The sequence below is a fragment of the Erinaceus europaeus genome, chromosome 1 (genome assembly GCF_950295315.1).
Source record: "Erinaceus europaeus chromosome 1, mEriEur2.1, whole genome shotgun sequence".
Taxonomy (NCBI): domain Eukaryota; kingdom Metazoa; phylum Chordata; class Mammalia; order Eulipotyphla; family Erinaceidae; genus Erinaceus; species Erinaceus europaeus.
In genome coordinates this window covers 119,332,641-119,620,998 of record NC_080162.1, presented here as the reverse complement: position 1 = coordinate 119,620,998, position 288,358 = coordinate 119,332,641, and the positions used below count along the sequence as shown (strand labels likewise).

Below are 288,358 nucleotides of genomic sequence, written 5' to 3'. Positions count from 1 at the left end.
CTCTTTATATATTTTGGTGATTAGTTTCTTGTCTGATGTCTGGCATGTGAAGATCTTCTCCCATTCTGTGAGGGGTCTCTCTGTTTGTTTAATAGTTTCTTTGGATGTGCAGAAGCTTTTCAATTTGATGTAGTCCCATTGGTTTGTTTCTGCTTTGGTCTTCCTTGCAATTGGGTTTGATTCATCAAAGATGTCCTTGAGGTGTATGTGGGAAAGTGTTTTACCAATGTTTTCCTCTAAGTATTTGATTGTTTCTGGTCTGACATCTAGGTCTTTGATCCATTTGGAGTTGATTTTTGTTTCTGGTGAAATAAAGTGGTTCAATTTCATTCTTCTGCATGTTTCAACCCAGTTTTCCCAGCACCATTTATTGAAGAGAGCCTCCTTTTTCCATTTAATCCTTTGGGCCCCCTTATCAAAGATTAGATGCCCATAGGTGTTGGGATTTACTTCTGGGCTTTCAATTCTGTTCCACTGGTCTGTATGCCTATTTTTGTTCCAGTACCATGCTGTTTTGATGATGATGGCTTTATAATATAGTTTAAGGTCTGGGAGTGTGATGCCTCCATTTCTGTTTCTTTTCCTTAAGATGGTTTTGGCAATTCTAGGTGTTTTCAGGTTCCAGATAAATGATTGTAGCGTTTGTTCTATTCTCTTAAAGAAGCCTGGTGGAACTTTGATGGGTATTGCATTAAATTTGTATATGGCTCTGGGGAGAATATTCATTTTGATGATATTTATTCTTCCAATCCATGAGCATGGGATATCTTTCCATTTCTTGGTATCAGTTTCTATCTCCTTGACTAGCGACTCATAGTTTTCAGTATACAAGTCTTTCACTTCTTTGGTCAACTTTATTCCTAGGTATTTGATTGATTTTGCTGAAACAGTAAATGGGAGTGATTTCTGGATGTCTTCTTCTTCAGATTTAGTGTTTGCATAAAGAAATGCCACTGATTTTTGTACATTGATTTTGTAGCCTGATACCTTGCTATATTGCCTAACAACTTCCAGTAATTTTATACTGGATTCTTTAGGTCTTTCTATGTATACTATCATATCATCTGCAAATAGTGAGAGCTTGACTTCTTCCCTTCCAATCTGTATCCCTTTGATTTCTTTCTCTTGCCTGATTGCTATGGCAAGAACTTCCAATACTATGTTGAAGAGTAACGGTGACAGTGGACAGCCCTGTCTAGTCCCCGATCTGAGGGGGAATGCTTTCAGCTTCTCTCCATTGAGTATGATGTTGGCTGTAGGTTTGCTATATATAGACTCCACTATCTTGAGGAATTTCCCATCTATTCCCATTTTCTGTAGAGTTTTGAGCATGAATGGGTGTTGGATTTTGTCAAAGGCTTTCTCTGCATCTATTGAGATAGTCATGTGGTTTTTGGCTTTGCTTTTATTGATGTGATGAATGACATTGATTGATTTACGGATGTTGAACCAGCCTTGCATTCCTGGGATGAATCCCACTTGGTCATGATGAACAATCTTTTTGATGTGTTGCTGTATCCGGTTGGCCAAGATCTTGTTTAATATTTTGGCATCTATGTTCATCAGAGATATTGGTCTGTAGTTTTCCTTTTTTGTTCTGTCCATATCAGCTTTTGGTATCAGGGTGATGTTGGCTTCATAAAAGGTGGAAGGGAGTATTCCTGTTTCTTCAATCTTATGGAATAGCTTAAGAAGTATGGGTATTAACTGTTTCCTGAAAGTTTTGTAGAATTCATTTGTGAAGCCATCTGGTCCAGGACTTTTGTTGTTGGGGAGATTCTTAATAACGGTTTCAATTTCTTTGTCTGTGATTGGTGCATTTAGATTTTGTAGTTCTTCTTGGTTCAGTTTTGGAAGTGCATAGGTTTCTAGGAATTGTTCCATTTCTTCCAGATTCTCTAGCTTGGTGGCATATAGTTCTTTATAAAAGTTTCGCAGAATTCTCTGGATTTCTGTGGTGTCAGTTGTGATATCTCCTGCATCGTTTACAATTCTATTAATTTGAGTCTTCTCTCTTTTTTGTTTGGTGAGTCTGGCTAGGGGTTTGTCAATTTTGTTTAATCTTTCAAAGAACCAACATTTGGCTTCATTGATCTTTTGTATGGTTCTTTTATTTTCGATGTTGTTTATTTCTGCTCTAACTTTAGTGATTTCTGTCCTTCTGGTTGCTTTAGGGTTCCTTTGTTCCTCTTCCTCTAAGTCCTTGAGGTGTCTAGTAAGGTCGTTCATTTGGGCTTCTTCTTGGTGTTTAATATGTGATTGTATGGCTATAAGTTTCCCTCTCAGTACTGCTTTCGCTGTGTCCCAAATATTTTGATAGGTTGTGTCTTCATTTTCATTAGTTTCCAGGAACATTTGAATTTCCTGTTTGAGTGAGTCTCTGACCCAGTGGTTCTTAAGGAGCATGTTGTTTAGTTTCCAAATTCTATGTCTTTTAATAATTTTCCATTTGTTGTTAAAAGTTAGTTTTACTCCACTGTGGTCTGAGAAGATACTTGGGATGATTTCAATGCTCTTGAATTTATTGATGCTGTCTTTGTGGCCTAACATGTGGTCTATCCTTGAGTATGTGTTATGTGGATTTGAAAAGAAGGTGTATTCCAGTTTTTTGGGGTGGAGGAGTCTGAAAATGTCCAAGAGGTCTAGTCTGTCAATCTCTTCATTCAATTCTCTTGTATCTTTATTGGTTCTCTGCTTTGTTGATCTGTCTAAGTGTGAGAGTGGGGTATTGAAGTCTCCCACTATTATTGTATTACTATTGATGTATTTTTGAAATTCTTTCAGTAGGTGTTTAATGTATTTAGATGGTCCCTCGTTGGGTGCATAGATGTTAATAATTGTTAAGTCTTCTTGGCTGATTGATCCTCTAATCATTATGTAATGTCCTTGCCTATCTTTTATTACTTTATTTAATTTAAAATCTATCGTGTCTGAGATGAGAATGGCTGTTCCTGCCCTTTTTTGTGGACCGTTAGCCTGTATGATAGTTTTCCATCCTTTCACTTTAAGTCTGTGTTTATCTTGTTGTGACAGATGGGATTCTTGCAAGCAGCATATGGTTGGGTTATGTTTTCTGATCCATCCCCCCACCCTGTGCCTTTTGATGGGTGAGTTTAAGCCATTGACATTTATTGATATTATGGATTTAATGTATTGTAGTGCCATTGTTCTAAAAAACGATTTGTTTACTCTGATATATTACAAGTATTATAGTGATGTTCTTGTTTATAAGAGGTCTTTTAGTACCTCTTTCAGGGCCGGCTTGGTGATAGTTGCCTCCTTTAACTGTTGTTTGTCTAAGAAAGTTTTGATCCCTCCATCTAGCTTGAATGAAAGTCTAGCAGGATATATTATCCTTGGTTGAAACCCTTTTTCATTCAGGGCTCGATAGATATCTTGCCACTCCCTTCTGGCTTTTAGAGTTTGAGTGGAGAAATCTGCAGAAAGTCTTATGGGTTTTCCCCTGTATGTGACTTTTTGTTTCTCTCTTGCAGCCTTTAGGATCCTTTCTTTATCCTTACTTCTTCTCATTGTGACTATGATGTGTCTTGGTGTTTTCAGGTCTGGGTTGATTCTGTTTGGTACTCTCTGGGCCTCTTGCACCTTGATATCCTTTCTGTTATTCAGGTCTGGGAAATTTTCTTGTATTATTTCCTCTAGAATGTTTGCTTCCCCTTCCTCTCTTTCTTCCTCTGGCAGGCCAATTATACGAATGTTACTTCTTTTGAGATCATCCCATATGTCTCTGTTGTTGTTTTCAGTGTCTCTCAATCTCTTTTTAAGCTCTTTCACCTCTTTCTTAGTTTTCTCTAACTCATCCTCTGTCTGACTAATTCTGTTTTCTGCTTCTGTTAGTCTGCTTTCCCTTGCCTCAGCTTCTTTCTTCATTACAGCTATTTCAGCTTTCAGTTCTCTAATTGTCTCAAGATAATCAGTATTTTCCTTGGGTGTCTCAACTGTTGTTTCCCTAATACTGCCATTCCTTTCCTCCAATGTTGTTTTCATTTCTGTGATTAATAAGTTTATTATTGCTTGCATACTTTTCTTATCTATGGTTACTTCTGATTCATTTATGGTTTCTTCTGGGCTCTTGTCTTCATTCATTGGGGTAGCAGTTTTATTTGTTTTTAATCTACCCATTTTTTTTTAATTTATGTGTTTCTCTCTGTCTTTTTTTTTTTAATGCTCTGTTGTTCCTCGGTTGTTGTGTTTTGAGCACAAGTAGCACTGTACTAAATACCTTTATGACAATTGCACTCACCAACCTCCGGAATTACAGTAGCAACTGAAGTAAGTATTGAAGGAGTTTAATCGTTACCAGTTAGCCAAAAAATTTCTCCAGTCCGTGAAAAAATAGTAACCAAATCCCAGTGAAGAAAGAGAAAAGAAAGAGAGGATAGCAAGAATAGACAGTTATGCAAATCTACTATCCAGTGTATATTCTAGGGGTAACAAGAGTGTAAAGGGAACTAGAGCAGAGATACACACATAGAAAGTCCACTCTGGGTCAGATTTCTTCCCCAAAGTAATTCACAAATTCAGAAAGGCAAAGAAGAAAGAAGTGTATGACAAGATAAAAAAAAAATAATAATAAAAAATAAAAAAAGAGATAGAGAGAGATAAGAGAGAGAAAAGGGAGAATATAAGAAGAAGGGTTGTAATTAAAGAGCAGTGCGAGGAACTTCCCAAATGTGTATCAGTGAGTTTAAAAAAAAACAAAAAAAAAACACCCTGTTTGGTGGTATGGGGTATCCTGCTAGTAGCTGGTCCCAGGCACTGCTTATGGTGGGGCGGGGGGAGTGGCGGGAAGGATGTATGCTTGAAAATTAAAAGGAAGAAAAAAGAATTTTTTTCCCCTACTCTAATTCTTAACCCAAATTAAGTTATAGACACCTCCTTGGTATGACCGCTGTGGCCCCTTATTGGCTGGCCTGCTAAAGGCAGAAAATCCTATTGTTTACACGAGATGTGTCCGGAGCTCAAAGGCTAGCCGCTTCTCCGTCGTCCGCCATCTTCCGGGAAACCCCCCCCTCCAGACTTTTTTAAAGGATTTCTCAAAAATGAAAACTAGCTCCAAATCCTTTGATCCAATGAGAGCTATACTCAAGAAGTCTTTGGATCTGCTCTCAGGGTCGCGGTGGACCCTGGATTCTCCCAAGAGGAAGCCCCCGAGCTAAAGTGCTCTCTCCGGGTCCTCTGCCCGCCGCGCTCTGCAACCGGCGGAGGAGCCGCCTTCCTGGGCGGGCGGAGGACAATGCCCGGCGCACTCTCCTTGCCTGGCGCCCTGGGAATTCTGGAGCCCCGCTAGTCCGTGTCACCTTTACTCTAATTCTTAACCCAAATTAAATTGTACCCACTCTTTGGTGTCACCCCTTATTAACTGGCCTGCTAAAGGCAGAAAATCCTACCGTTGCCGACGATGCGGTCAGAGCGCTCGCTGTCAGCAACTTCTCAGGCCGCCATCTTCCTTTCAGATAGAAGATATTTTAACCTTTGGTGGTGGGAATGGTGTTTATGTACACTCCTAGAAAAATGTAGACATATAAATCAGTAGCTAATTAATATGAGAGGGGGAAATCAATTGTATGTCTCAAAGTTTCTCAAAAGACAAACTGAATCTTTTTAATATATGGGCTATGTATTTGATATGCGGACTCTCTCAAAAGCCTAGACCAAGTAGATTAGAAGCTTCCAATAGCACAGCTATATACAAGATACTGGGTACTGTCCAGCAAACCATAACAAAGGGACTTTTCAAAGTTAACCCAATTAACAAATAATGTGATGATAATATTAACTATTGAGTGTCTTTTTGAACCCTAAGACAGCAGGAACCTCACATCTTCACTATAGAGCCCCTACTTCCCCCAGTCCTGGAACCCTTGGATAGGGCCCACTTTCCCGTATGCATCTCCCAATCCAAACCAAATAACATTGCATCTGCCGATCACAACCTAACCAAGGCAACGATTGCTACCTCAACATGCTTCACCTCAGAATGTATCCAGAGACTTCACGTGTGGAATGACAACCCTTCAGCTTCATTACTCGGGTGAGACCTTTCCTTTAATAGTACACTCTAATTTCATCTCAGGTAGTTCACTTTCTAACAAAGTCCCATAACCTAGATATACACCAGTTTCTGTGAGAGAGAGTTTATGTGCACACGTATCCATAAACTACTGCAAAATATATACCTGAAAGCAGAAGTACACTAGAGTTTGCAGTGAGTACCTCCCTAACACTTCCTCTCCACTATTCCAAGCTTGGGATCCATGATTGCTCAACAAATAGTTTGGCTTCATATGTTAACTCTGTTTTCAATCACCAGGTTCCAGATGCCACCAGGATGCTGGCTAGGCTTCCCTGGATTGAAGACCCCACCAATGTGTCCTGGAGCTCAGCTTCCCCAGAGTCACACCCTACTAGGGAAAGAGAGAGGCAGACTGGGAGTATGGACCGACCAGTCAACGCCCATGTTCAGCGGGGAAGCAATTACAGAAGCCAGACCTTCTACCTTCTGCATCCCTCAACGACCCTGGGTCCATGCTCCCAGAGGGATAGAGAATGGGAAAGCTATCAGGGGAGGGGGTGGGTTATGGGGATTGGGTGTTGGGAATTGTGTGGAGTTGTACCCCTCCTACCTTATGCTTTTGTTCACTAATCCTTTCTTAAATAAAAAATTAAAAAAAAAAAAGAAGATATTTTAACACCATTATTGTAGATTTTTAGAGTTTTGTGATATATGGCATATTTATGGTGGTCTGACTATAGGAGACCTTTCAGAACTTCTTTCATGGCAGGCTTGGTGATAGTTGATTCTTTCAACTGTTGCTTGTCTTAGAATGTTTTTATGCTTCCACTTAGTCTGAATGACAGTCTAGCAGGATACAGTAGTCTTGGTTAAAAGCCTTTCTCATTGAGCACTCTATAGATATCTTGCCATTCTCTTCTGGCATGTAGTGTTTGTGTGGAGAAATCTGCTGCTAATCTTACGATTTTCCTCTGTAGGTGACTCTGTTTTTCTCTTGCAGCCTTCAGGATCCTTTCTTTATCCTTATTCTTTTTTCTTATTATTTTCCATTCTAAATGTGTCTTGGTGTCTTTAATTCTGGGTTAATTATGTTTGTGATCCTCTGGATTTCTTGAACCATTATGTCCTAAAGAATGCTTTCTTCTCCTCCCTCTCTTTCTTTCTCTAGTAAGTCAATGATGTGTATATTATTTCTTTTGAAGTCATCCCATAGGTCTCTGTTGTTATTTTTAGTATCTCTTAATTTCTTTTTGAGATATCTTACTTCTTTTTTAGTTGTCTCTAATTCATCCTTTATATTGCTAATTTTGTCTTCAGCCTCATTTATTCTGACACAGGGAATGTGAGGTTATTTGCAAATGAGGGGGGATCACTACTTGTCTTGGGCTTCTTTGTAGTTTTGCATTCACAACTGAACCCTCAAGTTCCTTCAGGTCACTGAATATTTAGTTGGCTATGTCTACCTTCTAAAGAAGCTTAAATCCCACTCTGCTGTACTTATCAGTTGGTCAGTCAGTTTCCTTGATAGCTATAATACCATGGTTTTCTTTTCATCCCCACCCCCAAGTCTTTAGAAAATACTTGACAGTTCTGAAAGCTCATGAGCACGGGAGCTTTATTTCTCTGGGTGTGAGAGATTTTTTCCCACTGTGCTATTCTGTGACATCCATGGATCATAAGGGTTGGATGGTGAGGCAGGTGTTCCCTCTTTCCTATTTCCTGTCTATGCCACTTCTTAGGCTGTAGGGCAAACATAAGGGAAGCCAGGATAGAAGACAAACCTTCTATGGGAGACATGATCTTTAGTCAAGCATGTTGACTAAATAGTTGTGTTCTTTACTAGAATCTCATTACCTCTATGGATCCCAGCTTCCTTATCTATAAAGCAGAAAGTTTGTATAGAGGCCATTTGACTTCTCTGCCTACCTCCTGCTCCAGACTATCTGGATAAAGAGAACCCAAGTTCAAGTTGTACTCTGGGTAGGGTGCACCAAAAGGAATGCCATGTATAAGTCTTTTTGGCAAACTCACCACAATGATTGGGTGGGTGTGTCCTGGCTGCTTCTTCTAGATATGGCATTTGCTCTCCAGCTCCTCACAGTCCCCCACAAAATGTCCCCAAGACTCCCTGGTTGCTTCTGGCTTCCATACCCAAGATCACACAGTCAATTCTATAGATTCAATTTCCTTCTAGATGTCTTTGGCTAATGTCCCCCTGCTCTGACTCAGTGAACTTTTCCTAGTCCTCTGAATCATAATACTGCCTACATTTATTGAGTAACTTATGTTTGTTGTGTCTGGCACTGCACGAAGATTTTCTGTATTTTATCTCATTGAGTACTTGTGAAACTACCTCTGAAGCAGGTCCCCCTGAATGTACTTCTCATCTTCACAGGGCTCTTTTATTTCTGTCATTCATGCATCAATGCAATTGTTTTCTTCTAGAGTTTCAACACTGCCTTCTCCCTCACTTTCTTATTTAAATTGTGTTATTTAGTTTTTTTTACTAGTGATTTATAAGATTGTGATAGGGGCACATATGTTGCTGGGGCTCAGTGCTTGCACTATGAATCCACTATGAATGGAGGTCATTTTCCCCATTTTGTTGCCCTTGTTGTTGCCCTTGTTGTTGCCATTGCTGTTGTTTTTGTTGGATAAGACAAAGAGAAATCAAGAGAGGACGAGAAGATAGAGAGGGGGAGAGAAATACACCTACAGATCTACTTCACTGCCTGCCAAATGACCCCCCTGCTTGTGGGGAGCTGGGGGCTTGAACCTAGATCCTTATGCTGGTCCTTGTGCTTTGCGCCATGTGTGCTTAACCTGCTGCACTACTGCCCAACCTCCAGGGGTATATTTTTACACCACTCCCACCGCCAACGCCCCCATTCCCCCAATAATAATCACCATAGTTCTCCCAAGGTATTGGCAATGGGTTGGTTATTTATTTATTTTTGGCAAGTTCATGTGTTCCACATATGAATGAAACTATCTGGTAATTGTCTGTCATCTCCTTACTTCTCTAAACATCATCACCTCCAGTTCCATCCATTTGATCTTGAAGGACACAAGATGGTCTTTTGAAATTGCCTAGCAGTACTCCATTGAGGATATGTCCCATACTTCTAGAAATATTTCCACATTATTATGTTGTTGCTTTTCACTCCTTCCTAGAGTGTAAGCTCTGTAATAGCAGTGACCATCAATGTTTTACTCACCACTGCCCACTTTCTATCCCTAGTCATCTGGAAGAGTACCTGGATTGTAGCAGACATAAATGTGTGGTAAATCAATCAGTGCTGTGCTCACTATTTGAATTGTGAGAACACTGAAGCAGAGAGAAGCTGATTAACTTGCAATTTATATGTTGTACAACTTGAGATTCAATCCCAAGTTACTTGTCCAAAAAACAGTTTTCACTCTGTTGCCTTATTGTGATGTTTTCTTGCCTGATTCCTCTAACTGGACTAAACTGAACCAAATTCCTTTCTCTCTGACTTGTCACCTAATTGGGGTGGCAAGGAAACTAAGGGTTTCCTTAGTTCCCTCCCCCCACTTTTCTTTGTAAAGTTAGAAATTCATGCATGTGTAATTTCATGACTCCTGGCTTAACTTTTTCTTTCTTTTTATTTCAGATAGAGATAGATAGATAGATAAGAGTAGGGTCATCACAGCTCCATCATTTGTGGCGCTTCCCCTGTGTCATGGTACTTTTACATGGTTCTGGGACTTGAACTGAGCTTTGTGCTAGAAGAGCCATCTTATGGTCCCTGGACCTACATTGTCTTTTCTTTCTTCTTTTAAATATTTATTTATTTTTAAATTTTTATTTATAAAAAGGAAACACTGACAAAAACCACAGGATAAGAGGGTTCAACTCCATACAATTCCTACCACCATCCCTTCCCCTCCCCTGAGAGCTTTCCTATCCTTTATCCCTCTGGGAGTATTGACCCAGGGTCATTATAAGGTGCAGAAGGTGGAAGGTCTGGTTTCTGTAACTGCTTCCCTGCTGAACATGGGTGTTGGCAGGTCGATCCATACTCCCAGCCTGTCTCTCCCTTATTTATTTTTATTGATTTAATAATGATTGACAAGATTATAGGACAAGAGGGGTACAATTCCACACAGTTCCCACCACCAAAGTTCCACATCCCCTCCCCTCCATTGGAAGGTTCCTTATTCTTTTTCTTTTAAAAATTTTTATTTATTTATTTATTTTAAAAAGGAGACATTAACAAAACCATAGGATAGGAGGGATACAACTCCACACAGTTCCCACCACCAGATCTCTATATCTCATCCCCTCCCCTTATAGCTTTCCCATTCTTTATCCCTCTCGGAGTATGGACCCAAGGTCATTGTGGGTTGCAGAAGGTGGAAGGTCTGGCTTCTGTAATTGCTTCCCCACTGAACATGGGCGTTAACTGGTCATTCCATACTCCCAGCCTGTCTCTCTCTTTCCCTCGTAGGGTGGGTCACTAGGGAAGTGGAGCTCCAGGACACATTGGTGGGGTCTTCTGTCCAGGGAAGTCTGGTCGGCATCTTGCTGGCATCTGGAACATGGTAGCGTTCTGCTGAAGGCCATGTATCCCCACCTTTTCCAGCAGTTGTTGTCAGAGCTCATGCCAGCAGTTGCTTCTAAATCACCATCTTCTCTTTTTTAAATTATAAAATGGAAATATTGACAAGAATATAGGATAAGAGGGGAACATTTCCACACAGTGCCCACCTGCAGAGCTCCATATCCAACCCTGCATCCCTATTCTTTATCCCTCTGGGAGTATGGACCCAGGATCATTATGGAGTGCAGAAGGTGGGAAGTCTGGTTTCTGTAATTGCTTCTCCATGGGATATAGGCATTGGCAGGCTGATCCATCCTGTTTCTATCTTTCTCTAGTGGGGCAGGGTTCTGGAGAGGTAAGGTTCTAGGACACATTAGTGAGGTTGTCTGCCCAGGGAAGTCAGTTTGATATCATGGTAGCAACTGCAACTTGGTGGCTAAAAAGCATTAAAATATAAAGCAGAACAAATTGTTGACTAATCAGAAACCTAAAAGCAAGAATACAGCGGATGAGATTTGGGATCTCCATTTTGCAAAAGCTAGGAAGCCTATTTTAGGTATATTCCAGGGGGCCCATGACTTTACTAATTTTTGACTGAACCCAACATGCAGGTGGGCTGGCTAAAGGTATTGTCTGGGGAGATGGTGTCAGAGTTGAAAATAGGATTAGAAAGCTGGATCAGGTAAGAGAGTAGCTCCCAAATATGAGGAAAATATATAAATACCATTAGCTATAAATCCCATTGATCTGATCTGGGGCCCATGTATATATATAGTTAGTGCAGGAACCTGTATAACCTCTGATTCCCTGTAGGCCTGAGCTTGCATTCCATGGTCACAGCTAAGAACATTCTATGCTGCAGTCATTTCAACATCTGTCTTCCTTGAAGAACAGAGTATATTGATGCAGCCTCCCTTAGAGAGTGGGGCAGTCCCTACCATTGTTCCACATAGAGGGCAATGGACCTTCATTTTCTTTCTTTCTTTCTTCCTCTCTTTTGAAATCTTTTTTTTTTTTTTTTTTTGCCTCCAGGGTTATCATTTGTACTTGGTACCAGCACTACGAATCCACTGTTCCTGGCAGCCATTTTCCCCATTTTATTTGACAGGACAGAGACATATTGAGAGAGGAGGGAAAGATAGATAGATAGATAGATAGATAGATAGATAGATAGATAGATAGACAGAGGAAGATAGACATCTGCAGACCTGCTTTGCCACTTATGAAGCATCCTCCCTGTAGGTGGGGAGCCAGGGGCTCGAACCTAGATCCTTGTGCAAGTCTTTGTTTCATACTGTGTGTGCTTAACCTAGTGTGCCTGGTCCCCAACCTCCATTTTATTAATGTGGAAGAATACAAGCCCCAGAACCATGCCTTTCATTTCTCCCTGCCTCCCTCTGTGTAAGCAGTCCTTGGTGAGTCAGAACTGACCTTTTTTTTTCACAGGCTTGGTAATTGCAGCAACCAAACACTGCATTTCTCTCTCCACAAACCTAACTGTTTAGAGAGCTTCATATTTGCTGTCTCCCTGGGTCTTTCCCCCAGTAGATTATGTAGAGTTGAGGATGAATTAAGACAGCTGAGATCTGAGTCCTTGAAAAACAAAGAAACAAACAAAAAACTCTGGAGAGAAGAAAAGATGATCTAGAGCCCCTTTCTTTTGGTCATTTTTAAAATAACATATAAAAATAGAAAACCTTGTTCTACTCAGAAACTATTTGAGGGCAGAAACAAAACTGACTGACACAGAGATTGGTTAAGGACGGGAACAGCACCTTCCACCCTGTTCTGAGAAGAGTCAGAGTAAAAAAGGATGTCTAGTTCTGTCCTTTGTGAGAGTCTGTACTTATGACAAATAAATAAAGGGATTGAAATCAGAGAAATAGGAACAATAAAATACACTCCCCCCCAAAAGATACTGAGATAACATTTTTGAAACTCTGGCTTCAGCCTCAGAAGTGCTTGTGTCTCAGAAAAGTTTAGGTCTATCCCAGTACCCAGGAGGTAATATTGGCTTTCGCAGTGACATGAAGGTTGACATTTCCCAAGTACCTTCCCAGTCAGGATTTGCTACTTGAACTAGAAGCTCTGAAAAAGTCAGCATTGATGCATGCTTTAAGTAAGCTATTACTGAAGGCTCATTTTGTATTTATAATTCCCTTGACAGCACTGAAAAAGGAAATCCTTTATAGCCAGAAGAAGACATTTCAGGGAAGTCTGATGCAGAACTAGAGGCTCCCTCACTTTATTTATTTATAAATAAGGTTTTATTTCTTTATTATTAAGAGAAGTTTCTTTAAAAATATCTCCAGGGGCTGCAGTGCTTATAATCTAAAGGAGCCACGGGTTGACTTGACTAGAGTTCTTTTGGAGATACCAAAGGACTAGGAAGCTACTTCCTGTGTGTTCATGGCACTACTGGAGCCAACTTGAGCAGAAGCTGGGAATCGCTCAGTACAGGTGGTTGGGAAAGGGTTTTCTGGAGACCCTGGGAGGATGAATTGTACACTGAAAGGAGACTGTGAGATGTACGAAGCATCTTACCGTAAGATGGTTTTCAGAGTCACTTTGAAATTTTCAAGTTTCCTGGAATGATCTCTTCACAGGAGAGGAGGGAGGAGCTAGCTATAGTCATTTATTCTTTCTGTCTGGGAATGTGCTTTGGAGTCCCTGAAGCCACAAGATTATCTTGTGTACTTGTCCAGAGTTTATTATTTGAGACTAGGGAAGTTTGTTTGCTTTTATTAACCTAAATATAAGCGCCAGAATTGAACTTTTAGTGGGAAACTTAATGTGGAATTTATGTTGAATTGAGATTATGTATATCTGAAACATATATTATGTTATAGTGCACTATTACTTCAATTAAAATATGTATGGTAAGGGGCTGGGCAGTGGCTCACTCAGTTGAGTGCACATGTTACAATGAGCAAGGTCCTGCCTTCCCTGGGGACCTCACTAATGTGTCCTGGAACCCCACCTCTCCAGAACTCTATCCCACTAGGGAAAGAGAGAGACAGGCTGGGGGTATGGGCCCACCTGGAAATGTCCATGTCCAGTGGAGAAGTAATTACAGAAGCCAGATCTTCCACCTTCTGCACTCCATGAAGATCTTTGGTCTATACTCCCAGAGCAATAAAGAATAAGGAAGCTAAAACCTAACTCTGGTTGGGCTCAACAAATGGTACTCAACACCTAAACAACTGAGAGAAAATCTAAGATAATTAGATAAAGGAAGGACAACAAAAGTTAGATAAGGGCAAGATACTGGCCCACTTAATAATGGCCTGTTTGGTCAATATCACACCATTTGATCATCCCAGTTAGGGAATCCTTGGATTCTCATATACATATGGTGGCCCTTGACCTCTAAAGGGTTCCTCTCTCCATTACCACTGGTCGCTTCCATAAGGAACAGCGTCTTGTGGGCCTTCTCAGGACCTTGGCTCTACCATAAAGCAATGATGGTAGGGATAACCCCAGTCTCTGAAGGGAGGCTGGGAGTATCCTACCCTGCCACTTGAAAAACACTGGCCCTGAAATAAGTGCAGCCTGCAATGTTCGTGAGATGTGGCCAAGAGCTATAAGCTCAGACCAATAGGGACTTAGAGGTTGGTTACACAGGCTCTGGCACTAAATATAAATATGCATTTGCATGTGGGCCCTGGAGCAAGTAGATGGAGGTAAATAGTTAATTTTAGCTACATAATTTTTTTTTTATAAGAGTTGGAGCTACTTCCTTCCCTAATCCAACTTTCTAGCCCTTTTCTCCACTTTGACACCAATATTCTTATCCAATCTCAGGCTAGCTACCATACTGAAGCAAAACTACTATAGTTGTATGCCCCCAGGAACATGCCTAAAATTGTTCTCCTAGCTTTTTTCTACCCTAAAATCTCTAATCTCATCTGCTCTGATCCTACTTTCTGGTTCCTGTTCATTAACCATTGTATCTCAACTTAGGTCATGCCACCTTGCAGACACCAGGCTTCAGATGCTATCATGACTCTACCCTGACTTCTCTGGGCAGATGACCTCACCAATGTGTCTTGAATGCTCGCATCTCCAGAACTCTGGTCCACTAGAGCAAGATAGAAGCAGGCTGGGTTTATGGATCGACCTGTCAATGCCCATGCTCAGTAGAGAAGCTGCTACAGAAGCCAGAACTCCTACCTTCTGCTCCTCATAAACAACCTTGATCCATACTCCCAGTGTGGGAGAAGTGATAGGATAAAGATAAGAGGACTCTGCAATCCAGCTCCATCAGAACCCAGAGAGACAGAAGGCAAAGGAGAGGGACATATGGAGGTACTTATGATGTTATGAGTGGCTTAGAGGGAAAGAGAGGATTGAATCAGGAAAAGAAGGTGCAACTATGTATACATGTGGACAGATAGTAGTAGAGAAGATGGTTGGTCTATGTCTACAACTTTAGGGGAACTGTGGTGGATTGCAGTGGGGAGAGTGAAGATTCAGAACTCTGGTGGTGGTAATGGTATGGATTAAAACCCCTGTTTACATGTAATTATGTAATATAAAAATATAAAAAATAAAACAGAATAGGGAAGCTTCCAATGAAGGAGATGGGACATGGAACTCTGGTGGTGAGAACTGTACCTCTCTTATCCTACAATCTTGTCATTGTTGAATAACTAATAAAAATATATAAAATAAGACATTTCTCAAAAAAGAAAATAAAATAGATATGTAGCTGCTAAAGTTCAGCTATGATAATAATATGCCTGACTGGAAGACATCATGTTAAATGAGATTATCCAAAAGAGAAGAACCAAATGATCCCACTTATAAGTGGGACTTAATAACTAGGGACAGGGAGGGATCTGGGCATGATATGTATCATCAAAGCAAGGAACTCTGAGGAAAGGGGAGGAGGGAGTGAGGGAATAAAACTGTGGGGTTGGGTACATAATGAAATTATATCCATGTGACAATGACTGTACTATAAAGTGTTAACTCCCTCAGTAAAATAATATTTTAATAAAGCCTAGATATATAGTTCAACTGGTAGAATGATATCAACAAATCAAAATATAAAGGAGTAATAACAGTTGTGTCTGTGGTGGTAACCAAAAAATGAATTTGTAAAATTAGTGTCAGAAGATGGGACTATATGCTCTCCTGAAGAAGTGAAGTGTTAGGGTCAGGAGAGAGCAGAAGTGTGTGTGTGTGTGTGTGTGTGTGTGTGTGTGTGTGTGTGTGTGTGTTTCTATATGGCTTGAAATTCTAAGTCATAAAATTATACTATAACAAGAAATCAAAAGGATAAAATCATAAAATATGTATATACACCTCTATTTTAATGCCTGTATAGACATGTCTGATGAAGAAGATATATATATTAATATGTACATGCACATCCATCCTTTCAGATACTTTTACCCTTTGAGGGCAATCATAAACCTCACAGAGGTGTATATTTTCAGACAGCTAACAATCTTAAGTCAAGGAAGCATGTTTTCAGGGAATAAAATGGGGCCTGAGAACTTCTAGTCAGACTTGCATTGTGAGTGGAGAGAGGAAAGAACCTCTTCCACTAATACTGATAGATTAAAAGGGAGCAGCTACCATAAATCCCAGAAGCTTGTGCTAGACCCTGAGGTTCAAGGGTGAATACAATAGTTTCCCCTTTTGCAGGTTTTCAGTTACCCACATTCAACTGTTGACCAAAATGATTCCTTACAGTAACACTTTTTTTTTCAGAGAGAAACTACTTTCTCATAACCTTTGTAATAGTATGTTTTTCTATTATTAGCCAAAGCTGGTAATCTCATACTGTGCCAAGTTATAAATTAAACCATCATGTGTATGCATACTGAGGGAAAACCATAGTATATGTAGACTGTGGTACTACTTGAGCTTTCAAGCTGGAGTTTGTGGAACATAAACCCTCTGTGGGCCTCTACAGGACCTTGCCTTCAGTGTGGAACAACAATGGTAGAGATTACTCCACTCTTGAAGGGAGGCTGGGTCTGGGTCAACATACTCTGCACCCTGAGGAACACTAGGTCTGAAAAAAGTGCAGCCTAGAATGTTCCTACCTGTGACCATGGACTGTGATCTTAGACTGACAGGGACTCAGAGGTCACAGACTCCAATTTGAGAGACTTTCATGACACCCCATCTAGTGAGTTAATTCTCCTACTTTCTTGGGAAGATATTGTTTTTGTTGTCTGCTTAATATTTTGTTGTAGTAATGAGACCCTTTTAAAATTTATTTTGCTACCAGGGTTATCAGTGGGCTTTGCTCTGTGATTTCCCCCCCCCCTTTATTTGATAGGACAGAGAGAAATTGAGAGGGAAGGAGAGATAGAGGGGATAAGAGAGATAGGGAAAGAAAGACAGCTGCAACACTGTTTGACTACTAATGAAGCTTCTGCCCACACAGTAGATGGTGTGTGGGAACTTGAACCCAGGGTCTTGGCACATGGTAGCATGCACTCAACTGAGAGATCCTTTAATTTTTTTTTTTACTTAGTGTTGAACATTAAGCAGCCTTTAGTTTTTTTCTGGTTATAAATAACATTATCATGACTTTTAATACATAAATCATTGTCTATATTTCTGACTGCTCCTTTAGTGTACAAGTTCAGCAGTGAAACAACTGGGTCAGAGGGAATGCCAGAGTAATTTTTGGAAAACGATACCAATTTATACTCTGAATATATAATGGAAATTTTACAAACTTGATTTCTCTGCTTTCTCAGATTCAGTGCCCTGTCACAACCCCTCAGAGCCTAGGCTTTCCTGCTCTCCCTGCCTTGAATGGCAGCCTTGTTGGAATCACCCTTATCCTAGAACTCAAAGCTTGGCTCTCAGCTTGAATACTAGTGATTTCTGAGGGTTGGCTGGTGACACATCTTCTCACACTCCTTAAGCACTCCCAGTTGAGCCAGCAAAGGAGGAAGTTCTACGGCTAAAACCAACCCAGGAGTTCATAGACATCTAATGGATCATACCTTTTCAGCTGTTTCCTCCCTAATGTCTTGCCCACCTGAGGAGTGGTCAAAGGTCAAAAGGGAATTATGTCAAGTAAAATAAGCCAAAAGGAGAAAGACAAATACCAAATGATCTCACTTCTTTGTGGAACTTACGACATGAGCAAAGGGAGGAAGACGGGGTGAAACTTGTACTGGATGTAGTGCACTGCAGAAAAGCAAAGATGGCAGTGGGGCAGGGAATAGTAGAAGGGGGTGAAGAAGGGGTTAGGAACCTAAATTGGGGGTGGGAGTGTTTCTCAGAGACATGTCATGGATATGAGAAATTGTACCAGGGCCAGGTGGTAGAGAAGTAGGGACTTCCTTAGCAACTGTTGCTAGGGGTTTAACTGGTAGGATTAATAATATCCTGTGGGGAATTAGGGAGGAGACCTTTCAGGCAAAACGATGATTATGTAGATAATAAGGGAGCAGACCATAGTATCAGGAATGCAGGGTGCTTTGTGAGGCAGGGAGTCTGATAAGATGAGGCAAATCTTGGGGGGTCTCATGTCCCTTCTTGTTCGACCTCTCAGTAGAGAGAGACTGACAGGATAGATGTCCCCTCAGGTCAAGCCCTGCCAAGCTCAACCACATCCTCACAATTCCCCTACAGACAGGTCGATCCATACTCCCAGCCTGTCTCTGTCTTTCCCTAGTGGGGTGGGGTTCTGGGGAATCGGAGCTCCAGGACATATTGGTGGGTTTGCCCAGACAATATTTTTAGGTCACCTGAATTTTAGCTATTAGGCTCAAGTAAAAATTACTAAAGTCATGGGCCCCTAGGAACATACTTAAAATAGACTTCCTAACTTCATCCTAAGATTCCTATTTTCATCTGCTCTATTCCTATGTTTTGGTTCCTGTTCATTTATCATTTTGTCCTGCTTTATTTCTTACTGCATTTCAGCCATCAAGTTGCAGATGCTACTAGGATTCCATGCTGACTTCCCTGAGTTTACAACCTTCAGTGTGTCCTAAAGTCTCACCTCTCTAGATTACTACTCCATTAGGGAAATATGGAAACAGGCTGGAGGTATGGATTGACCTGCCAATGCCTATGTCTAGCAGAGACACAAATACAGAAGCCAGAACTCCCACCTTCTGCACCCCAAAAATAATTTTTGTCCATACTTCCAGATAGTTAAATAATAGTGAGAGCAAACCTGAGGGTTCTGCACCTCCATTCCACCAGGACCCAAAGTGTTTGTCACCAGGAATCTTGTTTTGCAAATCAATATTAAGTCACTAATAACATTAAAAAAATATAAGGCCAGAGAAATAGTTCACCTGGGTAGTGTGCTGCCTTGCCATGTGCCCACACAGGTTTGAGCCCAACCCCCATTGCATTGATGGAAACTTTTGTACTACAATCTCTCCCTCTCCCTCTCTGCCTTTTCTGTCTTAAAGAAGGTACAAAAGAAGAGTAGAAAAAAAATAAAGAGACAGGATCTTAAGGCTCCCAGCTAATAACTAGTGTAGAATAGGCTCTTCTGAGTTGCTATGAACTCCAGGTTGACTTGGATTTCAACCTATTCCCACTCTGTCTCTCTCCATATCCATATCTCCCCACTTCTCTATCTCCCCACCTTTCTATCTCCCCCCATTTTTCCACCTCCCCACCTCGTTGGTGTCTTTTAAAAACAGTCACCTCTACAACAGACACTTTTCTCTTATCAATGCCTCCTTATACACCAGCTACAAAACTTGCTTCTTGCCTCTGGAACAATGTGGCAAGTACCTAGGAAGGTCTGGACACAGGATGGCCAAACTCGTGGAATGTAAGGCTTCAGAGCCTCTCATTTTGGGTTTCTACTTGGCTTTGTTCATCAGTTTATTTCCTTCCATACCCCCACAGTACTTGGTGTACCAGTTCTGGAACTACTGGTATTTATTGCTGTGCCATTGCACAAATCCTCCTGAAAGAGGACGTTGTCCTGCTCACTTTGACATCCCTGCCCTGGGGAGCTGCTTCCTGAGAAATGAGCCCAGACTTCCCTCTGCTGCCATTCTGTCATTCAGGCTCTGACATCTTAAAACTAGAAAGGAATTTGGATGTTGTATTAGCCAGGATTCTCCCGAAAGACAGAGCCAACTGTGTGTGTATACTTTTTTCTTCTTTATTATTATTTTTTAAAGGAATTAGTCCCAGTAAATGTAGACTCTGGTGAGTCTAAAAGAGTGGTAGTTTGGAGATCTAGGAGAGAAATGCCCAGTGATTTTCTGCTGGAAGTTCATCTTGTTCAGGGAAGTCCAAGGCTTGTTCTCTTCAGGCTTTCAGCTGATTAGATGAGGTGCACCTATATTGTAGACAGTGATCTGCTTTGCTGATATATATATATATATATATATATATATAGAGAGAGAGAGAGAGAGAGAGAGAACCAGAGCATTGCTCAGCTCTGCCTTATGGTGGTGTGGGGGACTGAACCTGGGATTTTGGAACCTCAGGTATGAGAGTCTCTTTGCATAACCATTATGCTATCTACCCCTGACCTGAAGATTAAATGTTAATCTTACCCCAAAACACTCTCAGGGAATAATATTGATATTTGACTACAATCCTGGGCACACAGCCAAGTTTACACATAGCCATTAGAGGAGCTGTAGAACCCCGCACCCTCATTTGACAAGCTGGGGAAAGCAGGTTTCAGGGAAACTCAGTGATCTACCTGACTGAAGCAGCAGTTCAGGGTGGGTGGGGCAGGGGATGGCTGCAATCCTGTGCTCTTAGAGTGGCACTATTCATGAGGACATGCCCTACCTGGAGCCGAGCAGGAGCAGGAACCTCAAAAAAGGAGAGAGTGCTCATTGCTCAGGTGAAGGGGAGCCCCACTGTAGCAGCATTCAGATATATTGGATTGGCTTGGCTTGGGAGCTACATACAGCACACATTTTAGAGGAGAACTCTGCCTGGAAGCTTGGCATGTGTCTTTTTGGTTCCTATTAGCTTGGTTATCTTAGAATTCCATGTCTGAAGCCTGAGGATATTTTTTTGAAATGAATACCCTTAATCAATTCACAGATTCCCTTTGCAGTATCTCACTCTCTCCCTTGTTTTCAAAGGGAATTTTTACAATTTGAGCACCTGCCATATATGTATTTTTCCCCGCCAGAAGACATCTTGTCCTTTGTTGGTCAGAAGTATGTCACGTGACTGACACAAGCTGATCTGTTTGGATTAATATCCTTTCCTCTTTCAGGCCTGCTTCCCTATTACTTGGGGATGACAGCTGGTAATTATGGAACTCTGAGCAGGGAAAGGAGGGTGTGACTGCTGGGTAGGTGGTTCCCTCTTTTTTTTTTTAATAATTTTTTATTAGTGATTTAATAATGATTTACAAGATTGTGGGATAAGGGGGGTACAATTCCATATAATTCCCATCACCAGAGTTCTGTGTTCCATCCCCCTCCATTTGAAGCTTACCTATTCTTTATCCCCCTGGGAGTATGGACCCAAGATCTTTATGGGATGCAGAAGGTAGAGAGTCTGGCCTTTATAATTGCTTCTACACTGGACATGGACATTAGCAGTTTGATCCATACCCCCATACTGTTTCTATCTTTCCCTAGTGGGGCAGGACTCTTGGGAGGTGGGGTTCCAGGAGACATTGGTGAGGTTGTTCGCCCAGGGAAGTCAGGTTGGCATTTTGGTAGCATCTGCAACTTGGTGGCTGGAAAGCATTAAGATATAAAGCAGAACAAATTGTTTAATAATCAGGAACCTAAAAGTAAGAATAGAGCAGATGAAATTTGGGATCTTCATGTTGGAAGGAAATAAGAAGTCTGTTTTAGGTATATTTCAAGAGGCCCATGACTTTACTAATTTTTGACTGAGCCCAACAGCTAACATGCAAGCAGGCTAGGAGTATTGTCTGGGAAGATGGTGTCAGAGTTGTGAATAGGGATAGAAAGCTGGATTAGGGCAGAGAGAAGCTCCCAGATATGGGAAAAGTATATAGATACCATTAACTGTAAACCCCATCAATCTGAACTCAGGCCCATGTTTATTCAGATATGCTTGCAGGTTTGATGGATAAGGTAAAGGTGAGTCAGTTCTAGTTCTTGTGCTCAGGGAGCTTGTGGTCCTTGGAACAAAGAGAAACATATTCTTCTTTCTGGGGTGTGATAAATCTGTACATAGCAAACCAAATTAAGTAGTATAGAATGCTCAAAGAAGGAATGATTAATTTTAATCTGTAACTGGTAGGATTCAGAGTTACTGTCAGCAAGACATAACAGGATAAATCTAATCTCATCAGAAAGATAGAACATTCCAGGCCAGGACATGGTCAGGCATCATCATTCACAGGCATTCCCAGAGAGCTTAAGAGAAACAAGATGCAGGGGCTGAGTGCAGGAGCTCCCTCTCCAGTATACCAGTTGAGGGGATGACAATAAAAAGATGATGTATCTGTCAAGATAAGCTAAGTTAGAGGGTTATGGTGACAAAGGTTTATTTCTCACCCATTCCTCTCCATCATCTAGTGAGGGTCATTTAGAGGCACAACTACAATTCTCCTCATTCTGAAACTGAGGCTGACAGTACAGTCATTAATGTTTATTGTAATTAAATATTTGTTACTGGAACACAAAACTTTTGGTTTCATCTGATTGGCTGAAACTGGTCACATGATCCTGCAGTCCACATTGACATGGTGAACCACAAAGATGGAGAGTTAGAAATACCCGCTGCAGCATAATGGTTACCTCAGATAGTTAGCCTGACACTGGTGACACTGAGAATGAACCCACCACCTCAGGCATGCCAGAGGCTATTGAACAGACACTGTAGCCCAATATACTATTATTATTATTTTAAATTATTTTATCAGGTTTGTAACAGTTGTTGATCCATCAGTACAATTTCTCAATTCCCCATGATAAGTGTTTGCAAAACACTTTCACCTCCAACTTTGTACCAGGACCTCAGAGCGCTCCTCCCACCCAACCCTTCCTGCTCTGCTTCCCTAAAATAAAAATCAAGAAAATACCTCTCAGAAAAAAAATATCGAACTTACTTTAGAGGGTAAGGCCATGGGTGTGCCATTCACTTTATTTCTTTTTAATTTTTTATTTAAGACCATTCACTTTCTAATGATGAGATGTTAACAGGGATGGCTGGCTTATTTGTGTAGGTGGTGTCAGTGTATGTAAAAGTCAGAGGAACCTGGCTCATTTTATTTATTTGTTTGTTTATTTTTATTTTCATCAGGGTTACTGCTGGAGCGGGGTGTCTGCACAATGAATCTCCTACTCCTTGTGGCCATTCCTCTTTTTTTTTTCTTAAATTCTTTTTTTTTTTTTTAAATATGGTAGGATAGAGAGAAATTGAGAGAGCAGGGGAAGAGAGAGAGGGAGAGAAAGAGAGACACCTGCAGCACTGCAGCACCTCTCTTAAAGCATTCCCCCTGCAGGCAGGGACAGGGATGTGAACCCTCTGCATGGTAATGTGTGTGTTCAACAATGTGTGTCACTGCCTGGCTCATCTTATGATTAAGAATTAAAAAAAAAATTTATTGTGTTAAATTTTTGTATTGATACTTAGCCAATATACACTGTCTAGATATTTTCATTCCTTGTATGAACCTCCATGATCATCTCAGTGCTTCTTCCCTTCAGTCCTTCTTTACATTTAAAAATTTTAAATTTTGGAATACTTTTAGATGTTCAACAGTATTCAAAAAATATATGGAAAATTCCCTTTTCCCTTCACCCTGATTTATCATCTTCATTTCTGTGGTACTACTATAGTTTTAAGTTCTAAACCCTTGAGTATTACATCATATCTGATAATATTTCCCTGGTGTTTATCAGAGGACTGTGACTAGTCCTAACTTGAAGCCATAAATTGTGTTTTCTTTTGGTTGCAGACATGTCTGGACTTGTCTAGAGTTCAGTAAATCCCGTCTATTTGGGTTCCACAAGCAGAAAGAACTGAGGAGTCCTCTGGGAATGAGAGGCAGTAGAGGTGGAGATGCTCAAACAGTTGATCCAGGGGCCATGAATTGACTAGACCAAAGAAGACATGAGTTTGGCAAAAAGTGGCATTCAAGAGCCATATTTTTTACTTTGACTTTGAGTTGGGGTGGGGTGGAGGGGGTTGTTCATGATAGACCAGAATCCAACTCTGAAGAATCTTTAGCATAGAGGTTGTGGTACTCTGTGAAGCAGAATTGAGTGTCTGTGGGAGATTATGTGGGTGAGAGAGCATTACATATTTTAGATGTAGTTTATGAAGGGGTATTGGAACTGGGCACAGGAGGATCTTCCAGACTAGTCTGCATCTGGATGGAGCAGGAGTTGCAGAAAGATAATTATGCAGGAAGTAGGAACTCTCACCCAAAGGAGAAGCTTGGGAATGAAAGTAGAGACAAGGGATTCCAGAACTATCCCAGAGTCAGGATCAGGAGCCTAAGAACTGGCATTCCAGTTGTGGAATTCCACATAATTTAGAAGATTATCTGTGTTTTTCTTTGTTACTTAGTAAGACCATAGGCTTTTGGGACAGCAACACGTTGTCACACAATGTCATTCTTAAGAAAAGTGGCAGGGCTGGGAAGTGGTTGAGGGCACATGCTTCAAAGTGCAAGGACCTCGATTCAAGTCCCCAGTCCCCACCTGCAATTTGGCACACAGAATTTATTGAGTCAGAGGCTCTCCAGGATTCCAGGGTGAGGGGGAACTTCTGTGCTTCCAGAAGTGCACAGCATGATTAAGGAGACAGCTCATATGCAAGAAACTGTAATAGTGTAAATGGACTTGCTGGGAGTTTTGGTGTGTGTGTGGGGGGGGCAGGTAGGGAATGGGAAGAGAAGGAATCAGAGCTGACTGGGTGGGGATATGAGAGATGATATAGCTTCAGAAGCTTGTTTAGAAGGTATGGGGACTTCAGGGTTTACCCTGGCTGGTGAGAGAGAAGTTTTCTATTAAATAGATACAAGGTGATATTCAAAGTTAAGTGGACAGTACAGGGGTCTATTTGGGGGAGCTTTAAAAAATACCAATGCCTAGGTCCCACCTCTGGATATTGCCCCAAGCTGAGGATTGAAGAAAGACAGGAAAGTTGTAGGAGACTCTTATGATTCTAGTAAACATCCAGGCTGAAGACAGGGTGAACACCTGCTTTCCCAATATCTCCAGCCCTTCCACCTGCCCCCATTCTGAATGCAAGCCACAGGTCTTTCAACAGATGTCTTGGTGCTGGGCCACCTTGTTCTCTCCTGCATGTGACCCAGAAGTCAGATGACCATGGAGATGCCTGCTAGGAGTGGCCAGCACCTGTTGCTGTGAATCTGGTGGAATTTCATCATGTCTTTGCCCTGTGTACTTTCAGTGCCTTATAACTGCATTTAGCTGGGTGATTTGCTGCCCTCTGTTTTGCAGCAGCTTATGCAATCACAAGAAGGGCCTCTATTACATTTCTCCTAGGGATTTTGCCCTGTAAGTATAGACTAGATGAGATTATTTGTAGGCAATTATGATAATTACCATTGTTGTTGAAAAGAGCAGGCTTTCACATATTTCACATTTCCTTAATTAGTTGCTAGGGAAAGATTGTCAAACAAGTCACTTTTGTAAAGTCCAAATGAACACTGAGCTAGTATTTCTTGTAGTGGTGGAGATCCAGTGAGGTCTGAGAATATGATCATAGCCCCTACCCCTTCAAGTAACTGGAAAGCTGAAATATCTGGGTATGAAGAGCTTTGTGTTTGAGAATGCATGAAAACAGGTTCTCAGTGTTGGCTGCACAGCCAAGTATTCCAGGGATCTTGAAAATTCAAAAGACAGCCACATAAACAATACCCTACCCCCAGTCCCAGGCTGCAGTATAGAACAAGTTAATAAGAGTTTCTGATATATGAGACCAGACATCAGTATTTTTAAAGCCCCTCAGATGATTTCAACATGCAGCCAAGGTTAAGAATCACTTCTTTTTTTTTTCTTTTTTTTCTTTTTTATTGGGGAATTAATGCTTTACATTCAACAAGGAATCACTTCTTGAAGAGATAAGAGAAGCTTAAAAAATAATAAGATGGCATTCTAAATAAATTTTCAAGGAGGAACAAAGAGCAATAAGGCAAGGTTAAGAAATGGTGATAAACAGCTTTGGAATAAAGTCCACCCTGTTCCAGGAGCTCAGCTTAGCCTTAAGAAACTGGTGGCTCAGCTCCAAATCTCCTTGCAATGCCCAGGTCATGATACGTTTGCATCATGGGTCTCAGAGGACATGTGAGAGCATCCCACTACTTCTGTGTCCACTGACTGAGGAGAGAAGGGAATCTCAGGACCACCCTCTTTCTCCAGCCAATGATTCAAACAGATAACAGCCAGGGAGGGCAAGGAAAGTTCAAGGGGCTTAGTGTATGTGTGAGGTTCTCCAGGGCCTGAGTGGAGACACTTGCAACCTACTCCTGTCTCTGTGTAGGGGAAGCAGACAGACAGAATATCAGACAGGGGGCCAGGTGGTGGTGCACCTGGCTGAGCACACATGTTACAGTGTAGTAAAAGGACTCAGGTTTGAGCCACCAGTCCCTGCCTGCAGCAGGAAAGCTTCATGAGTGGTGAAGCAGAACTGCAGGCATCTCTTTGTCTCTCTCCTTCTCTATATCCCCCTCTCCTTTTGATTTCTGGCTGTTTCTATGCAATAAATAAATAAATAATGATAATTAAAAAATAAATAAATAAACAGAATATCACTGGCAGAACACAAGTCCATCATTCATGTTCTTTGGTCAACAGTTATGGTTTGTTTAATGAGAATGTGAATGACCAACTGTGGTTTTTTTTCTTCTTTTTCTTTCTTATTTTGGCACTGAGGCTTCATGCCTGCATAATTCTACCACTTTCTTCTGGTAGACTCTCTTTCTTTAATGTTTATTTATTTATTCCTTTTTTTTTGCCCTTGCTGTTTTATTGTTGTAGTTATTATTGTTATTGATGCTGTCATTGTTGGATAGGACAGAGAGAAATGGAGAGGGGGGAAGACAAAGAGAGGGAGAGGAAAGTAGACCCTGCAGACCTGCCGGGGGGCTCGAACTGGGATCCTTACGCCAGTCCTTGTGCTTCACGCCATGTGTGTTTAACCTGCTGTGCTACTGCCCGACTCCCCTCTCTTTCTCTTTTAAGACAAATATCAGATAGAGAGAGAGGGAAGAGAATGAGAACCATCACAGTACCACTTCACTGTTTATGGAGTTCGAACCCTGGTTCTTGGGCTTGGTAAAATGTAAGCTCTCTGAGGTGAGCTATCTCCTGACTCCTAGCAATGGTCACTTTAAGAAAAAAAAACTTACTTATATTTATGTATCAGAGCACTGCTCAGCTATGGTTTATGGTGGTACTTGGGACTTTGAAGCCTCAGGCCTGAAAGTCTTCTTGTGCGACCATTATGCAATATCCCTCTTGGAAAAACTTTTTTTTTTGGACTTGCATTTATTTATTTTTTTAAATTTCTTTATTGGGGGATTAATGTTTTACAGTTGACAGTAAATATAATAGTTTGTACATGCATAACATTTCTCAGTTTTCCACACAACAATATAACCCCCACTAGGTCCTCTGCCATCATGTTCCAGGATCCCAGAGTCTTTTACTTTGGTGCAATACACCAACTCCAGTCCAAGTTCTGCTTAGTGTTTTCTAAAAAACATTTTATCTTGACATGATTTTAAACTTACACAAGAATTGCAAGGAACTCTGCTACTTTTCACTAAATGTTAACTTGATTCACTAAATGTTAACTTGTTACCACATTTATCTTTTTCTCTCTGTCTCCATATCTGTATCTGTATCTATATATCTGTATTTTCTCTTTTCTCCATTACCCCTTTACTTCAGTCATGTTTCCTATGATCAAGGACATTCTCACTCACAATCACAGAACTGTGGAAATACATGGCAGTCCACCAAGTGAGAAAAGGGTTTTATCTACACTAAGCAAAGTGAATCGAGCAAGTGGGTCAGCTACCATCTCTTGCATTTTGGTAGAAACAGTAAAGGCCAGCAGAGGAGTGGGAGAACTTTGCAAGGTTTTTGGTGTGTCCTGTCTGGTGTCAATAAAGGCAGGCTAATAAGAATGAGAGGAACTATGTGATGCTTTGGGGGTAGGGGTATGCTTAACTCTCCTTGGCTGGTCCTAAATTGCAGAGACAACGTGAGAGAAGCTGTCAGTTATTTCTTAGTCTTCAGTTATTTGGGACTCATTGCCTTAGAAGTTATTGATTTATTTCCTAGAGTGTCACTAGAGAGAGCCATCTGGCTTCCACCTGACTAACTTGGGCTGTTAGTTCCAGGCAAGGGGCTGGCTTTCTGGGCAGGGTGTTGCAGATTGCAGGTTAAAGTTCTACTGTCCATATTATGTGGCTGATATCCCTTTGCATAAACAGGTTTTCAGTATAATTATCAAGATCATAGTTAACTTCGGTGTTAAATAGTTCTGTCTAATGTGTCCTTCATATTCAGATTTTGCCAGTTGACCCTTTGTGGCAATTCCCTTAATCTTTCCTGGGTCCAAAATACAACTGAGAATAGTTCATTGCATTTATTTATTTTCTATTATAAAAACAAAATATTTATTACAGAAAATTTGGTATAGGCTAATAAGTATTGAGAAAATTGCAATTATTAGACTATTATGTAGGCTGACCATTTATAGGTAATTTTTTTTAGCATATTGTTAATTTTCACTTAATCTCTAATGCTGTGAATTGCTGTATGTGATGGTATATCAGTTTACACAATAGACATTTACACAATGCCATATTATATAATTTCATTCATTGCATTTAATGATCATATCTCTTTAATCTCTTTGAATCTGGAATAGTTCTGCAGCCTTCCTTTCTCCTTCTCCTCCTCCTCCTCCCAACACTGACAATTCTAAAGTTAATAGGCTAGATGTTTGTGGTAGAGAGACCTTTGAAGACACACATACATCCCAGCTGACTGAAAACATTCCCGTTGCCAGTGACTTTCCAGGCTCTGCTCCTTGGGGCCTGTTGTAGGGACTCTGGGAACAGTCTGGACTCAGGCAGCTCAAGTAACCAGATAACCAACCTTTCAGTCAGGACACTGAACATCAGGTCTACGTGCAGGACGGAGGAGCAGTTTGTAAACAGAGCTTGGTACCCACAGTCGTGTCCTTTAGCAGCTAATCCTTTGCAAGGCCAAGAGAATCTCTGAAATATGTCTTGGTTTCAGTTGTGGAAATAAGTTCTTTCATTTGCCCAACTTTTCTCTGCATTTCACTTATGTAGACATACTTTCTTGCGCCTAATTCTCCTTCCTGCTTCTTTCTCATGTTAGTTTCTCAACTTTGCAAAGATACAAGAAATATTTTTTAGGTGCAGAGTGGAGAGGGTCAAGGTACTTCTGCAGGCTGGGATATGGTGACAGCCACTTGTTCCAGGAAACTGAAATTGGTCTGTAGTCTTTAACAGGAGAGACACAGAGCACGTTTTGTCTGGGGCCTTACTGGCCTTGGGGCAGAATAGCCTCTCTAAAAACTGTCAACCCCCCCCCACACACACACACACAGTCACTCCAGGCTGCTGTCAAAGGGTGATTTCTGATCTGTCAACAGCCAGGACTGTTGTTAAACCCCCTCTCTCTTCATCCCTCTTAATACAGTGATCAGCAACAAGTTTTATTTAAGGGGACTGGACTAAAATAAGCTTGCTCTGTGTTGTTGTTAAGATCATGGTCTGGTTTACATCTCTTCTTTACTATTTGGGCAAATTGTTCACACTCAGGTTCTTCAGCAATCAGTGGGGCCAGAGAGAGGATTAAACATCATAATCAATGATGGCATTCAGCACAGTGACTGACAAAAAATAAGACCCTTACTGAATATTAACTATGATTATTATTTATCACGTCAGTGTAATGTTAAACCTCATTTGTTACAACTGATTTTTCTTGGCCATTGTGGAAAGAGTAAGGCTTTTGTGAGCATGAAGGTACAGGCTTAAACACAGACTCTGTTCATCACTGACTGGATGATGTTGGACAATGAAACTTCCCTGGGCCTCAGCATTTCTCATCTGTAGAGTGGGAATGGTCATCTCCTTGCCGGTTTATGTCATGTCCAGTGAGAGAAGCCAGCACAGTGTATAGTGCAGAGTGGGTGCTTGCTGAAGGTAACTACCAGCTGTGCTATTCCGTTTTCTCCTTCTTGAGTCCTCCTTGTGCCATGTCAGTTGAGTTTCATTTTTCCAATAAGGATAGAAGCTATTTTGACTTGTTGGGACTGTGCTGAGGTGCAAATTCCTTAGGGTCAGAATTTTGAAGTTATTTGCCATTTGATAAGCTTCTAAAAAATCTAAAAACTCCAACCAGAACAGATCCACTCTCCCCCTTTTAGGCCCAAGTCAAAATGTAGGAAACACTAGGTTTTCTGTGGCTTGTTAATACCTCGATTTCTTTTTTGGCCTCCAATACAGGGGACCAGAGTCTTATGCTCTTTGAATCCAGCAGTATCTCCTACAAGATTCCTCTTGTCCCTTGAGAAGTCCTCATCTGGTACATCTTTCTCTTCTCATTGTCCTATTTTAGTTACTTGGCTTTCTGGCATCCTTTGTAGAAAATGGGGAAGCTAATATAGGAGGTGCATTGGAGTTACAGGTAGTGAATGAGTCATAATTGATTAATGTGCCATTCATTTCAGGGAAGTCTTTCCTTCCTGTTTCTTTTCTTTCCTCTCCTAGTCCTTCTTTTCTTTTCTTTTCTTTTCTTTTCTTTTCTTTTCTTTTCTTTTCTTTTCTTTTCTCTTCTTTTCTTTTTGTTTTATTTATAAAAAGGAAACATTGACAAAACCATAGGATAAGAGGGGTACAACTCCACACAGTTTCCACCACCAGAACTCCATATCCCATCCCCTCCCATGATAGCTTTCCTATTCGTTATTCCTCTGGAAGCATGGACCCAAGGTCATTGTGGGATGCAGAAGGTGGAAGGTCTGGCTTCTGTAATTGCTACCCCGCTGAACATGGGCGTTGACTGGTTGATCCATACTCCCAGCCTGCCTCTCTATTCCTTCTTTTCTTATAGAGGCAGACAAGTAGGGAGACAGAGAGAGTGGAAGAGACCATAGCACTGAAGTTTCCTTCAGTGTAATGGGGCCAAGCTCAAGCCTGTTCAGGGAAATTCTTTGTGTGATAAACAAAAGGTTTTGATCTTGCAGTTCTAGTTAAAAATATCACCATAGATATTTCATGGTGAATATAATCTCCAAGGTTTGCACTCCTTGTTTTCCTGTTAAGGTCAAGAGTCCACAGTTAGCAGTAGAACCTGGGGTAGAAGTCAGATCTTCTGATTTCCAGTACAGAGTTCTCCCTGTGAGAAGAATGAGTCATGAAGAGAATGGAGAGTCCCAAGGTAAGTGATCTGGGAAAATGACTCTGGTCAGATGATAATTGATTCATTGTGTCTTTTTTTTCCCTCCAGAATGAGTCAGGGCTGAGAGCTGTGATGTTGCCTTGACTGTAAACCACCCACCTAAATGTGTGCTACAAAACCTGTCATAGGCAGCTTGGAACTCTTTGTAAGGGTGAGTTTCAGGCTTCCATTTTTTTCAATTTAACTTTGGAGATGACTTTATTTTCTAGATTTAAAAAAATAAGTTTTATTAACTAGTACAGGGAAGAAGAAGCAGATACTAAGTTACAGGAAAGGTCTCAAATCTGGTCCCATTCAATTACACCTGCTTTGAGAATGAGTTCTCCTTTCCTCAGTACTTGAGGTTTTTAAAATTTTTTTATTAGGGGATTAATACTTTACAGTTGACACTAAATACTATAGTTTGTGCATGCATAACATTTCCTTGAACTCTTTAGTGACCTAAGATTGTGCCTGCCATTTCACTGAGCTTCTGGGGTGGTCGGTAGAAAGAAAAGGCTTCAAACCCTCTCTCTCCTCTCATTACAGGTGAATTGAAGATTCACTTCCTCAGGGGCTGCTTCTTTCAGGTCTTCATAAATTGGAAACACGAACACTAACAATAAAATGACTGCCCCTCAGTGTTGTGGAAAGAATGATTCATCAGGTTGGTGAGGTGCCGAAACAGTCTAGAGAGAAGGGATATATTTAATTTTTTTAATAAGATGAAAATATTGACAAGACTATAGGATAGGAGGGGTACAATTTTATACAATTCCCACCCCCAGAACTCCCATATCCAGTCCCCTCCCTTGATAGCTTCCCTATTCTTTGTCCCTCTGGGAGTATGGACCCAGGATCGTTATGGGGGGGCAGAAGGTAGAAGGTCTGGTTTTCTGTCATTGCTTCCTTGCTGAACATGGGAGTTGGCAGGTCAATCCATACTCCCAGCCTGGAGAGAAAGGGTATTGGAGGGGTATGTTTTGCTGTGCTGATTAAAGAATGGTCAATTAAAGGGGAGAAAACACTTCTAGGTGGCAGATCTAAGTCCAAGACGCAACTGAGGTACTTAAAGGCAGCACGAAGAGAGAGATGGTAAAGTACAAAGAGAAGCCTTACTAAAAGCAAAACTGGAAGAAGGTTGAAGAGGTACATTTTTACCTACTTTACAATCTGCTAGTATTGGCTCTCTATTTGAAAATCCCAGACTGGGCACTTTGAGATTTTTCTCTGTGCATACTGTTTATCTCTTTAGATTGACGGTTGAAAGAGGTAACTCATTTGTCAAATTAATTCACAGAGATCCTTCCACCCCCACCTTTAACTTGGTGTCAAATAAACCTCCAAGCAGGAAAGAACACACAGACCTTGACCTGATTTGTGTCTAACTAAAGGAGGCTTGTGGGAGTCCGGTGCCTGTAAGTCAGATTTCCTATCTGAACTCCTCAAAGAAAATCTTCCCCCAGAAGGTAATCACACATCAACACCAGCCCTTTGAAATTCTGTCTGCAGATAATGGCAGGCCCAGCAGGCCTGTCTCACTTGAGTGAATCCTGTTGTTTGTAATATAATCCAGACAGATCCCCTGAGGTGGCTGATGAGATGTGCTTTTTAACGGAAAAAAATAGAACAGGGATTTTAGCACATTTTCACACCACAGTTTAAAGAGGTCTTGAATTTTACAATCCTAGCTATTTTAAGATTCTAAAATTATGATGATGAAGAAGCCTATAAGTTCCATTCAGAGTGAGCCGCAGGTTAACGTGAATTCGGGCATAGCTACTTCTACTGGGCTTTTTAAAAACTGACATGGTCTTTGCTTCCCACTTAAGTCCAAGCAGGTTTTAGGGTACAAATACCAAACAGTGGATTGGCAGGGATTCAGATCAAGGTCAGTGAGGGAGCACAGAGTGAGTGGAGTTTGAGTGTGTGTTGGTTCACTAGTTTGTATATCAAAATCACAGTTTTGGTTCATGCTAACAGAATAATTAAAATTTTTGCTTACAACATTCCTAGACGTAATGAAAACAAGAGTAAATAAATGGGATTACATGAAACTAAACAGCTTCTACACACTAAAAGCAAACTACTTAAGAATAACCAGGCAACCTAGTCAGTGGAAGAAGATATTTGCAGATTACCCATAAGACAAATGACTGATATCAAACATCTATACAGAATTGGTACAGATCTATAAAAGAAGTAAAAATAACCCTGTCTTTTTTTTTTAATAGAGAGAAACAGGGAAAGAGGAAAGACACCTGTGCACTTCTTTTCTTTTTTTTTAATTTAATTTAATTTATAAAAAAGGAAACACTGACAAAAATCATAGGATAAGAGGGGTACAACTCCACACAATTCCCACCACCAGAACTCCATATCCTATCCTCTCCCTTGATAGTTTTCCTATTTTTTAACCCTCGGGGAATATGGACCCAAGGTCATTGTAGGATGCAGAAGGTGGAAGGTCTGGCTTCTGTAATTGCTACCCCGCTGAACATGAGCATTGACAAGTCGATCCATACTCTCAGCCTGCCTCTGTCTTTCTCTCATGCGGCCAGGTTCTGGAGAATTGGAACTCCAGGACACACTAGTGGGGTTGTCTGTCCAGGGAAGTCTGGTTGACATCATGCTAAAATCTAGAACCTGGTGGCTGAAAAGAGAGTTAACATATAAAGCCAAACAAGTTGTTGACTGATCATGAACCTAAAGGCTGGAATAGTGCAGATGAAGAGTTGGGGGAGGGAGGCCCACATTTTGTAGATAGCTAGTAGGCCTATTTTAGTTATATTCCAAAGGGCCTGTGGCTATATTAGTTTTTTTTTTCCCCCCTGAGCATGAAATCTGATATGCAGGTGGATCCAAGTTATTTTCTGGGGGAGATGATGCCATGACTGGAAAAAGCACCAGAAAGCTGGATCAGGGAAGAGAGTAGCTCCCTTCTGTGGGTGAGGATGGGGGATCCTTGAGCCTGGGTCCTTGTATATGATAATGTGTAGGCACTACCACTCTTCTGTCATATTTTCTCCAAGCCAGATAACTTGACACTAATGTTTAAAATGCAGATGACAAATAAAGTAAGCACTGTTATAAATATTGACTCTGAAGGGAAATTCTTTGAAACAACAGGAGAAATATTGCCATTGTGCAGTCTGGTCTGAAAGAAATATATACTATGTACTTTTGTTCTTTTTGGTTTAAAGTAAGAATTGGCAAACTATAGTCAAATTCTGCCTGCCATCTGTCTCTGTAAAGAAGTTTTATTGGATTCAGTGATACCTATCTATTTCCTTGTTGCCTCTGATTGTTTTTGTGCTACAACAGCAGGAGTTGAGTGGTTGTAACAGATGTTATGTAACTCAGTGAAGTCTGAAATGCTTAGCATTTTTTATGTTGGTCCTTGCTCTTCGTGCCATGTGCACTTAGCCTGCTGCGCTACCACTCAGCCCCCTAATGCTTAACATTTCTAAGTCTTGGTAAAGGGGTTATCTTAGATTGTTTGGTTTTATAACAAAAATGACAAACTGTGTGATTTATAAACAACATAAATTTACTTCTCACAGTTATAGATACACTGATCTTGCAAATCCAAGATCAGTGTATCTTCATGGTCAGGTGAGGCCTCTACTTCAGGTTGCAGACTTCTCCTTGTGTCCTAATGTGATAGAAATTGTGCTAAGGAATAAAATGAGATGTCTTTTTTATATTTATTTATTTTTCCTTTTGTTGCCCTTATTGTGTTTTTATTGTTGTTGTAGTTATTATTGTTGTTGTTATTGATGTTGACACTGTTAGACACGACAGAGAGAAATGGAGAGAGGGGGAGAGAAAGATAGACACCTGCACACCTGATTCACCTCCTGTGAAGCAACTCCTCTGCAGGTGGGGAGCTGGGGGCTCAAACAGGAATCCTTATGCCGGTCCTTGTGCTTTGCGCCACGTGCACTTAACCCACTGTGCTACCGCCCAACTCCCAAAATGAAATGTCTTATGAAACCATCACTCCCATTCCTGAGGCGTGCACTCTGAGGACCTAGTCATCTCCAAAATATCTTGTCTTCTGATACCATTGCATTGGGTGTTGGGATTTTGACATGTGTAAAAACAAGAGCATCAAAATCTCTTTGTCCTTGGCTAAATTGATGTCTTATGCTCACATTTCTGTCAATATATTTCTTGGCTTGTCTTCAATTAAAGAGAACTCTATTTTGTCTACTGTGGGGATTTTAATGATACAAAACTTCTTGGGTAAAATCAAAGAAAAAGTCTTCTGTTTGACCAAGTAATGAGACCAGGTGATGAACTAGTATCAGAAGCTGTGGACTTTTGACTTAAAAACATGCATTTAAAATTCACCAAATTAAAGCTGAAGCAGACATGTACTGTGCTGCCTAGGACCTCCTTTGTTTGGTAGTAGCAGTTTACTTCTGGGAAACTACCTCTCCTCCACTAAATTACTAGTTTCTCTGTGCCTATTTATTCTCTTGTTAAATATGGGCAATACTTCCTTCCCTAGACTTTTGCAGAGGTCAGGTTAGTGAAGATTTACAGGTCTAACATTCATATCTGAAATCTTAGGAACAAAATGTCTCCTGGTATTAAGAATATTTTAGCTTTTATTAAATAGGATACAAATGTTCTGAAATACTCACTGGGGTCTGACTGAGCATTTCTTAATCAAACAGTAATATTTTTGCATCAAATTGCATATTTCCTGAGGTAAGATTAAAAATAGTCTATGCCTGTTTTTGCTGTCAAGATTTATTGTCAAATGAATTTGTTGCTTATATACCAAAAAGAAACAAGTAAAGAAAGAACTTGGCTTTCTGAGCTTTTTGGATTCAAGGGTTGTAATAAGGGATTGCAAATTTATGTGGTTTTTATCATACCTTGTTGATTTATTCCCAAATGCTAGAAAGGGTCAGTCATAAGAATATGTGGAAGATGAAGTATCTAAGCAGAGGAAACAGCAAATACAAAGATCTGGAGCTTGAATAGCTTGAGCATGTTTGCTGATAAAAAAAAAGAAGATGGTGTAAGTAAAGCATAATGGTCAGAGAGGAAGTGACTTCTAGGAGTGACAAGAATCTTGGGGTTAAAGACTTGGGTTTTGGGCAGGTACAGTAGCTCACTTGAAGAGTGTATTTGCTTTATCATGTTCATTACTCAGGTTTGAGTCCACTTCCTAGTGTTTTGGAGAAAGCTTTAGTGTTGTGGTGCCTTTCCCCCTCAAAAAAGTGACAAAATGAGTTTATTCTGAGTGCAAATGAGAATTATTAGTCAAGTAATATAATATGGTTTCTAATACAAATACTTCCCAACCATAGGGTGAGTAAAATGAAAAAGACTGACATTATCAGGTGTTGTTGAGAACATGGAGAGACTGAAATTCTCACCCATATGTACAGGAGTAGAGATTGCTATGAGAAATTTGGCAAGCTCATCAGCCCTGTTTAGCTGTGTCTATATTGTGTGTAAAATTTCATTTCTACATAAAAATATAACAGAGACACATCCATACAGTCACCAAAAGATAAGCACAGGAGGGTTAGGAAGATACCTCAGTGGTAGAGGATGGGACATGCATGTATCCTTGAATGACCCCAGATGTAATCTCTTACACTGCATAAGGCAGAGTTGAGTGGTATTCTGGTGTTTCTTTATCTCTCACTCATTTAAAAATAAATAAACAACTCTGGAGAAGGATGGGGGAGAGGAAGAGGTGAGGAGGACCTTGGGATCCTGTTATGTGATGGAGAAGGACCCATGTTGTGGCAGTTCTGAGAGAGTGTTCAGCAAAGCATGTTCATTTGGAGATGAGAAATTGTACCCACGTGTCAGCAACTGCACACTAAGCCCTTAACCTCCCAATAGCAATTACTATAAGTATAAACTTCATTTCCACATTTTAAATTGACAAAAATAAATAATTAAATAAGTGTAAAATAGATGTACATAAGAATGCTCACAACGGACCCAAACAGGAAACTTACACAAATGTTAGTCAAGAGTAGAGCATGCCTGGATTGTGATATGGTTGTGTAGTTGAATACTATATGCAACAAAAATAATAAAATAACTATATAAACATACATGAAAATATGGGTGACTTTATAAATTTAAGGTTGAGCAAAAGAAACCATGCTGCAGAGTTAAAATTATTCAGTTGCATTTGCATGATGATCACAAGCAGGCATAACTAACTGGAAGTATTAGAAGTTAGGACAGTGGCTTCTTTCTTTTTTTTCCTCCAGTGTTATTGCTGAGGCTCAGTTCTTGCACTATGAGTCCACTGCTCCTGGAGGCCATTTTTCTCTTTTGTTGCCCTTATTATTGTTGTTGTTGGATAGGACAGGAAGAAATCAAGAGAGAAGACATAGAGGGGGAGAGAAAGATAGATGACACCTGCAGACCTGCTTCACTGCTTGTGAAGCGGCCTCCGTGTAGGTGGGGAGCCGGGTGGTAGGGGAGGCAGATGGGGGGGAGCTGGATCTGGGATCCTTACTCTGGTCCTTGTGCTGGGTGCCATGTGCACTTAACCTTCTGTGCTACTGCCCCGCCCCCAGGTGGGCAGTGGTTTCTTTTGGAGCGTGAAGTGATAGGAGGAAGACCAGAAGGGGTCCTCTATCATATTTGGTTTCTTATCTGGGTTCTGGTTACAGGAGTCAGTATCTTTCTCTAATTATCCTTTCATTCTTGTTTTCTCAGACCAAATGGGCTTTGAGTTTAGAGAGAGAGAGTGAAGAGTATAGAAGATTCACTCCTGGTCACTACAAAGTAGTGTTCTACTTCTCATTTATAGCTGAGCTAATCTCAAAAGTGTCAGATGAAATGCATTCATTTGTTCCACTGGTCTGTGTACCTATTTTTGTTCCAGTACCAGGCTGTTTTGATGAAGATGGCCTTATAATATACTTTGAGATCTGGGAGTGTGATGCCTCCATTTCTGTTTCTTTTCCTCAAGATTGTTTTGGCAATTCTAGGTGTTTTCTGGTTCCATATAGGCTCCTAAGCTGAATATGGGTCCCAGATCACATCAAATTGATGAGGTTTACAGTCAACAATATTTATATACCTTTCCCATATTTGGGAGCTACTCTCTTCCCTGATCCAGCTTTCTGGTCCTTCTTCCAGCCATGACACCACCTCTCTAGACAATAATTAGGATCCACCTGCATATCAGATTTCAATCTCAGGAAAAACAAACAAACAAAAACCACTAGTATAGCCATAAGCCCTTTGGAATATAACTAAAATATGCCTACTAGCTATCTACAAAATGGAGGGCCCCCCAACTCTTCATCTGCACTATACCAGCCCTTAGGTCCATGATTGTTCAACAATTTGTTTGGCTTTGTATGTTAACTCTCTATTCAACCACCAGGTTCCAGATGCTAGCATGATGCCTGCCAGACTTCCCTGGACAGACAACCCCCACCAATGTGTCCTGGAGCTCTGCTTCCCCACAGCCCTTCCTCACTATGGAAAGAGAAAGACAGGCTGGGAGTATGGATCAACCTGTCAATGCCCATGCTCAGCAGGGAAGCAATTACAGAAGCCAGACCTTCCACCTTCTGCATCCCACAATGACCTTGGGTCCATACTCCCAGAGGGTTAAAGAATAGGAAAGCTATCAGGGAAGGGGATGAGATACAGAGTTCTAGTGGTGGGAATTATGTGAAGTTGTACCCCTCTTATCCTATGGTTTAGTCAAAGTTTCCTTTTTATAAATAAAAAATTAAATAATAAAAAGAAGAAATGCATTCATTTTAGAGGCATTGTAGCTCACTGTCATGTGCAAAGTCTTAACTCTGACTACAGAGTGAAATCAACCTCAAATATAGGTACTTGGATACTTTCCATGAAACCCACTACTGTTTGCATTTTTCCACATTGCCTCTTGGCTAACTGGTCTCTCAAAATTTCTTCTGACTCCATGACCTAGAAATAGTAGGCTTGCATTTGTGAATTTGAGTCTTGAAGTTAATCCAAGAAATTATAATGCTTCTACCATTTTTTAAAAATTTATGGAACCTATATATAATTAGTTTTTTAAGGCAAAGTTTTTGATTAGGGGGATAAAAATATGAGTGAAAAAAAGAGGTTGGTGGCCCTGTTCAACTCTGGGGGCAGAAATGGTGGTTTTCATTGTCAGGCCTTCTCAATAGACATTATGTGTGAGACATTTTTGCCCTAACCACAAAATTTCATGAATTTTCAGTCACTGAATAATGAAATAAGTCATCACAATAGATGAAAAGATGGAGACAATTTTCAGGGCAAAAATATTTCCTTGTAAACTTTCTGAGAAACTAAGGCCTTGACCACATTCATGGAGACTAAGCCTTCATAGGAAAAGTCTGGTGTTTTCAGCACAGGAGAGCAGGTCAGTATGTGCTCATAGGATTAGAAGCAAGGACCATGTGTCTGAAATTTATTTAGTGTCTGCTTCTGTAGTTACTGCAAGAGATAATTACTAAGTCCTGTTTGTTCCTAGGCAAGTAAGAGAGTTCTCTTTTTGACCAGTTGAAAAGGAGAGATAGTGTAGGGGCAGCAAGGGAAATAGCACTTACTGGATGTCTGTTGGGTAGACCTTCTGCCATTCTTTCTTTGTTCCCCTATAAAGAGAAAGCTATTTATTACAAATGAAGGGACTTCTTGCTCTTCTTCCTTCCTTCCTTCTTTCCTTCCTTCCTTCCTTCCTTCCTTTCCTTCATTCTTTCTTTCTCTATTCCTTCCTTTATGTCTTTCTTTCCTTATTTTTGTCATTGCTAGTGCTTCACTGCTTTAAACAAACTTTTTCAGACAGAAAAAGGAGGACATAAACAGGGAGACAAGGAGATAGAGATGGAGATAAAAATACATATAGAGAGAGATTACAGCAGAAGCTTCCTCCTGAACAGTCAGGGCTGGGCTCAGACATGGATCATATGTTTAATAAAGCAGGGACACTATCTAGGTGAACTATTGTTAGTCCCAAGTAAAGGGATTTAAACAATGAAGAGATCTGGCCATATTTGTTATTAGAAAGGTAGGCAGGTCTATTCCTTCCTCATTCTTATTTGAATTTTCCCTTTAATTCGGACTCCTGATGGCAGGAAAGAATGAGTCAGAAAAAGGGAGAATGGAGACAGTAAGAGTAGTCACAGTGTCTTTTTGTATAGTTTTGGTGAGAGATCACTGCACTCCCATTCAATACCACATCGATGGTATTCCCTTCCATACTATGACTTATAATGCCATTATAACTTTACATTTTAAGTGTCACTGGCATTTGACATGTCATTGTAGTTGCCAGGGAAATAGTTTAGTTGGTAGAGCACAGAACTTGCGTTCCTGGGGTTCCTGGTTCAATCCTCAAAGCTGTATATGCTGTAGCAATGCTCTGGCTTCCTTCTCTGTCTTAAGTGGAAGCTCTTTCAATATCATAGCTGAGATAAATGACCAAAAATTTAGTAATTTACAAAATGTCACTGTATATTTCACTTCTACCACAGTTGTTACCTCTGCCATTCCCAGCCACTATTTTAGCCTCAGATATTTATATAATCATTTCCTCCATATTAATCCATTAGGAGAAGGAGAATGTGATAATTCCTAAAACATGGTTTGGACATTTATGTCCTAGTGGGATTGAGTGGTTTGCCCAGGGCTTGCTCTTGCATTGGAAGATGGGGAGGAGGGGGGTGACATGTCAGGAGTCTGGAGTCTGTATTCTCACCTTGATTGAAGAGATGGGGATAAGGACAAGTGCCCACGGTCCTCTGTGATAAATACAGAGTTGTGAAGGTCTGGGAACAGGGGGCATTCTCTGTCATGGACCCCTGGAGTGAGGGACAGTACAGAGACAGTGGGAGGCAAGAAGTTGACAGAGTTGCAGTCTGCTTTATGAAGGACTTGGGAAAAGGTAGCAAAAGCTCAGGCAATTTTTTCCATCTTGCATTTTCATGTATGGGTGGAGAAATGGAGACACAGGGAAAGGAGTACAAGTATAATGAAAATTGTAAATTGTTGAGTGCTGGCTACTTCATAGATGTTATCTCTTCCCATCTGGGGGCAGTCCAGTGAGGAAGTCTATTAGTATCCTGTGGTTGCTGTAATAAATTATTCCAAATGTCATGACACCAAGCATTTATTTTATCACAGTTACAGAGGCCAGATGGTTGAAATCAAGGTATTGACAGGGCTGCCCTCTCTCTAGAAGCCCTAGGTAAAAGGCATTTTCTTATCTCCTCTAGCTCCCAATGGCTTCTGCCTTTGTCTTCACATAGCCTTTCCTTTTGTATCAAGAATTTTCCTCATTTTTTTTTTTTTTAAACAAGCACACTTGTTGGATTAGGGGTCTGCCTAACTAATCCAGGATTATCCCATTTTGAGAAATTTACATAACTACATCAGCAAAGACCTTTTTTCTAAATAAGGCTATGTATTTGGGGAGGACCATGAATGACTCAAGCAGTAACTGGGTAAGAGCATCACTGTCTTCACTATACCAGTGAGGACATAAATATTCAGAGAGATTTAGAGACCCTCCTAATGCCACACAGCCAGAAGATGGTTCTCTACAAAGCACATATATGAGAATAGTACTAGTGACAATGAACCCAAAGACAATACTTACCATTCAATTACTGCAACACACTTTTTGAAGGAGTCATATATTATCATATTCCTCTTTTTTTTTTTTTTTTTTTTTGGCTCCAGGGTTATCATTGGGGCTCGGTGCCTGCACTACGAATCCACTGTTCCTGGAGGCCATTTTCTCCACTTTGTTGCCCTTATTGTTACTGTTGTTGTTGCTGTTGGATAGGATAGAGAGAAAGGGAAGAAAGATAGATACCTGCAGACCTGCTTCACTGCTTGTGAAGCGACCTCCCTGCAGGTGGGGAGCTGTTGGATAGTATACCAGCTCCCCCTGGCTTCTGCTTAACCATATGCCTATATAGGGATAGATTTAATCCCATTCAAAGCTTTGGTCTATTTACATAAATCACTTTTACATTTACATAAAGCACTCCAGGGCATTGGTGGTTCAGTGATAGGATTCTCGCCTGCTCCACCCCCTCCTTGTCACACTCTGATTTTCACCAGTCACTTTTCTCTCCACCCTCTCTATGTCACATCCTGTTTTCACCCTACTTGGCAAGTATATATAAAGACAGCATTGTGAGTTTTAGAGTACTTGAGTTTAGCTTAGCTCGTCTTAGATTGTGCTGCGTCCTGCATGAATAAAGAGATACTGCCTACAGCTCAACCATGAGTCCCTGGTCGTCTGTTACCCGCCCGTGAAGCTAGCCCAGCAAAAACAACAGGGAGCCAGAGGCTTGAACGGGGATCCTTATGCTGGTCCTTGAAATTCATGCCCACTGTGCTACTGCCTGCCCCCCATGTTTCTCCTTTTCAAGATGATGAAACTGAGGAACAAAGGTGTTGGGTTTATTTTTCCAGAGTCACACAGCCAGTGAAGAGCTGGGCTCAGCCTGTCCTCTTGTCTACATAAATACTGCCTTATGGGACCGTTTGAAGATGAGAGAGAGATCACCACACAGACTATTGTTAGAGTTGTTTTCTGTGCTTATGGACTCATGGAAGTTTCAAACACCCTGGGGCAAGCATCACTCATCTAAAATGGGAAATTTCTTACCAGTCTGGTTTCATTCACCCCTCTCTGGGGGTCCCAGGCAGGCCCCACTTCCTTTCCTTATGCTTCTTTGTTGAGGGCACAGGCACCTTGTGGGTTGACCACACTAAAATCAATTCTCTGACAACCTCACTAATGTGTCCCAGAACCTCACCTCTCCAGAACCCTACCCCACTAGGGAAAGACAGAAATAAGCTGGGGGTATGGATCCACCTGCCAATGTACATGTCCAGTGGAGAATCTGCTACAGAAACCAGAACTCCCACCTTCAACACCACCAAAAGAATTTTGATCCATACTCTCAGTGGGGGAGAAATGATAGGAAGAAGATGACCAGAGGGCTCTGAACTCCAACTCCATCAGGAACCAGAGAGAGAAGAGGAAAAAGGGAGGAGCATCTGGATGTAGTAATAGGTGTAGGTTTTATGGTTCTTGTTGGTTCAGTTTTGGAAGGGTATATGTTTCTAGGAATTCTTCCATTTCTTCCAGATTCTCTAGCTTGGTGGCATATAGTTGTTCGTAATGCCATATTTTTTCTTTGGTCCAACTTTCTCTTCCTTTTCAAGTCACACCTACACCTATTACTACATCCCACCAAGTTTCTTTAAGAGAATAGAACAAAAATTGCAATAATTTATCTGGAACCTAAAAACACCTAGAGTTGCCAAAAACAATCTTGAAAAAAAGAAACAGAAATGGAGGCATCACACTCCCTGATCTCAAACTATACTATAAAGCCATCAAATCAAAACAGCTTGGTACTGGAACAATAATAGGTACACAAACCAATGGAACAGAATTGAAAGCCCAGAACTAAACCCTCACACCTATGGACATCCAATTTTGTATAAAGGGGACCAAAGTGTTAAGTGGAAGAAGGAAACTCTCTTCAATAAATGGTGCTGGGAAAACTGGATTGAAACATGCAGAAGAATGAAACTGAACCACTTTATCTCACCAGAAACAAAAGTCAACTTGAATCAAAGACCTGAATGTTAGACCAGAAACTACCAAAGACTTAGAGAAAGACATTGGTAGAACACTTTCCCACCTAAACCACAAGGACATCTTTGATGATCCAAACCCAATTGCAAGGAAGACTAAAGTAGAAACAAACCAATGGGACTACATCAGATTGAGAAGCTTCTGCACAGCAAAAGAAACCATCACACAAACAGAGACCTCTCACAGAATGGGAGAAGACCTTCACATGCCATACATCAGACAAGAGACTAATAACCACATTATATAAAGAGCCCACCAAAATTAGCAACAAAAAGCAAATGACCCCACCCAAAAATGGGACGAAGATATGAACAGACATTCAGTACAGAAGAGATCCAAAAGGCTAAGAAATACATGAAAAATTGCTCCAGGTCACTGATTGTCAGAGAAATACAAATAAAGACAACACTGAGATATCACCTCACCCCTGAGAGAATGGCATACATCAAAAATGACAGCAGCAACAAATGCTGGAGAGATGGTGGGAACAAAGGAACTCTCCTGTACTGTTGGTGGGAATGTAAATTGGTTTAACTTCTGTGGAGAGCAGTCTGGAGAACTCTCACAAGGCTAGACATGGACCTTCCATCTGACTCAGTAATTCCTTTCTTGGGGATATACCCCAAGGACTCCATAACACCCAACCACAAAGATATTTGTACACTGATAATCATAGCAGTACAATTCGTAATAGCTAAAACCTGGAAGCAAACCAGGTGCCCAACAACAGATGAATGGCTGAGAAATCTGTGGTATATATAAGACAATGGAATACTATGCTGCTACTAAAAACAATGAACCCACCTTCTCTGACTCATCTTGGATGGAGATAGAAGGAATTATATTAAGTAAACTAAGTCAGACGGGTTGGGAGTATGGATCTACCTGTCAACATCTATGTTCAGTGGGGAAGCAATTACAGAAGCCAGACCTTCAACCTTCTGCCTCCCACAATGACTGGGTCCATACTCCCAGAGGGTTAAAGAATAGGAAAGCTATCAAGGGTGGGGATGGGATACAGAGTTCTGGTGGTAGGAACTGTGTGAAGTTGTACCCCTCTTATCCTATGGTTTAGTCAATATTTCCTTTTTATAAACAAAATTTTTTTTAAAAAGTAAGTTAAGTCAGAAAGACAAAGACGAGTATGGGGTGATCCCACTCATAAACAGAAGTTGAGAAAGAACAGAAAGGGAAACTCAAAGCAGGATCTGACTGAATTTGGAGTAGGGCACCAAAGTAAAAATCTCTGGGTGGAGGGTGAGGGTGATTGCTCAGCTTCACTGGGGGATGGGGGGGGGGTGGTGGTGGAAAGATGGAATGGGACACCGTCTTTTGGTGGTGGAAATGGTGTTTATGTACACTCCTATTAACTTGTAGTCATATAAATCACTATTTAATTAATATGAGAGGGGAAAATTGAATGAATGTCTCAAACTTTTTAATGCACAGACCATAGGCTAAGTCTTTGAAATGTTGACTTGCCTAAAAGCTGAGACCAGGAGCAGAAGTAACTGGTGGCATTACTATATAAAATACAGATATATGAGAGTCAGGCGGTAGTGCAGCAGGTTAAGCACAGGTGACGCAAACCGCAAGGATAGGCTTAAGGATCCCAGTTCAAACCCCCAGCTCCCCACCTGCAGGGGAGTCACTTCACAAGTGGTGAAGCAGGTCTGCAGGTGTCTATCTTTCTCTCCCCCTCTCTGTCTTTCCCTCCTCTCTCCCTTTCTCTATGTCCTATCCAACAATGACAACAAGGGCAACAAAAAGGGAGAATAAATAAATATTTAAAATAAATAAATTAAATATATATATATATAAATAACATCAAAGGACAAATTATGGTGAGGTCATGTATGATACAGCAAATCCTAACAATGGGATTTTCAAAGTCAACCCAATTTCCAAATAATTTGATTATAGCAATAACTATCTATTGCCTTCTTTAACTCTAAGACAGCAGGAACCTCCTGCTTCCTCTATAAAGCCCAAATTTCCCCCAGTCCTGAAACCTCTATGATGGAGCTCACTTTCCTGCATGCTTCTCTCAGTTCATACCAACCGAAACTGCATCTGCTAATCCCAATCTATTCAATGCAATGAGTACCAAATCAGCATGCTTCACTTTGGAATGTATCCAGAGATGTCATGTGTGGAATGTCAACCCTTCAGCTTCATTACTCGGGTGAGGCCTTTCCTTTCTCATAGGACTCATTAATTCCATTTTGGTAGGTGCACTTTCCCACAAAGCCTCAAAACCTAGATATAGACCAGGTCCCATGAGATATGGCAGATGTACACATGTATCCATAAATTAGGGCAAAATAAATACCTTAAAGCAAAAGTGCACAATAGTTTGCAGTGAGTCAATAAATGAAGCAAGCAAATAGAAAGACATAAAAAGACACCTTAAAGTACCTAATGAAATGGTTTCTACTTAGACCTAGATACCATCCTCACCTACTTCCTATTACACTTCCCTCAGTCCAAGGCTAACCTTATCAAAGTAAGGACTACAAAAACTGAGTAAGGGCAAGAGACAGGCATACTTTAATGATGACTCTTTAGTCAGTATCAGGCTACCCCATCAGCTGGGACCCTAGTCAATGAGTCCTGGGATTCCCACACAGACACAATGACCCTAGACCTCGAATAGATTCCTCTCTTCATTATCACTGGTCATCTCCATCAGGAACAACATAGTGGACCCCTCTGGGGGTCCCCATAGGACCTTATCCTCAATGTGGATCAACAATAGTAGAGAATGCTTCATCCTCCGAAGGGGAGTTGGATAACATACTTTATCTACCACCTGAAAAAGATGGGTCCTGAAATTGCTGCAACTTGAATGTTCCTACTGATGACTACAGAATGCAAGTTCGGACCTACAGGGATGTAGAGGTTACATAGGCTCCTATGCTGAATATGGGCCCCAGATCAAATCGATGGGGTTTACAGTCAACAATATTTATACACTTTTCCCATATTTGGGAGCTACTCTCTTCCCTGATCCAGGTTTCTAGCCCTTTTCCCAGCCATGACATCATCTCCCCAGACAACAACCTGGGTCCACCTGCATATCAGATGCCAGGCTCAGGCAGAACTAATAAATTCATGCATGTGCCCTTTGGAATATACCTAAAATAGACCTACTTGTTATTTCCAAAATGGAGACCCCAAATCTTCATTTGCAATATTCCAGCCTTTAGGTTCATGATTAATCAGCAATTTGTATAGTTTTATATGTTAACTTTTTTTTAGTCACCAGGTTCCAGATGTTAGCATGATGCCAACCAGACTTCCTTGGACAGACAGCTCCACCCTCAGAGCCCTGTCCCACTAGGGAAAGAGAGACAGGCTGGGAGTACGGATCGATCTGTCAACGCCCATGTTCAGCAAGGAAGCAATTATAGAAGCCAGACCTTCCACCTTCTGCACCTCATAATGGCCCTGGGTCCATACTCCCATGGGGTTAAAGAATAGGAAAGCTATCAGGAGAGGGGATGGAATATGGAGCTTTGGTGGTGGGAATTGTACCTCTCTTATACTATGGTTTTGTTAGTATTTACATTTTATAAATAAATAAATCAAAAAGAAACCTAGACAGATAATTGTAGAAATAATAGTTAACCCATATCTGCAACCATTAAGAGAAGTACTGTAGGTAATAATGGAGGGATTGGGGATTTAGTACTCTGGTGGTAGAAATGGTGTGGAGGTGTACCCCTGTTATCTTGTAATTTTGTAAATCAATATTAAACCACTAATAAAATATTATAACCCTCCACACACATATAGTTTTTAGGTAAAAAGAAAAAATAAGAAAACTCTGTATCTTCTCACTCCCCACCCCTTTCCTTTCTATATCCAATTTTCTGTCAGTTCTCTCTGGGTTCTGTCTCCTTATTCACCCATCCCTTGACTCCATTTACTGCTCACTGTTACATCAGTGGTCACAGCTTGTCATCGTTACAGCTGGAAGCCCTCACTCGAAACCTCCAGAGTGGTCTAACTACAACACTTAGCTGGATAAAGACCTCCACCCCTCCCTATGACTACTGACTCCTTTTCTATAGTTTCTCTCTGTGTCTCTCTCTTTCTCTCTCTGTCTCTCTTTCCAGTCATTCTAAGGACTTGTCTTCTCTCTCCTTGTGCTGTATCTGTAACACTCAGATACCCAGGGTTACTCATCTACTTATGTAACTTCTATTGCTCACCTTCTTTGAATCAGGTATCAAGGAAATACATGTGAACAAGGCAGGCTCCTTGGAATGTCTTCAGGGTGGGGGCATCAAGTAGATAAATTCAGTATAGCACGGAAATACTAAATAATTATGGCCAAATGCATGATGGGAAGGAGCAAGGGGAGAGGGAACAATGCACTGGGAAGGGCTGAGCTACCTTAGGTGGGGGATCAGACAAAGGCACTGAGGAGGTGCCAGAGGGTTCTTGTGAAAAGTGAACGCAGGTGAAACCAGTACCACCTAAACATACATGATGGGCCTAGAACTCTAACAGATTCCTCTTGCCACTGTTACTGCTCATCTCCATCAGGAGCAACATAATAGGCCACTTTGTGGGCCCCTATAGGACCTTGCCCTCAATATGGATCAACAATGGTAGGGTATGTTCCGTTCTCCAAAGGAAGGTTGGACAACATACTTTACCTCCTACCCGAGGAAGATGGATCTTGAAATTAGTGCAGCCTGGAATTTTCCGTGACCACAGAATTGGAGCTCAGACCTATAGGGAGGCAGAGGTTACACAGGGTCCTGTGTTAAATATGGGCCCCAGATTAAGCTGTCGGGGTTTACAGTTAACAGTATTCATATACTATCCCCATATTTGGGAGCTGTTCTATTCCCAGCTTTCTCATCCTTTTCCCAACTATGACACCATCTCCCCAGACAATAACCTGGGTCCACCTGCATATTAGATGTCAGGCTCAGGGAAAAACTGGTAAAGTCATGGGCCCCTTGGAATATACCTAAAAAACCTACTAGCTTTTTCCAAAATGGAGACCCCAGTATTCATCTGCAATATTCTTGCCTTTAGGATCATGATTAGTCAACAATTTGTTCTGCCTTATATCTTAACTCTTTTTCAGCCACCAGGTTCCAGATGATACCATGATGCCAACCAGACTTCCTTGGGCAGAGAACCCCACCATGAGTCCTGTGGAGCCCTGCTTCCCCAGATCCCTGACCTACTAGGGAAAGAGACAGGCTGGGAGTATGGATTGACCTGCCAATACCCATGTTCATCGGGGAAGCAATTACAGAAGCCAGACCTTCCACTGTATGCACCCCATAATGGCCCTGGGTCCATACTCCCAGAGGGTTAAAGAATAGGAAAGCTATCAAGGGAACGGATTGGATATGGAGCTCTGGGGGTGGGCATTATGTGGAAATGTACCCCTCTTATCCTTTAGTCTTGTCAATATTTCTGTTTTATAAATAAATTAATTTAAAAAAAAGGAAAGTGAACGCAGGGTGGGGAACATAACTCACTTGGCCAGTGAGCTGCTTTACCATGTGCATGACCCAGATTTGAACCTGACCCTCACTGCACTGAAGGAAGCTTTGGTGCTGTGGTAGCTTTTACTCTATCTCTATCTAAAAGTGTGTTTAAAAATAAAAAATATATTTATAAGAAAATTAATACAGATGCTGTGCTTAGTGAGTGGGTTACAATGGTGAGCTGTCATCACACACTGATTTATCTAGTCAGTAAACATTTCTTGAGGACTAGTTGTTAGACCCACCTACATGCATAGACACAGAACTTGAGCATCACAGTCTTTTTATAATTTTCAATTTTTTAAAATATTTGGGTAGAGACAGAAATAAATTGAGAAGGAAGGGGGTAGGACAGAGAGGGAGATAGGTAGATAGATAGACAGACAAACCTGCAGCACTGCTTCGCTGCTTCCCCCCCTGCAGCTGGGGACTGGGGGCTTGAACCTGGGTCCTTTGTAGTATGTGTGCTCTACCAGGTGTGTCACTGTCCACCCTGACCTTGAATGAAAAAATTATCAGGCCTCCCCAAGCCCATTAATATTCTTAGTTTCATCCTTCAGAGAAATAAGCCAAATAAATCTATACCCAAAGTGGGAGTGAATTCTGCTTTGTTCTCAAACACTTCATGAAAGATAAACATCCCAGAGGCACTGCTAACAACGTTGCTTTTTTTTCCCCTGTGCTCTTATCTTTAGCATAGATATCCCCATGCTGCTTCCTTCTTGGGAGGTTTTGATTTTGCAGTTACCCTGGGGTGGCTCTCTGGTCTCTGAATGTGGGCAAGTTTTGGGGGAAACCTTAAGAACAGTCTCATATTTTGAATGGGACAGGACTATGTGCCTGCGCCTTCCTAATTAACAGACACTTTAGATTGTTGAGCACGTCCCCAAAGCACCATTTTCTGGACCAGTGACTTCCTATGGGAGCGTTACTGGGGAAACCTGGAACCCAGGCCCTGGAATTCTAATTAAACTAAATAAATGAAATGAAGAGGAAGAGAGGCTTGTGTTTGTCTTTTGGGAAGACAAAAACCCAGTTCCCACAAAAAGAGTATGACATGACATTTGTATGGGAGCCTAGAATTCCTCTGTGATTGTGAGAGCTGACATTTTAAAGACTCCTGATGACTGCTGGGTCTTTTTGTTGCCCACTTCCAGTTGGTTCATTTGGATTGTTAGATAGTTTATTAGTGATCTCTTTATTGACATATAGCTCTATACCTGTAAATTTCCCTCTGCTTTTGCTGCATCTTATTGGGTCTGATAGTTGATGTCTTCATTTTTTATTGCTATGAAAGTAATTCTTAAATTTTCTTCTTTAACTACCTATGTGTTATTCAGAAGCATGTTGTTTAATTTCTATATTTTGTAGGGGTTTCTTCTTTTCATTTTGCAGCTGATTTCTAATTTCTTATCATCATGGTCTCAAAAGATTTAATTCACTTCTATGACCCTGCCTTCACTTCCTTTCCAAGTCACACATACACCTGTTACTACTTCTAGGTGTCCTTTCTTCTTCCTTCTTAGACAAGAAAAACAGAGCCTGGCTTCCTCTGGCATATTTGAGATTTTCTTCCCTTTCAGTGATTGTTGTTGTGTGCGGGCCACAGAGAAGAGAGAGAGGAGGTCTGGAGTGAAGAGGGAACACAAATCTTTATTTGAGCTGGCACCTCAGAGTTGGGTGCTAGAGAAGCAGGTTGGGCTACATGGAGGTAGCAAAAATGGCCGCCTCACGCAGTTACCTTTCCTGCGTCTAAACACCGAAGTGAAGCGTTGGCAAGAGAGCAAGGTGCGGAAGAAGAAGGGCTTTTATAAGAGTAGCTTTTGCGAGATTGGGAAGGGGGAGGAGTAACCATAGCACTCCAGGATAGGATAATAACTCTCGTGAGAATGGGAAGGAGGAGGAGTAACCAAAGCACTTCAACTATGGCGGGGAAATAGACAATGTCCTGAGGGCACAACATGGTGGAACAGGCACTCCGAAAATGTCCCAACTCTCATGGGAACTAGCAATAGCCCGAGGGGACAACATGGCAGATGTGACTGCACAATTTCCCACCATCTCCCCCTTTCCTTTTATCTAATGGCCAGGGCAACAGTCTGTAAAGTCTATGAACTACTCAGGGTCAGTCTATGAAAAACCAGCAACGTGAAGGGAAGGAAGCTGCTGTAAAATTGTCTAAAGTGTCCAAAGGGTATACCAGCAAGTCTGATAGAAGTCTCAGTCCAAAGTAGGCAACTAGGGGAGAAATGGCAGGGGATGAAATGCTGCATGAGGAAGGTCAGCCTCTGGAATTCCACTTTTCTGTAGAGAGTGAGCTGGAACCGCCAAAATGTGACAGGCAAAGCAGAAGCAGGAAAGGCGGACAGGCAGTAAAAAAGTTCTGTCCTTGGAGTCTGTGAATCAGGTTCTTCAGATCTCGTCAGGTAACATCTAGAGTTTCAGGGGGGTGTGCTACTGTAGTCGTGCCATCTAGTGGGTGATGTCAGGGTGTGCAGGGGTCCAGATGTTTTTTTCCGGGATTCCTGTGGAAGAAACACAAACAATATGCTTCTCGTGTTAGCAGGGCATCTGATTTGAAAGCTTTATAGAAAAAGAGGTTTGGTGCCTTAGCCAACTGAGTATTGGGGGATGTATCTTTCCTATTCATTTATTATTATTATTTTATATATTATTTGTCATGGTAGTCAGCCATTATCTGGAAGGTCCTGGGTGATTCATGGGGAAAAAGAACTTGTCTTTTAACAAGGACTCTAAGGTGTAGGGAAGCGGGATCTTTTTTATTTTTTTTTTGTATTTTGCCTTTTGTTGCCCTAGTTGTTTTATTGTTGTAATTATATTGTTGTTGTTACTGATATTATGGTTGTTGGATAGAACAGAGAGAAATGGAGAGAGGAGGGGAAGACAGAAAAGAGGAGAGAAAGAGACACTTGCAAACCTGCTTCACCACCTGTGAAGTGATTCCCCTGCAGGTGAGGAGCCAGGGGCTCAAACTGGGATCCTTAAGCCGGTTCTTGCACTTAGCGCCACCTGCGCTAAACCCGCCACACCACCGCCCAATTCCCAGGAACTATCTTTCAACATAAACTCTATGGCCATGCCAATAGCAACCTTGAGGGCACATGTGGCTCCCCACATGTCCCCCTTTCTTATATCATATTTTGATGTTTGGTGGACATTGTTTTATGGCAGGGAGGACTGTGCCTGTCTTAGGTTGGGGATCAGCCTTCTGTCTTACCTGTCATTGGAACACCTGGTCATTTTTACCCAGTAGTACCAGGTGCCCTGTCTTAGGTTGATTGGATAGCGCTAGTTTCCCTTTTACCCGTCATTGGCTAGCCAGTCTTCTACATGGTGGACATTCTGATGGAAGGGGGCAAATCCTCCACAGCAACTCAATGTTCTGCCATGTCCAGCCTATGATAGTGAATTTGTATAGGTTGCATCTTTATGGCATAAATATGTTGTTGCAAAAAGGCCATGAGCTTATTAAAAATTATAGGACCATGGTCTGGGAGGTGTCGCAGTGGATAAGGCGTTAGACTCTCAAGCATGAGGTCCTGAGTTCAATCCCCAGAAGCACGTGTACCAGAGTGATGTCTGGTTCTTTCTCTCTCCTCCTCTCTTTCTCATTAATAAATAAATTAAAATGTTTAAAAGAAAGAATTATAGGACCTATTGTGAGCAGAAGAAGTAAAACAAGCTAGGGTCCCACAACTAAGGGTAGACAGGTAAGGAAGGGGGAATGTATCCATTGGTATGAAGAGGTGGGATCATATTTCAAGTATAAGGGAAGCAGTCAGTGGATGTGATGTCCAGGGGAGCAGCCATTTGTCTTTGGGGATAGTAAGGGATGTCTGTGGCATGGGTGATGTTATAAAGGGAAACATCTTTAAATTGTTGGCTGACAAAGGCAGGCCTATGGTGTCAAGAAAGATACACCAGTTAAGTGTACAAGAATATGTGAATGTTGTTAATTCATATAGGTTGGATATGAAGGAACTTCTTGCAGTTTAATACCTTACCATATGAACAGATGATTCTTCATATGAAGGCTTGATAGCTGTAATCACTTACTTGTGAAAAAAAACTTGTAACAAGTTAGAGGTTTACTATAATTGATACCTCGATGATTATAATTGATTTAAATATTTTGATTTTTTTTTTTACCATTTTTACTTTGGACTATAAACAGACTCAGGTTACTTAGAGAGTTAACACATGTTAGTGACAATGGTTTTAACATTTAGAGTACTCTGAGCAGATGGGTCATACAAAAATTTTTGGTCATTCAACACACTCACTCACAAAACACAATGGCCAGTCATAACATAAGACATCCAGAGAAGGGGTAGGAGAGAGGGCTCTGTGAGCCAGATTTTCAAGATCCTGCTATGTCATATTATGGATCCTGGGATGTCTCCTGCATCTAATCCTCTTGTATTTCTCGTTCTTCAGGGATAATAGTGCCTTCATGAGGGTATTGTCGGACATGGCGGGTAGGAACCCAGACAGGTTTAGAGTAATTATGTGGGAAAATGCATGCAAAACCTCTTCCCATGGACAATAGAGGGTCAGGCCCTTTCCAAATTTTATCAAGTGGGTCTTTCCATTTGACCTTAATATATGGGAGAGTAGATGGTGTTTGCCAGTGAAGAATAATAGGAGGTAAGTCCGAGTTATTGTAAATATTAAATAGATTTAATGTAGTTAAGGCTTTTGCTAGCTGGATATTGGGGGGGTACATTCCTCCTTTATCTTTATTTAATTGAGCCTTAAGGGTTTTATGGGCCCTCTCGACAATGCCTTGTCCCTGTGGATTATAGGGAATGTCTGTGGTATGAGTAATGTTCCAGAGGGAACAAAAATCTTTAAATTGTTTGCTGGTAAACGCAGATCCATTGTCAGTTTTCAGTTGAACAGGTAAGCCCATCACAGCAAAACAGGAGAGCATGGCTTATAAGCTTTTTAGAGCTTTCTCCTGTCTGAGCTGTTGCCCACATAAATTTAGAAAAGGTATCAATTGAGACAAACACATATTTTTGTTTGCCAAAGTTTGGTATGTGTGTGAGATCAATTTGCCAAATAGCATTAGCTTTTAAGCCTCGGGGGTTAACACCAAGAGTCTGAATAGCAGGTGTTTTTATGAGACTTGCACAGGAAGAGCATGTAGCTAGGATATGTTTTAACTGTGGTAAAGGAACATCAGGAAATCGAGCTCGAAGGCCTTTAAGATTAACATGGGTTAGAGAATGGAAATCAGCAGATCAGAGACAGAGACATGTTCTCAAGGTCTTCCCGCACAGTCATCACCACCCAGCTATCATCCACATTGGTCTCCAGCTCCCACTGATTCTGTGCTCGGAGAAACTAAGATGGAACTTTCGGAAAGCAAACTGGCGTCTGTTCAGTGATCTTACCAACAAATCTATTCCTGCAATTCCAATTAACTCTATCCCCTGAAGATTCCTACAGGCACTTCCGCCAAGCCATCTTCAAAGCAGCTTCCCAAGCTATTCCTCGTGGGAGACGTGCTAACTATATGCCTTGTCTTGATGCTGAATGCGAGCAACTACTAAAGCAGTACGATGAATCGGGCGACCCAGATGTGGCAGACCATCTCATTGCCTCCCTGGATGCAGCACACCAAGCCCGCTGGCAACAACTCACGGAAAGTCTGAACTTCACCCACTCAAGTAGGAAGGCCTGGAAGCTTCTTCATAGTCTGGGTGCTGGTAGCCAACCCTCTCCCGTCTCCCATGCTCCATATCTCCAAACTCAGTGGCCAGTCACCTAACTCAAGTTGGACGTGCTAAGATCGACCCAGTCTGGAAAAGAGAAATTTCCCATGAGTGGTCATCCCACTTCCGTTTATCTTGTCCATCTCCAAAACTCTCTCCCTTTACACTGTCTGAACTGGAAGACGCTTTGAAGAGGGTTAAACCGGGAACGGCTGCTGGCTATGATAACATCACCCCAGAACTCATTCTTAACTTGGGCCCCATGGCAAAGAAGTGGCTCACTACATTCCTGTCCCACATCTTGGAATCTGAATCTATGCCCAAAATTTGGCGTCATGCAAAGATAATAGCAGTTTTGAAACCAAAGAAAGACCCAAAACTGGCCGCCAGCTATAGACCAATTTCTCTCCTCTCCGTGTGTTACAAACTCCTTGAGAGGCTGCTTCTGTCACGAATTTCTCCTCTTACAGAGAAATTCCTATCACCCACCCAAGCTGGTTTCCGCCCAGGAAGATCTACCTGCGAACAAGTCCTGGCCCTCTCAACTTACATTGAAAATGGATTCCAGAAGAAGTTAAAGACGGGTGCTGTCTTTGTTGATCTCACAGCAGCCTATGACACGGTCTGGCACCGTGGTCTCCTGGTCAAGATCTCAAGATGCCTGCCTCCATGGGTGGCCAACACTATATCGTTTCTTCTCCAAAACAGAAGATTCTGGGTGCATCTGGGTGACAAGTCTAGCAGATGGAGACTTGTCTCAAGTGGCCTCCCCCAGGGCTCTGTTCTGGCTCCTACGCTATTTAATATTTACATCAATGACCTCCCAGAAACTTCTTCAAGGAAGTTCATCTACACCGATGACATCTGTTGTGCAACTCAGGTATCCATGTTTGACATCCTCAAGGAAACACTCACGAAAGACATGTCTCTGATATCTGATTACTGTAAAAAATGGCGACTAATCCCTAGCACTGCAAAAACGATATTATCTGTTTTCCATCTACACCATGCCTCGGCCTTGCGTGAGCTTAATGTGCAGCTTGACGATATGAGAATCCGGCATGAAGCCCAGCCAGTCTATCTTGGCGTTACTCTTGATCGCACTCTGTCATTTCACAAACATTTCATAAAAACTGCAGCAAAGGTGGGTGCAAGGAATATCATCATTGCAAGACTGGCCAGCTCCTCATGGGGCACGAGCGCTTCCATGCTACGATCATCATCTCTGGCATTATGCTATTCCACTGTAGAATACTGTGCCCCAGTATGGTTCTGTAGCCCCCATGTCCACTTGGTCGATTCCAAATTATTTTCCTCCATGAGGATAATTTCTGGAACCATCCATTCCACCCCGGTTCCATGGCTGCCAGTTCTTAGCAACATTGCCCCGCCAGATATTCGTCAGGATGCGGCATCATCTAAGTTCATTTCCCACATCTACTCTCGACCGGACCTGCCAATATACGCGGATATCTTCGCCCACCCTGCTCAACGCTTGACGTCTCGTCATCCAATCTGGTCCCCTACACCTACACTGAACTTCTCTGTTCCAGACTCTTGGAAACAGAGTTGGCAGTCAGCTGAGGTAAAGAACAAACACCTCATCACAGACCCCTGCAAGCGTCAACCCGGCTTTGACCTAGCACATTATGATTGGGCCCTCCTCAATTGCTATTGAACAGGCCATGGCCGGTGCGCCATGTTCCATCGCTGGGGAGCCAGAGACGACCCGAACTGCCCCTGCGGCTACAGACAGACTATGACCGATATAGTCAACGACTGCCACCTCTCCATATTCAAAGGAGGTCTCAAAACTTTACATCAGGCTCAACCTGACGCTGTTGACTGGCTACGGAAGAAGGGAAAACTCTAGAAGAAGAAGAAGAGACAGAGACTAGGAGAGCTCCTGTGGAGGCAAGGTGGTCAGCTGCAGCATTCCCTTCAGAAAGGGATCCAGGAAAAGGGCTGTGGGAATGAAGGTGCTGAATATATAGTGGTTGGGTTCAAGAAGAGAGCATAGAGGCGATTTGAATCAAGAGAGGGGAAAGTGGGTTGTCATCAATTTTCACATAGGAACGAGCAAACCATGGAAGTAAGTTAACAGTATACACACTGTCAGAAAAAATGTTGACGGATTCTGGTACAGCTTTTAATGCAAGGAAAACAGTATAAAGTTCTTTGTACTGAGGGGAATTCTCAGGAAGCTCAGTCAAGAGAGGTTTAGGGGGTTGTTTGTCCAGGATATATATAAGGGCAGCAGATCCCTTTTTTCCACCATCAGTGAAGACTGTAGGAGCAGAAGGAATGGGATCTTGAGAGAAAAGTTTAGGTGCTAGTAGAGGCAAAAGAGGTAAAGAAGCTATCAATTTATTAGAAGGAAAATGGTTATCTATTTGTCCTGGAAACCCCACAAAGCTTATGGCAAAGCGGGAATGATGGCGTATGAGCCACTGTGTATCTGTGAGAGAAAAGGGCAGAATAATTAAATCCGGTTCTTTCCCTAAGACCTGCACAGACCTATTTCTTCCTTGGCGAACCATGAATGCTAATGCGTCTATCTCAGTGAGGAGTCTTGGAGCTCCGCCTACTGGCGTGTGAAGCCACTCAAGAACCCATGGTCCTGCCACAATGCCCCTACTACTGTGGGGATGGAGTTAAAGATTAGAAGGTTTACCAGAGAGGAGGGGGAGAATTGAACATGGTGCATGTCCTGGAGGGCCTGGTTAACCCTTTCCAGTGCCAAGGAGGCCTCGGGAGTTAACCTATGTTTTGAGGAGGGCTGTTTGTTTCCTTTTAACAGGTCAAACAGTGGTTGGAGGCAGCTTGTAGGCAGATAAAGATACTGCCTAAGCTAATTCAAATTTCCAAGAAAATTTTGTAAAGAAGCAAGAGTGAGGTTAGAAGGAAAAGTAACACTAGGTTTTAAGGGACGAATTTGCGTTAGAGAAATCTCTTAACCTAATAAAGATATTGGAGCAATTAGCTGTATCTTCTCAGGAGCCACATTAAGGCCGCTTTTCTTTAATGCAGGAATGAGAAAATCATGTAGGGCACAGAGATCTGTATCTGATTTTCTCCATATTAATACGTCATCCATGTAATGAAAAACATTAAGGCCCTTATGGATATATTGAAAAAGGGCAGATTTAACAGCCTCTTGACAAATTGTAGGACTAGTGGCCATGCCCTGGGGCAGCATCACCCATTCAAATCTATTGGCAGGGCTGGCATTATTAATAGAAGGAACAGAGAAGGCAAAATGTTTACAATCTTGCGGATGCAAGGGAATAGAGAAAAAACAATCTTGTATATCAATTGCTATGATTGGAATTCCTGTGGGAATTGCAGAAGCAAGAGGCAAACCCCTTTGGGGGGAGCCCCAGACCTGCATGGTTTTATTAACTGCATGGAGATCTTGGAGGAGGTGCCATTTTCCTGAGCGCTTTTTAATCACAAAGACAGGAGTATTCCATGGGCTTCGAGAATGATGAATGTGTCCAAGGACAACTGCTCTAGGACGAGCTCTTTTAAAATTTCTAGCTTATCCCTAGGTAAAGGCCACTGTTCCACCCAGACAGGCTCATTAGAAAGCCAGTCTAAGCGGGGAGTTTGGTTACGAACAGTGGCAGTTAGTATTGGGGGTGCTGGTTAGATCTGGTCTCGCAGGAGCGGGTGTTACGCTCTGCAGAGGCATCTGTGGATATCCTAACATCAAGACATTCCAGAAGATCTCTGCCCAGTAGGTTGGTGCTAATATCAGCTACTAGAGGGCGAAAGTGTCCAGTAGAACCTTCCGGGTCTTCCCACATGAGCGAATCTCATGTGAGAAAGGATTGGGTCACCCCTCCAACCTTATGTATATGGGGTCCTGGGAGGAGTTCCCAATTTTGGGGAACCTCTGCTTGCCTTAAAATCGTCTTTTCTGCCCCCGTGTCAATCAAAAATTTAAAAGGAATATTGTCAATCTTTACTGTCATAGTAGGGTGACCTCTTCTAAAACAGGAGTGGTCCACAAAATCTCATGCCCCGAATTTGTACCATTCAGGGGCGTGCCATCTTTATGAAATTTGGACCAACAATCTCTCTTCCAATGAAACCCTCTACGGCATCTGGGACACACTGTACGTGGCTTCTGGCTCCCTGACTGAAGGCGGGGTTGTCCTGATTGGAGGCGGGGTTGCCCTGACTGGAGGCGGGATTACCCTGACTGGAGGCGGGGTTGCTCTAACTGGAGGCGGGGTTGCCCTGACTGGAGGCGGGGTTGCTCTAACTGGAGGAGTGGTTGCAGCTTATCAGGACATTGGTTACACCAATGCCCTTGGCGACCGTACTGAAAGCAGGCCCTGTTTTGATTACGTGGGGTAACTGCATAAACCTGTGTCGTAGTGGGTGCCCCATAATTGCCTGTTGTAAGTTCCTGTGTCGCTAAAATCCAATTATCTGGGTGTAGGTGTTTAAGACTAAGGCATGCCTGACGGAATTGTGGTATCATGCCATCCCAGACAATAGAATGCAGGAGGAAAGAGAGGATTTCAGGATTATAAACCTTTCTCTCTAAGGTTTGCCTCACCCTTGAGATGAAGTTTGCTAATGATTCATCAGTGCCTTGCCGAAGAGAGTTAATGGGAACTGAAGAATCTACATTGGTTGGGATCACCCTTTCCCATGCTTATGTTGCACAGATGTGTACCTGTTCAAAATAACCAGTTGGAAACTTAGTTTCTGCCTGCATTCCAGATTCAAATGCTCCTGCTCCAAACAAAGCATCAAAATTCCATTCTACCTGTTTATTACTATTTTCCTATGATTGTCTATAGCATTCATCATGGAAGCATGCCTTCCATTGTAGGTAGAGGGGGTCTGGGAGTGCATCACAAGCCAGGTCTTTCCAGTGTTGGGGGGGTGTTAAGGTGCTGGTACAAACTCCTTAAAATTGACTTGGTCCATGTAGTATGAATGTCGTCCTCCTTCACGGCTTGTCTGAGTTCCCTGAGCTCTTTGGAGGAATATGGGTGCCACACCTGAGGGTTTTGTCTATTGGGAGCCACATTTACCGGGAATGTGTGGACTTGGTCTGATGACACGGGGGAAAGAGTTACAGAAGTAGAAGCTGCCGTAGTGGCCGCAGGGGAAACTGAGCATGTATCTACGGGGACGGAGCTCTTGGGGCAGACTGCAAAAGGTTTAAGGTCTCTAAACGCTGAAAACATCTCCTTTAACTCCTGTATCTCAGCCACAAGGTCTCTTAATGACGAGGTATCAGCGGGTGAAGGGGTCATGGAAGCCGCAGAAGGAACTGAACATGTGTCTGCAGGGACAGATGTTTGGGTGTTGACTGCAAATCGCTTAGGGCGTTTAGGTCGTAAGCACATATCTCTTAACTCTTGTATCTCAGCCTCAAGGTCACTTAACCTTTCGGCAGAACACCTTGTACATATCTTGTAAGTAGCAAATATAATTATGAGAACCCATGGAGTAGAGAAAATCAAAGCATCTCTGAGATTGAGATCCTGTCCCAGGAGAGAAGGATATAATGTCTGGGACACCTCCGCGTAAAACGGAAAAAATCCCATGGTGGGGGAAACGCAGGGCCGCAGAGTCAGGCGGCTGCCACTTACCTGTGTCTGGGCGGCTTTTCTGGACCTCAGGCCGGGCGTGAGTGTGGGACACGTCGGGTGCCAGAAGTTGTTGTGTGGGCCATGGAGAAGAGAGAGAGGAGGTCCGGGGCAAAGAGGGAACACAAATCTTTATTTGCTCTGGCACCTCAGAGTTGGGTGCTGGAGAAACAGGTTGGGCCACGTGGAGGTAGTGAAAATGGCCTCCTCATGCAGTAACCTTTCCTGCATCTGAACACCGAAGTGAAGCAATGGCAAGAGAGCAAGGTGCGGAAGAAGAAGGGCTTTTATAGGAGTAGCTTTTGCAAGAATGGGAAGGGGGAGGAGTAACCAAAGCACTTCAACTATGGCGGGGAAATAGACAATGCCCTGAGGGCACAACATGGTGGAACAGGCACTCCGAGAATGTCCCAACTCTCACAGGAACTAGCAATAGCCCGAGGGGACAACATGGCAGATGTGACTGCACAATTTCCCAGCAAGTGATGGTATAATGTCAAAGATTCCTGGTCACAAATGTTCTGGGGCCTGGTGATATTGAGGTTCAGATCTCTGGTGGTGATTTTTATTTTTATTTATTTACTTATTTATTTATTGGTGAGCAAAATAATAGCAAATTCTTAGGATTTACAAGAAAACTTAAAGCAATTTCTCCCACACTTTAGGGGCCATCGGCCAAAGTGATGGTATTAAAACAGAACACAGGTTTTTTTTTTTTCCAGGTATTTTAGGATGTTCATGTATTGCACACTTGAAACTATTGTTCCCTTTTATTTTCCTTGACTTACATCTCTTGTGCTTTTCACAGAAAAACCTCACTTACTTTTCACACCTATGTATAGATGTGAAGTTATAGCTCTGAAATCTTCTAATTTTGTAAAATACTGTTATATTACTAGTAGAAAAAATGTTTATCCCTATGAAATTGTCTGGTTAAGTCCAGTCCTCATTGGCTAGGTATCTCTGCAGTGCTAAGTCCTTGCAGACAGAGAGGGAAGCCATGGTCACAGCCCAAAGAGGCTCCTGGTACACTGAGGGACATGAAGAGGGAGATGGTGTCTGTAGTGGGCTGGATGGTGTCTCTCTCCCTATAGAGCTACAGGTTATGACCTTATTTAGAAATCAGGTCTTGGCAGAAATAATAATAATAATGATAATGATGATGATAATAATAAATAATAATAAGGATCAAAAGGAGATCATCCTGAATTAAGATGGTCCTAAGTACAGTCAGAGACAGAAAAGAACCCACAAACACTAAGCTATGTGGTGACTAAGGTAGAGACTGGAGCTATGGGCAATAAGCCAAGGCAAGGTAGAGGTTTCTAGGGGTCTCTAGAAGCTGGAAGAGATAAGAAAGGATTCTTGAGGCTGAGTAGTGGTGCACCCAGTTGAATGCATACATTACAATGTATAAAGACCCCAGTTCAAGCCCCTGGTCCCTTACCTGTGCATGTGTATGTGGGGTAGGGGGAGATTCATAAGCAGTGAAACAGTGCTACAGGCATCTCTCTTCTTTGTCTCCCTCTTCCCTCTCAATTTATCTCTGTGCTATCAAAATATATATTATAAAAAGAAAGGATTCTTCCACAGAATGTTCAAAGGGAGAGGAATCCTGCTGACACCTTGATTTTGGACTTCCAGCCTCTTCAACTATGAAAGAACAAATACCTATTGTTTTTAGCCACCAAATTTGTGGTGATCTGTTGCAACAGTTCTGAGAAATCAGCATAGTATCAAAGTATCTGATCTGTGTCCAGAAGGACCCCAACCAGAGTCTGTCGCTTGCTTTCTGGTTTCCCGTTCCCTTCCCTTCCTTTCCCTTCCCTTCCCTTCCCTTCCTTTCCCTTCCCTTCCCTTCCCTTCCCTTCCCTTCCCTTCCCTTCCCTTCCCTTCCCTTCCCTTCCCTTCCCTTCCCTTCCCTTCCCTTCCCTTCCCTTCCCTTCCCTTCCCTTCCCTTCCCTCCCTCCCCTACCCTCCCCTCCCCTCCCCTCTCCTCCCTTCCCCTCCCCTTTCCTTTTTTCCCTTCCTTTTTTCTCTTCTTTTCTTTTCCCTTTTTAAAATTTATTTCTTTTCTTTTTCCTTTGGTTTAATCCAGTGGTCCCTGAGGTCTGTGACAACAGGAACCTTATTCTCTTTGTTTACTCTGTCCCCCCCGCACCCCCCCCCCCATTTACTGCCATGACTGGAATGTAGTAGTTTCTGGTCAGTGTTTGTTGGGTGTTGGAATAAACTGAATGTGTAAATGAACTGAATGCTAGCTGAGGAGGGATAGTGAGCTAGCTGCAGGAGATTTGGAAAACCATAACAGCTCTGTGGAAGGGATTTCTTCAGTCTTTAGAGTCAAATGCTTTTCTTGGTAAAAACAGAGAGAGACTTGAGCAAGTTTTCACCAGAGATATGCAGATTAGTCAGTCACAAAGACAGGGAGAAGGATGAACAGGAAAGAGAAGGGAAGCTGCTGTCTTCATTGCTCCCTCTATGTCAGACACTATTCTGTGTCAGCTATATTTCTTGTTCCCGAAACTACCCCTCAGGAAAGTAAAAAGGCCACCGTTTGCCCCCACATTTTTCAGATATGGAATCCGAGGTTCAGAGAGATCAAGTAGCTTGTTAAAATTCGTGTTGTTTATAAGGAGCAGAAGCCAAATTCAGACCCAGTCTCTCATGCTCCCAAGTGTATGCTCTTTCTAGTGTTAAGACCATGTCACTCGGTTAAGGGAGAGTTGATGCATATCCTAGTCAGCAAGTGGTCCTCCTTGCAAGGCACCTGCTGACAGTTGGGGCTGAGTGGGGCTAGGAGACTTCTAGTGGTCTCACCGGAACCCCACTTCCTCCTCGGACACTGTTTTCTCTGTTGGCTCTGTCGTTGCTTCTAGTGTTTGTTGGGACAGGGTGTCTGATAGTCTTGTTAGTTGTTGGTTTTTTTTTTGTTTTTTTTTTTTGCTTAGCCCTTGCTCTGTTTCATTTTTCTCCCCTCCTCTGGCTGCCTGTTGAGATTAGTTGGGGTGTTTGACATTTTTCTTTATTTCTTTTTTTAAAACTTATAATGTTTCAGTTTAATGGCTGTTGGCTAAATATATTTTGACCTTGCCTCTGGACTATGATTCTCTACTCAGCCAGTATGACCAAGGAAACTGTGTGCCAAAACTTCTCTCTCCTTTTTGGACTAAGTTACTACCTCCTCCCCCACCTTCACCCTCAAGTAAATTGGAAAGGATCCCTTGAAACCTGAGGGTCATTTTGCAACACAGGTCAGTTATGGGGTTCAGCCAATGGGAAGCCTAGGTGTGCAAATGTGCCTGTTACAAGGGCATCTTATTTGCCACACAGAGCTGGCTGGCCTTGTCTGACTAAATGCATTTGGCCCTACGGTCAGCTTTCCCTGGAAATCCCAGGGGACAATGAACATCATTCTTCCATACCCCAGAGAGATCTGGGCAAGCTCTGAGTAGCCACAAACTCTGGCAGCTTATTAAATACTGGACTGAGACGAAGGGAGAGGAAAGTCAAGGCGTTAGCAAGTCGCAGACAGAAGGGCTGTGGGAGACCTCTGGAGTTTATGGACGGTGAGACGCCTACTTCTAATCCCAAATGAGCCTTGTAGACATATTTCTCTTCTAAGCTTCACCCAGCTAGACCAGACCCTTTCTTCATGGGAACTCATGAAAGGGATCAGCTTGGGGAAGGGGAGGGAGAGAGGGAAGGACAGGGTGACTAGCAAAGAAGCCAGTGCTATATTTATATTTTTACCTCAGATTTCAGCATGGAGATCCTTAGTCAAAGTAGATTAGACTCCCATATTCACTCACTACTTTTTGAACTCAGGCATATGTAATGGGGTCTGCAGTCTGTATGGCTCACATGATTCTGAGCCCCTTCCTGAGCAGTCAGGGGTCAGGGAAGATAAGAGGGCCTAGAGGGGAGGATATTGAGCAAATAATTACAAATGAGTCTCAGGGAACACACAGGGATGGGGGAGCATTGGGGACATTAGCAGGCAAGTTGGCCTCTGCTGGGTGGAGGCTCATAGAAGGTCTCCATGATGTGGTGACCACTTAGCTGGAGTGAAGCAAAGAATGTGTTTAATGAAGAAGTGCGAGAGATGTGGTCTTGGCAGGTGAAGAAGCGAGAGAGATATAAATCAGGCAAGGTTAGTTACAATGGCACAGACTTCGAGGCAAGAGAGAGGAGAAAGAAATTACAAAGAAGTGAGGTTGGTGAAATAGCTCACTTGAATAATGTGCTGTTTTACTGTGTGTGTGACCCAGATTTGAGCCTGACCTCCTGCACTGAAGGGAGCTTTGGTGTGTAGTCTGTTTCATTTTCTTCCTCTGCCTCTGTGTCTCTGTTTCTATCTAAAATATTAATAGAGAAGCAGGCTGGGACATGTCCCAAAACCTCATCTCTCCAGAGTCCTACCCTACTAAGGAAACAGAAACAGGTTGGGGGTATGAATTGACCTGCCAAAGTCCATGTCCACTGGAGAAGCAATTATAGAAGCCAGAACTCCTACCTAACTTTTGCACCCCCCCCCAAATTTGGTCCATACTCTCAAAGGGGGGAAATGATAGGGGAAGATGACCAGAGGGCTCTGAACCCCAATTCCACCATCTCCCAAAATGTTTGTCATCTGGAATCTTTACTATCACTTAAAGGGAAAGGAATCTGCAAAACACCAGAGGAAGTCAGAAACTATTTCGTTTAGCTGAGAGAAAAAAAGGAAGGACACCCAGAAGTAGTGTGACTTAGAAAGGAAGTGAAGGCAGGACCATAGAAGTGAATAAAAATGGGCAATATATCTATAGCTATATCTCTCTAATCTATATTATCAACCCATATCTGTGACCTGGGGAGAACTATTGCAGTTTTTACTACAGGGGGTGGGGTTGGGGTGGGGACACAGAACTCTGGTGGTGGGAACAATGGGGAATTATACCCCTACTATCTTATAATTTTGTAAATAATTGTTAAATCACTGATAAAAAAGAAGCAAGCTGGCAAAATAGTTCACTTGGACAGTGTGCTGCTTTGCAATTTACCCAACCCATGTTAAAACCTGGCCCTCAGAACACTGGAGAAATCTTCTGTGTTATGGTCTTTCACTCTCACTCTGTCTCTGTCTCTAACAGAGAAAGTTCATCCTGAGCAACAAAGCCCTAGGGACAGTAACAATGTAAAGAAAGAATGAACATACAAAGACAACCTTGGGATTGGAAAGATGAAGTCAGAGAGATAGCTAGGTCTCTGTTGTGGAAGGCACCGGAGACTGAAGGGTTGAGCTCTTCATGCAAAGGTCTCTGTGAAGTTGTAACATAATTTAATTTTATTTATTTAAAATACTTATTTATTATTAATGAGAGAGAATACCAGAACCATCACTCCGGCATATGAGATGCCAGGGATTTATCTTGGGACTTTGTACTCACAGGTCAGACACTCTAGCCTCTGTACCACCTTTGAGGGGCAATGATATCACTTTAAGTAAGAGAGTGACATGATTATTTCTGTGTTTTTAAAAGCTTATTTGTGGCATGCCTTACATACCCTGGATTTGGTCTCTGTCATTGAAGAACAACAAGAAAGATTTACAGAGAAAACGTTCCTAATGGCAGAGAAGCACTCTGGTGTCTCTCAGAATTAAAAAACAAAACAAAACTGACTTTTGTCTGAGGAAAGACCAAAGGGGCAGGAGCAGGGGTGGTGAATCCATGAAAAGGTTGGTCAGGATATGAGAAGGCCTTGTAGGAGTAGTAGTTTTCAAAAACGGACTGCAGGTGTTTGTGGTTTGTTTCAGGATTTTTACTGACAGACCCTGCTGACAGGTTGGATAAGGGCAATATGGGAAGACATCTCTTATCAAAGAACTGAGGAGAGGAAAGAGTGAGATAGTGGTTGTGCTAGCTGGAACAAGTAGACATTTTTCAGGTGAAGGCCATAGCACACATGAAAATAGAAAGTGGAGACCTGTTTGAAATACTTGAGCCTCCACTAGGGAAACACAGAAACAGGCTCGGGGTATGGATCCAACTGCCAACACCCACGTCCAGCAGAGAAGTTATTATAGAAGCCAGACCTTCCACCTTCTGCACCCCATAAAGAGCTTTGGTCCATGTTCCCAGAAGGATAGAGAATAGGAAAGTTCCCAATGGAGGGGATAGGATGCAGAACTCTGGTGGTGGGAATTGTGTGGAATTATCCAATGGACTTGTTGATCACTATTAAATCAAAAGAAGAAGGAGAAGAAGTAGAAGGAGTAGAGGAAGGAGAAGGTGAAGGAGGAGAAGGAGAAGAATGGAAGGAAATACTTGAGCCTGGAGGACAGTGTGGCTAACACTATTGGAAAGAGAGGATATAGCTTGGGGAGATGAGAATAGAGAGGCCATGCAGCATGTGGAGGGAGTGAACAACTTGCTCCTCCCTGAAGGCTATTTGAAGGACTTCATGTAGGAATTCCACATCCTGATTCACTTTAGTGATGTAGACCATGTATTGGGAAGAGATTCTGAAAGTAAAAATGGATGCAGAGAGATTAGTGAAGAAATGTTTTTAATAGTTCAGGGGAGAAAAGAGTAGCTTGGATTGGAGTGAGGGTTGTGGATGGTAAGACACAATTGGGTTCTGGGTATAGTGGGCATAGATGGGGTGGAATGTGAGAGAAAGAAAAGAGTTAAGAGTAGTGTCTGTTGGGCTCAGAAATAGCTCATCTGATAGAGCACATGCCTTGTAATGCACAAGACTCTGAGTTTGAACACCACATGGGAGCAGTTACACGGTGGTAGAGTGCTACCTTGATGTCTCTCTTTTTCCTTTGTCTATCTATCCCTCCTTTTTTTTTTTTTAAAGATTATTTATCAGTAGGAGAGAGAGAGAACCAGAACATCACTCTGGCATAAATGGTGCCAGAGATCAAATATTAGACATTAAGATGCTTTAGTCATTGTGCCATAAAAGACCTGGCCTAAAGAGACTCTGTGGTGGTGTTATGTATGTTTGAGGTCCTAGGTTCATTCTCCAGTATGACATTAAAAGAAAAAGTAGCTTCTGAAACTTTGAATTTGAAGGAGTAGGAGCAAGGCATAGTTCTATCCCAGAATGGGGAATTCTATGGGAGGGTTGGTTTGGTGAGGAGAGAAACATATTTCTTGAACACGTTCATTGTGAGGTATCCCACATGGGAATGGAGATGCAGAGCAAGAAGTGACATCTACATTAGAGGAAATCAGAAAGTCAGTAGCATTGGGGAATATTTTAAGTCACGCATTAGATGAATTTAGGGAGCGACATAAGTAAATAAAGGTCTAATTTACATAAGTAAAATTTACATAAGTAGATAAAGGTCTAAGCTTTGGTATGTTCCATCATTTAGTCATAAGGAAAACAAGAGATACAAGAAAATAAGGATACAGAGAATTGCAGGGAGTAGGAAAGTTTTAGCTTGGCGGAGCTTCACCCTCAGGGCAATGAGGCTTATCACACAGATCCTTGCAGAGTTAAGAGAGCACCTGCATTGCTGGGCCAGGACAGAGCCAGCAAGGGTGGGATGGAAATGGGACTCAACAGAGATCTGTGTGCATGCTTACCTAAAATGCAGTACTCTAGGCCCTGCTCAGGGAATTGCCATGTATCTATCTCTTAAGACTCTCAGCCCCACGTTCACGTATCTTCCCAGGTGATTGTACTATGCCGCCAGTTTCAGTTTATTCTGAGTTTGGGACTGAGCCAGGGTGGGAGGCTTGTTGAGACAGAGATATAGGGCAAGTCATCCTGGGCATTGGGAAAGCAGTAATCATAGTAGTCACTGAAGAAATTTGCTGGCTTTCCTCAAAAGAACAGTTCTCATGACATTTACCCAAAATCCTGACTAAATCTGCAGGTTTATAGTTCCGCAGGGATTGGAGAAAAACATCATCTGGCACCAGAAACAAACTTTATTCTGGCAGCACAAATAAAATGGTGTACATGAGATTCCAAGTTGCTTCTCTTGCTCTGGAATTTCAATAACGTATACCCCCAGAATGCAGAGAAACATTCAGAGTCACAATAGCAGCCGGACCAATTGTCTACAATGATTCTTTCTGGGAGACTCTCATTATTCTCATTCTGAATTCAAAAAAATTTTGGACAGTTTGCCATTTCCTCCTTTGTGAAACTGATTCCCATTATGCACCACAGTAGTGCCAATGATATTGGCTAACTTCCTCTGTGCTTGAATGACCTGGTCCAAGCCTACACACTTACAGTAGCAAAACCATTGGTTATAGTGATTGACTCAAGAGGTAAGCATGGGATTTAAAGGGACAGAAAGGTCAGTTGGAACCATTTTTCAGGGCTAGTGTCAGAATAACAGTTAAGTCCTCTCCTGAATATATAAAGCCAGAAAATATGAGCCTGGGTTTAAAAATTGATATTGTCATACTATGTAGGTAAAGAAATGTGTTTGTAGAATGATATCTATTAGATATAAGGTAGAGGGTTAGGAGGAAGGAGGAGGGAGGAAGAGGGAGAGGAAAGAGACAAAGAAAAGAAGACAAAATGATGAAAAAAGATACAGCAAGAAGAAGTATATATAGTAACGGAGGAAGAGGTGGGAGAGCAGGGGAGATATACACACAGAGAATGTCTGGGAAACATAGACAGAGACAGGTCTCTGTTTCAGAATTTTGCCAACAATGTGGCTGGATGCAGGTCTCCAGGTGCTAGGAATTTTATTTTTGTGAGCTCTCCCAGCATCCTTTTTGAGGTAACCTTCTCAAACCTGGGTTTCTGTCTCTTTCAACAAAAGCCTCCTGACAAAGATGGTGGCTTTCCAGTCACCCTCACTGGAAGCTGAAGGTGGGGGGTATGCATTGGAGAGTAAGACAGGCATGGTCAAAGAGTTTATGAGGCAGCTGACCCTGGGATGTCCAGGTGTCTGTCTCAGGGTCATAGCAGTCGAAAGAGGCTGAATCCTCAATGCTGCAATCTGTGGTCAGCTTCCGCCCGCCTGTCACGTAGAGCTTGTTCCCCAGCACTGCAGCCCCATGGTGCATCCTCCGGTCTTTCATGTCTGCACATTTGATGAACTTATTGGACTGAGGGTCATAAGCAAGAATCCTCCTCGTGTAACCTGAAAGCCAAATGGAATATTAGCAAGCTCAGTGGTGCTTACTTGGGATTGGAGGCTGACCTCTATCGGGGATGGGTCTGAACTCTATCATCACCTGCTGCTAAACTGAAGTGTACAATGCTTCCGTACCTACCCAAGATCTAGGACACGGCAGGGTTTGGGTGCAGGCCCAGATCTGTCTGACTCTCGCCTCTGCCTCCTGAACCCAAGTTAATGCCACCTATGGGCTGGCCAAATATTTCACTAGGTGGTGTGCTGCTTTGCTGAGTAGTCAGCCCAGGTTTAACCCTGGGCCCCATCAGCACTGCAAGAAGTTTCAGTGCTGAGGTCTCCTTCACTCACTCTGTTTCTTTGCCGCCACTTTCTCTATCTAAAAAAGCCACACAAGCCATACTTAGACTGGAAGCAAACTCCTAGTGGTTTTTCTCAGCTTCATAGGTTCTCTTTCACTAGTCTACTCAAGAGCTGTAATAATACCAAGAACTTTAGGGAACTCAGAAATGGTTCCTTACAATAGTTCATCCTTTTAAAAATATTTTCATAATGATTTCCACTTAATAGAAAATCAGAACACCAATGGATTGATAAATGTGCATTTTATCATTCCTCAGTAGTTTCAGTGTCCTACTTGTCCAGCCATATCTTGGGAGTACTTTTAAGATCCCCATTCTACACACAAGCAAAGTGTGGAACATAGAGATTAAGGATATGGCAAAGAATATGCAGCTAGGTAGTGGTAGAGTCAGGATGCAACTTTGAGTCTATCTAACCTCCAAGCCAGTCTTCCTCACCTTGGCACTACGTCCCATTACAGAGAACTAAACTTGGTGGCATTCTTTTTTTTTTTTGCCTCCAGGGTTATTGCCAGGGCTCGGTGCCTGAACAACGAATCCACTGCTTCTGGAGACCATTTTTTTCCCCTTTTGTTGCCCTTATTGTTTTATCATTGTTGTGATTATTATTATTGTTGTTGTTGTTGCTGTCGTTGGGTAGGACAGAGAGAAATCGAGAGAGGAGAGGAGACAGAGAGTGGAGGGAGAAAAATCAACACCTGCAGACCGGCTCCACCGCCTAAAGTGACTTCCCTGCAGGTGGGGAGCCGGGGGCTCGAACCGGGATCCTTATGCCGGTCCTTGTGCTTTGAGCCATGTGTGCTTAAACCACTGCGCTACTGCCCGACTCCCCTTGGTGGTATTCTTAACAACAGCAGTTTTAGAGCATTTGCTATGTTTCCAGGACAGTGCTAGGTGCTCTATGTGAACACATTTCATGCCCACAATTCTGTGAAACAGGTATTATTTTATTCCTTGTTTACAGATGAAGACAGAGAAATTTCTGGATGAGAAAAGAACTTTGTCAGGTCTTCCACACTCCCATCATGGGATGAATGTGCTTAAAAAAACAAACTGTCTTATAGAGCACCATCTGACTATGAGTGACCCTTTTTCCGTGGGTGATGCCAAGTTTGTGTTGAGACCAGAGAGTCTGTTCAGACTCACCTCCCACAATGACAATCCGCTCCCCAAGCACCACTGCAGGGGCACACACGTTCTTGATCATTCGTGTCTCCATTTTGAACCAAGTGTTTCTGACAATGTGATAAACCTAAAGGGGAAATAAAAGCATAGCCCTGTATTTTAAACCATGTATACATATTATTTGAAAAACTAGTTACTAGGAAGGTAAAGTATCCCCCCCGCCCATTTTTAAAATGTAGGCATTATGCTACCAATGAACAAAGTATAATAATAAAATTAAAAGATTGGAAGAAAACAATTATTATTTTAAAATTGACCTTTATATGAACCCATAAAACTAGTGGCTATTTAAGAAAATGAACCAAGTCCATGCATTGTGATTTGTGTTTACTTACCTTGTTTGGAACATTTTAAGCATGAGACATAGGAGAAATTTGGGTATTCAACCTGTGATTCTTTTTTTAAAATTTCTTTGTTGGAGAATTAATGTTTTATATTCAACAGTAAATACAGTAGTTTGTACATGCATAACATTTCCCAGTTTTCCATATAACAATAAAACCCCCACTAGGTCCTCTGTCATCCTTTTTGGAACTGTATTCTCCTCCCACTCACCCCAGAGTCTTTTACTTTGGTGCAATACTCCAATTCCAGTTCAGATTCTACTTGTGTTTTCTCTTCTGATCTTGTTTTTCAACTTCTGCCTGAGAGTGAGATCATCCCATATTCATCCTTCTGTTTCTGATTTATTTCACTTAACATGAATTTTTGATGGCCCATCCAAGATCAGCTCAAAACGGTGAAGTCACCATTTTTTATAGCTGAGTAGTATTCCATTGTGTATATATATCCCACAACTTGCTCAGCCACTCGTCTGTTGTTGGACCCCTGCGTTGCTTTCAGGTTATGGCTATTACAGATTGTGCTGCTAAGAACATATGTGTACACAGATCTTTTTGGATGGATGTGTTGGGTTCCTTAGGATGCATCCCCAGGAGAGGAATTGCAGGATCATAGTGTAGGTCTATTTCTAGCCTTCTGAGAGTTCTCCAGACTGTTCTCCACAGAGATTGGACCAATTGACATTCCCCCCAGCAGTGCGGGAGGGTTTCTTTGACCCCACAACCTCTCCAGCATTTGCTGCTGTTATCTTTTCTGATGTATGACATTCTCACAGGAGTGAAGTGATATCTCATTGTTGTCTTTATTTGCCTTTCTCTGACAATCAAAGACTTGGAGCATTTTTTCATGTGTTTCTTGGTCTTTTGGATCTCTTCTGTGGTGAATATTCTGTCCATATCCTCTCCCCATTTTTGGATGGGGTCATTTGTTTTCTTGTTGAATTTGGCAAGCTCTTTATATATTTTGGTTATTAACCTCTTGTCTGATGTATGGCATCTTCTCCCATTCTGTGAGGGGTTTCTTGGTTTGGGTAGTGGTTTCTTTTGCTGTTCAGAAGCTTTTTAATTTGATGTAGTCCCATAGGTTTATGCTTGCCTTAGTCTTTTTTGTAATTGGATTTGTTTCGTTGAAGATGTCTAAAATTGATGTGGAAAAGAGTTCTGCCCCCATGTTCAGTGGGGAAGCAATTACAGAAGCCAGACCTTCCACCTTCTGCAACCTACAACGACCCTGGGTCCATACTCCCAGAGGGATAGAGAATGAGAAAGCTATCAGGGGAGGAGATGGGATATGGAGATAGGGTGGCGGGAGTTGTGTGGAGTTGTACCCCTCCTATCCTACAGTTTTGTTAATGTCTCCTTTCTTAATTAAATAAACAAATAAAATAAAAAAAGAGTTCTGCCAATATTTTCCTCTAAGTATCTGATCTTTTCTGGTCTAACGTCCAAGGCCTTGATCCACTTGGAATTTACTTTTGTGTTTGGTGAAATAATAGTGATTCAGTTTCATTCTTCTGCATGTTTCAACCCATTTTTTCCAACACCATTTGTTGAAGAGACTCTACTTTCCCCATTTAATAGTCTGGGCATCTTTGCCAAAGATTAGATGCCCATAGGTGTGGGGGCTTACTTTTGGGCTCTCAATTCTATTCAACTGGTCAGTGTGTCTATTCATGTTCAAGTACCAAGCAGTTTTGATGACAATGGCCCTATAATACAATTTGAGATCTTGGAGTATAATGCCTCCAGTTCTGTTCTTTCTTCTCAATATTGTTTTGGAAATTCTAGGTCTTTTCTGGTTCCAGATAAACATTTGCAGCATTTGTTCTAATCTCCTAAAAATTTGGTTGGAATCTTGATGGGGATAGCATTAAATTTGTAGATGGCTCTGGGTAGTATATTCATTTTGATGATGTTAATTCTTCATGAACATGGAATATCTTTCCACTTCTTTGTGTCTTTTTTAATTTCCTTTTTCAGTATACAAGGCTTTCACTTCTTTGGTTTGGTTTATTCCTAGATATTTTATTGTTTTTGTTGTTATAGTAAAAGGAATTGATTTCTGAACTTCATTTTCTTCTAACTTAGTGTTTGCATAGAGGAATGTCATTGACTTTTGAATGTTAATTTTGTAGCTTGACACTTTACTGTATTGCCTGATGATACCCAATAGCTTCTTGCTGAATTCCTTAGGCTTTTCTATGTATACTATCATGTCATCTGTAAATAGAGAGAGTTTAACTTCTCTTCCAATCTGTATCCCTTTAATTCCTTGGTCTTCCCTGATTGCTATGGCAAGAACTTCCAACACTATGTTGAACAGTAATGGTAATAGTGGGAAGCCCTGTCAAGTACCTGATCTGAGGAGAAATGCTTCCAGTTTTTCACCATTGAGTATAATGTTGGCTGTAGGTTTGCTATATATAGACTCCACTATCTTGACGAATTTTCCATCTATACCCATTTTTTGTAGTGTTTTGATCATATAAGGATGTTGTATTTTGTCAAAGGCTTTCTCTACATCTATTGTTATGACCATGTGGTTTTTATTCTTGGTTTTATTGATGTGGTGGATCATGTTGATTGATTTAAATATATTAAACCAACCTCGAATCCCTGGGATAAATCCCACTTGGCCATGATGAACAATCTTTTGAATATACTGCTGTATCTGCTTGGCTAGAATTTTGTTCAGTATTTTAGCATCTATTTTCATCAGAGATATTGGTCTGTAGTTTTCTTTTTTAGCTGTGACTCTGTCTGCTTTTTGTATCAAAGTGATATTGGCTTCACAGAGCTGGAATGGAGTATTACAGTGTCTTCAATCTTCTGGAAGACTTTTAAAAGTAGAGGTATTCTTCTTTGAAGGTTTTGTAATATTAGTTTGTAAAACCATCTGGTCCAGGACTTTTATTCTTGGGAAGGTTTTCAATTTCATTACCTGTTATGGGCCTGTTCATGTTATCTAGTTCCTCTTTATTTAATTTTGGAAGTTTGTAGGTATCTAGAAATCATCCATTTCTTCCAGATTCTCTAGCTTGGTGGTATAGAGTTGTTCATAGAAGTCTCGCATGGTATGTTGAATTTCTGTGGTGTCTATTGTGATATCTCCTCTTTCATTTATGATCCGATTTATTTGGGCCTTCTCCCTTTTTTGTTTTGTGAGTCTGGTTAAAGGTTTGTCGATTCTGTTCACTCTTTTGAAGAACCAACATTTACTTTTGTTGATCTTTTGTATGGTTTTCTTATTTTCAATGTTATTTATTTCTGCCCTAACTTTAGTTATTTCTGTCCTTCTGGTTGCTTTAGGGTTCCTTTGTTCTTCTTCTTCTACGTCTTTAAGCTGTGTACTCAAGTCGTTTATTTGTGCTTTTTCTTGTTTCCTAATGTGTGCTTATATGGCTATGAACTTCCCTCTCAGTACTGCCTTAGCTGTGTCCCAAATATTTGGTAGCTTGTGTCTTCATTTTCATTGAACTCTCGAAACATTTTGATTTCTTCCTTAATTTCCTCTTTGACCCAGTAGTTGTTAAGTAGTATACTTTTGAGCTTCCACATTTTGGGACTGTTACTAATCTTTTGTTGATTGTTAAGTCTTAGTTTAATTCCACTGTGATTTGAGAATATGCTTTGGATGATTTCAGTGCTCTTGAATTTGCTGATGCTGTCTTTGTGGCCTAACATATGGTCTATCCTTGAGAATGACCCATGTGGACTTGAGAAAAATCTGTATTCCAGTTTCCTGGGATGAATAACTCTGAAAATGTCCAATATTTCTAGTTTATCTGTCTCCTCACTTAGCTCCCTCATGTCCTCGTTGATTTTCTGCCTGGATGATCTGTCAAATGAGAGAGTGGGGTGCTGAAGTCCCCTACTATGACTGTGTTGCTGTTAAAATATTGCTGTAGCTCTTACAGTAGATGTTTGATGTATTTATATGGCTTCTCACTGTGTGCATAGATGTTAATAATTGTTAAGTCCTCTTGATTGACCGATCCTCTGAGCATTAAGTAATGTCCATCCCTATCTTTTAAAATTTTATTTATTTTAAAGTCTATCATGTCAGATATGAGTGTAGCTGCTCCTGCCCTTTTTTGTGGCTTGTTGGCTTATATGATAGTTTTCCATCCTTTCACTTTGAGTCTGTGTTTGTCTTGTTGAATTAGGTGGGTTTCCTGTAGCCAGCATATTGTTGGGTTGTGTTTTCTGATCCATCTTCCTACTCTGTGCCTTTTAATAGGTGAATTCAGGCCATTGACATTTATTGATATCAAAAATTGAAGATATTTTAATGCCATTCTTGTAGATTTTTAGAGTGTTCTGATATGTGGCATATTTATGGTGGTCTGACTTTTTATAGGAGACTTTTCAGAACTTCTTAGTAGGCTTAGGCTTAGTGATAGTTGGCAGGCTTAGTGATAGTTGATTAGTTGATAGTAGGCAGGCTTAGTGATAGTTGATTCTTTCAAATGTTGCTTGTCTGAGAATGTTTTTATGCTTCCACTTAGTTTGAATGACAGTCTAGCAGGATACAGTAGTCTTAGTTGAAAGTTTTTCTCATTGAGCACTCTATAGATATCTTGCCATTCTCTTCTGGCCTGTAGTGTCTGTGTGGAGAAGTCGCTGATAATCTTATGGGTTTTCCTCTATAGGTGATTATTTTTTCTCTTGCAATCTTCAGTATCCTTTCTTTATCCTTATTCCTTTCAATTATCAATATGGTGTGTTTTAGTGTGTTTAAGTCTGGGTTAATTCTGTTTGGGATCCTCTGGACTTCTTGAGCCTTTATGTCTTTGATATTGTCTAGAGAAGTTCTCAGCTATTATGTCCTGAAGAATGCTTTCTTTCCCTCCCTCTTGTTCTTCCTCTGGTAAGCATTAATGCATATATTTTTTCTTTTGAAGCCATCCCATTCGTCTCTGTTGTTTTCAGTGTCTCTTAATCTCTTTTTGAGATCTCTTCTTTTTTAGTTGTCTCTAATTCATCCTTGATCTAATTCTGTCTTTAGCTTCATTTATTCTATCCTCTCTTCTCTCTACTGTTTTCTGTTTACTGTTTTCCATTATGCTGTCTTACCTGCCCCCTGCTCTTGAAGGATACTTTGAATGGTGCTTGATACATAGAAAGTGTAATAAGTACTTGTTCAACTAGGAAAGTCTTTACATTCCAGAGTTTCTTTCTTTCTTTCTTTCTTTCTTTCTTTCTTTCTTTCTTTCTTTCTTTCTTTCTTTCTTTCTTTTATAAAAAGGAAACATTGACAAAACTGTAGGATAAGATGGGTACAACTCCATACAATTCTCACCACCAGAACTCCGTATCCCATCCTCTTCCCTGATAGCATTCTTATTCTTTAATCCTCTGGGAGTATGAACCCAAGGTCACTGTAGGATGCAAAAGGTGGAAGGTCTGACTTCTATAATTGCTTCCCCGCTGAACATGGACATTGACAGGTCGATCCATACTCCCAGAGGAGGAAGGCTTTTTAATAGTCCACACCTAAAAGACATTAGGAGTATAGAAAAAAAAAAAGGTGGGGAGAACAGGAGTCCACTGCTGTGTGTGATGCAGAACTGCAAATCAGGATCCCAGACATGCTCTTCTGTTCATCTCTGCTTAATGTTTATTGTCAAATTTAAACTAACTTCCTACCAGTAAATCTTAGCACAAGAGGGACAGGATGGACCTCATACACTATGGAGTGAGAACTCCTCAGCTTTAAGAAAAGATCAAGTCTTGCCTTTTGCTACACCATGAATGAAACTAGAGGGGGATTGGGAGTTGGGCAGTAATGCAGTGGTTTAAGAACACGTGGCGCAAAGTGCAAGGACCAGCATAAGGATCCCGGTTTGAACCCCCAGCTCCCCACCTGCAGGGGAGTTGATTCACAGGTGGTGAAGCAGGCTTTCAGGTGTCTTTCTCTGTCCCTCTCTGTCTTTTCCTCCTCTCTCCATTTCTCTCTGTCCTATCCAACAACAACGACAACAATAATTACTACAACAATAAAACAAGGGCAACAAAAGGGAATAAATAAATAAATATTTTTTAAAAAGAAAGAGACTAGAGGAGACTAGAGGAGATTGTGCTAAGTGAAACAAGTCAGAAGGTGAAATAATTATAGAGAAATAATACAACAATAAGATAATACAATAATACAACAATCACTCTTATGTGGGATTTATGAAAAAAAAAGGCAAGGGAAAAAAAGGGAGTAGGTAGGGGCTGAGGGGCACATGTAAAAATTCGTGGCCTATGCCTGCAGATCTGGGGTAGTTAAGAGGAAAAAGAGGACAAGAATGGGGGCAGAAGGCCAGTGCCAGGCTCTAGAGGGCAAGAGCACCTTGGTGTTGGGTGATTTTACTAGTACATATTTTGGGAGATGTGAATTGATACTGTCTGAGAACAACTGTCTTGTAAAGCATTTTTTTAAATAAAAAGTCAATTAAAGACAAAGCTTTTTGATTTATTTAGAAAAACAGAAAAAGGAGTCAAAACATTCATCAACAAAGGGAAATGGTGCTATATTTTTTCCAGAAAAATCTTTCTATTTAAAACATAACTTCTAGCATCGGATCACAACCATTTTATAAAGAAGGTACTATTATTGCCTCTTATTTTTTGGATCAGACGACTGAAGCTCAGAGAGGTAAGTGACAGGTCCACGGTCACGCTGCTAGAGTAGAAGAGCCGTGGCTGAGACTAGAGCTCCTGCTCTTTACCATCACACTCAGATCTGTCAGGTCTATGTGGGTGTGACTCTTCTTGATGGAATTTTTTTTAAGACTGAAGAGGTCTTGAGTGCTTGTCAGCCCCTTAAATCTGTGAAGCATAGAGGAAACCAAATGCCAGAGACAGAGCAGTCACAGTGACCATTAATGCATGGTTTCATCTGAAATTGCAATAGATGACAATCTTTGGAAAAAGGGATCATTGGAGGAAAAGCAAGAACTGGTTGCATGTTCCTTGTGTGAATAATTATTGCCTCCTAACCTTCTGTCTATCAACTTGGGGTATGGTTTTAAAAACAGATTAGGGTAAGAAAGGATGGACAAAGGATGCCCTTGAAGAAGTGGAGGAAATAATACTCTGGTATAGTAAGGGATTTGCTCAATACCATCCAGAAATAGAAGCCAGAAGGAGGTAGGTGGAGATGCATATGTACATACACATTTACACTGTAGCCTCAGTGCTATGCAGTTCCTAGAAGACAGCATGCAGGTGGATGAATCATCCTCTGAAGAGATCACACTCCCAGCCTATGCCTGAAAATTCACTCTGCTCCACCAAGGGGCAGATGTAATGACCCTTAATGTTGGAATGGAAGTTTGGTGGTAGGTGCAGTTGTACACACACGAAAATAAGTATATTACTAAAGTATTACTATATTGTAAATAAATCTTAAAGCAATAAAAAACTAAAAGTGACCCCAAGTATTCATCTTAAACTGTACCTGAATGAATGAATAAAATTTCCTTTAAAAACTGTTGCTGGGAGTTGGGCGGTAGCATAGCTGGTTAAGCGCATGTACCATGAAGCGCAAGGACCTGTAGTGAAGCAGGTCTGTAGGTGTCTTTCTCTCCCCTCCCTGTCTTCCCTTCCTCTCTCCATTTCTGTTTGTCCTATTCAACAATGACAATATCAATAACAACAACTATAATAACTACAACACAACAATAATAAAAAACAATAAGGGCAACAAAAGGAGAAAATCAATGAATAAATAAATAAAAATTAAATTAAAAAATATTGTTATGATGAAGAGGTTGTGGGGACAAAGGAACCCTCCTGCACTGCTGGTGGGAATGTAAATTGGTCCAGCTTCTGTGGAGAACAGTCTGGAGAACTATCAGAAGGCTAGAAATGGACCTACCCTATCACCCTGCAATTGCCCTCCTTGGGATATATCCTAAGGAACCAAACATACCCATCCAAAAATATTTGTATATACCTATGTTCATAGCAGTACAATTTGTAATAGCCAAAACCTGGAAGCAACCCAGGTGTCCAACAATAGACGAGTGGCTGAGAAAGTTGTGGTATATATACACAATGGAATACTATTCAACTATTAAAAGTGATGAATTCACCTTCATCACATCATCTTGGGTGGAGCTTGAAGGAATCATGTTAAGTTAGATCAGCCAGAAAGTGAATGAAGAATATGGGGTGATCTCACTCATAGACAGAAGTTGAAAAATAAGAACAGAAGGGGTGAAAAAAAATGAACAGAAAGGGAAACACAAGGCAGAACTTGGACTGGAGTTGGTGTACTGCACCAGAGTAAAAGACTCTGGGGTGGGAGGGAGGGTTCAGATCCTGGAACATGATGGCCGAGGAAGACCTAGTGGAGTCTGAATTGTTATGTGGAAAACCGAGAAATGTTACACATGTACAACTATTGTATTTTATTTTACTGTTGACTATAAACCATTAATTCCCCAGTAAAGAAATTAAAGGAAAAATATTGCTAAGTAGACCAGAAAACCTTTTGTTTTTTTCCTTTTTCTTCAATTTGATGTAGTTCCATTAACCAGTTTTTCTTTTTGTCTTCATTGGGAATGGCTTTGAGTAACTGAAGACATTTTAAAAAAATTTTTAATTGTTTATATTTATTTATTTATTTTCCCTTTTGTTGCCCTTGTTTTTTAATTGTTGTTATTTAATAGTTATTATTGTTGTTGATGATGTCGTTGTTATATAGGACAGAGTTAAATGGATAGAGAAGGGGAAGACGGAGACAGGGAGAGAAAGACACCAGAAGACCTGCTTCACCGCCTGTGAAGGGACTCCCCTACACGTGGGGAGCCAGGGGCTGAACCAGGATCCTTAAGCCAGTCCTTGCGCTTCGCACCACCTGCGCTTAACCCACTGCGCTACCTCCCAACTCCCTCAGAAAACCTTCTAAATCATGCTTTCATCCTTCTACTTTTTCTTTTCTTTTTTTTTAATCGTTGTAGTTATTATTGTTGTTATTGATGTCATTGTTGTTAGAAAGTACAGAGAGAAATGGAGAGAGGAGGGAAAGACAGAGAGGGGGAGAGAAAGAGACACCTGAAGACCTGCTTCACTGCCTGTGAAATGACTCCCCTGCAGGTGGGGAGCTGGGGAATCAAACTAGGATCCTAAAGTTGGTCCTTGTGGTTTGCGCCACCTGCGCTTAACCAGCTGCACTATCGCCGACTCCTGCTTCCATCCTTCTATTTGGCTCATCATTGCAGTGGAAAAGATTCATGTGTTCATTTTTTGTTTTGCAAGGGGTTTGCTTGATTGTATTATATAATTTTCTTTAAAATTATTATTATTTTTTAAATATTTTATTTATTTTATTTTTTGAGAGAGATGCAGACAAAGAGAGACACAGAGAGAAACACCAGAGCACTGCTCAGCTCTGGCTTATGGTGTTGTGGGGTATTGAACTTGGGACTTTGGAGCCTCAGGCATGAGAGTCTGTTTGTATAACCATTATGCTATTCCCCCCCAAAATTATTTTTTAAAAGATTTTTTATGAGAAATAAAGAATTTTAAAAGATTATTTTATGAGAAAAAAAGATACAGAGAGCAGAGCATTAATCAACTTGGGCATGTGGTAGTATTGGGGATTGAACCTGGGACCTCAAACATGTATGTGCTGGGTTCTGACATTTAAATATCTTTCTGCCCTCTCCTTTTTCACTGGGCCAAATAGATAACTCAGTAAGTCATAAGTCGTAAGACTTGCTTGAGACCCCAGGATCTGGTACTGTCATATGCTAGTGTCTGGTTTTCTCTTTCATTGATTAAAAAAATAAATCTCTTTTTTGTTTAAGTCTCATTGCACTTTTTTGTTTAAGTCTCATTGTTTAAGTCTCATAACACTATATAGGTGTTAAGTGTACAGCTGTGAAAATCAGTATGTGTCCTCTTTGTACTGAATTCCTCCTTTCTCAGTCCCCTCTCCCTTCCTTCCCTTTCCTTTCTGGTTCATGAATTGGTCTCATTGTCCTAAAGTTTATTATTGTTTTACTTAGTTAATCTGTTCATTTTCATTATATACACATATGAATGAAATTGAATAGTGTTTGTCTTTCCTTATCTGGCTTACTTCATTTAGCATAATACCCTTGAGGTCAATCCTTACACTTTTTTTTTTGTTGATGTTTTAGCTTAGAAGCTTCTTTGAGCTTTTGTATTAATTCTTAGGAAGTCCATAACAATTTTGCAATGCAAAACCATCTACATTTTTGTTGTATTTATTTTCAAACTTAGCTTTTTTTATTATTATTATTTAAAGGAGGAGCTCTAGCTCTACCTAAGAAGCATTTCACTACATCTGCAGTGTGTGACCAAAATGTGGAGGGGAGCAGAACAAATCCCCTTTGGCTAAAGCAAATGAATGGGATTGGGAACAAACTCAGAATCTGCCTAAATGTTCATAGAGGAGCCAAAAATGTGGGCTAGAGTAGTGAAAACAAGGAAAAAGAGAATGCAAAAAGAATTAAAATTAAAGTTAGTCATATTCCTGTTGTAATTAAAATAAAAGGGACTGGGCTGCATGGCACATAAAGGACTTGGTTGTGGGGTAGCTAGGAGTGGGTTTAAAGAATCAAAGCTTTATTATGGCAGTACAGTAGTATGGAACTTTGATATATTAGGTACCACAAAATAAGAAGTTATAGGCAGGGATAAATAAGCCAATCCCAGAAGCCCAAAAATTAGTTACCCAAAGTTCAGCCCCACTTGTTCATTTATTCCGATCAGCAGCAGTATGGTGGTCCCGGGAAGTCTCAGCTGGGGTCATTGTGTGCTGCAGAAGGCACTGGGAAATAAGGGGTAAGAATCGACCAGATCATGAGAAGGGTGATTACCAAGGTTTAAATTCACATGGGTCCAAGCCCTGGAAAAAGTGACCATTCCTAAGCCACCATCTCTCTCCCCAGAATCCACCCCAGGTGCCGCTAGGCACCGACTTCCATTCCAGCATCCTGTCACATTGCTTACTCTGGCAAAGAAGGCCGGTTAGACTTCCAGCCACTTGCAAGTTATTTCAGCCCATCAGGCTGACGCTAGCTCCAGTCAATTATATACCAATGCCATGCTATGACACAACAACTCCTCCATGCCCATCAGCACTGACTTAACCTAAGCTACCTTCATTCCTCACCTGAACTGCTAGAAAAGTCCCCCAGCCATCCGTCCTTTGTTCTCCAATCCCTTCACAATGTTTCTAGAGAAACAGCCCCTAAAAATGAAAGCTTGACTGCTTTACTCACCCTTCTGGAAACTCTCTAACGATGTCCCTGTGCTCTTAGGCTCCAACTGTGATTCCTTGACAAGATCTACAAAATCTTGCCAGATCAGTTACATCTCCGCAAACACTCATCTCCCAAGAATTTTCCAGACTTTCTATAGAGGGTTTCAGGGGTCAGAGGCTAGGGAAGGGGGCTGACAGAGATGATGTGTGGACAAAGCCTCCCCAACACTAGCTCTTCCTTGCTGCATTACCTTACAGTCTTTGCTCCCCTTTGCATGACTTTGTCAGGCTTCCAGGCAATGGGTGGTACCCCTTTCTGCTTCAAGAAGCCTTTGGATATGCTGTTCTCTACCAGCACACCATGACTTGCTCAGTAGATGAGTAGACTCCTGCCTCAGATGGAAGGTCTATGCTCTCAGAAAGCATGCATATAGGTGTATGTTCACAACTGTGTATATGCGCATGCATGTGCACACACATATGTGTTAGTGCATATATAAATGTGTATGCCTGTGTCACTTATATGATGGAAGGAACAAGTCTTTTACCTGAATAAGGCGCACAGGGTTCTGCATGATGTCCTCTCCCCCGAAGAGGTAGAGTCTTTGGTCTTTGACTGCAACTGCAGGGTGGAGCACTGCCACTGGCATGTTGGCCATACTTTCCCAAATGTTGCAGATGCTGTCATATCTGTCCATGGAGCCCAAGACCTCCTGCCCCTCACCAGTGCCCCCAATGGAGAAAATAAAGTTCTTATGGACAGTGCTTCTGTGGGAGTAGCGAGCCACCAGCATGGGCTGCCCCAGGCTCCACCGATTGTGTTTCAAGGAGAAGATGTAGACATCATGACTGATCATGCTCTTTCCTGTGCCCATGGTCATGCCCCCTAGCACGTAGACGCTTCGATGCAAGGTCACGGCTGCAGCTTTATATAGTCGTGTCGGAAGCTTGGCAAGACTCTGCCATTGGTTGGCCTGTCTGTTGTATAGTAGAACCTCCCTGGTTGTCTGCTGGTTATCCTTTCTCCCACCTAAGAGGACTAGGAAATCTTGGTAAGAGTTCCTTGGAGGGACTTGCCACTGAGGGTGGAGGTCTAGGGCACTGGAGGTGCCATACAAAGAAAACATCTGCCTCTTGGCTGTCTCTAAGATGGTCTGGCAGGATGGTGAGGACTGGAGGAGGGCATCACTGGCAATGAAGTGTTGGAAGAAGGCTGGGTGGATGTACTGGAGCCTGACCTGCTTGAATAGTTCCTGCATGTATTGTTTCCGGGCCTGGAGGTCATGCTTAATCCAAGTCATGAAGGCCTCAAACACCTTCTCTTCCTCCCCACAGAGTCCATCATCTCCAAGATAGTCCTTCAACTCCACAGCGCAGAGCTCCTTCAGGTCGGCTGATGCAGCCACTTCTGGAAAATACATCAGGGCCACCTTCCTGGCTTTCTTCTTGAGGGTCTCACAAGCAAAGATTTCAGACAGCCGGATCATGGTCAGACAGTTGATGGGGGTCAGCTGACTCTGCAGGTATGAGGAGCAGGCCTCAAACAGCTTGGGGTACTGCAGCATGGAGGCTGCCTCCATCAGGGGCAGAACGTTCTGAGATGTGATGTTTGCTTCCCCGGTGTACACATACCACACGATCTGGTCTAGAGTCTTGGAGTCAATGCCTTTCAGTTGGACTTTGGTCTCCCTGCTCTCCCGGAAGTTGCTGCAGAACATGGCCCTGAAGTAGGGGCTACTGCAGGCCAGCACGTTTCGATGGCAGGGGACCTCCTGGGTATCTGTGCAGATGCTCACATCAGTCAGGATTCTGTCTTGTCTTAAGTTATTGAGCTGCCTCAATAAATCAGAAGAGAAGTTATGGTCCTTGAAGAGCAGACTATCTGCTGCCTCTGTGTCCATTTTACAAAGAGGGAGCATTGCTGGAGGACTTAGCTGCAGTGACACCAACACTCAGAGCACCTGTTCCCACTCACCGAGGTGTTCATGGGTGGTATCATCAAGAATTTTATGAAGACTGGAAAAGGGAACCACCTCCACCTCCGATGTCAAAGATGATGCCTGTCTTTTGGGTTATGATAACTCTTAAAGGCAGCAGGAGAACAGCACCTTCAGATAATCTGAGAAGCAAGCAAGCCAACAAACAAGCCCTGAAGTTGTTAGAAATTATTGTCAGGGGATTAAAGTATTAGCCTGAATCAAGGTGAGAGTCCATGCATTTGATCAGCAAAAACTATGAACTGGCCCCCACCCAGATTCTCAGCATATCTGTTATTTACTAAGCTCATTGGAGCATGTTTCTAGCTTTTAGTCCATTTCCCAAGGTTGTTATTCTGGGGGTGTGGCCCTCTGGTAATTAGATACAAATCACAGATAAAAATGAACCTTTGCAATGTTATTCCTTGAAGGGAAACTTTACAGAGTCTTCAGGCTTTGTTTCAAAGATGGAATAAATAGAAAGCATAGCCCAAACAATGCTCTGGATAGTTTCTGGCAGACCCTACAGAGGACTGAACTAGTAGGGTTCTTTTTTACCTTGTTTTGCTGACATCCTCCGACACCTGGTCCGGCTTGTCCCCCGAGAGAGTTTCCACCTCAACCTCTGAGTGAAACTGTTAACCCCTAGGCCTTGCCTTCATTTGGCTAAAGGTTTGTCTTGGGAGAGTTCTGTATTTGTTTATGCTGAAGGCACTTTCACAGTTTTCTAGAGCTCTGTGAAAGAACCGCTGGGCAGGGAGACAGTGTATACATTCCAGGGCTAAGAATAGTTGTGTATGTACTTTTCACTGTTATGACATGTGACTTTCCAGTTGCCTTTTGCAGAAACCTAAGGCCTTGCTGGACCAGCGCATGCCTGCTCGGCTGGTTTCCTTGGCCAAGTGTTTACTTGAGCATAAATAGATCTGGGGAGTGACTGTTCTTAGAGGACTTTGCTGCCCACTTGGAAACATCCTGTGTCCCTTGTTCTAAAAGTGCCTGGGAATTCTAGATGACCGTAAACAGGTTTCTGTGACCTGGAGGATGGACAGGAGACAGTTGTGGGCTAGGTGAAGGTGGCAGATGGTCACAAGGCCAGCCTGAATGTGGATCCAGGGATGCTGTTTAGTATGTTTCTACTTTCAGTGTCACTGGGGAAGGCTGTGATTTCTCCTGATAAGGCAAAAGTTGGTGTGGTGTATTGCACCAAAGCAAAGGTCTCTGGGCAGGAAGGGAGGGAGGGAGTTGGGGGGGTGGTCTGTGGGGTCCTGGTGTAGGATGGTGGAAAGACCCAAGTTCAGGGCAAGAGATTTTTACAGACACCTGTCATGGGGAGACGAGGAATAATACTCACGTATAAACAAATGTACTATGAACCATTAATCTCCCAATAAAGTCAGAAAAAAAAAACCCTTAGTTTAAATATTTGTGGAGGTCCCCCAGAATTCCCAGACTCAAGAAAGCCCATACCTTCAGTGGCCTCCTTACACTGGGGGCTTCTGTTCTAAAGTGGCATGACAATGTTCTTCCTGGCACACCTGCTGCTCACAGACGTGTGATGACTCTTGAGTAAGGTTTTTATAGTTCAGGCTTGTTTTCTCTTTTACTTTTTCTATTGTCTTCCATTATATAATCTTAAGTTAGAGGCAAGAGGCAAGGCGTATATTTTCTATGTTCTGTGTAGAAGTGGGGAGAGGGGAGAAGAGGGAGAAGAGAAGAAGGAGGAGGAGAAGAAGAAGAAATACAGGTGGAAATAAGAGAGAGAGGGAGGGAAAGGGAGAAATGAAAGGAGAGAGAAAGGAAAGGAAAAGGAAAGAGAATGTAGGTAAACGTGGAAGGGGGATGGGAGAAAGAGCAAAAGAGAAGTTGAGAGGGAGGGAGTGGAGGAAGGGGAGGAAAAGCAATGATGTTGGAGTTGAAAACAAATTGGAATGTGAGAATTTAAACTGTGGGCAAAGGTTACAGACTCACAGGGACTATGAGTGAAGGAGACCCAATTCTATTTTGTCCTTGCCTCTACGGAGGACCTGACTGAGGGTACCAGCAGTGAATTGCAAGGAAGCTTGACTTTCTCCCCTTCTGAAGTCTTAAACTATTTCTACTGTCTCCCATGCTGCTCCCCCATATCGTCTCTCTCCTTCCCATATACCCACAATCATGATCAAAAGAAGCACAGGAGAGGTGAATGCGGGTTTTCCAGGCCCTGGAATCACCCCCTTCAATGGCTGCTTTATGTCTGCGGGGTGAAGTCCAGACAGAAATCAGATGGCTTATGTCTGCCTTTATCTGGAACCATAGCCTGCCACCTCCCTTTACCCAAATATATAGCCTTTTTCGACCATCATGCACCAGGATTCCAAAGCTCCCCACCCTCTGGCCCTCCCTCTCTCACCAATACCAGTTTAAAATTTACTTTGATTACACTATATCTTTATTCTAGTTCCATTACACAACTTGAAGGTTCTTATATGTGTCTGGTCTCTGTTAGAAAGGCTCTGTTAGGCTAATCTGGCAGGGTGAAAATAGGAATGTCTCTCATCATAGTCGCAAGTCATAGAGGGGATCATGTTCAGCAATGTCCAGATTAAAATCAAGAAAGTACATATACATGCCTCTGGTCTCAGGGGCTTGGAGACCAGAATTAGGAGCAGAAGGCTTCAGCCCAAGGGAGTCAGAGACCTATAAGGTACAAAACAGAGCTGGAAGGATGAGCTGTTTGAACAGCTATTGAGCTGGTAACTATTTTTGTGCTTCTAAGTCATGATGATGATATAACAGGAGAGAAGCCAAATTCCTTAGAGCTCCAGGGGCCCTTCTATTTTATGCTTCTGTGATTTTCTCTTGATTTTTCTTCCATTTTTACTTCTGAACTATTCATCTTTTAAAACAGTTTGGTTTAAAAAATTTTTATTATCTTTTTTGTTTTTTAAATTTTTATTTATAAAAAGGAAACACTGACAAAAACCATAGGATAAGAAGGGTACAATGTCACACATTTCCCACCACCAGAATTCTGTATCCCACCCCAGCCCCTGATAGCTTTCCTATTCTTTATCCCTCTGGGAGTATGGACCCAGGGTCATTATGGGGTACAGAAGGTGGAGGAAGGTCTGGCTTCTGTAATTGCTTCCATACGGAACATCAGTAACGGCAGGTGGATCCATACTCCCAGCCTGTCTCTCTCTTTCCCAAGTGGGGTGGGGTTCTGGGGAAGTGGGGCTCCAGGACACATTGGTGGGGTCCAGGGAAGTCTGGTTAGTATCATCTTAGCACCTAGAACCTGGTGGCTGAAATAAGAGGTAACATATAGAGCCAAACAAATTGTTGGAGTAAAGACTGGAGTAGTTCAGATGAAGAGTTGGGGAGGGTAGATAGCTAGGGAGAGAGAAAAAGAGATACCTGCCTGGCCTTGAGCAAGCATGAATTTAAAGGTTTTGTGGCAGCTCCTTGATAACTGGAAAACTGTTCTCAGTTGGCATTAGGGTATCTTTCTCACAGCTGGCAGGTGGAGGAGAATAATGAGGGGAGACAGATAAGATTCCAATGAACTGGATAATTAAAGGCTTTAGTAAGGAAGTTACCTCTTGCTCTGTGATTTAGAAACCTTTCTACGTATATAAGAAAAGCTTATCAGTGTCTAGGTCTATTTGACTAGGTATGTTTTTTTGGCTTAAGGAAAGCTGAAGAAGGACTTTGTACTCCAGACAATGTCTGAAGGTAGCCTGCCCCTTGATTCTGAGTTACTATGACTACTGTACTCGGGTGCTAGAATCCCATTTCTGTTTTTACCAGTACTGCAAATGGTTGTATTCCAATTTTTCTTCTACCTAGCCTTCCCCACTAGAAAATAATTTCAGATATTTGTTTCCCTGGGCAAGGCTCAGAGGCTAAAAAGGCCAGCAGAGATGACGTCTAGACTGTTAGCTGATTGACAAAGTTCTTGTACTTATGATGCATGTCAGTCTGGCAAGGAAGAGAGACAAATATCAATAAATAATTATTTTAAGGGTTCTGAAAGAAACCATCCTGAATCACCTGAAATGCACAAAAAATGAACAGCTTCCTCCATACCACTACACCCACTCTTACTATGAATCTCAGGTCCTTATAGAAGGACCTATACATACAAAAAGAAAAAAACAACCTCAGTAAACAAATGACAAAGATATGAGAGCTATGGGACAACATCAAGAGGAACACTGGCATTATAAGGGCACAAGAAGAAGAGAGGAAAGGGACAGAATTATATTTGAATATTGAGTTGTCTGAAAAGTTGTGATATATTTTCTATGCAAAAATACCTCATGATCTTTGTGACAACCCAATAAATATTAGCCAAGAATTGTCCCAAATTAAAGGAGACAGATCTCCCAGCTTCACAAAACTTCACGAACCCCAAGAAAAGTGAATATAAACCTAATTTCACCAGGGTACACAGTAATTAAAATGGCAAAGATCAAAATCATTCTGAAAGCTGCTAGAGAAAAATCAAAAGTCACCAAGAGGGAAAACCCACTAGACAATTAGCTGGTTTCTTTTTAGAAACTCCAAAAGTTAGAAAGGATTGGTGGGATATATTAAAAATTTTTAATGGAAAAGCCCTCTCTCAAGTATACTTTATCTTATGAGGTTACCATCAGGTATGAAGGAGGGATGGATCACTTTTCAGGCAGGAAGTCATTACCACATCATGTCTACAAGAGATACTAAAGGGACTTAGATAAAACGAAAACATACAGCAGGGATGGTGAAGTAGCCCACTTGCATAGTGCGCTATTTTACCATGTGTACAAACCAGGTTCCAGTCTGAGCCCTACCACATTAAAGGAAGCTTTGGTGTTGTGGTCTCTTTTAGTCTCTCTCTCTCTCTCCCTGCCTCTCTGATTCATTGTCTCTATGTGAAAAAAAGGAGAAAGAAAGAAAGAGAGAAAGAAAGGAAGAACGGGAGGAAGGAAAAAAGAAAATAGGGGGAAACCTATGGGATGGGGATTACTGACAAACAAGGCAAGAAAAACAAGCAAAGTACAAGGAAGAGAAACTAAAACAATGAACTGAGGCTGACAAAGGGGCCTGGGGAGAGCTGTAGCAGTGGAAGGGAGTCCAGTGGACTCTGGTGGATGGGTTTTGGTGCTTTGACCATGATAGAGACAGGGCTACACATTTTGATGAGGTGAGAAATTGTAATACTAAAGAATTTACTAGTTTTGTAAACCAAGGTTACCACAAAAACAAATGAAAATATCACTAGGAAGACAGAAAACAAGTGGTTTTAAGCTAAAAAAAAAATTGACCTAGGCTATGAGTCAACAAGTAAGAGTTTGAAAGAAATGAAGTCTCTATAAGTAAATAGTTCACGTGGGTAGTGTGCTGGCTTCACTGTGCATAAGAACCCAGGATCCAGCCCAGTACGCACCATAGTGGAGAAACCTCAGTGCTACAGTGATTTTTCTTTTTTCCCTCTCTATCTTTGTCTGAAAAACTCAGCCTAGAGCAGTGAAATTCTAGCAGTGGGGGAAAAAAAAAAAAAAGAAAAAGAAAAGGAAAGAAACAAAAGAACTCTTTTCTGACTTTCAGAGAGCTGGATCTCCTCTCTTCCATGAGGTAAAACATAAATAAAGGTCATTCACTTTTACAAAATCTCAAAGCAACAACATCTGATTCTGGGGTTGGATTGATTCCAGCAGCGGTGTTTATCAATTCTAGCTTTCTGAGATATTGTGGGCACTTACAATTTCTTGTAAGTCCTTCTTAGTAGGAAATAGATGCAAGTAGAGAAAAATTATTTCAGGGGGCTGGGTGGTGGTGCACTGTTAAATGCACATAGTATGAAGCAAAAGTATCCCTGCAGAGGGATCGCTTCACAGGCAGTGAAATAGGTCTGCTGGTGTCTGTTTCTCTCTCTGTCATCCCCTTCCCTCTCAATTTCTCTCTGTTCTATCACCCCCCTTCCCCCACCCCACTCCCCTGCCAAGAAAGCCACAGGAGTGGTGGCTTTGTAGTACAGGCACTGAGCCCCAGTGATAAGCCTGGAGGCCAAAAGAAAAAATATCTGCTTCACGCAATGTTCTTTAGGCTTAGTCCTCAGAACCTGCCAGAGATCCCAGAGTCTGTCAGATAAAGGCTTCCTTTGTCACCTCTTCCCTTTCTCCTGCACCTGAATAGTCAAAAGATGGGGGGGGGGGGAGGGGGGAAGTAGGCAAAGATAAACATGGTGGATTTGGTAAGCTCCATTCCTAGCAAAGTTTACCCAAGTCCTCAGGGCTTTTGGTAAGGAAGTTGGGGAAATCTTCTTATGTTTTGCATTCCAATGGGCAGGCCAGCACAAGCTGTGGAGTTTCATACATGAGTTGAGGTCAGGGAGTCTGCTATTTAAACTGCAGAACACCTAGGGCATTGTCAACTGCTCACAGACATTGCACAATCCTGGGAGTTGTAATAGCAATAAAAATCTGCTATTGCATCTGGGAGATGGGCACATTTCTTCCTATTGCTGTCTCCAAAGTTATCTTTAACACCCTGTCTGAAGGGGAACTTACTATGTGACACTACACAATACAGGTGAGAGGAGGAGGGTAAGTGATGCTAGGACTGAGCTTCCCTGTGATCCAATGTTCTTGTTCTCATGAGATTTTTTTTTTCATTTCAGTTGTTAGTATGTGTTCCCCTAGAACAGACTGTGTGAAAACAGGAATAAGTATGGTCTCTTCTGGAACAGGAGATCTGTTTGGTGTTACATTTTTTAATTTATAATTTTAATATAATTTTTATTTATAAAAAGGAAACACTGACAAAACCATAGGATAAGAGGGGTACAACTCCATACAGTTCCCACCACCAGAACTCAGAACTCTATATTCTATCCCCTCCCCTGATAACTTTTCTATTCTTTATCCCTCTTGGACCATGGACCTAAGGCCATTGCGGGGTGCATAAGGTGGAAGGTCTAGATTCTGTAATTGCTTCCTCGCTGAACATGGGCATTGACAGGTCAATCCATACTCCCAGCTTGTCTCTCTCTTTCCCTGGTGGGGCAGGGCTCTGGGGAAGTGGGGCTCCAGGACACATTGGTGGGGTCGTCTGTCCAGGGAAGTCCAGTTGGCATCATGCTAGCATCTGGAACCTGGTGGCTGAAAGAAGAGTTAACATATAAATCCAAACAAATTGTTGACTAGTCATGAACCTAAAGGCTAGAATAGTGCAGATGAAGGTTTGGGGGGTCTCCATTTTGTAGATAGTTAGTAGGCCTATTTTAGTTATATTCCAAAGGGCCCATGACTATACTAGTGTTTTAATTTTTTTTTTCTGAGCCTGACATCTGATATGCAAGTGGATCCAAGTTATTGCCTGGGGAGATGATGTCATGGCTAGAAAAGGACCAGAAAGCTGGATGAGGGAAGAGAGTAGCTCCCAAATATGGGACAGGTATATACCTGTCAACAATATAAATATTGTTGACTATAAACCCCATTGATTGGATCTGATCTAGGGCTCCTGAAGCCTATGTGACCTCTGCATCCCTGTAGATCTGAGCTCATATTCTGTGGTCATGGGTAGGAACATTCCAAGCTGCTCCAATTTCAGAACCCACCTTCCTCAGGTGGAAGATAGAGTATGTTGTCCAGCCTCCTTTCGGAGGATGGAACATTCTCTACCATTGTTGATCCATGTTGAGGGCAATGTCCTATGGGGGCTCACAGAGGGGTCTATTGTGTTGTTCCTGATAGAGGTGACCAGTAATAATGGAGAGAGGGATTCATTCGAGGTCTGGGCCCATCATGTCTGTTTGGGAATCTCAGGACTCCACGTCTAAGGGCCCAGCTGTTGGGGTGGCTTGACAGTGACTAAAGAGTCATCATTAAAGTATGCCAGTCTCTTGCCCTTGTTCAGCTTTTGCAGTCCTTACTTTGATAAGGTTAGCTTTGGAGTGAGTGAGGGAACTGTAATAGGAAGTAGGTGAGGAGGGTATCTAAGTCTAAGTAGACACTATTTCATTATGAACTTTAAGGTGTCTTTTTAGTTCTTTCTACTTGATTGCTGCATATACTGACTCACCACAGACTATTGTGCATTTTTGCTTTCAGGTATATGTTTTGCCCTAATTTTAGTTGCTACGTTTTAATGCAAATTTGTCCAACATGCACCTCTCTCTGTTCCCTGTCCATGGAATGAATTTGGAGCTATACATCAAGATCTCTTTTCACTAGACCTGTGTTCTAACTGAAAAGAACCTCTGACAGGTGTTTTCAAATGTGAATTACTCCTAGAACAAATCTTCCCGATCTGTGATTAGTTTGTCACAGAAGTAATAGCTTCAGATCTGGGATGGCGATGGGGTATTGGGATGGTGTTTTAGTTTTCCACTTCCTGGTCAATTGATTATTATTAACTCTCTCTGAAAGTCTTCCATAAACTAATTAATGTTACAGGGACTGAAACCATTCTCATCTGGGTAGTGCACTTTGTCAGGCATGTGACTCCGGTTTGAGTCTGGTTCCCACTGCACTACAGGAACTTTTAGTGCTGTGGGTTCTCATTCCCCCTTTACTTTCCCCTCACCACCCTGCCTTTGTCTCTGTCTGAAAAAGTCAGCTTGGAGTGGTGAAGCATATATATATGTGTGTGTGTGTGTGTGTGTGTGTGTGTGTGTGTGTGTGTGTGTGTGTGTATAAATGTGTGTGTATATATATGTGTGTATATATATATATATACATATATATATTTGTTTTATTTTAGCTCTCAGCAACTGTCTCCTGAGCTCTGAGGAAGCAATGCCATGTCTAGGCATATACTCAAATGGAAGCTTGTCTTTTTATGAGCAACCTTGTCTTCTGGGCAAGAGACATTTTGGGCCAGTTACACCTATAAGTATAAAGAAAAAAAGGAATGTAAGTTAAAACTCATAGCTGAAAACTGGACAACTTGGATTTAAAAAGGAAAAGACTGTCATCAGATGGTGGTCAAATACTCTCACTTCTCATACACACCCTTAATCAATGCCTCGGGAATTTTTTGTTTGCCATCAGGGTTTTTGCTGGGGCTTGGTGCTTGTACAACAAATATATCATTCCCCATGGCTATTTCCTCCTCTTTTTATGTGATAAAGATAGAGAGGGAGAGGACTTGGTGGTGGCCCACTCAGTATGAAGCAAAGGACCTGCACAAGGATCCTGGTTTGAGCCTCCAGCTCCCCACCTGCAGGGGGATGCTTCATAAGTGGTGAAGCAGGTCTGCAGGTGTCTGTCTTTTTTGTTCCTCTTTATCTCCTCCTCCCCTCTCAATTTTCCTCTGTCCTATGCAATTAAATGGAAAAAATGGCCTCTAGGAGCTGTTGATTAGTAGTGCTGGAAGCACAAAAAAAAAAAAAAAGAAAGAAAGAAAAAGGGGGAGGGAGAGATGCTTGCAGCACAGCTCCACCACTTGTGAAACTTCCACTCCTGCAGGTGGAAACTGGGAGCTAGCACATGGGTCTTCACACATGGCAATATGTGTCCTCTACCAGATTCACCACCACCCACCCCATTCTTAGATACTTATTAAACATTTTCCACTTCATTTATAGAAAGACTATCAGAAAGTAAAGCAACTTCTTTAGTTATTATCCTGAATAAATGTAGTAGCTGATGGTTACACTGTACTAGGGTAGAAAAGGCTATGCATGATGATGTTTGTTTGTTTTAAACAATGATTCTGGGATGCTGGGGAATTGCTAGTGGTCAGATTTAGTATTGCCCCTGAAAGAACAAAAGAAAGGGTGTTGAAGACAAACATGACTGTTTGACAGCAATGCCTGAGGTTGTTCCAGAAGCCCTGAAAAACATTTCCATCCTCTCAGTGCATCTTGTAAGATGCCCAGATGTTCTGATTTAGGCGGAACAGACCTTTCCCATTTGACATTTTCCCACAAACTTTCATGTGTTCTCTCCCTAGGCCCTGTTCCCCTCCTACTTTTCTCCTCAATATCTCCCCATCTCATTTTCTCCTCTTGTTCAGCCAAGTTATTTCTCTTTTCAAATAAGGTCCCATTATCTCTTCTATTATCACTTGTCATGAGGAAATTTCTGGCCTTAACTCATATCGCCTCTAGAGTCGATCCTTCCCCTCCTTCTCTACTTTGGGACAAAGATCAGAGAGCCTCAGTAGACCAAGGGAAGCCTTATTTTCAGCAGGTAAATTTGCTTACTGAACCATAAGCCAATAGTCACGATGGTCATTTATAAATAGCCTGCATGAGCATCTAGAATAGTCCATTTCCAGCTATTATATAAAAGAAGAAAAGAAGTGTTTGAACAGATACAGAGCCCCCCCTTCCAGTCAAGTGCTACCACTTACCAGTCCGGTACCCATGACTACATTTGGTGTGTTTAATGGTGGTGATAATCCTATGAGATGGGGTTCATTTATCTTTTATTTTAAGTATGTCCCAAATATTGCACAGGATACTTAGGCTAAAATATTTTATTGTTATTTGATATTCAAATGTAAGTGTATATTCTGTTTCTGTGGTGTGTGTGTGTGTGTGTGTGTGTGTGTGTGTGTATGTGCAGTTCCAGAGACTAAAAAGAATCTTATTGTGGTCTGGGAGCTGGCGCAGTGGCTAAGGCACTAGACTCTCAAGCATGAGGTCCTGAGTTCGATACTTAGGCTAAAATGTACCAGAGTGATGGCTGGTTCTTTTTCTCCTCCACTCTTTCTCATGGATAAATAAATTCTTAAAAAAAAAAGAAAAGGATCTTAAAATTCATACATTCTCTCTACCACTGAGTCACCTCCCTTAATCAATTTTTATGAGAAAAAGCAAGTGAGCAATCAAAGCACCACTATCCAAGAAGTCTCACTCACTTTTGTCTTTGTTGCTCTTGGTGGATCCAGGATTAAACCCAGAGCCTTATATATGCAAGACATGTTCCCTACTGCTAAGCCACCTCCTCTGTCCTGTATTTAAAATTTTTTATATAAATAATCTTTAATTTTTTTTTTTGCTTCCAGGGTTATTGCTGGGGCTCAGTGCCTGCACTATGAATCCACTGCTCCTGGAGGCTAATTTTTACCTTTTATTGCCCTTGTTGTTTATCGTTGTTGCTGTTGTTATTATTGTTGTTATTGCTGTCATTGTTGTTGGATAGGACAGAAAGAAATCTGAGGAGGGGAAGAAAGAGTGGGAGAGAAAGAGACACCTGCAGACCTGCTTCACCACTTGTGAAGAGACACCCCCTCCCCCTGAAGGTGGGGAACCCGGGGCTTGAATTGGGATCCTTATGTTGGTTCTTGTGCTTCATGCCATGTGTGCTTACCCTGCTGCGCTACCACATGGCCCCCATAATCTTTAAAGTTTTATTTTTTTTGTAATTTTATTTATTTATTTTCCCCTTTGTTGCCCTTGTTGTCTTTTTATTGTTTTTGTAGTTATTATTGTTGTTGTTACTGATGTTGTCGTTGTTGGATAGGACAGAGAGAAATGGAGAGAGGAGGGGAAGACAGAGAGGGGGAGAGAAAGACAGACACCTGCAGACCTGCTTCACCGCCTGTGAAGCGACTCCCCTGCAGGTGGGGAGCCGGGGGTTCAAACCGGGATCCTCACGCCGGTCCTTGCTCTTCGTGCCACCTGTGCTTAACCCGCCGTGCTACTGCCCGGCTCCCTAAAGTTTTATTTATTAATTAATGACAGAGAGAAGAGGCAGACACCACTCTGACATATGTGATGCCACAAGTTTAGTCTGGATCCTCATGTTTGCAAGCTCAGTTCTCTCCTAATGCCACCCTCCTGGGTTACACTGCCCTGCATTTTTATTTGTTGAAGTTGGCTGTTGTTAAAATTTGTTGGCCTCTTGCTGGGCGGGTAACAGAGACGCGGAGACAACGAGACAACGGCTGGGCAGGGAAGCTGTATTTCTTTATTCAGGAACAACGATTCATAAACTAAACCAAACTAATCACCAAACAGAACTCTGCTGTCTCTTTGCGGCGGCACAAGCACTCTCTCTTACTCTGGAACTCAGGAACTCTCTAACTTAGGAACCCTCTCTCGGGGTTCCTTGGGGTGGGGCCAAGCGGCTGCGAAATTAACTGGACTGATCCAATTCTCTTGGCGGGGGAGGGCTAGAACAAACCAATGTAAAGCATACGACAGTTGGCAACCCATTATTGACAATAGCCAAACAGTGAAAGCAGCCCCAATGCCCACTGAAAGATTACTAGATACAGAAGTTATGACATATACACTCCATGGATTACTATTCTGTAATAAAAAAAGCTTGTGTTTTGCCCTTTTGGACAAAATGGACAGGGTTGGGGGTGATTATACTAAGCAAAGTAAGAGGTAAAAGATAACTATAGTTCACTCATATATGGAATCTAGAAAACTGAAACTTGCAAAAAAAAAGTACACAAGCTCTCTGAAACTTGTGAGGACTATGGTGGTTATCTTTGGGAGGTGGGAGGGTAAAGACACAGAACTTTGGTAGTGATTGTGGTGTGGAACTTTACTGTATAATCTTAAACTCTTGTAAACTGCTACTAATTACAAATGAAAAATGGTTTGTTTAAAAAAAAATCAATAAAGTTGGTGACCTTTTGTTAAACCCACACTACAGAAGAAGTTTTGTAATTTCTTTCTTGCTCCTGTCTTCCTCCCATCTTCAGCATTCAAGAAGTTGAATGAGACTATGAGTGACCTTCTGCCTATTTACCATATTTTGAAATTTTATTATTGTATTTGATAGAACAGAGAGAAATTGCAAGAGAGTTAGAGAGGGACGGAGAAACAGAGAGACACCTGCAGCACTGCTTCACTACTTCTGAAGTTTTCCTCCTGCAGGTGGGGGCCTGGGGATTGTGCATGGTAATACGTACACTTAACTAGGTGTGTCACCACCTGGTCCTCCATTTACCATTTCATCAGACATTTCCACTTATTGTCAACAGCTATTTGGCAATACTTCTATTCAGCAGAGGACACTGAAGATTTGATACTGTAGCTGACTCCCAACTAGAATTTTGACCTTTCTGGGAGAGATATGCACAGCAGTGAGCCTAAAGGCCTTGGCAGCCACAGTTGTGTTTATCTGCCCCAGGCTTGGCTCCAGCTCAATCTGTGAACCAGGTCATCTGTATAAATTATTTCATGAACTTGGATCTCCTTGTTTACAAAATGAGAATGTGGCTACCGACCTTCCTTCTTGGTGGAGCTATGCTATGGCACATGGCACTCTGCTATACCTTCTCATGCCAGCTAGAATTAGGTGCAGATCCTAGGGACAAGTTACACAATTACTAGTCTCTCTGTAACTTGATTTCCTTATCTATGGGGAGAAGAGAGAGAGAAAGAGATAATGCTAGTGCAAAATAGGCTTTGTGGGGGGGCAGGTAGTGGTGCATCTGGTTAAATGTACACATTACAGTGTGCAAGGACACAGGTTTAAGCCCTTGGTCCCCTCTGCAGGGGTAAAACTTCATGTGGGTGAAACAGTGCTGCAGGTGTATATCTGTCTCTCTCTCCCTCTCTTGTTTTCCTCTCAATTTCTCTCTGTCTCTACCCAATAAATAAATACTCAAATAAAGAAAGAAACATTTTTAAAAATAGGCTTTGTGGCTTCATCGAGGCAATACTTAATAATTTATTATCTCATTCACAGAACCACTTAATCAACAGTCTAGTTTATGCTTTCTATATAGACCTCTGGCCAGGAACTATGCATGAATGCCTGCTTCTGTTTCAGGAACAACGAGAAATACCAAAGCAGCAGAGAAGCTATCTGTGCCCTGAAGGACTAAGGATCTCTTAAGAGGATATTATTGTACCCAGGTGAAAGAACAAGACAACAAAATAAGAGGAGTGGTGATTTAGTGTAAACTCAGGCTTTATGCTGAAAAACTGTGAGTAATAACAATGAGGTTTTATGCTTTTATACCCATTGAGATTTCTATTTTTTAAATTTTCTTTCCTTATTTGTTGGATAGAGAAAGTCAGAAATTGAGAGGTGAGGGGGAGATAGAGAAGGAGAGAGACAGATAGATAGAGAGACACCTGCAGCCCTGCTTCATCACTCACAAAGATTTCCCCCTGCAGGTAGGGACCAGGGGCTTGAAGTCAGGTCCTTGTGCACTGTAATGTGTGCCCTCAACCACGTGCACCACCAGCTGCCCCTCTCCCCCCATAAAAATTTCTTAAGCTCATCCATGAGTGTTTGCAGTGAAGTAGGGAATGGTCTGAATAAGGAGGAACTGGTTATAGGAGGATGCCCAGAGGAAAGGTGTAGGGAAATTGTGAGGATGTGGTTGAGCTTGGCAGGGCTTGACTTGAGGGGACATCCATCCTGTCAGTCTCTCTCTCTCTACTGAGAGGTTGAGCAAGGAGGGACAAAACCCCACAAGATTTGCCTAGTCTTATCATACTCCCTGCCCCACAAAGCACCCTGCATTCCTGATACTATGGCCTGCCCCTTATTATCTGCATAATCATTGTTTTGCCTGAAAGATCCCCACCCATTCTATCTTCTTTCTACCCTCAAGACCCTCCCTGCCTGCCGGGTATTATTATTTATCCTACCAGTTAAAACCCTCGAAACAGTTGCTAAGGAAGTTCCTACCTTTCCCAGACCCTTTTGCCTATCTCCACCCTTTCCAAACCATGTCAAGCCATTTCCGTTTCCAACTTGCCACTACTAAGTCTGCTTTTTAAAAGCCTTGGCTCTCTGATAATTGAATTGCCTTGCCACCATGAGCCATCTCCCTCACGTCGCTGAGTAAGTAGCAGCCCAGGCTGGCTCCGGGCGTGTTCTCTCCAACCCAGAGAGTACACGCCTGGAAGGAGAAAGGGATTTTGGAGAAGAAATATGTGGCTTGGAAGATGACTCCTGCTGTGGGATAAACCCAAAGTGTAAAGGTGGGGTGACTGGTGGCACCTAGCAAGATATCCCAAGGGTCAACAGGTATTTGCTGTTCATTGCTGGCATGCTCTCTGCTAAGTCAGGAGCTGGCCCATGTTTGGGTCTTGGTTCAGATATGCATTCATCAGACATGCTTTCTCTGACCACTTACAGTAGCTTGCAGCTCCCTTCTTGCCACTCTATGTCATACCCTCTTAGTTTACAAAATTATGCTTTTTGTTATGCTTTGCTGTTTGCTCTCTCCTTCAGAATGAAAGTTTTATGAGAACAAGAACATAGGGTCCATAGCAAGTGTTCCAATGTATTTGTTCAAGGACTACCTTGAGCAGACAGATAGGTGCCACACAGAGCCAAACTAAAGAAGCAGGATTTTAGTACAGAACTTTGGTGGTGGGTGTGGTGTGGAATTATGCATTTCAATATTACAATCTTATAACCTGTTATTAATGGCAAATATAAAATGGAATTGGGATTTATAGTCTATTATTAGGATTTCAGTAAAATCTATATAGAAGTATACCTTTTGTTCCTGGAAGGCCCCTTTTGTGACAAGAATCAGAAGGCAACCTTCATTCCTTCCTCCCTTCTTTCCTCTTTCCTTTTTCCCTCCCCTCTCCTCCCTCCCCCTCCCCTTCTCTTTCCTTCCCATCCTCTTTTTCCTTTGATAGATACAGAGGAGGCTGAGAGGCAGAAAGTGAGAGACTACCGAAGAGTCCAGTAAAATCTAGTTCTTCAGGGTGTGGCCCAGATGTCAGTGGTCTGTAAGCTTCCCAGGTGATTCCACTGTGAAGCGGAAGGCAGGAGCCACTAAATTAGCCATAACTCATGTTTCTTGTGGCCTCCAGATAAGACTAATTGTACTATCTTCTAGTGATAATGTGCAAAGAAAGATTTTTATCACTTGGTCTAGGTATGATGTATTGCACCAAAATAAAGGACTCTGGGCTGAGAGGAGCTGGGGGTCTTTAGGGTCCTGTTGCTGATGGTGGGACAGGATCTAAGTTAGGAGTGAGAATGTTTTATAGATGGGCTGGGTGATGGTGCACCTGGTTGAGTGCACATGTTATAATGTGCAAGGTTCTGGGTTCAGCCTCTGGTCCCCACCTGCAGCAGGAAAGCTTTGTGAGCTGTGAAGCAGTGTTGCAGGTGTCTCTCTGTCTTTTTCCCTCTCTATCACCCCCTTTCCTCTTTATTTTGGCTGTCTCTATCGAATAAATAAATAAAAATAATTTTAAAAAATTTTAAAAAGAGAATGTTTTACACACAACTATCATGGTGAGATGGGTAATTGTACAAATATGTCAACAAATGCATTATAAATCACTATCCCCCATAAAATAAAAAAGAAAAATTAAAAAAAGATATTTTTTATCTTCTTTACAGATGCCCTGTCTTACAGCAAAGTTCCTGGGTACATGTATGTGGTGACCTGTTTTGATTTAGCCATATGCTTCCTTTTATTGGGATAGATCAGTTTTAGCTAGGCCTGGCATGCCATCCTCACCAAGCATCATTTGGGGGTGGGGACTGGCAGACCTGACTGGCTTCTGTTCTTCTGGCCTTCCAACTGGCTCAGCCATGCCACCACTTTCTCTGCCTTTGTGGTTCCTGTATCACCCAATGTCAATTTGTCGTGTCCTCAGCAATGCTGTGGACCTGAAGTGACTCATTGCAGTTACTATCATTTACACATTTCTTGAAAGGTGCTAAGTGTCTTTGCCAGCAAGTCTCATGTCCTTACCTGGGACAGTTGGCCAAGGTAGAGGGGACTTGGAAGGCAGGTGGCCTGAGGTTTTTCTCTTGGAAATGAGATGGTGAATTACTTCTCAGAATTTTCATCTGAAACTGTTTTTGCTAAGTGACATCCCTCCTTTCAACCCTCTCTATGCCAGTATCTATCCTAATTTTTCTGGGCTGCAAATGCAATGTGACTTATGAAGAAATTGAACATCTGGACAATTATCTGTAAATCTGTTTCCAATTGAACTCATGAAAGAGATTGAGGCACACTGCAGAGAAACTGGGCTCTTAGTGCTGAAGAAGAAGAAGAAGGAGGTGGAGGAGGAGGAGGAGGAGGAGGAGGAGGAGGAGGAGGAGGAGAAGAAGGAGAAAAAACAACTAGTCTCTATAAGATGATCAGGGCTTTCTGAAGTTCAGATCCAGTCAAGTCACCCTGAGTACAAATTTAATGCAATCCCCATCAAGGTCCCAACAATTTTTTAAAAAGAGGATAGAACAGAAACTACAAAAGTCCATCTGGAACCAGAAAACACCTAGAATTGCTAAAACAATCTTGAGAAAAATGAACAGAACTGGAGGCATCACAATCCCAGATCTTAGAGTATATTATAGAGCCATTGTAATCAAAACTGCCTGGCACTGGAACAAAATAGACACAGTGACCAATGGAATAGAATTGAGAGCCCAGAAACAACTTCCCACACATGTGGACATAAAATTTTTGACAAGGGGCCCCAAAATATTAAATGAAGACAAGAGAGTCTCTTCAACAAATGGTGCCGGGAAAATTGGATTGAAACATGCAGAAGATTGAAATTGAATCATTGCATTTCACCATGCACAGAAATAAATTCCAGGTGAATCAAGGGTTTGGAAGGTAGACCAGAAACTGTCAAATACTTAAAGGAAAATATTGGCAGAACTTTTTTCCATCTAAATTTTATAGGCATCTTCAATAATACAAATTCAGTTGCAAGGAAGACTAAAACAATACTCCAAACCCAGTACAAGTTCTACTTTGCATTTTCCTTTCTGTTTTTATTTCTTGGGCAAGCCAATAATGTGTATACTACTTCTTTTGAGTCATCCCATATGTCTCTGTTGTTGTTTTCATTATCTCTTTATCTCTTTTTCAGATTTATTACTTCTTTCTTAGTTTTCTCTAGTTCATCCTCAGTCTTGCTAATTCTGTTTTCTGCCTCACTTATTCTATTCTCTTCCCCCTCTGTTGTATTCTGTATCTCACCTATTTTGTTACCTTGTTGCAATACTTGTTCAGCTAGTTGTGCTCTTAGCTCAGCTATTTCAGCTTTCAGCTCTCCAATTACCTCCAGATAGTAAGTGTTTTCTTTTGGAGTCTCATTTGCTGTTCCCCCATTTCTGATGGTATTATTTTCAAACTCTTTCCTCATTCCTGTGACTAATAGCTCAGTTACTGTTTGGATCTTGTCCTCAAAACCCCCTTTTTTAAAAAAAAAAATCTGGACTTTTGTCCTGGTTTATTTCTCCAATATTTCTTCTTGGTTTAACCATTGTATATGGTGTTTTATGAGGTCCCTCTCAGTACTATTCAATCCATTAATCACACTTGCCTGGGTTGACTTGTGTCTGACTGGGGAGAGTAGAGACACAGCTGCTGCTACTCTGTGCTGGTTATTTATGGCCAGCAGGTCCTGCTATCGTATTCTCGAGGTATTTCTTGTTTGTACAATCCGTGGTGGGTGAGATGGGGTGGGAGGGGGTTGCTTTGGGCTGTTTTGTGGTCACAAATGTTCTTGCTTTAAATTCAGAAGGCTAAATGCTCCCTGAGTCAAAGATTGAGAAGTTTTAAGCCCCTTTCTCTTTTCTTCTGGCATTTGACATAGCCTTCATTGCTTGCTGCAATGCATAACCCTCATCTGTAGATTATGACTTCAGTTTGGTCTCTTGCTGTATTTATTTGATGTTTTGGAAGGAGAGACTATTCAATCCCTGTTATTCATGTCCACACTTCTATTTCTCAACTTCTGTCTATGTGTGAGATCATCCCATATTCTTTCTTCTCTTTCTGACATCTCACTTAACATTATTCCTTCAAGCTCCAACAAGATGACACCATTATTAATAGCTGAAATATATATATATATATCTGAACTTTCTCAGCTACTCATTTGTTGTTGGACACCTGGGTTGCTTGAAGGTTTGGGCTATTACAAATTGTGTTGCTGTGAACATAAATATATACAAATCTTTTTGGATAGGTGTGTTTGGTTCCTTAGAATATATCCCCAGGAGAGGAATTGCAGGGTCATAGGGTAAGTCCATTTCTAGCCTTTTGAGAGTTCTCCGTACTGCTCTCCACAGGGGTTGAACCAATTTACACTCCCACCAGCAGTGCAGGATGAGCAGTGGGCTAGGGAAGGGTTCAAGTGCTGGTGCATGATGGTGGAAGAGGATGTAGGCTGGGGGTAAGAGTGTTTTGCAGAAAAATGAGAAATTTTGCACATATATCAACAACTGTATTGACTGTAAATCATTAATTCCCCAATAAAATTTTGATAAAAAAGGAACCATTCAGTATTGTGAGTGCCTGGAGGAGTTTGAGGCCCCCTTCCCCATTTTTCCCCTTGCTAATGAAATTTCTACTTGTCCTATTTCTGCCTTCCTTCAACATTTGCTTCAGGACATAATTCTCTTGTTTTGGAAACAAAGAGTAATTGCTGTTATCCCAAAATCTTCCTGCTCTTCAGGTCCCTGAGATTTACTGTATTCATGATGACTAGGCAATTTGTTGCTTCTTTGCTTAACAAGTAAATTGAATGAGTTATTTGTAGGCAGATCTTAACTGAGTGTCTATTATGTGGTCACTGGTCTTACCTAAGTGGACAGACTATAGATAAGCAGAATAGGTAAATGAATGAAGAAATAAAAGATTTTGAAAGAGATGTTGAGAGATTAGTGCTGCTAAGACAACTCTGATACAAAAGGGGGTGGAGAGAAATGGTAGCTCAGACATAGAGGTCTGGGAAGGCCAGGTGGTCAGAGATGTAATGAAATGGCTATGTGGGAGGGTACGGCATATTGCATGAAAGCAAAGGACTCTGGGGAAGAAGTAGGAGGAGAGAGGTGTAGAGAGTGTTGGGTCTTGGTGCCTGACGGTGAGAACTCATGATGGAAAATAACTGGGGAGTGAGAGTGTGCAGACATCTGTCACAGGGAGGTGATAAATTGTACTCATGTGTCAATAGCTATACTGGAAACCTTTAAGTCCCCAATAAAATTAAAAGAATAAAACTGCCATGTGTGTTGGGATTGAAAGACCAAGTGAGGTGTGATCCTTCATGTCACAGAGTGCCCTGTGCATCAGGGGTACAGACTGAGAGAATGACAAAGAATGAAATAGTAAGTGCTCTGATGGAATTGTGTATAAGGTAGTGGTGAACTGCATGAGGGCAAAGTCAGTGGAGGTGAGACTGTAGGGCCTGTTGCCACAACTGCGTGTGTAAGTGCTCATGAAGGAAGGAAGTCAGTCAGAAAAGGGACAAGGAAACAGTGTTAGGGATTCCTCTACTCAATCACATTTTATTTTTCCATTTCATTTAACTTAGTTAATTAATTTAACTTAGTTAATTAATTTACTGCTTCCAGGGTTATGGTTGGGTCTTGGTGTGGGCACTATAAACCACTGCTTCCAGTAGCCATTCTTTCCTCCTTTTTATCTTATTTGATAGGACAGAGAGAAATTGAGTAGGGGAAAAGGAAGTAGAGAGGAGAAAGACATACACCACTTCACCACTTGTGAAACTTAACCCCCTGCAGGTGGGAAGCAATGGCTTGAACCTGGGCCCATGCACAGAGTAATGTGTATGACACTGGCTTCCCAGTAACATTATTTATTATTTTATTAATCATATACTATATGCCAGGCATTGTTCAAGGTGCTGGGGTTATACTGGTGAAAAAGGTCCCTGACCTCTAAGCATTTGTATTTTAATGAGGGGATGGGGTGAGGGTATATGATGAATAATACACAAATGAGATATTTTGGAAAGGTGGCAATAGCTGTGAAGACACACTGTGTTAATGTTAAAGAGAGTGTGGATGTGTTCTTAGGGCAGAGATGACCATGGGAATTGATAGGATTGTGTTTGTGTGTGTGTGTGTGTGTGTGTGTGTGTGTGTGTGTGTGAGAGAGAGAGAGAGAGAGAGAGAGAGAGAGAGAGATAGAGAGGTGGCCACCTCTGAAGGAAGTGAACTGTGCTGAGACTGAGTCATGGGTGGTTTGGGAGAATAGGAATCCAGATGCAGAAGAAGGAGTAACTATGAGTACAGAAGTCCTGAGGCAGGATGAGTTTGAGAAAGAGAAAGATAATCAAGCCTGGCAAGTGCCTAGAGACTGAGGGAAGTGGAAATGGTGGTTTTAGAGGAAGTCAGAGACTGAAAAATACTGAGATAAGGACCTCATAACACACTATAATAATGATTAAACCAAGGATAAACATGGGAGAAATGAACCAGGACAAAAGTCCAGCTAAAAGTCCCCCAAAGGTAGAAGCACAGAATGAGATCAACATCCAAGCACTAATTGAGGAATTAGTCACAAGAGGAAGGAGTTCAAAAGAATTGTCATCAGAAATGCAGAAACAACAGATGAGGATCCTATAAACAATCAGATCACCATAAACATGCCAGATATCAGAACAGTCTAAAAATCTTCAATAATGGCATTAAAATATCTTCAATGTGTAATATCAATAAATGTCAATGGCCTGAAGTCACCTATTAAAAAGCACAATGTAGGAAGATGGATCAGAAAACATAACTTAAAAGTATGTTGTCTGCAGGAATCCCACATAACTCAACAAGACAAACACAGACTTAAAGTGAAAGGATGGAAAACTACTATACAAGCCAATGGAACACACACACACACACACACACACACACACACACACACACACACACACGGCAGGAACAGCTATGCTCACATCTGACATGATAGATCTTAAAATAAATAAAGTTTTAAAAGATAAGAATGAACATTACTTAGTGCTCAGAGAATTAGTCAATCAAGAGGACTGTTTGCTATGTCGGTTCAAGTGTAAAGGGCAGAACAGGGCACATACACTGCCATTATGTCACCTGCATTGTTGCTGAGGAGTTATTCTGATGCAGTCTCCGCCCCCAGGTTTTACTACGCCCTGCGAAATCCTAGCAGTGCCCCCTTCAACCAATCCTGGCCCTACACGTCACCCCTGGTTGTCGCCCAATAAAAAGCCCACTCACCCCCCCCCCTCTGGGCTCTCAGCTCTCCCTCTCTGAGATCTCGCCCCCTGCTCTCCCCCCCCCCCTGTGGTCAGGTAGTGGGGACGGCCATTGCCGTGGCCTTCAACCAATCCTGGCCCCACGTGGTCTGAACCAACCCCCCCCATCCTATAATAAAGATTTGTGTACCCCTTTGCTCTGGACGTCCACTCTCTTCTCCGCGGTGCAGCCTGACACCAGACCGCCACAACAACACTGCATCATAGACTTGCCTCCTTGTGCAGCACTCTGCTTCATAAATCTGTTCCAGGGCTGCCCATCCCAGCACAGACAGGCTCACCTGATTAAACTACCTGCTTTTGGTGACAGCATGCAGGTGGATTGAGGCTTGACTCTTCTGGTGTTAAGGGTTTCTAGTAAGTTATCTGATTTAATCCGTACTCAAATACTGCAAAGGTAAGTATGCTGTTGCTACTGCTATTATTTTTTTGTAAACCAAGTCAGTAGCCAACTGCACTTTTTTTTTTGTATGCATAACTAGGGCATGAATCTAGGACTTTACACATGTGCAATAGTATATCTGAGTCATATTCCTGACCTAGCTTTTCCCTCTTTCTTAGAGAAGTGGAGGAAGAAGAAAGAGAAGAGAGAGGACACAGAGAGGGGAGGGAGGGATGGAGGGAGGCACAGAGTGGAGACACACCAGGGAGCTCTCCCAGTGCTGTCTATGGTGCTCCTATGGGGTGTCAGGTCTTGGACCTAGAACCCACTCATGGAAGATGTGTGCTCTACTGTTGGGTGAGCCATATCCTGATCCACCCAAATATATTATTTTGTTAGCAGACAAAGTTGCCTTTTTGGTCCTAGAAGGACTACTGTTCTCATCTATGAAGGCTCTTAGGCATGTAGTTCTTAAGTACTGGAGTTTATGGACCACTTCCATGTTTTTTATTCTGGGTAACAGGAGAGCAAAATGACTTTCCAAAACATCATAGTCTTGAACAGAACAATCAATGACCTCTCCTTCCCTTCTCTCCTGAGCCTCTGTTCCTTATAACTTCAACTGAGGGTTGAGTGTTGGGAAGTAAGAGAGAGGCTTTTCATCAGGAGAAAAGCTCATGTGATCATCATAGACATACTTGTGTTTCACAGTGAAAAATGGCTATGTAGCCACAAGTAGAAACTTGTAGCTGGCACATCTTAGAAGGCAGTGGATGCATTATTTATATATGAGCCCAAAGCAGAGGATGATAACAAGGAAACACACATAATTTTATGCTTCATATGAGGTATTTAAAATGACACTGACTTGCTGAGTTCTTTGAGAACATGCTACTGCTGAGCATTTAGGATTGTCAGTTATTCTCTTTTTAAAATGTTGAAATGCAACACACTTTTGTCTGGTCTTTCTGGGGCATTCAATATAGCTTTTATATAAATAGGAATTCTTTCTTTTATAGTTGATCAGCTTACTTAATATTAGACCAAACAATGCAATTACAGCAGCAAGTACAGTAGGTAGACACAGATTTGGAAACAAATCCATCCAACTCTTGAAAAGTGCATGATCCATCAGAAGGAAATGGGAATGTGGTCCTGCTCCCATCAGTCAGATGCCCCCACAGACTCTGCAGAGGGGATGGAATTTGTTGTCTCATCTGTCAAGTAGGTCAAATATGATTCGGCTGAAAGAGTGCCTATTGACCACATTTCATATATAGTTCATGTGCCAGATCCTTGAAGTGAATGAGACAACTGTGTAAAAAAAAAAAGAGTTTGCTTTTTTATTTTACCTTTTTTTATTTTTTACTTGTTTATTTTTTTATTTAAGAAAGGATAAATTAACAAAACCATAGGGTAGGAGGGGTACAACTCCACAAAATTCCCACCACCCAATCTCCATATATCCCACCCCCTCCCCCGATAGCTTTCCCATTCTCTATCCCTCTGGGAGCATGGACCCAGGGTCACTGTGGGTTGCAGAAGGTGGGAGGTCTGGCTTCTGTAATTGCTTCCCCGCTGAACATGGACGTTGACTGGTCAGTCCATACTCCCAGTCTGCCTCTCTCTTTCCCTATTAGGGTGGGTCTCTGGGGAAGCAGAGCTCCAGGACACATTGGTGGGGTCTTCAGTCCAGGGAATCCTGGCCTGCATCCTGATGACATCTGGAACCTGGTGACTGAAAAGAGAGTTAACATACGAAGCTAAACAAATTGTTGAGCAATCATGGACCCAAAGCTTGGAATAGTGGAGAGGAAGTGTTAGGGGGGTACTCACTGCAAACTCTAGTGGACTTCTGCTTTCAGGTATATATGTTGCACTAGTTTATGGATACGTGTGAACATATGCTCTCTCTCACAGAAACTAGTGTATATCTGGGTTTTGGGACTTTGTTAGAAAGTGAACCACCTGGGATGGAATTAGAGAATACTATGAAAGGAAAGGTCTCACCCGAGTAATGAAGCTGAAGGGTTGTCATTCCACACGTGAAGTCTCTGGACACAGTTTGAGGTGAAGCATGTTGAGGTGGCAATCGTTGTGTTGATTAGGTTGCGATTGGCAGATGCAATATTATTTGATATGGATTGGGAGAGGCATACAGGAAAGTGGGCCCTATCCAAAGGTTCCAGGATTGGGGGAAGTAGAGGCTCTATAGTGGAGATGTGAGGTTCCTGCTATCTTAGGGTGCAAAAAGACACTGGATAGTTAATGGCATCATCACATTATCTGGTAATTGGGTTAACTTTGAAAAGTCCTTTTGTTAGGGTTTGCTGTACAGTACCCAGTATCTTGTATATAGCTGTGCTATTGGTTGCTTCTGATCTACTTGGTCTAGGCTTTTGAGAGAATCCGCATATCAAATACACAGCCTATATATTAAAAAGACTCAGTCTGTGTTTTAAAAACTTCGAGACATACAATTAATTTCCCCCTTGTCGTATTAATTAACTAGTGATTTATATGTCTACATTTTACTAGGAGTGTACATAAACACCATTCCCACCACCAAAAGACTGTGACCCATCCCTCCCACCCACTCCCACCCCCCACTGGCCCAGGAAGCTGCATGTCTACCCCTCACCACAGGGTTTTTACTTTGGTGCCCTACTCCATATTTAGTCAAATTCTGCTTTTAGTTTCCCTTTCAGATCTTCTTCCTCAACTTCTGTTGATGAGTGGGATCATCCCATACTCATCTTTATCTTTCTGACTTAGCTCACTTAACATAATTCTTTCTAGCTCTGTCCAAGAGGGGTCAGAGAAGATAGGTTCATTGTTATTAGTAGCTGCGTAGTATTCCATTGTGTATATACCACAGCTTTCTCAGCCACTCATCTGTTGTTGGGCACCTGGGTTGCTTCCAGGTTGTAGCTATTATGAACTGTGGGAATGCTGATTTATAAGACTTGTTGTGTTGATTTATAAGACTTGTTTTAAAAAATTTCTCCTGGCTCCACTTTTTTTTTCTTAAGGTTGGTTCTAATTTGAACACTATCGTTTTAAAAAACAACAACTGTGATTTTGTTTTTAATGCTGTGAAAAGAAGTCAGTACTTGGATTGGATTCAGAGTTCAGCTAATGAGTGTGCCCATTTTGGTCTGTGAGTCATGTTGTCCTGGTCTGCATTATTCACAATGAGGGACGAATCCAAAAGCACTTAAAAAAAATCCTAACTAGAAGTCTAAAAATGCCTCAGGCATCTTTTGTTCCTACTTGTCCTTATTCTAAGAAACCCTGAAATCACACTTATTTGGGAACCAAAAATCATTAACAGAAAGAGATGGACAGAGAAACCTATTGTCCTCTGAAGATGCTGTGTTCTCTTCTTCTCTTGTATGGTATGGGTGTTTGCTCAACACATTTTGAAATAATACAAATTTGGCAAGAGGAGGCATCAGTGTTTCTCATTTAGTCACAAAGAAGTCAAGGAGGCTTCTTTTCAAAGCCCAAGACAATTCCTTGAGTGGTGGTGGCACATAGCCAGTTCCTGGACATGAATTTTGTCATTTGGAAAAGAAATGTAATTAGTGGCACATGCAGGTTACCACATGGTCTACTCTGATTCTTCTCATAATTCTTTTATATAGGGACTTCTCTCACATTCTCTTATCTCTTCACATAATTTTTATAATGTATGAATCTCTATCTTGGGGAACTGGGTGGTAGCATACCTGGTTGAATATACATGTTACAATGAACAAGGATTTGGGTTCCCCACCTGCAGTCCCCATCTGCAAGGGGAAAGCTTTGCAAGTGGTGAAGCAGTGCTGTAGGTGTCTCTGTCTCTCGACCTCTCTATCTCCTTCCCTTTCGATTCTGGCTGCCTCTATCTAGTAAATAAATAAAGATAATTTAAAAAAATTAAAGAGGGAGTCGGGCTGTAGCGCAGCGGGTTAAGCGCAGGTGGCGCAAAGCACAAGGACCGGCATAAGGATCCCGGTTCGAACCCCGGCTCCCCACCTGCAGGGGAGTCGCTTCACAGGCGGTGAAGCAGGACTGCAGGTGTCTATCTTTCTCTCCCCCTCTCTGTCTTCCCCTCCTCTCTCCATTTCTCTCTGTCCTATCCAACAACGACAACAACAATAATAACTACAACAATAAAACAACAAGGGCAACAAAAGGGAATAAATAAATAAAATAAATATTTTTAAAAAATGAAAATAGAAACGAGGGAAACAGAAAAAAAAATTAAAGAATATATTGAATCTCTGTCTTGGAACAAGACATGTGTTACTTACTGGATGAAAGTTAAAGATACTCTACGCCCCCACACCTATGGAGATCTAATCTTTGATGAGGGGGCCCAAAGTATTAAATAGAGAAAGGAGGCTCTCTTCAATAAATGGTGTTGGGAAAACTGGGTTGAAACATGCAGAGAATGAAACCAAACCACCTTATCTCACCAGAAACAAAAATCAACTCCAAATGGATCAAGGGCCTGGATGTTAGATCAGAAACAATCAAATACTTAGAGGAAAACATTGGTGGAACACTTTCCCACCTAAACCACAAGGACATCTTTGATGATACAAACCCAACTGCAAGGAAGATTAAAGCAGAAACAAACCAATGGGACTACATCAAATTGAAAAGCTTCTGCACAGCCAAAGAAACTATCACACAAACAAAGAGACCCTTCAGAGAATGGGAGAAGATCTTCACATGCCATATATCAGAGACTAATAACCACATTATATAAAGAGCCCACAAAAATTAGCAACAAAAAAAGCAAATGACTCCACTCAAAAATGGGCAGAGGATATGAACATTCACTACAGAAGACATCCAAAAGGCTAACAAACACATGAAAAATTGCTCCAGGTCACTGATTTTCAGAGAAATGCAAATAAAGACAACATTGAGATATCACCTCACCCCTGAGAGAATGGCATACATCAAAAAGGACAGCAGCAACAAATGCTGGAGAGGCTGTGGGGACAGAGGAACCCTTTTGCACTGCTGGCGGGAATGTAAATTGGTTCAGCCTCTGTGGAGAGCAGTCTGGAGAACTCTCACAAGGCTAGGCATGGACCTTCCGTATGACACAGTAATTCCTTTCTTGGGGATATACCCCAAGGACTCCATAACACCCAACCACAAAGATATGTGTGCACCGCACCGATGTTCATAGCAGCACAATTTGTAATAGCTAAAACCTGGAAGCAAACCAGGTACCCAATAACAGATGAAAGGCTGAGAAATCTGTGGTACACACACACAATGGAATACTATGTTGTTATTAAAAACAATGAACCCGGGAGTCAGGCTGTAGCGCAGCGGGTTAAGCGCAGATGGCGCAAAGCACAAGGACCGGCATAAGGATCCTGGTTCGAACCCCGGCTCCCCACCTGCAGGGGAGTCGCTTCACAGGCGGTGAAGCAGGTCTGCAGGTGTCTATCTTTCTCTCCCCCTCTCTGTCTTCCCCTCCTCTCTCCGTTTCTCTCTGTCCTATCCAACAACGGCAACAATAATAACTACAACAATAAACAACAAGGGCAACAAAAGGGAATAAATAAATAAAATAAAATAAAATATAAAAAACAAACAAACAAAAAACAATGAACCCACCTTCTCTGACCCATCTTGGATGGAGCTAGAAGGAATTACATTAAGTAAGCTAAGTCAGAAAGACAAAGAGGAGTATGGGATGATCCCACTCATAACAGAAGTTTAGAAAGAAGAACAGAAAGCCACCAGATTCTCATTGCTACTATGATACCAACCAGACTTCCCTGGGCAGACAACCCTACCAATGAATCCTGGAGCCCCGCTTCTCCCATAGCCCCACCGCACTAAGGAAAGAGAGAGACAGGCTGGGAGTATGGATTGACCTGTCAATGCCCATGTTTAGCAGGGAAGCAATTACAGAAGCCAGACCTTCTACTTTCTGCACTCCATAACAAACAACCCTGGGTCCATACTCCCAGAGGGATAAAGAACAAGAAAGCTATGAGGGGAAGAGATAGGATACGGGTATTCTGATGGTGGGAATTGTGTGGAGTTGTACCCCTCTTATCCTATGGTTTTGTCAATGTTTCCTTTTTATAAATAAAAAATAAAAAAGACACTCTATGGACTTCTTTTTAACTTAGTATAGGTTGAGGTATGTGAATATCTATATAACTATATCTACATGTAAATATATTATCTATAGATACTATTTATATGTATCTGTCATTATAAATAGAAACAGAATTCTTAGTATGCCCTTGATAAACTCAGTAGCAATGAACACGGCCAGTGAAAAGATACTGATTTCTGATATCCCTCTCCTATAAAAGAAACCAGAGCCTAGAGCTGAAGAAGATAATTTGCAAGGTGAGCCTGGGGCATCTCATAGTGACAGAGGTGAAAGAAATGCTCAAAATAGCAAAGTTAAGAAGCATTTAAAGGGATCCAGATGTGAATAGAAAAAGCTCCCAGTACACAAAGATGGAGAAATTTGAGCGACAAAAACAAATGATATGGTTTTGGATTATAACTGAAAAAGCAAAGTAAACATTCATAAGTCTATAGTGATATCGGGGATGGGAGCATGACCAAGGACATGTGACCAGTCGCAGCTTGAGCTCCTTTCTAGATCTTGCTCTAGGTACCTGAGACTTCACAGTTGCCTGCTACTAGGGCCCATGGTTGGCTTCCAGGTAGGAGCAAGGTTGTTCCCAGAATACATAACAGGAATATGTAATGAATTTGGATATGGAGACTCAGTTGTCCACAAGAACCCCTCAGAGTCAGAATTGGGGAGAGGGAAGAATGAACTGGGTCCTATGCAAAGAGAGTGACTTAAGACTTCTAGAGTTACTGAGATGGATCAGGAAGAGGTCAGGGCTTCCACAGTTGGTAATGGGACTCCTTTTGTTCCTTAAGGAAAGAGTAGATTTTTCAAGTGACCCAGTCTGTTTTACCCACTGAGAAGCACTACAGAGTTTAATCAGGGCCCAGTTGCCACCCAGCAGAACCTGCTTTCCCTAAAGATGGGGTTCAGATTTCCTCCTCATCTATCTAAACATCTGGCTGACAGTAACTGAGACTCCTCCAATAATCTTGGAAGAGGAGGTCAGGGTAGAGGGTAGGGATGCACAGTGGGTAGGTGATAATGTTTTCTTCTCTCTCTCTTCCTTTTACCTTTGTCTGTTCCTTTTCTCCTCTCTCAGGCAGTTCCTGTTTCTGAGGCTAAGTGTTTGGGATGAAGTGGATAAGGCAGGAAAGTGGGCAAGGCAGGGGTGTGTGGAAGGGAAAAGAAGGAAAGTCCAGGTCTGGTGTGGGAGCAGGAAGCATGGGGGGATTCTTGCCATAGGCCAGACTCGAGTTCTCAGGGTAACCCCTTTAGTCAATAACACAAGGCCTGGTTTTTGCTGTGATGGTAGCTTATATGCAGCAAACATGGAAGCCCATGCCTCGCTCTGTCAGATTTGAAGGAAAGTACCCACAAGCCTGTGCTGGTGTGGCAAACAGCACTAGTGTTTATGAAGGTCTTGAGATTGCATTCTATCCTAGGCACTTGCTTTACCTGCCCTTGAGCAACTGGCTTTGCTTTTCCCTTCTTAGTCTGTTTCCACAACTGTGAAATACTCCTCTATGTGAATTATGACCCTTAATCAGCTCAAAGCTGTTTTTAAATCTATCTTTGTTTTCTGGCCCTTATTATGAGCTCAGATTCCAAGCACCAATAGTTTTTTCTTTCTCTTTAAGGCAAAGACTGACTCAGTCAATAAATGATGAATAATTGCTTGTATATTTTGTTACTTATGTTGGTTCTAGAAAACCATTTTTTAAATTTCTTTATTGGGGAATTAATGTTTTACATTTGACAGTAAATACAATAGTTTGTACATGTGTAACATTTCCCAGTTTTCCATTTAACAATACAACCCCCACTAGGTCCTCTGTCATCCTTCTTGGATCTGTATTCTCCCCATCCACCCACCCCAGAGTCTTTTACTTTGGTGCAATACGCCAATTCCAGTTCAGTGGAAAACCATTTTTATGTACTAAAGTTCATAGTGACAGCTTTGACTGTTAGGTTGGTAAGCCAGGGCAGAGGGCAGATAGCATAATGGTTATGCAGAGACTCTCGTGCCTGAAGCTCCAAAATACCCTGCACCACCTTAAGCCAGAGCTGAGCAGTGCTCTGGTTAAAAAAAAAAAAAAAAGTAAAGTCAGTTTGTTAACATAACTTCTTAATTTGTTGTTTACTATCTTAGAGACACTAGAAGGGCAGATGGCATTGCAGATGGAGTTCAGGACTTGCACACATAGGGCCACGGGTTTGATCCCTAGTACCACATATGCTAGAGTGAAGCAGCACTGTGATATATCTTTCTCACTCTCATAAAATGATACATCAATAAATCTTAAAAATGAAGGAAGAAAGGAAACAAAGAAAGAAAGAAAAGAAGAAAGAGAGAGAAAGGAAGAAAGAAAAAAATATAATGAACTCTATCCTTATGCTGAATGGTTGGGTCACTTGCTTTACGTTTATTATACCACCAAAATGATTTCTCAAAGCCCAGATCTGATTATGATCTTCACTTAAACGTCTTTAGTAACTGCAATTGTCTAGAAGAATAGCTCTTTATTTGACAGGCAAGATCACTACTAATATGATTCAAATATACTCTTGAGCTGCTTTATTGTTGCCTCTGTGCCTCTCCTTTTCATCACATCTATTACCCAGGAGAATAGATTCTTTCTCTTCCCATGTTCAGCCAGTTTCTTCATGGTTCTAAGCCTCTGCTCATGCCCATTTTCCTTTGGCTATTTATCTGGAGAGCTTCTATGCATTCTTCAAAGCCCAGCACAAATGCATCTCTATAGAGTTATTTCCAGCTGGTCCCTGGGCAGAGATGTGTGTCTTCTTATTCATGGGTAGAGCTCTTTATAGACTGTAATGAATGCTCTTAGAGCTTCCTGTGTATTCAAGAGGCATGTGTCTACATTACAAGTCTGGGGGTGAACTCCTCTCAGTTTCTTCAACCAGTTAGTGAAAATAATATTGACCTCATATGGCCACTGGAGGATTAAATATGATTGCAGACTGCAGTGCCAGGCACAACTAATCAACCAATGAATAATAATTACAATTATTGGACCAAAATGCTCTTTTTTTTTGGTTTTGTTTAGGGTTTTTTTTTTTTTTAGTAGATAGGACAGAGAGAAGTTGAGAGAGGAGGGAGAGACAGAAAGGGAGAGATAAAGAAAGACATCTACTGATCTGCTTCAAAATGTTCTTTTGATAGTCTCTTCTGTGTCTAACAGCATGTAGATATGAGACAAATTGTTTGGGACAGATTCTATTGGTGCTCCACTTGAAAGTCATACCACTGACTTTCATCCCTTTGGCATGGTACCCTGTCTAATTCTATAAGAGAACCAGATGGAAGACTCAAGTGGGTCAAACATCTAGAGAAACAAGAACAACCATTTATACCATCCAACAAGCAGATGTATGTATTTTACTCCTAGTTAAAATTCACATAGGCAAGCCAATCGTTTCCTTGCTGTTCACCTTTATTATGTGCTTAGTGATTATTAATAAATGCAGATTTGTGTTTGAAGATGCAGTATATGGTTAAGTTTCACTAGTCATAAGTTGCCAGGACAAGAGCCAAAACTAGTTAACTCAATCTTTGAAGAAGCAGATGACGCTGGACTGTAAATAGCTCACTTGGATAACATGCTCTCTGTGTCATGCTCACACTGCACTGAAAGAAGTTTGGGTACTGTGGCATCTTTCTCTTTCTTCTTCTGTTTCTGTCTTTTTATCTGAAAAAAGCCAAGCTGAAGTAATGAAGCCCCAGGGACACAAAAAGGAGAGAAAAAGTAGGTACAGGAGGCGGAGATATAACACATAACTTTAATTAACAACGAAGCTCTGAAATTGAACACACAGGAGGAACAGTAATTTATTAGCAAATTCTGTCTTAGGGAAGACAGAATTTTAACTATTTAATCTACCTCTAGAACATAAACATCTCTGTGAAGTATATACTCTTCTAAATATTTTATTACAAGTGCATCACTTTCTTTTTATCAATTTCAAGCTTCATTGGTACTCGGAATGTATTCTGATGTATTAAGTTATCATGCTAAAGGAAAACTAAAAGGCATCCTCCCAGGTACTTATTAAAACAGCATTCTGCATGTTATGTCCAAGCATCTTGTGCACTGCCTTTAACTTACATAGCATAACCGCTGCACTACTTAAACCACCAAGAAAATAAATCACGATTTGTGTGGAATTTTTGTTCCAGAGGTACACTTGTAAATCTGGCTTGGAATTGGCTCTTGATGAAGATGCTTCTCCCCATGTTCTTACTGCTCCAACTTGGTTCAGTGCAAGAGGGCCAAGAGTAGTTTCTGGAAGTCCCCAGAGGTGTCTGAGCGAACCATGTCAGCGAGAGACTTCTGATACTTCTCTTGGAACTTTGCTTTTATCCCCAGAAGGTCCACCTGTAGAAGAGATAACAACACCAGTGCAGACAAGAGCACTTCTGCCTCATTTGCCATAAATGATGACAGGCGCTGTTCTAAGCATATCATTCTCTGTTATGCTCAGATAGCTCTTTGAGTGAGGTGCTGCTGTTTCCTTGTTTGACCAGTGAAAGAAGGAAAGCTGAGTTCAGTCCTCAAAGAATGCAGATGTGTCTGCTAGTGTATGTATGCATTTCAGTATAAATTTACTTAGAGACACTAAGTCTTGCATTTTATATGAAGCTTATGTGTTCCAAAATCATTCTTTTGACCTCCTATGTTATAAATATTTAAAAATAAACCATCCAGAGGTAGCAGAGGGCCTGTGGGTGACAGTTTATTGATACACCAGTTAGAAATAAAGCCTTTTATTCCTTTTGTAATATGGTTAACAAGGATGCTATTATTGTTACAGATCATATAAATATTGTTTAGTCGGGCTTTGAAAAAATCTAGGTGTGTGAGGTAGGATAAGAATTCAGAAGAGGGAGTTGGACAGTAGCGCAGCGGGTTAAGCGCAGGTGGTGCAAAGCACAAGGACCGGTGTAAGGATCCCGGTTCGAGACCCCGGCTCCCCACCTGCAGGGGAGTCATTTCACAGGCGGTGAAGCAGATCTGCAGGTGTCTATCTTTCTCTCCCCCTCTCTGTCTTCCCCTCCTCTCTCCATTTCTCTCTGTCCTATCCAACAATGACGACAACAATAATAACTACAACAATAAAAAACAGCAAGCGCAACAAAAGGGAATGAATAAATAAATTTAAAAAAAAGAATTCAGAAGAAAAGCAGATGAAATAGGGCTAGGGAGGTGGTTCAGTATACCATATATCTTGTATAAATGAGGCCCTGGGCTCAATAACAAGCAGCATTATAACAAGAAAGACAAAAACAATGGGGCAGAGTGGTGGTGCACCTGGTTGAGCACAATGTTACAGTGAACAAGGACCCAGGTTCAAGCCCCTAGTTCCCACCTGCAGAGGGAAAGCTTTGCAAGTGGTGAGGCAGTGCAACATGTCTCTCTCTCTCTCCCCCACCTCCTTCCCTTCTTCCCTTCCTCCCTTTCTACTTCCACCTTCCCTCTCAATTTCTGCCTATCTCTATCCAGTAAATAATGATAATTAAAAAGAAATACAAAAATCAAATAGAACATAAAGGTAGCAGAGAAGTGCTCTGGTCTCTCTTTGTATTATTATTATTATTTTTAGATAGAAGGAGAGGCAGAGAGTGTGGTGGGGGCCAAGCTTGAACCTGGGTTGTACACATGGCAAAACAATGCACTGTCTGAGAAAGTTTTTCCACCAGCCTTTGATCTCTCTCTCCTGAAAAACAAAACAAAACAAACAAACAAACAAACAAACAAGTCTAAAGATTGTTCTACTCTAAACACTGTTACAACCAGCAGGTTTTTGCGGTTGTTGTAAAGATTTCTATATAAGCTCTCTTGAATACTAAGCCTGTATATTATCATTCAGGTATCTGGTTCATTTTCTTATGCTCCAATTAGAGGACTGAATAGGAGAAAGATGAGGTCAGAAATCAGGAGGGTAATGAATTATCCCAGGGTCAGAGAGATCAGTCATGGGGTAGGGTGGCTTCATTACCACATGAACAACCCAGGTTAGAGCCATGACAATAAAAGAAGTGTTTGTCTGGGTTTGATATGTTAAACCAGAGTAAAAGACTCTGGGGCGGTGGTGGTGTGTGTGTGTGTGGAGTTCAGGTCTTGGAACATGATAGCAAGGAGGACCTAGAGGGGGATGAGTTGTTATGTGGAAAACTGAGAAATGTTACACATGTGCAAACTACTGTATTTTACTGTTGACTATAACCATTAATTCACCCAATAAAGAAAAAAAAAAAGAAGCCTTGGTGGTGGGGCCCAGGTGGTAGCACAGCTGATTGAACAAACATTACCATGTGAAAGACCTGGGGTCAAGTCCCTAACCCCCACCAGCCGAGGGGAAGCTTCACAAGTGGCGAAACAGTGCAGCAGGTGTCTTTCTCTGTCTTTATTATTATTATTATTATTATTTTTAATTGTCTTTATTTCTTTATTAGATGGAAACAGCCAGAAATTGAGAATAAGGGGATATAGGTAAGGAGAAAGACAGAGAGACACCTGCAGCCTTGTTTCACCACTTGTGATGCTTCCTCCCTTCCCCCTGCAAGCGGGGCCTGGAGTCTCGAAACAGGGTCCTTGCACACTGCAACATGTGTACTCTCAACAAGGTGCACCACTGTCGGGCTGAGCTTCATTGACGGGAGACAGACGACCAGGGACTCATGGTTGAGCTGTACGCAGTATCTCTTTATTCATGCAGGACTCAGCGCAATCTATACCAAGCTAAGCTAAACTCAACTAAAACGAACAATGTTGTCTTTATATATACTTCCCAAGTAGGGCGTGAACAGGATGTGACATAGAGAGGGTGGAGAGAAAAGTGACTGGTGAAAATCAGAGTGTGACAAGGAGAGGGGGCAGAGCAAAAACATATCATGAACCAGTGGGGATTGAACCAATGCCCTGGAGGGAGGGTGGTGCTTGTTAACAGCGGTTATGTAAATAGAATGAAGTGGTTATGTAAATAGAATACTGTTAAGCAGGGGGGATTTAACCAAATGAAACAGAAGAGGTTTTTAAAAGCATACCAGCACACCACCAGCTGAAACTCTTCTTCTCCCCTCTTTATCTCCCCCTCTCCTCTGAATTTCTCTATCAAATCAAATCAAATAAATGAAAACATTAAAAATAAAGCAGCTTTGATGCTGCATTGTCTCTCTCCTCTCTTTATCAAATTGAAAAGGTGGTGTGGGGCAATAATCCATGCATGCACAAGGCCCTGGTCCTAAATAAACAAATAAATAAATGCCCCAACTGGATGTGGAGTCCGTAAGAGGCTATGGCAGGGGGAAGGTGTGTGTCCCATTGCTCCAGCCACAACTTGGCTGGGAATAGGGCAGAAATGGGGGTCAGTGCTGGGGAAAGATGGGGCACACTGGAGCTCTATTCTAGTACTACGTGGTTTTGGGATATCAGGTGACCTAGCCAAGTCTAACCGGCTGGAAGCATTCTGAGAAAATTGCCCACAAGTGAAACCAACACCAAGATGGAGTAAAACATTTTGAAATAAACACACATTGCACCCCAAACCCAGTTAACTGTTTGGTGGGACATTAGGAGTACTTTCTCTGTTCTGTTGCTAATATGCTCCTCTGGGTGCCTCAAGAGCTCCTGAAAATTTTGGCTACAGGTTGATTTGCTAAGAGATGAAGAAGACAGAGACCCAGAGAAACAGGAAAAAAGATTCAGAGCAAGAGAAGAGAGAACTGCAGAAGAGGGATAGTTCTCTGAGAGGACTGGGAAAGAGAAAAGAGAGAAAGAGAAATAGACTTGAAGAGAGGAAGAAATGTGTGAATTACAAAGGAGGAGAAAGGGGGAAGATACACTTCAGAAATAGAAATAAAATTACTGAAAGAACTGTGTTGTTGCTAAGTTATATATAAAAACACTGTCAAATGTTAAGTATTATTTGTCAAAAATCTGTGGCCAGAAGTTGGGTTGATATCTTTTGCCCTTCATTGAACTATTTTGTGAGGGACAAGGTCTGTGGTTTTCAAGTGCTCAATTCTACTTCATTCCTCAAGGCTTTCTAATTATAGACAAAAGTGCCATTTCCCTTTTACTTGCAGTTTCTCCTCTCTGTGGTTCCACATGCCAGAGCATTTGCTGTGAATTTTGACAGTGGCTCCAGAGCTTCTGACTACTTGCTTTCCTGTCCCTTTCTTATATTCAGACATTGTCTGTGTGAGGGCAATATTGCTCCTGATGAGACAGAAATTGCTTCTTGCCAGACCTTCAACCTTCTGCATTCCACAATGACCTTGGGTCTATACTCCCAGAGGGTTAAAGAATAGGAAAGCTATAAGGGAAGGGTATGGGATAAGGAGTTCTGGTGCTGGGAATTGTGCAAAGTTGTACCCCTTTTATCCTACGTTTTTGTCAGTGTTTCCTTTTTATAAATAAAAAATTTAAAAAATGGTTCTTAGAACATGAAAAATAAAGTAACAACATATATAAAGACTGTAGACAGATGTACCATATGTCTGTGGTGTTAACACTTATTGGAGGATGGTGGTGATTAGGGAATAAACTATATTTAACTATATTTATTATACTATTGTAGTGTAATAAATAATTTTTTGCAGAGTTGGGATCTCATGCATGTGTGACGTCACTGCTCCCAGCTTGCTTTTTCATTTTTATAGAGAAAACACAGAGAGTAGGAGAGACATCACAGCCCTGGAGCTTTCTCCAGTACCATAGGACCGTTCATGAGGAGTATAAGCCTGGGCCATATGAGTGGTGAACTCCTTTTCTTACCCAATAAATGGATATATTTTTAAAGATTTATGCACCTGTGTGTGTGTGTGTGTGTGTGTGTGTGTGTGTGTGTGTGTGTGTGAGTGAGAGAGAGAGAGAGAGAGAGAGAGAGAGAGAGAGAGAGAAAACATATTGGGGATTGAACTCAGGGCCTCATCCAGCACTTGACCCACTACATCACCTCACAGGCTGCACATTTTTCAAATAAATCCCTCTCTCCACTGCTAGCAGTCATCTCTCTCAGAAACAACAAAACAGACCCCTCTGTGGGCCCCCATAGGACCTTGCCCTCAACTTGGATCAACAATGAAGGTAGGCTGGACAACATACTCTATGCTACATCTGAGGAAGATGGGTACTAATATTGGGTCAGCTTGGAACGTTTCTACCCATGAACACAGAATGCAAGCTCACATCTACAGAGATGCAGAGGTCACATAGGCTCCTAAGCTGAATATGGGCCCCAGATCACATCAAACTAATGGGGTTTACAGTCAACAATATTTATACACCTTTCCTATATTAGGGAGCTACTCTTTTTCCCTGATCCAGCTTTCTGGTCCTTTTCCCAGTCATGACATCATCTCCCCAGGCAATAACTTGGATCCACCTGCATATCAGATGTCAGGCTCAGAAAAAAAATAAAAACACTAGTATAGTCATGGGCCCTTTGGAATATAACTAAAATATGCCTACTAGCTACCTACAAAACGGAGACTCCTCCCCCCACCCCAACTCTTCATCTGCACTATTCTAGCCTTTAGGTTCATGATTAGTCAACAACTTGTTTGGATTTATATGTTAACTCTTTTTTCAGCCACCAGGTTCTAGATGCTAGCATGATGCCAACTGGACTTCCCTGGACAGACAACCCCACCAATGTGTGCTGGAGCTCTGATTCCCCAGAACCCCATCCCACTAGGGAAAGAGAAAGGCAAGCTTGGAGTATGCATCGACCTGTTAACACCCATGTTCAGTGGGGAAGCAATTACAGAAGCCAGACCTTCCACCTTCTGCATCCCACAATGACCTTAGGTCTATACTCCCAGAGGGTTAAAGAATAGGAAAGCTATTGGGGGAGGCGATAGGATATGGAGTTCTGGTGGTGGGAATTGTATGGAGCTGTACCCCTCTTATCCTATGGTCTTGTCAATGTTTCCTTTTTATAAGTAAATAAAAATAAAAATAAATAAATAAATAAATAAAATTATGTTTTATAGAGGCCAGGTGGTGTCACACGCAGTTGAACACACATGTTACTGGGTGCAAGGATCTGGGTTTGAGCACTCACTTCCCACCTGCAGGAGGAATGCTTCACCAGTGTTGAAGCAGGTCTGCAGGTGTCTCTCTTTCTCTCTCCCTCTCCGTCTTCCCCTTCTTTAGCAATTTCTTTGTCCAATAAATAAATAAAATGTATAATGTTACTATAATAAATAATATAATATCAGTATAATATAATAAAATAAAATAAATATATATTTATTTATTTTCCCTTTTGTTGCCCTTGTCTTTTTTATTATTGTTGTTGCAGTTATTGTTGTTGTTATTGATGTCGTTGTTGTTGGATAGGACAGAGAGAAATGGAGAGAGGAGGGGAAGACAGAGAGGGGGAGAGAAAGACAGACACCTGCAGACCTGCTTCACCGCCTGTGAAGCAACTCCCCTGCAGGTGGGGAGCCGGGGGCTCAAACCGGGATCCTTATGCCGGTCCTTATTTTAATGACAGAAATATAAGTAGAGGCATACAGACATTAGCACTGGCTTATGGTGGTGCTGAGACTTGAACCTGGGACCTCAGAACCTCAGGCATGAAAGTCTTTTTGCATAACCATTATGCTATTTCCCCAGGCCAATCAATAAATAACAAAGATTGAGAAATAATCTTATACTGATGTTCCTATGCAGTTAAGATGAGCTCAATTAAGTAAAAGCCTCTTTTAGGAGTGAGGAAATCAGTAGCTTATTGTCTCTGCTGCAGGGTGTGACCAGAATGACCTGCTTACTGCTAACTTTTTGCATGTCTCTCTTCTGTGCTCCTTTAAAAGAAGCCAGTGCAGCTGCCTGCCCCAGAGCATCTCTCAAGTCCCATCTCAGAGAATAAAAACAAACAACTTCCATTACTGTTGTTGCATTTATATAAACTAAAGCAGATGGCAGCATCCATCACACAAGATCTGGGGAGGCAAAAGCTGTCTCTGTTTTACCTTTTCTATAAGCAGGCATGACATAAAAATCTATTTGTTGATAATATCAGTAGTGAAAGAAATAATCTGTAGACCAGTTTCCTGAATTGGGTGTGCCTACCTCAGCTCTTGTCACAATAATGTGAATCAAAGTCTTCTCATCGGTCCCTGCACCCTTCATGGACTTGTACAGACGGTCAGCAAAATAGCCTTCTCGGTCCCGGGCACACCTCACTGGGTGGGAGGAGGGAAAAGAGGTTATAATATATTCACATTTTGTTAAGTGACAGGAAGTGCAGTGGTATCTGGAACATTCCCCTACAAGTTAGGGTACTGAGGTTTTTCAATCAGAGGTGAGGCAAAGCCCACTGTTTGCTGAAGCCCTTGGAAGGAAGAGCAATGCTTTGGCCATTCTCAGGCCGAGCTCAGGACTCTCATCCACTGAAATAATTTTTCCTATCTAAGTGAAATGTATCCTGGATCTGGGTGGATTCTGAGGGGGAAACACAGAAGCTTGTTGTACTGAAAGTTTGTAGGACTAAAGAGGTGTTCGTTTGGATTGTGGTGTGCTGAGCAACCTTCCTGACCTTTGCTTTTCTTCTCTGGGTTTGTTTTGTAAGTTTCATTTTTGTATCTTTGCCAAGTTCCCCTTAGTCTTTTTAGCTGGCAGTTAGATATAAGCTTAAATGTTTGATCTGTTTGCAGACTCCCTTCTTGGGGTGATCAGCTTGATCTTTTTTAGTCTCTCCTCACCCATCATCTTCAGTATCAGTAACAAATCAGGAAGACACACTTTCAATTGAACCACCCAGGTGGTTCAATGCACATCTACTCTGGCATATAAACCACTCTTCCCCTCTCCACCTCATCTGTGCCCATCATGACTGCGGGCTTTGGGGCATGAGCCAGTTCCTCTTTTGGTTGTTGACATTTAACAAAAGGACACATTTGCTTATGTTAATGATTACTAATAAATTCACCATAATTGTGGGATGTGTGTCCTTAATATGTCTTGTATTATTGTTATTATTATTTTGCCTCTAGGGTAATCGCTGGGTCTTGGTACCTGTATTACAAATCCACTGCTTATGTGGCCATTTTTTAAAAAATATTTTTGGACAGGACAGAGAGAAATTGAGAGGGGAGGGGAAGTGACCCCCCTGCAGGTGGGGAGCCGGGGGCTTGAACAGGGATCCTTGCATAAGTCCCCATGCTTTGTATTGTGTGTGCTTAACCCGGTGCACTACTGCCCAGCCTCCCAATATGTCCTGTAATTAGAAGTTATTTTTTTTTTTCAGAGACAAAGAGACAGAAACACACTGTGTGAAAAATACTTCATACAACACTTCAATGTAATGGGGGCTGGGTTTGAGTCTGGGTCACAGATATGGCAAAGAAACATACTATCCAAGTGAGCTATTAATGTTTCCCTGGCCTGACACTCTCGTTTCCAAGGTAGTTGCTTGACTCTATGCACTGTGAGCACAGAAAGGATTTGAGATCCAAGTCAGTCACCAACAGAGTTTACCTTTCACTTATATTCTTCCTTTAAGCACTAAGAACAGTCATATACCTGGTGGAGGTGAGATGTGGCACTATAGATGGTTGGATCTCTGTACATCACAGGAAAAGTCTTGCTAATTTGAATGCAAAATGAGAGTGGATTAAAAAATAAATCTGACTGTTGACAATATTCCAAAAAAAAAAAAGAAAGAAAGAAATAAAGAGAACCCATACAAACAAAATAAAAGAGTTGGCAGTGAGAACACATTTTTTAACTTCCAGGCTGTTGTTTTCCTTCTTCAGAGCATCTGTCTGTGCCCTGTGCTATTTGGGATGGTGCCCTGAACTCCTCACCACAGGAGTACAGACACTCCTTCATACCAGGACTTGCAGAAAGGAAAACTGAGTCTTCCAGACACAGGTATCTCCTGCTCACCTTTCTGCTATTTCCTGCCTTTGGGCAACACCTGGAGAAGAAGGTCTCAGTGTTTGTTTGGCCCCATCAAGGCTTGGCCTTCCTCCCCTCTCTCCAAACAGGCTCCATCCATTCATTTCAAATGTTGACAGGAACCAAATGGAAAAGGTACCTTTGGGCCATTAGTAATGTGCAGAAACTTGAATATGTGTCATCTGAATCACATACCTTCCTCCCTGATGAAACTATGGCTCTAGGTTGCTGATAGATGCTTGTGTGGACTCACACTATTAGGGGGGCTGTAACGGATGCCGCCCCCACTCACTTCGGTTGGCCGCTCACTTCAGAGGCTCTCATAGGAATGACCTTCCAAGAACAAGCTGCCTTGTTGGAGGCTGCAAACACTGAGAAACAGCCAGTGGCTGCCTGATGTGGAGAGCAAGCAAGCACCTGGACCTAGCCTCCACTTTGGGCAGCCCAGCTTCAGGACTCCTTGGAAAAGTCCTGTTGCAACTAACTATAGCACATTCACTCTCTTCTCTCATCCCATGTGGTTTAAATGTGTCGGTCCCCAATCTATTCCTGAAAACCCCCTGTATACAGCTTGTGTCCATGACCCATTCCAGGGGGCCAGCCAAAGAAGGGAGATGCTCCAACTTTTATTTTACCGATTGTTAAATAGGCCTTCTGCAGGTAGCCTGATGTTTCTTCTTCAATGGCCTCTTCCAAGTCTTTGCCAATGAGCTAGAAAGACAACATTTAGCCATTATTTCAGGTTTTGTTTTAAAGCACTGTACTCTTCCAGACACAGTCATGTGACTCTCAGAATGTCCTGCCCAGTCTTGTGCCATGGAGGATGGATGCTCTTCCATCTGAGCGGGGCAGTCAGTCTAGGCTTGGACCTTATTAGATCTGCACCCAGAAGGGACCACTCCCTTGGCTTGGATTTTCTCAGTAAAATCAGGGAGTAGAAGGATAAATGAATATATACTGTAACAACATTTCTTTATGTTTACATAGTACTTTAGTTTCCAGTGTTTTTTTCCAAAAATTCTTTCCATTGCCAACTTTCTAGAAGGCTGTGGTTATAATCATTATACCCATGCCTTCTTTCTCTCCCTTGTGCCTTTTATTTCTGCAAATGGAAAACCAAAAGACCCAGTGGTGTGTTGTTTTGGAGAATAATGTAAAGGCTGTGAAGTTCATGGTGTGGAACTGGTCGTGTGTGTGTGTGTGTGTGTGTGTGTGTGTGTATGTGTGTGTGTGTGTGTCTGAGTGTGTGTATATGTCTGAGTGTGTGCATGTGTGTGTCTGTGTGTGTGGGGGGGGTGGGACTGGAGGATGGGGACAGGCCACATCTAAACACCACTTTCTTCCACTCTCCGCCAATGCCAAACACTGCTTACATATGTCTCTGCACAGTATTACACGTTAGGTTTCTTTCAAAATATTTACAGAAGCTGAAGTTCAGAGTAAAGGGTGACTATGCTTAACAAAGGCAGTGCAGGCTTGGGTCTCTATGTTAACTCTTTTAAGCCACCAGATTCCAGATGCCACTATGATACCAACCGGACTTCCCTGGACAGACAATCCCACCAATATGTCCTGGAGCCCCACCTCCTCACTAGGGAAAGAGAGAGACAGGCTGGGAGTATGAATCGACTTGCCATCAGTGATATTCAGTAGGGAAGCAATTACAGAAGCCAGACCTTCCACCTTCTGTAACCCACAGTGACCCTGGGTCCATGCTCCCATAGGGATAAAGAACAGGGAAACTATCAGTGCAGGGGATGGGATATAGAGTTCTGGTGGTGGGAACTGTATGGAATTGTACTGCTTTTATCCTATGATCTTGTCAATAATTCCATTTTTAAAATAAAAATTAAAAAAAAAACCATGTCACACTGCTTTTTGTTTCTGTTGTTAATTCTGAACCAGAGTAGTGTTTTTTTTTTTCAGTTTTCTATAAAATTTCAGCACATGGAACAATAAAAACAGAAGAGCACTTGGGCTGGGGAGTCAGGAATGCTGGCTCGTGGCCCTCTCAGGCTCTTTTCCTTGCTTATCTCCAGGGTTAGGACTGTACCTGATAAGTTGCAATGAGAGCATTGCTTCTTCTTCTCTGTCTACATCCAGCCCTCACCCTCTTCCAGGTGCCTCCTAGGCACTTCATGGAACACAAATGAAAAACACTTGATTGGTCCACACTACCTCAACTCTCCTTTGCAAAAAAGCCCAGACTTTTCACATCAGCTATGGGAGCACTCAATTCTTAGGAGGATCTTTGGAAAGATTTGGCTTTCTGATTGTAGTACAGAAACAGATTACCAGGACAAATTCCAGGCATGCTACAATGCCCTCTAGCTTGTATTGCTTACAGGGAGAATATTAGAAGAATTAGGAAAAGGGGCCAGGCTATGAAGCACCTGGTTAAGCACACACCTGGTTCAAGTCCCCGGTCCCCACCACCTGCAGGGGGAAAACTTCACGAGTGGTGAAGCAGGGCTATGGGTGTCTTTCTCCCTATCTATCTCCCTATCTTCCTCTTCCGTTTCAATTTCTCTCTGTCTCTATCCAATAATAAATAAATAAAAATAAAAAAGAATTAGGTAAAGTCTTCTTTTATAACCAATTTTCCCAAACCAATAGCATTCCCACCCTGTGCCCTGTGACTTTGAATTTAGCAGCTGATGAGCTTAAGAGCTTGGTCCAGACTCAGAAACATTTAAAGAGGTGTGGAGGGCTGTGTTCAGGGGTCTGATGACAGAGACAGTGAGCCTGGACTATTGGTGTGTGTATGTCCAGTTTATAATTATATTGAGCTCTGTTTGTGGAACTTGTTTTGGTTTTATAGGTATATAAACCTTTCAAGTTTGGTAAACTTTGGGTCTATAGTCATCTTTCCATTGCTGCAGAGTTGGGGAAGTGTTGTTACTTGGGCTAGAATTTCTGAGACCATGAATAGTTATGACTTGGACTGAGATGACAAATAAAAGGCAGGACCTAAATGTTATGCATGTACAAACTATTATATTTATCGACAACTGTAAAACATTAATCCCCCAGTAAAGAAAAACAAATGTTCTTCCTGCACACACAGACCTGAGATCTATGTGGCAAAAATGAAAAGTCAGCTCTATGCCAGGCCAATCTATGTTGCACAGCAAACCCAGTGATCTTACACTAGCACTTTAGGGCTTTTAGTCAAAGACCACGAGGACACTCATGGAAGCAGGGCCGTAAGATCAAGATATGCTCAAAACATCAATAATGAAGGTTAAGTTGAGTGACATTCCAGTTGGAATAGATGCATAGGCAGTATTCTAGAGATGGTTTCAGATGAAGAACCATGAAATCAATATAGACTATAGTCCACCTGCCCATTAGCTCTTAATTTTTTTTCCCTCTCTTGGCTCACATAGGGAGATGTCTGATAATCACTAATGCTCACTGAGCTTTGTGTCATTCCAGGAACTAAGTACTTCTTACTACTCAATAAAGTAGGTTCTATTTATCTAATTCTATAAAATAGGTACCATTATTATCCTTCACTTATAGCTGGGGAAACTGAGCCTCAGAACCCTTGATTATCAACTCAAATTATTGAGTCCAGGTCATACAGCTCATAGCCTTGAGCAAACTTTAACATGCACATGATCTAAAACAGATTGCAGGACTAAATGGTAAGACATTTGATTCAGCAGACTCAGAGTGGGGACGCAGATCTCTCACTTTTAACATATTTAAAATAACAATAATTATACTGTTTGAGGATGAATTCTGAGAACTGTTGGCCTAGAGTATCCCTGGTCAACAACAGTAGGGACTGCCCCACTCTCTGAAGGGAGGCTGGGCCAACCTTTTCTGCCACTTGAGGAAAGCAGATCCTGAAATGAGTGCAGCCTAGAATGCTCCTAGCTATGACTATGTATTATGAGCTCAGGCTGACAAGGACTCAGAGGTTACAAAGGCAACTGTGCTAAATATGAGTATATATGGGCCCCAGGTCAGATCCATGTGGTAAACAGTTAATTGTATATATATATATATTTTTTCAAGTTTTGGAGCTATTCTTTGCCCTCACCTGGCTTTAAAGTCCTATTCTCTACTATGACACCATCATCCCCGAAAATGTTTCTAGTCTTCCTCCATGCTACCTATCAACTCAAGTGAAGATTACTAAAGTGATCTCCTAGGAACATCTAAATCATCCTAGATTCTTTCTAACTTAGAGCCCCTATCCTCATTCATTCTATTCCTAATCCTTTTTTTTTTTTCTATTTATTAAACATTTTTCCCTGCTTTATATCTTGTTGCCTTCCAGCCACCAAGTTTCAGATGCTACTATGATTCCATCCTGACCTCCCTGGTCAGATGACCTCAGCAATGTGTCCCAGAACCTCACCTCCCCAGAGCCCTGTCCCACTAGGGAAAGAGAGAAACAGGCTGGGGGGTGGGTATAGATCCACCTGCCAACCTCCATGTCCAATGGAGAAACAGTTATGGAAGCAGACCTCCTTCCTTCTGCACCCCCAAAAGAATTCTAATCTATACTCCCAGAGGGGGGTAATGATGACAGGGGAAGATGACCTCAGAGCTCTGAACCCCAATTCCACTGGGGCCTGGAACATTTGTCACCAGGAATATTTGTAGTTATACCATCACTGAAAGAGAATCTAGAAAACTCCGGAAGTCAGGCACTGTTTTGCTTAGCTGAGAGGGAAGAAAAGAAAAAAGGAAGAACATTTGGAAGTGGTAATGGGTGTAGGTGTAACTTAGAAAGAAATTAAGGGGAGTCAGGCGATATAGCACAGTGGGTTAAGTGCATGTAGCGTAAAGCACAAGGACTGGCTCAAGGATCCCGGTTCAACCCCCCAGCCCCCCTATCTGCAGGAGAGTCGCTTCACAGACAGTGAAGCAGGTCTGCAGGTGTCTATCTTTCTCTCCCCCTCTCTGACTTCCCCTCCTCTCTCCATTTCTCTCTGTCCTATCCAACAATGACAACATCAATAACAATAATAACTACAACAACAATAAAAAACAACAAGGGCAACACAAGGGAAAATAAATAAATAAAAAAGGAAAAGAAAAAAAAGAAAGAAAGGTAGGGCTGTAGAAGTGAATAAAATCCCAATCCAAACCAAATAATATTGCATCCGCCGATCACAACCTAACCAAAGCAACGATTGCCATCTCAACATGCTTCACCTCAGACTGTATCCAGAGACTTCACGTGTGGAATGACAACCCTTCAGCTTCATTACTCGGGTGAGACCTTTCCTTTAATAGTACACTCTAATTTCATCTCAGGTAGTTCACTTTCTAACAAAGTCCCATAACCTAGACATACAACAGTTTCTGTGAGAGAGAGCTTATGTTCACACGTATCCATAAACTACTGCAAAATATATACCTGAAAGCAGGATTACACTAGAGTTTGCAGTGAGTACCTCCCTAACACTTCCTCTCCACTATTCCAAACTTGGGATCCATGATTGCTCAACAAATTGTTTGGCTTTGTATGTTAACTCTCTTTTCAATCACCAGGTTCCAGATGCCACCAGGATGCTGACTAGGCTTCCCTGGATTGAAGACCCCACCAATGTGTCCTGGAGCTCAGCTTCCCCAGAGACACACCTTACTAGGGAAAGAGAGAGGCAGACTGGGAGTATGGACCGACCAGTCAACGCCCATGTTCAGCGGGGAAGCAATTACAGAAGCCAGACCCTCTACCTTCTGCAACCCTCAACGACCCTGGGTCCATGCTCCCAGAGGGCTAGAGAATGGGAAGGCTATCATGGGAGAGGGTGGGTTATGGGGATTGGGTGGTGGGAATTGTGTGGAGTTGTAGCCCTCCTACCTTATGCCTTTGTTCACTAATCCTTTCTTAAATAAAAAATTAAAAAAAAAAAAAGAAGTGAATAAAACCTCCCATCTCCCCCACCCCTTTGTGTGTGTGTGTGTGTGTGTGTGTGTGTGTGTGTGCAGTGAATCCATATCTAGACCTTGAGAGAACTGTGGCAGTTTCATTGGAGGGTGTGTAAGGGGCAGAAACTCTTGTGGTGGGGATGGTGTGGAATTATGCCCCTGTTGTATAATAAATTTGTAAATCACTATTAAATCACTAATGTAAATGAATGAATGAATAAACAAACAAACAAAAAATAAATACTATCCCTAGTCAGGTAATACAGAGCTCTCTCTCTGTTTCTGTAATAATCAGTGATGAAAACCAGACCCCAGAAACTCCGTATACAGCCCCTGACCTGGGGGGAAAGGTCTGTGTCTTAGCTCAGAGTCTACACAGCTTCATGCACAGAGGTCCCCACAGAGGGAGGTGTGTGGCCAGCTGCCTTTCATCATGACTCTGGGCATGATTTGAAGGCAGATGGCTCTAAAAGCTCACATGCAGTAATGATAAAATTCCAGGGCTTTATTGTCTTTTTATCTGCTGGCAGTACATAGGAAACACTATTTGGAGTGAGGAGCGGCCAGCTCTAGCCGAGGTAGAAGCTCGATCCGGGGAATCTTGGAGTCCTCATCCACTTTCTGCTACCGACTTGCTGTGTGGTCCTGATAAGTTACAGATGGTTGTTATTCATAACAGACTTTCCTTGCCCCACAATCATGGGTGAAAATGGCCATTCAGCGTTTGTCGCAGTTACAATATTACTGGGAAATTCAAGCAAGATACAGGCCACAAAGCACCTTAAATAGTTAAAAGGACTCTACATAAAAAAGAGACAAGAAAAAAAAAAAACTCTGATACTGGAGTGGGGGAGGTAGTATAATGGTTATGCAAAAGACTTTGATGCCTGAGAAGATGAAGTCCCAGGTCAACCCTCAGAACTGCCATAAGCAAGAGCTGAACAGCACTCTGGAAAATAAAATCTGAAACTCCTCAAAAGACTTCTTGCAATTAAAAACTATTTTTCAGGCAAGGACTCGCCATGAAGTACCTTGAAACAGTAACTTACCTCCTTGGTTTAAACATGACTACAAAAATAACTGTATTAAAGTAATGTGGATGTACATCTCTGAAGAATATAACACCTTTCTTGGAAGTGGTGAGCACTGTTAGCCCATCTGCATATTGAAAAAACAAGAGCAAACATTTGTGTGCTTACCATGTGCCAGATACTGTACTGTGCTTTTTTAAAGCTTTTTTTTTTTTAATTGTTGTTGTGGTTATTATTGATGTCATTGTTAGATAGGACAGAGAGAAATGGGAGGGATATGGAAGACAAAGAGGGGGAGAGAAAGATAGACACCTGAAGACCTGCTTCACCGCCTGTGAAGTGACTCCCCTGCAGGTGGGAATCTGGGGGCTCAAACTGTGATCCTTGAGGCAGTCCTTGCGCTTTGCTCCACCTGTGCTTAACCCACTGCGCTACTGCCCGACTCCCTGTGCTGTGCTTTTTATATCTTGTTTAATTCTTAAAACTGTCTCATGAAAGTGATGATGAAGATCCAGTTTTTATAAATGAAGACAGAAAGCTAAGTTTACATGTCCATGGTAGAACTAGAGTCCTCTGAGTTTGGGGCTTTTGGTTCTGTAGTTGCCATTCTTTTTGCTTTTCTAGTCTCTATGACAGGAAAGACACCTCAGTCTCAGCATTACATATGGGTATGGATAACTCCTGTTGATAGACGTCTGTCCTGCATTTTGCACCCCTGGTCTTGCCCCTCTGCATACCAACACACTGCTTTCTCCAATTATACCCAGTTTGATTACCCCAAATATTTCCAGACATTATTAAATATCCTTTGACTGGGCAAAATCACTCCCACTGTTAAACATTTGGAAAAAACCCTCAAGATGAATTTCTGTGTGAATTCTGTGGCTCTGGTGCTTGATTACTTACAACTTGATAGGCTTCAAAGGTGGCTTGTAACTGTTTGTAGTTCCTCTTAGCCAGGACTTCATTGAAAGCAAGCTCATCAGTGCCCCAGCGGCCTTCTCCTGCCTGGGGCCAGATGCAAACATTGAGAAACAACCCTTTTATGAAAAGGCTAAATATATAGTGCTATGATCAGACCTCACTTACAGGAAATTGTATCATATCCACTGGACAGAAGTCAATTTGATTGACTAAGCACTTTCAGCTTATGAAGAGTCCACATACTAATCTATAGTATTTATCTCACTATCACTATCACCTCCTTCCGTTCCAAAATGGATATGACATGGTTAGCCTGAGAGTACAGAATAAGACTTTTTCAAAGATTTCTGAAGACCGGATGTGTAGGAGTCAAGCTTTTCTTTCCAAATAACTTCCCTTTGCATGAAATAAAACCATTTGCTGAAAATAACACAAAATCATTAAAAAAAGAAAGAAAAGAAAAGAAATACTGACACTAGCACACTTACGTCATACAGATCTTTGGCATCCTGGGCAGCTAAGTCTTTGTCCACCTCATTGCCTTCATCACGGTTAGCCTAGAAGAACAGACACGGTGTTATTCACTTCACTTCCACAGCTCCATTGTGGACCACAGAAAATTCCCAGGTGCAGAGGGCAGGCCTGAAGAGAGGCCGCATCTGCCTAGCTTCAAGGCTGCTCTTTGCTGCCATCTTTTGGGCACAATGGAGTAGCTGCCAAGACAATGCTTGTTTTTCCTCTTTTTATAGACAAAAACAGGGTGACACAGAAATCCCTTTCACTTTTTTTTTATTATTGTTAACTTAATATTTCTTTCTTTTAAAACTGTTTTGTTTATTTTGAGATATATAGACCAGAACACTACTCAGTTCTGGTTTATGATAGTGCTGGGGATTGAATCTAGGACTAAAGACCCTCAAGTATGAAAGTCCTTTGCAGAACCACTCTGCTGTCTCCCAGGCACCCAGCCCCAGTGCCCTTGACTTATAAGCAGTATGAAAACAGCCTCATGAAGTCCCTGACTACATGAAAACCAGTAGACTTCCATGCCAAACATTAAATTTTACCTCTTAGGCCCAGTGTCAAAGAACCTTGAATGTTGATCAAGGAAAGTCTTGGAAATCTAACCTATTTCTATGCTTTATGACAGATTTCTAAGCTTACACCCCCACCCCTTCTCACTTTTCTGAACGAACACTCTTGTATAATCTTCTTGATTATGGACAAGACCTGTGTGTATGAGTGGATGAGATGCCAAATCCACCAGTACACTAGTAAATATGGTAAAGAGGATGTGTGCTGTGGTAATCCATGTCCCTAGTCATGGAGTTAGTAAAAAGGAATATAATTCTGGATAGATCAGGTGAACTCTTAGGAATTCAGAGATAGAGGGAGAAATAGAGGGGGGAGGGGGGAAGAGAGAGACAGGGAAAGGGAGAGAGAGGGGAGAGAAAGATAGGGAAGAGAGAGGGGGCAAGAGATAGGGAAGAGAGAGGGAAGAGAGAGAGGGAAAGAGGAAGAGGGAAAGAGAGAGACAGAGGGGGAGAGAGAAAGAGAGAGAGGGAGAGAAAGGAAAAGAGAAGGAGAGGGAGAGAGAGGAAAAGAGAAGGAGAGGGAGAGAGAGAGGGAGAGAGAGAGAGAGAGAGGGAGAGAGAGAGGGAGAGAGAGAGAGAGAGAGAGAGAGAGAGAGAGAGAGAGAGAGGGAGAGAGAGAGAGGTGGGGAAGAGGAGCTCCTGCTGTCCTGGCCCCTGTTTTGAACTGTCTCTGAGTTCCTTGAAACAGGAAACTGCAGATGGCTTCTCAGAACTGACAGGGGTCTTGGGTTGACAGCTAGCCAGGAAATAGGATATCAGTTATACTGCCACAGAGGACTGATCTTGCCTATCAACCAGATGAAATCACCACCCTGGCCAACCTCCATTTCAATCAGATGAGACCCTGACAGAGAATTAGCACATTCCTGTAGCACATTCCTTCTGCTACAGTTGATGCTTTGGCAAGAGCATTCCCTGCAAGAAACACACAAGTTGCTAAAGATAGGTGTGTCGGGGAGAGAACAGGTGCTTTCTGGTTCTAACTCCAAGGCTGTGGCCTAGCAGGGTCAGTTCTCGAAGTCACTCTTCCTTGGTCTGTTCTTTGCAGATGCTCTCACAGGCCTGGACTTGGGATGAATTCTGGAAGGAAGTGCTGAATTGTCTTACAAAGGCCACTTTGTGGGTCATGCCATCTGGTTCTTGTATCTGATCTGGTTTTATTAACTTTATAAACCTGGGAAGGTTACCCATTCTCTCTGGGTTCAAAAAGGGACAATGAAAATTAACTTGCAAATGACTAGGCAGGCTATTAGGGAAAATGTCAATTGAATAATTTCCCGGTAACCAGCCTGATGGAGCTCAGGCTGATGAGACCTCAGTAGTGTTTTTCTTAGAAGAATGAAACGTTTACCTGCACTGCCTTTTCATACTGTGGCACTAGGCTACCAAGGTCGATTTCCCAAGATCATAAAGTAAGGGAGGTCTCTTCATTTTTACCTGCATCAGAGACACTAGAATTTTTTTCAGGTTTCCACTTGTATCATCTTTGATGTCTGATTCAAGGCTCTTGTCAAATACTTTTGGAGAAAAGAAACAGGGAGGAGAGAAAGCAGAGGATTTATTTTCCCAGGGATATTTTGAAAAGGAGCATCTTTTAATTTGAAAAAATGGAATGAAAGATAACTTACGCCTCTGGTAGGCCTCTTGAATGGTGATGATTTCCTAGGAGAGGTAATTCAAAAAGTGAATACACCAAAGCTGTTAGAGACAGAGACACAGAAGGGAAGAGGCCACCTCCACGGCTTCCTCTGAAGGCTTGGCTCCCACTCAGTCACTAACGCTGGAGCAGTCCCCTGGACTGTGAAGGAGCCTCCTGTGTAAACACACTCATTCTTCATAGTTAATAGCAAAAATAATGCATCCTCAACCCATTTCATGCCATCACCTCACCCAGGCAGACAGTGATAATGCACTATTTACCTTCCCAAGTTTTTGTCTTTACATTTGTATATCTAGGTGCTACTGAAAATATATGGGATTATTTTCTGGATGTACTATATGCTTAAAAGGTGGAATACTAGGTATTCTCTTTTAAAATCTATTAATTAATTTATTATTGGATAGAGACGGAGAGGAATTGAGAGGGGGAGGAGACAGAGAGGGAGAGACACAGAGAGACACCTGCAGCCCTGCTTCACCACTCATGAAGCTTTCCCCCAACAGGTGGGAACCCAGGGATTCAACCTGGGTCCTTGAATATATAGATATTCTTTGACATAGTTTTTCATTCAGTGTGTTTTGGCATTCCAGCTATGCTTAGAAGTCAGTCACCTCATGTTTTTAAATGGATAAGCCATGTCCCATCCTGCAAGGAGTCAGTTCATACAGCCAACCTGTTATCAATGGACTTTGTAGGTATTTCCAGTTTTCATTTTTCTAACAAGACTTTATTGAGTAGATAATTCACTACTTTCTGGAGTGCTAGTTTCCCTCTAGGGTATATAAGGGTAAGAACTACTTTATATCAGTATTTCAGTGGCTTCTGCCAAGAGAATCACACGGGAGCTTCCCAGTCTACATGTGAACCAGTAAAGCGAGAGAGCCACTCTTTCCTATGGCTTCACCTGAAAGCTGTTTACGTTGGGGCCAATGATGGAGAAAAGCGGAAGCAGCAATAGAAAGGAAGAGTCTAGGTGTCTAGGTGTCTTGGTGGGTGGGAGGATGTTGGGGGAGGGGGAGTAGTGGGTGATCATTTGTGTCTATACAGCTCTTTCTTCTTTTCTTCCTTCCAGTCCACTACCAGTATCTCCCTGAACCCATGGCATGCTTTCCCTGGCTTTTTGTAGTTGCTGTCAGATCTAATTGAATGCGGGTGGTAGGGGCTGGGAGAGGGAGATCTTCCTTGTTGTTAGAGACCAGAGCTGGAAAGAAACAAGGTTGAAGGGAAAATGTAGTCAAATAAGCTTATAAAAATAATGATCAAAGGTCAGGGTAGTGGCCCAGAGGTAGAGTGTATACTTTGCAAATATGAGGCCCTAAATTTGTTCCCAGTTACCACTGCATACAAAGGTGAAGGGGTGGTCTGCTCCACACACACACACACACACACACACATACACACACACTCCACTGTTGCCCACATTAGCTACCTTATCACTGGACTTATGCTACTTCTTAAAAGAATAGGGATATTGAGTGTGAACTGAACTCATGTCATTCCCCCCCCACCACTAATGCTCCTCTAAGGTACATTCCCAAACTATAGCGTCTTGCAATGGAAGGTTCTTATCAACAAAGAGGACCGAGGCTGCCCAGGGAAGGGTTTGCACTGCAGCTGGGAGCATGCTGAGGTCTTGATGAACTGGCTGCACAGCACAGGCCGCACTGAGGTAACCAGGGCAGGCCTGGCAGTACATGAGATGTAAAACATTTTAGCGTCAGAGCTCTGTTGTCAGTTTTCCTTGCTGTCTGTCCCAACTACAGTATCTGTTTCTGACCATGAGATGTGAGGGGTGTTGAGATTTGGTGGCATTTTCTCTCCGTCTACAGTCCTCCACTCTACCAGCTGAGCGATCAAAGGGCTCTCTTGGTGGCATTTTCTTTGCTGGAACTCTTGGGTCTGTGTGAAGGGTGATTATGGAAGAGGGAGAGAGAGCTGCAAACAGTGATCTGAGAACGTTCAATACTCTTAAAAATTCCTTGGCCATTTTGGGTCCTGGAACTGTAGACAAGAGGACTTCCAATGAAGTCCCAGCACATTCTTTGCTACTATTGAAATGGTGATATGTGCCCATGAGTCAGACATGTTTATAGAAGGACAAAGGAACCTCTGAAGAGATGCTAACAGTCATAGGAGCATGTTTCCTGGAATCCTCTCTTAGCCCTCTCCCCCACTTCCCTGCCTTGTTGTACAGGCAAACATTGGAGATATGGTGGATTCAGTTCTAGACTACATAGTCAAGCAAATGTTACAATAAAGCAAGCCACATAAACTTTTTTGTTTGTACAGGAAAGTTATAGAGGAAACTATGTTATGGCACTTTGCCTAAACATGTGCAGATCTTATTCAAAATGATAATTGTTACACTTATTAAAATAATTTTATTGCTAAAAAAAACCTGTGAACAATCATCTATGTTGTTAGGGAAAAATGGTGTGATAGACTTACTCAAAGGACACAGGGCTGCCGCAAGCCTTAAATTTGTAAACATAGCTGTATCTGAAAGCACTCTATTTGCAAAGTACACTTAAGCAAAGTTCAAGAAAGGTGGATATGTCTGCATTCTGTTTTTTGTTTGATTTAAATTTTTTATTATCTTTCTTTATGTATTGGATAGAGACAGCCAGAAATCGAGAGGGAAGGGGGAGATAGGGAGAGGGATGGAAAGACACCTATAGCACTCTTCACCACTGGAAAAGCTTTCCCCCTGCAGGTGGGGGTTGTGGGGCTTGAACCCAGGTCCATGCATATTGTAACATGTGTGCTCAACCAGGTACACTACCACCTGCCCCCCTGCAACCTATTTTGTACTCAGTGTCAACTGTGGATAAGTCAAATGCCCTAAGCAAACTTGAATTTCTTACTGTTTTATTCTGAAGAGCTGCAAATAGGTACGGGGCTAGGAGTAGAATCTCCCCTTGCATATAAAACTGTTTATCTCTTTAGAAAAACAAAAGCTAGGGGCCAGGTGACAAAGAAGAGCACACATTTTAAATGCACTGTGTTCAGGCACCTGGTCCCTGCCTGCAAAGGGAAAGCTTCATGAGAAGTGAAGTGATGCTACAGCTCTCTCTCTCACTCTCTCACTGTCTTCCTCCCCCTTCCCTCTCAATTTCTTTCTTTCTATGAATGAAAGAAAGAAGAAAAGGGGCTGGGTGGTGGTGCACCTGGTTGAGCGCACATGTTACAATGCACAAGGACTTGGGTTCGAGTTCCCAGTTTCCTCCTCCAGGGGAAAGCTTTGCAAGTGGTGAAGCAGTGTTGCAGATGTCTCTTTGTTTCTCTTCCTCTCTATCACCCCCTCTGCTCTCCATTTCTGGCTGTCTCTATCCAAGAAATAGATAAAGATAATACCAAAAATTTTTTTAAAAGAGAGAGAAAGAAAAGGAAGGAGAGGAAGACAAAAACCGGATTAGTGGTTGTCCAGAAACATCTATCCTCTTAATCTAAGTCAGCAATAGCAGACTGACTGCTAGAAAACTGACAGAGCTGCCTTTTCCTGTGTGAGCCATGGAGATGCAATTCTTCTCAGACCTTATCTTACTCACTGGCTATAAGGTGGGGAATTACTTCCCTTCTCACTATTGCAGCCTTCTCTGAGGGGTATATACTCTCTTGGCCAGACCTGAGAACTTGATGGGAACTAACCTTATTGGTTCTTGTGCACAAGATCTCGATGAGCACCATCTCATCAGTACCTAGACCCTTCATGGCCTTATTAAGCTTCCGGGCATCATACTCGCTGGGCTGGTCCAGAAGTGCCAAGGCTGCTTTCTTAAAGTTTCCACTCAGCTCACCCTTGAGCACCTTCTCCAGATCCTGTAGGAAGACAGTAAACACCTGGCTGGGAATGACCTGAAAAGAGGCATCCTGTCTGCTCTCTGCATCTCATGGCTACAGGGTCAACAGGAAAACCATCATGGACACATGGAGTTGGGGGAGTCACTGATATAAGTGATCTGCTCTGAAGTACAGACCAAGGGGCATAAGTTCCTCTTGCTTGCCCACCTTGTCCATCTTCTCCCAAGGCTGGCAGAGGATCATAAAAAGAGTCCCTGTTCAGGGCTGAAGTTATCAAAGATCAACCATAATATCAACCAGCATCTGCAGGACACATTAGGGTTCAGAGAACTTCCTTACTGATCCTCAGAAAGACCATGCAAGGTGAGTATTGGTGCTATTCCCAACTCCCAAGCCTTAAAAAGACGATGAAGAATTTACTCCACTCACCCCCAACACTTGACTAGAAAGGATTGAAATAGGAGTTTGTTGTGTCCAAGGTCTTTCTTCATCCACATTGGGATGTTAAGAGAGTGGAAGGACCAAGAGTAATCATTTGCCGAGGAACAGTTATTGTATGCAAACTAGATATACGGCCATTTTGATTATCTTATTAAATATGGAAAAAGATATATGTGGGAAAGAACTCAGAAAGAAATGAACTAAAATTCTCCTGGTATCCTATTTTAGTGACAGTCTATACCCATGGACTTTTATTGAAAAGCACTGTCTTATTTTGGGTACACTGTCTACTCCTACTTGCCTTTCCAGGAAGCAGTTAGTTTTATAAGGAAAGGGTCTAGTGACAGACATTCAGCTCAGCTTGACTGGTACATATCCTAACTGAGATAAAAGCAGGACTTTCACTCAGAGAGGGCCCGGTGTTACAGATACACCAGCTAGAACATTGGGAATCCAAAGTATAGAATAGATGGTTCTGGCTACCCAGCAACATGACACAACAGCTAACAACACAGTCACAATAGCTCTGTGACCTTGGAAAGGGACTTAATTTCACCAGTTCTCAGTTTCCTTCTCTGAAATGTGGGGAGTATGATAAGATTTGCCTCTTATATTTGTTGGGAAAATTAAATGTGATAATCCATTTAAACACTGAGCATTATGCCTGGCATGTGTTAAATTGCAATTCATGTGATGATGATAATGATTCCATGTTGAAAGGAACTTTGAGGAAAAAAAAAAGGTAAACCAACTATTTCTCAAATGAACCTCTGAATGCTAGGCCTGGGGTGGGTGGCAACAAACTCAGATTTTGTGCCTGCCCTGGAATCCAAAGTCTTAAAGAGGAGCTGTGATATTACCACCTCCATCTCATGGCAGTTGTTCCATCTAACATCATGACTCATAAAGACAGGCCTTTGGTCAGATCCGTATGGTGTGGAAACATGCAGGGTTTGGTGAACTCTATATATTTTGACTATTATTCTGTTGCCTAATGTATGGCATGTAAAGAATCTTCTCCCATTGTGTAAGGAGTCTCTGTTTGGGTGGTTGTTTCTTTTGCTATGGAGAAGCTTTTCAATTTGTAGTAGTCCTACTGGTTTATTTTTATTTTATCTTCCTTACAATTGGATTTGAGTCATTTAAGATGCCTATAAAAACTATGATGGAAGAGTTCTGCCAATATTTTCTTCTAAGTTTTTGATAGTTTCTGGTTTAATATCCAATTTTTTGACTTGTGTGTTTGGTGAAGTGTAGTGGTTCAGTTTAGTTCTTCTGCATGTTTCAACCCAATTTTCTTAGCATCATTTGTTGAAGAAACTCTCCTTTCTCTTTAATAATTTGAGCCCTCCTATTCGGGAGTCCTGAGATTTCCACACAGACATCATGGGCCTAGACCTTGAATCAATCCATCTCTCCACTGTTACCGGTCATCTCTATCAGGAACAACAAAACAGACCCCTTTGTGGGCCCCCATAGGACATTGCCCTCAACTTGGATCAACAACGGTAGAGAATGTTCCATCCTCTGAAGGGAGGCTGAACAACATACTCTATGCTACTCTATGATGGGTCCTCATATTGGGGAAGCTTGGAACATTCCTACTCATGAACACAGAATGTGAGCTCAGATCTATAGGGATGCAGAGGTCACATAGGCTCCTAAGCTGAATGTGGGCCCCAGATCACATCAAATTGATGGGGTTTATAGTCAACAATATTTATACACCTTTCCCATATTAGGGAGCTACTCTCTTCCCTGATCCAGCTTTCTGGTCCTTTTCCCAGCCATGACATCATCTCCCCAGACAATAACTAGGATCTACCTGGCTCAGGAAAAAAAAACAACAAAAAACTAGTATAGCCACAGACCCTTTGGAATATAACTAAACTATGCCTACTAGCTATCTACAAAATGGAGACACCCCCCCAACTCTTCACCTGCACTATTCCAGCCTTTAGGTTCATGATTAGTCAACAACTTGTTTGGCTTTATATGTTAACTCTTTTTTTCAGCCACCAGGTTCCAGATGCTAGCATGATGCCAACTAGACTTCCAAGGACAGACAACCCCACCAATGTGTCCTGATTCCCCAGAACCCCACCCCACTAGGGAAAGAGAGAGGCAGGCTGGGAGTATGGATCGACCTGTCAACGCCCATGTTCAGTGGGGGAAGCAATTAGAGAATCCAGACCTTCCACCTTCTGCATCCCACAATGACCTTGGGCCTATACTGCCAGAGGGTTAAAGAATAGGAAAGCTATCAAGGGAGGGGATGGGATGCAGAGTTCTGATGGTAGGAATTGTGTGGAGTTGTACCTCTCTTATCCTATGGTTTTTGTCAGGGTTTCCTTTTTATAAATAAATAAATAAATAAATAAATAAATTGGGCCCTCTTCTCAAAAATCACTATATCCATAGGTGTGAGGTTTATTTATGGGCTCTGAATTCTGTTCCACTGGTCAGTGTTTTTCTTTTTGTTTCAGTACCAGGTAGTTTTGATTACAGTGGCCCTGTAATATAGTTTGGTATCTGAGAATGTGATGCCCCCAGTTCTGTTCTTTTTTTCTTGAGATTATTTTGGGAAATCCTAGCCATCTACTGGTTCCAGATAAACCTTTGTTGCTTTTGTTCTGTTTTCTTAAAAAAATTGTGGTGGAACTTTGATGGAGATTGCATTAAATTTGTATATGACTCTGAATAGAATATTCATTTTGATGATGTTACTTCTTTCAGTCCATGGAAATGACATATATTTCTACTTTGTATCTTTTTCTATTTCCTTGACTAGTGATTCATAATTTTCTGTATATAAGTCTTTCACTTCTTTTTGGGGGGTTATTCTTAGACATTTTATTGTTTTTGCTGCTACACTCTTTTTTATGCTAATGTCTAAAACCCCATGTCTGGATTTCTATATAGGTAGAGTGGTAGCAGACAAAGAATTTGAGAGACTGCAGCAGTTCAGCATATTGACAAAGATAAACAATTAATTAAGTGAAGCTGAAGTGAATATCCATTTATTTTCATCAGGGTCATCAATGAATGGCATTGACAGTATCCTGATAATAAAGAGTTAAGCAAAAAAAAAAAATCTATAAAAGTGCAATTATACTGGAACATTCAGTATGTAGGTAAACAGCTGTTCCCACATGGTAGATTCTTCAGGAATGGATAGCATGCCAACCTTGGAATCAGAGGCACTGAATCTAATTCTGGTTCTTTTATTTCCTTGGTGTGTAATTTTGCATAAGTCATTAACTGGTTTTTATTTAACTAGAAGTGCTTCATACTATGTGTGCTTAATGCGGTGCGATAATGCCTGGCCCCCTATTCTTTTTGATTCTCACATCAAACTGAGAATGAAAGTAATTTATAATTTTCATTCAATTTGTGAGAGGACCAGAGCCTAAAAAGATTACTGCCAGCCCATTGTCAAATAAGTTTTAAAAAGAAACATAATAATCTCTAGGCCTATTACACAGATACTATAATAGTATGAAAATTTTAGAAATATGGATTAGAGTATAATATAATAAATTATGTTCATTTTGCGGAATGATAGTTTTAAGGGCATTAAGAGTCAGTAAAAATAGTGTTTTCTAACCTGAACTGGAATTGGCATATTGAACCAAAGTAAAAGACTCTGAGGTGGGTTGGGGGGGGGAGAATACAGGTCCAAGAAGGATGACAGAGGACCTAGTGGGGGTTGTATTGTGAAATACAACAGGGAAATGCTATACATGTACAAACTATTGTATTTACTGCTGAATGTAAAACATTAATTCCCCAATAAAGAAATTTTAAAAAATTGTGTTTTCTATAGATTAATAAAGTAAATGAAAAGCCTAGTACAGGCATAAAGATTTCTAAATATTATAGAAATATATGTATAGAAATAATATATTTCTATATTATATAATTTCTATTATAAAACAACAAAAAGAAAGAAAATAAATGAATTTTTAAAAGTGTTGGTTCATAAATGAAATAGTTGGTGATGTTTAGTTTTCTTTAGCAATTATTTATGGAGAACACATCATTCTTGAAGGATTCCTATATGAAGACTTACCTCTAAATGTTAACTTTTCAAATTATTTGTAATTATTTGTAGTTATTAGGTAAAATTAGCTCAAACAGATATGAAAGTTACTAAGGGATTAATAGAAAAAAAATTTTAACTAATGAGTAGAAATACTGACATTATAGGTTATTATGTTAACAATTTTAGTTTTCCTGGCCAATTAAAGTTTTAAATGAATGTATTTTTTTTTAATCTCTTGAGTTAACTCAGTGAATCTTTAAAGACATTCCTTGATGCCTAAGGCATGAAGAGGAAGCAGAAATGATCAAGTCTAAGGTTGTGTGCATGTTTGCTAAGGAACCTTGGAGTCACCTTGCCATATGTTGCCTTGTACTTTTGCTTTATTTGCTGTCTCTCATTTGATGTCCGGCTTGATAAGATTTCAATGATGGCTGAATCATCAGTTCCTAAAAAGCAAGAGAAAGAAACAAAGTCACAGAGAACAAGGACAAGATAGAGGCTTATTTTAGAGCAAGCTGGGGAAGGCAGTGTAGTGGACAGAGTAAATGTCTAGTGCTAAGAACTGTACTTTTTCCACTCACACGGCAAATATCCACTGAAATCTTATGCTCAGGAAGCACAGTTCCAGGAGTTGGACAGAAGACTTCAATTGTTCCTTCTCCTAATTATATACTCAAGAAAAATGAAAACATATATTCATGTGAAACTTGCACACAAATGTTTGTGATAGCAAAAGATGGAAACAACTTGAAAGTTCAACAATGGATAGATAGATACACAACTTGTGCTATGTCTATATCTATGCAGTGGAACAGTATTCAGTCAGAAAAAGAAGAAGAGCATGGTTACGTGTCACTTAATAATTTCTTGGTCAAGGATGTGAGATTTCACTGCTTCCAAAGTGACCGGTTTTCTCATTTAGACAAGACAGAATATGTTTGGAGAAAACTGGTGGCACGTGTTTGAGCACACACTTTACAATGCACAAGGATCTAGGTTCAAGCCCCCAGTCCCTACCTGTGGGGGGAAGATATGTACATAGTGAAGCAGTGTTATAGACCTCTCTGTCTCTTCCCCTCTCTCTTGATTTCCTTCTGTCTCTATCAAATAAATAAATAAAATATAAAGAAGAGACAGAGTGTGTTCAGGGAGGTTGGATATAGATGACCTTTTCATTTAGATAGAGCACCAGAGATAGAAGAGACAGGAACTCCCCTGGGTACTGTGGCACCCCCATAAACCTACCAAATGGGATATCTCTCTGACCCCCACTTTTATTGGTATTTTGTAAAAGGCAGGAATAAAAATGATTTTTAGGAAAATGTTAACCAGATAGTTCTGCCTATTGACAACCATCATAGGAAGTGAGTCTTTCTACTGGCCCACAGCAGCCCTAGAAATTACCATCCTTAACATTATCTCCAAATGCCAAGAAAGAAACCCCCAAGTATTTATTTGTGGCCAGAAGTCTGCATTAGGCTGATCTTGTTCTACTCTCTCTGTTTGCTATTTGTGTAGTTGCTCTGTTTTGTTTTAACTCTGAAATTTTCTAAGGGAGTTGAACTAGTTGAATTTGCATGATTGTTCTTATGGGATGATGAGACCAGGTCCTGTACAAACAAGTTGTGGGACAGATGCATTCTGATGGGAGGAAAAGTAGGAGTATGGTGGAAGGGAACATGGTTGGAACTGTGGGGAAAAAAAGGAATGTTTTCAGGGGTTGGGCAGTTGTGCACCCAGTTGAGTACATGCACTACCATGTGTAAGGACCTAGATTCAAGCTCTCTATCCCCACCTGCAGGGGGGAAAGCTTCATGAGTGGTGAAGCTTCTCAATTTTCTCTGTTATATCAAATAAAAAATAATGAACTTAAAAATTACCCAAAAAACCAGCCATGACAACAGCCTCAGACAATAACATGGATCCACCTGCATATCAGATGTTAGGCTCAGGAAAAAAAAAAAACTAGTATAACCACAGGCCCTTTGGAATATAACTAAAATAGGCCTACTAGCTATCTACAAATCGGAGACTCCCCCATCTCTTCATCTGTACTACTCCAGCCTTTAGGATCATGATTAGTCAACAACTTGTTTGGTTTCATATGTTAACTCTTTTTTTCAGCCACCAGGTTCCAGATGCTAGCATGATGCCAACTAGACTTCCCTGGACAGACAACCCACCAATGTATCCTGGAGCTCTGATTCCCCAGAGCCCCACCCCACTAGGGAAAGAGAGAGGCAGTCTGGCAGTATGGATTAACATGTCAACGCCCATGTTCAGTGGGGAAGCTGTATCTACACAGAAGGCTCTCTATATTTACCAGACTTGTTGGATGAATGGATGTCTACACAAATGCAAACCCATAAAATAAATGAGTGGATGAAAAAACCTTCATAGTACTGAGACTGTCTTAGCATCGGGGTGAGTTGCCCATGCTGCACAGCAGGACTCTAAGCAGCAGGAACTGAGAGAAGACCTTTTACTTAGATGCCACAAGCAATTGTTGCATTTCTGGCCAATTTAGGAAAATCAAGTTAACATTTCAAAAAATGATGATTTTTACACTTTCCTCCCTGGAATGCTTTAGAAAAACAAAACAAAAATATGGAGTAGGGCACCAAAGAAAAAACCTGGGTGGAGGGTAGGGTGAATGTTCAGCTTCATGAGGTAATTGGGGGGGGGGGGCAGAGGGGATGGGTGGAAGTTATGGGACACAGTCTTTTGGTGGTGGGAATGGTGTTTATGTACACTCCTATCAATTTTCAGTCATGTAAATCACTATTTAATTAATATGAGAAGGGAAAAATTGAGTATCTCAAACTTTTTAAAGCACAGACTGAGTCTTTTCAATACATAGGCTGAGTCTGATATGTTGATTCTCTTAAAAGCTTAGTCCAGGGAGAACAAAAGCAACTGGTGGCATACCTATATGCAAACTATGTCAAAGGACATGAAATATGGTGAGGGTGTATGCCCGTGTTCAGCGAGGAAGCAATTACAGAAGCCAGACCTTCCACCTTCTACAACCCACAATGACCCTGGGTCCATGCTCCCAGAGGGATAGAGAATGGGAAAGCTATCAGGGGAGGGGGTGGGATATGGAGATTGGGTGGTGGGAATTGTGTGGAGTTGTACCCCTCCTACCCTATGGTTTTGTTAATTAATCCTTTCTTAAATAAAAAAAAAAGAAAAGAAAATCCTAACAAAGGGATTCTTCAAAGTTAACCCAATTGCCAAACAATGTTTGCAATAACTATCTATTTATTGTCTTCTTAAACCCTATGACAACAGGAATCTCCCGCTTCATCTATAGAGCCTATATTTCTCCCAATCCTGGAACCTCTGGGGTGGAGCTCACTTCCCTGCATGCTTCTCTCAAGTCAGGCCAAATGATGTTGCATCCGCTGATTCCAACATAATCAATGTAACAAGTACCATCTCAGCATGCTTCACCTCAGACTGTGTACAGAGACATCAGGCATGGATTGCCAACCCTTCACCCTCATCATTCGGGTGAGACCTTTCCTTTCATGGTAGTCTCTAATTCCATTCCAGAAGGTTCACTTCCTAACAAAGTCCCAAAACTTAGATATAGGCCAGGTCCTGTAAGATAGAGCATATGTTCACATGTATCTATAAATTAGGACAAAATACATACCTGAAAGGAAAAATACACAATAGTGTTTAGTGAGTCAGTATCAAGTTCATAATGAAATAGTGTCCACCTAGACTTAGATACCCTCATCAGCTACTTCCTATTACAGTTCTCTCACTCACTCCAAAGCTAAGCTTAGCAAAGCAAGGACTGCAAAAGCTGAATAAGGGCAAGAGACTGGTATACTTTAACAATGAATCTTTAGTCACTATCAGGTCATCCCACCAGATAGGGCCCTAATTGGGGAGTCTTGAGTCTCCCAAACAGACCTGATGGGTCTAGACCTCAAATAAGTCCCTCTCTCCATTATTTCCGGTCATCTCTATCAGGAACAACAAAATAGACCCCTTTGTGGGCCCCCATAGGACATTGCCCTCAACCTGGATCAACAATGGTAGAGAATGTTCCATCCTCCGAAGGGAGGCTGGACAACATACTCTATGCTACACCTGAGGAAGATGGGTACTGATATTGGGGCAGCTTGGAATGTTCCTACTCATGAACACAGAATGTGAGCTCAGATCTACAGGGATGCAGAGGTCACATAGGCTCCTAAGTTGAATGTGGGCCCCAGATCACATCAAATTGATGGGGGTTTACAGTAATATTTATACCCTTTTCCCATATTAGGGAGCTACTCTCTTCCCTGATCCAGCTTTCTGGTCCTTTTCCAGCCATGACATCATCTCACAGACAATAACTAGGATCCACCTGCATATCAGATTTCAGGCTCAGGCAAAAAAGCAAACAAACAAAAAAAAACACTAGTATAGCTATAGGTCCTTTGAAATATAACTAAAATATGCCTACTAGCTATCTACAAAATGGAGGACCCCCCAACACTTCACCTGCACTATTCCAGCCTTTAGGTCCATAACTGTCCAACAGTTTGTTTGGCTTTGTATATTGACTCTCTTTTCAGCCAGGTTCCAAATGCTAACAGGATGCGACCAGACTTCCCTGGACAGACAACCCCACCAATGTGCCTTGGAGCTCCGCTTCCCTGTTGGGAAATTGTGCAGATGTGGTTGAATATTGGCAGGGCCCACAAACCACTATATTTCCATGTAAGCACTATTTACATAGTCATTGTTTTGCCTGAAAGATCCCCACCACATTATCCTCTTCAATTAAAACCATTGCAACAGTTTCTAAGGACACTTCCACCTTCCCAGCATGCCTTTTGCCTCTCTCCACCCCCTTTCCTAGCCAATCCCGTTCCTGACTTGCCACTTCCAGAATTCTCCTATGAAAGTCACTCCTGTTTCTGCTCTCTCTCTCTCCCTCTTTTTCTGTTCCGCGTCCCTACCTGGAGAAGACCTGGAGAAGGGCTGGCATGCATAGTGGGAGGTGGCTATTTTGCTTGCTCCACGTGGCCTAAACCCACTGTACTCACACTCAACTCTGGGGCTCCCGCACCAATAAAGAATTGTATTACCACACTGCCATGAGTTCCTGGTCTCTTCTCTCTCCTGTGACGCACCCCAACACTTCCCCAGAGCCCTTCCCCACTAGGAGAAGAGAGAGACAGGATGGGAGTATGGATCGACCTGTCAATGCCCATTTTCAGCAGGGAAGCAATTACAGAAGCCAGACCTTCCACCTTCTGCATCCCACAATGATTTTGGGTCCATACTCCTAGAGAGTTAAAGAGTAGGAAAGCTATCAGGGGAGGGGTTGGTATATGGAGGTGTGGTGGTGGGAATTGTGCGAAGCTGTACCCGTCTTATCCTATGGTTTTGTCAATGTTTCCTTTTTATAAAATAAATAAATAAATAAAACCCCAGAAACTAAAATACAAAGCACTCTTGGGGCAACCCAGCAACAGGAGAGATGTGAAGGAGAGATAATTGGAGTCCTGATCTCAGGTTTGCAATGGGAACTGCTCCTATACCCACCCAAGCAAAGGTTTATTGAGCAGTGATGTCATTTTATACTTTGCAGTGTGTGCCATATAAGCAGTCTATGCTGCTGATCAGCTTCCCGTAAGTACTGAGTCCCTACTGAGGCAGGGAGACCAGTCCCTAATGGTTCTAGGAAAGATATGAACAATGAGAAAAGCAGGAAGCTCAATGTGAACAGCACCCTGGAGACAGCCAGAGTGTGGCAACACCACTGAGGTCACACTAGGGAGAAAGATCAGACTCTTATGTCTTTTGCTTTCCCAGCAATTTCCTGGGCAGATTCACAGCAAGATTTCATCAGGAAGGAGGCTGCAAAGATTTAAGTGCTTTTCACTTCCTTCTGGGTGCCTTTGTTCCAGATGGCTGAAGAGTTCTGCTTCCCTGTTGTCTCTCACCACCAGCCCAGCTGCAGCCTATCTTGCTGAGCCCTGGACCTGCTGCTCAAGGCTGCTCCCTTTGGCTGACACCACAGGGGTTCTCATACCCAGAGCTTCTCCTTTGGAAGTGGGGTTCCAGGGATGATCGATGAAATAATAAATGGAAAAGAATCTTGCTTGCATAGAGGGTCATCACTTTCCTCTTGGTCTCTGTGTTAGGTTCTAGGAGACTTTGAATCAGTTACTACAAATGGGGTGGCTTAAAACAACAGCAGTTTATTCCCTCAAAATTGCCACTAGATGAAAATCACAGTCATCAAGTCCACACTCCTCCTGCAGCACCTCCCCCTGAGACTCCTGGGTAGAATATGTTCCTTGTCTTTTCCAACTTCCAGAGGCTGCTGGCAATCCTAGTGCTCCTTGCTTTGTGGCTGCAATGTCTGCCTGTCTTCACCTGGCTCTCTCCCTGTGTCCTCTTCTGTCTCTTGTAGGAACACTTGCCAATGGGTTAGGGCCCCCTCAAGTAACTGAGATAATCTCTTCTCAAGACCCTGAATTATATGTGCAAAGACCCTTTTACCAGACAATGTCACATCCACAGGTTCCGGTGGACACAACCATTGCTCAATCTGTCAGATACTCAGTGATAGAGCCATGCAACAGTGGAACACTTGTCTAACTGACTTTGTGTTGATTTTAAATCTGATCCAGTTGCTCAAAAGGAAGATATTAGCACATAAAAAGGGCTGGTAAAGTGATAGGCTCTGTGTATTCTATGGCTGGCGAGTGAAAGAGTACTGAGCTCAAGATCATGAGATATTAATACCACTTTTTTTCTGCCCCTATATGTTTCAAGGATAAGCATTGCTTCTCCATGGATCTTGGTGGACCAGATTTTGTCTTCTAGAGTGTGGTCATAGCATTTGCACCATCAATATTACTCTTGTAGATATCATGCATTACACAATAATCACGATAACCACAAACAAAATATAGCACAAACAGCAGACATGTGTACAGTAGGTAAGACCACTATTGAGAACCATCCACATAAAGTAACAATCAGAAAGAGTCAACAAGAGCATAAAACAACCTTGAAACAAAAACTAGAATGGCTATAAGCAAACCACTTTTATCAGTAATCATATGTGAATTTAAGCCCAATTCACATGGCTTAAATTCACCAAACAATTCAGAGTGACTTAATGGACTAAAACACAAGGCCCATCTATTCTGTGTCTCCAGGAAACACACATCCAAAAGAAAGACAAACAGAAGTTCTGGGTGACAGGCTGAAACAAGATAGTCCAAGCCAATAATGCAAATAAAAGGGCAGAAACAGCTATTCAAATATCAGATAAATTAGACTTTCATGCAAAGAAGGTGAAAAGAGACAGATATAGACACATATTAGTCAGAGGGTCTGTCCAATAGGAAGACATAACCATCATCAATATATATGCTCCTAATATGTGTGCATCCAAATATGTAAAAAGCTACTTATTGACCTTAAGGGAGACATTGACAGCAGCACAAAAACACACAACTCATAGCAAGAGACAGATCATTAGGACAAAAAAAAATCAACAAGGAAACAGAGGCCTTAAATGAAGTTACAGGTGAGATGAATATAACAGATAAATTCAGAATATTTTACCCCTCAAAAAATATACATTCTTTTCAAGAACACATAGAGCATTTTCAAGGGATCCAAAGACAGCCTTAATAAGTAAGTGAATGTTGAAGTCATAGAAAAATATCTCTTTTGACCATGAGGCAGTGAAGTTAGACATCAATCACTAAATAAGAACAAAGAAATACACCCAAACTATAAAGACTGAACAATACACTTCTGAATAACACCTGGGTCATTGAAGAAGTAAAAAAAGAACTTAGAATTTACTTAGAGAAAAAAAAAAGAAAGTGAAGAGACCAACTACCAGACCCTGTGGGATGAGCAGAAATTAATAAAACAGAATTCCAGGAAGATGATTCCAAAGATGAATGAAACCATGACATTGTTCTTCAAAAGGATAAATAAAATAGAGAAACCACTGGTTAGACTCACAAAAATAAAAAGAGAAAACTATAATAATAACAGGAACAAGAGAGATGAAATTACAACTGAAAATGGGGAGATACAAAGAATCATATGTGAATATTATGAACATCTCTATGAAAATAAATTGGACAACCTAGAAGAGATGGACATGTTTCTAGAGCCTTACCACCTGCAAGCCTAACCCCAGAGGAAGTAGACAGATTAAACTAGCCAATCGCTAGTAAAGAAATTGAATCAGGCATCAAAAAATCTTCCCAAGAGTAAAAACCCAGACCGCCTTACTAACAAATTCTTTTAAAGAAGAACTAATACTGGTTCTCCTCAAACTCTTCCAGAAAATTGAAGGGGGGCAATAACTCTCAAACACGTTCTGTGAGGCTGACATCACTTTGATCCTCAAAGCAGGAAAGGACTCTACCAGGAAAGAAAACTATAGACCTATATCTTTGATGAACACTGATGCAAAGATCCTGAAGACGACCTTGGCAAATCAAATCCAACAATGCAGCAAAAGAATAACTCACCAAGACCAAGTGGAATTCATCCCCGGGAAGCAAGGATAGTTCAGTTTCTCCAAGTCAATCAATGTAATTCATCATAGCAAAAATAAAAATAAAAATCACATTGATGCCAAAAAGGCATTTGACAAGGTTCAACACCCATTTATGATAAACACCCTCCAGAAACTGAGAATAGAAGGACCATTCCTCAACAGAGACCATTTAAGACAAATCCATAGCTAACATCTTTCTCAATGGGAAAAAGCTGAAAGCTTTCCCCCTAAAATTGGGAATCTGACAAGAATGTCCACTATCTCCACTAATATTAAACATTTCCTTGAGGTCCCTCTCACTGCAATCAAACAAGAAAGAGAAATCAAAGGTATACAGATTGGAAAGGAAGAAATCAAACTGTCACTCTTTGCTGATGACATGGTAATTTACTTAGAGAACCCCAGACACCCCACAAAAGAACTACTGGAAATAGTACATAAATTCAGTAAGGTAGCAGGATACAAAATCAATACACATAAACCTGTGGCATTTCTATATACAAACAAAGAATATGAATAAATAGAAATGAAAGACTCAATGTCATTTGCAATAGAACCTGAAGAGATAAAGTGAATCTCATGAAGGAGGTGAAGGACCTTTACAAGAAATGTAAGACATTGTTAATAGAACCAGAGAAGGACACACAAGAGGAAGAGTACTCCTTGTTCCTGGATTGGAAGAATAAACATTAAAATGGCCACTCTATGAAAAGTGATCAATTTCAATGCAGTCCCATTTTTCAAACAAATTGAATTTTAAAAATTGTGTGAAACCACAAAAGGCCACAAATTGCCAAATCACTTCTGAGAAAAAAAGGAAAATATGGAGGTACCATGCTCCCAACTTCAGTTTATACTACAAAGAAATAGTAATGAAAACAGCATGATACTGAAATAAAAATGGACACTTGGATTAGTGGAGCAGAATCAAAATCCCAGAAATGAGCCCATACATATACAACCACCTAGCATATGACAAATGGGCCAAAACCATTCAATGAGGAAAAGAAGGTCTCTTGAGCAAATGGTGCCAAGAAAACAGGATAGTCACATCTAGAAAAGTAAAACTAAGCACCAAAAAAGCAAATGACCCCATCCAAAAATGGGCAGAGGATATGAACAAAACATTCACTACAGAGGAAATCCAAAAGGCTAACAAACACATGAAAAACTGCTCTAGGTCACTGATTGTCAGAGAAATGCAAATTAAGACAACACTAATATACCACCTCACTCCTGTAAGAATGGCATACATCAAAAAGGACAGCATCAACAAATGCTGGAGAGGTTGTGGGGACAGAGGAACCCTTTTACATTGCTGGTGGGAATGTAAATTGGTCCAGCCTCTGTGGAGAGCAGTCTGGAAAACTCTGAGAAGGCTAGACATGGACCTTCCATATGATCCAGTAATTGCTCTCCTGGGGTTATACCCCAAGGACTCCATAACACCCAACCAAAATGAGGTGTGTACTCCTATGTTCATAGCAGCACAATTCATAATAGCTAAAACCTGGAAGCAGCCCAGGTGCCCAACAACAGATGAGTGGCTGAGAAAGCTGTGCTATATATACACAATGGAATACTATGCAGCTATCAAGAACAATGAACCCACCTTCTCAGACCCATCTTGGATGGAGCTAGAAAGAATTATGTTAAGTGAGCTAAGTCAGAAAGATAAAGATGAGTGTGGGATGATCCCACTCATCAACAGAAGTTGAGTAAGAAGATCTGAAAGAGAAACTAAAAGCAGGACCTGATCAAATTGTAAGTAGGGCACCAAAGTAAAAACCCTGTGGTGAGGGGTAGACATGCAGCTTCCTGGGCCAGTGGGGGGTGGGAGTGGGTAGGAGGGATGGGTCACAGTCTTTTGGTGGTGGGAATGGTGTTTATGTACACTCCTAGTAAAATGTAGTCATATAAAGCACTAGTTAATTAATACGAAAGGGAGAAAATTAATTGTATGTCTCGAAGTTTTTCAAAACACAAACTGAATCTTTTAAATATATAGGCTGTGTATTTGATATGCAGACTCTCTCAAAAGCCTAGACCAAGTAGATCAGAAGCAACCAATAGCACAGCTATATACAAGATACTGGGTACTGTACAGCAAACCCTAACAAAAGGACTTTTCAAAGTTAACCCAATTACCAAATAATGTGATGATAACATTAACTATCCATTGTCTTTTTGAACCCTAAGACAGCAGGAACCTCACATCTCCACTATAGAGCCTCTACTTCCCCCAGTCCTGGAATCATTGGATAGGGCCCACTTTCCCGTATGCCTCTCCCAATCCATATCAAATAATATTGCATCTGCCGATCACAACCTAACCAACACAACGATTGCCACCTCAACATGCTTCACTTCAGACTGTGTCCAGAGACTTCATGTGTGGAATGACAACCCTTCAGCTTCATTACTCGAGTGAGACCTTTCCTTTCAGTGTATACTCTAATTCCATCTCAGGTGGTTCACTTTCTAACAAAGTCCCAAAACCTAGATATACACCAGTTTCTGTGAGAGAGAACATATGTTCACACGTAATCATAAACTAGTGCAAAATATATACCTGAAAGCAGAAGTACACTAGAGTTTGCAGTGAGTACCCCCCTAACACTTCCTCTCCACTATTCCAAGCTTTGGGTCCATGATTGCTCAACAATTTGTTTGGCTTCGTATGTTAACTCTCTTTTCAGTCACCAGGTTCCAGATGTCATCAGGATGCCGGCCAAGCTTCCCTGGACTGAAGACCCTACCAATGTGTCCTGGAGCTCCGCTTCCCCAGAGACCCATCCTACTAGGGAAAGAGAGAGGCAGACTGGGAGTATGGACTAACCAGTCAACGCCCATGTTCAATTACAGAATCCAGACCTTCTACCTTCTGCAACCCACAATGACCTTGGGTCCATGCTCCCAGAGGGATAGAGAATGGGAAAGCTATTAGGGGATGCGGTGGTATATGGAGATTGCGTGGTGGGAATTGTGTGGAATTGTATCCCTCCTACCCTATGGCTTTGTTAATTAATCCTTTCTTAAATAAAAAAATATAAAAAAAGTAAAGTAAAAGTAGACCACCACCTAATGCCATACAAGGTGAAATCCAAATGGATTCAAGATCAAGATACCAGAAACTCAGTTTTTGGTTGCCTATTTAGATGATATAGACTTTTTTTTAACATGGACATAAAGTATATTATTAAAATTAGATCCATAGTTTTTATTGTTCTTTTAAGTGCTGGATTCTAAAAAAAAATTAAATCAACACAATGACTTACCATTGTGGCTACTGGGAAGATATTTAATTTATTTATTTATATTTTTAGTGTATTTAACATTTTATTTGTTTTGATAGATACAGAGAAATTGACAGGAAAGGCGGATAGAGAAAAAGAAAAAGAAAGAGAAATACCTGTAGCACAACTTCACAATTTGTGAAGCTTCCCAGCACAGGTGAGGATTCAGGATTGAGCCCAGGTCCTTGCACATGTGTGTTCTACAGGGTATGCAACTGCCCTGACACTTATTCAAACCTAGTCTTGGCAACCAAAGCCCAACTCTTGAGAAAGGTCTTAGTTTCTAATCACTCTACCCTTACTTCATAACTCTGAGCTTGGACAGGATATTCAGCCTTTGTGTGTTGGCTTCCTCAACTGTTGAATCACTATAATAACACAGCTTCACAGGGATGCTGAGAGGACTCACTAAGACAGTATGTGTGTGGTGCCCAGCTTATCACCTGGCAGAAGAGGAGCTATAAAACAGCAATGAGCACGATAGTGGTTCCACCTGTGGACACATCCAAGATGGGTGAGAACACGGCACAGCTTTGGCATTCAGTAGGCGCTGCATCTGTGATCATTAAACTGAACACAACTGGTGACTGAGAATGTGGGACTTTATCATCAACTACATCTGAGTCATTTCCACATCTACATCAACTCCAGTTTCCAACCCACCTCCAGGTGTCAAGGAACTCACTTGGGAGGCAGCAGGGAAGCACCTGTGAGGCTCAACCACTCAGCAAAACTCACAACTACAGACATCCTGTCATCTCCAGGTATACATGTCTCCTGACAGCTGCTATCTAGATGCAAGGTTATGAGATTGTGACTAAGATATGAGCAAGAAGCAATTCCTCTTTGCTGACAGAACCCCTGCTTTTTTTTTTATCTGATGTTCCCGAAATCATCTTTTCATTCAGCATTTCTTTTCATTCAGCTCATCGTCTTTTCATTCAGCATTTCCTCTCCTAGTTAAGAATACACAGCATGTAGAAATCCTTTCTACAAATTCCCTACCAGATATGTCTCACTCCCAACTCTTTGGAACTTCCCCAACATTTCTGAGAACAAAGTGGACTATTGTATGGTTAAATGATTTCTTATACTAAATGAAATAGGAGCATCCAGCATGGATCCCATTCTTTCCTCTGGAGTCATAAAAAGAATTGGTGGTCATTTGTTTTTACCACAAAATTCATCCCTGGGAAAATAAATCAGCACTGGTCTATATCTAAATGAAAAGTCTAGCACTGATGTCAAATGTCAGACACTAAAGGTCTCACAGCACACCATGCCATTTATATGTAGTGTCCAGAACAGACAAGCCCATAGAAAGTGGAAAAGGAATGAGAAGGGTTCAGGTAACATTGGGATTGTATGGCTACCCTTCTCTTGAATCCTACCTCAAAGTAAAAATAAATGTCACAATATTCAATTACCAGCTATTACCATTTGCCTGAACCCAAAGAGAAATGGGAGTGGACACTGACCACCAGTGCAAGTGAGGCTTCTTTATAAGGTGATGAGAATGTTCTGGCACTAGAGATGATAGCTATATACCTGTAACCTCCAATCCACTCTATTGTATGTAGCACAAGAGTGAACCTTATGATATCAGCATTATATCACACTGAGAGAAAGAATTCTGGGCAAATGTGGAAATGTGCCCTCCTGACAACAATTCTGTAAGTCAGCATCCCCTCAATAAAGTGATATTCTAGCTTAAGGGGAACAAGAGAGAAAATGAATAATACACAAAAACATCCCGTGGGCTCAAATGACCTCTTCATCTGAAAATGGCATTAAGCTATTTCTTCTCAGTCCTACCCTCACCCTGTACTCTACAACTGCAGCTGTGTGGCTGAGGTGATTTGGTTGTAATGCCACTAACCCTGTGAGTAGGTGGGAGTTGGGAAAGGAAGAGGTGAGGTTTGAGAACAGCAATAAATACATCCATGGGGATGGTAGGGGGAGTTGAAGGTGCTCATTCCTGGCCATATGATGTTGTCAGTGAGTAGGAAGCAACGTTACACATCTGTTTATATTTTGGATCCCACCCTCTTCCAGGCTTCTGGGACTAAAGCCATACTTATTTTATGAACTTCTTAAGTCCCCAAGTGTCTTTATGACTTTTTGATTCTATCAGCAGGTGCTCTCTCTTTTGTCCCATCTTGTTAATGGATTTATCATACTCCTGATCTTTTATTCAGTCTCTCATTCTTGGACATTCACTACCATTAGGTATGGGTATAAACAATTTCTTCAATTTAGATACTTGCTTTGTGGCCTTGGCCATAGTTTCATCTTTGTTTTATCTGCCTGTAGAGGCAGCCCCTAGGGCTCTAAGAAAGATTTCCCTGGATCTAGTTCTCCACTACTTCCAGAAAAGGAATGAGAAGGGCTCAGGTGACATTGGGACTGTATGGCTACACTTCTCTTGAATCCCACCTCAAAGTCAAAATAAATGTTACAATATTCAATTACCAGCTATTACACTGCATCCTGAATCATAATAGGATCTGATTATGACTTTGGGAGGCTTTATTAAGGGATCCTAAGAAATGGACAATTTAGCTTATAGTACATATGATAAATAGGAGACCATCTTCCAAAGATCATGGGAAAGTTGGATCTAACCTCAAGTGAAATAAACTTCAAAATTAAATGAGTGAACAAAATATCTTCCATACCCATTCCTTTGCAGGCTTTGTTCAGTTTTTTTGCATCTCGGTCCACATTAAAACCCTCATGACTTCTCGCTTTGGCCTGGAGGAAATAATTGACAAGGTCAGTGAGCAACACAGACATTATTCAATTATCTCTGGCTGAATGGTAGTAGTCATGTGGCACATGTGGAAACCAGGTGGGGAGCCTCTTGCCCCAGAGAGATGGCTGGTACTTCTTGGAGTCAAATGGCCTTGAGAAGCCACAGAGAATTCTGTTTTCAGGTGCCAGGCAATGAGCTTAGGGCCTTGTGCATGTATGACTTCACTAGGCAGTCTCACTGGCTCAGTTCCCTTCTATATTTTATATACATTGAGAAGTAATAGACATATTAGTCATATTAGTCCTTCCTCTGCTTTTGTGGGCCATCTTTTGTCTTGTAGTGATATTTAGATTTTTTTAAATATGTATTTTATTTATTTATTCCCTTTTGTTGCCCTTGTTGTTTTATTGTTGTAGTTATTATTGTTGTTGTCGTTGTTGGATAGGACAGAGAGAAATGGAGAGAGGAGCGGAAGACAGAGAGGAGGAGAGAAAGATAGACACCTGCAGACCTGCTTCACTGCCTGTGAAGCGACTCCCCTGCAGGTGGGGAGCCAGGGTTCAAACCGGGATCCTCATGCCGGTCCTTGTGCTTTGCGCCACCTGCGCTTAACCCGCTGCGCTACAGCCCGACTCCCAATATTTAGATTTTTGATGCTCCATATTTTGACTTGTCAAGTTGGAATATATCTACATGCTATAGATGAATATATATTGTCCTATATTATTATTATTTTAAAAATGTATTTATTTATAAAATGGAAACACTGACAAAACCATAGGATATAATTCCTACCACCAGAGCTCCATATCCCATCCCCTCCGCTGATAGCTTTCCTATTCTTTAACCCCTGTGGGAATATGGACCCAGGGTCATTATGAGGTACCTTTTATTATTTTTCACAATGTTACAAACATCAACGTGCTTATAGTAGGTGGGAGTGAGGATATAATAGTCGAGTTTAAGAAAATGACTTTCTAGTCATAGTGGACTCAAATTCCAGAGCATCTGCTTACTACTTGTGCAACCTGGGCTAGGTTTTGGAACTTCTCTGTGCTGTATGTGGTTTCCTCATGGAAAAATGAGAATATTCAAAAGCTGTTGTGAGAATTAAAATGAAATAATTCAAGCAAAGCATTGAAATCAAAATTGTCATCCAGTATGGTTCATGACATGTAAAAATTATTTGCTGAGGGCAGACCAGCAGGGAACATCCCAGAATACTTCAGGCACTTTTCTGCTCAAGGGATTTTTGCCTTGTGAACAGTGATTTAGGAATGAAATTTCATTGATTATGTGAAGCTTAGATCAGACAGAGTGGTTACACACACAGGCTGACAGAAAGAGAAGGATGAATATAGGGTGATCTCACTCATGGACAGAAGTTGACAAATAAGAACAGAAACGGGGAACACAAAGCAGAACTTGGACTGGGTTTGGAGTATTGCACCAAAGCAAAGGACTTAGAGTTGGGGGTGGGGGTTCAGGTCTTAGCACATGATGGTGGAGGAGGACCTAGGCTGGTGGGGTGGGGGGGAGAGTGTTTTGCAGAAAATTGAGAAATTTTATATATGTATCAATAACTGTATTTACTGTAAGCCATTAATACCCCAATTAAAATTTTAATAAAAAATTCAGGCTAAATGACTGGCTGACACTCTGGCATCACTTTTTATTATCTGTCCCATTTGACAAAAGTGATTATCCTCACCTTTTGGAGCACAATGATCTCACCCCTGGTGAAGTGCCTACCATGGCGCCAGTAAGCAAGGCTCATCAAAGGAAGCAAACACTACTCAGCCTCTCAGAACTCTGCCTGGTAAATAAGCTGAGAATGTACAATATTGGGTTATAATTCTTTTTAGCTAGTTAACATGTCACTTCAGTGTGTCTTTATGTTTCTGCATCTGAAACAAGGAAATGAATATTTTTTTTGTTTGTTTTTCTAGAAGGAAGAAGCATAGAAAATAAACTGAGCTGCTATAAGCTAGAAGGCAGTGCCACCTGGACAGAAAGAATCCTGAAGACACACACTCTTTTGACATGACTCGGGGATGAGTCAGTTTTAGCAGGCTAACTACCCAGGAGGAAAGCCAGCTAGACTTTTGCATCATATCCTGAACACCCAGCACCTTAGGATCAAAAATGAATGCAGAAAGAAAAAGCTTCCTCCAGCTTGCAGCAAATTCAAGTTCATGGCAGGGGTGGGGCTGGGGGTGGGGGGGAACTAGATAAGGAAACTAGTTTGCAAAATAGTTATTTTGTGTTATAAAGTAACCAGGATTTTCCAGGACCCAACCTTAAGTACACTCATGTTAGTGTATACTCCTACTTATCAGTCCCAGTGGACTGATCTTCTATTTGGATAACCTCAAGAATGGGGAACAGAGTTGGGGGATTCAAGGACAGAGCACAGGACTGTGGTGCCTGAGGTGCTGAGTTTGATCCCTAACAGCACCATATGCCAGAAGTGAACAGTCTTTCTCTCTGTCTTGTAAAATAATAGAAATATTCTCATGATAGACATGGATTAATTAAAAAAAATACGCAGCATACAAGTTAATCTCTCCTCTAAGTGGTTCTTCTCCTGGCTTCCTCTCTTCTTTTCTCTTTCTCTTTCTCTTCTTCCTTTTTCCTTTTCATTCTTCTTCCCCCTCCTTTCCCCTCCCTTCTTCTTTAATAGGCAAATACTAAAAGTCTAATATTTGTCAAACCCTATCCCAGGTCAGAGGGACTCAGTGGTCTGATGTGCAGTTCTCATATAGAGGGAGAGACGCAGAGGGAGGGGGACCAAAACACCTCTCTGGGTGTGGGGTCAAAGGAACCCTCCTACACTGCTGATAGGAATGTAAATTGGTCCAACCTCTGTGGAGAACAGTCTGGAGAACTCTCCTAAGGCTAGAAATGGACTTACCCTACGACCCTGCAATTCCTCTCCTGGGGATATATCCTAAGGAACCCAACACATCCATCCAAAAAGATCTGTGTACACATATGTTCTTGGCAGCACAATTTGTAATAGCCAAAACCTGGTGTCCAACAACAGATGAGCGGCTGAGCAAGTTGTGGTATATACACACAATGGAATACTACTCAGCTATAAAAAATGGCAACTTCACCGTTTTCAGCCAATCTTGGATGGACCTTGAAAAATTCATGTGAAATAAGTCAGAAACAGAAGTATGAATATGGGATGATCTCACTCTCAGGCAGAAGTTGAAAAACAAGATCAGAAATGAAAACACAAGTAGAACCTGAAATGTAATTGGCATATCGCACCAAAGTAAAAGACTCTGGGGTGGGAGTGGGTGGGTGGGGAGAATACAGGTCCATGAAGGATGATAAATGACATAGTGGGGGTTGTATTGTTAAATGGGAAACTGAGGAATGTTATGCATGTACAAACTATTGTATTTACTGTTGAATGTAAAACATTAATTCCCCAATAAAGAAATAAAATAAATAAATAAATAAATAAAAGTAAAAAAAAAAAACACTTCTCTACCATCCAAACAGTCCCACTTGGTGCTATCAGTTGTATTCCCAGGATCTCACGTAGGATAAGACCTGTAAAGTAAAGTTCTAGTCTCACAGGAAACAAACAAGAGATAGATTAAAAGGCAATTGCATTCTGATATGGTGAGGAAGTTGGCTACAGATAACTGAGAGGAGAAAGGAAGTTTTATAGAGTTGATCATTGTGCTAGGTCTTGAAAGACAAAGAGTGGGTTAGGCAAGTAGAAAATAAGTAAAATAAAAGAGGGACAGGTCTGTGTGCATGTGTGATCCCCATGACCTGCCACTATACTAGTTACTTGTGGGGCAAACAAGCTGAACCCAAGTGTGGCATCATGACAACAAAGGCTTGGATGGCAAGTCCTACCATACTCAATTACACTTTATAGCTTCCTGTTTGTACACTCTGGCAAGATGACCTATCTAAGCCTCTTTTGTCTCAGCTTTGAAGTGGTGACACACTTGCTTATGGTGTTGGGATGAAACCAGTAAGCAATTGTGTTTGGGATAAAGTAGCACAAGTCAGCTTGCACTGAACACTTGGTCAATGGCACGTAGGAGATGGGCTTCTTGGTGACATATGGATGCAAGGGTCATTTGTAAACTCTAAAGTATTATCAAAATGTAAGGGGAGTGGCATTTTGATTGTTTGTTCATTTCAATGCAGTTTGCCAGAAACCCTGACTTGCTCAGTCAATATTTGAAAGTGGTTGTTTGGTATCCTGGTTTTGAAATAAGAGGACTTGGAGGAAGTGCTAAGGTCACAGTGCTGAGGGCTTATAAATTGCCTCAGCATGACAGCAAAAGAAAGCTAAGGGGATTGAAACTGAGGGACAAGGCAGAACCAGGCAGTGAGTGAGACTCACTAAGCAAAAATAAAATGGAGGTGGGTGAAGGTGGTGGTGGAGAGAGCCTCAGATATGGCTGTCTATTTCTCAGCAGAAGCCATGACACTGCCACTGCTTGCTGATGTGACCAGGAACCAATGTTGATGAACTGGACTAAACTTAACTTATTTAGATTTAAGATCATTACAAAGCTAGGGAAGTTGAGCCCAGTTTGGGAAAGAGATTTCTCTGTGGTCACATGGGAATGCCTATATATCTCCTCTTGAACTTGGCATGAATATACTTTATTCAGAACCTTTCTTTTTAAAGAGACTTATTTATTTATCTTGGATAGCGACAGAAAAATTGGGGGGAGGGGAGTGGGGAGATGGAGAGGATGAGAATGACACTACAGCACTGTTTTACCACTCATGAAGCTTCCCCCCTGCAGGTGGGGGTTGGGGGCCTTGAACCCAGGCCCTTGCAAATTCTAATGAGTGCACTCAACCAGGTACACTACACTACTGCCAGGCCCATCTCATATCCCTTCTAATACTCTGCTTTCTCAACTGAAATTGATAATAGTAACACCTATAACTTGCAGCTTATATACTATAAGGATATGTACAAGTATTACTTAGCAAGATAAGTGCTCAATTTCATTTTTGCTTTCTTCCATATTAGTCTTATTCCTATTGGGTGTGTATATGTCATCTTTAAAATAAATGATCATAGGTAGGGGAGATAACATAATGGTTATGCAAAGAGACTTTTGTGCCTGAGGCTCCAAGGTCTTAGGTTCAATTCCCCCACACTATCATAAGCCAAAGATGATCAATGCTCTGGTAAAAAATATAATAACAGCAATAATAAACAAAATAAAATAACCGATGACAAATTTGTCATAAACCAGAAACTAGTTCACATTTATATATTAGGAGTAGCAGCAGCTAAAAATTCAAGAGAAAGTTGAGGGGAAAACATTTAAAATTGAATATGGCAACAAAATATAAAACACCTAGTAATGCCAGACACTTGTCAAAGCAATCTGTATCTACTAATTTGTTTAATCCTCACAATGGGGACTGAGGAAGATTGGGGATCCCATGGCCTGTGGTGGAGGAAGATCATGGTTGGGAGCAAAGTAAGGTGTGGTGATATCCATCTTGTGGAGATGTAGGCTGTATCCCTATGACTACCACTGTGAAAATCAGCACTTCTTCTACTATACAATTTTTAAAAGTTCTCACTATCACCCTGAGAAATAGGCATTATTACTTCCTATTTTTTGCAGATAAGTAAGCAAAGATACAGAAATGTTAATAACTTGCTCAAGGTTGCTCAGCCAGTATATGATGAAATAGCAACCTGCAGAGTCAGGATCCAGAAGTTCTACTATTGATTTCTCATTAACTGGTTGACTTTGCCCATGTCAAAATTATTTGGCAAATATGAAACTAATGATAGTAAAGCTCAGCCCAACTTTTAGAATCCTGGTATTTGATGGAAACACCAGTTGAGATCTACAACTTGTCCACTTACCAGAGAGCTAAGGACACCTTGTAAGCTATGAGATTAGTGAATGTTCATGACAGTGAGACAATAGAAAGTGAAATGAGAAGTGAAAACTTCTCACCACTATTTGCAAGGCAAAATGGACTACCATCACCCCATAGTCAAAGTGTCTGTAGGGGAGGTGTTATTATCAAATTCTGCTCCAACTAGTTTTTGTGAGTGAAACGGGAACCTGTATTCTGCTTCTCATTTGTAAATGGGGGTTAATACCTGCCCTAATTAGCAGAATCTAAGAAAGATGAAATTAGACAATGTACTTTGTTGTAACATTATTCACAACAGTCTAGCTACATTGTATAGTCAACAACTTGTGCCCATGAATGAATGAATGGATGGATAAAAAATATACAGTGGGAAGCCATACAGTGGTGCACCTGGTTAAGCACACACACACTACAGTGCACAATGACACAAGTTCAAGCCCCTGGTCCCCACCTGCAGGAAAAAAGCTTCATGAGTGGTGAAGCAGGACTGCAGGTGTCTGTTTCTCATCTTCTCTATCTCCTCCTACCCTCTCAATTTCTCTCTGTCTCTAACCAATAATAAGTAAATAAAAAGATTTTTTAAAAAGAATATACAATGGGAAATTATTCAGAATTGAGAAAGAAGGAAATTCTGTCATTTGCAACAGCATGGTTGGACTTTGACAGCATCATGCTAAAAAATAAAGTCGGTCAGATAAATACAAATACTACATGAGCTAATTTATGTGTGGAATTTTAAGAAGATACAGAAGTTGAGGCTTGAGGTGACACAGTGATTGAAGTATTGAACACTCAAGTATAAGGTCCCAAGTTCGAGTTCCAGCATCACATGTACCAGAGTGATAATATAGTTCTTTCTCTCTTCCCCTCCTCATTAATAAATAAGTAGATATTAACAAAACTGATCTTAACATAATGCCATCCTGACATCCCTGGGCAGATGACCTCACCAATGTATCCTGGAACCCCACTTCCCCAGAGCCCTACTCTACTCGGGAAAGATAGAAACAGACTGGGAGTATGAATTGGCCTGCCAACACCCATGCCTAGTGGAAAAATAATTAAAGAAGTTAAATCTCCCACTTCTGGTACCTCATAATTATCCCGGGTCCATACTCCCAAAGGCATAAAGAATAAGGAAGCTTCCAATGGAGGGATGAGATACAGAACTCTGGTGCTGAGAATTATATGGAATTATACCTCTCTTATCCCACAATCTTGCTGATTATTATTAATAATAGTAAAATCACTAATAAAATAAATTTAAAAACTACTAGTAGAAGATGTATAATATTTATTTAGAACATTATGAAGGTCACACCTAAAAAAATCTAATAAATAGCACAGCTATATACAAGATACTGGATACTGTACAGCAAACCATAACAAAGGGACTTTTCAAAGTTAACCCAATTAACAAATAATGTGATGATAATATTAACTATCGATTGTCTTTTTGAACCCTAAGACAGCAGGAACCTCACATCTCCACTATAGAGCCCCTACTTCCCCCAGTCCTGGAACCCTCGGATAGGGCCCACTTTCCCGTATGCATCTCCCAATCCAAACCAAATAATATTGCATCTGCTGATCACAACCTAACCAACGCAACGATTGCCACCTCAACATGCTTCACCTCAGACTGTATCCAGAGACTTCATGTGTGGAATGACAACCCTTCAGCTTCATTACTCGGGTGAGACCTTTCCTTTTATAGTACACTCTAATTTCATCTCAGGTATTTCACTTTCTAACAAAGTCCCATAACCTAGATATACACCAGTTTCCGTGAGAGAGAGCTTATGAGCACACGTATCCATAAACTACTGCAAAATATATACCTGAAAGCAGAAGTACACTAGAGTTTGCAGTGAGTACCTCACTAACACTTCCTCTCCACTATTCCAAGCTTGGGATCCATGATTGCTCAACAAATTGTTTGGCTTCATATGTTAACTCTCTTTTCAATCACCAGGTTCCAGATGCCACCAGGATGCTGGCCAGGCTTCCCTGGATTGAAGACCCCACCAATGTGTCCTGGAGCTCAGCTTCCCCAGAGACACACCTTACTAGGGAAAGAGAGAGGCAGACTGGGAGTATGGACCGACCAGTCAACGCCCATGTTCAGCGGGGAAGCAATTACAGAAGCCAGACCTTCTACCTTCTGCAACCCACAGTGACCCTGGGTCCATGCTCCCAGAGGGCTAGAGAATGGGAAAGCTATCATGGGAGGGGGTGGGTTATAGGGATTGGGTGGTGGGAATTGTGTGGAGTTGTACCCCTCCTACCTTATGTTTTTGTTCATTAATCCTTTCTTAAATAAAAAATTAAAAAAATCTAATAATAGTAATAGACAAGACCACAGGATAAAAGGGGTACAATTCCCACAATACCCACCACCAGAGTTCTATATCTCATCTCCTCCATGGGAAGCTTCCTTGTTCTTTATCCTTCTGGGAGTATGGACCCAAGATCATTATGAGGTGCAGAAGGTGGAAGGTCTGGCTTCTGTAATTGCTTCTCCAGTGGACATGGGCATTGGCAGATGGATCTATACTCCCAGGAAGGGCATATTTTAACCTGAAGTGTGGGAGACATTGATGACCCAATCCATTGCATAGACAAAGTAAAGGCAGCTAGTTTAATCATTGTAAAGACAAAGTTAAGGCAGCTAGTTTAATCATTGTATAGACAAAGTAAAGGCAGCTAGTTTAATCAACTGGCCAGGGACCCTACTTAATTAGAGAAAAGCCCTTAATTCCTCTTTCTCTCTAGGGTTTTTTAATTTAACTTAATTTTTTTTTATCTCTGGTTCTTTATTTGTACTTTGCTTTTTTATATTTATTTATTTTTCCTTTTTGTTGCCTTTGTTGTTTTTCATTGTTGTTGTAGTTGATGTTGTCATTGTTAGATAGGACAGAGAGAAATGGAGAGAGGAGGGGAAGACAGAGAGGGGGAGAGAAAGATAGACACCTACAGACCTGCTTCACTGCTTGTGAAGCGACTCCCCTGCAGGTGGGGGGGGGGGCGGAGAGGGGCTCGAACCAGGATCCTTCCGCTGGTCCTTGTGCTTTGCGCCACATGTGCTTAACCTGCTGCACTATCACCCAACTCCCTCTTTATTTGTACTTTGAGCCAGCTAGTAAGAATACTATTAAGGTTCATTTTGAGCTTAGAGCCAGAAAAAGTTTTGTAGACCTTTGATGGACAATTCAAAATACCACAGAAGGGTCATTCACATATTTAAACATGACTTTTGGGTGAATTAGCTTATTCTGCCAAGCTTATTATTGAACAGCCTAGTTACTGAATGTCTCTGCAGGGAAGCCCTTCTCAATCTGGTCATCAGAAATTACCAAGTGGACTAATAATCTTTTGGGGGAAAATTGCTATAACTCAGGAACTGTTGTCACAACAGGAGGACAAGGGTTAGTTTTCACAATGAGCTGGCTCTCTGATAAGAGGCAACTGGTGTGAAGGAATGCTCAGGTCAGAGCAACAAGAATGAATGGTTGGTTACCTGTGGGACTCCAACCAGGTAAAGACATTATGGGACTGTCTCCTGACCTTGCTTTCCCATCCAAGGTTAATGATGAGGTTCACAACCAGCCAAGAGTGATTTTTCTCCCTGGGGACATTTGGCAATGTTTAGGAATATTTGTGTTGTTACAAATGAGGGAATGCTATTGACATTTAGATAAAGAGACTAAGAATGCTGCCAGATACCCTATAAAGCACAGAACCATTCTTCTAACAAAGAATTGTCTGATTTAAAAAGAGGCTTCTGAAGAATGCTAACCTTCCAGATATTCAATTACTACTTTATTGTATCAACAACTGTGAACCTGAAGGATAGGGTGGTGTTAGGGTGATGCTAGCTATTTCTCAATAGTGAAAGGGACCATGACTTAACGAGTTATGAAAAATGAGGCATTTTTCTCTTTAAAAAATAATTATCAATTTCCTTCTTTGATTTTTTTTACTCCCCAGTGAAAGTATAAACTTGGGATTCATTGCTTGAAGCCAAAAAAAAAAAAAAAAAAAGAAAAGAAAGAAAAGAAAAAAACAAAAAGAAAGAGAAAAAGAAAGAAAGAAGCTAGTGTACTCTGAGGAGTCAGTAGTAGGTGGGCAAAAATTAAACTGAGATTCAGCTGATCTTGAATGGACCTTGAAAAATTCATGTTAAGTGGAATAAGTCAGAAATGGAAGGATGAATATGAGATTATCTCACTCTCAGGCAGAAGTGGAAACACAAGATCAGAAGAGAAAACACAAGTAGAACCTGAACTGGAATTGGCATATGGAACCAAAGTAAAAGACTTTAGGGTGGGGTGGGGGAGAATACAGGTCCAAAAAGGATGTCAGAGGACCTAATGGGGGTTGTACTGTTATATGGAAAACTGGGAAATGTTATGCATGTACAAACTATTGTATTTATTGTTGAATGTAAAACATTAATTCCCCAATAAAGAAATAAAACAAAATGGGAAAAAATTAAACAGAGAAATGCCTGGGACTGAACTGTGTTTTTACAACACAGAATGGTGCTGTGTAGTGGGGCATATGTGAACATATTCTGATTTTCTGGAAAAAAAAAACAAGATGAAATGCCTGAATGTGCTTTGAGCAGATTTCTGTCTCAGAGTAAAAACAATGAAAGCTATTCTTTCACCTTGTAAGGGAATATCAATATAAGTTGAGTCCAAGAGAGCATGTGTTCACACGTATCCATAAACTAGTGCAAAATATATACCTGAAAGCAGAAGTCCACTAGAGTTTGCAGTGAGTACCCCCCTAACACTTCCTCTCCACTATTCCAACCTTTGGGTCCATGATTGCTCAACAATTTGTTTGGCTTTGTATGTTAACTCTCTTTTCAGCCACCAGGTTCCAGGTGCCATCAGAATGCTGTCCAGGCTTCCCTGGACTGAAGACCCCACCAATGTGTCCTGGAGCTCCGTTTTCCCAGAGCCCCACCCTACTAGGGAAAGAGAGAGGCAGACTGGGAGTATGGACCGACCAGTCAATGCCCATGTTCAGCGGGGAAGCAATTACAGAAGCCAGACCTTCTACCTTCTGCAACCCACAGTGACCCTGGGTCCATGCTCCCAGAGGGATAGAGAATGGGAAAGCTATCAGGGGAGGGGATGGGATATGGAGATTGGGTGGTGGGAATTATGTGGAGTTGTACCCCTTCTACCCTATGGTTTTGTTAATTTATCCTTTCTTAAATTAAAAATATACACTCTTGATTAAAATCATGCTTAATTTTATTCCAAACCCCTAGCAGCATTTATTATTATTATTATTATTATTACTATTACTATTTTGCTTGCCTCCAGAGTCTCCTTTCTTTTATCAGGTATCTGAACCTAGTCTCTATCTGTTGTGTTGGACTCAGATATTCCTGTTCCAACTTCATCCAAACTTGCCCGGTATTCACCTGCTACAAGTCCCAATTTGTTCTCCATAGTGGTTGCGCTGACTAAATTATGGCATAAGCAAGTTGTAAACATGGTGTGTTTATAAGCACCATGGCTGAAAGCTGAGAAGATGTTTCAACATCTGCAGGTCAGCTTTCATTGGCACCACCTGTTTTCCTCTGTAGTGTGCCAAGCTGCTCCTGAGAACAGTGGTAGGCATCCTGCTTCTCACAACGTGCTGCACATTGGCATCTCTAGAGAGCATTTCTTAATATTAATGTCTGGGCACCCTGACATCGGTGGTGGTTAAAACTCTTCAGATCAGGAGTCAGGTGGTAGCGCAGCGGGTTAAGTGCACTTGGCACAAAGCACAAGGACCAGCTTAAGGACACCTGTTCGAGCCCCCGGCTCTCCAGGGGAGTTGCTTCACAGGCAGTGAGGCAGGTCTGCAGGTGTCTCTTTCTCTCCTCCTCTCTGTCTTCTCCTCCTCTCTCCATTTCTCTCTGTCCTATCCAACAATGAACGACATCAACAACAAAAATAATAACCACAACAAGGCTACAACAATAAGGGCAACAAAAGGGGGAAAAATGGCCTCCACGAGCAGTGAATTCATGGTGCAGGCACTGAGCCCCAGCAATAACCCTGGAGGCAAAAAAGAAAGAAAGAAAGAAAGAAAGAAAGAAAGAATGAATGAATGAATGAAAGAAAGAAGTAGAAAAAAAAAAAAAACAACCTCTTCAGATCCTTCCAATGGCCAACTAAGCCGGAGGACTTGTTCCCTAGTTCAGTGATTTTCAGATTTTTAACAAAGACTTTTGGGGGCAGATGGCAGTCCACTCAAAAGAACACACATGTTATTATGCTTAAGGACCTGGGTTCAAGCCCCCAGTTCCTATCTACAGAGGAAAGCTTCACTAGTGATGAAGCAGTGCGGTAGGTGTCTCTTGTTCTATCTCCCTCTCTATCCCCACCTTCCCTCTCAATTTCTCTGTCTCCATTAAGATAAAACTTATGGGAAAGTGTTGGCTTGCCAAGAATATGTCATGGAATAAGGTTCATAGATAATCAGTTGGTAAATAGTAATTTATTTCTTTCTTATTTCTTTATTGGGGAATTAATGTTTTATATTCAACAGTAAATACAACAGTTTGTACATGCATAGCATTTCTCAGTTTTACATATAACAATACAACCCCCACTAGGTTCTCTGTCATCCTTTTTGGACCTGTATTCTCCCCCTCATGGCAAACAGTAATTTCGAAGGCATTATTATAAAGAATCCAAGTCAATTCTGAAAATTGGGAATTACTTCATTTTCTCTGTGATTTTCCTAATTCTTTTGCCACCATTAGTGTTTTTTTTTTTTTTTTAACTAAAGGCCCAGGGTCTGTGAATAGCCTATTTGGAGCAGTAACAGTTGAGATAATGGGTTATTATCATTTTGTCTCTCTGTCTCTTTCCTTTTCTGTCTTCCTCCACAGTCTCAATTTGTCTCTGTCCTAGCAAATAAATAAAGAAAAATAAAATAAAATAAAGCAAAAACTAGTGACCACCAGGAACAGTGGATTTTTCCCCATGATAAAACTTGTGGCAAAAAAAAAAAGTGTGGCTGCAGGCTGTGGGCAGAACAATAGGGAGGGAGCAAGATTTAGGAAAGGCATTGATTAAGTGTGGAAATAAGCACAAAGTCAAGAGGATAAATGGTTTTTGGGCAATTATTTTCAAAACTGATGAACTAGAAGTTACTGGAAAGGATTATAGGGTGGGGGAGACAGCATAATGGTTGTGCAAAAAGAGGCTTTCATGCCTGAGGCCCCAAAGTCCCAGGTACAATCCCCTGTATCACTATAAGCCAGAGCTGAGCAGTGCTCTGGTAAAACAAACTGACAAACAAAAACCTATAATCGGCTACATAAATGTTGCATTTGAACTAGTGACAGAATCCATACTGCCTGTGCACCTGTTAGAAACACAAACTCTTAGGTCCACCTACACCTATTGAATCAGAATCTATTTTAACAAGGTATTCTTGCAATTCTATTTATTTAATTGAATATTTATCATTTTTAATTTTTCATTGCTGGGCCTCAGTATCTCCAGAACAATTACATGGCTCATGGTGGCCATTTATTATTTATTTATTTATTTGATAGGATAGAGATAAATTGAGACTGTAGAGGAAGATAGAAAAGGAAAGAAACAGAGAGACATCTGCAGTACTTATTTCAAGGCTCAAGAAACCTCCCCCCTGCAGGTAGGGAATAGAGGACTCGAAACCCAGTCCTTGTGCATTATAACATGTACACTTAACCAGTGCCCCCCCCATACAACCAGTCTCTTATGGCACATTCAGTTTTCTCAAATTGAGCTCAATACTCATTCTCTCTCTCCTTCTTCCTCTCCTTCTTCTTCTCCCTCTCTTTCTCCCCCTCCTCCTTCTACCTCCCCCTTCCCCTCCGTCTGTCTGTCTGTCTCTCTCTCCCACCTAGTGATTCTCTTGAAAGTGACTCACATTGTAGAATAAACTAGGAGATATTAAGCTAAATGTAACCAACATTTTCTGTGGATCTTGTTTTTCTGACTATGCACAAAGCTCACAGTGAGCAAATACATGCCATCCACACAAATTCTGAACACTGTATGGTTTACAAAATGATAGTAACTCATTATCTCAATGGTTGCTGCTACAGATAGGCTACTCACAGGCACTGGGCCTTTATTTAAAAAAAAAAATAAAATCACTAATGGTAGCAAAAGAATTGGAAAAAATCACAGAGTAAATGAAGTAATTTCCAATTTTCAGAATTGACTTGGATTCCATATAATAGTGCCTTGGAAATTACTGTTTGCCAACTGATTATCTGTGAACCTTGTTCCATGACATATTCTTGGCAATCCAACACTTTCCTAGAAGTTATTTATTTTTTAAATAATACACTTAGTGCTGATAATAACTTAAGATTAATATAAAACCTATGGACCATGAGACTAACTGATTTCCAGCACAGGATTTTGACACCTGCATTTGTCTGCCTGTTATGAGTTACATAGAACACATAGCCATATGTTTTTGTTGCAGGTTAGTGATAAAAGGAGAGCATCAAGGAAGGTTTAATATAAAATCATGCATTTGAGCCAAGAGAATGCCCAAATGTATTAAAGAATATCTTACAAAGAAAGTGTTTCAAGAAGGGCTTAGGAGACAGCATAGCTCTTCTGCAAAAGACTGTCATGGCTGATGCACCAAAGGTCTCAGGTTCAATCCTCAGCACCATCATAAACCAGAACTGAGCAGTTCTGGTCAAAGAAAAAGAGGTGTCTCAGGAGATTGAATAGACACGTGATAGGGGAACTAAGAAGTCATATCTGACATCAGAATTTAGAGGTACTAAGGCTCAAAAGAGGTCACATTATGGCAATCAGTTATTACATTAAGCACAGATACAAGCTCTCAGTAAAATAAGGTTGTCTGTGACACTTAGACCAATAACATGCATTTACTTGTTTATCACTAACATATAAATACTGCATTTGATTTGCAAATGTGTTTAGGTTGCCTAGTTAGCACTCCAAAACTATAAGCATTGTAGTTTCTAAGATACTATATATTCAGGCCAACTTCTGATACAAATTAAGTTATTACTGAGACACACTTTTATTCTTAAAAAAAACTTTGCATTCATCTATTTTATTTATTATTGGACAGAGACAGAGAGAAATTGAGAGGGGTGAGGTAGATGGAGAGGAAGAGAGACAGAGAGACACCTGCAGCCCTGCTTCACCACTTGTAAAGCTTCCCCCCTGCAGGTGGGGACTAGGGGCTAGAACCAAGGTCCTCCTGCACTATGCCTAACCCACAGGTACCTAACCCAGCCCCTACACTCATCTACTTAGAAACAGTCTTAGATGACCTAAGCAGTGTGTCCCAGCACCTCAATTCCCCACTGGGGAAAGACAGAAACAGACTGGGAGTATGAATCAACCTGCCAATACCCATGTCCAGTGGAGAAGCAATTACAGAAGCCAGACCTCCCACCTTCTGTACCCCATAATGGTCCTGGGTCCATACTCCCAGAGGATTAAAGAATAGGGAAGCTTCCAATGGAGGGGATGGGACATGGAACTCTGGTGGTGGGAACTGTATGGAATTGTACTCCTATTATCTTACATTCTTGTTAATCATTATGAAATCACTAATAAAAAATAAAAAAGAAGCAGTCTTAGAGCTTGCAAATGAGCATGTGCTAAATTCTGCCATGCTATTATGGCATCATGCTCTCCATTCTAAGACCCTGTCTAAGGGACAGTGTTGGAAACAAAGGCTGAGCCCCTAGATAAGCTTTTTATATTAGTTGTAACTATCACAACAAACATTTTCCAGTGGTAAAATTTCCTACATAGAAGCAATGCTGGTGATGGCATCTTCAGAGTGGAGATTCCATGTTAAGTTTCCAGTGTAACAAGACACTGGTGAATTCCACATGACCCATGAGAAGGCCTGGCTACACTTGGGCCATATCCATGGAGGGAAGAGAAAGTGCTTACAGGCTGTTGAGCCCCTGGCTCTCCACTGCATCGTGGGTGGGTGAGAGGCTGCTCGGCTGCTGAGGAGTGGGTGTCCCCTTTGGGCAGCTGTTGACTGCCTTCTGAGAAGGTATAAGACTGGCTCTGAGGATTCAGAAAAGAAATACATAAAAATGCTAAGCCACTCCCAAAAGGCCGATGCCCCTGAAGTTAAGTTCAATGGGTAAGTCTTCCAAACAAACGTACACAAGTCTCTCTGCACCTTTTAGCAATGTTTTTAGAATCAATTGCTGTTTCTATGAAAGATGTACTGCGTGGAAATCTCATGGCCTTACCTAGTATGCAAATACTATTTGCAGGTGACTTGTAAAATAATGTCTCTCTTTACCTAAAGGACACCCAGACACTAATTCTAAGGGATATATGCACCTTATATTCATAGCTGCATTATTCAGAATGGCCAAAGTGAAAGCAGTGCCCACTGGCAGGTGACTGGCTAAAGAAGTATGGGATATATATTCCACAGAATATACTATGCTATGAAAAAGAGATGTTGTGTCCTTTGGAATAACAAGGATGGAAATAGAGGTAATTATGTTTAGTGAAGTAAATAAAGAGATGAAAGACAACTACTGGATGATTTCACTCGTAGAAATCTAGAGAACTGAGAAGCATAAACTTTCAAAAAAAAAAGCAGAAGCAAGCAAATTATTTGCAAGATTTTGTGAGAACTATGGTGGTTATCTTTGTGAGGTGGGAGGGTGGGGACACAGAATTTGGTGGTGGGAATGATCTTTAAATCTTCTAACTGATGATTTTTTTTTATTACCTTTATTTATTTGTTGGATAGAGACATCCAGAAATTGAGAGGAGGGGAGAAAGAGAGGAAGAAAGACAGAGAGACCTACCTGCAACTCTGCTTCACTTACAAGCTTTCCCCTGCAGGTGGGGACCAGGGGCTTGAACCTGGGTTCTTGAGCATTATAACATGTGCACCCAAGCAGGCCCACCACCTCCTGGCCTTACTTGTAACCTACTATTAATCACCAATAGAACATGGGAAAAAAATTCCTCTCCAGATTCCAACTAGTAGGGTAGTGTAAGGATTTGGCGGTGGCCCAGCAAAACCGTGTGAAAAGTGTGCTGCTTTACCATGTACATAAACGCAGCCTCCACAGCACTGAAAGAAGCTTTGGTGCTGTGATTTGTTCCACCCTCCCTCTGCCTTTCTGTCTCTATAACAAAACAAAACAAACACAACGCTTTTGGTGGTGAATGATGTGAGTTATGTGCATAGATGTGAAACTACGCTCTTTAGCGTAGTTGTATAGTAGTTGTATAAATATAACTATTATTATAAACCATCACAACTTCAGGACAATTATAACCACACCTCTCCAAAGAAGATACTTGTATGTTTGCAACAATATGAGTGCAAGTCTAATTTATAGCAAAGGAAAAAACCCAATAAATAAAATAAAACTCACGGATCTTAATTCTCTTTGTTCCTAGTAAGCAATGAATCATTCTTGCTATGGAAAAAGTATAACAGGTGCAGTAAAACTTGATAAAAATTCCTATTGTAACAGGTTTTGTGTGTGTGTGTGTGTGTGTGTGTGTGTGTGTGTAATGTAAAATAATTTGGGGCTTGATTAGATAAAAATCATAGCAATTTAGTTTTTACTCAGCAATTTCTAGACAGACTAGTAGTCACTTGAGCATAAATATATCAAAAGAAAAGTAAATTCATTGCATAGATATTTACAAATATCTGGATGCCTGACACTATGTAGAAATAGCACTGGAATACTTTCACCTTTCAATACAAGTGATATGACCTTGTAGAGCTTTCCTTTGGCTAGTGGATATTCACAGCAACACTTCCATATTCACTAACTTCTGGTGGGCACAGACTTTGAATTTTTATGCAACTTGGCTACAAGTTGAGAATCTTAGTCCCACATGCTACAAATACACATGAACCATTTGCTCTGTTCATTACTTGGAATGCTTCTGTTTGGCTCCTTTGAAGAGATTTTTGATTAAAGAAGAAAAAAATTATTACAGATACATTTTAAAATTCTAGTGTGCTGTAGTGAAAACTAACAGAATAGATTACCAAAATAGCAAAGTATCAGTCATGATTTCATAGTTCAAGTTTCTTCACACACTAACCAAAATTAAAATGTTGATTCCCAAAGGTAATAAATACTTACATGATGATTGCCCATTTTTATTTTTCTGAGATAGTTGTTCTTTGTTTCATTAAGAGATGAGTTCTCCTATGAGTCAAGTTTATAATAGTTTTCCCAGGGTATTATATCTCTGAGTTTAATAAGTAACTTTAGTTATTGAATGTGAATGCACCGTTGGGGTGGGTGTGGACTGGTGATGGCCGCAAACTAGTATAAAACACCAAGCTGCTTTAGTAGGCCATCTTTTTAAACAAAACACATATTAGTGAATCAAATGCAGGTTTTTAAAAGGTGAATTTTTTATTCACAAAAGAGCTAGCCCTGTGTGGCTTCTAGGTTGTTAAAATATTCTTTTTGTTAAGGTTAAGAGCTTCCTATTTTACTAAAAATACTGTCATTAGAGAATCCTTTTGAAGACTATACTGAATTGTCCTGACAAAATTTTAATGATTTAAATATTTTTTAAACTAAAAAGGCAATATCTATATGGTTCTTTTTCCCCTGATAATATAAGATGGTTCCATGAAAAAGTAAGTCTACTGACCTCCCAGCTCCTCTCTCAAAAGGTTTCTTATGAATCTCAGAAAACACGAGGCCTGGTGGTGGCTCAACCTCTAGAACACACATTTTATCATACGTAACGACTGTGGTTCAGGCCTTGTTCTCCATCCTTGTAGTAGGGAAGCTTCACAAGTGGTTGCATAATGCTGCAGGTGTCTCTTTTTTCTCTTGACCTCTCAGCCCCTCTCTCTCTCTCTCTCTCTCTCTCTCTCTCTCTCTATATATATATATATATATATATATATATATATGGCTAAACTTTCTTATACATTTTCTTCAAGTTCTTTTTTTATAATTTTTATTTAGAAAAAGGAAACACTGACAAAAACCATAGGATAAGAGGTGTAAACTCCACACAATTCCTATCATCAGAACTCTGTATTCCCTCCCCTCCCCTTATAGCTTCCTTATCTTTATCCCTCTGGGAGCATGGACCAAGGGACATTATGGGGTGCAGAAGGTGGAAGGTGGGCGAGGGAGATAGCATAATGGTTATGCAGACTCTCATGCCTGAGGCTCCTAAGTCCCAGGTTCAATTCCCCGCACCACCATAAGCCAGAGCTGAGTAGTGCTCTGGTGTTTATCACTCTGTGTGTGTGTGTCTCTCTCTCTCTCAAAAATAAAGTTAATAAAAAAATTTTAAAAAAAAAAGAAGAAGGTGGAAGGTCTGGCTTCACGTTCTTTCAATGAATACCTTTATTCCTATAAGGCTTACATCTAATACAACTGAAACTGACTCTATATAGAGCATAGAAGGAATGGATTCAGTTTAGTTTCAGTTATTAAATGATTCATCTTTCCTCTTTTGCTTCATGCCACCAGCTTTGCTTATACTGCATAATATTAAAATTCTGATGGGCCTATTAAATTCTGTTTAATTTTTTTTTCTTTTTACCTTTGAGTTCCCTGGTTGTGCTCATTACTATAACTAGGACAATTAAGAAGATGGATATGAATATTAGTTTCTTAGAACTTGTCACCAAGTAAAAGGACTGCATAATAAACAACCACAGATTATTAAATGGGCTATGAAAAAAATTAACAGGATTCTGTAAGAAACTCTCTTCTGTGTGTGAATTATTTGAAATAGTGGTAGGTTCTTCAAAGAATTGATATCTAAGTTATGAGTCAAAGGATGGGAAGAACCCATTATTTGGGATCAGAAAATGTTCTAGATCAGATGTTCTTAGCTTGTACTAGGGCTCAGAAACACAAAAATGCTTTGCAAAAAGAAGAAAATGAAAAATGGGTACAGACACTACCTCTCCAGAGCCCTACCCCACTAGGGAAAGATAGAGACAGGCTGGGGGTATGGATCCACTTGCCAATGCCCGTGTCCAGTGGAGAAGCAATTACAGAAGCCAGACCTTCCACCTTCTGCACCCCATAGATAATTTTGGTTCATACTCCCAGAGAAATAAAGAATAAGGAAGCTTCCAGTGGAGGGGAAGGGATACAGAATTCTGGTGGTTGGAACTGTATGGAATTGTACCCCTCTGATCTTACAATCTTGTTAATCATTATTAAGCCACTAATAAAAAAGAAAAAAAGAAATGTATACTTAAAGAACAGATATAGTTTATGGCTTCAGGGAGATGAACGATCAAATGAAACCCCATGTAAGAGACTGACACACTTTCTGTTTGCTTTTCCCCACCAGGATCACAGTCACTCTAACCACCTATTGGATTTGACTGAAACAAAACAACTCTTAGTGTCCTCTTCTACTTGTCTCTTTTGGGTGAGGTGGGTGTCAGTAACAACTCCATGCAACTGCAGCAGAGGGAAAGATGGGAAATTCAGTGCCAACAGGTCTTTTTCCTGAAAACAGTCATAGTTGAAGACAGAAAGGAGAAAGAAAGAAACTGCCTGGGAAAGAAAAGTGTGAACAGATTTGATGTGGGTGAGATCACATACTGTACAGCAAACCATAACAAAAGGACTTTTCAAAGTTAACTCAATTACCAAATAATGTAATGATAACATTAACTATCGATTGTCTTTTTGAACCCTAAGACAGCAGGAACCTCACATCTCCACTATAGAGCCTCTACTTCCCCCAGTCCTGGAACCATTGTATAGGGCCCACTTTCCCATATGCCTCTCCCAATCCATATCAAATAATATTGCATCTGCCGATCACAACCTAACCAACACAACGATAGCCACCTCAACATGCTTCACTTCAGACTGTGTCCAGAGACTTCATGTGTGGAATGACAACCCTTCAACTTCATTACCTTTCCTTTCATAGTATACTCTAATTCCATCTCAGGTGGTTCACTTTCTAACAAAGTCCCAAAACCTAGATATACACCAGGTTCTGTGAGAGAGAGCATATGTTCACACGTATCCATAAACTAGTGCAAAATATATACCTGAAAGCAGAAGTACACTAGAGTTTGCAGTGAGTACCCCCCTAACACTTACTCTCCACTATTCCAAGGTTTGGGTCCATGATTGCTCAATAATTTGTTTGGCTTCGTATGTTAACTCTCTTTTCAGTCACCAGGTTCCAGATATCATCAGGATGCCAGCCAGGCTTCCCTAGACTGAAGACCCCACCAATGTGTCCTGGAGCTCTTCTTCCCCAGAGACCCACCCTACTAGGGAAAGAAAGAGGCAGACTGGGAGTATGGACCAACCAGTCAATGCCTATGTTCAGCGGGGAAGCAATTACAGAAGCCAGACCTTCTACCTTCTGCAACTCACAATGACCCTGGGTCCATGCTCCCAGAGGGATAGAGAATGGGAAAGCTATCATGGGAGGGGGTGGGAAATGGAGATTGGGTGGTGGGAATTGTGTGGAATTGTACCCCTCCTACCCTGTGGTTTTGTTAATTAATCCTTTCTTAAGTAAAAAAAAAAAAAAAGAAAGAAAGAAAAGAATAGTCTTTCCAGGACTGGGGGAAATATAGGCTCTCTAGTGGAGATGTGAGGTTCCTGCTGTTTTAGGGTTCAAAAAGACAATGGATAGTTAATGTTATCATCACATTATTTGGTAATTGGGTTAACTTTGAAAAGTCCTTTTGTTAGAGTTTGTTGTATAGCACCCAGTCTCTTGTATGTAGCTGTGCCATTGGTTGCTTCTGACCTACTTGGTCTAGGCTTTTGAGAGAGTCCGCATATCAAACACACAGCCTATATATTAAAAAGACTCAGTCTGTGTTGTAAAAACTTCGAGACATACAATTAATTTTCCCCCTCTCATATTAATTAACTAGTGATTTATATGACTACACTTTACTAGGAGTGTACATAAACACCATTCCCACCACCAAAAGACTGTGTCCCATCCCACCCACCCACCCCCAGCCCCCACTGGCCCAGGAAGCTGCATGTCTACCCCTCACCACAGGGTTTTTACTTCAGTGCCCTACTCCATATTTAGTCAAATCCTGCTTTTAGTTTCCCTTTCAGATCTTCTTTCTCAACTTCTGTTGATGAGTGGGATCATCCCATACTCATCTTTATCTTTCTGACTTAGCTCACTTAACATAATTCCTTCTAGCCCTGTCCAAGATGGGTCAGAAAAGGTGGGTTCATTGTTCTTGCCTCTCCCAATCCATATCAAATAATATTAGATCTGCCGTTCGCAACCTAATCAACGCAACGATTGCCACCTCAACATGCTTCAGCTCAGACTGTGTCCAGAGACTACGTGTGGAATGACAACCTTTCAGCTTCATTACTCAGGTGAGACCTTTCCTTTCATAGTATTCTCTAATTCCATCCCAGGTGGTTCACTTTCTAACAAAGTTCCAAAACCTAGATATACACCAGTTTCTGTGAGAGAGAGCATATGTTCACACGTATCCATGAACTAGTGCAAAATATATACCTGAAAGCAGAAGTCCACTAGAGTTTGCAGTGAGTACCCCCCCTAACACTTCCTCTCCACTATTCCAAGCTTTGGGTCCATGATTGCTCAACAATTTGTTTGGCTTCGTATGTTAACTCTCTTTTCAGCAACCAGGTTCCAGATGCCATCAGGATGCTGGCCATGCTTTCCTGGACTGAAGACCCCACCAATGTGTCCTGGAGCTCTTCTTCCCCACAGACCCACCCTACTAGGGAAAGAGAGAGGCAGACTGGGAGTATGGACCAATCAGTCAACGTCCATATTCAGCGGGGAAGCCAGACCTTCCACCTTCTGCAACCCACAATGACCCTGGGTCCATGCTCCCAGAGGGATAGAGAATGGGAAAGCTATCAGGGGAGGGTGTGGGATATGGAGATTGGGTGGTGGGAATTGTATGGAGTTGTACCCCTCCTACCCTATGGTTTTGTTAATTTATCCTTTCTTAAATAAAAAATAAATTAAATTAAATAAAAAAGAATAGTCTTTCTTCTAGCATAAATACTGAATGATTCTCTAGTACTGTAGGTGCTATGGACTATCTTCTCCTTGACTGGGCCTATCTATTTACACCTCTTAGATCTGTGTGCTGCTCTACCTGGTGATGGAGTTCCAATCTCCCATTAGTCTTAGGAGTCTCCACAACCCCAAGACATGCTAAGGCTCTAGCCTTGAATACTTGTGGATTTAACTTTATTTGAAAGTAGGTTTTTTTGTTGATGTGACCAAGTTAAGCTGAAGTCATTAAGGTGAACTTATTAAAAGTGATATCCTGGGGGACGGGTGGTGGCACAGTGGGTTAAGCACATGTGGCGCAAAGCGCAGGGACCGGCGTGGGGATCCTGGTTCGAGCCCCCCGCTCCCCACCTGCAGGGAAGTCGCTTCACAGGCGGTGAAGCAGGTCTGGCAGGTGTCTATCTTTCTCTCCCCCTCTCTGTCTTCCCTTCCTCTCTCCATTTCTCTCTGTCCTATCCAACAACGAACAACATCAACAATGGCAATAATGATAACCACAATGAGGCTGCAACAACAAGGGCAACAAAAAGGGGGGGAAAATGGCCTCCTGGAGCTGTGGATTCATGGTGCAGGCGCCAAGCCCAGCAATACCCTGGAGGGAAAAAAAAAAGTGATATCCTTAGAAGAGAAAATACTATGTAAAAGAAGTCATTCCCTATCCCTTTGTAGACAAGAGGCAGAAGTTAGAATGCTTTAGCTCTAAGCCAAGTGTCACCAAGAACTTAAGTTTTCCACAAGAAGGCAAGAAGATGTAAGTACACTTATACTTTAATTAGGGAAAGACCATGTCTGAATAAGAAAAAACACCTTGGGGACCAGATGGTACTACATTTAGTAGAACACACACATTACCATGTACAAGGACCAAGGTTCAAAGCCCCTGTCTCCACCTGTGTTGGGACATGAATGAATAAACATATGGCTGATATCAGCCTGATGAGCATAAGTTACTTAAGCCAGTGTCTGCCAGAAATTTGCTCTCTGTTGCTACTATCTCTCGGTTTCTGCATGCTAAATTCCTGCTCTTGGTTCTGGTGGTCCTTGCCTTCTTTCCTTCTCCCAGGGACCTGCCATGCTGCTTCCTGCTGGGACCCAAATGTGTGTAGCTGAGCACTGGTAACTAGTCTCTGATCCTTCTACACACTGCTCCTGCTCTCTGTTCCTGCCCTTGGTTCCTGTGGCCCTTGCTTTCTCTCCTTCTCCCCAGGACTCACCATGCTGCATCCCAGAAGACCTGAACATGGGTAACGCTGCACTGGTACTAGCTTATGGTCTCATGGCTCCTGCCATCATGACTAACCCATCTTTACCCCTTGCCTATTACATTGTGAGTTATTGAGGCACAATGTAATAAACTCCCCATTTGTTAGAACCCCAGACCAAAGCAGAGAAAGTTTTATTTTTTAATTACTATATACCTGCATGTGGAAACTTCATGAGTGGTGAAGGTGTCTTTCTTTCTCTTTCACTCTCTACCTGCTCCTTCCTTTTGGACTTCTCTCTGCTTCTATTTAAAATAAATAAATACATAAGCAGAATTTTACAAAAGAAAAAACACTTTGATTTAATGTCATTTAATTTTGTAGAACAAAGACCACAGTACTGGAAGCACAAAGACCAGCCTAGGAATATGATCATACTGGAGTTACATGCCCTTTAATTCTAGGGTTTATATTAAATATACCAGTTGGACTTTACCCCTACATTTATTTCAAGGAGTAAAATACTATGAACAATTGGGAATATTTTCTTTTCAAATGACTAAAAACTTGGACAAAAGCTAGCTAAGAAAGAATTTATTGGTCCGTACATTTGGAAGAAGTATAGACAGATCCAGTTACAATCTGAGTGTCCACCTGGGCTGACCTGTCTGTAGCTGGCCTCTGCCATGGGACACTCAGCAGCTGTCCATGCACCTGTGCATGCTCTTCTGCCTCCTCCACCTGAAGACTGACCTGGCAAGCTTTGAAATACTTTAAAGGATATAAATATATTTTAGCAGGAATTTAATTCAAGCAGATAGTCCTTACAAGAAAGAAATAAAACATATATGGGTCTGTGGGTATGCCTGCATGCTTGTGTTCACATGCTTTTCTTATTATAAACTGAGATAAGTTAGATGAATGAAAATTATTTTATTTTTATTTTTCTATTTTATTGAATGGCCAATAATGCTTTATAGTGCTGTCATTGACATATGCATACAACTTCATTATGCACTAGGCCCCTAACATTTTTTTCCTCTCTTTCCTCCCTCTCCCTCCCCTAAGTTGCTTTGGTGCAATACACCATGTTCAGTCTGTGTTTCACTTTGTGCTCTCCCTCTCCATCTCTCTTTTACTAAGTCCTGCTAATAAATGAGATCTCTTTTTGGCTTATCTCACTCAACATCCAAGAGGATGCAAAGGAGACAATAATTTGTAATAGCTGATATATATATATATATATATTATATATATATATTTCACAATTTTTTAGTCACTCATTTGATGTTGGACATCTGGGTTGCTTCTAGGTTCTGGTAGGTGAACTGGGATCCTCAGCGACTACTGGGTGTCTCTGTGTAGAAAGAATGCAACCTATCTCCTGGTAGACAATCTACAACATGGGGGTCCGGACTTAGTTTGGTCTGAGGCAGAACTATTGGTTCCCAGGCAGTGTAGGCGAGGTCCAGGGTTGTGGGAGGGTGGACAGTGACTCCTGGTGTCTCTGCATTGCTGGGGCAGGGGGCAACTATCTCTGACTATGTAGCTCAAGCAGAGGGTAGGACCCCATCACCAGTGGGATTTCATCACCAGGGGGTGGATGGCAGGGGAGTCATGTGTGCATGGGGCTCTGAAGGCAAGGCACTAAGGTGACCAGCTCCCACCCTCTACCCTCAGAAGACCCCCTGTGATGTGTGGGCCTCTTGCAATGCATGCAGGGAAGGCTAGGTCCCTCAGTGACCCAAGGAAACCCTCAGGGGATGTGGGTCTCTGGAGCCAAGGCAAGTAGGTGGTGAGCTCCCTGCATCCTAGTGAAACCTGGATGGGGTACATGGTGTCTTAGGCAGCAAGTAGGGGTGATGGGGGGGTAGCTCCCTGTGTGTCCTGGCAGGCTGACCAGGGTGCTTAGGAGCACTGACTCAGGTAGTGAGTGCAGTGATCTGGGTCCCTCTCCATGGTTCAGGGCAGATATTGACTGTGGCTGGTTATTGGTGGTGGGTTCATCTCCCAAGGCTGGCTACTCAGCACCTGGCAGGCTTTTGTAGGACAAAGTCTATACAGTGGACTGGGGGCCAGAGATTCCAGACTGGGCACTGTACAGTGTGTACGAGATCACCTGGGTAGGTCTCTGGTGAAGCTGTGTGTCCCAGGTGGGGGAAACTGACCCGGCAAAGTAGGTTTTTTTTTGGGGGGAGGTAGTAAGTACTTCTAGTGCAGCTTTGGTTGCTTTAGTTATGTTTGGGTTCCAGGTGGCTGTGAGGGCACTCTACCCTGTGAAGGACAGACCTGTATTTTTAGGTTGTTTTTGTCTTTGCTCAGAAGTTCCCTGGGATTCTCTTCCTCCGCTTTTGGGTTTTCTGTGACTTATGGCTTATTCCAGTTCCTATAGTTTTCATACATGCAATTTTTCTTGTCTCCATTTTTCAGAGAATAGTCATAGCACTGCTAGATGGTTGCCATCTTGCCACCTTCCTTCAGAAGGGTGGAATTTTTGCCTACAAACCAAACTATGAATGAATGTGGGTGATTCTGTGATTCTTCCAATTTCCACTCTTACAAAGGAGCTTCATTAGTGCAACTTACTAAATGAACTAAACAGATACTTTATTTTGTACCAGGCACTTTGTTTGACACTAGGGGTTGGTGGTGACAAGCCCAGGTCTGAGTCATGGTGGGTTCTGATACAACTATAAATAAGTACCCAAAGATTAAATGTAACGGCTTTCATGCCTGAGGCTCCAAAGTCCCAGGCTCAGTCCCCTGCACCAACATAAACCAGAGCTGATAAGCACTTTGGTTAAAGAAAAAAAAAAAAGTAATGGAAATAAGGTTAACAGGGAGGTCAACTGTACTGGGGACAGAAAAGAGGTAGGCGTGTGTGTGTGTGTGTGTGTGTGTGTGTGTGTGTGTGTGTTGATTCTGAAAAACTACAATCATAAGAACAGGTATATCTATTTAAAGAATAGAGGAGAAGCCATGGCAGTTCAGAACCTAAAGTAGAAAGGCTTTGGTAATAAAGTCAAATTTTAAAAAAGATGTCAGTGGTGCTGCATGTTACCATGGACAAGAACCTGGGTTCAAGCCCCCAGTCTCCACTTACAGAGAGAATGCTTCAGCAGTGTTAAAGCATGTCTGCAGATCTCTCTCTCTCTCTCTCTCTCTCTCTCTCTTCCCTTCTCTCCCAATTTCCCTCTATCTATCTAAACAAAAAGAAATGAAAGGAATATCATGACTGCCAGGAGCAGGGGATTCATTGTGCAAGCACAGAGCTCTAATGATAACCCTGATGGCTATAAAAAAAAAATCTGTCAGTGAGTGCGGCAGTTGGAGGGTGGGGAGAAGAGGGATAAAGATGGTCAGAAGGGAGAATTAGGTGAGTAGGACTTTGGAAGCTATGGTGAGGGAGTAGAAGCTTGTGTGTAGAGAATCTCAAAATCACTAATGGACTTTTTGAGAGTCAGCAACTCATTTAATGTTTAAAAGATTGTCCTTCATATATGTACACCACAGACTTCAGAGGTGTGCAGAGCAGAAGAAAAGAGACATTTGCCACTGGGGCTTGGTTCCCACATCATGACACAAATATTCTTGGTGCCAACTATTTTTTTTTGGACAGAGGATAAGAGGGAGAGAGAGAGAGAAAAAGAGAGAGAGAGAGAAGGGGAGATACTAGATACTTGCAGTACTACTCCAATACTCTTGAAGCATCCCTTCTGTCAGTGTGGACTAGGGGCTTGAACCCTAACCTTCAGAGTAACATATGTGCTAAACCAAGTAGACACCACCTGCTCCTAATACATGAATTCTTAGTTAATTACATTTAAGTAGTTAATTAAATGTCTGTAAAGAGATCGGTTCAAATTAGAGTTGACCTGATAAGGATGAAGTAGAGCAGGTGGTTGTCTATATGGTCACTCCAGGGACAGCTTGGTTTCTCTGGCCTGTTACCCACAAGGCACTGTGCCAATTGATTCTCTGCAATCGATAGTTAGCTGGCAACCATAAACAAGACCCTTAATCTTTAAGTGCTCCCATTTTTATAACTTTAAAGTGAGGGAGCCAAATACCATATAAAACTCATTTCTTCTAGGATTTTAGGATTCCAATGGGGACCTTTTAATCTGGCCTTTTTAATGCCCAAATTCAGCAGAGAAGCAATTACAGAAGCCAGACCTTCCACCTTCTGCACCCCATAAAAATCTTTAGTCTATACTCCCAGAGGAATAAGAAAGAGGGAAGCTTCCAGTGGAGGGGAGAAGATATGGAACTCTGGTGGTGGGAACTGTATAGAGTTGTACCCCTCTTATCCCACAATCTTGTCAATCATTATTAAATCACTAATAAAATAAAAAAAATTAAATGTACTCACTTTCATAAAAATAGGGTTTTTTGTCTGCTTTGCTGTTCAAAAATTTGCTAAAAGCTAGTGTTGCCAATGTTAATAAATGAAAGGATATTTTTATTTCCAATTTTTCATGTCACAATTGCAGTCAAAACGGTGTCCGTAGCAAGATATAAAATCCCCATGTTCAGTCTGTTACTTTGAAGACAGCCTCCTCTGTGGTATGAATTGAGTGACAGAATTAAGATACCCAAGAGAAGAATTCCCTGCCTTTTGAAATCTCCACATTTTGGCTCTACATTACTGGCTGACTTCAAGACCTGAACTTTCTATAAAGAAGGTATATGCTAAAAGGCATTCATTCTGAGGCCCTTTACTATCCCAAGAATAACAGCATTTGTAGACTCCATGCAGGGTCTTTATTTGATGATCTCTACATAATGCAAGGTAGACCAAATAATGCAGTGGCAGATAAATCTTGCCTGCACTTCAGATTTCATGAATAGTCTTAAACTGTCTTTAACTAGAGGTATAGAAATTACAAGTCACACATAGGGATAACCAGTAAATAATGGAACCAGAAATTAACAAGTCACTTGCTGACTGGAAGATATAGTTCTTAGTAGATGAAGTAGTGAAGGTCACACATCACTCATGAACAGATAACGGAGACTTCCTAACTTCTCCTGATAATCTAGACTTCTTTTTCAGAGAGAATTTTTAGAGTGAAAATGGCATCAAGTCTAAATAGGAATTTAATTGGTAATTGAGTGCCAAGCTAACTTTGCTGCACAGCGGGGGTGGGGTGGGGGTGGGGGTGGGGGCTGGCTTTATGGCCCAACAATTGAGATGCAGTGATTTATTTTATGTCCTAGAATTTATGCACCTCTCTTCTCATGAAGCTCTCATGCTTGCTTGTCAGCTGCCTGAGAAGAACATGTTGAAAGTTTTGGATTTGACTTTTGGGGTTCATGTTACATGACTAGAAAGCATAGAACCTTTTAAGTTATAAGTTATCTAGCCAGGTGCTACTTAGGCAAAAGATGGTTGGTAGATAACTGGGAAAATAAATGTACAACGAGTAATTATGTGCTATGTGGATATACCAAATGAACTATGATAAGAAGCAGAAAAAAGGGTGGAGGGTAGATAGCATAATGGTTATGCAAAGAGTCTCATGCCTGAGGCTCCAAAGTCCCAGGTTCAATACCCCGGACCAACATAAGCCAGAGCTGAGCAGTGCTCTGGTTAAAAAAGAAGAAGAAGAAGGAGAAGGATAAGGAGAAGGAGAAGAAGAAGAAAACACACTCCTACTCCCACCCCCAGTGAATACAAACATCTTAGATTGACAAGAACTGCTTTTCTACAGGCATTATTCATGAGTAATGGAATCAGTGTCATCAGAGGAATTGGGGGGTAATAAAGGAGGCAATGGGAAGGAACTCCACTGGCACAACTGTTTCAAATTAATCAGTATTATAAAGAACATTCTTACTTAGTTGGGGAGATACACAGAGCATATTGTAGGAAATTCTACTGCATTGTGTAGTCATAAACATCACTCAGTATCAGCAAGACTAAAGTCCCTGGTGGCTACTGACAGATACCACACATACTGCATGAAGTTTAATTTGGTGGTATACCATCAGATTTACTTGAACAGCTGAAATTCCTGGTTTATTCCCCATACTGCATCTGTCAAGAATGCTGCTTTGACTCATCTCTCTCCTTCTCTCTGTGTCATTTAGCACTTTTCTTTGTGATAAATAAAATAAATCTAAAAAAAAAATAAATAAAATAAACTTTCCAAGAGGGCAGGTGAGAGACTTTAGAAACAAACAAGCAAACTCGGGTTACATCTTTTATTCATTACAGTTCTTACAGGTCCTTGTTTCTGTAGCCATCTGTTAATGAACTAGCGAATGTTCAGGCAACTCTGTATACCAGATACACAAGTCATCTAATTGTGGGAACATTCCATCTTTTTTTTTTTTCACCTTCTCACCCGAGTATTGAAGTTGAAGGGTTGTCATTCCACACGTGAAGTCTCTGGATACAGTCTGAGGTGTTTTTTTCACCTTCTAAACTGTAGTATGCGTTAACAAAAAATTCCAAGTACTTTACTTTGTTTATTTAAACATTTTACCAGGTTTGTGAGATAGTTAATATTACTTCCCCCGTTTTGCAAGTGGGGAAATCTAAAGCAAAATGTGGCTACAGTCCTCTACTCATCAGATATGGATCTGAAATTAAGCCATTATATTTGACAACTATGTAATTGTTTGGGGTGTATGTAAATTTCTCTACAATGATTTCACTGAAAACATCCAGAAATTACTTGAAATATGAAACCAGAAATGTTCATGTATATGCGGGGGCAAAGGTAGGCAAAAGTTTTTGGAGTATTTATTGTTTGAAGGAGAGTCTTCAACCTCAGCACTACTGATATTTGAGGGTAGACAATTCTTTTCTACAGTGGGGAGTAAGGGACCATCATCTGCTTCCTAGGAGATCACCCCTGGCCTCCACTAGCTAGATGGCAATAGATCTCCTCCAGATGTTGAGAACCATTGAACCAGAGAGTTCTGAAGTAACTCCGTGAGAAGCTGGAAGTAATTACCGGCATGATGAAATGATGTGACTAAGAAGCTTTGGCATGCTTTCCTGGGTACTCTGTCACAGTGTCATGTCATTATTTGCTAATAGTAGGTGTGCCTGGCTTCTCATATCAGAAATAAACACCCTGTACCAGCTTGTACCAGCAATTAACTTTAATGCAGTGTGTGGTGAATATTTAACTTTGCAGTTTAATCATAAAATGAACCACCAACATCACATTTTTCTAGATTCGAGTGATCACTTGGCAAGAAGCTACAAGTGACTTCCACATTTACGATAATCTACATTTCTTTTCTTGACTTGTTATATCAAGAATTTGGTGTGGAAGTGTGTATGTAAAAATAGGAAGGACTATAAACTAGGTTCTTTTGACTCTGTTAGGGTTTTAAAATGCAATACTCAATTTCATGATCATGACATATTAACATTTCACATGATATTAGAGAGCTGAGAAAGATAAGTCAACTCTTGGAGGGTGGTGGCTTTTTAGTCTATCCCATCAAAATTAGTTATAGAGTCATTCAGCCATCTTTATATTATATGTATTTACTGACTTATTTATTCTTTAGAGAGAGCAAGAAACCACAGCACCAAAGCTTCTTTCAGTGCAGTGGGGACAGAGCTTGAACCTGGGTCGCATACAAGCAAGCAGCACACCACACAAGTACACTGAAACACATCATCTGTCCCACTCAGTCCTTTTGATTGTAGTGTGCCTTGGTCTCCGTGTTACCTCCAATACCATTCTATATTAAACAAACAGAAACTTCCCCTCCATTCTTTCAGATCTATTCAAGTATGAAGGTCCAGCAAGGAAAACTATTTCTTCCATATTTGCTTCAGAAATCTTAATTTAATCTTGATCAAGGGTGGAGAACACCTGGCCCATAGGCCATAGAAATCATTTGGTCTGGTCTTGCCAAGGTGACTGAAGGCAGAACTTGAAGTTCAATAAATCTGGGAGCTTTTTTTTTTTTTTTTTGCATAGCCACATTAAGTGCTAATTTTTATGTCAATAATTTTGCATGGCCAATTTAAGGATGTTATATCCTAGTGGCTCTTGGGAGAAAAAAGGGAGTCAAGAGCAGGTGTTTCTACCAGATATCTGCTTAAACCACCTTCAGTTCTTGAGTTACTATAGTTCCTGTGTTATGCCCTATGCTAAAATGTCATCTGCTAATCACACACACTTGTCCCCCCCCTTCCTCCTTGTTTACTCACACTGACAAGTCACAGTGAAACTGTGCATATAGCAAGTCCCTGGCTTTGAAAAAAAGAAAAACACACTATATAAATTCTAAAATTATATGCTCATTCACATTTAACTAAATCTTCATAAATTCTCTAAGAAAGAAAATTTCACCTCTGTGAATTAAGAAGAAATGCTTAGATACAACTGGGTTAACAATGAGCCAATTAGGCCAGAACTGAGTGGTGCTCTGGTCCTTCTTGATGTCTTTCTCTGTGTATCTTTGTAGCTCACTCTCATAAAAATTAAATAAAAATAGTAGGAACAAGAAAAAAAAATGAGCCAATTTACATTTTCCTGGGATTAGTTGTAGCTTTAGCCAAGAAAAGTATCCTATCTCTCACTCAGATCTCATTTATGGAGGTCATGGAACAGTCCTAGTATACCTGACTTTAATCTGTGACCACAATTTACACTGCTTGACAAACTCGTATTGCTCATTAGACAGCTAAGAGACTTACGTGTTACTGAAGGAGTAAACACTGAATGGAACAATGTAGAAGGAAGCGAAACATATTTCATTTCAGCCAAGTCCTAAATCACTGTGACAAACATCCAAATAAGTGCTGAAGACCCAAGATGGAAGAATATCTTAGCTATAACACAAATTCAGGCTTTTTCCATACTAGTTCATTCGTGTATACTTTTTAAATTTATTTCATGGTTCTCCCAAGTTGTCAGAGGGTAGAGAAATTATTTCTTTGGCCCACAATATTGTCGAATGAAGGCTGCTCCTCCTCCTCCTCCCCCTCCCCCTCCTTCTTCTTCTTTGCCTCCAGGGTTAATGCTGGGGCTTGGTGCCTGCACTATGAATCCACTGCTCCTGTGGCCATTTTTTAAAAATTTTTTATTTATGTATTTATTTTTGTATAGGACAGAGAGAAGTGAGAGGAGGGGGAGACAGAGAGGGGGAGAGAAAGACACCTGAAGACCAGCTTCATCACTTGTGAAGCAACCCCTGTCCCTGCAGGTAGGGAGTTGGAGGCTTGAACCAGGGTCCTTCCATGGGTTCTTATGCTTCTCACTATGTGCGCTTAACCTGATGCACCATGGCTGCCCTCTAGATTTCCTTCTTTTTTACCAAGCACTGCTCAACTCTGGCTTAGTGATGCTGGTGATTGAACCTGGGACTTTGGTACCTCAGACATGGAAAGCCTGCTTAGTTCTTGTATGAGAAAGCCTAGATTGGTATAATTATTTTGCATAAGCAAAAATGTATATAACTGGTCATGGACTACTGAGCTATAGAGTTTTATCAAACATTAGAAATCACTTTTAGTCTAATTTATTCATAAATTTATTTCAATGAGTACTTAGTGTCAGTGTTTCCTGACAATAAATATTTTAAAAAATACTGAAATTATTAGTATTTTGGAACTTTGTATTTTATCTACTTACTTAAATTAACTAATTTGATTAAGTAATGGAGAAAAAAGAGTAATCCCAGATGCTTTTTCAATTCCACCACCTTCTATAACCTTATCTTTGACTTTTTAACTTATTTTTTTCTGCCAGTCCAGCATCTTTTCAAAAACAATTGAATACCAATAGTGAGATTAACAGATCACATTCACTCAAAATGCAGTTTTACTCCTGATACCATTAAAATTCTTTCAGTTAGTGATAAAACATGCTTTGAAGTGGGCATGTCCTGTCTACCTGAACCACCAAAGGAAGCAGTGACCAACAGTGACCATGAGATGGCACATGACTGCATCAAAGCACAGCCCAGCAGGTCTGAGTGTCAAAATCAACCAGAGAGAGTCAACAGTTGTTGGTATTATTAGATATTGAAGACAACTTCCAAAAAGGATTTCAAGGACTTTCAAATCTGAAAAAATGGTTTGGATAGAATATACTCTTCTTGTATATAGCTGTGCTATTGGTTGCTTCTGATCTACTTGGTCTAGGCTTTTGAGAGAGTCTGCATATCAAATACATAGCCTATATATTTAAAAGATTCAGTTTGTGTTTTGAAAAATTTCGAGACATACAATTAATTTTCCCCCTTTCATATTAATTAACTAGTGATTTATATGACTATATTTTACTAGGAGTGTACATAAACACCATTCCCACCACCAAAAGACTGTGACCCATCCCTCCCACCCACTCCCACCCCCCACTGGCCCAGGAAGCTGCATGTCTACCCCTCACCACAGGATTTTTACTTTGGTGCCCTACTTACAATTTGGTCAGGTTCTGCTTTTAGTTTCCCTTTCAGATCTTCTTACTCAACTTCTGTTGATGAGTGGGATCATCCCATACTCATCTTTATCTTTCTGACTTAGCTCACTTAACATAATTCCTTCTAGCTCTGACCAAGATGGGTCAGAGAGGGTGGGTTCATTGTTCTTGATAGCTGCATAGTATTCCATTGTGTATATATACCACAGCTTTCTCAGCCACTCATCTGTTGTTGGGCACCTGGGTTGCTTCCAGGTTTTAGCTATTATGAATTGTGCTGCTATGAACATAGGAGTACACACCTCTTTTTCGCACTGTACAGCAAACCATAACAAAAGGACTTTTCAAAGTTAACCCAATTACCAAATAATGTGATGATAACATTAACTATCCATTGTCTTTTTGAACCCTAAGACAGCAGGAACCTCACATCTCCACTATAGAGCCTCTACTTCCCCCAGTCCTAGAACCATTGTATAGGGCCCACTTTCCCATATGCCTCTCCCAATCCATATCAAATAATATTGCATCTGCCGATCACAACCTAACCAACACAACGATAGCCACCTCAACATGCTTCACTTCAGACTGTTTCCAGAGACTTCAGGTGTGGAATGACAACCCTTCAGCTTCATTACTCGGGTGAGACCTTTCCTTTCATAGTATACTCTAATTCCATCTCAGGTGGTTCACTTTCTAACAAAGTCCCAAAACCTAGATATACACCAGTTTCTGTGAGAGAGAGCATATGTTCACACGTATCCATAAACTAGTGCAAAATATATACCTGAAAGCAGAAGTACACTAGAGTTTGCAGTGAGTACCCCCCTAACACTTCCTCTCCACTATTCCAACCTTTGGGTCCATGATTGCTCAACAATTTGTTTGGCTTCGTATGTTAACTCTTTTTTCAGTCACGAGGTTCCAGATGTCATCAGGATGCTGGCCAAGCTTCCCTGGACTGAAGACCCCACTAATGTGTCCTGGAGCTCCGCTTCCCCAGAGACCCATCCTACTAGGGAAAGAGAGAGGCAGACTGGGAGTATGGACCAACCAGTCAATGCCCATGTTCAGCGGGGAAGCAATTACAGAAGCCAGACCTTCTACCTTCTGCAACCCATAATGACCCTGGGTCCATGCTTCCAGAGGGATAGAGAATGGGAAAGCTATCAGGAGAGAGGGTGGGATATGGAGATTGGGTGGTGGGAATTGTGTGGAACTGTACCCCTCCTACCTTATGGTTTTGTTAATTAAGCCTTTCTTAAATAAAAAAGAAAAAAAAAGAATATACTCTTCTTAAGGCTTGACTGGATGGTTCACTTAACTAGTTAGTATGCTTACTTTGTCAGGCATCTGACCCAGGTTCAAGGCTCATCCCCACCAGACAGGCAGAAACTTTGAGACTGTAGTTTCTTTCCCTCTGTTTCTGTTTTCCTATCTGAAAAGCATTTTAAAAGTTGGTTTAGAAAGTGAAGGTTTTGCAGGTTTAGGTATGGAAATGTTATGTCAGATCAGCCCCTAGTGGACACTTGATGGAATTGGAGTTCAGAGCCCTCTGGTCATCTTCCCCTAATGTTTCTTCCCCTCTGGGAGTATGGACCAAAGTTCATTATGGGGTACAGAAGGTGGGAAGTCTGGCCTCTGTAATTGCTTCTCCACTGGACATGGGCATTGGCTGTTAGATCCATATCCCCAGCCTGTTGTTACTTTTCCCTAGTGGGGCAGAGCTCTGAACTATTACAAATGTTGTACATTTGAGGCAAAGTGGCTTGCTTATTAACATTGGGATGTTTCCATATTAGATCACATATGTTCTTTTTTTTTTTAAATTGGGGATTATCAGTTTACAGTAAAGGTAATTATCTGGTATATGTGTAAAATCTCTTGGTTTTCTGCAAAACACAATTACCCCCAGGTTAAGTCCTCCTTCACTATCATGCAGTAGGACTGGCAAGCCTCCCACCTCCACCCCATAGAGTCCTTTACTTTGGTGTAATACACCAAACCCAATCCAAGTTCTGCTTTGGTTTTTCCTTCTGTTTTTATTTATCAACTTCTGTCTGTCAGTGAGATCATCCCATACTCATCTTTCTCTTTCTGGTTTATCTCTAACATGATTCCTTCAACCTCTATCCAAGATGAGGTGAAGAAAGTGGATAAAGTATTCTTAATAACTGAGTAATATATACTTAAAACCATATATATATATATATATATATATATATATATATATATATATGATAAAAACTTTCTCAGCCACTCATCCAATGCTGGACATCTAGGTTGCTTCCAGGTTTTGGCAGTTTTAATTACAATAGCCCTGTAATATAGTCTGAGATCTGGGGGTGATGCCTCCAGTTCTGCTTTTTTTTCCCCTCAAGATTGTTTTGGCTATTCTAGGTATTTTCTGGTTCCAGATAAACCTTCATACCTTTTGTTCTATTCTCCTAAAAAAATTGGGTGGGACTTATATGGGAATTACATTAATTCTAGATCACAAATGTTCTAAAATAGATTGACTTCATATGGTAGAAATGCACCACCTTAAATATAAGTAATTATTTAAAATAAATATAAGTATTTATTTTAAAAATATAAGTATTTATTTAAAATATAAGTAAATTTAAAGTTCAAGTATATATATATATATATATATATATATAGTATGACTCTTTTATAGCCTCTCTCTACAACAGACTTTTAACTCTTCCATTATTTCCTACCATTAGCAGAACAAAAATTCTAGATACTCTTGAAGACAGAGGAAAGTGATCACACATTTCCTTCTCGACTCTTCTCATTTCTGCATCTTTACTTTATCCTCTACAGGTGCTTCTCTAACCCTTTATAACAGCTGAGCTCTTTCTTTTACTTCAGAGAAGACATGATAGCTTGGTATACTGAAGAATGAGGCTAAAAGACACAACTTATGGGAGTTGCTTACATTTCTTTACTTAAGTCATGACATCTGAAGCCTCAGCTGTTTGCGTGTTAGAGTGCTTTCTTGTTGGAATAGTTGCTATAACAAATGACTTCAAATTTAGTGGCTTAGAAACAACATGAATTTATCCTCTTAGAGTTCTGAAAACTAGAAGTTCATAGTGAGTTAGCAGAGTTAGCTAAATTCTCCCCAGAGTTATAATCCCTTTGACAACTCTGGGGAGAATTTAGCTCCTTTGCCAACTCCAAGAAGCTGCCCAATCCCATGCCCTGTGGCCTTGCACCATTCTGACCTCTGCTTTGATGTTCACACCTCTACCTTTAACATGGGCTCCTTTTTCAGAAGGACTTTGTGATTACCCTCAGCCCACTTAGATAAGCCAGGATTATCTCTCTGACTGACCCAAGATCCTTAATCTAATCACAGCTGCAAAATCCCTTTAGCTATGTGAGGTAACACATTCTTTAGCTCCAGGGATTAGGACATGAACCTATTTGAGTTCAATTACTCTACAGACCATAGGGATTAACTCTGGAGTCTGTGAAACTCATTAGAGCACCAGATACCCCCTGACTTTTCAGGTAGATTGAGTTTATTAATTTTATTGGGACCTTATGGATGAAATTGTTGTGTAATCTTTCTGAAGTGCCAGTTGCCCAAGACAATTGAGCAATTTTATTTCATGGCAGTTGGTAAAGCTAGATGAATTGAATCTCATTTCACTTGTATTGCTGAGCACTGTTACCCACAAGACCGGTTTGGATGCAACTTTTGAGCAAGAGTTCTTTTGACATTCAGTAGTTTCTGACCTCTCAGGAATCTGAAAAACAAAAATCCTACTGAAGGATCCACAACACAGAGCAGCTGGATACTGTACTTGCTCTGCCATATGTGATAGCCAGGTTTTAGCCTGGTCATAATCTCACTGAAGGAAACTTAAAAAATACTGCAGATTTCCCTCTATTTCTCTGGTTTTGTCTCTTTCTCTGTATCTGAAAAAGTTGGCCAAGAGAGGTGAAACCCAGGCGATGATCAGAAAAAAAAATTACCTGAGTCAAGGATAGAAAAGGGTAGACCTTATTCACCAAACAGGTAGGGTGATGATGTAATGGCGCTACTACTTCTGGAACCCTAGGAACTGTTTGTGAAAGAGGGTGCTGTTCCTGAGCTTCCCAGCAGAGAGCGCCATTGACCACTGAGCGCTGTCGTCTTTGAACTTTGTTTTCCAATCTCTCCCAACACTGGTCACCCTGGGGGAAAGTGAGACACATTAACATTTACTTAGCACCCTGTATTTCAGAAGCCGGTTCCTGCCATCAGTTCCTGCTCTAACGACTTGTTATTTAGATTCTTTCCACAATATTTGGCCCAGTATCATTTCCTCTTCCAAATTTCCTCTTCTATCGGTTATTTGCTGAGTTAAAAATCTTTTCACCAAGCACAGATTTTCAAAGAGCTGTGTCTTACTGGCTTAACAAACATAAGTTCATTTTGCCACAGCCTGTCTAATTTTGTAGTTTGTGGTATATCTACACTATACTCAACATTGATTGATAAATGGAAAGGTGGATTTCCCCCCCATATACTCATCTTTTTACTTTTTAACTGCTGTTAAATGGCTACGCCAACAGTTTATAGTAACTTAATTTTTTGCTGACTTTAATTTTCATTATCAATCATTATTGTTATTACTATTTGCCACCAGGGTTATCAGTGGGGTTTAGTGTCTGTATGACTACCATTTCCAGCAGACTTTTTTTTTCCTGATAGAGAAATAGAATGGGGGAGGTAGGGAGAGCGAAAGAGAGATACCTGTAGCACTGCCTCACTGCTCATGAAGTTTCCCCCGTGTGGACCAAACCCCGTGTGTTTGTTCTACTGGGTGTGCCACTGTTCACTCCCTATTATTATTTTAACTTAGTTAGACTTTGGAGGAGTGTGGGTTCTTCTCTACTTAGAATTATAAAATAGATTTTTTAAAAGTAACCAAACTGTCTCTTGAACTATGGATGGTTTGAGTGGTGAGGGGAGGTGGTGCACAGAACTCTGATGTAGGTTGTGGTGACTTATACATAGTACATGTGCATGTGAAACTAAACCTCTTTTCAGCCACCAGGTTCCAGATGCTATAATGATGCCAACCTGATTTCCCTGAGCAGAAAACCTCACCAGTGTGTCCTGAAGCCCCACCTCCCTAGATCCATTACCCAACTAGGAAAAGAGACAGAGTGGCTGGGAGTATGGGTCGACCTGTCAATGCCCATGTTCAGTGGGGAAGCAATTACGGAAGCCAGACCTTCCATTTTCTGCACCCCATAATGATCCTGGGTCCATGCTCCCAGATGGATAAAGAATAGGGAAGCTGTCAAGGGAAGGATGGGATATGGAGCTCTGATGGTGGGAACTGTGTGGAGTTGTGCCCCTCTTATCCTATGGTCTTGTCAATATTTCCATTTTATAAATAAAAATGAAAAAAAAAACACATATAAAAGAAATAAATCTCTGACATCTTATTATTTTGTAAAACACTAATTAAAAGAGGGAAAAGCATTACTTTCAGTGTGAGATTTATGTTGCTGATTTTACATGAACACTATCTGAATTGGAAGATGAAGTAGAACAGTTAAGTGATAGCATACAATGAAGAATTAATGGGATGACTATGGCATGAAACAGCCTCAGACTCCATTTGGCTCTGTCTTTACCAATCGTGTCATCTGGGGACTAAGTCAAGCAACCCCTCCAAGCTTTAACAATCTATTGCAAGTCAAGAACTTGATACTGTTAGAGGAAAAAAAAAATTACAAATGTAAGAGACTTAATTGAATCTATCAAATGTCTCTTTAATCAGGCATCTTCACATCTAACAAGAAGGTTTGCAAGGAGTCATATAAATGGAAGTTTTCCAAGGGCAGAAAGAGGGTGTGACAAGGTTATTAGCAAGAGAAAATATTATTTTGGGTAAAATAACCTTCCCTCAGGGGAAGGGATAGTGATTGGAGCTGGAGATCTTATCATCATTGAGTCATACCAATAGTCTGAAGAGAGTTCTAAAACTATTATTAGTTTAGGTATTGAGTCTGAGTGAAGCCTCGCATAAAAAATTCCATTTGGGGGACTTAAAAATGTGATTTTTTTTTTTTAACAACACACAGCAGCAGGCAATATTTTGAGTAGGTGTCTCATGGCCATAGTTCTGCTGACTTTATAGATGTGAGATGATGAAGCCTGTAAACATAGAATTCAAATATCTTAGAGGCTATTATTGTCAGGTAACAAGAGACCAATAAACATCTGAATCACATTTGTTTCAACGTGCCAGACACAGGGGTTCTAGCTATGCATCAGACTGGCCAGCTGATGAGGTATGCAACAGGTATCATATAAAAACTGTGGTGATTTATTTAATGGCACCTAAGATGAGAAAAACATCTGCAAAGTGAAAAGGAAATGACTAAGTCAAAGGAAGCTCCTGATAACCTATATCTCCAGCTACAGGTGGTCACATTGTTCAGTTCCATTGTTCATCTCCACTAAGTGAGTCGAAGTAAGAATAGTGATGGACTTGTGCCACTAAAGATGCAATTGCAAGGAAGACAAAAACAAAAATAAACCCATCAGACTACATCAAATTGAAAAGCTTCTGAACAGCAAAAAAAAAAAAAAAAAAAAAAAAAAGCCACTATCCAAACACACAGACTCCTTACAGAGTGGGAGATCTTTATATGCCATATCAGGCAAAAGGCCAATAACCAAAATATAAGAAGAGCTCACCAAACTCAGCCACAATAACAAAAAAGTCCCCTCCAAAAGATGATATAAACAGAATATTCACCAAAGAGACCCGAAAGGCTAACAAACATGAAAAAATGCTCCAAGTCATTGATTATCAGAGAAATGCAAATAAACACAATGAGATACCACTTCACTCCTGTGAGAATGTCATACATCAGAAAAAGTAACAGTAATAAATGTTGAAGAGGTTGTGGGGACAAAGGAACCCTCCTGCACTGCTTCTGGTGGGAATGTCAATTGGTCCAGCCTCTGTGGAGAACAGTCTGGAGAACTCTCAGAAGGCTAGAAATGGACCTACCTTATGACCCTGCAATTCCTCTCCTGGGGATACATCCAAAGGAATCAAATATGCCTATCCAAAAAGATGGGCTTATACCTATATTTATAGCAGCACAATTTGTGATAGCCAAAACCTGCAAGCAACCTAGCTTTCTAGCAACAGATGAGTGGCTAAGAAAGTTGTGGTCTATATACACAATGGAATACTACTCAGTTATTAAAAATGGTGATTTCACCATTTTCAGCCCATCTTGGATTTTACATATATACCAACAACTGTATTTACTGTAAATCATTAATCCCCCTAATTAAGAAAAAGAAAAGAAAAAGAATAGTGATGGAAGAGGTCTGGAAGAGGTCAGAAATAAGTTATTTATTTCTAACTTTATTTATAATTAACAAGTTAGTTATTTAATTGGAATGGTGTTCCAATTATTGTTGGAATATATCAGTTTCCAGCTTCCCAATTATAATGACTGTGACACTACAACTCCATTTTTGATTTGGTCAGCTCCTAATAGAGTTCCAGACTGATGTAATTCAGCACAAATAAAAATATTTGATGTGGGTTTCACTATTCCATCTCAGATACTAAAAATCTGACATAAATTGTTGATATCCCTATGGTCTGAGATTAATCAGTAGTTTAGTAACATAAATGTGACTTTCTGATTTTTTTGAGTCAAACAATATCAAGTGTTAATGAAAACTGGGTTAACTACTTCAGAATATGCAATCAATAATACATATGTAGTCAAGGATATGTATTTATACACTGTGATGCAGCATTCAATTCCCTGCTATTATATTTTATGACAAACACACATACCTATGAGGAGACATTTATTCGAATATGCAATGAAAAGATCTTTATCATTATTCAGGGTAGATGTCCTAGATAACTGTTTTTAGAGAACTGGAAATAGTATAGAAATACATTATTCAAGCTAGTTAATTGTGATCTTGAAGAGATAACCAGCACTGTAAGTCTTCCCTAGAGGAAGAAATCTTCCAAAGAGAAATTACTTAATGATCAGGAAAGTACATGAAACAGGCTGACTTCAAGGAAATTCTCTTAGGATTTGCTCAGCAGTGGACCTGAAGAGGATGCTGGCAGCAAAAACAACTCCAGGGAACAGAAAAAGCTAACAAAACTGTCCAAAGAAGATTAGAATGCACATTCCTCAAACCACTTCCCATACCCTAGAAAAAAAAAAAACCCAAATACATGTTTCTAAATCAATGGTAGTGGATCATACACATTAGCATACACAGAAGCAAAAGAAATACATTAAGTAAACATTATAAGAGAAATTGAGTTCAAGCCCCAGTATCACTATAAGCCAGAGCTAACCACTGCTCTGGTCTGTAAGTAAATAAATTAATAATAATAATTTATTATTCTCTTTAAAAGATATGCACTGTATTACGTGCTGATCTTGTGTATCTGTTATTTATGACTAAAACTACATTTCAGTGCAGAATTAAATTTAAAAAACATTCTTACTGTACACTGTCAGCATACGAGAAAATATTATTTAAAACCATTGCTTAAAACTGAGAAACAGCTGCAAAAATACTGAACTTGTCTTTGATTCCTGCTAGTAACTCTGTGTGATTGCTTCTTCTTCTTCTAGCGTTTGCCCTTCTTCTGTAGCCAGTCAACAGCGTCAGGTTGAGCCTGATGTAAAGTTTCGAGACCTCCTTTGAATCTGGAGAGGTGGCAGTCGTTGACTATGTGGGTCATAGTCTGTCTGTAGCCGCAGGGGCAGTTCGGGTCGTCTCTGGCTCCATCAGTGTAATAAATCTTGGAAGAAATTATTCCCCAAAGGCCTCGCTTGAACTAAAATTAAGATAGGCTGGACTTCTGACTTAAAAAATATATATATTTGAGACCATTTATATGGTGCCTAAGAAAGCAGTATTCTCAAGACGCAACGAGCCAAAAGCTGGACAAATATCTCTTTCCTAGATCTCCTTTGGGTCTCCCCCATTTGCCAATGCCAGTTAGACAATTTCAGCTCTCTGAACCCCTCAGAACTTGGACCTTCAGAGAGACCTGTGTTTCATGAGATGCAGGAACTTGCAAGGATGAAAGATGACAGGAGTTTTGCTCTATCATCTCAATTAGCTCGTCGCTCAGTCTGGGAGAAAACTTTAACATTTTTGCACATTTTTCCCCCCGGAGCCTCGACTCCGTCCAGGCTCAGGCTAGCTGTGGAAAGCCCCCAGGAGCTCCTCACTTTTCTCCCAGGTGACGCTCATCTGCACACCCGCAGGTTTGTTCCCTAGCTACCTGCTAGTGTATTCCTCTGCGCTCTCCACGGGCTCCTATTTGCTTTTGAGAGCAAAGGGGTATTCCGACAACCGCGGAGTCAACCTACGCGCCAGTAGCGCTTCACTTCGAGACCGAACCGGGGAAACCCTCGGGGAACCCCGTCGCTCAGCCCCCCGCTCCCTGGGGGCGGGGCAGGACGCCCGCCGCGCACTCTCTCCCCTAGTCTCCGGCCAGCCAGCGGAAGTGACGCCAGACCACTTCCGGCGGACAGAAACTAGGAAGAAACTTAGGGTCGCTGCGGCTGCGCCAGTGCCGGCGTCCGCCTCTCCCGCGCCCCGCAGCCCGGGCAGCGCCGAGCTGTGGGGAAGGCCCGGACATGGGGCACGCCAGACCTGCCGCAGTGTGAGACGCGAGGCCTCCGGCGGGCTACCTGCCAGGCCGACGGGAGGGCGGGCCGGCGGGGGCCGCCAGCTCGGGCTGCAGCGCCATGAACATCGACGTGGAGTTCCACATCCGCCACAACTACCCGTGGAGCAAGCTGCCGGCCAACGTGCGGCAGGTATGGCCCCCGGCCCGCTGTGTGCAGCTGCTCTCGCCCGGGGTCTCAGGGCGCCCACCGCACCCACCCGCCGCCCTGCTTGCGCGCAGCCTCGGCCCGGCGCCTGCGGGAATGTCGGTGCACGGCCTCCACCTTGGCTTCATAGTGGGCGAGGGCGCCGGCGGAGGCGCACCCGAATAAGAGCGCAGGTTACAGTGCGCAAGGACCTGGGTTCGAGTGCCCGCTCACCACTTGCAGGGGGGAAGCTTCGCTGGTGATGAGTGGTGAAGCGGGGCTGCGGGTGTCTCTCTGTCTCCCCTTCCCTCTCGATTTCTCAGACGCCATCCAATAAAGATTTAAAAATCTTTAGACATAAAAGCAATCAGAAAGGAAACACCAAAGTACCTGCTATACAGAGCAGCACTGGGCCAGGTGGCACTGCACCTAGTTGCGCGCACATGCTATAATGCTCAAGGACGCGGGTTCAAGTCCCCGGCCCCCACCTGCAGGGGGAAAGCTTCATGAGTGGTAGAGTAGGGCTGCAGGTGTCTGTCTCTCTCCATCACTTTAAATTTTTCTCTGTCTCTATCCAATAAGTTAATAATAATAAAAAGAATAATGGGGGAAAGGGAGAGAAACAATAGAACAGCATTTTATATCCCGCCCCCCATTATTTTTCAGAAGAGAGAGTAAGAAGTTGCCCTGGGAGTGCAGGGAGAATGTATGTAGGACACATTTCAAATCGGTTACAAAGGACAGTAAGAACTGGCTATCAGTAGATAGGGAATAGAATTTTTTTTTTTCCCCAAGGAGAGAGCCATTTTCAAAAGCCTAGACGAGCGAGAGTGTTGCCAGAGTGGTGAGTGAGTTGCTATTATTTGATATCACCAGCGTCTGGAGATGGAAATGTGCTCATGTGGTTGGAGGTGTGGCTTTGTGAATTCTTGGCAGTGGTAGCACAGGAGGCTGAAACCGGGGTCAGAGTTTGAAGGTGCTTTTTACGTTTCTTAATTCTCTAGACAAAATGGGTTGAGTAAGGATGTGCAAACAAGATAAAGTGCTTTTTTTTTTTTGGCGGGGTAAAGTCACAGGTGAATGCCATTACTCAATTGTTTCAGCATTAAGGGAACATAATACGTAGCCCTTGCTTTGTTTTGGCGCAAGTCAGAAAGAAACATTGTAGCAAAGAAGAATAGCTGGTAAATAGAGGATGAATAAATATGTAGCATGGCAGGTGGTGGGAAATCTTAAAAATGTTTAGTGGATAAAGTCAAATGAGGGAATTGGGAGCTAGAAAGAGACACCTGCTGCACTGCATTACTGCTTTCAAAGCTTCCACCCTGCAGGGGGTCACCAGGGGCTTGAACCCAGGTCCTGGAGCATTGTAACAGGCACACTGAGTGCACCACCACCTGGCTCTAATTGTTAAATCTTTTGAGTGTAGATTTACCCTGCTGCATACATATAGGCAAGCCACTGTTCCTCCCATTCTCCAGGTTGAGAGTGCAGTCCCATTTCCACTGGTGCTAGGCACTAGTGTGCTGGACTGGTGATGTCGGTAGGTAAGGATTGGTTGTCTTGGGGTCTTAGTTTAGTGAAGAATGTTTTGGTGGTACATCAGAAGGCGTATAACATGACAGAAAGATAAATTCAAGGATTTTTGGGTGTCAGTAGCTGCCTATGTGGCGTTTATCTTGTACTAAAAGCACTGTTTGAGATCTGAAGCTGTGCTTCCCTTGTTTAGTTTGAATGATGTCTTTGATGGATATTTTTATTCTCTAGGGAAGACAATCCTGTTATTTGTTCTCATGGCTTTTTCATCTACTCGTCCATGTGTTGTGTAATTGGAGAAAGATGGATGGTTCAATTATATCCAGCATGAATAATTGATCCTAACTAGTATTGACAAAAATGTTTTTATATCTTTTAACTATTAAATGGAAGCTCAAGACAGTGTCCTAATGTCCAATAAAATCGATTGTGTGTGTGTAGGATCATATAAAGGAATATTTAGGATAAGATATATAGAGAAGGTGTTGCAAAGCCCATCTGTACAAATTAATGGACTTTGTCTAGCATTGCCACTTCCCAGGGTCAATCTCCACCTTGGTTTCTGTGTCAGATTTTTTCTGATCTCTTTCCCTTAGAACTGGACCACCCATCTTCTACTTTGGGTTGAAGTCTCCAAAACGTGCCACTACCTGTCTCATAGGTTACCTGCACCTTCTTTTTGACTCTGAAATTAACTCCTCCAACAAGGTTTCTTTTCCCTAAATCTGGAGCTGTTGAACCACACATTATTTTTCATGCATAGCAACAACTGTTTTCTGGTTGTTGTATGCTGCATTTTCTGGTTATTTGTTTTAAACACTCATCATATTGTTGACTTTTGGTAGTAATTGTTGGAGTGGGTGAATGATGTTTTTCAGCCTGAGATTTCTCTAGGGCAGCTAAAGTTCAGCTTCTGATTGGGAAACACTGTAAGGAAAGAAGTTTGTCATTTGGCACTCCCGATACCAGAAGTTTGATAGTGTTTCCAGTAAGTTCCTAGGAATTTAACTTGGAAGTGATTCATATTTACCAGGTCTTAAAGCTTGCAGAAGATTATTCAGATTAAACAGAAAAGAATATTTACAGTTACTGTTTTTATATGAATGAGGTGAACCTTTTTGGTGGTTCATGTGAGACTTTGACTGTGGATAAGGTATTGTGTCAGGAGGATGGTGTATCCCTGGCCACACTTGTTATGCTTCCTTTACTTAGTGCCTCTTCATTTGTCAGACTTGCTCAGTATTTCTGCAGGGCCAGCTCTGTTTCTCAGTGAAATGGCCTTTTCATTTCTTCCCAAGTAGCAACTGTTTTAAAATGTGAATGGTGGGAAATTTGGGAAAGGAGTGGAAAGAAACCAGTCTTTGTGAACAAGGCAATTATGTTTTATGTGTGTAGTATTGAAGAGTAAAGTTCCTTTCTATTGTCATTTTTAGATGTTTGTGTGTGCGTGTGTGTGTGTGTGTATATATATATGACTATATGAATTGATTAGAACCTGTCACTACTTGATGCCTAGCATAGAAACTTGGCTTCTTAATTATTGAATTCTTGAGTTAACTTGCAAATAACATCCTGGATTTTACTTGAATGACTTAATTTATACTTTTTATTCTCTAGTTGCCAGGATGAAATTTGAAAGGGGAGAAAATGTTATGTTAGGATAAATGAAATATGTTTTTTAAAATAAGAGTCAAGTTTCAAGTTTGAAAATTGTTAAATTTTAAGAAAACTCCGTGGAGGGTGGGGGGTGGAGGTGCTTTGAGAAAGACTTTTATTTGATGCTAGAGTTAGAGGAAGCCCTTTTGACACTGAAATGTGCTTAACATCTTTAGCACTGGCTCTGAGTTAGTGCTACATAGAGGATGTTTCTTTACAGTGAATTTTACTCTTACCTATAATGTTAAAATAGACAAAAATTACTAAAAAAGTATACATTCTGGCAATAATGTGGGTTATCGTTTAACTTATTGATTCTATGTAGGAAGAAAGACAATTATTGCCTCACATACTTTTTTTAAATTTCTTAATTGGGGGATTAATGTTTTACATTTGACAGTAAATGCAATAGTTTGTACATGCATAACATTTCTCAGTTTTCCATATAACAATACAACCCCCACTAGGTCCTCTGTCATCCTTCTTGGACCTGTATTCTCCCCCACCCACCCCAGAGTCTTTGACTTTGGTGCAATACGCCAATTCCAGTTCAGGTTCTACTTGTGTTTGCTCTTCTGATCTTATTTCTCAGCTTCTGCCTGAGAGTGAGATGATCCTATAATCATTCTTCTGTTTCTGACTTATTTCACTTAACATGAATTTTTCAAGTTCCATCCAAGATTGGCTGAAAACCGTGAGGTCACTGTTTTTAGTAGCTGAGTAGTATTCCATTGTGTATATATCTCACACCTTGCTCAGCCACTCATATGTTGTTGGACACCTGGGTTGCTTCCAGATTTTGGCTATTACAGATTGTGCTGCTAAGAACATATGTGTACACAGATCTTTTTGGATGGGTGTGTTGGGTTCCATACTTTTATTTTCTTTAAAATGTCTTAAGACATTTACCTTGGTTTTCACAGACCACTGAGTAGAAAATATAGAAAATCCTCTGATCTTTTTGATCACTTTTGTCTTCTACAATATCTAATTTTATTTCAGAAGACCTTGGAAAGATGAATCTTGTGATAGAAATAGGTAGCAGTCACATAGAAGTTTAGGGTTACATGTTGAATATAATGTTGGCTATAGCCAGGCGGACTTTCTTTGCTTTTGTGAGAAACCATCTTTGGACTTAAAACAATAATGTGCAGCTAGAAGGTTTTTGCTTAGTAAAAATAGCAGTATTCTAGCATCATTTAAATGCTTTGTAGTAAAACCATAGGGTATAGCATTTTTAATGAAGTAATCTTATCATTTAGAGACACATTTGAAATGTATGTTCTCCAGAATCACAATAATCGTAGTTCTCAGTGATAAATAATTACCAGACAGGAAGTTGTCCTTTGTTGCTGTTTGTAAACTAAGCGAGTGGAGTTACAGGAAACCATCCGTCTATCCACCCATCCATCCAGTAAACAAATTGGGAATAATCAGGAAGTCTTTGTAAGTAGGACCTATTTGTTTTTAATTTGTTAATTTCATTGAAGCTGTGCTTTTAGACTACTATTTCATTTGACATTAAAAATAGTGCTTAAGGGGAGTCGGGCTGTAGCGCAGCGGGTTAAGCGCAGGTGGCGCAAAGCACAAGGACCAGCATAAGGATCCCAGTTCGAACCCGGGCTCCCCACCTGCAGGGGAGTCGCTTCACAGGCGGTGAAGCAGGTCTGCAGGTGTCTATCTTTCTCTCCTCCTCTCTGTCTTCCCCTCCTCTCTCCATTTCTCTCTGTCCTATCCAACAACGACAACAACAATAATAGCTACAACAATAAAACAACAAGGGCAACAAAAGGGAATAAATAAAATAAATATTAAAAAACTGAAAAAAATAGTGCTTAAGATAATTTCAGTAACTCCTTTTAAAGTGGCATCCTAAGAATAAATAAGAATATTAAATTTTTACTCTAATACCATAACAGGAAAATTAGTGCAGTAAAATTTTAAGAAAATCTTCCTTCTAGAAGATTTTCTTAAAATTTGCATCAGTTCTAGAAGTTAGAGATGTCTGGATAGTTAGGGAGTATCATTTTGACATGTTATAGGACAGAATAATACTGTTGAGTTTAGAAACTATTTAAAATTGTTTTTTCTTTTAGAGCCTTGGAAATTCACAGAGAGAATATGAAAAACAGGTTGTCCTGTACAGTATTCGCAACCAGTTACGATATAGGAATAACTTAGGTGAGTAGAAATGTTTCATATTGAGGTGGAGATGACTGTTGCTGATTTATCTATACATGTATACATGTATATATTTCAAGGTTATTTCATGTATAGACTTAAAGAAACTATTGGCCCATCCTGCCTAAAAATAATTTGCAGTAGCATTCTTACTAAATAACAGCATGAGACAACTTTGCATAGGTTCTTTTTGATGAAAATTAATTTTAGAGTATTATTTATATGCTTGTTTTACTGGTAGAATTATTATTCTTTTTTTAAATGTTCTATTTTTTTATTAATTTCTGAATAAATGTCAGCAATGTTATATTCTTAATTTCTAACTTTTAATTTTCCTTTATCTCCATAAAATTTATAAATAATGCAACTGTAAGAATTTTTCAACCTTTAAATTTTATTTATTTACTTGGTAGGCCAGAGAGACATTGTGAGGAAAGGTAGAGATGGGGGAAGGAGAGAGAGAGACAGACCTGTAGCACTGTTTTGCAGCTTATGAAGCTTCCTCCCTGCAGATGGGGATGGGGGCTTGAGCCCGGGTTCCAGCACGTGGTAATGTGTGCACTCAGCTAGCTGAGCCACTTCCTGGCCCCTTAAAAATTCTTTCTGTGATGAAAACATTTTCAGCATATTTGACTTCATGGTTTTATTTGAACTTCCCCCTTTTTAATATTGTTGTACTTGTCCTATTTCTCTGAATAGTCTATCCCATTGAACTACTAGTCTGCCATCATGTGTTGCTATTATTTTAAACATTTAAAGACATGGAAATCAGTGTTTTTACATTTAAAAAAAACAACATGAGTAGGTAGCTCAGCAGTCAAGTGCAGGACTTAAAAATCAGGACCTGGTTTGACCCTTGGTACTATGTATACATACATATCTGCATGAATGGTGCTCTAGCCATTTTTTTTGTCTCTCTCACCCTCCTCCCACACCTTAATGTAAATAAATCTTAAAGAGAAAAACCAAAATGAACAAATAACTTTTAAAAAATAGACTTGACTTCATTGAAAACTACCATTCATTTTGACTCTCTTATAAAGTAATAGAGTCTGGGGTTTAATAATGACAACTTCAGTTTATCCCTTTGGGGATAGTTCATGCTTGCTTACTTTGCTTTCTGATTTGGCAAGAATTATTTCTCTACTTATCTGTTATGTATGTTTTCGTTACATATACTGAAGTGTCTGTGTCTTCTATTATAGTTATTTTTTGTTCCAATTTAGATTCTTTCATTTGCTCTCTTTCAACCTATACACTTTATTATTTATTGGATAGCAACAGAAAGAAGTAAAGAGGGAAGGGGGAATGAGGAGAGAGAAAGACACCTGTAGCACTACTTTACCATTTGTGAAACTTTCCTTCCTGCATGTGGGGACAAGGGGCTTGAACCTAGGTCCTTGCACATTGTGATATGTGCACTCAACCAAGTATACCATTACCCAGCCTTACCTACTTTTCTTTTAAATTAATACTGGTTTGTAAAATGTTGTTTATGGCATTTACAACTGTATAACTTAAGACACCTTGAAAAAATAAACAGCTGAAGAATTTCCCTGTCTTCTTCAGTTAAACATGTCAAGAAAGATGAACGAAAATACTATGAGGAACTACTTAAGTACAGTCGAGATCATCTTATGTTGTATCCTTACCATTTATCGGATATTATTGTAAAGGGCCTGAGGATAACACCATTTTCATATTATACTGGGATTATGGAGGTGAGTCTATAGTGCATGTGAACAATTAGGGATGGAACATTTGGCAGGTGATGACCAGCTCTGTAACTGAACTACAGTGGGAATAATCTCTGAATGTATAGTGTACAAAGGATTGTTGAGTAGAAGTTTGCTGTTCTAGGCACAACTTGTGAGAGTAGTTATCATTGTTTTGTTAGTGGAAAAGTGTCTGTCTCTGTTCTGTATTCTTGAAGCGTTCTTGGATCTCCATGCTATCATAGTAATTATCAGTTATTTCTATTAAGATCTGCATAATATTTGTTGTTTTAAATACATGATTATGGTTGAAAATGTGGGTAACAGAATTGAATGTTGAACCCGGAGAAACCGAATATATTCAACTATTCAGTAGCTGTAGAAAGAATAGATACTGTGTAGACTTACTGTTGTTTAACGTGTGTCAACGAAAGGAAAATGCATTAGTATTTCTAGATGCTAATTTATTTTCATAGTTAATAATTTTCAGGTATAAACCTTTTTTCAGAGATAATTTTTATTCCTGTGTTGACTAACTTGAAATATCAATTATGTACTATTTTAAAGTGTCCTTCATATAAAATTTGGCATTTAAAGCACTTATTTGTTGACTATATTTGAATGCTACTGTTTTGGGTTTACTCTTTACTTTAAAGCATAGAGAAGCCTAAACCAAAGGAGTTGGGAACCTGCAGAGGCAGTGAGACTAACTCCCTGTGTAATGTGGCTTCCTTTACAAGTGCTACTTTTGCTTTTCTCCATAATCTTCTATTCAGGGACACGTCTGTAGCCCCACATTTCCTGTGTCCCTATTTCGAGGAAACACTAGAGTAAAACTTGAGGCCTGACAGGTTTTTGTCAGTCTCTGAATCTTAGAATCAGGTAGCATAGTGAAGGTGTTCACTCATCTGTAAGTAGATTAGGAGTTCTTATTTCATTGGTGACTTTTCTAGTGTTTTTACATAGGTTTAGAGGGAAAAATAGAGGAGGGTTAAGTTACCAGTTTTCAGTTACATTCATGTGTTTACTGCTCTCTTATTTCTGATCTTAACATCATTGGGTGTAACTCCAATGTTGAAAATGGGTCTTATTCCTACAATAAACAGTTGGCTTATTAATGGAGAAACAGGAAGGGCTAGGTAGAAATTCTGTACTGAGTTTAACCCTGCTACTGATGGGGACTCATGGGAGCAGAGATGACTTCTGTTGGCCGTGCACGTCTTAGATGTGTATTGATGTAGCTATGGCATGTGGCATTCTTCCAGATCAGGTATGAAGCATGAGAGGCTGGAAGCCTGAACTTGAATAGAGTGCATTGCTTCCACAGGGCACAGGTTACAGGGCAGCTGTCAGGGATTCATAGTGCTGTGAGAAGCTTAGACCTGAAAGTCTGATTTTCAGTTTCTAGGTTGGGGCCATGTGGTAAGTGCCACAATGTGGCATGCATGCTTTGGGTTGCAGCACTTCATGTATCCTTACTCTTTTTTGCTGTCATATATGTATCTGTATCTATATATTACAGATGTTTTTATCTAAGAATACTTTGCATTAAAGTAAGATATTTTTCTTTTTAAAAGGACATTATGAACAGTGAGAAAAGTTATGATTCATTGCCCAATTTTACTGCAGCCGACTGTAAGTATTTACGCAAGATAATGCTTGGGGTATTTCTTCCTATTTGCATGTTATGTGTCGGTATTTGTAGCAGTATGTTTTTGATGTGACTCATTTGATGATGTGAATGGCAAAAAACATTACCAATGGGGATTTTGTCAGGTTTCAAAGTCAAATATAAGGTTTAGTCTAAGAAAAGGAATGTTTTGAAGTGGTAAAAATCAGGAAAATGGGATTCCTCTATTATCTTTCTAACACAGGGACTGTATTGCATATACCAAATGAGGGAGAAAAAAAGCTTATGCAAACATTTTGTACTGTGTTAAACAGTTCTTATCAACATAATTTGCTGATGTTTTAATATACTTATAGTAATAAAATGCATGTTTTGAAATGCAGCGTAATTCTTTTGGGTAGGAAGAAACTTTTGCTGAGAAGTACACTTTTGATTTCCTGAAACAGAGAACTTCTGCTTTTAAAACATTTTCCCATTTAACATTATCAGTTGTGCGGTTGAATTCATTTCTCCTTTAAAAATATTTTCCTTGAAAAAATCCTTCTAGGAGAAGTGAAGGCACAGGCTTTGCTGGTGGCTCAGAGCAGACCCTGCCCAGGTGGCAGCAGTACTTCTAGGAAACTCGAGCCCTAAGCATATATTTCCAGTAAGTCTGAGGGCCTAGGACCACACCAGGGCCTAAAAGAAGGCCCTGGACTTAGAGTGTTGAGGAATCTCAGCAAGAGCAGGAGGAAATGGGTCCAGGTCCAGTTGGCTACTCCTGCCATCCTCTGAACTAAGATCCTGAGTAGGAGGAGAGAGTCCTGGCACCAGTGTGTGTGTGTGTTGCGGGGGATGGAGGGGCATGGCTGCTGACACCCAGGATCTCATCTAGGTCCTTGGGCTTCCTCTGCCAGACCCACCCTTAGAGGATGATGAGGGTGCTAGAGCTGTGAAAAACCACATTCTCATGGGCCCAGAACATACAAAGCTGGTTAAAAGGATGATGGCTGGAGTAAGCCTGCCTGTGCCAGAGGTTCCTGCTTGGGATCGGGAGTTATCAGAGCCCAGTGGGAAGATGTGGTACAGAAGGCTCTCCAAACCTGGCAAGCCTCCCCTGCCTGGAAGTGACTACCCTGAGTGCTGCTGTATCTCCCTGCGTTCCAGAGCTAGCATGGGTGTGAACACATAAAGCCCTGCTAGATACATCCATCTCCAGCCTGCCCATCTCCCTTCCCACATCAAGGCTAATGAGACTTCTTCTCAAAAACCCACTTTATTTCAGTTCTGTACATATGGGGACATCAGCCCTAGCCCAGCCCACCTTAGCATGTATCACTCTGTGGAGAATTTTAAAGCCCCTCCCCCCCCCGCAAAGTCTTTTTAGTTTGATACTGTCAATAAATTATCAAAAGATGAACAAAGCCTAAGCGCCACCCCCGTCCCCAAATACCTGTGAGTGCACTAACATTTCAGCATCTATTAAATGTTTCTTCAAAGAAACTTTTTTTTTTTTTTTTTTAGGCCTAAGACTTCTTGGCATAGGAAGAAACCAGTACATTGATCTAATGAATCAGTGTAGGTCATCAAAAGTAAGTTAGTCATTTCCTTTATTTTCTCATTCTCTTTCCCACAAAGTTTTGATTATTTTTTTAAGTTAAGGAAATAATGAATTAAAATATTTTGACCTAATAAAATATACGTAATACAGAAAAATAGAAAATAACTCAGTATTCTTTAGGTTATAGCTTATGATTTACTGAGTTGCATGTACTTGGTGTATGAAACATTTAGTTTATTTTCAGTGGTTCTTTCTACTCTGCTGGTCTTTTTATTTGCTTGTTTTACTCTCCAAGGTTGACTTAACAGGTGAAATAAGTACACATTTTCCCAATGTCTTTTCACTTCTGGGTTCTACTTGAGTTTCTGGGTTTAGATACAGATTTTGAGGTAATTTATTTTGAAATAATTTGAGAGTAACATTTCATTCAAAATACTCAAAAACAAGATGATTTTAGAATATATTTATTTAGCCTGTTAGTCTTATATGATGGGTTGAAAGTAATTTCAAGTTAATTGCAAATTTTCTGATGCTTGTACTATTGCAGAAATTTTTCAGAAGGAAAACGGCTCGTGATCTTCTTCCAATAAAACCAGTAGAAATTGCCATAGAGGCATGGTGGGTGGTGCAGGCTGGATATATCACAGAAGATGACATAAAGGTAGATACCCATAAAAGCTTAAAAGAGTTGTATATTTAACATTTTAATGATTTTAATTGTAGTACTATAGTTTCTTATATGGCTCTATAATTTTAAGTTATCTGCTTAATTTTCCTCAGAAAAATCAAACTTACTCAGAATTTTAAAAAATTTAATTTGTGTATTTTGGAGATAGGCTTTAATGATGAGGAAAATTAACTTGGTTCATGTATAGTAATTTGGGCATTCTGATTAGATGTGAGCTTTCAAAACAGTAATACTGATATTTTGAGTACTTGGCTTAGTGCTAGATGTGTCAGATAATATTACGATGGAGGGAGGGAGAGAAGGAGAGAGGGAGAAAATACACATTTTATTGGGGAGTTAATGGTTTATAGTATAGTTGTTGACACATCTTTTTATGACAGGTATGTAGATATCTGGAAGACACTTGTTCCCCGAGTCTCGGTGTTCCCCCCAATTATACAGTGGAACCCCAGCCTTCAGGTCCAAGAGCTTTTTATATTGTCTCATTTGAGTCTCATAACAACCCTTGAGCTATGTAGTCTGGACCTCATCTCATGTATCTGGGAAATGAGCACAGGGAAGTTAAGGACTCAAGTCATATATGGTAATGAAGGTAAAGAGTTTTTTTTTTAATTTTTAAAAATTAAAAAAAATATATTTATTTTCCCTTTTGTTGCCCTTGTAGTTTTTTGTTGTCGTTATTATTGCTGCTGCTGTTGTCATCGTTGTTGGATAGGACAGAGAGAAATGGAGAGAGGAGGGGAAGACAGAGAGGGGAAGAGAAAGATAGACACCTGCAGACCTGCTTCACCGCTTGTGAAGTGACTCCCCTGCTGGTGGGGAGCTGGGGGCTTGAACCGGGATCCTTATGCCACTCCTTGTGCTTCTCTCCATGTGCGCTTAACCCACTGCGCTACCGCCCAACTCCCGAAGGTAAAGAGTATTTTTTAAATTATTTTTTATTTCTTTATTGGGGGAATTAATGGTTTACAGTCAACAGTGTAATACAATAGTTTGTACATGTGTAACATTTCTACATAACAATACAACCCCCACTATGTCCTCATCTGCCATTGAAGGTTAAGAATTTTAACCCAAGCACTTTACCATGGGACCTGTGCTCTTAATCTTTGTGTTGAACTGCTATACTGATGTAGCAGGTACTGTTACAGGGCTAGTATCAAGATCAAGGGGAATGATAACCCCAGTGGTCAGGCCACATTACATTGATATCATCTGTACATATTTTAGAAGAGGTATTGGTGTAGAAGAAAGAGGTGAGACAGCAGGTGAGGAGACCTTAGTATCAATATTATTCATACCTATCTGTGTAGCTGAAGGAGTGTTAAAGTGAGTAGGTGGAATTTTCTAATTTTCAGTCTGTTTCACTGCAGAGAAAAGATCCAATCTGATGAGTGGAAGGCCCAGATATTTTGCTGTAGTTAACGGCTTACTAATAAAACAGTCAGATTGTGTTGTACTAACAATAACCATGTGGAGTTTGAATACATATCTGATTTAAGAGAGTCTTGATCAGCAAGTAGATCAGATCCTAATTCAGAGATGAATTAGAAATACTGTAAATCCAGGTCATCTCTGGAGTTGATTATTACTGTGAGCCAAAGGGTTTGGAGAACAGTGATCAAGGAAGCATTTTCCTCACTGATGAAAAGTAAATGTTGTTTGTGCTCATCTTCTCTGGCAGATGAATTAGAAATACTGTAAATACTGATACTGTCAGTGAAAGCTTACTGTTTTTCAGAAGTGTTGATATTTTTAGCTGTTTTGTTTTCTTAAGTTTTTCTATACCTTTATTGATGGTTATGTGCAATTTGTTTTTGGTTTGAATTCTAAAGTGATAAATGAAAAATATGTAGTTCATTAATGACATAAAATTATTGGTTTAGTCATGAGTATGTTTTTTCTTATGAGTTAGTTTGTATAGAACTTAATTAAAATATTTTGCTTTTTTTAGATATGTACTTTGCCGGAGAAAAGTGCTATTGATAAGATCATCGATGCAGGCCCTCAACTCTCTGGATCACTAGATTACAATGTAGTACATAGTAAGTGGCTAGTACAAAAAGGTCTTCTGTCAGCATCAGAAACACTGTTTTAACTCAGCAATAGTTAATAGCAATTATGTATGAGCTTAGCCTTTAGCTCACTGGATGGTGTGTTTGCTGTGCTTCAGACTCAAGACTGAATTGGGTGTCCACTGCATTGAAGAAAGCTTTCCTGTTGCAATATCTTTCCCTCTCTTCTTTCCTCACTCTTTCTGTCTTCACCTGAAAAAGTTGGCTTGGGGTAATGAATAATGAAGCCCCTGCAATAAAAAATAAATAAATAAGTTATCCGGTAGGAATAGTAATACTTTTTCTAAGACATGTTATTATTTGAAATGTAACCTCAGTTCACTATTTGCTAATATTACAGTCAGTGACCTTCACTAGAAATTTATACAAATAAGCTGTAGGGAAAATTTTATAGTTCAGGAGGATGTCTGCAAGGGGTTGTTGCAGCTGACAGTCTTCCTGGGTGACCACTATGTGGGTGTGCTATGGGGTGACCCCAGGGTGACCACTGTGTCGGTGTGTTGTGGGGTAGCCATAGCCTCCATCACAGGTTTATTAACAGGACCAAGGAAAAAAGTGCTGCCCATTTTAAGGACCAGAGGAATTTGATGGAAAAGATAGATCATCTCTGGAGTTGATTATTACTGCGAGCCTAAGGGTTTGGATAACAGTGATCAAGGAAGCATTTTCCTCACTGATGAAAAGTAAATGTTGTTTGTGCTCATCTACACTGGTAGGAAGTTTGTGCTATAGATTATGCAGTGTGCAGTGTATTTTATAGTACTTAATAAAATGAAAAAGTGAAAATGAAAAAGTTTTAGCTCAAAACATTAGAGATAAGTTAGATTTGCAAACTAATAGAATTCATTTTTCTATTATACTTTTTTCTAAATTCAAATACCATTCAGTTCTAGAGGCCTTAGCAAAAATTTAGCAATTTTTAAAAAAATTTTATTTATAAAAAAGAAACACTGACAAAAACCATAGGGTAAGAGGGGTACAACTCCACACAATTCCCACCACCAGAACTTCTGTATCCCATCCCCTCCCCTGATAGCTTTCCTATTCTTTATCCCTCTGGGAATATGGACCCAGTGTCATTTTAAAAATATTATTAATATTCCATCTAAAATGTAATACTTTTGCTTCTCTAGGCTTGTATAACAAAGGATTTATCTATCTGGATGTACCAATATCTGATGACAGTTGTATTGCAGGTAAGTATGTGCTAATATTTTTTAGTGTTTCTGAATATGTTAATGCATATCACCCTAATAAGTTAGAAACAGATTCTAGGATCTTCAGTACTGAGTTTTTCAAAGAAATACATTTCTTTATTGCACTGTACAACACATTCTGTGGCTGTACTTACATTTCCTATTTTTTTTTTTGTAGACTAATAAAATAGCAATCCAAGATAAATTTCTCACAGTCCCAAATTAAAAAATTTAAATTATATTTTTATTTATTATTGGCTAGAGACAGAAAAACTGAGAGGGAAGGGGGTGATAGAGATTGAAAGAGACAGACATCTGCAGCGCTGCTTCACCTCTCGTGAAGCTATTCCCCTACAGGTAGGGACTGGGGGCTTGAACCTGGGTCCTTGCACACTCTGTTGTGAGCACTTAACCAGGTGTCCCACCGCTTGGCCTATACCAAATAAAATGTTTTTATTAAGTACTTGTCGCCTTTTATTCATGTTCCGTGTCTAATAGTTTTAATGCAGAATTTTATGTATTTTATTTTCATTTTATACATCTCTGTCTTGGACTGGGGAGTCAGCTTTTCTCCCAGAGCACAGATCTTGTAGGCCTCAGAAGCCCAGATTTAACCCCCAGCATATCCTTATACCAAAGTTGACTAGTGTACTTACCGTTCTCTTTCTTCTTCTCCTTTATCCCTTCCCCATTCTCTCTTTCATAATAAGTGGATTTAAAATTTCTTTTTGAAGATTCAAATATATGCTATATTCTGCCACACTACAAATGCCTTTATCTTATCTATTGGGTTGTTGGAAAATTCAAACTATTGGGTTGTTGGAAAATTCAAAACCACAAAATGGAGCATGACTTTTCCTATAACCCCAAAGTATTAAGACCCTCATCTATTGTCTTCTATACCTTGTGGGTCTTATTACCTAAACCATTCCTTTTATTTCTGGTTACTTTAGACATGTTATTTGAAATCTGACTTTGGTTCATTGTTCCTAGCGTGGCTGTAATTAGTGACATATTGCTAGTAGTTTGAACACTGACTTATCAGTTTTTCCTATGGTAGCTATGTGGATGATATCCTTGTACACAAAGTAGAACTTTTTTCCTATAGATTAGTATTTTTACCAGTTAATAGGAGAGTTTATTTAGGTTATGTTCTTCAAATATTTTTGTATCATACATTTTAGCTACTGCTCCTGTTTGTGGTATATTTTACTATACTAATGTGCTTGTTATTTGTGTAGTTAAATGTAAATTGTCAGCAAATTTCAGGAAATTATTTTAATGTTAGCGATTGAGTAGCCTCAGGTTCATTACAGAAATACTTCCTTATCTTAAGGTTGAAGCTAAGTCAGGTTATCATACTCTGGTTTGTCATGCCCTTAATGTGTTAGCATGTGTGGTGGTTCTTCAGTAATATACTTTGAGTCATGTATACATGAGCTCTGTTTTAAGTTTGGAGAGACAGCTAAAAAAAAGTAAATATGGACTCTGGCTTGTATAGTGAGTGGTACAAATAAAATGCTCATGGTAGGGTTTGAAAGCTTTGACAGAAAATGGTCTTTCTGGACAAAGGTTTCCTGTCACATTGTAATTATAAAAACACTGCTCATTATGTTAGGCCCATCTCTAATCTAATAAACTGAAATTGATTTTTTGAGATCTACCTAAAAGGAATGTTTTTTGATTAGTTCATTTTAATTCATTTTGACATAGTTTGAACTCTAACTTATGTTAGAGTTCTGAGGCAGTCAGAGAAGGGCCCACAACATTCTACTACAGTGATGTGCTCTGCTACAATTCACTTAATATCTGGTGGGGGTTTTTTGTTTGTTTTTGTTTTCAAAACAGAAAGACCTGTGGCAATAATACTGCTGAATTCAGTCCTCTTGTTACTGTGTTACTTTTTCCTGTTCCATCATGAGAGAAAGCAGTTTGATAACATAGAAGCCATTAAGTTCAGGACTAAAGATAGCTGATGTAGTTTCAAAGGAGGTATTTCAGATGTATTCCAACAAAAAACCAAGTGCTGTAGGTGGTGGAATATTGTGTGGGAGGATACTTGTTAAATACATTTGCTCTATTATTCATCAGACTTTATGCAGATAGTTTTCTTCTGTTTGCATCAGCAGCAGCATTTGGAGAAGTGCTCACCACCTCAGAGTAGAAGCATGACCTTTGTTACTACTAGATGCTGCTGTGTATTGGATGTCATACCAATACCCAGCTTGTTTCACTGATGTCTTGTCACATGTGCTTCTGATTATAGGTTTATATATAAACCTTAATATTATCATCAGCCCTTCCGTGTGTGTCTTCTTCTATTTCCTTTTCTTTTCTCTTCCTCCTCCTCCTTTCCTTTTTTTCTTGGTTAACTTTATAGGTTACTCCCAGGCACTCTTGTAACATATTTTGAATAGTCAATAATTGTGGTGCAAAATTCTAAATTTCTAAGTGTATAAAAATGCCTCTTTTTCACTGCTGGTTCTAGCAACTGCTACTATTGTGTATCTTTTCAAAATTATACTGTTCATATAGGCATATATGGACTTCTGACTAAGCTGACTTTCAGACAGATAGGATGAAAGAAAGAAAAATACCATGGTACTGAAGATCCCTCCAGTTTGTTGGGGCCAGGCCTGACCCTGTGTCACAAGCATGGCAAATCAGGTACCCTCCTAGGTGAACTGTCTTTCTGGTGCATCTCCCCTTCCCCCTTATACTTTATTCCCAATCCAAGACCTCCAGCACTTCCTCTGCTAAGCTGTGAAGTCTGTAGGTATTCAGGTATTAATTGTAGGTATTTGTATTGTACAGAGTCCTGCTGTGTAGACATGGTTGATATGTGTCCTTAACCTAGAGTTTTAAAAACTTGTTCTAGCAGAAAAATAAACTAGAAGCTGAATTCTGACACTAAATTAGAATTTTTTCTTTTGAATAGTTATTTTATAAAATTGTATCACTGAGGAAAGTCTATTTTGTTTATTTTAGTCCCTCCTCTTGAAGGTTTTGTAATGAATCGTGTGCAAGGTGATTATTTTGAAACTCTACTCTACAAGATATTTGTTTCAATAGATGAGCACACTAATGTTGCAGAGGTAAGTGTGCCAGTGTCTGATGAATGAATTTAAATTCAAAACAAGTATGTGTAAAGTGGGTAAAACTATTGAATGATTTGTTAAATGTTATCCAAATCTATACATGGGCAAATTATAGATTGTTAGTATATCTAAGTTATTTTTTTAAAGTACTTTCTACATGTGTATGCTACATTTTTATTTAATAATTTGTAAATAATCTTTTATATGACTAAAGAAATGTAAATTATTGATTGATCTAGGAATTTTCTTCTTTTGAAGGAGACAAAATAAGAGAATAAGAACTCTTAAATTTTTATACTCACTCCCTGGACTTGTACCCCTCTAGGAATCTCAGAGGGCTGGGAGACAGCATAATGGTTATACAAGTGACCTTCAAGCCTGAAGCTCTTACATCACAGGTTTAGTCACTAGTACTACCATAAACCAGAGCTAAGTAGTGCTCTGTTGTCTCTCTCCCTCTGTCTCCTGCTCTCTCTTTATCTATGTCATTCCACCTGTATCTCTCCCACCTCCCTCTCATTAAATGAACAAAATATTAAAAGAAAAAGAAATCTCAGATGAGGCCAGGTAGTGCCACACCCAGTTGAGTGCAAACATTATGTGCAAGGACATGGGTTCAAGCCCCTGTTCCTCACCAGTAGAGGGGACTCTTCAGTAGTGGTAAAGCAGGTCTGCAGGTGTCTTTTTATCTCTCTCTCTCTCTCTTCCCCTTCTCTCCTCTCTCAGTTTCTCTCCTATCAAATAAAATCGAAAGAAATAGAAGGGAAAAAAAGGCTTTTGGGAGCAGTGGATTCATAGTGCTAGGACCAAAGCACTAGTGGTAACACTGGTGGCAATTAAAATTTAAAAAAAGAAGAATCTTAGGGATTTGGAAAGAAGGAAAGATTTTTGTAATTTATTCACAATGTAAAGTTGTGCTAAATATGGACAATTTGTTAAAGCTCTGCAATATAATGATAAGTCTAAGAATAAAAATAACAGAGTTTTATTTTCCAGCTGGCAAATGTACTTGAGATAGACTTGTCTTTGGTTAAGGTAAGTGGTTTCTATACTTTTTTTTTCATTAAGTATATAAATAGTGAGTGGATTTTATTATATTTTATTATTGATCGTTTAGTGAAAAAGGGAGTAAAATTGTTAAGCTGTCAGAATTTTCACAGAATAAAATATACTTAAAGAGAAGTAAAGTAAGCACTCACATTTCTAGGAGAAAGATTAGTTTCTGGTGATAAAGGTGATTATAGTAACTATTTCTGCTTCTTTGAGTATAGGTCTGTATAAGAAAGGATCTGGCTCAGAGTTCAAAGCACTTCTTTTCTTACATAAGTGGAGACTTGACTTTCTAGTTATGGGTGAAAATGTTTGAGTAGCTCTGGAAGTACAATTTTTGATACTGCTTTATAGAGTCTTTCTAATTTATTTACTTATTTTTGTTGTCATTAGACCTTAGCTGCTATGAGTCAGTTTTTTTCAGATAAAAACAAACAGATGAAGAGGGAAAGAGAAGATGGCACCAAAGGTTCCCTATTACAGTGGGGGCCAGGCCTAGACCTGGGTTGCATATAGGACAAAGCAAGTGCACTATGTAGATGAACTGTTTTCCCCAACTCTAATTTATTGTTTTAAAGCTCATTTCTGTTCCTTTCAGAATGCTGTTTCAATGTATTGCCGATTGGGCTTTGCCCATAAGAAGGGACAAGTAATAAATTTGGATCAACTTCATTCATCGTGGAGGAATGTTCCATCTGTAAACAGATTAAAGTAACTCACTCAGTTTGAAATATTAAGAGTTGGGGGCTGGGCGGTAGCGCTGCGGGTTAAGCGCACATGGCGCAAAGCGCAAGGATCTGCGTAAGGATCCCAGTTCGAGCTCCCAGCTCCCCACCTGCAGGGGGTCACTTCACAAGTGGTGAAGCAAGTCTGTAGGTCTCCCTCTGTCTTCCCCTCCTCTCTCTATTTCTTTCTGTCCTGTCTTAGAATAGTAACAACAAGAACAATAACAAGAAGGGCAACAAAATAGTAAAAATGGTCTCCAGGAGCAGTGGATTCAAAGTGCAGGAATTGAGCCCCAGCGATAAACCTAGAGTCAAAAGAAAAAAAGAAAGGAAGAAAGAAATATTAAGAGTTTCCCTTTGGGGAGAAAAAAGTCAGTTTTGTATTCACCAGTTGAGGTGAAGCCTATGTGTTACTGGTTTTAATCCTCTCTGTATGGTATTTATTTTTTAGAATCTGCTATAAGCTAAGCATCTCCTTAGGGAAAAAAAAAAGCATATACAATATTTCTCTGTAATTTTTTTTTTTTTTTAAAGTTCTTGAACTCCCTGAAGCCTGTTGATAGGTTGTGACTTAAGAGCTCTTTCTGCATTTGTGCATGGTGTTTATGGACAACTCAGTTTTGAATGTGAATGAAAGACTGCATTTAGATGGATGTTTGTAATTTAAATGTTGACTTGTAGCTAGTTTCAAATAAGGTAATTTACAGTATATTCTTTAAAAAGTGAAATGTTTCTTTATTTATAGGAGTACCTTAGATCCACAGAAGATGCTGTTGTCATGGGATGGTGGGGAAAGTAGGAGTCCTGTACAAGAAGTGTCATCGGCTACTGACACTGATACAAATAGTCAAGAAGACCCAGGTTAGCAGTGACTTAGTGTAACTTAGAGTCTGTGATGCGGCTTGTGTCCACACACACGTGCAGTTAAATCCCCAGATAGCATTATATTACAGTTTTGAGTCTAGATTTCATTCAGTCTTATTCTATATTCAGTATGTAGACCTTGAATACTTACATATACTGGGCACTGTGCTAGGTCTTAGGGATACAAAATGTGGAGAATCTGGTCACCATCCTTCTAAGCACTATGTCTGGGGCTTGGTTGGGGTGGAAGAAGGCAGTGTAAACACAGACAGCAATGATGGGAGAAGTGCTTTGGTGCTCATGGAATTACAGAGGAAGAGGTCCCTTGTTGCCAGAGAGGCTTAGGAAGCCTCCATGGAAAAGGTCATGTTTGGGGTAAGAATGGATATAAGAGCTTGTCAGCTGGCAGTGAGGGAAGGCCACAGTATACTGTTGAAATAGGATAGGAGCACTGAGTTCTCTGAGGTAGCTCTGTTACCTGAGTGAGGTGGTATGTCTGACAAGTTTAGACTAGTCAGTTTTATTCATCTAACATGTTTTAGTATTGGCTTGCAAGTGATTTTCTATTAAGTAAATGCTTTTAAATTTTTCTGAATTTTCTCTATTGCAAAAAGGTATTTTTGCTATAGATAGGTACTAGCATTGTTATGACCTTTTATGACCATAATATTGCTAATATTTAATGATGTATATTCTATTTATTAAATAAAGAAGCACTTTATGATTTCAAATGATAAAGAATAGTGCGATTTCTTGATATCAAGTTCTGTGTTTTTCAGCCGACACAGCCAGCATCAGCAGTTTGAGTCTGTCTACAGGCCATACAAAGCGTATCGCATTCCTTTTTGACTCCACTCTTACTGCCTTTTTAATGATGGGGAATCTGTCACCAGTAAGTCTGTTATGAATTGTGAAATATGAGAATGTTTAAACATGAACCTGGTTAACCTAATGATTAAATTTAAAGTAATACAATGAGCTTCATATCTTTAGAGGAATGTAGTATGTTTTAATTGGGAGCTACTTTATAACTTAAAGAATTAATTCCTCACCTCATCTACCCTTAAGCTTAAATACAGTGGAAGTGTAGTATAAATAGCAGGTGCTATATTTTACATAAAAAGAGAAAACTAGAGTTTTAATAATGCACTTATATAAAGTATTATGGTGCTGTCTACAGCCTTGGGGGAATTGCAGTGGCTTGCAGTGGGGAGACTGAAGGTTCAGAACTCTGGTGGTGGGAATGGTGTGGATTTAAACCCCAGTTGACATGTAATTTTGTAAAATAAAAGTAAAAAGTAATAAAGCTATGCGATTAAAAAATAAAGTATTATGGTGCAACTTAATAATATTTTGCTTTTGTTATTGTAGAATTTGAAAAGTCATGCTGTAACAATGTTTGAAGTTGGCAAACTCTCAGATGAATCTCTGGACAGCTTTCTTATAGAATTGGAAAAGGTAAATTTAGATGACCTATTATGAGATGTCAGAGCACTTGGAGCCCTTTCTAGCTTAGGAACATAATAAGCTTTTCTGTTGATTCTGTAGGTTTAGGACACAGTCTGGCTCATTCTTGCCTCACTCTCTGCTTAGTACTATGACAATCTTGTGGGCATACTGAATGGACAAAGGGATTGTGTGGTTTTTAACTGTTAGTATAATTTGATATCATGAAGAAATGCGGTGCTAAATCTACATGTATTTTTTTAATTTGAGTTTTTCTAGATTGACTACCCCTTTTCCCCAGTATAGCTCTAAGATCTTATAAGCAGTTTTAAATTTTTTTCCCTTATATCTTTGAAATACTTTCTCTGAATATCAGATTTATGTCAAACGTTATGGTACCTTTATAGTTGTCTTAAGGACTTTAACCACTTTTTTCTTTTAACCCACCTACCTTAGTGGTGTCAGGACCTTACAAGTGTGCTGTTCCATTGCTCACAGGTGGAATTTTTATTTCAGATATAAAAGAGCCAGTATAGCATCACTCTAATATCTGCAGAGTTTACCCTGACACCCTGGTGTCCCTATGTGGTGTTGGGACTCAAACCCAGACCCTTGTATGGGTGAACTATTCCTAGGTACCTCTTAGCCTCTTTTTTCCTCATAAGTGCGGTCCTAGATTTATTCCTTCCTTCCTTCCTTCTTTCCTTCCTTCCTTCCTTCCTTCCTTTCTTTCTTTCTTTCTTTCTTTCTTTCTTTCTTTCTTTCTTTCTTTCTTTCTTTCAGATTTAAAAAAATTTTGTTATTATCTTGATTTATTTGATAGAGACAGCCAAAAATGTAGTGGGAAGGGGGAGATAGAGAAGGAGAGAGACAGAGAGACATATGCAATACTGCTTCACCACTCGCAAAGCTTTTCCCCTGCAGGTGAGGACTGGGGGCTTGAACCCAGGTCCTTCCACATTGTAACATGTGTACTCAACCAGGTGTGCCACCACCAGGTCCCCAGTCCTAGTTTTCTGTAGCTCTAATTTGAGATGTATTTTGGTGCTTTCATTACCTGGATATTTTAGCCTAATTTTTGTTCTTTATACAAATAGTTTGTGTGCCTGATGCTCTTTGATAAATGATCTTGGTGCGTTGCTACACTTTAGTAACAGACCCAGTATACAAAATGTGCTCTTCAGACAATTTTTGAGATTTTTATTCTCTTTATTGTAATAGACTAAGTATTTCATTATTCTTTTCCATGGGTTTTTACTTATTTCAGATAATTGATCTCTTACTTACAACTTCATATGTCCATTCTCCCATTATTTCTTTTTACTGCTAATTTAATTTCTTAACATGTATTATCTTTTGCCAGTAAATATTTTATTAGGACCTGTCTCATTTCAAATTCTGCTTTCCTTAATTTTTATTTTTTGTAGGTATAGCAGATTAGAAGACCACTTTTGCCCTTTTATTCATTCACATATCTATATTCTCTTTTAACAGATATTCCTTAGAAAAAAATTTTAGTCTTTAGTTTTTAAGAATGATTACACTGAAATTTGTTCTCCTTGATAGTAAAATTCAATAACGTACCTAAAAAGATACATTTTCTGAGACGAGAGACTAGCAGTACTGCTCTAGCATACCTGGGGCTGAGAGGTTGCATCTGGGGCCTCATGCAAATCCTGTGTTCTACCCACAGAGCAGCCTCCCTAGCTACTGAAATTAATTTAAAAAATTTTTTTTTTAATTTTATTTATTTTATTTTATTTATTCATTCCTTTTTGTTGCCCTTGTTGTTTTATTGTTGTAGTTATTATTGATGTCATTGTTGTGGGATAGGACAGAGAGAAATGGAGAGAGGAGGGGAAGACAGAGAGGGGGAGAGAAAGACAGACACCTGCAGACCTGCTTCACCGCCTGTGAAGGGACCTGCCTGCAGGTGGGGAGCCGGGGGCTCGAACCAGGATCCTGATGCCGGTCCTTGAGCTTACCGCCACCTGCGCTTAACCCGCTGCGCTACAGCCCGACTCCCCTGAAATTAATTTTTATTCATGCATTTAAAGATTTATTTATCTAAGCATGAGAGAGACAGACAGATCTACCTACCAGAACTCTGCTCAGCTTTGACTTGTGGTGGTTCCAGTGATTGAGTCTGGGACTGTTTGGGCCTCAGGCACACACATCTGGTGTGCAGATACTTTATACCTCTCTAGTCCTGAAATTAATTTTTGAAAATGGTTTCTCAGCTAATTTTTTAGAGAGCCCCAGTCTTTATTACATTTTATTGATTGTTCTTGCTAATCTAATGCAAATGTAATTAGCTTTTTTCTCCTGGTAAACCTGTCTTTCCATTTTCTGTGTTTTTTCTGAGATGCGCTTTTTAAAATATCCTATAGGTAACTATCTCAGTGTTATAGGACACGCATTACAGTAGGAGCCTACTGAAGGCTGGGCTTTGTCCTCTAGCCAACCTCCCAGATAGATGATCACATATAGAGGAGACCTTGTGAATTGTCGTTGATAGATTTAAGTTGTACACTCACCAATAGTGAGTAGCTATACTGAATCACACTTCAGCTCTGATAAACTTATAAGCAGGGTGATTTGAATTACAGGCACAATTGGTGACTATGGATAAAGTGCTTCCCTGAATTAAAAGGGGGGCAGGGAGTTGTTTCAGCAATAGAATACAGGTCTTACATGCATGAGGCGCTAGGTTCCATATGCCAAACTTAAGCAGTTCTGGTCTTTCTCATAAAAATGAATAGATGAAACTAGTCTCCACCTCATTAGTTGAAGCTCAATTGCTGTGGTATCTTCATCTTTCTCCCTCGGTACTTCTCTATCTGAAAAAGTCATCTTCAGACCAGTGGAAGCCCTGATGATAACAAAAAAGAAAAATATTCAAAAAAAGGAAAAATACAGATCTTGGACTTTCTAAGCACCTTGTTTGAATCAACTGTGGACCATACCTTCTATAACAGTTGCAATTTAGCATTATCTGGCAGCTGAAATGTTAGTTTCACTTCCTGTATTAGTTTCTGTCATCCTCTAAAATGAAGGAAAATAGAAACTGAGAGTGAGGATAATGTTTTATTATTGCCTGGGCATTACTTATTTATTTTTTATTTACTGATTTTGAGTAATGTCTTAGTATCTCCACTTTATGATTAAATATGAATGAGTGGCCCAAGAATGGCATTCATTGCACACTTTACTTTCTCTTGGTTTAGGTTCAGAGCACTGGTGAAGGAGAAGCACAGAGATATTTTGATCATGCGCTTACTCTGAGAAACACAATACTGTTTCTGCGTCATAATAAAGACCTAGTTGCGCAAACTCTACAGCCAGACCAGCCCAATTATGGTATGATAAATATACTTGATTTTGAAGACATGGTCCTTTGGAACTTCTTTCTAAGAAATTAAACAGGTTATGCTCACTTATTTAATCATCTCTTAATACATTTTGTACAAAGAACTCTTGAATTTGTAATTAGAGGTTTATTTTGTGAATTTACTTGCGGACTGTTTCTTATTAGTTTCTCCCTTTTCTCATGTACCACTGAGTAGGACTAGACATACTCAATAACTAGTGACTTTTGCAGCCATGACATTGTTTAGTTAGGCTTTAGCAGAGTTACAAGTGGCTACATGCTGGAACTTTATGCTTTTTTCCTGAGATTACTCATAAATAATTCTTAGAACTAAGTATACTAAATTATGAAGTGCACAAATATAAGCACTTATTGATAAGCATTTGGTTACAATAATTATTTCTTGATTGTCAAATAGTAGATCCTGTGATTTAACATTAAATAGCACAGTCTGGAAAATGTCTTTGGATATTAAAATTTTGGAATTTGGGCGACTTTTTAGTGACTTCCAGAGACAAAGAACTGGAATATTTTAAATACTTTGTTATTGCTCTCTTGAAATATATATTGTCCTCTCCCCTATCATACAATCTAAGAATGTTTGAAAGCACCAGTGATCAGCTAAGTGTAACTCATTTTGGTGAGAAAGGAATTGAAATTTTTCTTTGCTAAATCTCCTACTCATTTGATCTTTATCTAGTTAGAACTTCATGTTTCTTCATTTTTTCCCCCATTGCTCTGTCCTTTCTATTATTTTTTTTTCCCTGAACACTGACCTTTTTATTAACTTACTCATAAATAACGTGATACTTAGTAGTTTGGACTAGACTCTGCTTCACACCTTAAATATCCTATGTATGCTCAAGTAAGTTAAATGATTAAAAACTATTCTATATGGAAATAGTTAAGTATCATTGTAACCATTAACATAGGTTTAATTATTGACTTTTTGGGATCCAGCTGTAGCTTTAATAGCTTAGAATAACTGATGTGGCTCCAAGCTCGCGTTCTAATCAACTGCTCCCCAGATACTTAGCAGCTTCGTCCTTTCATTCAGTTTTTCTTAACTACCTGTCCTCATCAGAACCACAGTGATTATTTCTCAGTTTGTCTCTTGTTAGCAGATAACTTTTTAAGACTTTGTAAACTTCTGGTGTTCTTTCTTTCTATTTCAGTAGTCCTTTCACTTCTTGAAATTATTCTTGATTGCAAATTCTCCTTGATAAGATTTTTATCTGACATTTCCCCACTCGACTGGTTCATAGTTTCTCTGTTCTCCCTTTCTCCTCTCCCCCACCCACCTCCCCATCTCTTCTTCCTCTTTCCATTCTTTTCTTTCCTCCCCCCAGCTAGTTTTTTTTTATTTGTGATTAATAATAGTTTACAAGATTGTACAATTACAGGGCATATTTTCATATCACACTCACCACCAAAGTTCTGTGCTCATTCTTTGGTTTCTTTTAATATACTTTTACTTATTTATTTTTTTTGCCTTAACCTGAGACTTCAGTACTCTAGGCTGACTTTTCAGGTAGAAAGAGACAGAAGCAGAGAGGGAGAAACATCCACCATAACACTAAAGTTTTCCCCAGAGCAGGAACCAGACTTTAAGCTAGGTTGTGTGCAAGGCGAACCAGGCATTTTTCCAAGTAAGCTATCTTGCCAACCTATGGCTTTATTCTTAAAAGTAAACCCATTTGTACTTAATCAAACATGAACTTTACTAAGCTAATCTGAATAGAATATTTTTCTTCCCTTAAGCCACCTGTGAATCTTTTTTCATTTTAAACTTCTATTTGAGAATACTTTTAATCTGTAGAAAAATTATGAGTAGAAATAGTATACTTAAAACCTAGAGTTTAGGAGTAATTTGTATAGCATAGCTTTTCTCCCTGAAATTATCTAGCCCATGTATATTTCTTAAGAGTAGGGTATTCTCATCTATCAATTTAAGAGGACTTAATATTGATAAGGCAATTTGCCATTGCATTCCCTGTCTTTATGAACAAAGTGTTTTGCTGAAGGGACTAGTTCCTCGCTTCCCTTGTGTTATAATCCTGAAGTGAGTCTTCATTCCTAAGAGCCTATCTCTTTTACTAATGAGTGATGTAGATGGCTATGATGCTAGCACACGTTTGTGCTCAGTGCTTCTAGGCCCTTTCACTGGGTTATTTTTATAATAGGGGACACACATTCTCTCTCTCTGTGTGTGTCTCTCTCTCTTATGTATATTTATTTATTTATTTATTTTTAAAGAAAGGATTAATTAACAAAACCATAGGGTAGGAGAGGTACAACTCCACACAATTCCCACCACCCAATCTCCATATCCCACCCCCTCCCCTGATAGCTTTCCCATTCTCCATCCCTCTGGGAGTATGGACCCAGGGTCATTGTGGGTTGCAGAAGGTAGAAGGTCTGGCTTCTGTAATTGCTTCCCCGCTGAACATGGGTGTTGACTGGTCAGTTCATACTCCCAGTCTGCCTCTCTCTTTCCCTAGTAGGGTGGGTCTCTGGTGAAGCTGAGCTCCAGGACACATTGGTGGGGTCTTCAATCCAGGGAAGCCTGGCCAGCATCCTGATGGCATCTGGAACCTGGTGATTGAAAAAAGAGTTAACATATGAAGCCAAACAAATTGTTGAGCAATCATGGACCCAAAGCTTGGAATAGTGGAGAGGAAGTGTTAGGGAGGTACTCACTGCAAACTCTAGTGTACTTCTGCTTTCAGGTATATATTTTGCACTAGTTTATAGATACGTGTGAAGATATGCTCTCTCTCATGTATATTTATATTCATTCTTGCTTGAACATGAGTTGGGCTAACTTGACCTTCTAAGTTTCTTCCAACTTTAGTTCTTTTTGGACAGAAAAAAAAAAATGTATCCTAAATAATAGGAACTCATCCCTCTCCCTCTCCCTCTCTCCCTCTTTCTCCTCTCTCTCCCTTTTTATTGTTGCTGAGGCTTCAGGCCACTATGGACCTTCCTTATAAGATAGACAGACAAACAGACCAATTGATTGGTCATACCACTGAAGCTTTATCCAGTTTGGTAGGGGCCAGACTTGAACCAGGGTGAACATGAGTGACATCAGATATACTATTCAGGAGAGTTTTTTTGAATAAGAATGGGAACCCCTAAAATTAGTTATAGCTGTATAAATTCATGTTGCATAGACAAGTAGACCACATATTTCTAAATGAGGAACTCTTGCCAGTATGCTTAATTTGTAACTTGACTGTTAAGGCTTTTTTCCTCCCCTGCACTGGGGCCTCACATGTATGATTCCATTGCTTGGGCTGACTTTTTCCACTCTTTGTACTTCAGATATTTATAGAGAGACAGAGAGAAGGAAAAGTACCACATAGCACGAGCATCCCTGGTGATTCCATGTACCCGGGTTTGAGCCTGGACCTCATACATGGTAAGGTGAATCTTCTACTAGCTGGGCTATCTCACAGTCCGAGCTGGGAAGGTTTCTGTAAAGATTGGAACTTGGAGGGAGGAAGGAACAGCTTTCCTTTAGCACTTAGATTTTCATGAAACAATATTGCCATCAAGTGGTTGGAGGTGGGGAAGAGTTAAGATAAAGCAGACACATTTTTTAAAAGTGAAAAGTAGCCCAAGGAAATGCTAGTAGATAGTTATCTTTCTACACCAGAGAATAAAAACTTGTAGCTTTAATAGTCTCCTAGGGAAAATTTTGATATATTTTGCTATATATATTAAGCCATTAATATTTCATCTTGGCTTTTTTTTTTTTTACACACACTTTCATTCTGTGTATGATTTATTATATTTCAGGTTTTCCACTGGATCTTTTACGCTGTGAAAGCCTTCTTGGTTTGGACCCTGCAACTTGCAGCAGAGTTCTAAACAAAAATTACACACTTCTTGTTTCCATGGCTCCTCTTACCAATGAAATCCGGCCTGTCAGTAGCTGTACCCCTCAGGTAAGACCCACTTAGAAGCTCACTGGTACTGCTTTTCACTTACTCTTCCTCACAGTGGCCAAAGGAGAAGTTTAGCTACATCTATTATATTAATTTTCATAGACTTCATATCTGTTCTCACTGACTTAGAAAGAAAGCAGTTTTCAAAGTTCCTGCTTAATTTGTGAGATAACGCCTAGTACATTTTATTTGTCTCGTCTAGTGATTTGTGACACATAAAACTAAAATTTCCTTATGCATGTCATCTTTTGAAGAGATTATCTTTGGGTGATTAGGAAAAATTAACTCTTTTTTAAGTAGAACTATAATACTAAATAGTCTTAAATGATTATTCTTGGAAGCCAGAATTCTAGTTCTCTTTGCACTTCACTTGTAAAATCACATCTGGTCCTCTACTAACAAAACCAAACCAAACAACAACAAAACAGCTATACAGGATGCAAGGCCTGTCCCATTTTCAAATATTGGATATATATTGTGTGTGTGTGTATATATATATATATATATATGGATATTAATGGATATATTATTTTTACTATTAATCTCGCCTAGTTTCCTTTATATGAACTTAATGATGTAAAAGAAAGAAAGGAATTCTTGTAGAAGATTAGATTTTGTATATCCTAGCTTACTAGGAAACACAACTAACTACCTCCTCCTGTTATGTTCTCTATATAGTAATTTTTTGTGTGCCTCACTACATAGACACATTTGCTCCTATTCCTTGTTTATTTGTTAGCACGCAAGAAGGAGAAGGAGAGAATTGGATTAATACACTAGCACGTTTAATGCCAGGGATCAAACTTGGGACCTCATACTTTCTAGTTCAAAGTTCTTGCCATTGTCCCAAGCCACACTTCTCCTATTCTGTAACATACTTTTTTTTGGCGTAGTAGGAATCCATGAACTATCTAAATGAAGGATAAGATGGATAGAAGGTTGGATAAGCCCATTGTGAAAAGTTGCATGTAATCAGTGAGAATGATAGCTAACACTTTGATATAGAGTTTATTGTGTCAAATACTGTTGTAAATCTTTTTAAACAACCGTGCATTCTTACGATGTAAACATTTTGTTGCCATATTACAGAGTAGCAAGTTGAGGCACAGAGAGGTTAAACAACCTAAAGCTGATGTGGCTGAGGGGATGAAATCAGGATTCAGACAGATCTTGACAGTCTACTCCAGAGTCTACTCTCAAGTGCAGCGATGAGTTGTGGTTTTTTTTTGAAATTCCAGTGTACAATGGTGTTTTACTTTTCTGAGCATTTAAGATGTATTTGAGCCAGTAGTCACTTCTAAGACTACACTTCAGCACTTGTGAAATTTAGCTTCATTTTAAAAAAAATGTTAGTAACAATATTGATTTGCAAAATTATGAGATAACAGGTGTAATTTCACACTTTTCCCACCACCAGAGTTCTGTAACCCATTTCCTCCATTGGAAACTGCATTAGTTCTCCCAAAGTCACAAATATGGAATATGGGTTGACTGTTACTTCTTTTTTTTTTTTTAATTTAAGAAAGGAGACATTAACAAAACCATAGACTAAGAGGGATACAGTTCCACAATTCCCATAACCCGATCTCCATATCCCCTCCCCTCCCCTGATAGCCTTCCCATTCTCTATTTCTCTGGGAGTATGGATCCAGGGTCGTTGTGGGTTGCAGAGGGTGGAAGGTCTGGCTTCTGTAATTGCTTCCCCACTGAACATGGCTGTTGATTGGTCGATCCATACTCCCAGTCTGCCTCTTTCTTTCCCTAGTAGGGTGGGGCTCTGGGGAAGCGGAGCTCCAGTACACATTGATGGGGTCTTCTGTCCAGGGAAGTCTGGTCAGCATCTTGTTGACATCCGGAACCTGGTGGCTGAAAAGAGAGTTAACATACAAAGCCAAACAAACTGTTGAACGATCATGGACCTAAGGACTGGAATAGTGCAGATGAGGTGTTGGGGGGTATTCCCTGCATGCTTTTGTGTATTTTTGCTTTCAGGTATATATTTTTCCCCTAGTTTATGGGCACATGTGAACCTATGCTCTGTCTCAGGGGACCTGGACTATATCTAGGTTTGGGGACTTTATTGGGGAGTGGACCACCTGGAATAGAATTAGAGAATACTATGAAAGGAAAGGTCTCACCCGAGTGATGAAGCTGAAGGGTTGTCATTCCACACCTGAAGTCTCTGGACACCGTCTGAAGTGAAGCATGTTGTGGTGGCACTCATTGTGTTGATTAGGTGGCGATCCACAGTTGCAGTATTATTTGATTTGAATTGTGAACAGTATGTAGGAAAGTGGGCCCCACCCTAAGGTTCCAGGATTGGGGGAAATATAGGCTCTATAGTGGAAATGTGAGGTTCCTGTTGTCTTAGGGTTCAAGAAGACAATGGATAGTTATTGTTATCATCACATTATTTGGTGATTGGGTTAACTTTGGAAAATCCCTTTGTTAGGGTTTGGGGTATAATACCCAGCATCTTGTGTATAGCTGTGCTACTGGTTGCTTCTGTTCTCCCTGGTCTAGGCTTTTGAGAGAGTTCACATATCAAAAACTCAGACTATGTATTAAAAAGACTCAGTCTGTGTTTTAAGAAGTTCTAGACATATGGTCAATTTTTCCCCTCTCATATTAATTAAATAGTGGTTTATATGTTTACACTTTAATAGGAATGTACATAAACACCATTCCCACCACCAAAAGATTGTGTTCTATGACTATATATATATGTATATAATTTGCCCATTTTTTTTCAGGTGGTTCTGCCTTCTCTTCCTTTCTAAGTAATACCTACATCTATTGCTTCTTCTGAATGTCGTTCCTTTTTTCCTCTTGTCTCTCTGGGTCCTGATAGAATTGGAGTTCAGAGCCCTCTGGTCTTCTCCTGACATTTACCCCTCTGGGAATATGGAGTCCTTATGGGGTTCAGTAAGTGGGAGTTCTAGCTTCTATAATTGCTTCTCTGCTGGACATGGGTGTTGGCAGTTTGATCCATACCCTCAGTGTGTTGCTCTTTTCCTCTAGTGGTAGCTTTTAGATAGGTACTAACAACTTTATTATTATTATTATTGTTATATTATTATTATTTTGTAAATTACAGCATATTGGACCAGCTATTCCGGAGGTCAGTTCTGTCTGGTTTAAACTATACATTTACCATATCACTGGGCAAGGACCTCCATCTCTTTTACTGTCCAAAGGTACAAGACTTCGAAAACTGCCAGATATATTTCAGGTATGTTGTATAAAGTGTTCATATTTTAAACTTATTTTTGATGAGGATAAAATTTTCTGAACAGGGTAACAGATAAATTAATGTCTTTCATTTCTTTCCCATAGGGTTATGATCGATTGCTAATAACATCTTGGGGTCATGATCCTGGAGTAGTTCCTACATCAAATGTGCTCACTATGCTGAATGACGCTTTAACCCATTCTGCAGTTCTAATTCAGGTATACTTATTTATTTCAGTCGTCCTGAATTTTCAGCTGAGGACCAAACTGTGTCTAGCTGTCTGCTGAATCACAGATACAAGAGTAATTAGAGATATATAAAACCGAAATATAGGGAACTCTAGGTTTTAGCCCTGGTCTTTGTCAAGGAGAAGGTGATAGAAATAACATGAACTTTAAAGTTAGATGCAAATATGAGTCCTAACCTCAACTTTGACTGTCTGTACATATTTTTAAGTACATTTATTGAGATATAACTCAAATACCATATAGTTCAACAGTTGAAATTATACAAGTAAGTAGTTTTTAGTATATTCACAGATACCTTCTCCAACCATCACTGCACTCAATTTTAGAACATTTTTGTTGTCTTAAGTCTTTTATTTATTTATTTAGGCCTCTAGTCTCTGGCGCTTAGTACCAGCACTACGAATCCACCTCTCCTGGTGACAGTGTTTTCCTTTTTTTTCTTTTCCATTTTATTCGTAGGACAGAGAAATTGAGAGAGGAGGGGGGAGAAAAGGAGAAAGATAGATACCTGAAGACCTGCTTCACTGCTTGTGGAGCAGTCCCACTAGAGGTTGGGTTTGGAGCTCAAACCTAGGTCCTTGTGTGGGTTGATGTACTTACTACTGTGTGTGCTTAACTGGGTGCACCACCACCTGCCCCCTTACCATTAGTTCTTATCTCTCTGTTACATTACTGCTCTCCTAACCCTTCCTCTTCATTGAAACACTTCTTGCTGTCTCTTGAGAATGCCCTTTGGGCATTTCATCTATATGGGGTCACAGAACATGTGGTCTTTTGTGACTGACTCCATTCACTTATCAGAATATTTTCAGGGTTCATCATGTCCCATGAATCATTGCATTCCTGCTTATACTCGATGATACTCTTATGCATAAATGTAACATTTTTTTTTACTTTAATCTTTATTTGTTTATTGGATAGACACAGCCAGAAATTGAGAGGGAAGGGGGTGATAGGAAGAAAGACAGAGAAACCTGCAACACTGTTTCACTCGTGAAGCTTTCCCCCTGCAGGTGGGGGCTGGAGACTTGAACCTGGGTCCTTGCACACTGTAACATTTGCACTTAACCAGGTGCACCACCACCTGGCTCCTGTAACATACTTTGTGTCACTGTTTATCAGTAAACATTTGGGTTACTTCTCCCTGCTGCCTGTCATGAATATCATAGACATCTGTGCATAGCTTTTTGTGTAGATGTGTTTTCATCTTACAAATAAATATAGGGAATTCCAAGTCATATAATAACTCTTTAACAGCAATATATAATAATCAGGCTGCTTTCCAAAGTGTCTGTGCCAGTTGTCATTCACACCAGCACTTGGTATTATGTGACTTTTTAATAAAACCATAATCATCCATGTGAAATAGTCTGTTGTTGTCTACTTTTTATTTTACTTATTTCTCACTTTCGTCTTTTTTCTTATTACTGGGATTTTGAGTTGTACTTTCTAATATCTAACAGTGTCCCTATGCTTATCCTGTAGACTCATGATAGTCAGATAAGGCAGGATGCTGAGCTGGAGATTAACATGTTCAGTCATGGTTTGGGAAGATTAGCCTACTTCCTTGAGAATAACCTAAAGCCAGAGTACCAATGAAAGATTCATGCAGGAACCCAAATAAGAGATAAAGACAGTCTAGATCAGGGAAGGGGTAATAAGAACTGAAAAGAAGAAATGAATTTAAGCGTTACTAGAAATGTAAAATTAATGAAAGTGATCAGATATCTGAAGAAGAATGACTCCTAGGAATTTATCTGGAGAGAATACAGTACTAGCCAGGTTATGGGGCCGTGTTTTGAGCATGTTATGTGGAAGAAACCCTGGGCATTTGTGACAGAGATAACTCAGCAGAAGGTGGAAAACATTCTCAGATCAGGTGAGACTTATTTAGTCAGCATCAGTATGTAGAGAATAGGACCATGTAAGAATGTTATCAACCAGGAAGAAAAAGCAGAGGTTGGAGGAATAGGAGCAGTTCATAGTGAAGGGACAGTTCCTCTTGTCGCTCTTTGAACTCAAGTTACATACCTGTAAAAGGAGGGATGGGATTGCTCTAAAAGCAATATTCAGTCATTAAAGTCAAACTAGGGTTTGTTTTTCTATACTGCAAGGCATTAGAGTAGAAAATGTAAGCTTAGATGGTGCATTTTGTTTGCTAAAGAGTTTTGCTTTTACTATAAAAGAATACCTCATTTGTTAATTTTTATGGAAAGAAAATTCTTACTCGAATTTATTTTTAAAATTTTTTATTGTCTTTATTTATCGGATAGAGACAGCCAGAAATCAGGAGGGAAGGGGGTGATAGAGAGGGAAAGTCAGAGAGATACCTGCAACCCTGCTTCCCTTGTGAAGCTTTTCCCCTGCAGGTGGGGACCAGGAGCTCAAACCTGGGTCCTTGTGCACTGTAACATGTGCGCTCAACCAGGTGCTCCACCACCTGGCCCCCAGAATTAAGTTCTTTAAATAAATTTTTATTTTTTAATAGTTTGTTAAAAGACTGCAAGATTGCAGTGTGTAGTTCCATAGCACACCCACCACCAAAATCCTATATCCCTACCCTCCTACCTCCCAAACATAACCACCATAGTTCTCACAAGTCTTACAGTTTACTTGCTTCTGTTTTGTCTGTGTGTGTATGCAAGTTCATGTAAATCAGATCTCTAGATTTCACATTTTTAAAATGTAAAAAAATTTAACAAAAATAATATTTAATGAGAGCCATACTATTATTATAACCATTTTATTAGGGCTTAAATCAGAAATTTATCAGTGCAACAGAAGCAAGCTGTAAGGAATATAGTTGTTTTATGGACCAATTAAATGAGCTTAGGTTTTTCCCCTTTTGTATCAGAATACTTTGAATTTGAATAATTGAACTTCTAGAAGGGAAACATGTATAGATGCCCATTGTTAAACTTTCTATTGTAGTGATACTAAATATGCATTAATATAGACTTACTTCATTAGGCAACTATCTACCCAGTTGTAAAGCCCAAACAAAGAGAGAAATTAAAAAACTGTATAACAGGGCTGGTGTGGTGGTGCACCTGGTTGAGCATGGCACATATTACAATGCACAAGGACTTAGGTTCGAGCCCCTGGTTCCCACCTCTGGGGGAAAGCTTTGCAAGTGGTGAAGCAGTGTTGCGGGTGTCTCTCTGCCTCTCTCCCTCTCTCCCCCTACCCTCTCAATTTGATTGTTTCTATCCAATAAATAAATAAAGATAATAATAAAAAAAGTAAAAAAAAAACTAACAGTATTCCAGTGAAAAGTCATTGAATGTGATGGTGAATGAAATTATATGTGACATGAGAGTGGAGTGGCTAGACTTGTGACAACATCAGTCTTATAAATCAACATTTCCTCTATAAACTATATTGGATAATGTCTTCTAAAAAGTTTTGATGTGCTCACATAATTTAAAAATAAAACATTTAAAAATATATACAAAGATAGCAAATAGCTACCGTGGGTAGTATACCTGCTTTGCCATGTGTACAGCCCAGGGTTGAGCCTGATTGCTGCAGTGTTCAGAGAAGCTTCAGTGTTGTGGTGTCCTTCCCCTTCTCTCTCAGCATCTCTCTCAGCGTATCTCCTTTCCTCCCTCCCCTCTAAATTGGCTCGAGTGCTAGAGTCCCACAGCGGGAATCTAAACTTTCTAAATGTGCAGAGTTAAGAATCACTTTCTATCACCATTACTTCTCCAATTCCCCTTCTGCTCTCCAAATTAAACAGTAATTAGTTTCTTCTGGACTCTCTGACATTTCATCATACTTGTAAGCAGTTACACTAAATGTTCCTTATGCTTTTTTTCACTTAGCAGTTGGAGATATATTGTCATTGTCCCTTATTTTTTGCAACTGCATTGAAAATGAGTGTTTTATTTAACCAGTTTTATTTAACCAGTTTTCTGCTGACCCACATTTTGGTTGTTTCTTGTCATATTTTGCAGCAAATAATTAGGAATGTATGTCATTTTGGTGCAAGTGAGTTTTATATTCTTAGTTCATAGTATCCAGCTAATTGTGGGGGTTATTCTACCGCTCTCTTGGAATGAGAGTCAGCACTTAGCAAATGTACTTGATTTATTCAGTCTTCATTTAGTTAACATCTGATTTGCCTGGTGGAACACCCTCTTAGCCCTCAGACTCTGAGACTCATGTAGACTAATATATACTTAAGACTGTTTTTGCCTGCTGCACAAAATAGAGAATTGTTGAAAGCATTTTGATGGTGTATTAATGTGGAGTATACCACCACATGATGCAATCTTACACATTGTTCGATTATCAGAAATATAGGCTTCTCATATATTTTTCAACTTGTGTTTTGTTATGCTTAGGGACATGGTTTGCATGGGATAGGAGAAACTGTTCACATACCATTTCCATTTGATGAAACAGAACTACAAGGAGGTATTTTATTTTTGAACTTTATCTGTTTGATAAAATTTTATCCATTTAATACCCATAACTTATTTATCATCAATATTTGTCAGTAGCTTGGCAGAAAATGTAACAGAAACTGAATTGTTAAAGACTTTAGTTTCTAGGGTTTTAACCATTCTGCTTTTAAAGATAGATGATTTTTTTGTCAAATGCCTTTTCCTTTAAACAAATAGTTGAATAAGACTTACTTAGTGATCTTTAAAGGCTTTAAGAAGTTTTGCCTGTTTCAGAGAGAGAGAATACATAGGTATCTACCTAAATTAAAGAATAGACTTGTTCTGTGCTTCTAGCCTCTGGTTTCTTTTTATGCTTACTATATTTGGAGATTGAGGGACTTCTCTTCATGCTCCTCCCCCTATCCCCCAACTGCAGTGATTTTTTTGGTAGGCAATTAAGAAAAGGAAGCTCATGAACATTTGTGTACTGCTTTGTGTAGTTTACAGAGCACTTGCATGGATTTCCTGTTTCAGCATTTGTTTTTAATACTAAATTTTATTTTTGCAGTTTCAGAAAGGATTTGAGTGGAAAGAACTAAAAGGGGAGTGGAAATCTTGCTAGTTAAGGCCTGTTTAATGTTGCTTTTTAAAATAGTCTGAAAATTTCTGTTAAGGCAAATTTATTTTTTTTTCTAATGCCCTTTCTCTGTTGAATATTATGAAATTATATTTATTCAAAACAAAAGTGCCTGGTTAAAATTATATTTATATGTAACACATTTCCTGCTCTGCAGAGACATAGTTTTTCTAAAATGGTAATTACCATTGTGCCCCCCCCCCCCAAATAGGGCTAAGGAACAAGATCTTCATAATAGTTTTACTTTTCACATAACTAGACTACACAAGCCTCTTGTCTGAAATTATGGTGCTCTGTTTTGGGTATAGTAAATAAATATATTCAAAATTTGAAGAGAATTTTCCAATAAATAGCCCCTCATCAAAACTAATCACTTCTCTTCAACTAGATTTTGCTGTTTCATCCTCTGATACTTTATATATTTTATGGAAACTATATTTTTGAACTGTGGATGGAACATCTTAAAATCTATAAATTCTAAAGAACAAATTAATAGATGACTTAGGAGATTGTTATGTGAATTGTAAGAAAATAGTCTTCATATTTAGGTGTAGGACAACTTTCTCTAAGTTCATATGCTTGTAAGAACTTGAGCTAATATGTGAACAATTCATTTGCTTTTTGTTAGCTTTTGTTTCGGTAAGAATAATTTTACTTTTACATTTTTAAAAAATATGGATATTTAATAGAAGGAAGGTCTTACTTTGCGGAAAGTAAGCATTGGAGGCAGAATAGAAACTGCAAGGTAAAGCCTAGAGAACTTGCCAGTGACTGTCTCAGTTTGCTTATTTAGCAAATAAGTCATTTTAATACAGCACAGCCTTCTGAAGGCAGTACATCTGTGTGTGCAGTATCTCTTTATATTTGAAGATACTTCTACATTGTAACAATCTTGTTAAGCATAAAAGTAGCTCTTAGAACTGTTTAATAAAAGATATTTATATTTAAGATTTTGATGTATTATAAAGTACTTACAGTGTGATGTCAACTCTTTGTTCTTAGAGTTTACTCGAGTCAATATGGCTGTTCATAAAGCATTGCAAATATTAAGGAGCAAAGTGGACTTACAACATTTTTGTGGATATGTCACCATGTTGAATGCTTCTAGCCAGCTTGTGAACAGAAAACTCAGTGATGCTTCTGATGAGAGAGGTTGGCCTTGAATTAAGATCATTGATACTTATTTTAACTCTTTCTAATAGTTAGAAAGCAAGGAGATCTCTGTGGGGATGTTCAGTTATGTAATAATTTTTTTTTACTGACAAATGAGAAAATGTTCTGAGATAGCATTTGGGCAAATTTTAGTTGTTCAGCTGGAGACACTAAGTGTATAATTTAAAAAATGTTGACCTGGGGTTAGAATACAGAGAAGTTATTGAGTTTTTGACATTTGTTGTCATACCTATGTCGATAAGCTTTGAGTTGAGTCCTTTATGGGGTGATCGTTTTAAAATTTTAGTCTCTTTTGAGATTTTCAAATAGAATTGTTTTCCCTTTTAACTTTTTTTTTTTTCCTGTTAACAGCACCACTGTCTTTTTTGCCTAGGCCAAAAAACATCATTGTCTCTCCCTCTCCTTCCCACTCTACCTTATTTGTTCCCAAGTTCTTTGAATTAGTCTTAAGAAACATCTCTCATATCCATTTTTTCCTTTTATTTTTTTAATTCTCTATAACTACCACCTTGTCTGGTTCTTGATACTTAGTATTGTGACTGTTTCCTGCTTACCATTTCTACCATCATTCTTTTTCTTTCTGTCCCGAGACTATTCTTGGCTAATTTTCCTTAGATATCGTTTTATTTCTAATTTAAAATTCATTTCCTACAGTTTTCTCATGCTTACTGATAGTTTCTTCTCTAGCATACTTTGTTGTGCTTGCTCATTGTTTTGGTTGCTGTGGTACCAACTCTGGTCTATAACTCTAAGAAATCTTTTAATTGGAATGTGTATCATTGGTTTACTAAATACCCTGAGACATTTAGTTTGAAATCCTGAGACAATTAGATAGATTGCTCACCAGCCAGTGCATTTAATTGGCTTCCTTTGAGTTAGGTATCTTCTGGTCCATTTACGTTTAGCCAGAGCAGTAGAGTAACTTTCAACAGTTGACCACCAAATATCATGGAAGCACTTTGCAGAGAAAAGGGAAACAGGTTAGCCATTTATTTCAAAAGTATTTCTATTATAGCTATAATGTTTTAGTTATTTTAGAAACTTTTATAGAATACAATAAGTATACCATGCTTAAATGGTAGGGGCATTTAAATTAGTGAGACTGATTTTATTCCAAAGCATGTGACTTTAACAAGAGAGACAGGCAAGTGTATCAGCTCATGCTGCAGTGTTAAAACAGACTTAAAGGGGAAGTCGGGTGGTAGCGCAGGGGATTAAGTACACGTGGCACAAAGCACAAGGACCGGCATAAGGATCCCAGTTCGAGCGTAAGGATCCCAGTTCGAGTGTAAGGATCCCAGTTCGAGCGTAAGGATCCCGGTTCGAGCCCCGGCTCCGCACCTGCAGGGGAGTCCAAGCAGTGAAGCAGGTCTGCAGGTGTCTGTCTTTCTATCCCCCTCTCTGTCTTCCCTTCCTCTCTCGATTTCTCTCTGTCCTATCCAACAACAACAACACCAATAATAACTACAACAAGACAAGGGCAACAAAAGGGAATAAATAAATGAAGAAAAAAAAAAAGACTTAAAGGTGTCTACTTGAGTTGCAGATGCTGTCATAGAGCAGTAGGCACATCTTAGCTCAGTTAAACTAGCCCAGGCTATCCCAGGCCATAATCACCATTTATATTTCCGTAGAAAAAGAAATTATTTCACTAATGATATAAGTAACCTTTGTATCCTTAGTTCCTTGGACCAAGGCTTCACAGATTCTGCATGGTTTATATATTGATTGGATAGTTTTTATGTAGAGGCTGTCCTGGGCATTGCAATATGTTTGGCATCCTTAGACAGCAGTAACCTCCTTATCGCCTTTTCATGTATGTCAAGTGTGTCTCCACATGTCCCATTGCAGAACCATCATCTTAGACTAAAGACTACTCCCCCCTTCCATTACCATTTATGTTGCCTGAAATTTCTTATGTTAGGAACTGCTTTATTAACATCTTATGCCGACTACTAGAATCCTAAGTTTGCCATCTCTCCTTCACTTAGGAGAACCTGGTTTGGCCTCTGCATCAGATGGAAATGGGAGTACAGAGTCATTTGAAATGGTCATTGAGGAAGCGTCTGTTGATACAGCAACAAAGCAAAACTCTGGTATGGTTTTTTAAAATTATTTGCAATTTTGGACCATTTTTTTCTGGGAAAACATTTGTCTGCTCTTAATACCCACAGTGGAGCTTTCAGTAAGTATTTTCTAGAAAACTTCATTTATTTATAGTTAAGTTTTATAAAAATATCTGAGGATTATGACTTCAGTTTCATTTTTCTTATGTACATATTTAGATTCATTCTAATATCTTGTAAATACAATACTTTAAAATATTTTATGTTTTTATTTTGTTTTTTAAATTGAATTTATTGATTTTGGGGTAGAGACAGAAGTTTGGGAGGGGGAGAGATATATAGAGAGAGCAGCATTTCTTTAACACTCATGTGGGTTTCCCCTACAGGTGAGGACGGGAGGCTTAAACTCAGGCCCTTGCCCATTATAGCATATGTGCTCACCAGGTGTACCACCACATGGTATTTGAGAGCCAGATACCTTGTCCCCAGAAACATGCACATTTTTTTCCTTCTTCAGAGATTCAGTGGCTTCTGATTCTCCTTCCCTGCTAAGCTTATTGGTGAATATCAATAGGGTTGGAGGAATTGTGAGAATCCACAGACCTCAGTTAAGAACCCCTCGTCAATCATATTTAAATATATATATGTGTGATTAATATGTTTATAACTTTTTTTATAGTAGCCACAGCAGAAGCAGACTGGGTTCCACTTGAGCTGTGCTTTGGAATTCCACTATTTAGTTCTGAATTAAACCGGAAAGTTTGTAGAAAAATTGCTACTCATGGCCTTTGCAGAAAAGAGAGGTGAGGATTTATACTTATTATCATCATTTTACCTGTTAGACTTTTACTTTCTCAGTAAGAGTTTTTCTGTCTTACTTTTTTTGTACCGCACATAACCATAGAAATTGCCTTTTGTATATTTGTTAATTGAACAAAGATTGTTAAATCAAAGGTTTTGCTTTAAAATGAAACCAGTAGCCCAGCAGTTACATGTATGCAGAATACTATAGGTGAATGTTGTGACCAATGTTTAGTGTCCACATTTGGTGAGATTATGGTAGTGAAATGGGCATATTCACAAGGCTTTTAAAAATATGTGAAGATACAAAATTTTCCTGTGCAATTCTCTGACTCTTAACACACACACCTCTCTGTCTCTCAAGTTAGGCTAACAGTGATTGTCCCTTGGTGAAATTGTGACTGAATTTAAAAAATTTACTCACTTCCCACATTTTCTTAAGTGACTATTTATACTCACTAGAGATGCCATGCAAGTCTATCTCATGTTGTTGTCCATTGGGAGTGGCTTCAAAGAAGAAGTCATTGTTAGAAATGTATTAACAATTTGAGCCCGCTGTTAAAATTCAGTCTGGTTACCAATTTGTAGTCTTAAGTGCTTAGATTGAAGGAACGTATAGTCAGCCTGTGCATTAAAAAGTTTGAGACATTCAATCAATTTTTCCCTTCTCATATTATTAAATAGTTATTTATGAGACTACAAGTTAATAGGAGTGTACATAACATAACATAAACACCATTCCCACCACCAAAGGATTGTGCGTTTTCGTCATCGTTGTCATCCCCTCCTACCCAGTGAAGCTGAATTTCTACTCTCACACTCCACCCAGAGATTTTTACTTTGGTGCCCTACTCCACACTCAGATCCTGCTTTGAGTTTCCCTTTCAGTTCTCTTTCTCAATTTCTGTTTATGAGTGGGATCATCCCATACTCGTCTTTGTCTTCTGACTTATCTCACTTAACATAATTCCTTTTAGTTCCTTGATAGGTCAGAGAAGGTGGGTTTATTGTTCTTCATAGCTGTATAGTATTCCATTGTGTACATATACCACTTTCTCAGCCATTCATCTGTTGTTGGCCACCTAGGTTGCTCCTAGGTATTAGCTATTACGAATTGTGCTGTTATGAACATTGGAGTACACATCTTTTTAGTTGGTTGCTATGGAGTTCTTTGGGCTTATCCTAGGAGAGGAATACTGGGTCATATGGAAGGTCCATCTCTAGTCTTGTGAGGGTTCTCCAGACTTTTCTTCACAGAGGTTTGGCCAATTTACAGTCTGCTGCACCAGCAGTGCAGCAGAGTACCTTTGTCCCCACAACCTCTCCAGCATTTGTTGCTGCTGTTGTTTTTGATGTATGCCATTTTCACAGGGGTGAGGTGGTATTTTGATGTTGTCTTTATTTGCATTTATCTGACAATCAGTGGTTGGAGCATTTTTCTTTTTATAATTTTTTAAAATTTATTTATTTATTGGATAGAAACAGCTAGAAATCAAGTGGGTAGTGGGAGATAGAGAGGGAGAGAGACAGAGACAGAGAGACACCTGCAGCCTTGCTTCACCACTCACAAAGCATTCCCCCTGCAGGTGGGGACTGGTGGCTCAAACCTGGGCCCTTACCCATTGTAACAAGTGTATTCAACCAGGCGCACCACCACCCACCCGGCCTCTGCAGCAGTTTTTCATGTGTTTGTTAGCCTTTTGGATATCTTCTGTAGTGAATTTTCTCCCATCCAAGTACTATCCAGGCCTGACCCTGCTTAGCTTCCGAGTGTAGTGAATATTCTATTCATATCCACTGCCCATTTTTGAATGGGGTCATTTGCTTTTTTGTTGCTGTTGAGCTTTTTATTTATTTTGGTCTCTTGTCTGATATATGGCATGTGAAGATCTTCTCCTATTCTGTGAGGGGTCTCTTTGTTTGTGTGATAGTTTCTTTGGCTGTGCAGAAGTTTTTCAATTTGATGTACTCCCACGGATATGTTTTTGTTTTAGTTTTCCTTGCAGTTGGGTTTGTATCATCAAAGATGTCCTTGAGGTTTAGGTGGGAAAGTATTCCACCAATGTTTTCCTCTAAGTATTTGATAGTTTCCGGTCTAAAATCCAGATCCTTGATCCATTTGTAGTTTCCTTTTGTTTCTGCTGAGATAAAATGGCTCAGTTTCATTCTTCTGCATGTTTCAACCTAGTTTTCCCAGCTCCATTTAAACAATATCGAAAATAAGAGAATCATACAAAAGATCAGTGAAGCCAAATGTTGGTTCTTTGAAAAATTAAACAAGATTGACAAACCCTTAGCCAGATTCACTAAAAGAGGAGAGAGAGAGAGGAGAGACTCAAATAAATAGAATTGTAAATGACAGAGGAGCTATCACAACAGATACCACAGAAATCCAAAAAATCATGAGAAGCTTCTATGAACAACGATATGCCACCAAGCTAGAGAATCTAAAAGAAATGGGAGAATTCCTAGAAACATATATCCTTCTAAAACTGAACTAGGAAGAACTACAGAACCTAAATGCATCAATCACAAAGAAATTGAAACAGCTATTAAGAATCTTCCTCGGAGTCGGGCAGTAATGCAGCAGGTTAAGCACATGTGTGTAAAGTGCAAGAATCAGTTATAAGGATCTGGGTTCAAGCCCCCGGCTCCCCATCTGAAGGGGAGTCCCTTCACAGGTGGTGAAGCAGGTCTGCAGGTGTCTGTCTTTCTCTCCCTCTCACTTCCCCATCTCTCCATTTCTCTCTGTCCTTCACCTCTTTCTTAGTTTTCTCTGACTCATCCTCTGTCTGACTAATTCTGTTTTCTGCTTCTGTTAGTCTGCTTTCAATTCCCTCATCTTCTTTCTTCAGTTCAGCTATTTCAGCTTTCAATTCTCTAATTGCCTCAAGATAATCAGTATTTTCCTTGGGGGTCTCAACTGTTGTTTCCCTAATACTGCCATTCCTTTCCTCCAATGTTGTTTTCATTTCTCTGATTAATAAGTTTATTATTGCTTGCATACTTTTCTTATCTATGGTTACTTCTGGCTGATTTGTAGTTTCTTCTGGGCTCTTGTCTTCATTCATTGGAGTAGCAGTTTTATTTGTTTTTGATATACCCATTTTTTTGATTTATGTGTTTCTTATTTTTATGTTCTGTTGTTCCTCAGTTGTTGTGTTTTGAGTATAAGCAATACTGTACTAAATACCTTTATGACAAATGCAATCACCAACCTCAGGAACTACAATAGCAACTTTTGAAGCAAGGATTAAAGCAGTTTATTCACTACCAGTTAGCCAAACAATTTCTCCAGTCCATGAAAAAATAGCAACCAAGTCCAAGTGAAGAATAAAGAGAAAAGAAAGAAGGGATAGCAAGACTAGACAGTTATGCAAATCTACTATCCACTGTGTATTCTAGGGGTAACAAGAGGAGAAAGGGAAGTAGAGCAGAGATACACACATAGAGAGTCCACTCTGAGTCAGATTTCTTCCCCAAAATAATTCACAGATTCAGTTAGGCAAAGAAGAAGGAAGTGTATGACAAGATAAAAAAAAAAAAAAAGAAACGAGAGAAAAGATAAGAAAAAGAGCTGTAATTAAAGAGCAGTGAAAGTTTTTTTAATTGGTTACTTTATTTTTTATTTTATTTTAATTAGGAGGAGGAAGAAGGGGAGAGTCTGTAGAGGAGGTAGGAGTAAGGAGACAAGTTTCTCTCACAATAGATAAGATGCCCACTACCCTAGCAATGAAAGATACCTTAAGAGTTAATTCTGGTCAACCTAAAGGGGGGGGAGATATATGCCTTTATATAATATTAATAATAAAATAGAGCAGGGTAAGAAACCCTGTCCCAGATTGCCCCAAGCCTTCCGAGCAGAGGCAGCTGATTGTTAAGAGGAAAAAAAAACAAAACCCTCAGGACTAGACAAGAAAAGCAGGAATAGACAGTTATGCAAATCTCTATCCACTGTATATTCTAGGGGTAGCTAAAGGAGAAATGGAAGTTGAGCAGAGATACATGCAGAGAGAGTCCACTTTGAGTCAGATTTCTTCCCCAAAATAATTCCCAAACGTGTATCAGTGAATTCAGAAAGCTGGAGGATTAAGGAAAAAAGGATGACAAGAATCAGAAAAAGGAGAAAAAAGAAAAAGATAAGAAAAAGAACAGTAATAAAAAGAGCAGTGAATGGAAAGAGTTATTTATTTATTTATTTATTATTTAATTAGCTATGCGGGGGGGAGTGGAGGATGGGTAGGGGTGGTAGGAAAAGTGAGACAAGTCATTTTAGCAGTGAATAAGACACCCAGTCCCCTAGCGATTGAAAATACACTAAGAGTTAATTCTGGTCAACCTGAAGGAGAGGGGGAAAGGGGTACGTGTTTATCTTGTATTAATAATAAAATAGAACAGAGTGAATAACTTGTCCTGTCTTAGGCTTGGATGGCTCCAGATTGCCTCGGGCCCCCTGAGCAGAGGCAGCTGGTTGGTTACTTAGAAAGAAAAAAGGCCAAAGGTTTCAGAAGGGAATAGACTTAGAATGAATGACACCCCCTGGTGGGACAAGAATCTTGGTAAAGAAAGAAGCTCAGCAGGGGAGCCTGCTAGGAGCTGGTCCCCAGGGGCTGGTTATGGGGTGGGGGAGGAGGAAGGGGTGCGCTTTGGGAATAATAATTTAAAAGAAAAAAATTTTTTCCCTTTCTTTTTACTCTATTTTTTTAACCCAAATTAAGTTATAGTCACCTCCTTGGTGTCACCGCTAGGACCCTTTATTGACTGGCCTACTAAAGGCAGAAAATCCTACCGTTTCCAGTCGATGTGGTCGGAGCTCAAGCCACTAGCAGCTTCTCAGTCCGCCCTCTTCCGGGAACCTTCCATTTCTCTCTGTCCTATCCACAATGAGAACATCAATAACAACAACAATAATAACTACAGCAATAAAACAAGGGCAACAAAAGGGGGAAATAAATAATAAATAAGTAAATTTTTAAAAAAATCTTCCCAGATAGAGAATGGGAAAGCTATCAGGGGCGGGGGTGGGTTATGGAGATTGGGTGGTGGGAATTGTGTGGAGTTGTACCCCTCCTACCCTATGGTTTTGTTCATTAATCCTTTCTTAAATAAAAAATTAAAAAATTAAAATTAAAAAAAAAAATCTTCCCAGAAACAAAAGTCCAGGACCAGATGGCTTTACAAACGAATTCTACAAAACCTTCAGGAAACAGTTAATACCTATACTCATTTCTTTTTTCCTTTTGGCAAGTTCTGTATTCCACACATGAGTGAAGCCATTTGGTAATTGTCTTTTACTTCCTTATACCTCTAAGTGTAATTACTTCCAGTTCCTTGTGACTAGTCAGTATATGAATACAAATATAAATGTGTTTTGCTTTTAAATTGCTAAAATCAAACTCTTTTGAAGTATTTCTTGTCATTATTTTGTTTTATTTTAATTTTTTTAATAACTCCCCCTTTTTTCTTTCAGCCTTCAAGACCTCTTACATTCCAGTAGAAAACTGTCTCTTCAAGTGCTTAATTTTGTTCACTCATTCCAGGTAACAAAAATGAAAAATCACAAATGGTGTTTACATAGAGTTCTATAATAGGCTACATATTCCCAGACTTGGTCTTTTATTTTTCCTTTTTTAAAATTTCCACAATAGCAAGGAAGTGACACAGATTTGGGGAGTTGTTTTGCAAATGATTACAGGTTCTACAGCATGGAGTCTTTTTTCCTGGCCCGTCTTCATTCAGTAAGGTGTGTGAAGCATCTGCTACAGGCCATGTCCAGTGTAAGATGCTGATTCTTGGGGGCTGGTACGCTTATTTATTGACTTTAGAGATATAGGTGGATGGTGTGAAAACTAGTGTGTAACATATTTTTTCTTCTTCACAAGGAAAGAAAGAATACTTTATTTAAAATATCTATTTGAAAGAGGAAGAGAGATCGGTTCAGAGCTGAGGAGCACCACTCAGTCTGGCATATGTAGTGTTCAGGAATGAACCTGGCATTGCAGGCTTGCAAGGCCTATACTTATCATTGGACTGTCTTCCCAGCCCTAATGAAAAAAAAAATCTTTAATAAAAGGATTTACTGGGGGCCAGGCGGTAGTGCAGCGGGTTAAGCACAAATGGCGCCAAGCTCAAGGACCGGCTCAAGAATCCCAGTTTGAGCCCCCAACTTCCCACCTGCATGGGTGTTGCTTCACAGGTGGTGAAGCAGGTCTGCAGGTGTCTGTCTTTCTCTCTCCCTCTCTGTCATCCTCTCCTCTCTCCATTTCTCTCTGTCCTATCCAACAACAACATCAATAATAACAACAAAGGCAACAAAATGGGAGAAATGGCCTCCAGGGCAGTGGATTCATAGTGCAGGCACTGAGCCCCAGCAATAACCCTGTAGGCAAAAAAAATAAAAAATAAAATAAAAATTTTTTAATTTATTTATTTTTCAAACAGGGGTGTTGAGGGGGGTAGGGATGAAATCACAGCACTGACGTTTCCTTTACTGTAGTGGTGGCCAGACTTGAATGAGAAAGAGGAGAGGGAGGGAGGCTGTGTGAACTGCCAGGGCATGAACTGTGGACCTCATGCATAAGGATCCACTTTATCTACTCTACATCCTTCTTGACCAGAAGAAAAATATTTTAAATATAATTTAAGATAAACTTTTAAAATAGAATTTTCTTTCAGAATCTCTGGCTCAACATTAAAAAATCAATCATTTGGGTTTTTGTTTCATTAATAACTTGCTTCTACTCCTTGTCAGACCCCTTTCTGAGTGGCAAGCAAGCAATGATGTCAAAGACACTAATGGAGGTTACATTGTATAGCAAATAAATTGAAAATATATAAGTAAGTACAGACTCCAATAAGTACTTTGAAGGTAGCTCTAATTTCAATAGCTGAAATTTAAAGGATAAGAGAGTAATTGGCTTGGGGAGACAGCATAATGGTTATGCAAAATAGACTGTCTTGCCTGAAGCTCCAAGGTCCCAGGTACCCTTTCCTGCACCACCATGAGCCGTAGCTGAGCAGTGCTCTTGTGGAAAAAAACAAAACAAAAACCCAAAGATAAAAGTATTTCAAGCAGAGTTAGTATGTGCAGTTCTGTATCTTTGATGTATATTCAAGAAAACAAGTAGGCTGTTGTGGCAGAAGCTTTGTGAAAGGAATGATGAAGAGCACCAAACCTTCTTGAATACACTAAAGTGTTTATGATTCATGGTGAATGCAAAGAGGGGCTGTTAAGGACTGTTAATAAGGAGTGACATTGTTTCTGAATGACTTAAAAGACCAGTTACTGTTTAGAGACTAACTTCCAAAGGGGCAAACAGAATATCAGTGCTGATATTTCAAATAACTTAATGGTAGGTGTTGGTATCTAAGCAACAAATTTATGTGTATTCTTAAAAGGTATTTATTGATTACACATATATACTGTTATACCAGTAAATTAACAAAACACACACAAAATAAAAATATGTGAGGATAATATATAAGTAGATGTAGGATTTCTAACATTTTCATTTAATTTTCATAAGTACTTAGCTGCTTAGGATCACTAGGTAACTAAGGTTACTGCTATAGCAAGTACAGTAGGTGAACTAGTTTGGAATACATATTATAGGTAGATTGACAGATTGTGATGACAGTCTGATGGGGAAGGAAAGAATTAAGATTTTTTTTCTCATTTCTTGCCTAGCTTGAATGGAGTAGTGGGGGCTAGGGATAAAATAGGTGGGAGAAATCTCGAGTTATGAACATGTCAAGTAGAATGTATGGTGAAGTGTCAGAGAACAGATGCAAAGAAGGTTGTGTATAAGCTGAAATTATAGGGAGAATTCTGTGTTTAACATGGGAATCTGAGCCCTACAGGTGGATGAACTGATGAATCCTTCTTTGTACTTAGGTTATGTGAGGCTGTTTTTTAGTTTTTTGTTTTTGTTCTAGGTTTTTTAAGAGTTGACTTGTTTTTGACAGCATGGCCTTATAGCCTGTTGTTACTACTTGTGTCAAAACACCACAGTCTGATTTGTCTTTTTTTTTTTTTTCCCTTTATTAGTACCTGTCATGGGGTTTTGGGTTTGTGGCGTTGATCTTTGTATTTCCTGTAGTACTCTCAGTTCATAAATGCTTCTCAGGTAATGAGGGTCTATATTTCTCATTAGCTATAGTGAAGTGCTGAATATAGAATCTCTCTTGTCTTTCAGGAAGGTGCTTCAACACTGGATTTTCACACAGAAACCAGCTTTTCAAGTTTTCTTTCCCAGTCCTCCTCTGCTGATACGGGGGTTCCTCTTCCTGCAAAGAACTTAATATTTAAAGATGGAGTTTTGTCGGAATGGAGTGGACGATCACCCTCTTCACTTCTTATTGCCAATCTTCATTTGCAATAATCTGGTCACACCTTTGTTGCTCACACTTTCTGCCTTTTTTTCTTTTTAACATTAGCTTTATAGTGCTAGCCTCTAAAAAGCATCGTGCTATTATAGTGCAATTCATGCTTAACTAATGTTAAAAGTTTGGGGAGTGTGTTTTCTGAAGTTCTCCTCATCACAGCAGTTCCTGATATAACAAAGAGCTTTTTAGCAGCCTGCACTGTATTTTTTACCTTGAGACAATCTGTGTTTCTTTTATAAATGGAGGATATACTTTATAGGCTTTATGATGACTGTTAACGTTTTAAGCAGTCACTAAGAATATTGCAATGGTAATTTTATATGTTAGTTTATCAAACATAAATCTTGTTTAATTTTATATTTTGTTACCTACTCTATGGGATCATGGGAAGAGGTGGCACTCTTCCTCTGAAAAGGCTTCTTGGTACTTAACGTAACAAAACTATGAAATAATAAATATCCAGTATTGAAAGATACCATGATGGGGCATTAAGTGTGGATATCTATAAACTATGTATATGAGCTGACACTTGTTGAAGATATGTATGGAATAAATCCCATAGTTATGTATAGCTTAGCCTTGATTTAATAGATCTTAGCTCAGACCTACATTGACATCTCATGACAAGCTTTGGAAAACATTTTGTTCTTACACAACCTTTGTATGTAAATCTCTGTTGGCATTCATTTGGGGCTTTGTATTTTCAGTTTTTTTGTTTGTTTCATTGTTTGGAAAAATAGAATTTATTTTCTACTCTTGTAGCTGTTTACTGCATGTTTCAACCTGATTTTGTTTTACTATTTTATTTTATCCTTTTGTTTAGTAGCTTTACCAGTACATTAGGAAATTGAATTTGATGTTTCCAAACCAAGGTTTGTGATTTTAGATTATAAATATTATAGGCATCAAGACTATGTTTTCTGATCAAAACATTTGAGTGTAAACCTACTTTGAAAACATACTTCTTAGGTGATCTGGACCTTAGAATTTATATATAGTTTCTGAGAAAATGATAATGAAAACATGAATAATTTCAAGTATTTCTTGAGTCATTGATTCTTTTAGTATCCCAGATGTTAACTAGAATAATTGGAATCACTTCTTAGATTTTTTTCAAGTTACCTTCCTTGGGAAGTTTGTGCAATGTTATAGTTTAGTTCTCATAGGATGATGGTTTGCTAGTTAAAAGTGTAACCAAACTAACTGGCCAAACAACATATCTAAAAACACTTAAAATATTAGAACATCGGGTTAGGTTATATAACCTAAGCATTTTTGCTGACAAGTTTTGTTACTTATAGAACTGGTATTTGTGTATTTAACATACTTGTTAAAACAGCATAACCATGCATTCAGTCCTATGGCTTGTCTACAGAATCGAATGTTTGGGAACATTCAGTGTTACCTGTGGCGCATTCAGTGCTGTGTTTGAGGTAATTGGAATGACATTTAGTTTTCTATTTTGTCTTTTATGAGGTAGAAACCAAGTATATGTTATAAATGTTTGTTTATAAAATGAAAAAAAACATTATAATATTAAAATAATTTCTTATATGACTATAAATCATTAATTTTCCCCAATTATTGTTATTGTACATTCCTAGTGCTGTTAGGTATGTATGTAACTTACAGTTTTCCAACCAAAAGTTGACACTATTTTATTTGATCAAGGCTCCTTCATTTTACCTTTACTTGGATCAATTGTTACTTTCTTCTGTATTAACAGTTTAAACTTACTGTAGTGACATATACACTAATAAAGAGTCGAATATTTTTAGTTGCTGGCAGTGAACCCAGTGGTTGTTGAATTTAAAACTTAAAATATGGGAGTGATTTGCTGCTATTATTTCCTTTGAGAGATAATGGAGGAAGAAATAGAACCTAATGATGAATTTTAAGGAAAGTATTGACCTAACATTCGGTCAATTCTGATATCTCTTATGAATAGGAGAAGATTTTTCTTTTTTCCACAGCTGAAGACCTCTCATAGTTTAAGGAGGAGTAATCTGCTTCTTTAGAACTGTTAGCTGAATGTGAGAGGTGCTTTTGTGCTTTGCTTTATGAATTTGGCTTTGTTTCACTTCTATGTTAACTCATATAAAGTTCTGTCCTTTAAAATTTTATACAAACATTCATTCATTTCAACAAAAAGAATAAAAGTAAATTTAAACTATAGGGCGTGTTTGCCAAAGAAGATTTATGTAAGAATTTCTATCAGAAATGTTTAGAATAATTTCACTTGGCTTTGGTCCACCAACACCATCCACCCTTGAATGTATCCACCAGCTTAAACCCATGGTTAATATTCTTTAGAAGCCAAGAGAAAGCATATATTAAAAAGTACATAAAATTTAAAAAATTTAATAGGGAATGATTACACCTCTCAAAGTGGATCTAGAGAAATGCATTAAAATACATTTGATCATCTGATTTTTTTCTGTTATCATTCTTTTTAAGTATGTAATTGAATGATTTATATTTGTTTGTTTTGAGTAATACGGTTTCCTTGATGTTTTCAGTTTTATCTGTCATTTATGTTTCTCTTTTATGTTCAGTGTTTCAAATACAGTTTGTATTTAAATATTTTAAAGTACCAAAACTGTAACTGACTACAGTGGATTGTTTTCTGGTATATTCATAATATACAATGAGATGTATAAAGTGATGTCAATTGATGTTGACATATATAATATGTTTACAAATAAACTGTGGTATTGATCAAGTTACCTCAAAAATGTGTATAATCTCTAAGTCCCTTTCTTAGTTTTGAATACAGCTATGTTTTCAGTGCTGTGGCTTTTCAGTACTTTTTTTTTTTTTAAATAACATATTTACATTTCTTACCTGATAATTTATATTATTGGGTTATTGGAAAAGTGATGACACAGGGTTGCTTTAAAAAACATGGAGACATACATCATGGCTTTTCCAACAGCCTAGTATTATGGGATCATGACTATACTTTCAGTTAAAAATCAGTACTCCTATTATATTGTTGTGCAAATTGTTTTAGTTTGACAATTAAAAGCTCTTTGAGGGTTGCTTTTATACCCCTCACCTCCATCTTGTTTGTTTATTTATTTATTTATTTAATTTGAGAGAAGGAGAGTGAGAATAAGAGAATGGCTGCTTTTATTGGAGAGTAATAGTATTTTTAAATCATTATATAGGTACTGTGTGTGTTTCCTACTAGTGCTTCTGTGCCTTTTCAGTGAAGAGACCTAAGGGATGTAGATACATACACTGTATAGGCACACTTCTATACCATTATATCTAGACCTAGCTATAGTTAAAATTATATCTAATCTTTGAACTTAAGGTATCCATTGAAAACATCATTTTCCAGAGTAATGTAGCTCAGATCCTCTATTCCTCAATCCCTTCATTGCAGTTATGTCAAATGTATAAACAGTTTTACTTGTCTTACTTCGGCTTCATCTGAGGTCAGTTGGTATTCCAGTTGACTTTTTTTTTATGCAATAATCTTAACAAAAGCACAGCCTGTCTCAGAAACTCTCTTTTGTGTCTAGTCTTCCACCTCATTCCTGTATTTTTATTCCTATAGATTTGCTTTTCTCAGGATGTCTTACGGATACTAAAGTGTACAATTGATACTCTTTTGAACCTGGCCTCTTGTATAGCAAAATATATTTATTTATTTATTTTTAATGTATTTATTTATAAAATGGAAACACTGACAAGACCATAGGATAAGAGGTGTACAATTCCCACCACCAGAGCTCCGTATCTCATCCCCTCCCCTGATAGCTTTCCTATTCTTTAACCCTCTGGGAGTATGGACCCAGGGTCATTGTGGGATGCAGAAGGTGGAAGGTCTGGCTTCTGTAATTGTTTCCCTGATGAACATGAGTGTTGACAGGTCTTTCCATACTCCCAGCCTGTCTCTCTCTTTCCCTAGTGGAGTGGGGCTCTGGGGAAGTGGGGGATGCATTGGTGGGGTTGTCTGTCCAGGGAAGTCCGGTTGGCGTCTTGGTAGCATCTGGAAACTGGTGGCTGAAAAAGACCCTTTAGGTCCAAACTTGCATTTTGTGGTCATGAGTAGGAACATTCCAAGTTGCACCAATTTCGGGACTCATCTTATTCAGGTAGTAGATAGGAGTAGTAGATAGGAGTTTGTTATCCAACCCCCCCTTCAGAGGATGGAACATTTTCTACCATTGTTGATCCACATTGAGGGGCAAGGCCCTCTGGGGGGCCACAAAGAGGTCCATTATGTTACTCCTTTTGGAGATGTCCAGTGACTATGGAGAGGGATCTGTTAGAGGTCTAGGCTCATCATGTCTGTGTGGGAATCCCAGGACTCATCAACTAGGGCCCCAGCTGATGGGGTGGCCTGATAGTGACTGAAAAGTTATTGTTAAAATATGCTAGTCTCTTGCCCTTATTCAGCTTCTGTAGTCCTTACTTTGGTAAGGTTATCTTTGGAGTGACTGAGGGAAGTGTAATAGGAAGTAGGTGAGGAGAGTATCTAGGTCTAAGTAGAAACTATTTCACTAGGTACTTTAAGGTGTCTTTTTAGGTCTTTCTATTTGCTTGCTTCATTTATTGACTCACTGCAGACTATTAAGCACTTTTGCTTTCAGATATATATTTTGCCCTAATTTATGAATACATGTGTACATATGCCCTATCTCATGGGACCTGGTCTATATCTAGATTTAGTGGCCCACCCGAAATGGAATTAAGGAGTCCTATGAGAAAGGAAAAGTCTTACCCTAGTAATGAGGCTGAAGGGTTGACATTCCATGCCTGATGTCTCTGGACACATTCCAAAGTGAAGCATGCCGAGGTGGTCCTTGTTGCATTGAATAGGCTGGGATCAGCAGATGCAGCATCAGTTGGTATGAATTGAGAGAAGCATGCAGGAAAGTGAGCCCCACCCTAAAGGTTCAGGACTGGGGGAAATTTGGGCTTTATAGAGGAAGCGGGAGGTTCCTGCTGTTTTAGGGTTTAAGAAGGTAATAGTTATTGCTATAATCAAATTATTTGACTATTTATTTATGATTATCTTTATTTATAGGATACAGACAGCCAGAAATAGGGAAAGGTGAGATAGAAGGATAGAGACAAGACACCTGTAATACTGCTTTACCACTTGCAAAGCTTTCTCCCTGCATGTGGGGACCAAGGCCTTGAACCTTGAGTAGTATAACATGAGTACTCAACCAGCTGCACCACCACCTGGCCCCACAATATATATTGAAATTCATCCATGAACTGTGAATTGGTAACATTTCTTTCTATTGTTGGTACTTTATTGTATGGATGTATCCAGGTCCAATTTTCATGAAATGCTAGTGTATATTTTAATATGAATTATACCTCTAAGCGGGATTGCTGAATCACCTGATAAATGTGTATTTAATAAGAAACTACCAAAATATCATTCCTAATTGGCTGCTATTTTACATGCCCACCAGTAGTGGAGTTCCCATCACAGTGCCTTCTTGTGAACATTCATTCCCCAGTGAAAAGTGTTTTATTCCTATTAGCGTATCCTTTGATGAAGTGTCTTTCAGACATGTTGTCCACATTTAAGAAATGGTTTTGTTTTTGTTGTTTAGTTATCTTTATTTATTTATTGGATAGAGATAACCAGAAATTAAGAGTGAAGGGGGCGATAGGAAGACAGAGCGCTGTTTCACCGCTTGTGAAGCTTTCCCGTTCAGGTGGGGACAGTGGCTTGAACCTGGGTTATAGAGCATTGTAATGTGTTTACTTAACCAGGTGCGCCACCACCTGATCCCTATTTTTGAGTTTTACAAGGTCTGATATGCTGAATTCAAACTGTCATATGTGTGTTTTGCAAATGTTTTCTGATCTGGCTTGTCTTCTACCCTCTTTACTGGTGCTTTAAATTTTGATAAAATCTTGTTTATTAGATTTTTAAAAATGGATTGTGCTTTTAATGTTGTTATCTAAAAGCCCAACCTCCAAATCCAAGGTCAGACAAATTTTCCTTTATTCTTCTAAAAGTTATATTTTGTGTTTATAATTTTAAGGTCTTTTAATCCATTTAGAACTAATTTTAATAGTGTGACATGCATGTGAAGTTTCTCTGTGTGGACATATGGTTGAAACAACACTACTTCTTAAAAGGACAATCTTTTCTTCATGCAGTGAAATTCACTCTCAGTTACCATATAAAAGTTCCTTAATGTCTTCAATAATTTTGTAAAGAAGTTGAGACCAAAAAGTTCGGAAAACTTTAACCAAGATTAATCCATTATAGCAAATAGGGACATACAGAGAGAAACTTCTGTCAGCCATGACCTACATAACCAATAACATTTTGTACTTTACTTTGGAAAGCTTTTTTAAGTTATATTTTTTCTTGATTAGGGAACAATTCTCATTCAGCACGGCAAGTTGAAAAATATAGGAAAAGCATGAGGAAAAAGTTGCCTACAAGTTGACTTTTCAGAAATAAACACTAGGTGAATTTTGGTTTATTTCTTTAAAGTGTTTTCCCCACTTACTACATAGACACAAGCACACAAATATAGTGAAATGCATGAGCACTGAAACAGTTTGGAACCATGTTCTATCCAAAGCTTGGTCTTTATAATTTTCCTCTTCAACATTGCCCAGTTAGGATTTATTTTTCCATGTCAGATTTTTTAAAAATTGCCCCAAAATATACATTTAATGTTTGTGAAAAACGATCTCATTTGGCTTATCATAGTTGTAGTCAAGTTGCCTTGAAAGATAAAAAGATGAGATGGGAGTCGGGCGGTAGTGTACCGGGTTAAGCGCACGTGGCGTGAAGCACAGGGACCCAGCTCCTCACCTGCAGGGGAGTCGCTTCACAGGTGGTAAAGCAGGTCTGCAGGTGTCTGTCTTTCCCCCTCTGTCTCCCCCCCCATTTCTATCTGTCCTATCTAACAATGACGACATCAATAACAACTACAACAACAATAAAAAAGCAACAAAAGGGAAAATAAAAAAAAAGATCAAAAGATGGGAAACTTCAGTAGTCCAGCTATAGTGATAGCAGAATGAGAGTAGTACTTATTTAAAGTAAACCTCACTAATGACTTGCTCATTTTCTTCAGTCCTGAGTAAATCTTGAAGAGATTAATTCTTTGGTCTAAATAATCAAGCATGCACTTTTTTTTTTAAATCCAAGTGTGTGTAGGGGGAAAAAAAGGACTTCTTTCAAATGTCAAGTCTTAACATTTAAAATGTTTCCTGTTTGTGTATTTGCTCATAAGGCAGAAACAAAGCAGTGATATTCATTCTCTAGGCAGGCTCTCCACTAATCCCAGCAAGATTGCCAAGTAGAAGTTCTCCTGTCAATAATTCCTCTTGTCTTTTGAATACCAAAGGGGCACAGTTGCATAATTGTAAGTTTCTTTGACTTTATCTCACACTGTATTTATTACTGGTGTTTAAAAAGCCACCATCCATTTTTCTGGAGTATTGGCAAGGTGTGCATGTTTATGTATAATCCTCTGAGACTGAACAGTTTGAGTAGTTTGGGCTTCTCTGTGCAATCTTTGCTCTTCCACTAGATGACACTCTTTTATTATTTACTCCTCTTGCTAGGAATGATTTGCTTGAAATTCTCTCCTCTGAGGCAAGATACTGTATTACAAGAATAATAGCAACAATCTCCAACATTTAGAGAAAATTAGAAAAAGGTTTCTACAAAATTGGTCAACTATAATATACAAAAGTGCAAAGCGAGTTTTACATGAGAAGAAAAATGAAAAGAGCTAGACGGATACCTGGAGATATTAGTTAAAAGGATGGGGTAAGACCTGATACTAGTAGAGCTCTGTAAAGGAATCCAATAATAATAATAATTTCAAATAATTACATTTGAAAAGACAAACATGTAAATGATATTTTAAGAGTAAACAGATGGTTATGAACTTGTGTTCCTGAAATCTTATAATTTTTTAAAACACTAATAAGTGGAACTTATTTCTACTGCTGCTTAGCCTGTTTCCAGTAGTCTTGTTAACTGGCTGGTTTAGTTCCCATGGAAAAATATTTTGAGAATACTTATCACTTAGCATTGAAGAAAATCTCCGGGGGGAAATGTCTCATGCTAGGAGTGCAGGGTAGGACAGAAACCCTCTCAGGAAGTTAGTTAAACGTATTTGGGTGTCAGTGCTTGAAGTGGGCCCAGAACCCTGCAACTCCCTCCTTTGTTCATGCAGTGGTCTCCTCCCATACAGCCATGTGCCAGGTGGACTGTGACTTAGAATACATCTTTGTGGTTTTATGTTATCCAGTGTGAGGCACTTTGTTCTGACAGAAGCAGAGAACTAAGACTTTACCAACAACCAGCCTACGTGTGGCCCCTCCTGCACTTCTTGTCACCCCCAGCACGGGGTTGGTTGTGTCCTTGTTCACAATTACTGTCTGTCTTCTCCATTAAAACGTAAACAAGCACCATGAGGCTTTTGTCAATCTCTGAATTTCCAACTTCTAGGACAGTATGCAGGAAGTAGCCTTTATTAAGTATTTGTGGGAACATTAACTTATAATTTCTGTATCTGATTTAACTCCTCTGCTCCGGATTACATAGAGTCCAACTTTCCTTTTTAAGGCGTTGCTGGAAGCGAATGAAACAATCCGGCTTTTAACTCAAACTGGAGGAATTTGCACTCAAAAGGCAGTGGGTGCCTGTACAGGTGTTGTGGGAACAAGCAGCTAGGGAATCTTTGTCTTTATTGTTAAAGTATATCCTCACTGCCTGCGTTATGAGATTGTTGTTGTTTATCTGAGCTCCAAGCTCATTTCTATGATCACTTTTTCATGTATGTTAAAAGTTTTGTGATGGTGATCATGGTGAAAGAAAACAGAATATGCTAGTCTGTTGCCATTTGGCCAAAAATTCCTTAGTTCATTTCTTAAGTCACACATATGAGTTCTTTCGACTTATTTCACTTACCCCCTTCAGTCCCACCTAAGGTAAGATATGTCTGAAAATAAAATCTCATCTTTTTGTTTGGCTAAGTGAAAAAAAAAAAAAAAAGCGCTCGGTGTGTGGGGCAGGGTGTGCACCAGGAGAGCTTGGCCTCACGTCTCAATGACCTTAGATAGCCAGTGTCTGAGCCCTGCTTGCTAAGGCTGCAGTGTTTGATTATCTCAGTCCCTGAAACATGGCCAGGAAAGGCAATGCGGGTTGGGTGGGATACGTGGGGGGCCTTCAATAGGGAATCTGTGGGGCCTGATCCAGTGAGTCCTACCAGCTTCTATTTTTTATTTTCATGTTTTCTCTTTTACTAGTGATCTAATAATGGTTTACAAGATTGTAAGACTACCAATGCATAGTTCCACACCCCACCCTGCACCCATCACTAGAGTTCTCTGAACCCCTATCCCTTGCCCCCAGTAATGACCACCATAGTTATCAAAAATCTTAGAGATGATTTCATCCTTTTATTTAACATTATTATTATTTTGCAAGTCACATCTTTCAATTTACCTTTCAATTTACATCTTTCAATATGCTTCACATATGAGTGAGGCCACCTGCCTATCTGCCTACCAACTTCTTTATTCTAGTTGCTCCTGGGACTTGTAGAACTGGATAGTGCTGGTGATAGATGATGCCAAACTTATACAATGTCATAAAGAAGCGTGTGATACACAACTGCTCTGCTCAGTGCTACTTGTGCAAGGAAGGAGCAGTCATCTCAATCCTGAAACTGGCAACAGACTGGAAGCAATAGCTAGAGTAGGGGAGAGGAGCTGCAGCCACTACGCAGAAAAAGACCTGGATGGCCCCAGTGAGGATGAGGGTGCTCCCACTACTAAATGGCAGAAACATGCTCAGTGTCCAGTGGAGTGGCCAGGAGAGCTACATGTAGTAGGTGGAGGAGAGAGAACCTGGACAACACAGAGGGCATGTGGGTGTCCTGGGGCTATACCAGAGGGAGGGGCTACCAGCGTGACCACCTGAGGTTCAGAGCATGAGTATAAAGTCTAGTGGAACAAAGATGGAAAATGGAGGGGTGGGGAGAGAAGGAGAGGGAAATTTTGCTCCCTGGAAAGTATTTTTGGTCACCACTTCTTGCTGAGGCCACTGGATTTTCTCTTCAGTTCTCCAAAGTACCAGCAGCATCCAATGAAGCCTCATTTTGACTTAAGCCTTTGAAATAGGTCTCAGTCCTTTCTAACAGAGAGGGTCTTGCTCAATACCCTAGAGTGATGGAAGGGAAAATGAAGAAAGAACAAAACACTCTCCTCATCCACCTGTCCCCTATCCCTTTCACCACTCTAAGCATGATGTCCAGTCATTAGAATCCTTCTAAACACACTACTCCAGAGTGGGGGTTGGGGTGGGCGGGTCATATTCTCAACTCCACAAAGAGAAAGTGGATGTCAGAGTAGGCCAAGATGTTGCCCACAGTGACACAGCCGCTGCCTGCCCCGATGGAGCTGTGTGACCACCAAACCCAGCCTGCTGTTGCCATGGGTCTCTAACGTCACATGTTCTGTCTCAGAGTTAAATGGTGTCATGTTGAAAGAGCACACCTGGCATACAACAGGAACTTAACTATTAGCTCTTTTGTTTTATTTGCGAAAAGGCAGAAATATTTTTCTCTGTGTAAAAACACTTTAATGTATAACTATGTGGGTGTCCATGTTGCAGTATTAATATCTGTCCCCAGCTAGGTCATGACTGAAGCTTTTTTTTTATGTCTTTCACCTATTTTTTTTTTTAATGTATTTATCTATAAAATGGAAACACTGACAAGACCATAGGATAAGAGGGGTATAATTCCCACCACCAGAACTCTGTATCCCATCCCCTCCTCTGATAGCTTTCCTATTCTTTGACCCTCTGGGAGTATGGATCCAGGGTCATTATGGGCTACAGAAGGTGGAAGGTCTGGCTTCTGTAATTGCTTCCCCACTGAACATGGGCGTTGGCAGGTCGAGCCATACTGCCAGCCTGTCTCTCTTTCCCTACTGGGGCAAACTTTTGAATAAAAAACATGCAAGAGTATAAGAAAAACTTCACTGGATACCTGATTTAAAAGTCTAGGCTTTCTGAGGGTGGAATTCATGTTTAGGAATTTTATTTTAGGAGAAAAGTCAATCTTGGTTCTAACTCCATTACCAAATCCCCTGAGCCCTGAGTTGGTTACTTAACCTCAACAATCCAGAGTGGTATATATGTGTATATAAAATAGAGATAATAACGCATATATCATTTATTTTTTCCAAAGATTAATGGATACAGATTCAAAGTACACAGCTTTGTGTAAGACATCACAAATGTTCAGCATATAAGTATTAGCAAAAAAGATAATTAGATATTTGAATGTGATCATAAATTTGGAGGTAAGGCTACATTAATCCTAGGTCATTTTGAAGATAGAAATTATCTCTTTAAATCTAAATTGGTATTAAACTTTAAATTTTTTAAATCTATTAGGGAATTAATGTTTTACATTTGAGAATAAACACAATAGTTTGTACATGCATAACATTTCCTAGTTTCCAGATAACAATACATCCCCCACTAGGTCCTCTGTCATCCTTTTTGGACCTGTATTCTCTCCCCCACCCACCTACCCACCCCAGAGTCTTTTACATTGATGCGATATGCCAATTCCAGTTCAGGTTCTACTTGTGTTTTCTTTCTGATCTTTCTCAACTTCTGCCTGAGAGTGAGATCATCCCATATTCATCCTTCTATTTCTGACTGATATCACTTAACATAATTTTTTCAAGCTCCATCCAAGATGAGCTGAAAACGGTGACATCACCATATTTGATAGCTGAGTAGTATTCCATTGTGTATATATACCACAACTTGCTCAGCCACTCATCTGTTGTTGGACACCTGGGTTGCTTCCAGATTTTGGCTATTACAAATTGTGATGCTAAGAACATATGTGTACACAGATCTGTTTGGATAGGAGTGTTAGGATCCTTAGGATATATCCCCAGGAGAGGAATTGCAGGATCATAGGGTAGGTCCATTTTTAGCCTTCAGAGAGTTCTCCAGACTGTTCTCCACAGAGGCTGGACCAATTTACATTCCCACCAGCAGTGCAGGAGGGTTCCTTTGTCTCCACAACCTCTCCAACATTTGTTGCTGCTACCTTTTCTGATGTATGACATTCTCACAGGAGTGAAGTGGTATCTCATTGTTGTCTTTATTTGCATTTCTCTGACAATCAAAGACTTGGAGCATTTTTTCATGTGTTTCTCAGTTTTTTGGATCTCTTCTGTGGTGAATATTCTGTCCATGTTCTCTCCCCATTTTTGGATGGGGTCATTTGTTTTCTTGTTGAGTTTGGCAAACTATGTATTTTGGTGAATAAACTCTTGACTGATGTATGGCATGTAAAGATCTTCTCCCATTCTGTGAGGGGTCTCTTGGTTTGGGAAATGGTTTCTTTTCATGTGCAGAAGCTCTTTAATTTGATATAGTCCCATAGGTTTATACTTGCCTTAGTCTTCTTTGTAACTGGATTCATTTCATTGCAAGATGTCTTTAAAATTGATGTGGAAAAGAGTTCTGCCAATATTTTCCTCTAGATATCTGATAGTTTTTGGTCTAACATCCAAGTCCTTGATCTACTTGGAATTTACTTTTGTGTTTGGTGAAATATAGTGGTTCAGTTTCATTCTTCCACATATTTCAACCCATTTTTTTCCAACACCATTTGTTGAAAAGACTTGGCTTTCCCCATTTAATAGTCTGGGTACCTTTGTCAAAGATTAGATGTCCATAGGTGTGGGGGCTTACTTCTGGGCTTATTCCACTGGTCAGTGTGTCTTTTCATGTTCCAGTACCAAGCAGTTTTGATGACAATGTCCCTGTAGTACAATCTGAGATATGGGAGTGTGATGCCTCCAGTTCTGGTCTTTCTTCTCAAGATTGTTTTGGCAATTGTAGGTCTTTTATGCTTCCAGATAAACATTTGTAGCATTTGTTCTATTATGCTAAAAAATGTGTTTGGGATCTTGATGGGTATAACATTAAATTTGTATGTGGCTCTCGGTGGTATATTAATTTTGATGATGTTAATTCTTCCAACCCATGAACATAGAATATCTTTCCTCTTTGTGTCTTTTTTGAATTTCCCTAAGAAGTGACTCATAATTTTCAGTATACCAGTATTTCACTTCTTTGGTTAGGTTTATTACTAGATATTTTATTATTTTTGTTGCTATAATAAAAGGAACTGATTTCTGGATTTCATGTTCTTCCAACTTAGTGTTTGCATAGAGGAATGTCACTGAATTTTGAATGTTAATTTTGTAGCCTGACACCTTACTGTATTGCTTGATGATTTCCAAAAGCTTCTTTCTGGATTCCTTACATTATTCTATGTATACTATCATGCCATGTGAATAGGGAGAGAGTGACTTTTTCTCTTCCAATCTGTATCCCTTGAATTCCTTGCTCCTGCCTGATTGCTATGGCAAAAACTTCCAATACTATGTTGATTAGTAATGGTGATAGTGGACAGCCCTGTCTAGTACCTGATCTGAGGGGAAATGATTCTAGATTTTCACCATTGAGTGTGATATTGGCTGTAGGTTTGCTATATATAGCCTCCAATATTTTCAGGAATTTTCCATCTATTCCCATTTTTTGTAGTGTTTTGATCATAAAAGGATGTATTTTGTCAAAGGCTTTCTCTGCATCTATTGATATGACCATGTGGTTTTTGGTCTTGCTTTTATTGATGTGGTGGATAACGCTGATTGATTTACGTGTATTAAACCAAACTAGCATCCCTGGGAAAAACCCCACTTGGTCATTACGAACAATCTTTTAAATATATTGCGGTATCCGGTTGGCTAGAATTTTGTTTAATATTTTAGCATCTATGTTCTTCAGAGATATTTGTCTGTAGTTTTCTTTTTTGGTTGTGTCCCTGTCTGCTTTTGGTATCAGAGTGATGCTGGCTTCATAGAAGCTGGAAGGGAGTATTCTTGTGTCTTCAATCTTTTGTAAGAAAGTATAGGTATTAGTTCTTCATAAAATGCTTTGTAGAATTCATTTGTAAAACCATCTGGTCCAGGACTTTTATTCTTGGGAAGGATTTTGATAACTGTTTCAATTTCATTAGCTGTGATAGGCCTGTTCATGTTATCTAGTTCCTCTTTACTTAATTTTGGAAGTTTGTAGGTATCTAGGACATAGTCCATTTCTTCCAGGTTCTCTAGCTTGATGGCATATAGGTGTTCATAGAAGCCTCGCATGACATGTTGAATTTCTGTGGTGTCTGTTGTGATATCTCCTCTTTCATTTATGATAGATTTATTTGGTTCTTCTCCCTTTTTTGTTTTATGAGTCTGGCAAAAGGTTTGTTTGTTCACTCTTTGGAAGAACCAACATTTACTTTCTTTGATCTTTTGTATGGTTTTCTTATTTTCAGTGTTATTTATTTCTGCCCTAACTTTATTTATTTCTGTCCTTCTGGTTGCTTTAGTGTTCCTTTGTTATTCTTCTTCTAGATCTTTAAGATGTGCAACCAGGTTGTTTATTTGTACTTTTTCTTGTTTCCTAATGTGTGCTTGTATGGCTATGAACTTCCCTCTCAGTACTGCCATATCTGTGTCCCAAATATTTTGGTAGCTTGTGTCATCATTTTCATTGAACTTTTGAAACATTTTGATTTCTTCCTTTATTTCCTCTTTGATCCAGTAGTTGTTAAGAAGTGTACTGTTGAACTTCCACATTTTGGGACTATTATTAATCTTTTGTTGATTGTTAAGTGTTCGTTTAACTCCATTGTGATCTGAGCACATGATTAGGATGATTTCAATGCTCTTGAATTTGCTGATGTTGTCTTTGTGGCCTAACATATGGTCTATCCTTGAGAATGACCTATGTGGACTTGAGTATAATGTGTATTCCAGTTTCTTGCAGTGAATGATTCTGAAAGTGTCTAATAGTTCTAGTTATCTAACTCCTCATTTAGCTCCTTCATTTCTTTATTGATTTTCTGCCTGGATGATCTGTCAAGTTAAGAGAGTGGGGTGTTGAAGTCCCCTACTATGACTGTGTTGCTGATAATATATTGCTGTAGGTCTATCAGTAGATGTTTGATGTATTTAGATGGCTTCTCACTGGGTGCATAGATGTTAATAATTGTTAAGTCCTTTTGATTGACTGATCCTCTGAGCATTAAATAATGTCCATCCCTGTCTTTTAAAATTTTATTTATTTTAAAGTCTATTGTGTCAGATATGAAAGTAGCTGTTCCTGCCCTTTTTTGTGGGCCATTGGCTTGTATGGTAGTTTTCCATCCTTTCACTTTGAGTCTGTGTTTGTCTTGTTGAATTAGGTGGGTTTTCTGCAGACAGCATATTGTTGGGTTGTGTTTTCTGACCCATCTTCCTACTGTGTGTTTTATAATAGGTGAATTCATGCCATTGACATTTATTGATATCAAAGATTGAAGATATTTTAACTCCATTCTTGTAGATTTCTAGAGTGTTCTGATATATGGTATATTTATGGTGGTCTGACAGTTTACCTTTCAGAGCTTCTTTCATGGCAGGCTTGGTGATAGTTGATTCTTTTAACTGTTGCCTGTCTGAGAAGTTTTTTATGCCTCTATCTAGTCTGAATGACAGGCTAGCAGGATACAGTAATTTTCACTGAAAGCATTTCTCATTGAGCACTGGATAGATATCCTACTGTTGGGAACATGTGTAAGCCTGATAGAGCTTAGAGAGAACCACCCCCATCTTTGGATGGAGGTCTGAGAAGATAACCTCTTGGTAAGTCTCTCTCAACTGAGGTGAGCATAAGGGGGGAAATTCAGACTTGGTTCTTTCCTTCTTGACTCTCAGGCCCACAGATACCCCAGTACTTCCCTCCATTAACTGCAGGCCACATGGCCGCAGATTCACTCATTCAAAGTTACCTTCTGATCACAGAAGAACACACCTTATCACACACTTCATCACACACCTCAGACCCCAGACAAGAGAAATTCCAAACTATATGGCCTTTTGATATCGATCTTCTTTCTGTCTCACCCTACAGGTTTAACCCCTATGCTTCTCTCAAATACCTTTGGATAATTAAGTTGCTTGTGTTATGGAGAATAACTGTTTTGTATCTCATCAATTCCTGTCATACCAGCCCCCTACCTTGGGGGCATGCTGACTGTTAAGAAACCTGTAATTTCTGTCATATTTCAACAATAATTAAATTCATTGCTTTTCTATTTAACTCATGTCCACTTTGCTAATAAACGGACTCTAGGACTCTGAGACTCAAGGACTCAGATTCTAGATTCACGCTAAGAGTCCCCTGGTGTCTTTTATTTCGTGTCACCCCTGTCGTGAGCGAGAAAGAACCAGCCCATTACCTTTCCCCTGGAGGCCACCCTGCCGGAGAGGGAGAGACACCCCGAAATCCTGCCATTCTCTTCTGCCCTATAGTGTTTGTGTGGAGAAGTCTGCTGCTAATCTTACGGCTTTTCCTCTGTAGATGACATGACTCTTTGTGATGAGTCTTGTTGTCTTTAAGTGTGGGTTAGTTCTGTTCGGGATCTTCTGGGCTTCTTGAACCTTTATGTCTTTGATGTTGTCTAGACTAGAGAAGTTCTGAGCTATTATGTCCTGAAGAATGCTTTCTTCCCCACCCTCTCTTTCTTCCTCTGGTAAGCCAATAATGCCTATATTATTTCTTTTGAAGTCATCCCACAGGTCTCTGTTGTTGTTTTCAGTATCTCTTAATCTTTTTTTGAGATATCTTACTTCTTTTTGAGTTGTCTCTAATTCATCCTTGATCTTTCTAATTCTTTAGCTTTATTTATTCTATTCTCTCTCCCCTCTACTGCTTTCTGGAGTTCATCTATTTTGTTACCCTGTTGTGATACTGTTTCAGCTTTTTCAGCTAGTTGTGTTCTTAGCTCAGCTATTTCAGTTTTCAGCTCTCTAATGACCTTGAGATAATTAGTGTTTTCTTCCAGACTCTCATTTGTTGTTTCTGCATTTCTTATGACAATTCTTTCAAACTCTTCACTCACTCCTGTGATCATTTCCTTAACTAGTATTTGGATGTTGTTCTCATTATTTTGTGTTTCAGCCTTTGGGGTCCTTCTAGCCTGACTCTTGTCCTGGTTCATTTCTGCAATATTTCCTCTAGTTAGTTTAACCATTCTATATAGTATGTTATGAGGTCCCTCTCTCAGTACTCTTCAAGTTACTGATCACTCTCGGCTGGATTGACTTGTGTCTATAAGGTACTTGAAGGGTTCACAGTTGTGGAAATTAACAGTTGTTTCAATATTATTTTATTCCCTGAGTTGGAGCGCAGTGGCTTGAAAAGCCTCTTTTCTTTTTCTTCCCTGTAGGCTATGGGAGCCTGAGGGCTTTTAAACTGTAAGTAGGCTTCTTAGCTTAATCTCCTGACCAAGAGATAAAGCAGAGTGGAGGAGAGATAATACAGTGGATATGCAAAGAGACTCTCACACCCCAAGGATCCAAAGCTCCAGGCTCAATTCAGCTTTTCTGCCAAGCCAGGCAGTCCTGCTGAGCCCTGTTAATTTCTAAACAAGTATTTTTTATAGTCTGTAAGTTCTGAGGCACCTATTCACTATGCTCACATCAGGAGAAAAATATGGGGCCTCCTGCCTGCTGCTCCAGCCTCTGAGGGAAGTAGCAGTGGAGACTCATAGTTGCATTTGGTGAGTCTTAGTGGAGTCCTCTTATCCCTTCAGCAGTCTTTTTGTTGGTAAAATAGACTGGAGGTTTTGCCTCATCTGATAAACTGCTGGACTGTTACCAGCCACTTAATATCTCCTAGGGTCCTCTCTCTCCACAAGCCACACATATTTACACTCATTGATTTGGTGATTTGGTGGGTTCCTGAAGTCATTCTAGCCCTGCCTTGTTGCAGTCAGATGATCTCCTTGGTATTCCTAGTTGACCTGGGAGAGGAGAGGAGAGAAACACAGCTGTTGCTACTCTGTATCCCCACTAATTTATTTTATTTTATTTTATTGCTACTAGGGTTATCACTGAGGTTCAGTGCCTACATCACTCCACCATTCCTTACAGTTATATTTATTTTCTTTCTTTTTAAAAAACCTTTTAAATATTTACTTATTTGGTTTATTTATAGATTTATAGGACAGAGAAAAACTAAGGGGGGGATAAAGAGGGAGAGAGATAGACACCTGCTCAGGGAGTCGGGCTGTAGCGCAGTGGGTTAAGTGCAGGTGGCGCAAAGCACAAGGACTGGCATAAGGATCCCGGTTCGAACCCTGGCTCCCCACCTGCAGGCGAGTTGCTTCACAGGCGGTGAAGCAGGTCTGCAGGTGTCTATCTTTCTCTCCCCCTCTCTGTCTTCCCCTCCTCTCTCCGTTTCTCTCTGTCCTATCCAACAATGACGACAACAACAATAATAACTACAACAATAAAACAACAAGGGCAACAAAAGGGAATAAATAAATAAAATATTAAAAAAAATTTAAGAAAATTAAAAAAAAGAAAGACACCTGCTCATTGCTTCATGACCAGTGAAATTGCCCCCTTGTAGGTGGGAACTAGGGGGTAGAGCTCAGGTTCTTGAGCGTGGTAATAGGAGTGTTCAACTAGATGCACCACCAACTGACCCTGTCAGTTACTTTTTTTTCTTTCCATTTTATAAGTGGGTAAATGGATTATAGCATAGCTGTCTACACCTGGGCACAATCTACCAGCTTTGAATAGTTGGTGTATGCAAAATACTTTCATCCCCAACCTAGGGCTTTCAATACTCCCTAACCTCCACTTTCAATTCCTTCCCAGAGTCCTTTAATTTGATGTAGTACTCCACCCCAGTCCATGTTTCACCCTGTGTTCTCTCTTTCTGACCCTGTTTCCCAAGGTCCACCTATATATGAGGACTTCTAGTATTCAACTCTCTCTTTCTGACTCATTCACTCACCATTTCCTTCAGGTTCCATCCAAACTGAGGTAAAGACTGGGATTTTAGAGTTTCTGGTCTAATATCTAGGTCTTTGATAGTTAGCCTTGGTTCACCAACATTAATTGTATAATTATCCAATTTGTCCTCCCTTTTCCTATATATTTGCTTCTTCTCTTGATGTTGTTTGTATCCTGGTTTTATTCTACCACTGATCACCTCATTTGGAGTTGGAGTTCCATTGCTTCTTTTCATGCAGGACTACTTTCAATAATGCTTGTAAGGCAGGATTGGTGGTGGTTAATTCCTTCAGTTTCTGTATGTTTGGGAAGATTTTAATTTATATTTTATACTCAAAGGATAATTTAGCAGAATAGAGTGCCAATTCATGGCCGACAAGTTTTTTTAAATTTTTTTATTAGTGATTTAATATTAATTAATAAGATTGTAAGACAACAGGGGTATCATTCCCCATAGTTACCACCAACATATTTCTGTGTCCCATCTCCCCCACTGGAAGCTTCCCTATTCTTTATCCTGCTTCTGGGAACATGGACCAAAGATATTTATGGGTAGCAGAAGGTGTAAGGTCTGACTTCTGTAATTGCTTCTACATTGGACATGGGTGTTGACAGGTGGACCTGTACTCCCAACCTGTTTCTCTCTTTCCCTAGTAAGGCAGAGCTTTGCGGGTGAAAGTGGGGTTCCAGAACACATTGGTGAGGTCATTCGCCAAGAAGGTCAGGATGGTGTCATGGTAGCATCTGCAACTTGGTGGTTGAAAGGTGGTAAGATATAAAGCAGGAAAACTTGTTCAATAAACAGGAAGATATACAGAAGATGAAATTAGGGGTATTTTTGTAGGAAGAAGCTAGGAATTACATTTTACGTATGTTCCATGTGGCCCATGACTTTAGTAATTTCTGCCCAAGCCTGATAGACATGCAGGTGGGCTAAAAGTATTGTCTGGGAAGATGATAATTCTTATCTTATAATACTGTGAATATGTCATTCTATTTTCTTCTTACTTCTAGGGTTTTGTTATGAGAAATTTGATGAAAGCCTGATAGTTCTACCTCTGCATTTAGATTATTCCTTTCCTTAGCAGTTTGCAATATTTTTTTTTTGTCTTTTCTTTTGGATAGTTTTGCTATGATGTGTCATGGTGGTGTGGGCCATTTTTTGGATTCAGGAACCCTGGTGACAACAACAAAACCCAATACACTCCAAATTCCTAGCTTTTATCTCTTACGACATGGCTGGCATTTTTTAAATTTATTTATAAAGGACACATTAAAAAAAACGTAGGATAGGAAGGTTACAACTCCACACAATTCCCACCACCAGATCTCCATATCCCATCCCCTCCCCTGCCATCATAGCTTTCCCATTCTTTATCCCTCTGGGAGTATGGACCCAAGGTCATTGTGGGTTGCAGAAGGTGAAAGGTCTGGCTTCTGTAATTGCTTCCCTGATGAACATGGGTATAGACTGGTCAATCCATACTCCCAGGCTGCCTCTCTCTTTCCCTAGTAGGGTGGGTCTCTGGGGAAGCAGAGCTCCAGGACACATTGGTGGGGTTGTCTGTCCAGGGAAGTCTGGTTGACATCATGCTAGCATCTGGAACCTGGTGACTGAAAAGAGAATTAACATACAAAGCGAAACAAACTGTTGAACAATCATGTAAATAAAGGCTAGAATAGTGCCGATGAAGTGTTGGGGGGTACTCACTATTGTGTACTTCTGCTTTCAGGTATGTTTTTTGCCCTAGTTTATGGATATGTGTAAACATATTCTCTATCTCATGGGACCTGGTTTATATCTAGGTTTTGGGACTTTGTTAGGAAGTGATCCACTGGAATGGAATTATAGAATACTATGAAAGGAAAGGTCTCACCTGAGTGATGAAGCTGAAGGGTTGTCATTCCACACCTGACATATCTGGACACAGTCTGAAGTGAAGCATGCTGAGGTGGCACTCCTTGTGTTGATTAGGTTGGGATCAGCGGATGCAATATTATATGGTATGAACTGAGAGAAGCATGCAGGGAAGTGCACCCCACCCTAAGGTTGCAGGACTGGGGAAGTATAGACTCTATAGTGAAAATGTGAGGTTCCTGCTGTCTTAGAGTTCAAGAAGACAGTAGATAGTTATTGTTATCATCACATTATTTGGTAATTGGGTTAACTTTGAAAAGTCCTCTTGTTAGGATTTGCTGTATAATACCCAACATCTTGTATATAGCTGTGCCACCAGTTGCTTCTGTTCTCCCTGGTCTAGGCTTTTGAGAGAGTCAACATATCAAAGACTCAGCCTATGTATTAAAAAGACTCAGTCTGTGCTTTAAAAAGTTTGAGACACACAATCAATTTTTTCCCCTCTCATATTAATTGAATAGTGATTTATATGACTGCAACTTAATAGGAGTTTACATAAACACCATTCCCACCACCAAAAGACTGTGTCCCATCCCACCCACCCACCCCACCCCCCTGCCACCCCGGGAAGCCAAATGTCCACCCTCACCATCACCCCAGGGTTTTCACTTTCGTGTTCTACTCTAGATTTAGTCAATTCTTGCTTTTAGTTTCCCTTTTTGTTCTTTCTCACCTTCTGTTGATGAGTGGGATAATCCCATATTCATCTTTATCTTTCTGACTTAACTCACTTAACATAATTCCTTCTAGTTCCATCCAAGATGGGTCAGAGAAGGTGGGTTCATTGTTCTTAATAGCTGCGTAGTATTCCATTGTGTATATATACCACAGCTTTCTCAGCCACTCATCTGTTGTTAGGCACCTGGGTTGCTTCCACGTTTTAGCTGTTATGAATTGTGTTGCTATGAACATAGGTGTACACATATCTTTCTGGTTGGGCATTATGGAATCCTTGGAATATCCCCAGGAGAGGAATTACTAGGTCAAATGGAAGGTCCATATCTAGCCTTGTGAGAGTTCTCCAGACTGCTCTCCAGAGAGACTGGACCAATTGACATTCCCACCGGTAGTGCAGAAGGGTTCCTCTGTCCTCACAGCCTCTCCAGCATTTGTTGCTGCTGTCCTTTTTGATGTATGCCACTCTCACAGGGATGAGGTTGTATCTCATTGTTGTCTTTATTTGCATTTCTCTGACAGTCAGCAATCTGGATCAATTTTTCATGTTTGTTAGCCTTTTGGATCTCCTCTGAAGTGAATGTTTTGTTCATGTCCTCTGCCCATTTTTGGATGGGTCATTTGCTTTTTTGATGCTGTTTGCTGAGCTCTTTGTATATTTTGTTTATTAGTTTCTTGTCTGATGTATGACATGTCAAGATCTTCTCCCATTCTGTGAGGGGACTCTTGGTTTGTGTGATAGATTCTTTGGCTGTGCAGAAGATTTTAAATTTGATGTAGTCCCATTGGTTTGTTTTTGCTTTAGTCTTCCTTGAAATTGGGTTTGTTTCATTAAATATGTTCTTGAGGTTTAGGTGAGAAAGTGTTCCACCAATGTTTTCCTCTAAGTATTCGATAGTTTCTGGTCTAACATCCAGGTCCTGATCCATTTGGAGTTGATTTTTGTTTCTGGTGAGATAAGGTGGTTCAGTTTTATTCTTCTGCATGTTTCAACCCAGTTTTCCTACCACCATTTATTGAAGATAGCCTCCTTCCTCCATTTAACACTTTGGGGCCCCTTATTAAAGATTAGATGTTCATAAGTGTGGGGCTTTAGTTCTGGGCTTTCAATTCTGTTCCACTGGTCTGTGTCCCCATTTTTGTTCCAGTAGCAGGCTGGATGATTATGGCCTTATAATATAGTTTGAGGTCTGGGAGTGTGATGCCTCCATTTCTGTTTCTTTTCCTCAAGATTGTTTTGGCAATTCTGGGTATTTTCTGGTCTCAGATAAATGATTGTAGTTTTTGTTCTATTCCCTTAAATAATCTTTGTGGAACTTTGATTGGTATTGCATTAAATTTGTTATGGCTCTGGGGAGAATATTCATTTTGATGATATTTATTCTTCCAATCCATGAACATGGGATGTCTTTCCATTTCTTGGTATCAGTTTCTATTTTCTTGAATAGTGATTCATAGTTTTCAGTATACAAGTCTTTCACTTCTTTGGTTAGTTTTATTCCTAGGTGTTTTATTGATTTTGCTGCAACAGTGAATGAGAATGATTTCTGGATATCTTCTTCTTCAGATTTAGTATTTGCATAAATAAATGGCACGATTTTTCTACATTGATTTTGTAGCCTGACACCTTGCTATATTGCCTAATAACTTCTAGTAGTTTTCTGTTGGATTCTCTAGGTTTTTCTATATACTATCATATCATCTGCAAATAGTGAGAGCTTGACTTCTTCCCATCCAATATGTATTCCTTTGATTTCTTTCTCTTGCTTGATTGCTATGGCAAGAACTTCCAATACTGTGTTCAAGAGTAGTGGTGACAGTGGACATCCCTGTCTAGTCCCCGATCTGAGGTGGAATGCTTTCAGCTTCTGTCCACTGAGTATGATTTGGCTGTAGGTTTGCTATTTGTGGATTCCACTATCTTGAGGAATTTCCCATCTATTCCCATTTTTTGTAGTGTTTTGAACATGAATGGGTGTTGGATTTTGTCAAAGGCTTTCTCTGCATCTATTGAGATAATCATGTGATTTTTGGCTTTGCTTTTGTTGATATGGTGAATAACATTGATTGACTTACATATATTGAACCAGCCTTGCATTCCTGGGATAAATTTCACTTGGTCGTGATGAATTTTTGATATACTGCTGTATCCAGTTGGCCAGGATCTTGCTTAATATTTTGGTATCTATGTTCATCAGAGATATTCATCTGTAGTTTTCCTTTTTTGTTGTGTCCCTATCTGCTTTTGGTATCAGGGTGACGCTGGCTTCATAGAAGATGTAAGTGAGTGTTCCTGTTTCTTTGATCTTGTGGAAAAGCTTTAGAAGTATGGGTATTAACTGTTTCATGAAGGTTTTGTAGAATTCATTTGTGAAGCCATCTAGCCCAGGACTTTTGTTGTTGGTGAGATTCTTAATAATTTTCGATTTCTTTGTCTGTGATTGGTGCATTTAGGTTATGTAGTTCTTCTTGGTTCAGTTTTTGAAGGGCATATGTTTGTAGGAATTCTTCCATTTCTTCCAGATTCTCTAGCTTGGTGGTGTATAGTTCTTCATAATATCATTACTCTTTCTTTCATCCTTTCCTCAGAGCCCAATCACTAACTCAAAAATTTCTTTGGTGGGCTTCTTAAGTCTAGGATTTTAATCAGACAGGAGAGAGGTTCACCAAACTTTTTCAGTTAATCTAACTAGCACATTTTCCTTTTAAAATAATTCTAGTATATCAACTGCTCATATATTGTCCCTACTTATAAATGCTTTATTCTCTTCCAATAAATAAGGAAGGAGAGGCAGAAGAGGCTAGGAATGAAATTTTCCAGTGCAATGCTGAATGAAAGAAGTTAGATATATTAAAAATTGCATGCTGCATAGTTATATATACAACACAAAAGAGGCAAAAAGATCAGCCACTTATGCTGTCAGAATTTCAAATAATCATTTCTCTTTGGGGTGCATAGTGACTGGGGGGAAGAAGGGGTAGAAAGGACTTTGTGGTTACTGGTGATGTCTCATATGTTTATCTAGATGCCAGTCATAAGGCTGAATTCATCTGGTAGAAATTTATGAGTCTACATACTTAATTAGACTTTCCTATGAGGACTCACACTTCACCCAACCCTAGAATAAGGGAAAGTATCATCCATCTTAATTAAAACAAATCATGCATATATTGAAGGAAATATTAGCACCCAACACTTCAAGATCACTCTCCATAGAACACTGTTCTATGTGCTTTGTAGAGAAATCAATGTTTTCACAACTCTTCTATGAGCACCTAGAAGAAATCTCACTGTCTTAAAGTGCAAAATTTGTATGCTTGAGGCTCTGGAGGTCTCAGGTTCACTCTCCTGCACTATTACCTTCCTTCTTACTACTAGATACATAAAATTACTCTTCAAATTATCACTAAGTTTATCCCCATTTTATGGAAGACACTGAAGCTTAGATAAATCATTTCTTCAATGTCACTTTGAAAGTGTATACCTAGGACAGGATTTAAACCTAGATTATCTGATCAAAGAGTGTACTTTTTTTTTTTTTAAAGAATAACACTGAAGATTCCTTCGATGTGGTGGGGGCCAGACTTAAACCTGGGTCATGCTCATGACAAAGTAGTGCACTGTTGTTATCACCAGGGCTGGCTTCATGGATGGGTAACAGGGACAACCAGAGACACATGACTGAGCTGAGAACGCAGTTTAATCTTTATTCACGAGTGGGCAATGTGGTCCTTTATCTTTCTCCTCCGGTGGCAGAGAGGGACTCTCAAACTAATCACCACACAGATCTGTCCTGCATCCTTCTCCTCCGGTGGCTGCGGCAGGAACCCTGGATGTATGTAGGGTAGGGGGCGGGGAGAAGGGGAAGCGTGAAACTACCAGGGGCTAAACCACAATCTCCCAGAGGCAGGGGGATGAGACCAAACCAATGTGAAACATAGCAACAATTCCCCCTTTTCTTTTTAACTAAATGACCATAGTATCAGGGGTGTGGGGTGAACAGAAACCTATATCGTACAGGCATTTTCAAAAAAGAAACTGGCACAAACATGGAGGAACATGTAAGCGAGCAACAAGAACCAGTGTGCTGCCAAGGGAAGGCCTGAGGGTGGGTGTTTTTGCCTCTGTGGGCAAGATTTTATCAGCTAAAAAAACATTTCCTGCCTCTGGGGGCTTCTTTTGCCTCTGGGGGCGTTACTTGCCTCGACGGGCATTACCTAGCATGGGGGTGTATGGCCTAGAGTCCCAAGGCAGCTGGCTGCTGTCAGTCTTTGAGAAACCCAGCAGCATAAAGGGAAGCTGCTAGTTTTGTGCAAAGTGTCCAAGAGGTGTACCAGTGAGTCCGATAGAAGTGCCAGTCCAAAGCAGATGTCCACCGAAGAATTGCTGGGGGGGGGGTGAATTGTTGCATGAGGAAGGTCAGCCATTGGAATTCCACTTTTTTGTAGAGAACTTGACCGCTGCAATTAACTTACTATGAAACAAAACTTTTAGCAGGTTAGTTTACCACAATTGATAACTCTATTACAGTTGGAAGTCTTTTTTAGTATGATTTTAAGGTTGTTTAAAGTTTAAACAATAAAATGTAGAAAGGTAAACAGAAGAACCATGGAAATAAAAGGAAGCCTCAGGCATGAGAATCATTAGCATAACCATTGTGCTATCTACCCCACCCATATTTGAACACACACATAAACATGGTTTTTAAATACACAAGGAGAAAAACTTTTGTTACAAAGACATGTCATTTTAAACATGAATTTAGATCTGTACTGTCTTAGCCATTAGGGGAGTGCGTTGTCTAGCGGTGGCCTCTTGTGCAACTTCAGCTCCAGGAATTGTAGGTTGTGATCTCTGGAGGGATCTCTGCGTATTCTAGCTTTTCTGACTTCAGAGCCGAGTTGGGGATCTCGGCCAGGGGGCTCAGTCCCGGCAGGGAGCCCGCCGTCTCCAGGTGGTCCAGGATCTGTCCAGACTTCATAGCAGGAGGGCGGGCGGGCTGGCCATGCAGAAGGCATGGGCCAAAGTGCCCTGGGGGTGGCGGCCATGATGGGCTGCAGCCCTGCCCGCCATGCCTGCTTCCCTTCTCTCAGCGGCCGAGCAGCGTGGGAGGAGCCCACGCCCAATGCCCCGCGCCACACAGCGGAAAGCCGGCTCATGCGGGCTGGCGTTGGGCGGAAACAACAGAGTGGTCCAGAGATAAATGTTCCAGAAACAGTGAAACAGTCTCGTGAAGAAAGGGCAGAGGCCTTTGGAGATCTCTTCACAAGCAGAAGAGAAGGCCACAGTGCATAGGTAGCCAAATTGTCACTTATCTGGGGGATGGGCAGGTCACGTACCACGTTGTAGGCACCAAATGTTGTTATCACCGGGGCTGGCTTCATGGGCAGGTAACAGAGATGACCAGAGACTCACGGCTGAGCTGAGAACGCAGTTTAATCTTTATTCACGAGCGGGCAATGTGGTTCTCCATCTTTCTCCTCCGGTGGCAGAAAGGGACTCTCAAATTAATCACCACACAGATCTGTCCTGCATCCTTCTCCTCTGGTGGCTGCGGCAGGAAGTACGTAGGGTAGGGGACGGGGAGAAGGGGAAGTGTGAAACTAGCAGGGGCTAAACCAGAATCTCCCAGTGGCAGGGGGATGAGACCAAACCAATGTGAAGCATAGCAACAATGCACAACCCAAGTGAGCTGTTTCATTGGCCTGAGTTTGTACTCCTAGCCACTATACACTGTGTAGGAGTGACAGCACAGGGACCAAGGTGGTAGGTACACTAGCTCTCTTACCAGATAACACTGTGTGGCCTCAGGGCCTTAACTTCTTGTAAAAGGAACAGATTAAGCTAGTTGATCCCTGGGGAGAGGAGGGAATGAGAGAGAGGGGGCGGGGGGCGGGCGGTGGCGCAGTGGGTTAAGCGCATGTGGCGCAAAGCACAGGGACCAGCGTAAGGATCCCGGTTCGAGCCCCCGGCTCCCCACCTGCAGGGGAGTCGCTTCACAGGCGGTGAAGCAGGTCTGCAGGTGTCTATCTTTCTCTCCCCTTCTCTGTCTTCCCCTCCTCTCTCCATTTCTCTCTGTCCTATCCAACAATGAATTGCGTCAACAAGGGCAATAATAATAACCACAACGAAGCTACAACAAGGGCAACAAAAGGGGGAAAAAAATGGCCTCCAGGAGCGGTGGATTCATGGTGCAGGCACCGAGCCCAGCAATAACCCTGGAGGAGGAAAAAAAAAAAAGAGAGAGAGGGGTCATTTCCCTACTCTGGCCTCTCATGGCTCCATGAAGTAGTGGTCACTTGACTCCACACCACACATTTCCAGCAGCTGATCTCTCAGGGGTAGTACTACTTTGGTGACTGTGCCACATGACCTCTGCATCCCTCCCTGGGACCCATACTACTATCAGAAATATGAGTGCTTGCTATGGACATCTCCTATGGTAGATAGAGGCAGATGAACTGCTTCTCAGCCCACCTATCCTCCTTCCCACCTCCCCTCCTTTCTGAGCACGTGCTGGGGGTTTTCTGTCCTGTCTTGCAGTTGGCTATGACCTTGAAACTGAGTTGTTATCAAAATCCATGCAGAGAAGCAAACACCAGAACCATATAAAGCCTCCCACACTGAAAACTTGTTATCAATCTCCCATTTTCTTTTTCTCCTCCGTCTCCAACAGTTTTGAAGCTGGCACAGTGCTCATTAATCTGGAAACAGATCTCCCTCGTCTGGCAATTGAACTGTAAACCGGTGAGAAATATGCTTCTGGCATGTTAAGCTGCTGAAAATCAGAGTGAATCTATTATAGCAACTAGTACTGCCCACACTAACACAACCCTCTAAACAAACAAACAGGAAGTAGAAGTTATCAGATACTGCCTCTAAAACTTTATAGTAAGTGCCTAACTGGCCTTGAGATAACCATTCTATCCTATTTACTGGCTGATATAAATAAAAATATGTTAAGTGCATTTTTGCAAGTTTGGTTATAGTAACAGAATACATCAGGAAAATGAGCCACTTAGATAACTGTGGTAAGTTTTTACTTTCCTATTTCCCCAATATTTGAAGAAATGAGGAGGCTCCCTCACTCCTGATGTGGGGGGACACTTTGAAAAAATGTAGTGACATCTGCAAGATGAGGAAGCTGATGGGTCATTTAGCTATTTGTTAAAGTATCTAAATTCACAGATTTATTCTGGGAAAAAATGGTGAGTGCACATATTACCCTAGAAGGATCCTAGTCCAAGTCCCTAGTGTTTGCCTGCAAAGAGGAAGGTTCACAAGCAGTGCTGCAGATGTCTCTGTTCATTGCCCCTCCTCCCCCACCCTGCCCTCTCAGTTTCTCACTGTCTTATCAAATAAATATAAATAAATATTCAGTAGTGTGGTGTTTCAGTTCATTTGCATTGCCATGACAGAACACCATAAACTGACTGGCATTAGTAATAGAAATTTAATTATCATTCTAGAGGTTAGAGCTCCAAGTCAAGGTATCTTGGTGAGGTTCTTGTTAAGGCTCTTTCCAGATGTGTCTTCATTTCCCCTTTCTTGGATTGCACTTTCACAGTGAGGGTACTGATCCCATCACAAGGTCCCCATCTTCATACCAAGCAGGCTCTTGCCTGATACAATACAATTGTGGGGGTAGAGTTTCAATGTACAGTGTTTGGGGGAACATAAACTTGTAATCTGTAATATGGTAAAAACAGTTTTGAAAGAGTCCTGTGTCCTCAAGGGATGGAGAACAGAAATAAAAATGGAAATTGGTGAATGGTGTTTTACTTTGTTTTGTTTTGTTTTCACAGAGAATTCTGACAGGAGAGGCTGACTGGAACAAGCCAGTTGTTTGGATGAGGAGACAGGTGAGGAGTAAATTCTGATCACTAGAAAGAACAGGGTGTTTAGCTACAAGAGTACAGTGATAGAAGTCAGAATATTGTGAGAGTTGTTAGTTAAGAGGGAGCATAAATAGCTTCTTGGGGAGCTGGGGATGTCTACAGTGCAGGCAGACACACAGGAGTTAAGTCTTCTAATTTCATGACAAGGTCAGAGACCTGGACGGATTAGAAAGCTGTTCTATAAATATGGTTCCACCAGAGCAGTGAATTATGGATAGTATATGTAGCTTGGGTGACTATCCAGCATGCTTTTAGACTATCTGCTTTGCAACTTCTCACTGGGAAAACATTTTATATTGATTCTGAGGAAAACAATTTATTTCATTATTTTTCTTATGTTTTGAAATGGATTAAGTGATTGCAGCCAACACAAGTTAACTCAGAGGGCTCTGTCAGAGGGAAAATAATTGCCTGTCCAGGTTTTTAGTTATTTTTTTTCTTTTTTATTGTGGGGCTAATAGTTTACAGGTGCAGTTGTTGACACATGGGCACAAATTCTTTCCCTGTGTGCAGAACACTCTCACCCACAACTTAGGTCTTTTTCTACCATCATGCAACAGGACCCCAAGGTTCTCTTCACCCTCAGTTGCCTCTTATTTCTGGTTTCTAGTTAGACCCCAAAATGGACTTTTTGAGAGTCCCACATACTGTCCTGTTTGTATTCAAACTGCAGAAGTTGCGGAGCTAGAGGTGCTGACTGAGCTGTGGTCAGTTTTTGTCCCTGCAGGATGCACTAGGTCTGGAGATTTGATTACTTACTGTTCGATCTCTATAGAGAAATGACACTTGACAACCTTTCTTCATGATCTTTTTCCCCCATAGAAGAGATCATTTGGGTCACTGGTTCTGCACAGCAAAGGTGACATGTTGGCAGCTCTCATGGAAAACTGTGATGTTCTGCTGCTCTTCTTGGCCTCAGAGACCCTCTTAATATTTTATTTAATCTTACATCCGTGACATAAGTCTTTTTTTTTCTCCAACTCCACTGTTCCTGTCAGTCACTTACTCTTCCTTTCTCTTTCTTTGTTTTTCTGATAGAGGTAAGAAACAGAGGAGGGAGATAGAGACAGAAAGAGATACCTGCAGCACTACTCTATCACTCCTGAAGATTTCCCCCTACAGGTAGGGAGTGGGAGATTGCACTTGAATGCTTGAACATGGCAAAATGTGTTTTTTACCAGGTACATGTCACCAGGCCCCAGGCATAAGTCTTACTGTCGTTACTTTCCTAACAAGGAAAAAGGAGCTCAGAATAATTAAGGTCACTTAGCCAGTGTCCTCAAATCTGATATCTGTGCCTCTATTTTAAGACCTTCAAGATAGCTCAACTAGATAGAACACTTGCTTTGTTATGTGAAGGAACCAGGTTTGAGCCTGGTCCCCACCACAAAATGAAAGATCCTGTGCTGTGGAGTCTTTCTATCTAGTTCTATCTGTCTTTCTTTCTAAGAAAGTGGGCCTAGAGCAAAGAAATCCCAGTGACAGTTTACAGCCATACCACTCTGAACACACCCGATCTCATCTGATCTCAGAAGCTAAGCAGGATCATGCCTGGTTAATACTTGGATGGGAGAAATCCCAGTGACAACTAAAGAAAACCAAGTCTTGAAAATGGCTACACAGTATACTGAGCTGTTTTGGGGTGGCAATATTGCTCTGTAACTACTACCAGAGCATGAACGCTAGTACTAGCTGACAGGCTGGATGGAACTGAAACAGCATGGGAGGAACAGCCTGAGCACGTACAGATGTGGGAATGATGCCTGGAGTCTGAAGAACCCACTGAATTGATGAATTACAGGAGCAGTGAGACATTTGAGAGTTGGAACAATTCGCTAGAACAGGAAACTTTACTTACTTTTGATGAGCTAAGTTTCATTATGCTAGGCCTTTTAAAAATGGGAGCACTACTCATCTTTTCTCACAGCAAGGAACAAATGAAGAATCCTGAGATCAAGACTAGAGGAAATGCACTATCTAGTTTCAGGCTTACTTTCTATCAGTGCTATGTCTTCAGTCTTTAATTTTACAGAAAAGCAAATCAAAGTTATAGGGGTGGTAGAATTTACCCAAGATGGTGACTTGGAATCAGCAGCTGGCATGAGCTCTAACAAGCAGCAGCTCGTAACCTGGCATTCTCTGGATAGGGTAGGATACTAGGCCATCAGAAGGAGGGTGAATAAAGGGTCGTCAGGGTGACACCAAGGAGGAGTCCTATTACTCACTCTTGGGTTGGAAAACAGAGGCCAGGGGGACAAAGACATGAAATCTTTTGATTATTTCTGAGCTCACCCCTCCCCACCACCCCAGAATCATCCCTCAGGGGCTAGAGAGCCACTCCTAGCATACTTCCCGCTGAGCTATTTTCTTTATCAAGATTCCTGGCTCATCAGGGGTGTCATTCCAAGCCTTTTCTTTTTTGTTTTCCTTCTCTTTTCTCTAAGTGGCTGGAGCTCTATTTGACAAAATGCCTGACCAATCAGAGCCTTTACTCTCTTTACTCTCTTCCCTGATCCAACTTTTTGGTCCTTTTTCCAGCCATGACATCATCTCCTCAGACAATAACTTGGATCCACTTGCATATCAGATGTCAGGCTCAGGGGGAAAATAAAAGGTGCTGCAGTCCAGCTGCGGCGGGTCAGGAGTCCCTGAATATGTATCAAAGTATTAGCGGAGAGAGGAATGAGACAAGACACCAAGGTCTGATGTCCGTCTGATTTATTCAAGCAAGCAAGCCTTTTTTATACTTTGCAGTACAGCTGTTTGCGGCAAGAGTTACAGTAAAATGAAAGGTGATAAACAGATTATATTGTAACAGAGCATCTTTTCTATATCCTCCTTACTGCGTACCCATTCCAGGCAACATTTTCTGTAATACTGGTTTAACTGCTTAATTATAGCTTGTTTTTGTTCCTGAGTGCGTATACACCAAGATGGACCTTGTCTAGCCAATCTTTCCATGAACACTAGCTGAGGATACATTGTTCTTACTTCATTAATATTTACCCAGCAAATGCCTTTCTCATCATATGCTCCTGTATAGGGCAATGGAGGGTCGGGAACTTTCTGTAACCCTTTAGACCTAGATGTATTCCAGAGTTTCCCATTAAACTTATAAGCTATTTATGGGGGTCACTGTGCTGTGGGAACTATCTTTCTGTTATTAGTTTTCTTATTCTTGTAAAGTTGAGATTTAGGTGCTTGAGTAGGCCAAGGAGCTAACAGCTCAGCCCTTTGTAATGCTATCATAAAATCTCCATTGGGTTTGTTTGGGAAATATTGTTTGGCAATTTCTGACAAGAGGGATTGTTTAGAATTTTCACAGGGTGGTTTCTGAAGTTGTTTTTCATAGTTCATCCTCTCAGTCATTTCTTTTTTTTTTTCCTTCAGGGTTATTGCTGGGCTTGGAGCCTGCACTATGAATCCATCACTCCTGGAGGCCATTTTTTCCCCCTTTTGTTGCTCTTGTTGTTGTAGCCTCGTTGTGGTTATTATTATTGCCATTGTTGATGTTGTTCGTTGTTGGATAGGACACAGAGAAATGGAGAGAGGAGGGGAAGACAGAGAGGGGGAGAGAAAGATAGACACCTGCAGACCTGCTTCACCGCCTGTGAAGCGACTCCCCTGCAGGTGGGGAGCTGGGGGCTCAAACCGGGATCACTGTGTTTTGCGCCACATGGTATTAACCCACTGCGCTACCACCCGACCCCCCTCTCAGTCATTTCTGTCCAGGATATTATTCCCCTTTTATGCCACATCCAATTCCAGGAAGATTCCTTCTCTGAAGTGGCCTTCTCCCAGATGTGACTCTGTCAACCAGCTGGGGTGGAAGGGGATGTGGCAAAAAGGAAAGGAAAGGAAAAGAAAAACTAGTACAGTTACAGACCCTTTAGACTATAACTAAAATATGCCTACTAGTTACCTACAAAATGGAGGACCCCCCCCCCCCCCCAGCATTCTTCTTCTGCACTATTCCAGCCTTTAGGTTCATGATGTTTGGCTTTATATGTTAACTCTCTTTTCAGCCACCAGGCTCCAGATGCTACCATGATGCCAGCCAGACTTCCCTGGGCAGACAACCCCACCAATATATCCTGGAGCTTCACTTCCCCAGAGCCCCACCCTACTAGGGGAAGAGAGAGACAGGCTGGGAGTATGGATTGACCTGTAAATGCCCATGTTCAGCAGAGAAGCAATTACAGAAGCCAGACCTTCCACCCTCTGCATCCCACAGTGACCTTTGGTCCATACTCTCAGAGGTTTAAAGAATAAGAAAGCTATCCAGGGAGTCAATCGAATACAGAGTTTTGGTGGTGGGAATTGTGTGGAGCTCTATCCCTCTTATCCTATGGTTTTGCCAATGTTTCTTTTTTATAAATAAAATAAATAAGTAAAAAAGAAAAAATAACTTCTTAAAGTGAAAAAATGGAAAACTACCATACAAGCCAATGGACCACCAAAAATGGGCAGTCTATCATTTCAGATATGAACATGATAGACTGAAATGATAGACATTAAAATAAATAAAATTTTAAAAGATAGGTATGGAAATTATTTAGTGCTCAGAGGATCAATCAATCAAGAGGACTTAATGATTATCAACATCTATGCACCAAAGGAAAGGCTATCTGAATACATCAAACAACTCCTGAAAGAGCTACAACAATATGTTAACTGCAACACAGTAATAGTAGGGGGCTTCAACACCCCACTCTCTCAACTTGACAGATCATCCAGGCAGAAAATCAATAATGAAATGAGGGAGCTAGAATAAGAGATAAGACAACTAGAACTATTGGAAATTTTCAGAGTAAAAATGGTTATTTCACCATTTTCAGCCCATCTTGGATGGAGCTTGAAGAAATCATGTTAAATGAAATAAGTCAGAAACAGAAGGGCGAATATGGGGTGATCTCACTCACAGGCAGAAGTTAAAAAACAAGATCAGAAGAGAAAACACTAAGCAGAACCCCCTAGTGGGGGTTGTATCGTTGTGTTGAAACCTGAGAAATGCTATGCATGTACAAACTATTATATTTACTGTCGACTGTAAAACAATCCCCCAATAAAGAAATAAAAATATTTAAAAAATTCAACAAAATATTTTCAGCAGCAAAAAGAATGAGTTATTAAGTTATGCAAAGACATGGATAAAAATGAAATGCACTTTCAAAGTGGCAGAAGACAGACTGAAGATGCTATGTACTTCATGCACATGCGTGACAGTCTAGAAAATGCAAAATTGCAATGGTAAATGACTAGGAGGAACCCAAGATGATATGACAATTAAACCTTATGTGGTATCTTGCATTAGATTCTGGAACAGAAAAAAGTCACTAGGGAT

The 288,358-nt window shown here is 40.5% G+C and overlaps 3 protein-coding genes, 1 long non-coding RNA gene and 1 pseudogene across 10 annotated transcripts; 2 read left to right on the top strand and 3 right to left on the bottom strand.

Moving 5' to 3' along the window:
* Nucleotides 1-66,272: 66,272 nt before the first annotated feature.
* Nucleotides 66,273-85,444, bottom strand: KLHL38 (kelch like family member 38). 4 transcript variants are annotated; one of them, XM_060195443.1, is made up of 4 exons: nt 85,242-85,441; nt 83,256-84,543; nt 71,101-71,206; nt 66,273-69,601 (listed from the first exon to the last, which is right to left on the bottom strand). In XM_060195443.1, the coding sequence occupies exons 2-4, from the start codon at nt 84,423-84,425 to the stop codon at nt 69,312-69,314; spliced, it is 1,566 nt and encodes a 521-aa protein (XP_060051426.1). In that variant the 5' UTR covers nt 84,426-84,543; nt 85,242-85,441; the 3' UTR covers nt 66,273-69,311. The 4 variants fall into 4 exon arrangements, 3 of the variants coding, with proteins under 3 accessions (XP_060051426.1, XP_060051422.1, XP_007520881.2); XM_060195439.1 differs by having other exon boundaries at nt 83,256-84,539; XR_009550866.1 differs by adding an exon at nt 82,177-82,272 and having other exon boundaries at nt 69,586-69,601; nt 83,256-85,444.
* A 31,454-nt stretch (nt 85,445-116,898) lies between these two features.
* ANXA13 (annexin A13) lies at nt 116,899-189,756 on the bottom strand. Its single transcript, XM_060202054.1, has 13 exons — nt 189,685-189,756; nt 184,363-184,494; nt 175,412-175,594; nt 159,463-159,538; nt 145,286-145,380; nt 140,296-140,466; nt 136,616-136,649; nt 136,425-136,504; nt 134,382-134,450; nt 133,876-133,977; nt 126,679-126,754; nt 124,214-124,326; nt 116,899-117,508 (listed from the first exon to the last, which is right to left on the bottom strand). Exons 1-13 carry the CDS (start codon nt 189,754-189,756, stop codon nt 117,389-117,391), a joined length of 1,323 nt encoding a protein of 440 aa, XP_060058037.1. The 3' UTR covers nt 116,899-117,388.
* Nucleotides 189,757-197,655: 7,899 nt separating this feature from the next.
* On the bottom strand, nt 197,656-203,612 carry LOC132539522 (uncharacterized). The gene is made up of 3 exons (XR_009550865.1): nt 203,435-203,612; nt 198,114-198,314; nt 197,656-197,884 (listed from the first exon to the last, which is right to left on the bottom strand). It is a non-coding gene; the product is annotated as an uncharacterized LOC132539522 (long non-coding RNA).
* A 61-nt stretch (nt 203,613-203,673) lies between these two features.
* Nucleotides 203,674-256,432, top strand: FAM91A1 (family with sequence similarity 91 member A1). Of its 4 annotated transcripts, XM_007520795.3 has the most exons (24): nt 203,674-203,975; nt 209,258-209,342; nt 210,912-211,063; nt 212,635-212,692; nt 214,191-214,258; nt 214,775-214,888; nt 216,870-216,960; nt 218,124-218,186; nt 221,175-221,281; nt 222,281-222,319; nt 222,933-223,045; nt 223,805-223,920; nt 224,703-224,815; nt 225,295-225,381; nt 228,597-228,729; nt 232,544-232,692; nt 235,790-235,924; nt 236,029-236,142; nt 240,519-240,591; nt 242,200-242,349; nt 244,362-244,466; nt 245,116-245,239; nt 250,708-250,777; nt 253,433-256,432. In XM_007520795.3, exons 1-24 carry the CDS (start codon nt 203,904-203,906, stop codon nt 253,616-253,618), a joined length of 2,517 nt encoding a protein of 838 aa, XP_007520857.1. In that variant the 5' UTR covers nt 203,674-203,903; the 3' UTR covers nt 253,619-256,432. The 4 variants fall into 4 exon arrangements, 3 of the variants coding, with proteins under 3 accessions (XP_007520857.1, XP_060051389.1, XP_060051393.1); XM_060195406.1 differs by lacking the exon at nt 209,258-209,342; XR_009550864.1 differs by lacking the exons at nt 240,519-240,591; nt 242,200-242,349; nt 253,433-256,432 and having other exon boundaries at nt 250,708-250,722.
* LOC132542240 (male-enhanced antigen 1-like) lies at nt 213,065-214,179 on the top strand (annotated as a pseudogene).
* Nucleotides 256,433-288,358: the final 31,926 nt, after the last annotated feature.

Coding starts and splice junctions, on each gene's coding strand:
- ANXA13 (XM_060202054.1), bottom strand. CDS start 189,756: ATGGGGAATAAACCAGGAATTTCAGCTGTTCAAGTAAATCTGATGGTA. Junction 136,505..136,615: donor TCAAGAGGCCTACCAGAGGC/GTAAGTTATCTT, acceptor TTTCTCCAAAAG/TATTTGACAAGAGCCTTGAA. Junction 134,451..136,424: donor TTCTAGTGTCTCTGATGCAG/GTAAAAATGAAG, acceptor CTGTTCTTCTAG/GCTAACCGTGATGAAGGCAA.
- KLHL38 (XM_007520819.2), bottom strand. CDS start 84,626: ATGCTCCCTCTTTGTAAAATGGACACAGAGGCAGCAGATAGTCTGCTC. Junction 71,207..83,255: donor ACCCTGTGCGCCTTATTCAG/GTAAAAGACTTG, acceptor TTTCCCCTTTAG/GTTTATCACATTGTCAGAAA. Junction 69,602..71,100: donor GCGGATTGTCATTGTGGGAG/GTGAGTCTGAAC, acceptor TTTGGCTTTCAG/GTTACACGAGGAGGATTCTT.
- FAM91A1 (XM_007520795.3), top strand. CDS start 203,904: ATGAACATCGACGTGGAGTTCCACATCCGCCACAACTACCCGTGGAGC. Junction 221,282..222,280: donor AGCACACTAATGTTGCAGAG/GTAAGTGTGCCA, acceptor TTTATTTTCCAG/CTGGCAAATGTACTTGAGAT. Junction 250,778..253,432: donor ATTTTGTTCACTCATTCCAG/GTAACAAAAATG, acceptor CTTGTCTTTCAG/GAAGGTGCTTCAACACTGGA.